At 51.0% G+C, this 288358-nt stretch overlaps 2 protein-coding genes and 4 non-coding genes across 8 annotated transcripts; all 6 read right to left on the bottom strand.

Moving 5' to 3' along the window:
- Nucleotides 1–543: 543 nt before the first annotated feature.
- Nucleotides 544–635, bottom strand: LOC142313602 (small nucleolar SNORD12/SNORD106). Its single transcript, XR_012754588.1, has one exon. It is a non-coding gene; the product is annotated as a small nucleolar SNORD12/SNORD106 (small nucleolar RNA).
- A 1544-nt stretch (nt 636–2179) lies between these two features.
- On the bottom strand, nt 2180–2271 carry LOC142313601 (small nucleolar SNORD12/SNORD106). The gene has a single exon (XR_012754587.1). It is a non-coding gene; the product is annotated as a small nucleolar SNORD12/SNORD106 (small nucleolar RNA).
- A 588-nt stretch (nt 2272–2859) lies between these two features.
- LOC142313604 (small nucleolar SNORD12/SNORD106) lies at nt 2860–2951 on the bottom strand. The gene has a single exon (XR_012754591.1). It is a non-coding gene; the product is annotated as a small nucleolar SNORD12/SNORD106 (small nucleolar RNA).
- Nucleotides 2952–3143: 192 nt separating this feature from the next.
- LOC142313603 (small nucleolar SNORD12/SNORD106) lies at nt 3144–3235 on the bottom strand. Its single transcript, XR_012754590.1, has one exon. It is a non-coding gene; the product is annotated as a small nucleolar SNORD12/SNORD106 (small nucleolar RNA).
- A 34821-nt stretch (nt 3236–38056) lies between these two features.
- On the bottom strand, nt 38057–107628 carry STAU1 (staufen double-stranded RNA binding protein 1). 2 transcript variants are annotated; one of them, XM_075350647.1, is made up of 16 exons: nt 107437–107628; nt 97885–98139; nt 96011–96135; nt 95093–95161; nt 88787–88943; nt 81510–81651; nt 81260–81425; nt 78453–78548; nt 77351–77563; nt 77045–77188; nt 76825–76968; nt 76455–76530; nt 76017–76339; nt 75636–75758; nt 39011–39096; nt 38057–38798 (listed from the first exon to the last, which is right to left on the bottom strand). In XM_075350647.1, the coding sequence occupies exons 2-16, from the start codon at nt 98087–98089 to the stop codon at nt 38711–38713; spliced, it is 2157 nt and encodes a 718-aa protein (XP_075206762.1). In that variant the 5' UTR covers nt 98090–98139; nt 107437–107628; the 3' UTR covers nt 38057–38710. The 2 variants fall into 2 exon arrangements, with proteins under 2 accessions (XP_075206762.1, XP_075206763.1); XM_075350648.1 differs by having other exon boundaries at nt 88805–88943.
- A 22683-nt stretch (nt 107629–130311) lies between these two features.
- Nucleotides 130312–285134, bottom strand: CSE1L (chromosome segregation 1 like). 2 transcript variants are annotated; one of them, XM_075350646.1, is made up of 26 exons: nt 285049–285134; nt 282872–282929; nt 281013–281108; nt 274381–274523; nt 261325–261426; nt 261084–261229; nt 260918–261008; nt 260684–260791; nt 233313–233405; nt 233061–233228; nt 232726–232855; nt 211466–211531; nt 198643–198845; nt 198094–198178; nt 196284–196345; nt 195915–196054; nt 194689–194792; nt 193838–193935; nt 193594–193744; nt 184601–184809; nt 169897–169994; nt 141228–141313; nt 133213–133294; nt 131379–131525; nt 130842–131073; nt 130312–130760 (listed from the first exon to the last, which is right to left on the bottom strand). In XM_075350646.1, the coding sequence occupies exons 3-26, from the start codon at nt 281095–281097 to the stop codon at nt 130671–130673; spliced, it is 2919 nt and encodes a 972-aa protein (XP_075206761.1). In that variant the 5' UTR covers nt 281098–281108; nt 282872–282929; nt 285049–285134; the 3' UTR covers nt 130312–130670. The 2 variants fall into 2 exon arrangements, with proteins under 2 accessions (XP_075206761.1, XP_075206760.1); XM_075350645.1 differs by lacking the exon at nt 285049–285134 and adding an exon at nt 283546–283684.
- Nucleotides 285135–288358: the final 3224 nt, after the last annotated feature.

The following is a 288358-nucleotide window of genomic DNA, read 5'->3' as shown; positions in this document are numbered from 1 at the left end:
ACCCATCACCCCTCCAATGATCAGACACCACATGCACCCATCACCCCTCCAATGATCAGACACCACATGCACCCATCACCCCTCCAATGATCAGACACCACATGCACCCATCACCCCTCCAATGATCAGGCACCACATGCACCCATCACCCCTCCAATGATCAGGCACCACATGCACCCATCACCCCTCCAATGATCAGGCACCACATGCACCCATCACCCCTCCAATGATCAGACACCACATGCACCCATCACCCCTCCAATGATCAGGCAACACACACAGATGAGAAAACTTGCACTCACTGCACATCCCCCCTATAGTGATCAAACATGCACCCATTGTATCCCCCCTAGTGATCACACAGGATGCACCCATCACCCCAGCAGACTCCGTAAAACTTCAGAACTTACCTGCTCACATCCAGAAAACTGAGCCCGACCTCTGCAGACAAGACACCATACACCTGCAGAGAAGAAACATACAAGATTAAGGTGTCGCTATCCATTAATGTTAATTGGGTGGGGGGGCAGCCATGATTGGCAGGGCGATGTATCAGACAAGACTGGCTAATAAGCATAATAGGTCACCAGAGTCGATCTGATGGGGAAAAAAGTTCTGTCATCCCGTACATCAGCCTCCAGCACAGCCACCCCATCATATTTATACAGCACCACTGATACCACGCACATGAGAACATCTAAGCTTCTTACCATTTGGCATCACTCATGCCGGCCTGCAGGGCAGGGAGCTCCAAGGGTCATGATCCATTTTTCATAGTCACCTATAAGGATGAGAAAATGACTCGCTGGTCACAATTTGGAGATCATAGCCAGGAATGAAACCCTAATAGCCCCACTCTGCCCACAGTAGAGACGTGGGTCTGAGACAAGCAGTTACCAACTATTGTAACATATATGAAGCATTGTGTTTTATATTAAAATTGATTCTTTAGAGAGAAGAGGACTGGACCTGTAGCGCCACCTATTGGATGTAGCAGTCCAAAAAAACCTCATCATTGACCCTTTAATAAGCTTTGCCACATGACTTAGCATAAAAAGCTTAGATCAGACACTCCATTTGAAGACACGTGTTTTGGGGCGTTTGCCCCTCATCATTGCAAAGCAGGAGATCTGCAACGCCTCTCACGGGGGGGTCAAAGGAGGAACCTTTCTTGCGGAGAGTGCAAACCCAGTGCAAAGATTTGTTGGCCATGGCCCCAGAACCATCAAGATCTGAGTGTCACACCTTTCTTGAAGGGCAGGGAGAATTGTGAAGTGCCTTCTTCATTACAGGGGCATACCTCCTACAAAATTAAAGTGAGCTGTGACGCGTTTGTCCACCTCGCCACATATCTCACGTGACCCAGGGACTGAAGATTTGTCATGTAAGCAATGCCACAGTTCGCAACGCCCTGTTTTCAAAACTAGGTAAGAATGGAGAAAGCAAAACTACTTCACCACTGTATTGGCCAGTTTACAGGCATAAACGCCTGGGTGAATCAGGGCTCATTGTTTTCAAGGCTACATTTCCAATATTTGTATCCAGGATATGGCGATATTTACACTGATGCAATGAAGAAAAATAAAAGGAAGCTGCAGAAGAGATCACTGGGGCCTCAGGACTACAGAGGAATAATAGTCTCCTGCGCCCACAGCTGGAGGTTGCTACAATTAATGATGAACAAGTTTCGAAATGCTCACTCATAACGTATACTGTCTAATACTCGCGTATGCATTCCAAATAGCATGTGCAATACAAGTTAATGGGGAAAACTCGCAATGTAACGAGTAACCCAAATGCCGTACTATTCGTGCAAGTAGCTAATAGTGCGGAATTCAGGTTACTCGTTACATTAAGAGTATTTCCCATTGTCTTGCATTCTACACGCTATTCAGTACGAATACGTGAGAATTAGACAGTACTCGTTACGAGTATCACAAATGCGAGTATTTAGAAACTCGCTCATTAGCTACAATGTATTCGTGTGGACACTAGTGAGATAAAGGCCGCAACTAACAGCTCTTATGTGCGGCCAGAACCTAGCCTTAATTAATCCTCATCCGAAAGGGATATTCAGTCTATAAGTTAGACATCAAGTTGAGATCTAACATTACTGGGGAATCGGAGAACATTTCTGAGCTCTGGGGATCCCGGTCAGAAGATTACACAGGGGGGGAGGGGCGATGTATCAGACAAGACTGGCTAATAAGCGTCACAAGTCACCAGGGTCGATCTGATGGGGAAAAAAGGTCTGTCATCATTTACATCAGCCTCCTGTGCAACTACAACTCCCAGCAGACACAGAACAGTAACGTCCAGCACTTACCAGCTCACACCCAGCTCCTGACTGCGGCCTCAGCAGATCGGACGCCATTACTGCGGATAAACCAGAAACAAGAGTAAACACAAGGGTCATCATATCTACACACATAAGCCAGAAATAAGGGTATATGCCCACGATCAGGACTCGCTGCATTCAGAACTTAGTGGGTCCTGACCTGCGGTCCGCGAGTCTCCTCTGCAGGAGAACGCAGCTGCTTGTACCCATCATCAGGGTGCAGTGCGCTGCGGTCTCTTGCTTGTGTGTTCCCTACAGAAGACGCATGCGCTTCCGCAGCAAACAATGACATGCTGCGGTCTGGAAAGACGCACCGCAGGTCAGCGTTTGCTGTGGAAAACACAAGTACAGTGGGCACGGGATTTCTAGGAATCCATCCACTGTGCTTGTACGCAGCTGACGTATGCTGCATCCAAAACACAGCAAACACTGATCGTGGGCACGCACCCTAAGAGTGAAAACAGGGGTTATATCTATACACTGCAGGGGCGGCCACAATGGACTAGTGTGGGGGAGGGGAGAGCGATGTATCAGACAAGACTGGCTAAGAATAGTCACTGGTCACCAGGGTCGATCTGATGGGGAAAAAAGGTCTGTCATCACGTACATCAGCCTCCATCTGTGCAACTACAACTCCCAGCACACAACAGTTACATCCAGCACTTACCAGCTCACACCGAGCTCTGACCCCGGCCTCAGCAGACAGGACGACATTACTGTGAATAGACCAGAGACAAGAGTGACCACAGGGGTCATCATATATCTACAAACTGCGGGGGCGGCCATGATGGGCAGGTATGGGGGAGGGGATGTATCAGACAAGACTGGCTAATAATAGTCACTGGTCACCAGGGTCGATCTGATGGGGAAAAAAGTTCTGTCATCACATACACCAGCCTCCAGCACAGCCACCCCCATCATCTCACAGAGTGGGACTTACCGCGGGAATCCAGATCCGCGCTCCATTCTCCCCTATAAAGAAAACGGGAGCATTACTCACAGGCCACTACCAGCAAAACAAACCGAATAACCAGGACTACAACTCCCAGCACTGCTCAGAGCAGTCACATAACTCACCGGAGTGAGAGCGTGAATAGTGCATGAGCAGCCCACGCGTGCACAGTGCAGGTCACGCAGGAGAAAGAGGCCAGAACGGAAGCGGCGCAACGGCCTTTATACCCTCGGACATGTGACACGCATGCGTAGTGCGGAAGCACTTTCTGCGCAAGCGTGGTGGCTGCGTCCTGACGCTACGCGACTTACGCATGCGCAATTCAGATTCCAACAAACTCCGCCTTTCCGCTACCGCACGTTAACCGTCTGTACTTTACTGTTTATTTGCCTGCATATATCCTTCCGCGGGGCGGCGGAGGCGTACAGCACATACCGAGGAGAGGTAGTGATGGGGTCGCTGATTGTATTTATTGTACCAGTCACGCTTTCGCCCCCTGCTGGCTGATATGTGTCAGTATGGCGCTTTTGCTTTCTGTTATCAGACACAGACTACTTACAATAACATATAGGTCGCTTTCAGCTCATCCTAATACAGAATGCCTCCTGCTTTGAGGGTAGACGAGGGCCCCTTTACCTTTTGGGCACCAATGATATGTCTACCTCTGTAATGATAGTGAATTTAGATTGTGAGCCCCATTGAGAACACTGATGATGAATAGGCAGCGGTGCAGGAAACCTAAAAAGCTGGAGCACAATGCCTTCTAGTGATCCCCGAGCTCCCCTGATTGTGCCGCTCTGTTCGCTTTTGCTCAGCCGTGGCTCCAGTGCAGAGATATTCACACTTGTTCCTCTGGAGCGCAGTGTGTGAAATCTCTGGGCACCTCTTCAGTTGTCTTAGGGGGCGTGTGCTTTAAGCCCCTCCCTCCCAGACTGCCAATCACAGCTCAGCAGCTGATCTAGCAGTCAGACCCTGCTGTGCTGTGATTGGCGGCAGTAACTGGGAGGAGCTTAAAGCACACACCCCTAAGACAACTGCAGAGATTTCACATACTGCGCTCCAGAAGGAAAGTGTGAATATCTCTGCACTGGAGCCACGCTGAGCAAAACCGAAAAGAGCGGCAGAATCAGGAGAGATCGGGGATTACTACAAGGCATTGTGCTCCAGGTTTTTAGGTTTCCTGCACCGCTTCCTCTTCATCATCACGTTTCCCAATGGAGCTCACAATCTAAATTCACTGTCATTACAGAGGTGGACATGTCATTGGTGCCCGAAAGGTAAAGGGGCACTCGTCTACCCTCAAAGTAGGAGACAGTGTATTAGGATGAGCTGAAAGCGACCTTATTGTGCTCCATTTTTTTGTCATTTTTTCAGCACCACATTGTACTCTAGATTTACACAAGCCCAAGCCCCTTGTTTGAAGTTAAAAGCTCCGCAAACACAGGTGAAATGCTGCCCTTGTGATCTGTATTGGGGTGTCCCAACGACCCCGCTACCCAGACATTCATGGCTGCGCAATTACAGCCAGGTATATTTGGCTCTAGTTTAACCCCTTACAGACACTGCCAATTTTCATTTTTCCTCCCCTTTTTTTTAAGCAGGCACAACATAAGGCCCTGTCACACACAGAGATAATCTGCAGCAGACCTGTGGTTGCAGTGAAATTGTGGACAATCAGTGCCAGGTTTGAGGATGTGTACAAATGGAACAATATGTCCATGATTTCACTGCAACCACAGATCTGCCAAAGATTTATCTCTGTGTGTGACGGGGCCTTTACTCTTCTGCTGACAAATGTATGAGGGCTTGATTTTTTTTTCAAGACATTTGTAGTTTTGAACGACGCCATTCATTTTTCCATATGGTGTAAGAAAAAAAAATTATATATATATATAAAATATATAAAGCTGAATGTGTGTATGTGTATATTTATGTCTGGGATTAGCATCTGCACCGTCGCAGCTACAGCCACAAAGTTTTGCACACTCACACGTCTGGACCCCGAGAGCGTCATAAGCTATGTTGTGAGGCGAAATTTTAACCCCCGCGCGTTCCAATTTACCAATCAATTTTGCCCCTATCTACATAGTGGGGGAAAAAGTGAAGCGAAAAGTGTATCGCATTTACAACCACAAAATTTTGCACAGAAACCTCATGTGACCCAGGGAAAGTCGTAGACTATGTTTTGACTGGAACATTTAACCCCGCGTTTTACAGTTACTCTCCAAAAAACATGCCTTCATTAAAGTAAATGGAGCCTGGAACTACAGGTTATTAGTAGGAGCTGTGAGTGGTTGCTATAGGAACAAAAAAACATTCATAGTATAAGAAGCTTATATGTGAGGTAATAAGATGTCAATGGGGAGACGGATAGAGAGAGACAGACAGAGAGACAGGGAAAGAGACAGAGAGATAGAGACAGGGAAAGAGACAGACAAACGGTGAAAGACAGACCTGGAAAGAAAGAGACAGACATTCAGACAGCGAAGGAGGAGACAGCCAGAGAGACAGACTAAGATAGATGGGGAAAGACACAGACCTTGATAGAGACAGACTGGGAAAGAGACAGAGAAATAGAGGCAGACAAAGACAGGCAGACACGGAAAGAGACAGACAGGAAAAGACACAGACAAAGACGGGGAGACAGACCTGGAAAGAGATGGGGAAAGAAACAAAGAGACAGAGAGAGGCAGACGAGCAAAATGCAGACGAGCAAAAAGGCAGACCTGGAAAGAGGCAGACCTGGAAAGAGGCAGACCTGGAAAGAGACAGACCTGGAAAGAGACAGACCTGGAAAGAGAAAGACCTGGAAAGAGAAAGACCTGGAAAGAGAAAGACCTGGAAAGAGAAAGACCTGGAAAGAGAAAGACCTGGAAAGAGAAAGACCTGGAAAGAGACAGACCTGGAAAGAGGCAGACCTGGAAAGAGGCAGACCTGGAAAGAGGCAGACCTGGAAAGAGACAGACCTGGAAAGAGACAGACCTGGAAAGAGGCAGACCTGGAAAGAGGCAGACCTAGAAAGAGACAGACCTGGAAAGAGACAGACGGAGCACATTACTTGGCCAATTTAGTTAAATCTGTGTGGAATATCTGTGGTGTTGAAATATATGTTGTGAAATGCTTCTATTAGCTTAGTTTTTGCCTTTCAATAATTAATAATAATTTTATTCATTTATATAGCGCTATTAATTCCACAGCGCTTTACATACATTGGCAACACTGTTCCCATTGGGGCTCACAATCTAGAGTCCCTATCTGTATGTCTTTGGAGTGTGGGAGGAAACCCACGCAAACACGGGGAGAACATACAAGCTCCTTGCAGATGGTGTCCTTGGTGGGATTTGAACCCAAGACCCCAGTATTGCAAGACTGCAGTGCTAACCACTGAGCCACCGTGCCATATATCTATTTGTTTTGTGTGCTGTGTGTAGAATACATTTTTGTTAATACATTCTATTTTGTTAACAGCAGTTATTAACCCGGGCGAAGCCGGGTAGTACAGCTAGTATATATATATCGCTCTATCTCCAAATGGCGTACAACAGTGAAATAAAAAAAAAATGCAATTTCACCATTGTTTTTGGAGTTTTATTTTTTTATGGACCTAATTGTGCTGTACAAAAGACCTGACAACGTGATTTTCCAGGTCAGTGTTTTGTTTTTTTTTTACTATTTTTTGTGTCTTTTAAAAAAAAATTGAACTTTGTAAAACTAAATAAATAAATTGAATTTCTGCCACCATGATCGGATTATTTATATTCCCATTAATGGTGCTGTTTGACGTCTTGCTTTTATTTCTGCCACTTTGGGGCACATACTACATGCCATCTAATTGAATTGTTTTGCGGTTCTGCAGCGTCTGAATATCTCCAATTCTGGCATTTTAATTTTTTTCGTCTTTGCAGCATTTATCAGCTGAGTTAAAGGGCTGGTTCACTACTCTGCAGTAGTCGCCACATCCCTGTAAGGTCGGTTTCAGACGTCCATGTTTCAGGTACGTGTGATACCCGTTTTTAATACGGATGTCACAGTACCCATGTTATTCTATTATGTTACTCACACAGCCGTGTTTTCACACAGACCGGGTGACCCCTCATGACCCCGCACGCACACACGCAGGAATGTCCGTTTTTTTACCGATAGCACGGGTGTCACACAGATCGCACACTGATGTAATCCGTGTGACATCAGTGTGACAACGTACCGGAGAAAACATGGGTCTTTTAAATAAAAATATTTTCTATATTCACCTGTATCCAGCGCTGTTTTCTTCCGCTCTGCTGCCTCCCGCTCCTGACCCCTTTTCATTATACTCACTCCACTGAGGAGCTGGAAGCCGGAGCATTGCTGGGACAGGACAGTATACAGCAGTGTGTGTGTGTGTTCAGTATATACATGTGTAGCGCCCCTGAGACTGGTCGCTACAGGGTATATCATTATATCCTTCCCAAGCAGGTCAAGATGTTGATCTGGTAAGTTTACATACACTTCACACCACCATACAGCAGGGAGAAGCAGTCAATAGGAAAAGGTTAACAATGTTTCTACATAGTCAGGAAGAGACTCAGCCAGTTCCTAGCAGACCCAGGTTGCCATAGCAACTTGCAAAAGTGGGGGTATGAGCAGTTAGGAGTAGAAAACAGTTTCACTTTACCTCAGAACAAGCTTGGACACGAGACAGAGCAGACTAGTGATGGGCAGTCCGGCTCTTTTTGGTGATCCGGTTCCCATGGCTCCGCTCGCCAAAAAGAGCCGGATCGTTCTTAGCTCCTTATTAAATATGTGTTCACCTCAGGTGAACACATATTTAAGATTATAGTAACGTCGCTGAAACCCCGCCCACCCACGTCTAAACCCCACCCACTTACAAGGGACTAATTAGATTGTTGAGTGGGCGGGGTTTCGACGTCGAACAGAGCAGTTTAGAGATTTCAGTGGCTCTCACTGGGGAGCCGACTCCTGTCGGTCACAGCAGGGAGCCGGATCTTTGTGTCAGATCGTTCGCGACCGACACATCACTAGAGCAGATTAACGGTGTGCAGCTCCCTGAAGGGAGGCTGTCAGACCTTCAGGGAGGCATAACATAGCTGTCTGGATGTAACACCGAACAGACAGCACAACCAAGCTGGGGCCAGTAACACCTAGAGAGACGGGACCCGGCACTTGTAATCGTGGACTAAAAGGGGAGCAGTCGCCAGATCACAGGACTGAGCACAGGAGTTCAGTTGGCCGCGGCAGCAGAGAGGGAGCCTGGGGAGATGGGACAGAGGTCCGACCCATGAGAGGCCCAGGCTGCCAGCCTGTACAGGCCAGGACCGGGGGAGAGTACAGAGTTGTGCATGGAGGAGAAAGGACACAGATTACCAAACCGGATCCAGTCTCTGACCTGCCCGGGAAGTGACCGGAGTCTCTGATGGTGAGGACCAGCACCCGGGGTGTGACACCTCCTGAACCAGTAAAGTGACTGGAACCTGCACCCGGTGACTAAGTAACTGCCGCCGCCCTGCGCTCTGGCGCTTCTGTGGACTGCCACCCTCGTTCTCACCAACCTCCCGGGATACCCCGCTCCACCCGTGAGGAGCGATACTATCCCGGCTGCACAAAACACCTGCCCCGGAGAGAGACTGTGCAGCGGCGGCTAGTTCCTGGCCGCATACCGCGGCAAAGCATCACCACTCCCCATCCAGTACTGCCCTTGGTAGAGGACTAGTCGCAGGAAGGGTTGGCGGCGGAACAGGCCGAGACCCCAGTCACCACTGCAATTGGTGATGCGCTTCCCAGGGGCCTGTCACCCTTATTCCATACCCATCTGTACTGTTTGTTTGCTGTTCTTCTTTAAAATGTAGCTGACGGGGTCATGGAGCCGGGTGAGGCCAGTCACAGCTACACCAAGGAACCACTTGCTCGGTGACGAGTATCCTATGCCCCGTGGACGCTACACATGCATGTGCGCTATGTGTGTGTATGTGCTTGGTGTATCCATGTGTGTCTGCTTTGGGTGTATACAGTGTGTCCTCCCATATCCTGTCCACCGCCATTAAATTGAGAACGGCGGCAGCTATAGGCATAGAAGTGGTGTCTAGGTATAGTAAAGTAGCCATGCACTACGCAATGAAACCACCTATAGCGCCACCTGGTGGAAAACAACGGAGTTAGCATTTTTATCTCAAAACTGGAACAAGATAGAGAAAAAAAGTGAATTACAAAGTTGTAGGGCATCATAAAGTCAATATGAATCGACACCTTAGTTACAGAAATGCTATGATTAGAACGTGTAAAACTCACAAGGCTGCGGACATGAAGCGATACCTCATGGAGACCTTCCTACAAGTCATTGGGTATGGTGGCTGCTTGGAGTGGCCTCCACGCTCACCTGACCTGACCCCAGTGGACTTCTGTGAGGTCAAATCAAACAGCAGGTGTATGCGACACCTCCACCAACATTGCAGGACCTACGACGTATCGTGATAGGTGCTAACAGCGGCAATGTAATATAGCCGACATCTGTACTGTGTGGAGCGGGCTCAGCTCCTGAGCCTGCTTCAAATACTCTGACACTCTCCATGACGTAATCGTATATCATGGAGCATGGAGTATAAGATCTATTTGTGAACTTTAGGGCAAGTCCTGCTTTGTCTGATGTGGCCTCTGAACTGCTTTCTCCACAGATCGCTCCAGGTGATTGACAGATCTCTCGCTATGTACGCTCATGTGAGAAACCTATCAATTAATGGGAGCCGTGCAACCAAGCTGTGCTGTCAGGGAGAGGAGTCCGGTCCTGCAGAAATCATCTCATGTGAATGTATATCATCTTTATGGCTGTATGATCAAGGCTGCCCAGCCCCGAATTACATTATTACAGCACTACCTTTTATTACATATTACATTAAAGATTTTTGCCACCTACTCTAAAAGCAGCATAACATTGGGACAGAGATCCTGATTCCAGCGATGTGTCACTTACTGGGCTACTTAGTGTAGTTTTGATAAAATCAGTTTAATCAGCAGTAGATCATCATTACAGATCTACTTGCTGTGCTGCCAGGTAGTCCAGCATATTCCTGAGCTCTGTATAACTGCTAGATCTGCAGCAGAGAAAACATTGATTTTATCAAAATGACAGCAAACAGCTCAGTAAGTAATATCGCTGGAATCAGGGTCTCTGTCTCTACATTATGCTGCTCTCAGATGAGGGAGACAGAGACCCTTATGCTAGTCAGACCTGCTAGGTTCAGAAAACCTGTACATTAGGTTTGCTAGAGTGTACATGTATAATGAGGAGAAGGTCACAAGTGAGCGGTGTATGGCGGTATTATGTATTGTATACGCCTGGAGTATGGAGTTCTAGAGCAGCAGTAGATATGGTGGGCTGCCATATAGCGAATTATGTACGTCCATCTTATACCGCATCTGTAACACCCCACATCTCCTAAAAGCTGTTACTCCAGTTGATATTGCTGCCTGGACCTACATAGGATCTACAGTGGAACCTTGCTTTAAAGGGGTTATCCGGCTTATTTTGCTTTTTTATTATTATCTCCCTATTGGGCTACATTGGGGCAGGTAAGTAGATCGTGACTACTTACCTGCCCTGCCCCTCTCCCCCGGCTCAGAGTGGTCATGTGACTGATTTTGCTGCTTCCGGTCATTTCATGTCAACAGAGGCAGGACCATGTTGACATGCAAATCAGTGAACAGCATGTTGCCGCCCTCCCTGCTGCTTAGTGGGCAGGTATAGTGCGATGAGTACCCGCCCCCTCTCACACACTCCGTAGTCTCCCTCCCAGTCTCCTGTGCCCAGCTACGTGTGACCTGATATTCCAGCCGATTCAGTGTCCAGTTCAATAAGGCAAGGAACAAGAAAGTTGCACGCTTGCTTTCAGGGACACTATCAGCGCTGTGTCCCCAGCGCTTTATCATGTTTAGTGCTCAACGCCCTGGGAACTGTCCCCCCCCCCCACTCCCCAACCGTCCCCGTGCGCGCTGTAGCTTAACAGTATGGAGAGGTCTCCCCCGTGCGCAGTGTCTCCTCAGTATGGAACGGACTCCCCTGTGCGCGCTTTATCTCATTAGTATGAAAAGCCGGCTTTGCAGAGCGATCAGCTGATTGTTCTCTCTCTTGATCAGCTGATCGCTCTGGTAAGCCGGCGGCCGGCTTTTCAGAGCGATCAGCTGATCACCCAGCGGCCAGCTTTTCATCTCATCGCTCTCGAAAGCTGGCCCCTGGGCGATCATTTCAGTTTAAAACCTGCGTTGGGGGGTTAGAGAGAGAGAGGAACTGATTTTACATGATTTCGGACGTTCTGCTGGACATGCTCAGTAAAACGTTACGGATTCCTGCACTGGAATCCGTTGCGTGACGCAGGATAACAGAATCCTGCACCATAGACTTACATTATGCCTCCTGATGGATTCCAACGGAATCCTGCGGAGTGCGTTTTTTTGCCGCAACAAAAAAACGTTGCATGCTGCGTCCCTCCCACTCGGTCAGTCAGTAAACGACTGATGCGCCACGCGGCGGATGCCACGCAGGGTCATCAGTCACAATCCTCTGCTCATACAAGTCTATGGGAAACGGAATCCGCCAAACGGATTGCATTCGTTATCAGAGCGGCGGATTGTGACTGGTCTTAAACAACGAAAATGTGAACATAGCACTGATCTCCTGCATCTCGGACCTGCACTCAGTTGGAAGAGGGAAGAGAGAGCACAGAGTGTGGCAGAAAGCGCACAGGGAGGGAAGAGGGAGCACGGGATTATGGGAGACAGAGCACAAGGGGGGAAAGAGAGAGCACGGGATTGGGGGAGAGAGCACGGGTGGGGTAAGAGATGAACGGGAGTGTGGGAGAGAGCACAGGGGGGACAGAGCAGAAGGGGGGAGGGAGAGCACATGGGGGGGAGAGCACGGGGGAAGAAAAGGGAATTTTGTTTACTTACCGTAAATTCCTTTTCTTCTAGCTCCAATTGGGAGACCCAGACAATTGGGTGTATAGCTTATGCCTCCGGAGGCCACACAAAGTATTACACTAAAAGTGTAAAGCCCCTCCCCTTCTGCCTATACACCCCCCGTGCATCACGGGCTCCTCAGTTTTGGTGCAAAAGCAAGAAGGAGGAAAAAATTATAAACTGGTTTAAAGTAAATTCAATCCGAAGGAATATCGGAGAACTGAAACCATTCAAGATGAACAACATGTGTACACAAAGAACAACAGCCCGAAGGGAACAGGGGCGGGTGCTGGGTCTCCCAATTGGAGCTAGAAGAAAAGGAATTTACGGTAAGTAAACAAAATTCCCTTCTTCTTTGTCGCTCCATTGGGAGACCCAGACAATTGGGACGTCCAAAAGCAGTCCCTGGGTGGGTAAATAATACCTCATAATAGAGCCGTAAACGGCTCCGTCCTACAGGTGGGCAACTGCCGCCTGAAGGACTCGCCTACCTAGGCTGGCATCTGCCGAAGCATAGGTATGCACCTGATAGTGTTTCGTGAAAGTGTGCAGGCTCGACCAGGTAGCTGCCTGACACACCTGCTGAGCCGTAGCCTGGTGCCGCAATGCCCAGGACGCTCCCACGGCTCTGGTAGAATGGGCCTTCAGCCCTGAGGGAACCGGAAGCCCAGCAGAACGGTAAGCTTCGAGAATTGGTTCCTTGATCCACCGAGCCAGGGTTGATTTGGAAGCCTGTGACCCTTTACGCTGGCCAGCGACAAGGACAAAGAGTGCATCCGAGCGGCGCAGGGGCGCCGTACGAGAAATGTAGAGTCTGAGTGCTCTCACCAGATCTAACAAGTGCAAATCCTTTTCACATTGGTGAACTGGATGAGGACAAAAAGAGGGTAAGGAGATATCCTGATTGAGATGAAAGGGGGATACCACCTTAGGGAGAAAATCCGGAACCGGACGCAGAACCACCTTGTCCTGGTGAAACACCAGGAAAGGGGCTTTGCATGACAGCGCTGCTAGCTCAGACACTCTCCGAAGTGATGTGACTGCTACTAGGAAGACCACTTTCTGCGAAAGGCGTGAAAGAGAAATATCCTTCATTGGCTCGAAAGGTGGCTTCTGAAGAGCCATCAGCACCCTGTTCAGATCCCAGGGTTCTAACGGCCGCTTGTAAGGAGGGACTATGTGACAAACCCCCTGCAGGAACGTGCGTACCTGTGGAAGTCTGGCTAGGCGCTTCTGGAAAAACACAGAGAGTGCTGAGACTTGTCCCTTAAGGGAGCCGAGCGACAAACCTTTTTCCAATCCGGATTGAAGGAAGGAAAGAAAGGTGGGCAAGGCAAATGGCCAGGGAGAAAAACCCTGATCAGAGCACCAAGATAAGAATATCCTCCACGTCCTGTGGTAGATCTTGGCGGACGTTGGTTTCCTAGCCTGTCTCATAGTGGCAATGACCTCATGAGATAACCCTGAAGACGCTAGGATCCAGGACTCAATGGCCACACAGTCAGGTTGAGGGCCGCAGAATTCAGATGGAAAAATGGCCCTTGAGACAGCAAGTCTGGTCGGTCTGGTAGTGCCCACGGTTGACCCACCGTGAGATGCCACAGATCCGGGTACCACGACCTCCTCGGCCAGTCTGGAGCGACGAGGATGGCGCGGCAACAGTGCCAGAGGAGGAAACACATAAGGGAGTTGAAACTGCGACCAATCCTGAACTAAGGCGTCTGCCGCCAAAGCTCTGTGATCTTGAGACCGTGTCGGGACCTTGTTGTTGTGCCGGGACGCCATTAGGTCGACGTCCGGCATCCCCCAGCGGCAACAGATCTCCTGAAACACGTCCGGGTGAAGGGACCATTCCCCTGCGTCCATGCCCTGGCGACTGAGAAAGTCTGCTTCCCAGTTTTCTACGCCCGGGATGTGAACTGCGGATATGGTGGAGGCTGTGGCTTCCACCCATAGCAGAATCCGCCGGACTTCCTGGAAGGCTTGCCGACTGCGTGTCCCGCCTTGGTGGTTGATGTATGCCACCGCTGTGGAGTTGTCCGACTGAATTCGGATCTGTTTGCCTTCCAGCCACGGCTGGAACGCCTTTAGGGCAAGATATACTGCCCTTATCTCCAGAACATTGATCTGAAGGGAGGACTCTGTCTGAGTCCAAGTACCCTGAGCCCTGTGGTGGAGAAAGACCGCTCCCCACCCTGACAGGCTCGCGTCCGTCGTGACCACCGCCCAGGATGGGGGCAGGAAGGATTTCCCCTTCGACAGAGAAGTGGGGAGAAGCCACCACTGAAGGGAAGCCTTGGCTGCCCGAGAAAGGGAGACGTTCCTGTCGAGGGACGTCTACTTCCTGTCCCATTTGCGGAGAATGTCCCATTGAAGTGGGCGGAGATGAAACTGCGCAAAAGGAACTGCCTCCATTGCTGCTACCATCTTCCCTAGGAAGTGCATGAGGCGCCTCAGGGGGTGTGACTGGCCTTGAAGGAGAGATTGCACCCCTGTCTGTAGTGAACGCTGTTTGTTCAGCGGAAGCTTCACTATCGCTGAGAGAGTATGAAACTCCATGCCAAGATATGTCAGTGATTGGGCCGGTGTCAAATTTGACTTTGGAATGTTGATGATCCACCCGAAACTCTGGAGAGTCTCCAGAGCAATGTTCAGGCTGTGTTGGCATGCCCCTTGAGAGGGTGCCTTGACAAGTAGATCGTCTAAGTAAGGGATCACCGAGTGTCCCTGAGAGTGTAGGATTGCCACCACTGTTGCCATAACCTTGGTGAAAACCCGTGGGGCTGTCGCCAGGCCAAAGGGCAGTGCCACGAACTGAAGGTGTTCGTCCCCTATGGCGAAACGCAGGAAGCGCTGATGCTCTGGTGCAATCGGTACGTGGAGATAAGCATCTTTGATGTCGATTGATGCTAGGAAATCTCCTTGGGACATTGAGGCGATGACGGAGCGGAGCGATTCCATCCGGAACCGCCTGGTTTTCACATGCTTGTTGAGCAGTTTTAGGTCCAGAACAGGACGGAAGGATCCGTCCTTTTTTGGCACCACGAACAGGTTGGAGTAAAAACCGTGACCCCGTTGCTGAAGAGGAACAGGGATCACCACTCCTTCCGCCTTCAGAGTGCACACCGCCTGCAGAAGAGCATCGGCTCTTTCGGGGGGCGGAGATGTTCTGAAGAAACGAGTCGGAGGACGAGAGCTGAACTCTATCCTGTAACCTTGAGAGAGAATGTCTCTCACCCATCGGTCTTTTACCTGTGGCAGCCAGGCGTCGCAAAAGCGGGAGAGCCTGCCACCGACCGAGGATGCGATTTGAGGAGGCCGAAAGTCATGAGGAGGCCGCTTTGGGAGCGGCTCCTCCGGCGGTCTTTTTAGGACGTGACTTAGACCGCCATGAATCGGAGTTCCTCTGATCTTTCTGAGGCCTTTTGGACGAGGAGAATTGAGACCTGCCCGCGGTCCGAAAGGACCGAAACCTCGATTGTACCTTCCGTGGTTGAGGTCTGTTTGGTTTGGACTGGGGTAAGGATGAGTCCTTTCCCTTGGATTGTTTAATGATTTCATCCAATCGCTCACCAAACAAGCGGTCGCCAGACAATGGCAAACCGGTTAAGAACTTTTTGGAAGCAGAGTCTGCCTTCCATTCACGTAGCCACATGGCCCTGCGGACTACCACCGAATTGGCGGATGCTACCGCCGTACGGCTCGCAGAGTCCAGGATAGCATTAATGGCGTAGGACGCAAACGCCGACGCCTGAGTGGTTAAGGACACCACCTGCGGGGCAGATGTACGTGTTACTGCATTAATCTGCGCCTGACAAGCTGAGATAGCTTGGAGTGCCCATACGGCTGCGAATGCTGGAGCAAACGACGCGCCGATAGCTTCATAGATGGATTTCAACCATAGTTCCATCTGTCTGTCAGTGGCATCTTTGAGTGAAGCCCCATCTTCCACTGCCACTATGGATCTGGCCGCCAGTCTGGAGATTGGAGGGTCCACCTTAGGACACTGAGTCCAGCCCTTGACAACATCAGGGGGGAAAGGATAACGTGTATCCTTAAGGCGCTTGGAAAAACGTTTGTCTGGACAGTCTCAGTTTTTCTGGACTGCCTCTCTGAAGTCAGAGTGATCCAGAAACGTATTCAGTGTACGCTTGGGAAACCTGAAACGGAATTTCTCCTGAGAAGCTGACTCCTCAATTGTAGGAGCTGGGGGAGAAATATCCAACACCTGATTGATGGTTGCTATAAGGTCATTCACTACGGCGTCACCTTCAGGTGTATCTAGATTGAGAGCGGCTTCAGGATCAGAATCCTGATCTGTTACCTCCGCTTCATCCTCCAGAGAGTCTTCCTGCTGAGACCCTGAACAGTGTGATGAGGTGGAGGGAATTTCCCAGCGAGCCCGCTTAGGCGGTCTGGGACTGCGGTCCATGTCAGAGACCTCACCCTGTGACCTATGGGTCATCCCAGGGGCACTTTGCTGTTCCAATTGAGGGGGACCAGGGGACAAAGATTGAACAGTGCCCGGGGCCTGAGTCACCGGTCTGGACTGTAGGGCTTCTAGTATTTTAGCAGACCATTTATCCATACTCTCAGACAGTTTGTCAGCAAAAGCTGCAAACTCCGTCCCTGTCACCTGGACAGTGGTAGCAGGTGGTTCCACCTGGGCCACCTGTAGCAGAGTCTCCGGCTGAGTAAGTGCCACAGGGGCCGAGCATTGCACACAATGAGGGTCAGTGGAACCTGCCGGTAGTATAGCTGCACATGAGGTACAGGTTGCAAAGTACGCCTGTGCTTTGGCACCCTTGCTTTTTGCGGACGACATGCTGTTGTCTCCTCTGAGAACAATCCAGGAGGGTATATAGCCAAAAAACAACAGAGCGACCGTACAGTGCAAAAGTATATCCTATAAGCCTATATATATATATACACTTCGGCACTCAGTGGGGCCAGCACCACAGGTGCTGCTTACCGACCGCTCAGAGCGGTTGTGTGATCACCAGATTCCCTGCATGGGTCTCCCTGTGTTGTCTCTCCTCTCCAGCGTCTGAATCGCTGACAGGAATGGCTGCCGGCGTTCTGTGGGGAGGAGGGGACCGTGGGCGTGCCCAAGAAAAGTGCGGGAATCTAGTGCCCCAGTGAACTGAGTGAGGGGGGAGGAGGATACTAATGTATGCTCCAGCCCTCGGCGCTGACGATCTGTGCAGCGTCCCGCCCTTCCCCTGACTGGCAGGCCTGTGGGCGGGAATATGCGACACTAGGCCGCAGAAGCCGGGGACTAAAGTTATAAGCGCGGCCGGCCATAAGCGCGGCCGCGCGGTAGTCCCCGGCGCACTAACACACCCAGCAGTGCTGCAATGTGTATGGCACAAGCGCTCCATGCGCGGTAGTCCCCGGCGCACTAACACACCCAGCAGTGCTGCAATGTGTATGGCACCAGCGCTCCATGCGCTGTCCCCACGGGGACACAGAGTAACTCACAGTAGCAGGGCCTTGTCCCTGACGATACCCGGCTCCTATCCAGCAGATTCCCAGGGGCTGCGGAGGGAGCACGGTCCCTGTGCCTGGAGACCGATTAGGATCCCACTTCACCCAGAGCCCATTAAGGGATGGGGAAAGAAAACAGCATGTGGCTCCTGCCTGTGTACCCGCAATGGGTACCTCAACCTTAACAGCACCGCCGACACAGTGGGGTGAGAAGGGAGCATGCTGGGGGCCCTGTTATGGGCCCTCTTTTCTTCCATCCGACCTAGTCAGCAGCTGCTGCTGACTAAGCTGTGGAGCTATGCGTGGATGTCTGCCTCCTTCGCACAAAGCATAAAAACTGAGGAGCCCGTGATGCACGGGGGGTGTATAGGCAGAAGGGGAGGGGCTTTACACTTTTAGTGTAATACTTTGTGTGGCCTCCGGAGGCATAAGCTATACACCCAATTGTCTGGGTCTCCCAATGGAGCGACAAAGAAATGAATGGGAGTGTGGGAGACATGCACAGGGGGGAAGAAAGAGCACGGGAATGTGGGAGAGAGCACAGAGGAGAAGACTGAGCACGGCATTGTGGGGGATAAGAGCACAGGGAAGAGAGAGCACGGGGGGGGGAGAGCACGAGAGGAGGGAAGAGAGAGCATGGGAGGGGGGAAGAGAACGCACAAGAGAAGGGAAGAGAGAGCATGCACTGCACTGTTTTCCCAGCCAATGGGGAACGTTCTGTTCTTCATTGATTGGGAAAGTGAGTATGGATAGTTGTGAGACCCCCTTCTTGAATTACGCCGGACCATATTTGATTGTTCTTTCTAATAAATTGGTGAAAAAGGGAATGTGTTAGGGAGTGTTTTTTTTTTCAAATAAAAAATTTTTTTTATTTTTTTTTACTACTGACTGGGCTAGTAATGTCGGGTATCTGATAGACGCCATGACATCACTAATGCCAGGGCTTGATGCCAGGTGACATTACACAGCTGATATTAACCCCATATATTACCCAGTTTGCCACTGCACAAGGGCAACGGGATGAGCCAGGGCGAAGCGCCAGGATTGACGCATCTAAAGGATGTGCCACTTCTGGGGCGGCTGCGGCCTGCTATTTTTAGGCTGGGGAGTGTACAATAACGGTGGACCCTCCCTAGTCTGAGAATATCAGACCACAGCTGTCCGCTTTACCTTGGCTGGTGGTCCCATTTGGGAAGAACCCACTTTTTTTTTAATTATTTATTTAATTTAAAATAACAGCGTGGGGTGCCCTCTGTTTTGGATTACCAGCCAAGGTGAAGCTGCCAGCTGTGGTCCGCAGGCTGCTGCTGTCTGCTTTACCTGAGCTGGCTACAAAAGATAGGGGGGGACCGCAGGTCGGTATTTTTTAATTATATATTTTTTGGCTAAATACAAGGCTAAACACCCTTTAGTGCCACATGAAAGGCACTAAAGGGTGCAAGATTACAAAATGTAGGGGAGTGGGACATTATATATATATATATATTTCTCATATATTATCTATCCCTCTATCTATCCCTTCATTCATTCATCCCTCTGTCTCTCTATCTATATCTACCCATCTATATATCTATCTAGCTGCTTCCATTTTTTTTGCAGTACGCAATGAAATGGAAATGAAAGCGAACTCACGGACCTGCATTATGCTAGTAGTGACATAGGCATGCTGCGATATTTGACAGCATGACCAAAATATCAAGTAGCCCAAGGAAAAAATAGTGGTCAAGGTTTTTCACAAAAATCTGCAGTAACTATATTTTATAGATTATTATTATCACACTATTTATTGCATGGCGCTTCACAGTGCAGATAAGTGAATCCTCACATCACATGCAGCAGACACTGAGTTGTCAACAGTCAGATTGGTCATGTGACCACTCTTATGCAATCTGCACATTCCACATTCTGAGCCCAATGTGTCAATTCATATAGTGACACATAGATAAGCCTGGACAAGCTATGTGCAAATTTATATATATATATATATATATATATATATATATTATATATATATATATATAATATATATCTACATCCTCTAGTTGCAGAGGGTGCCTTGTCCATTTATGGTTTGTTCCAGCAGCCCATTTACCATCAGGTTGTCCTGGTTCCTCAACATCTGACGCGGACCTTGTTAATCCGGGCGACGTCCGAGCCGGCATGACTCTCTTTGTTCGTGACACTCTCATGTTTATTGAGGTAGGCATTATAGTGTTAGGGGTCTTGCCTAAGGGCCCCCACTGGTATACTGGTGGATGTGCACTTTAACCACTATGCTATAACAGCCACCAGAAGGTAGGTATTATAGTGTTTAGAGGCTTTTTTTTTTTTTTTTACCCAAGCTATATGGCAGGGCCAGGATCTGAACCCCAGTCTCCCATGTGGGAGGCAGTGTGGGAGGCAGTGCACTTCACCACTACACTATACCAGCCACTATACCTACGTCCAGGTGGGAGACCCCAGAAAAAGTGGTGGAGAATGAAAGGGCTAAAATCCTGTGGGACTTCAAGATCCAGACAGATAAGCAAGTGGTAGCTAACCAACCACATATAGTAATAGTAGACAAGGGTCAGAAGACAGCAATGATAATAGATGTGGCAGTGTCTAATGACAGCAACATCAGAAAGAAGGAATATGAGAAGCTGGAGAAATACCAGGGCCTTAAAGAACAACTGGAGAAGATGTGGAAGGTGAAGGTAACAGTGATTCCAGTGGTGATAGGAGCACTTGGAGCAGTGACCCCTAAGTTGGAAAAATGGCTGCAACAGATTCCAGGAGCAACATCTGTGCTCTCTGTCCAGAAAAGCGCAGTGCTGGGAACAACTAAGATCCTGCGCAGAACCCTCAAACTCCCAGGCCTCTGGTAGAGGACCCGAGAATGAGGAAGGACAAATAACCACCCACAGGGGGTGAGAAGGTAATTTTTTTTTTTTTAATTTAATTTTTTTTTTTTATACATACATATACACACACACACACACACACACACACACACACACACACAAACACACGAGGGGTGATCCAAAAGTAATGCTAATCGGTTATTTCTATTGCACACAGAAATTATAATAAAATGTTTTCTTCTCGCTTAGGTACCACTAGTCCAGGGAAAAAAAAACCAAAACACTTAAATAGGCCACGATTCCCGGGAGCTACATTCATTTGAATATGAACTGCCGAGGAGTGAACATCAAAATGGAAAAAAACAAGCTCAGAGCTGCCATCAAATACCTCTGCTTGAAAAAAATGACTACCAAAGACATAATACACAGCGACTTGGTGGAAACATTGGGGGACTCTTCTCCTCCATATTCCACAGTTGCACGTTGGGCCCAGGAATTTAAGCTGGGAAGAACATCGACGGAAGATGAACATCGTGAAGGACGCCCATCCACGTCCCTCAATGAAGAAAACGTGAAAAAAGTTGAAGAAGTTGTATTGGCAGATCGAAGAGTGACTATCAGGCATGTAGCTGAGGTCACAGGGATCTCATATGGCAGTATTCAAAGAATCCTTGCAAAAGAATTGCATATGAGAAAGGTCTCCGCGCGTTGGGTGCCAAAAATGTTAACCGACGAGCAAAAGAAGAAACGAGTAGACATTTCAATAGCAAATCTCGAAAAGTTCCAAGCAGACAAGGAGAATTTTTTGTCACATTTTTTGACCATGGGACGAGACCCGGATCCACCACTTTGATCCCGAAACTAAACAACAATCAATGACATGGAAACGAGCCGACGCCGAAGAAATTCAAAGTGTCAAGCTCAGCAGGGAAGGTTATGGCGTCCGTTTTTTGGGACGCTGAAGGAATTATTATGGTGGACTATTTGGAGAAGGGAGCCACTATTACGGGCTCCTACTACGCAGAACGAAGATTGCGGGAGACTATCAAGAAGAAAAGGCGCGGCAAACTGTGGGCTGGAGTGCTGTTTCACCAAGATAACGCGCCAGCTCACAAAGCTGCAGTTGCCATGGCAACCATTCAAGAAGCGGGCTTTGAACTGGTGGAACACCCCCCTATTCGCCAGATCTAGCCCCCAGTGACTTCTCTCTCTTTCCTCGCCTCAAGGAACACCTACGGGGCAAGAAATTTGACGACAATAGCGACGTGATAACTGCTGTTAGCGATTTTTTTAAGGGTCAAGATCAAGAATTTTTTTCGAAGGGAATTCTAAGTTTAGAAAAGAGATGGACTAAATGTATAGACTTGTTAGGAGACTATGTAGAAAAATAAATTTTTTTTTTTAATATATTCATTGTGTTTATTATTGATTATCATTACTTTTAGATCACCCCTCGTATATATACACAGACACACATAACTGACACAAAACACACACACACACGTACCATACATACATGGCGTAGATATCTACTATGGACTCACATTAGATGCTATATATAGTCTTCATTACACAGTATTCATCTATATATATAATTGCCTTTTTCTGTCTGTCTTGCTCCAAAATTGTGTCACCGTGACAGTGTCATAAAAGTGACAACTGTCGGATTGGCCGCTGGGTTCGCCCTGGCCCCGCCCCCCCACGGATTGGCCGCTTGCCTCGGCCTGGCCCCGCCCCCTGCATGGATTAGCCGCTCGCCCCGGCCCTCCGCACGCATCGCCCGCTCCAGCGTACACATGTGCAGGGAGCCGGCATACGCTGACGCCTCGCCCGCTCAGCCCCACTCCAGCGTACACCGGCTCCCGGTACACATGTGCAGGGAGCCGGCATACGCTGATGCCTCGCCCGCTTGCCCCCGCCACACGTTGGCACACTCGGCCCCGCCCCCGGCGGACATAACCTTACGATGCTGGGATCGTGACGGAGCCGGTGTACGCTGGTAACCATGATACACATCGCGTAACTATAGGAAGCGCTTCCCTTAGTTACCCGATGTGTATCATGGTTACCAGCGAACACCGGCTCCCGGTACACATGTGCAGGGAGCCGGCATACGCTGCGGTCAATAATGAAATGTCATGCAGCGGTGAAAGAGTTAAAGACACTGCAAGACACTTCATTATAGGCAGCGGGCACCCCCAGAAGAGAGAAGACAGAAGAAAGAAGACCCCGCAGTCATACTCACCAGACGCTGACCGGGAGCAGGTGAGCGCATCAAGGTCCTGCAGCGGCGGAACACACACACACACGCACATACATAAGAACAGACACACACACACATCAGATCACACTCACACCTCTCACACACATCAGATCGCATCCACACACTCACAACATCCAGTGATATCGCTTACTTCTCGGCGGCGATACTGTGCGTGCAGTGACCTTCCAGGACCTGCCGGAGGATCACATGGCCGGAAGCATGCGGTATCTCCGGATGTTGTGAGTGTGTGAGCGCGTATGTGCGATATCGTCAGTGTGTGTGTGTGCGTGTATGCAATCGGATGTGTGCGTGTATACGATCGGATGTGTGCGTGTATGCGATCGGATGTGTGCGTGTGTTCTGATGTGTGAGTGTATGCGATCGGATCTGTGAGTGTCGGCAGAAGGCAGAGGAGTACGGCGTGCAGCACAGCTGCTGGGACCGCCCAACGGAGGGGACAGGGAGAAGTGGGGTGTGAGTGTATGCGATCAGATGTGTGCGTGTATACTGTCTGATGTGTGACTGTGGAGCACGATGGGGAGTGCGCAGCATGGGGGATGGAGCACGATGGGGGGTGCGCAGCATGGGGGATGGAGCACGATGGGGGGTGCGCAGCATGGGGGATGGAGCACGATGGGGGGTGCACAGCATGGGGGATGGAGCACTGTTGAGGAGGACCTTTACATCAAATACTTAATTAACCTTTTGACAAGGGATTGTGGGAAATATATCGATTTGCCTTACATAATTCAGGTTTCAGATCATATACATGACACAGATATAAAGATGGCCACCATTTCCTGTTATCCACACCTTGCTTGGAATGCAAGGAATGTCCAGATGAAAGAAGACCCCTGGTCAAGCTAGAAGACATCACAGACCAAACCATCAGCATGGATGCACCAGATGACGTCCCTCCCATCGTCATGGTTTCATCCACTGGAGTCAGACCTGCCCATCAACAGCAACACGGATCTCCCCATTCGCTAGCCCATGAACTGTCCCACTAAATGGGCATATCTGAACTTGTGTACGCCCCTAGCCTATATCAAGAGGATGCATGAGTCTCCTCAGTCTGTTTGCTGCCATCTTTACTGTGACCAAGAAGAGACTTCATATCCGACTGTGTCTGGTGTGATTTCTTTTATGCATGCACTTGGTATATACCAATTCGGCCAGGCAGTAGGCAACTAGTGATCTCTGGTTAAGAGTTCATCTTAACATTATTCACCTTAACAGCACAATGGGGGGTGCGCAGCATGGGGGATGGAGCACGGTGGGGGGTGCGCAGCATGAGGGATGGAGCACGATGGGGGTGCACACCTCCCCCCAAAACACACACACAGCGCCACACGCGCACCGCACAACACACCACACACACACTGGGAACCACAAACACAGCCCTACACAAACACCCACACACAGACGACGCCACACACACACACACACACAACACCCAACACACAAACACAGCGGCATACATAAATATACGCACATACCGCGCAACACACACACACTGCACAAAACATACCTCCCCCAAAACACACACACGCACTCCACACCCACACAAACCGCGCAACACACACAGCACCACACACACAGAACGCTGCAGACACACAACGCTCCACATACAACGCAACACACACAACGCGACACACAAACAACACCGCTCTCACACTCCCCCACACTCAGACAACACCCAGAACATGTACAGCGCCCTACACAAACACTGGCAACTACACACAACAACATCGATATATATATAACAAAAGAAGGGAATTTTGTTACTTACCGTAAATTCCTTTTCTTCTAGCTCTTATTGGGAGACCCAGACGATTGGGTGTATAGCACTGCCTCCGGAGGCCACACAAAGCAATTACACTAAAAAGTGTAAGGCCCCTCCCCTTCTGGCTATACACCCCCAGTGGGATCACTGGCTCACCAGTTTTAGTGCAAAAGCAAGAAGGAGGAAAGCCAATAACTGGTTTAAACAAATTCTCTCCGAGTAACATCGGAGAACTGCAAACCGTTCAACATGAACAACATGTGTACCCGCAAACAAACCAACAATCCCGAAGGACAACAGGGCGGGTGCTGGGTCTCCCAATAAGAGCTAGAAGAAAAGGAATTTACGGTAAGTAACAAAATTCCCTTCTTCTTCGTCGCTCTATTGGGAGACCCAGACGATTGGGACGTCCAAAAGCTGTCCCTGGGTGGGTAAAGAGATACCTCATGTTAGAGCTGCAAGACAGCCCTCCCCTACGGGGAGGCAACTGCCGCCTGCAGGACTCTTCTACCTAGGCTGGCGTCCGCCGAAGCATAGGTATGCACCTGATAATGTTTGGTGAAAGTGTGCAGACTCGACCAGGTAGCTGCCTGGCACACCTGTTGAGCCGTAGCCTGGTGTCGTAATGCCCAGGATGCACCCACGGCTCTGGTAGAATGGGCCTTCAGCCCTGATGGAACCGGAAGCCCAGCAGAACGGTAGGCTTCAAGAATTGGTTCTTTGATCCATCGAGCCAGGGTGGCTTTAGAAGCCTGCGACCCTTTGCGCTTACCAGCGACAAGGACAAAGAGTGCATCCGAACGGCGCAAGGGCGCCGTGCGGGAAATGTAGATTCTGAGTGCTCTCACCAGATCTAACAAATGTAAATCCTTCTCATACCGATGAACTGCATGAGGACAAAACGAAGGCAAAGAGATATCCTGATTAAGATGAAAAGAGGATACCACCTTCGGGAGAAACTCCTGAATAGGACGCAGCACAACCTTGTCCTGGTGGAAGACCAGGAAGGGAGCCTTGGATGATAGTGCTGCCAGCTCAGACACTCTCCGAAGAGATGTGATCGCTACCAGAAAAGCCACTTTCTGTGATAGTCTAGAAAGTGAAACCTCCTTCAGAGGCTCGAAGGGCGGCTTCTGGAGGGCAACTAGTACCCTGTTCAGATCCCATGGATCTAACGGCCGCTTGTACGGGGGTACGATATGGCAAACCCCCTGTAGGAACGTGCGCACCTTAGGAAGGCGTGCCAAACGCCTCTGAAAAAAGACGGATAGCGCCGAGACCTGACCTTTAAGGGAGCCGAGCGACAAACCTTTTTCTAACCCAGATTGCAGGAAAGAAAGAAAGGTAGGCAATGCAAATGGCCAGGGAGACACTCCCTGAGCAGAGCACCAGGATAAAAATATCTTCCACGTTCTGTGGTAGATCTTAGCGGACGTGGGCTTCCTAGCCTGTCTTATGGTGGCAACGACACCTTGGGACAATCCTGAAGACGTTAGGATCCAGGACTCCATGGCCACACAGTCAGGTTCAGGGCCGCAGAATTCCGATGGAAAAACGGCCCTTGGGACAGTAAGTCTGGTCGGTGTGGGAGTGCCCACGGTTGGCCGACCGTGAGCTGCCACAGATCCGGATACCACGCCCTCCTCGGCCAGTCTGGGGCGACAAGTATGACGCGGCTGCAATCGGATCTGATCTTGCGTAGCACTCTGGGCAAGAGTGCCAGAGGTGGAAACACATAAGGGAGCCGGAACTGCGACCAATCTTGCACTAGGGCGTCTGCCGCCAGCGCTCTTTGATCGCGAGACCGTGCCATGAAGGTTGGGACATTGTTGTTGTGCCGTGACGCCATTAGGTCGACGTCCGGCACCCCCCAGCGGCGACAGATTTCCTGAAACACGTCTGGGTGAAGGGACCATTCCCCTGCGTCCATGCCCTGGCGACTGAGGAAGTCTGCTTCCCAGTTTTCTACGCCGGGGATGTGAACCGCGGATATGGTGGAGACTGTGGCTTCCACCCACATCAGAATCCGCCGGACTTCCTGGAAGGCTTGCCGACTGCGTGTCCCCCCTTGGTGGTTGATGTATGCCACTGCTGTGGAGTTGTCCGACTGAATTCGGATCTGCCTTCCTTCCAGCCACTGCTGGAAGGCTAGTAGGGCAAGATACACTGCTCTGATTTCCAGAACATTGATCTGAAGGGTGGACTCCTGCTGAGACCACGTACCCTGAGCCCTGTGGTGGAGAAAGACTGCTCCCCACCCTGACAGACTCGCATCTGTCGTGACCACCGCCCAAGACGGTGGTAGGAAGGATCTTCCCTGTGATAATGAGGTGGGAAGAAGCCACCACTGCAGAGAGTCTTTGGCCGTCTGGGAAAGGGAGACTTTCCTGTCCAGGGATGTTGACTTCCCGTCCCATTGGCGGAGAATGTCCCATTGAAGTGGACGCAGATGGAACTGCGCAAACGGAACCGCCTCTATTGCCGCCACCATCTTCCCGAGGAAGTGCATGAGGCGTCTTAAGGAGTGCGACTGACTTTGAAGGAGAGCCTGCACCCCAGTCTGTAGAGACCGCTGCTTGTCCAGCGGAAGCTTCACTATCGCTGATAGAGTATGAAACTCCATGCCAAGATACGTTAGTGATTGGGTCGGTGACAGATTTGACTTTGGGAAGTTGATGATCCACCCGAACGCCTGGAGAGTCTCCAGTGCAACATTCAGGCTGAGTTGGCATGCCTCTTGAGAGGGTGCCTTGACCAGTAGATCGTCCGAGTAAGGGATCACAGAGTGTCCGTGAGAGTGCAAGACTGCTACCACTGCCGCCATGATCTTGGTGAACACCCGAGGGGCTGTCGCCAGACCAAATGGCAGAGCTACGAACTGAAGATGGTCGTCTCCTATCACGAAGCGTAGAAAGCATTGGTGCTCTGTAGCAATCGGCACGTGGAGATAAGCATCTTTGATGTCTATTGATGCTAGGAAATCTCCTTGAGACATTGAGGCAATGACTGAGCGGAGGGATTCCATCCGGAACCGCCTGGCGTTCACATGCTTGTTGAGCAGTTTTAGGTCCAGAACAGGACGGAAGGAGCCGTCCTTTTTTGGAACCACAAAGAGATTGGAGTAAAATCCTCGCCCCCGTTCGTGAGGGGGGACAGGGATCACGACTCCTTCTGCTCTTAGAGAGAGTCCACCGTCTGCAGCAGGGCATCTGCTCGGTTGGGGTGTGGGGAGGTTCTGAAGAACCGAAGTGGAGGCCGAGAACTGAACTCGATTCTGTACCCGCGAGACAGAATGTCTGTTACCCACCGGTCTTTGACCTGTGACAGCCAAATGTCGCAAAAGCGGGAGAGCCTGCCACCGACTGAGGATGCGGAGGGAGGAGGCCGAAAGTCATGAGGTAGCCGCTTTGGAAGCGGTTCCTCCATTTGTTTTCCTGGGGCGTGAGTGGGCCCGCCAGGAATCTGAGCTCCCTTGTTCTTTCTGAGTCCTTTTGGACGAGGAGAATTGGGCCTTGCCCGAGCCTCGAAAGGACCGAAACCTCGACTGCCACTTTTTCTGTTGAGGTTTACTTGCTCTGGGCTGTGGTAAGGAAGAGTCCTTACCCTTGGACTGTTTTATGATTTCAGCCAATGGCTCACCAAACAGTCTGTCTCTAGATAATGGCAAGCTGGTTAAGCATTTTTTGGAACCAGCATCTGCTTTCCAGTCCTTTAACCACAAGGCTCTGCGCAAAACCACAGAATTGGCGGACGCCATAGCGGTACGGCTCGTAGATTCTAGGACAGCATTGATAGCATAGGTCGCAAACGCAGACATTTGCGAAGTTAGAGACGCCACTTGCGGCACTGCTGGATGTATGAAAGCATCCACCTGTGCTAAACCAGCTGAAATAGCTTGGAGTGCCCACACGGCCGCGAATGCTGGAGCAAACGACGCGCCGATAGATTCATAGACAGATTTCAACCAAAGGTCCATCTGTCTGTCGTTGGCATCTTTAAGTGAAGCGCCATCCTCTACTGCGACTATGGATCTAGCCGCAAGCTTGGAAATTGGGGGATCCACCTTTGGACACTGGGTCCAGCGTTTGGCCACCTCAGAGGGAAAAGGATAACTGGTATCCTTAGAACGTTTAGAGAAACGCTTGTCTGGATGAGCGTCGTGTTTCTGGATCGATTCTCTGAAGTCAGAGTGGTCCAAAAAAGCACTTAATTTACGCTTGGGATATAGGAAATGGAACTTCTCCTGCTGTGCAGCTGCCTCCTCTGCAGAAGGGGCTGGGGGAGAAATATCCAACAGTCTATTAATTGCCGATATAAGGTCATTAACCATGGCGTCACCATCAGGGGCATCCAGATTGAGAGGGGCCTCAGGATTAGAATCCTGGTCACCGTCCTCAGTCTCATCACAGAGAGACTCTTGTCGCTGAGACCCTGAACAGTGTGAAGACGTGGAGGGTCTTTCCCAGCGAGCTCGCTTAGGCTGCCTGGGACTGTCATCTGAGTCAGAGACTTCAGCCTGTGATGCTTGAGACCCCCCTGAAGTACGGATTAGTTCCAACTGAGGGGGACCGGAGAGCATAGACACAGCAGTGTCCATGGTCTGAGCAACTGGCCTGGACTGCAAGGTCTCCAGGATTTTTGCCATAGTCACAGACATTTTATCAGCAAAAACTGCAAAGTCTGTCCCCGTCACCGGGGCAGGGTTCACAGGCGCCTCTGCCTGGGCTACCACCACAATAGGCTCTGGCTGACGAAGTGCCACTGGGACTGAACATTGCACACAATGAGAGTCGTTGGAGCCTGCTGGTAGATTAGCCCCACATGCAGTACAAACAGTGTACACAGCCTGTGCCTTGGCACCCTTGCGTTTTGCGGATGACATGTTGCTGCCTCCTCAGAGCAGTACAGGGTGTCCAGCCAAGAAGCGACCTTACAGTGCACTATATAAATGAAGGGAATTTTGTTACTTACCGTAAATTCCTTTTCTTCTAGCTCTTATTGGGAGACCCAGACGATTGGGGTATAGCTACTGCCCTCCGGAGGCCACACAAAGCACTACACTAAAAAGTGCAAGGCCCCTCCCCTTCTGGCTATACCCCCCCCGTGATATCACGGGTTCTCCAGTTTTAGTGCCAAAGCAAGAAGGAGGAAAGCCAATAACTGGTTTAAACAAATTAACTCCGAGTAACATCGGAGAACTGAAAAACCGTTCAACATGAACAACATGTGTACCCGCAAACAACAAAAAAATCCCGAAGGACAACAGGGCGGGTGCTGGGTCTCCCAATAAGAGCTAGAAGAAAAGGAATTTACGGTAAGTAACAAAATTCCCTTCTTCTTCAGCGCTCTATTGGGAGACCCAGACGATTGGGACGTCCAAAAGCTGTCCCTGGGTGGGTAAAGAAATACCTCATGTTAGAGCTGCAAGACAGCCCTCCCCTACGGGGAAGCCACTGCCACCTGCAGGGCTCTTCTACCTAGGCTGGCGTCCGCCGAAGCATAGGTATGCACCTGATAATGTTTGGTGAAAAATGTGCAGGCTCGACCAGGTAGCTGCCTGGCACACCTGTTGAGCCGTAGCCTGGTGTCGTAATGCCCAAAACGCACCTACGGCTCTGGTAGAATGGACCTTCAGCCCTGAAGGAACCGGAAGCCCCGCAGAACGGTAGTCTTCAAGAATTGGTTCTTTGATCCATCGAGCCATGGTGGCTTTAGAAACCTGCAACCCCTTGCGCGTACCAGCGACAAGGACAAAAAATGCATCAGAGCGGCGCATGGGCGCCGTGCGGGAAATGTAGATTCTGAGTGCTCTCACCAGAACTAACAACTGTAAATCCTTTTCATACCGGAGAACCGGATGAGAACAAAAGGAAGGAAAGGGTATATCCCGATTAAGAAGAAACGCGGATACAACCTTAGGGAGAAACTCCTGAATAGGGCGCAGCACTACCTTGTCCTGGTGGAACACTAGGAAGGGAGCCTTGAATGACAGAGCCGCCAGCTTAGACACTCGCCGAAGCGACGTGATCACAACCAGAAAGGCCACTTTCTGTGACAGGCGCGAAAGGGAAACTTCCCTCAGAGGCTCGAAATGCGGCTTCTGGAGAGCAACTAGTACCCTGTTCAGATCCCATGGATCTAACGGCCGCTTGTACGGGGGCACAATATGACAAACCCCCTGTAGTAACGTGCGCACCTTAGGAAGACGTGCTAGACGCTTCTGAAAAGAACACGGATAGTGCCGAGACTTGCCCTTAAAGGGAGCCGAGCGACCAACCTCTTTCCCAACCAGATTGCAGGAGGGAAGGCAAAGTAGGCAATGCCGATGGCCAGGGAGACCCTCCCTGAGCAGAACACTAAGATAAGAATATCTTCCACGAGTTGTGGTAGATCTTGGCAGACCGCGGCTGGCTAGCCCGTCTCATGGTGGCAATGACGTCGTGCTCACGGTCGACCGACGGTGAGATGCCACAGATCACGGTACCACGACCTCCCCGGCCAGTCTGGGGCGACGAGGATGGTGTGGCAGCAATCGGTAGCTGGAACTGTGACCAATCCTGAGCCAAGGCGCCTGTCGCCAGAGCTCTTTGATCGTAAGACCGCGTCATGAAAATCGGGACCTTGTTGTTGCCGAGAAGCCATGACGTCGACGTCCGTCTTCATCCTGCGTCTACAGAATTCTTGCAAACAAACGGGTGCAGAGCCCATTCCCCTGCGTCCACGCCCTGGCGACTGAGGAAGTCTGCTTCCTAGTGTCGTACGCCCGGGATGTGAACAGCTGATATGGTGTATGCTCTGTCTTCTACCCATAGCAGAATCCGCCGGACCTCTTGGGAGTCTTGTCGACTGCGTAGTCCGCCTTGGTGGTTGGTGTATGCCACCGCTGTGGATAGTCCGACTGAATTCGGATCTATTTGCATTCCAGCCACTGCAGGAAGGCTTGCAGTGCAAGATACACTGCCCAGAGCTCCAGACCACTGAGTTGAAGAGTGGACTCCTCTGAAGATGGTCTTTGACCGTCTGGAAAAGCTAAAACTCGCCTCTGGATGAGGCGCCTCCTTGAAGGAGAGACTGTCCCCTCGTCTGTAGTGAACGCTGTTTGTCCAGCGGAAGCTTCACTATCGCTGAGAGAGTGTGAAAACTCTCCAGGAGATGCCAGCGATTGGGTTCAACCTTGAAAAGTTGAAGACCCACCCGAAACTCTGGGAAGGGTCCAGCGCCATGTTCAGGTTGTGTTGGCATGCTTGTAAAGGAGAGTGCCTTGACCAGTAGATTGCCCAAGTAAAGGATCACAGAGTGACCGTGAGAGCGCGGGACTGCTCCCTCTGCTGCCACGAACTTGGTGAACACCCGTGGGGCTGTCGCCAGCCAAAGGGTATGGCTACGAAACGAAATATTCTCGTCTTTAATAACGAATCGTAGCCAACGCCGGTGCCTCGGAGCAATCGGCACGTGTAGATAAGCATCCTGATGTCTATTGAAGCTAGGAAAACTCCTTGAGACAGAGAGGCAATGACGGAGCGGAGTGATGCCATCCGGAACCGCCTGGTTTTCACGTGCTCGTTAAGCAGTATAAAGTCCAGAACGGGACGGAAGGAGCCGTCCTATTTTGGCACCACGACCAGGTCGGGGCAAAATGCGTATCTGGTTCCTGAAGAGGAACAGGGATTACCGCTCTTTCCGCCTGCAGAAGATCCTCGGCTCGGTCGGTGCGGTAGTTTGAAAACAAACTGACTCTCACTCACAGGCCCTCAACCTGCGGTAGGTAAATGCCGCTAAAGCGGGGGAGTCTGCCCCCCCGCGGTTGCGGAGTGAGAGGGCTGAAAATTATGAGGAAAAACGCTTTGGTAGCGGATCCTCCGGCTGCCTTCCCCGGGCGTGAATTGAGCCCGCTAGGAATCTATGCCCTTCTGGGCTTTTTGAGTCGTCTTGGATAGTTGAATGATTTCATTCAACCCTTACCAACAGACTATCACTAGATAAAGGCAACCTGGTTAAGCACTTCGTTGGAAGCAGCCTCTGTTCCAATCTCTCAACTACTAGCCTCTGCGTAAAAACACGGAGTTGGCGGATGCCACTGACGTCTGGCTCGTAGAGTCTCGGACAGCAATAACAGCATGATTCGCCATGCCGACATTGCGAGTTAAAGACGCTGCTGGGACCGAGAGTACCTGTGACAGCGACCCTCTGCGCAATACTAGCTGAAATAGCTTGGAGTGCCTTCACGGCTGCGACTGCCGGAGCAGCCGACCTGCCGATAGCTTCATAGACAGATTGCAACCAGAGGCCAATCTGCCTGTCAATGGCCTTTTGAAGTGAAGTCCTATCCACCACTACAACTATAGATCTAGCTGCAAGCATGGAGATTGGGGGATCCACATTTGGATACTGGGTCTAGCGCTTGACCACGTCAGGGGGAGCGACACGTGTCTCATTAATACGGTCGGAGAAACGCTTATCGTGATAAGCGTGTCGTTTCTGGACTGCGTCTCTGGAGTCAGAGTGCTAAACAAGTACTCAATATATAGAGATTTCTCTTGCTGTGAAGCTGACCCCTCCACTGGAGGAGTTGAGGGAGAAATACCCAACCTTTCGTTGATGGACGCAATAAGATTATTCACTATAGCGTCACCATCCGGTGTATCCGGATTGAGAGCGGTCTCAGGAACAGAGTCCTGAACAGCTACGTCTGCCTCATCGTACAGAGAGTACTCCAGCTGGGACCTTGCCCAGTGATGTAGTCGAGGGCTAATGCCAGCGAGCCCGCTTAGGCCATCTGGGACTGTCGACCGTGTCGGATGCCTGCTCTCTGGGATGCCTGGAATCACTCTGGCGCCTTGAGATGCTCCAGATCAGGGCGGCCAGGGTCATTGCAACCATATTGCCCACGGTCTGCTTGGGGTGCAAAGTCTGTAAGATGTCAGTCATAGTCACAGACAATATATCAGCGGAAAAACTGCAACTTCGTCCCTGTCTCTGGACAGAGATCACAGGTGGTTCCTTTGGCCACATATAGCAGAGACCCCGGTTGAGCAATTGCACGCACTGGGGGTCCTGAAACCGTATGACATGCAGTACAAGCAGCATAGAAAGCCCGTGCATTGGCAACTTGTCTTTTTCTGCTGTTGTTGTCTAGCTATCTAAGAGCCTAGCCGAGGATAGCGACCGTACAGTGAATAGTCATACAAGCATGAAGTACAAATAAACACTTCAGCACATGTAGTACACGCAGCATTGAAAACTTGTGGCTTGGCACATTTGCTCTTCTGCTGCTGTTGTCTATTTATCTAGGAGCATGAGACAAGGATAGCGACATACAGTGAATGTATAGCATACAGCATGACAGTAAACACTGCAGCCCATGCAATCCAAGCAGCATTGAAAGCTTGCGCGTTAGCACCCTAGCCTTTCTGCTGCTGTTGTCTATTTATCCAGGAACATTAGCCAAGGATAGCGACATACAGTGAATGTATAGCATACAAGCATGACAGTAAACACTGCAGCCAATGCAAGTCAAGCAGCATTGAAAACTTGTGCCGTAGCACCATTGCTCTACTGCTGCTTTTGTCTGTTTATCTGGGCGCATTAGCCAAGAATAGCGACATACAGTGAATGTATATCATAACAATAAACCGTGCAGCACATGCAAGCGAAGCAGCATTGAAAGCTTGTGCCTTAGCACAAATTGCTCTACTGCTGCTGTTGCCCAATCTGACAGTAAACACTGCAGCACATGCAAACGAAGAAGCATTGAAAGCTTGTGCCTCAGCAGCATTGCTTATTTGCTGCTGTTGCCCAGAATAGCGACAGTACAGTACAGTGCATAGCATAACAGCACACAGCCCAAAAGCCCACTTCAGCATTAGTGGTGTCAGTTGCTTACCGCCCGCACAAGAGCGGGTGCGAGGTCGCCCAAAAACCTGTGACTGGTTCCGTTCTCCCAGAGTGGAAACCATAATGGCTGCCGGCTTCTCTTCCCCGTCCTGTGCAGAGGGGCGGGCCGTGGGCGAGCCCCAGCCAAGAGCGGGAACCCGGCGTCTCACTGTGTTCAGTGAGAGGGGGCTGGAGAATGCAAAGCAGACTCCAGCTCCCTGCGCTGAGCTACTGTACAGCGTCCCGCCCCTCCTCTGACTGGCAGGGCTGGGGCGGGAACGAAACGAAAACTAGGCCGCAAAGCCGGGGACTCTAGTAATAAGCGCGGCCGTCCTATGTGCACGGCCGACGCCGAAGTCCCCGGCGCACCACAAGTCCCAGCCGCGCCACAATGTAAAAAACAACCAGCAGCGGCCGGCGCGGCCGTTTTCAATACATAAATTCACTCAGCAAAGCTGCAGTGAATAATAGCACCAGCGCTCCGCGCTGTTGTCCCCGGCGCACTAACACTCCCAGCAATGCTGGTGTGTGTGGGCGCGATGTGCATGGGAACACAGAGTACCTTGATGTAGCAGGGTCCCTGTCCCTGACGATACTCAGCTCCATATCCAGCAGGTTCTTTTGGGTCTGTGGATGGAGCTCGGTCTCTGTGCCTGGAGACCGGTAAGATCCCACTTCACCCAGAGCCCCTCATGGGGATGGGGAAGGAAAACAGCATGTGGGCTCCGGCCTCTGTACTAGCAATAAGTACCTCAACCTTACAACACCATCCACGGGTGAGAAGGGAGCATGCTGGGGGCCCTACATGGGCCCTCTTTTCTTCCATCCGACATAGTCAGCAGCTACTGCTGACTAAAATCTGTGGAGCTATGCATGGATGTCTGACCTCCTTCGCACACAAAGCTAAAAACTGGAGAACCCGTGATATCACGGGGGGGGGTATAGCCAGAAGGGGAGGGGCCTTGCACTTTTTAGTGTAGTGCTTTGTGTGGCCTCCGGAGGGCAGTAGCTATACCCCAATCGTCTGGGTCTCCCAATAGAGCGCTGAAGAAATATATATATATATGGTACCAAGAAAAAAGTACACTAATATAACACTGAGGCACTAGAGGGGCCAGCACTACTGTGCTGCTTACCGCCCGCTTAGGAGCGGTGTGTGGACGCCAGAAATCCCTCTAGTCTGGGTCTCCCAGAGCCTGCTGCCTTTCCCCAGCCAGACCGCATGTGTAATGGCTGCCGGCGTCCTTGTGGAGAGGGGGGGCGGGCCCTGGGCGTACACCGACGAAGAGCGGGAAGTCTGCTTCCCCCTGTGCCTAGTGAGAGGGCTGGAGCATGTAAATAAAGCTCCAGCCCTCGGCACTGTTAATTGAGCAGCGTCTCTCCCCTACCCTGATTGACAGGGTGGGGGCGGGAACGAAGCGGCACTAGGCCGCAGAAGCCGGGGGCTAAAGTTAGAAGCGCCGCCGCCGTAAAAGCGCGGTCGGCGCAAAGTCCCCGGCGCACTACAAGTCGCAGCTGCGCCGCCGCTCCAGGAGCGGTCGGCGCAGTAGTTCCCAACATGAAACGTCACTCAGCAAAGCTGCAGTGACCTAACCCCGGCGCACAGCGCTACTGTCCCCGGCGCACTATAACGCTCAGCAAGCCTGAGAGTGTCCGTGCCTGCCGGGGACACAGAGTACCTGAAAGTTGCAGGGCCTTGTCCCTGAACGGCACTCCCGCTCCAAATCCAGCAGGTTCTATGGGTCTGTGGATGGAGCCCGGCCCCAGGGCTTGGGGGCCGGCAAGATCCCACTTCCACAGAGCCCTCCAGGGGATGTGGAAGGAAAACAGCATGTGGGCTCCAGCCTCTGTACCAGCAATAGGTACCTCAACCTTACAAGCACCACCGCGGGTGAGAAGGGAGCATGCTGGGGGCCCCATATGGGCCCTCTTTTCTTCCATCCGATATAGCCAGCAGCTACTGCTGACTACAAACAGTGGAGCTATGCGTGGATGTCTGACCTCCTTCGCACAAAGCAGAAAACTGGTGAGCCAGTGATCCCACTGGGGGTGTATAGCCAGAAGGGGAGGGGCCTTACACTTTTTAGTGTAATTGCTTTGTGTGGCCTCCGGAGGCAGTGCTATACACCCAATCGTCTGGGTCTCCCAATAGAGCGACGAAGAAAACATACATTAACTACACAATAAATTCTAGAATACCCGATGCGTTAGAATCGGGCCACCTTCTAGTTTATCTATAAGGGGTGAGGAACATGTAACAACTCTCTATGTGTCACAATTGTGGATGTGAGGTGATTGTGCTGTCACAGATGAGAGAAGCAGGATGTCTGCTCTGTTATTTTCAATGCTGAGAGGTCAGTGCAGGGCAGAATACTGACAGCCAATGAGTGTGCAGAGGGCGGGCAGGGGGCGGGGCTGGACAGTGAGGTCGGGCGGGGCTGGACCGTTAGGTCGGGCGGGGCTACCTCTCACCCAGGTTTGGCAACCAAGAATACAGGAAGTTATCATGTTTGCTTGTGCGGAAGGTAAACAAAGAGCTGCAGAGAATAAAGGGATAATTCAAGAGGATCAAAAGTCAGAAAACAAAAAATAACAACGTAGGGGTGATTTATATGACAATACAGCACAGATTAGCTTAACAATTTTTTTGGAGTGTATGTCGGACAACTCCTTTAAGAGTAACTTGGTTTGAGAGTGTTTTGCAAGACAAGTAAAGCTTTTTCAAATTTGAAACTTGGTTTAAGAGCAATGCTTTGCAAGAAGAGCAAATACTCACCGATCACCCGTCTGGTTCTGTCCTTTCATCATGCTCTGACCTGCTCTGGAGGAAACATTCTGTACATATGTACTGTATACAGTATACCATTGTACAGTATATACTATATAGCATGTCTATCAATTTGCATTTGTGGGTACAGAATTGTACTTTCTTTCTGCTAACCAGTACAGCACATTGCTCATACTGTACCTCCCACACACCAACAATTCTATTGTAAGCTAAAGTGCAGTTTAATTTGTTTATGGTTTTTACTGTACAGTATTTTGTATTAGTGTACTGTAATAATGTTATATGAATTCAGCACATTATTGTGTATTCCTGTAATAAGTTTGTGTAAATATAGTAAATATTTTTGGGTTGTGGAACGAATTGTCTGCGTTTCAGTTATTTCCTATGGGAAAATTCGCTTTGATATAAGAGTAACTTGATTTAAGAGCACACTGCCGGAACCAATTATGCTCGAAATCCAAGGTTCCACTGTAATTCTTTCCCTTACTATTCAGTTAGCAGTCAGAGGAGCGGGGTATACAGAGCGTGACCTGGATTGGAACGTGACATGGATCCCCAAGACTTTGGTACTCCTTCTTCCAACAGTATGTGACGTATCCAAAGTATTCTACATAAACTGACAGCAACAAGAGTGTTAGCTTTTGTATGCAATGGCGGCAGAGATAGCTGTCAACCCTCCTGGGCTGCTCCACCGGACATGTCGTAGATGGGCTGACACAGTGCTGTTCCTCACCCATCCACATAGGACACCAGTAAATCACCTTTCTCAAGACATCGCTATATTTTTTAGTATTTTTTTTTAATTTCTTGTGACAAACACTAGTAACTTACATTCCATGGGGGGAAAAAATTCCAGCGTAAACAATGATCTGAAGCGATACCGGACGTGTCGAGCTTTAAATAGACATTAAGGTACTGTACGTGCAGCGCTGGCGGCACGCAATTCACACATCTAGCAACATTGCTTAAAGAGACAGAGGCATTTCTTCCGCCCCACATGGAGAGGTTGTGGTGTAAAGCACACGGAAAAATGGGAAGTTAATGAATCCAGTAATGGGGAAGGGGTTGGGGAAGGGGTGAGGGGGATTTTGTTTCCAAACCTGCGACCACAAACACTGCCCAGGGGTGCAAATCAAACAAGTCACATGACTACAAGGGGCGTCGCTTCCACTATTAATTAATTACGTTTTTTACTTAATCTTCGGGCTGAGCAAAAATTTAAAAAAAATTATGTAACCACAAAAAAAAAATCCTAACGAAAAAACTGTCTCTGCCACACGCGAGGATATGTCCTTTTCATGAAATGCTTCAGAGAAACGACAAAAAAAAATGTTTTAAAAAAAAATAAATCAGATTTTTCTACTTTGAAATTCTTGGGGGACAAAAATAAAATAAAAAGGCGGCAGCGTTCATCGCCGGAGTCATGTGATCGCCTCAGGCCGTGCTGTTCACCGCCTGTCCCAGTGCGCTTGAAGTTGCCGTTTTCAGAAGGGGGTCACTTTCCATCTCTGGTTTTCCGCACCTGCACAGGAATAAAAGCTATAAATGATCAGTGCGTACACATCCCCAGGCTGGGTTGGGGGCCACAGCTTGGAGAAGCAACTTGTGCCCACCCCATAACCACACAATGCTGCCTCTTCCCAATAAGGACAGTATAATACCGCTATGTGTCGGGATGTGCTTCCATAATATACGCCGGGGCCGCACACAATACCATGTGCCCTAATGACTCACACTGAAATTGGTCCGTTCACCGGTCGCGGCACCTCTGCATTCTGCTGGTCCATTTCAGACAACAACTTCAAAATATTCATAGCAGCCTAAAAGACAGAGGAGAAGAGAGAGGAGCAAGAGAGCCGAAGCCTGGAGACAAGAAGGTGAACCCTGGCAGTTAGCCCTAGAGGTAAGAAGCAAGGGGGTTAAGGTTTTCCATACTCAATTTATCACCCCTCTTATCATAAAAGTCCAGCTGCACAAATTTGTGGACATTTAGTGATAACCAGGGCTGTGGAGTCGGTGTTCATTTTGGTGGCGTCGGAGTCGGTATAAAATGCACCGACTCCGAAAATATATAATAAATTGGGGACAGGAGTTCAATGCAGAATGTGCTGAATATATTTTCATATTGTCTCTCCAGTAAAGGAGACAAACTCTAGCACAGCGCCACCTATTGGAAGTAGCGATCCTAAAAGTCACAAGTGGATTTTCGACAATCCTTTGCAATATGACTCAGGATATATAAGCCAGATCAGAATCCCAATTTGCAGACACGGTGTTTCGGGGTGCTTGCCCCTCGTCAGTGCAAAGTATGGGGGTGTCTGATCTGGCTCATGAGAAAGCTATGTGGGGACCACGGGGGAACACTATTCTCCTTAAGGAGACTTTGCAAGCCAGTCTGGCTGCCAGGTAAGGGGACTTATAGCTGCAATGCCCCTAAAATTCCACGGGAATCCTATATTTTCATAGGAATTTGGGAAAGTTATGAAATGTCCTATAAATGGCTGTTCTATTCCTGATCTAAGGCTACATTCACACACAACGTTTTTGCAACGTTTTTTAAGGATATGTTTTTCAGCTGCAAAAGCAGATCAGCTTTTTAAAAAACCGCATCACCTGAAAGGTTTCTGAGCTCATAAATAATGCTTTCAATAGCAAAAGCAGATTACAAAAATAACGGACTATGCTTCACACATAAGTACAATTAAACTGATGAATAAGAGTAATGAACAGCTAGAAGAAAATTTAGGATTCAGTATGTTTGAGATGGAGCCACAGCGCTGTTCATGCAACTGAGGAACAAACAGATATTACAACAGAAGGACAGCAAAATGATACTTTAGGATTAGATGATCTTGTTGAAGCTGCTTCAAAACACTTTCATATTCATCACATGCGCTGTGTTGTGCACACGCTGCAGCTGACAATAAGAGATAGTCTGCAAGAGGGACAGGTTGGAAATCTGATTGGAAAAGTGAGGAACTTGGTTATTGCTGCCAGAACCCCTAAAATGGATTCCATCTTGAAGAGACGTGCTGGGAAAGGGGCAATTGTTGATCAAGCCACTGGATGAGACAGCACTTATTTAATGATTGAGCAATTGCTTGAACTAAAACAGTTTCTTACAGATATGGCAAACCCTCAGGTAACCCTAAATGAAGGTCAATGGACACAGCTGGCTGAATTTAAGCAATTCCTTCATCACTCATTTACTGTGACTAAAAAATTACAAGCTGAGAATTTAACTCCTGGCATTTTCATAAGGGAGTGGAAGAACTTGCTATTTTGCCTGTCCCAAAGAGGAAGTTTAATCACACATGGCATTTCTGCTTCAATGAAACGGAGAGAGACACAGCTATTGGAAAATAAAATTCTTCTGGCAGCTGTTTATGTGGACTCAAGTCATCGTATACTACTTGATAATCAACAAGGATACTAAAGGAAAAGAAGCTCTGACCAGATTTCAGCAACATTTTTCACTTGCTCTCAAAGAAATAGAAAACTTTAACCTTTCATCAACACTGACTATGCATGAGGCAATTCCTTCATACCCAGAAATTGTTAGAGATGTTGCACATGTGGTTACGGCTTTGCCTCCAACCCAAGTTAGTGTAGAGAGGTTGTTCTCTAGCCTTAAAATTATTAGGTCAGATTTGAGGTCATCTATGATGGATCTGATGGAGGCCATTCTATTTCTTACAACAAATTTATAGACAAATGTTATTTAGTATGTTTTTGTTGAAAACTGTTTTTTGCCACTTACATAGTTTATTACAGTGTGTATATGTATATAATATATATATATATATATATATATGTCATTCCGTGTCAAGTGGACCAGTGGTCCCCACTTGACGTTGTCCGATTTTGCTGAAAATTTATAAGGATGTACATGTATGTTTGAAAAGAGGTTCTGTAAATTTTTAGGGCCAGATCTCAAATATATTGGGCACTGTTGACCTTTCACTGGAGCCCCCCCCCCAAGCCTGCGGCTTCAGCTAAGAGGATTTTGCAAACTTTGGCACATAGCCATTAGAGTTCTATACTGGCTATGATGCTGAAATTTGGCATACTAGCTCAACTTTTGCTGCTAAACGCGGTTAAAAAAGAGAATTTTGTTAACTTACCGTAAATTCTTTTTCTTATAGTTCCGTAATGGGAGACCCAGACCATGGGGTGTATAGCTTCTGCCTCCGGAGGACACACAAAGTACTACACTAAAAAGTGTAGCTCCTCCCTCCAAGCATATACACCCCCTGGATAACCAAATATAGCCAGTTTAGTGCAAAAGCTGAAGGAGAATAGCCACCCACAAGTAGACATAGAGCAAAAAACCGGAACAACCGGAGCCTCTGTCTACAACAACAGCCGGTGATAACACGCGGAACAAGAAACTGCCAACAGGCAACAGGGAGGGTGCTGGGTCTCCCATTACGGAACTATAAGAAAAAGAATTTACGGTAAGTAAACAAAATTCTCTTTTTCTTCATCGTTCCTATGGGAGACCCAGACCATGGGACGTCTCAAAGCAGTCCATGGGTGGGAAATAAACAGAAAAACTGAGAAGTAGGCGAAACCTAACTTCACAAATGGGCGACAGCCGCCTGAAGGATGCGTCTGCCCAAGCTCGCATCTGCCGAAGCATGAGCATGCACTTGGTAGTGCTTCGAAAAGGTGTGCAGACTAGACCAAGTGGCAGCCTGACAGACCTGCTGAGCCGTAGCCTGGTGCCTGAAAGCCCAAGAGGCACCGACAGCTCTGGTCGAGTGTGCCTTGATCCCCGGGCGGGGGAGGCACTTGAGTACACTGGTAGGCATCAGAAATGGCCGACCTAATCCAACGAGCCAGGGTCGGTTTAGAAGCCGAGAGGCCCTTGCGCCGACCTGTGGTCAGCACAAAAAGAGAGGTGCACCGTCTAAGAACAGCGGTGCGTGACACATAGATCCGGAGCGCCCGCACCAGATCTAAAGTATGCAACGCTTTTTCAAAGCGATGAACAGGAGCCGGACAAAAGGAAGGCAATGAAATGTCCTGGTTAAGGTGGAAAGGAGACACCACCTTAGGGAGAAAGTCCGGAGTCGGACGGAGAACCACCTTGTCTTGATGAAAAACCAAAAAAGGTGACTCCGAAGAGAGAGCAGCTAAATCAGAGACTCTCCTGAGGGAAGTTATGGCCACTAGAAAGACCACTTTCTGTAAAAGACGAAACAAAGAAACCTCCCTAAGAGGCTCAAAGGGGGGTTTCTGCAAGGCCGTGAGGACCAAATTAAGGTCCCAGGGATCCAAAGGCCGCCGGTAAGGCGGAATGATGTGAGATGCGCCCTGCATAAAGGTGCGCACCTGAGCCAGCCGGGCGATACGCCGCTGGAACAACACTGACAGAGCCGAGAACTGTCCCTTGAGGGAATTGAGGGATAGTCCTAGCTGCAGACCGGACTGTAGAAAGGACAGGATGGTCGGCAAGGAAAAAGGCCAAGGAGCATGGCCGGAAGACCGACACCAGGACAGGAAAATTCTCCAAGTCCTGTGATAAATTTTGTCCGAAGAAGACTTCCGAGCCTGAGTCATAGTGGAGATGACTTCGGGAAAGATACCAGAAGTCGTCAAGATCCAGGACTCAAGAGCCACGCCGTCAATCTGAGAGCCGCAGAATTCTGGCGGAAAAACGGACCTTGTGAGAGAAGGTCTGGGCGGTCCGGGAGATGCCACGGCACCTCTACGGACAGATGGAGCAGGTCTGGGTACCAAGCTCGCCTGGGCCAGTCTGGAGCAATGGAGGATGACCCGACGGCCCTCCATTCTGATCTTGCGCAGGACTCTGGGCAAGAGAGCTAGAGGGGGAAACACGTAATACAGACGAAACTGGGACCAATCCTGAACCAGCGCGTCCGCTGCAAAGGCCTGAGGATCGTGGGAGCGAGCCACGTAAACCGGGACCTTGTTGTTGTGCCGGGATGCCATTAGATCCACTTCCGGAGTGCCCCACTTGCGGCAGATTGACCGAAACACTGCCGGATGCAGAGCCCACTCGCCGCTGTCCACGGTTTGACGGCTGAGATAATCTGCCTCCCAGTTTTCTACGCCTGGGATGTGGACTGCGGATATGGTGGACTTGGAGTCCTCCGTCCACTGAAGGATGCGTTGAACCTCCAACATTGCCAGGCGGCTGCGAGTCCCGCCCTGGTGATTGATGTAGGCAACCGCTGTCGCGTTGTCTGACTGGACTCGAATGTGCTTGCCCGCCAACAGGTGGTGAAAGGCTACGAGAGCTAGGAGCACAGCTCTGATTTCTAGCACATTTATCGAGAGGGCTGATTCGGACGGAGTCCAAGTGCCCTGTGCTCGGTGGTGGAGAAATACTGCTCCCCAGCCGGATAGACTGGCATCCGTGGTGAGGATCACCCAGGACGGGGACAGGAAGGAGCGTCCCTGAGACAGAGAGAGGGGCCGAAGCCACCACTAAAGAGAGCTCCTGGTCTGTGGCGACAGAGCCACCAACCTGTGCAAGGAAGAAGTCCGCTTGTCCCAACAGCGGAGAATGTCCAGCTGCAGAGGACGCAGATGGAACTGGGCAAAAGGAACCGCTTCCATTGACACCACCATCTGACCCAGCACCTGCATTAGGTGCCTGATGGAATGACGACGGGGCCTCAGCAGAGAGCGCACCGCCAGATGGAGGGACTGCTGTTTGACTAAGGGCAGCTTGACAAGTGCCGGCAGAGTCTCGAATTGCATCCCTAGGTACGTGAGTTTCTGGGTCGGAGTTAGAGTGGACTTGGGCAGATTGACAAGCCACCCGAATTGAACAAGAGTGGCGAGAGTGAGCGAGACACTCCGCTGACAGTCTGCACTGGATGAAGCCTTGACTAGAAGGTCGTCCAGGTAAGGAATCACTGCCAACCCCTGGAGGTGCAGAACCGCAACCACTGCTGCCATGACCTTGGTGAATACTCGAGGGGCCGTGGCTAACCCGAAGGGGAGAGCCACAAATTGGAAATGTTCCTCTCCGATTGCAAAACGTAGCCAACGCTGGTGTGAAACTGCAATTGGCACATGCAGATAGGCATCTCTGATGTCGATGGATGCCAGGAAATCTCCTTGGGTCATTGAGGCAATGACTGATCGCAGAGACTCCATGCGAAAATGCCGCACCTGAACATGCTTGTTGAGAAGCTTGAGATCCAGGATGGGCCGGAAGGAACTAAGGGATTTGAGTAGAAACCTCTGAACCGTTCCCTGGCGGGAACCGGTACAATTACTCCGTTGGCCTGCAAGGATGCCACAGCCTGAGTGAAGGCGGCGGCCTTGGAGCAGGGGGGAGTTGACAGAAAAAATCTGTTGTTTGGCGGGCTGGAAGAGAATTCTATCCTGTAGCCGTGGGAGATGATATCCCGCACCCACTGATCGGAGACGTGTTGAAACCACACGTCGCCAAAGTGGAAGAGCCTGCCACCGACCAAGGACGTTGCTGGCTCGGCCAGATAGTCAAGAGGAGGCTGCCTTGGTGGCAGCAGCTCCTGCGGACTTCTGAGGACGCGGCTTCGTGCGCCAGTTGGGCTTCTGGTCCTTGGCTGAGTTAGTGGACGAGGCCGAGGGCTTAGAGGACGACCAGTTAGAGGAACGAAAGGAACGAAACCTCGACTGGTTCCTGCCCTGGACAGGTTTCCTGGTTTTAGTCTGTGGCAAGGAAGTACTCTTCCCGCCAGTAGCTTCCTTAATAATCTCATCCAGTTGTTCACCGAACAGCCTGGACCCAGCAAAAGGGAGCCCAGCAAGGTACTTCTTTGAAGAAGCGTCTGCCTTCCACTCTCGAAGCCACAAGATCCTGCGGATAGCGAGGGAATTAGCCGAAGCCACCGCAGTGCGGTGAGAAGCCTCCAGCATGGCAGACATGGCGTAGGCTGAAAAGGCTGAAGCCTGGGAAGTTAAAGGGAACAAGCATCAGGATTTTGGTGTATAAGCTGCAGCCAGTGCAGTACTGGCACTATCATGCACAGTGTGTACATACCATCAGGGGGCAGCTCGGGAGTTTAGGCAGTGAAATACAACTTTATAAAGTTTGAAATTTCATGCACTTTTTGATTGACGTGTGCACCTCTGCAGATAATGTCCGGGCGGGTTATGCAGGAGTTCCCCGCCCCCCCCACCAGCCTGTTCACCCCTCTCTCCTGATGTCCGGGCGGGTTATGCACGTGTTCCCCGCCCCCCCGCAGCGCCTGTTCCTCCCTCCCTCCCTCTGGCTGTATGTAAATATCTAATCTTCAGAAACATGGCGCCGGAATGGGCCTCTGCACATAGCACTTATCTCCGGTGCCATGTTTCTGAAGCCCCCGCATTACACAACTTGGTGTCTGAGAGGGCGGCGCATGCGCCGTCGTTTCTTCACAGCCCGTTGTGACCGCGGGAGCGCGCGCGATTAGAACAGGATAGAACAGCTGACCGGAGGACGCGATTACCTGCTGCTCCTGTATCGTGCCGCCCCAGGACACCGGGCCAACACACCAGCCGGTGTGACATCGCTGTGGCGCCGCCCTCTTAGACACCAAGTTGTGTAATGCGGGGGCTTAAGAAACATGGCGCCGGAGATAAGCGCTATGCGCAGAGGCCCACTCCGGCGCCATGTTTCTGAAGATTAGATATTTACATACAGCCAGAGGGAGGGAGGGAGGGAGGAACAGGCGGCGCGGGGAGGCGGGGAACACGTGCATAACCCGCCCGGACATCAGGAGAGAGGGAGGAACAGGCTGGTTGGGGGGTGGGGAACTCCTGCATAACCCGCCCGGACATTATCTGCAGAGGTGCACACGTCAATCAAAAAGTGCACGAAATTTCAAACTTTATAAAGTTGTATTTCACTGCCTAAACACCCGAGCTGCCCCCTGATGGTATGTACACACTGTGCATGATAGTGCCAGTACTGCACTGGCTGCAGCTTATACACGAAAATCCTGATGCTTGGTTCCCTTTAAGGCAACCATTTCAGGCATAGAGTCCCTAGTGAGGGAATGCATCTCCTCCAGAGAAGCAGAGATGGCCTTGAGAGCCCACACTGCTGCAAAAGATGGGGAGAACGAGGCCCCTGCCGCCTCATATACAGATTTGGCCAGAAGGTCAACCTGGCGGTCAGTGGGATCCTTAAGTGAGGTGCCATCAGCCACTGACACAACTGTCCGGGCTGAGAGTCTAGACACCGGAGGGTCTACCTTTGGTGAGTGAGCCCACTTCTTGACCACCTCTGGTGGAAAAGGAAAACTGTCATCAGAACCACGCTTTGGGAAGCGTTTGTCAGGACAGGCCCTGGGCTTGGTCACAGTGGCCTGAAAACTGGAGTGGTTAAAGAACACACTCCTTGTTCTCTTAGGCAAGGTAAACTGGTGCTTTTCTGCCAGAGAGGGTTGTTCCTCTGATACTGGCGGATTGAGGTCCAGTACAGAATTAATGGATGCAATCAAATCACTAACATCTGCGTCACCCTCGGTCGGATCAATGGGGCACATGGAGGTAGCGTCCGAGCCCCTAGAAAAGACATCCTCCTCGTCCTGCGAGTCAGCTCGTGAATCAGAGCCGCGGGACGAGGAAGGAGAGGGGACCCTGCGTCTCCTTTTAGGAGGACGGGGTCTGGGAGCAGATGAAGAATCCTCTGTGAGCTCTGCAGAGCGAGCCGAAGCAGCAGAGGCGCCCTGAGAAGGGGGCTGATGCATGCTCAGCAGAGTCCGGGACAACTCTCCCATGGAGTCGGCAAAGGACTGGGAGATAGACTTGGAGAAGGATTCTACCCAAGCCGGGGGTTCAGCCACCGGGGCCGGAGCAGCCGGAGGGACCACTAGGGAGACTCCAGGCTGAGGCACCACCATGTTAGAGCAGGCATCACAATGGATATGTGCTCGGTTCAGGCAGTACGAGCTTACATGCAGTGCATATGGAGTACAGCCTTGCAGCCTTGCTCCTAGTGTGAGACATGCTGCTGAGGTGGGGGCTCTGCCAGAATGACCCCCAGAGAGTCTATAAGAAGGTCCACAACCGAAGGTTGTGGCTTACCAGACCGTTTGTGTGCCCTCCGGATCCCACAGCTCAGACCCCCAGACAGATTAGCAGAGATGCTGCAGCCAGCGCCGATCAGTGTGAGAACGCTGATAAAATGGCGCCAGAGTGAGGAGAGGGGGCGGGGCTTAGTGAAAGAGCAGGATCCGGAGGGCCAAGGAGATATACAGGGGAGGGAAACATCTCCTCAGAGAGGAGTGTCCTCCCCTGTGCCGAACGGCCGGTGGGCGGAGCCGCACTGTCCCCTTGCATGACTGACATGCTGCAGGGGCAGTGAAGACGAAACTAGGCCTCAGGCGAAGCCGGGGCCTAAATTTTACAATGCGGCCGCTGCGCAGGCACCCTCGGCGCGGTTCTCTGGTGAAAACCAGAGAACCGGCCGGAAATGTCACAAAGGTTAAATAACACACTCTCCCCAACATTAAAGTGCAAGGGACCCCCCTGACAATAACGTCTCAATACTTAGCTTGTGAGACGCAGGGCCAGGTCCCTGAGGGATGAGTGCTCCGTCCGGCAGGATACTGAAAGGGCTGCGGATGGAGACCGGTCTCCTGCAAGGCAGTGAGAACCGTGCTGGCTCCCACTTCAAGCCAGAGCCCGAGGGATGGTGAAGGAGCGCGGCATGTAAGGCTCCAGCCCTGAAATCAACCTTAACAACACCGCCGACACAGTGGGGTGAGAAGGGACATGCCGGGGGTCCAAGCTTGGACCCACTTTTCTTCAAACTCTTTAAAATCAAAAATCAGATGAGAATGCATGTGTGGATGTGTGCCTCCTGAACACAAAGCATTGAACTGGCTATATTTGGTTATCCAGGGGGTGTATATGCTCGGAGGGAGGACCTACACTTTTTAGTGTAGTACTTTGTGTGTCCTCCGGAGGCAGAAGCTATACACCCCATGGTCTGGGTCTCCCATAGGAACGATGAAGAAATTATTACCGGCTATGACAAAACAATATTTCGGCCGCAATTTTGTGTCAAAGTAGCTTGCAAAACGCCTCGCATAAAATTTATGCCAAACTTTGCCCATATATAACTCAAGACCAAAAACCAATAGGAACTGGTGCTTTACCCTGTACAACAAACATCTTCATGACTTTGCATTGCTGCAATATCACGGTCAAAGCATATATATTTGTGGAAATATTCACACCCACATATGATGAAAAACTTAAAAAAAAAACGAATTTTACCTATTTTTAGGTCAAATTTCCCAAAAAGGGTACCCCTAAACTATATTAATTATATTAATTCTGTTATCATTTGAAAGAGCACATTTATCTCTACAAGGATCATTGGGGTTTTTTTTGGAGTCTCTCCATTTAAGAAAAGAAAAATGCCACTGAACATGGTGTTATTTATTAATACGCAATGAATGCCAACTGCACTATTCAAACCCTTGCGTTGGTCCATGGTGGTTATACCACAAGCAATTCCGTAAGAATTGGTATTATAATCCTATTAAGAATTGTAATAATGCTGCCTTTCGAGAATTGGCAGCCCCATCGCCTAGGAGCCATGGCCGATAGCCGTGCAAGGCAAGTCGCGGGTGGTCTCTTTATCGCAGGTTCCAAAGCCTGAGGGTGGGTGTCTTTGCCTAGGATCCCAAGCCTAATATTGGGTATGTTTTGTTGGTTCCCAAGCCATAATGTTCAGTCTAAGTAAGTGGTCTGTAATTGTTGCTGAATTTCCAACATAATCGGTTCAGAGAAGCTGTATTGTCGGCCCATTGCTGTTGCAGCTGGTGCTGGAATTATTGCAATGATCGACTGCTCGGCAATCCAGCATGTATCATTTCTCACAGGCCAGTGAAAGAAGATAGCTGGTCCATGAGGATGCATAAAATGTATTAATGCATCATGGTCGTCGACTGAAATTTCAGAAATATTTCCAATCCACCAGTTCCTATCGTAAATGCAGGCAATGTATTGCCCTGGCTGGAGGTTTGCAATTGGCACAAAAGGCATTTCTGATCTGACAGATCCATCTACATGGGCAATGAAAGATGAAGGGTCATTTGACACCCTTGAAATGCGAATTTTTTTGTCATCAATTGGCACAAACTGGTGATTTTCTCTTGTTCCAGCAATTGTATGTCCATCTTTGAACCTTTCCTCTTGAACTACCCGTATTTCATCAATTTTTTCTTTTGGAACAAAAAAAAACTTAATTCCATGCAGTTGCTCGTTGCAAAAGTTGAATAAATCCACCGGGGTCAGTATTTGGTTTTCAGTTGGGCGTTGAAGACTGGCACGAGCTGCCAACCTCTTTGCTGTCCCTCCAATCCCATCACAGGGCGACTTTCCATGATTGGTACCAAAAAAATTCCATTCAGCGCTGATATTGAAATCAGCATTGTGGTGGCACAAGTTGAGAAAATTTTTGAAATTTTTGTACTGGGCTGCAGATCCATCACTGAAGTAGTGGATATGATGAATCCCATTGATGAGAGTCTTGAGATACTCTACAATTACTGTTAAGAAAGTGTGGACTGCAACAAGGGTGTCAAATGACCCTTCATCTTTCATTGCAAATTCAGCAACAATTCCAGACCACTTACTTAGACTGAACATTATGGCTTGGGAACCAAAAGATACCCAATATTAGGCTTGGGATCCTAGGCAAAGACACCCACCCTCAGGCTTTGGAACCTGCGATAAAGAGACCACCCGCGACTTGCCTTGCACGGCTATCGGCCATGGCTCCTAGGCGATGGGGCTGCCAATTCTCGAAAGAGCATTATTACAATTCTTAATAGGATTATAATACCAATTCTTAGGGAATTGGTTGTGGTATAACCACCATGGACCAACGCAAGGGTTTGAATAGTGCAGTTAGCATTCATTGCGTATTAATAAATAACACCATGTTCAGTGGCATTTTTCTTTTCTTAAATGGAGAGACTCCAAAAAAACCCCCAATGATCCTTGTAGAGAAAAATGTGCTCTTTCAAATGATAACAGAATTAATATATTTTAGGGGTACCCTTTTTGGGAAATTTGACCTAAAAATAGGTAAAATTCGTTTTTTTTAAGTTTTTCATCATATGTGGGTGTGAATATTTCCACAAATATATATGCTTTGACCGTGATATTGCAGCAATGCAAAGTCATGAAGATGTTTGTTGTACAGGGTAAAGCACCAGTTCCTATTGGTTTTTGGTCTTGAGTTATATATGGGCAAAGTTTGGCATAAATTTTATGCGAGGCGTTTTGCAAGCTACTTTGACACAAAATTGCGGCCGAAGAAGGGAATTTTGTTTACTTACCGTAAATTCCTTTTCTTCTAGCTCCTATTGGGAGACCCAGACAATTGGGTGTATAGCTTCTGCCTCCGGAGGCCACACAAAGTATTACACTTTAAAAAGTGTAACCCCTCCCCTCTGCCTATACACCCTCCCGTGCATTACGGGCTCCTCAGTTTTGGTGCAAAAGCAGGAAGGAGGAAACTTATAAATAGGTCTAAGGTAAATTCAATCCGAAGGATGTTCGGAGAACTGAAAACCATGAACCAAAAGAACAATTCAACATGAACAACATGTGTACACAAAAGAACAAACAGCCCGAAGGGAACAGGGGCGGGTGCTGGGTCTCCCAATAGGAGCTAGAAGAAAAGGAATTTACGGTAAGTAAACAAAATTCCCTTCTTCTTTGTCGCTCCATTGGGAGACCCAGACAATTGGGACGTCCAAAAGCAGTCCCTGGGTGGGTAAAAGAATACCTCGATAAAAAAGAGCCGAAAACGACCCCCTCTTACAGGTGGGCAACCGCCGCCTGAAGGACTCGCCTACCTAGACTGGCGTCTGCCGAAGCATAGGTATGCACCTGATAGTGTTTCGTGAAAGTGTGCAGACTAGACCAAGTAGCTGCCTGACACACCTGCTGAGCCGTAGCCCGGTGCCGCAATGCCCAAGACGCACCCACGGCTCTGGTAGAATGGGCTTTCAGCCCCAAAGGAAGCGGAAGCCCAGAAGAACGGTAGGCTTCAAGAATCGGTTCCTTGATCCACCGAGCCAAGGTTGACTTGGAAGCCTGCGAACCCTTACGCTGGCCAGCGACAAGGACAAAGAGCGCATCTGAACGGCGCAGGGGCGCCGTGCGAGATACCTAGAGCCGGCGTGCTCTCACCAGATCTAACGAGTGCAAATCCTTTTCACATTGGTGAACTGGATGAGGGCAAAATGAAGGTAAGGAGATATCCTGATTGAGATGAAAAGGGGATACCACCTTAGGGAGAAATTCCGGGGCCGGACGCAGAACCACCTTATCCTGGTGAAAAACCAGGAAGGGGGCTTTGCATGACAGCGCTGCCAGCTCCGATACTCTACGGAGCGATGTAACTGCCACTAGAAATGCCACCTTCTGCGAAAGACGTGATAAAGAGACATCCCGCAGCGGCTCGAAAGGTGGTTTCTGAAGAGCCAATAGCACCCTGTTAAGATCCCAGGGTTCCAGCGGACGCTTGTAAGGTGGGACTATGTGGCAAACTCCATGCAGGAACGTGCGGACCTGCGCAAGCCTGGCTAGGCGCTTTTGAAAAAATACGGATAGCGCCGACACTTGTCCCTTGAGAGAGCCGAGAGATAAACCCTTGTCCATTCCGGATTGAAGGAATGAAAGAAAAGTGGGTAAGGCAAAGGGCCAGGGGGTAAAACCCTTACCAGAGCACCAGGATAAGAAGATCCTCCAAGACCTGTGATAGATCTTGGCGGACGTTGGTTTCCTGGCCTGTCTCATGGTGGCAATGACATCCTGAGATAACCCTGAAGACGCTAGGAGCCAGGACTCAATGGCCACACAGTCAGGTTGAGGGCCGCAGAATTCAGATGGAAAAACAGCCCTTGAGACAGCAAGTCTGGGCGGTCTGGGAGCGCCCACGGTTGACCCACCGTGAGATGCCACAGATCCGGATACCACGACCGCCTCGGCCAATCTGGGGCGACGAGAATGGCGCGACGACAGTCGGACCTGATTTTGCGCAGCACTCTGGGCAGCATCGCCAGAGGAGGAAATACATAGGGCAGTCGAAACTGCGACCAATCCTGAACTAATGCGTCCGCCGCCAGAGCTCTGTGATCCTGAGACCGGGCCATGAATGCCGGGACTTTGTTGTTGTGCCGTGACGCCATGAGATCGACGTCCGGCGTTCCCCAGCGGCGACAGATCTCTCGAAACATGTCTGGGTGAAGAGACCATTCCCCCGCGTCCATGCCCTGACGACTGAGAAAATCTGCTTCCCAGTTTTCTACGCCCGGGATGTGAACTGCGGAGATGGTGGAAGCTGTGGCTTCCACCCACTGCAGAATCCGTCGGACTTCCTGGAAGGCTTGACGACTGCGAGTGCCGCCTTGGTGGTTGATGTATGCGACGGCAGTGGCGTTGTCCGACTGGATCCGGATCTGCCTGCCCTCCAGCCACCGATGGAAAGCCAATAGGGCTAGATACACTGCCCTTATCTCCAGAATATTGATCTGAAGGGAAGACTATCGGAGTCCAGGTTCCCTGAGCCCTGTGGTGGAGAAAAACCGCCCCCCACCCCGACAGGCTCGCGTCCGTGGTGACCACAGCCCAGGTGGGGGGTAGGAAGGATTTTCCCTGCGACAGAGAGTTGGGAAGGAGCCACCACTGAAGTGACGTCTTGGTTGCAAGGGAAAGGGAGACGTTCCTGTCGAGTGAAGTCGACCTCCTGTCCCATTTGCGGAGAATGTCCCACTGGAGTGGCCGCAGATGGAATTGCGCGAAGGGCACTGCCTCCATCGCTGCCACCATCTTCCCCAGGAAGTGCATGAGGCGCCTCAAGGGGTGTGACTGACCCCGAAGAAGAGATTGCACCCCTGCCTGCAGCGAAAGCTGTTTGTCCAGTGGTAGCATGACTACTGCTGACTGAGTATGAAACTCCATCCCAAGGTACGTCAGTGATTGGGTCGGTGTCAACTTGGATTTTGGGAAGTTGATGATCCAACCGAACTGCTGGAGAGTCGCCAGAGCGACGGAAAGGCTGTCTTGACACGCCATCTGAGAGGGTGCCCTGACCAGGAGATCGTCTAAGTAGGGAATCACCGAGTGGCCCTGTGAGTGTAGGACCGCCACAACAGATGCCATGACCTTGGTGAACACCCGTGGGGCTGTCGCCAGGCCGAAAGGCAAAGCCACGAACTGGAGGTGTTCGTCCCCGATGGCGAAACGCAAAAAGCGTTGATGTTCGGGTGCGATCGGCACATGGAGATAAGCATCCTTGATGTCGATCGATGCTAGGAAGTCTCCTTGTGACATCGAAGCAATGACCGAGCGGAGAGATTCCATCCAAAAACGTCTGGTGCTCACATGTCTGTTGAGCAGTTTGAGGTCCAGAACGGGACGGAACGAGCCGTCCTTCTTTGGCACCACAAACAAGTTGGAGTAAAAGCCGCGACCATGTTCCTGGAGGGGAACAGGGATCACAACTCCTTCTGTCTTCAGAGCGTTCACCGCCTGAAAAAGCGCATCGGCTCGCTCGGGGGGCGGAGATGTTCTGAAGAAACGAGTCGGAGGACGAGAGCTGAACTCTATCCTGTAACCGTGAGACAGAATGTCTCTCACCCATCGGTCTTGAACATGTGGCCACCAGGCGTCGCCAAAGCGGGAGAGCCTGCCACCGACCGAGGATGCGGTTCGGGGATGCCGAGAGTCATGAGGAGGCCGCCTTGGAAGCAGTGCCTCCTGCGGCCTTTTGGGGGCGTGACTTGGACCGCCACGCATAAGAGTTCCTCTGGCCTTTCTCCGGCCTGCTGGACGAAGAGGATTGGGGCTTGGCGGAGGGACGAAAGGACCGAAACCTCGATTGTATTTTCCGTTGCTGAGGTCTCTTTGGTTTGGACTGGGGTAAGGAGGAGTCCTTTCCCTTGGATTCTTTAATAATCTCATCCAATCGTTCACCAAACAAGCGGTCGCCAGCAAACGGCAAACCGGTTAAGAACCTCTTGGAAGCCGAGTCTGCCTTCCATTCGCGCAGCCACATGGCCCTGCGGACTGCCACAGAGTTAGCGGATGCTGTACGGCTAGCAGAGTCTAGAACTGCGTTCATGGCGTAGGAAGAAAAAGCTGACACCTGAGAAGTCAAAGACGCAACCTGCGGAGCAGAATTACGTGTGACTGCATTAATCTCAGCCAGACAATCTGAAATAGCTTGGAGTGCCCACACGGCTGCAAAGAAGGGAATTTTGTTTACTTACCGTAAATTCCTTTTCTTCTAGCTCCAATTGGGAGACCCAGACAATTGGGTGTATAGCTACTGCCTCCGGAGGCCGCACAAAGTACTACACTTAAAAGTGTAAGGCCCCTCCCCTTCTGGCTATACACCCCCCCGTGGGAGCACGGGTCCCTCAGTTTTAGTGCAAAAGCAAGAAGGAGGAAAGCCAATAACTGTTTCAAAAACAAATTCAATCCGATAAACAATATCGGAGAACGTAACTTATCAACATGAACAACATGTGCACCCGAAAAACAAATACCCTAAGAAAAAACAGGGCGGGTGCTGGGTCTCCCAATTGGAGCTAGAAGAAAAGGAATTTACGGTAAGTAAACAAAATTCCCTTCTTCTTTTTCGCTCCTAATTGGGAGACCCAGACAATTGGGACGTCCAAAAGCAGTCCCTGGGTGGGTAAAAGAATACCTCGTGATCGGGCTGTCAGGCAGCCCTTTCTTACAGGTGGGCCACCGCCGCCTGAAGGACTTGTCTACCTAGGCTGGCATCCGCCGAAGCGTAGGTATGCACCTGATAATGCTTGGTAAAAGTGTGCAGACTCGACCAGGTAGCCGCCTGGCACACCTGCTGAGCCGTAGCCTGATGCCGTAATGCCCAGGACGCACCCACGGCTCTGGTGGAATGGGCCTTCAGTCCAGAAGGAATCGGAAGCCCAGCAGAACGGTAGGCGTGAAGAATTGGTTCCTTGATCCACCGCGCAAGGGTGGATTTGGAAACTTGCGACCCTTTATGCTGACCAGCGACCAGGATAAAGAGTGCATCCGAACGGCGCAGAGGCGCCGTGCGGGAAATGTAGATCCTGAGTGCTCTCACCAGGTCCAACAGATGCAAACCCTTTTCAAATTGGTGAACTGGATGCGGACACAAAGATGGTAAAGTGATATCCTGATTGAGATGAAAGGAAGATACCACCTTGGGAAGAAACTCTGGAATTGGACGCAGTACTACCTTGTCTTGGTGAAACACCAGGAAGGGAGATTTGCAAGATAACGCCGCCAGCTCTGACACTCTCCGAAGAGACGTGACCGCCACCAGAAAAGCCACTTTCTGTGAAAGTCGAGAAAAGGAAATCTCCTTCATAGGCTCGAAAGGCGGCTTCTGGAGAGCAATTAGAACCTTGTTCAGATCCCAGGGTTCCAATGGCCGCTTGTAAGGGGGAACGATATGACAAACCCCTTGCAGGAACGTGCGTACCTTAGGAAGTCGCGCCAGGCGCTTCTGAAAGAATACGGATAGCGCAGAGACTTGTCCTTTAAGGGAGCTAAGCGACAAATCTTTTTCCAACCCAGACTGCAGGAAGGAAAGAAAAATAGGCAATGCAAATGGCCAGGGGGAAACTCCCTGAGCAGAGCACCAAGATGAAGGGAATTTTGTTACTTACCGTAAATTCCTTTTCTTCTAGCTCCTATTGGGAGACCCAGACGATTGGTGTATAGCACTGCCCTCCGGAGGCCACACAAAGCATTACACTAAAAAGTGTAAGACCCCTCCCCTTCTGGCTATACACCCCCAGTGGGATCACTGGCTCACCAGTTTTAGTGCAAAAGCAAGAAGGAGGAAAGCCAAGAACTGGTTTAAACAAATTCACTCCGAAGTAACGTCGGAGAACTGAAAACCGTTCAACATGAACAACATGTGTACCCGAAAAACAACCAAAAATCCCGAAGGACAACAGGGCGTGTGCTGGGTCTCCCAATAGGAGCTAGAAGAAAAGGAATTTACGGTAAGTAACAAAATTCCCTTCTTCTTCGGCGCTCCATTGGGAGACCCAGACGATTGGGACGTCCAAAAGCTGTCCCTGGGTGGGTAAAGAAATACCTCATGTTAGAGCTGCGAAGACAGCCCTCCCCTACGGGGAGGCAACTGCCGCCTGCAGGACTCTTCTACCTAGGCTGGCGTCCGCCGAAGCATAGGTATGCACCTGATAATGTTTGGTGAAAGTGTGCAGACTCGACCAGGTAGCTGCCTGGCACACCTGTTGAGCCGTAGCCTGGTGTCGTAATGCCCAGGACGCACCCACGGCTCTGGTAGAATGGGCCTTCAGCCCTGATGGAACCGGAAGCCCAGCAGAACGGTAGGCTTCAAGAATTGGTTCTTTGATCCATCGAGCCAGGGTGGCCTTAGAAGCCTGCGACCCTTTGCGCTTACCAGCGACAAGGACAAAGAGTGCATCCGAACGGCGCAGGGGCGCCGTGCGGGAAATGTAGATTCTGAGTGCTCTCACCAGATCCAACAAATGTAGATCCTTTTCATACCGATGAACTGCATACGGATAAAAGGAAGGCAAGGAGATATCCTGATTAAGGTGAAAAGAGGATACCACCTTAGGGAGAAACTCCTGAATGGGGCGCAGCACTACCTTGTCCTGGTGGAACACCAGGAAAGGAGCTTTGCATGACAGCGCTGCTAGTTCAGACACTCTCCGAAGAGACGTGACCGCTACCAGAAATGCCACTTTCTGTGAGAGTCGAGAAAGTGACACATCCCTCAGGGGCTCGAAAGGCGGCTTCTGGAGAGCAACAAGGACCTTGTTTAGATCCCACGGATCTAACGGCCGCCTGTACGGAGGTACGATATGACACACCCCCTGCAAGAACGTGCGCACCTTAGAAAGTCGCGCTAGACGCTTCTGAAAAAACACGGATAGTGCCGAGACTTGCCCTTTAAGGGAGCCGAGCGACAAGCCCTTTTCCAACCCAGATTGCAGAAAGGAAAGGAAGACAGGTAACGCGAATGGCCAGGGGGATACTCCTTGTGCAGAGCACCAGGATAAGAAAATCTTCCACGTCCTGTGGTAGATCTTAGCAGAAGTGGACTTCCTAGCCTGTCTCATGGTGGCCACGACCCCTTGGGGTAAGCCTGAAGACGCTAGGATCCAGGACTCAATGGCCACACAGTCAGGTTCAGGGCCGCAGAATTCCGATGGAAAAACGGCCCTTGGGACAGTAAGTCTGGACGGTCTGGTAGTGCCCACGGTTGGCCGACCGTGAGATGCCACAGATCCGGGTACCACGACCTCCTCGGCCAGTCTGGGGCGACGAGTATGACGCGGCCGCAATCGGATCTGATCTTGCGTAACACTCTGGGCAGGAGTGCCAGAGGTGGAAACACATAAGGGAGCCGGAACTGCGACCAATCTTGCACTAAGGCGTCTGCCGCTAGAGCTTTTTGATCGCGAGACCGCGCTATAAAGGACGGGACCTTGTTGTTGTGCCGAGACGCCATTAGGTCGACGTCCGGCACCCCCCAGCGGCGGCAGATTTCCTGAAACACGTCCGGGTGAAGGGACCATTCCCCTGCGTCCATGCCCTGGCGACTGAGGAAGTCTGCTTCCCAGTTTTCTACGCCCGGGATGTGAACTGCTGATATGGTGGATGCTCTTTCCTCCACCCACATCAGAATCCGCCTGACTTCCTGGAAGGCTTGCGGACTGCGTGTCCCTCCTTGGTGGTTGATGTATGCCACCGCTGTGGAGTTTGTCCGACTGAATTCGGATCTGCTTTCCTTCCAGCCACTGCTGGAAGGCCAATAGGGCAAGATACACTGCCCTGATTTCCAGAACATTGATCTGAAGTGTGGACTCCTGCTGAGTCCACGTCCCTTGAGCCCTGTGGTGGAGAAAAACTGCTCCCCACCCTGACAGACTCGCGTCTGTCGTGACCACTGCCCAGGATGGGGGCAGGAATGATCTTCCCTGTGATAATGAGGTGGGAAGAAGCCACCATTGCAGAGAGTCCTTGGCCGTCTGAGAAAGGGAGACTTTCCTGTCCAGGGAAGTTGTCTTCCCGTCCCATTGGCGGAGAATGTCCCATTGAAGTGGGCGCAGATGAAACTGCGCGAACGGGACTGCCTCCATTGCTGCCACCATCTTCCCAAGGAAGTGCATGAGGCGCCTTAAGGGGTACGACTGACCCTGCAGGAGAGACTGCACCCCTGTCTGTAGTGACCGCTGCTTGTCCAGCGGAAGCTTCACTATCGCTGAGAGAGTATGAAACTCCATGCCAAGATACGTTAGTGATTGAGTCGGTGCCAGGTTGGACTTTGAAAAGTTGATGATCCACCCGAAAGTCTGGAGAGTCTCCAGCGCAACATTCAGGCTGTGTTGGCATGCCTCTTGAGAGGGTGCTTTGACAAGTAGATCGTCTAAGTAAGGGATCACCGAATGTCCCTGAGAATGCAAGACTGCTACCACTGCCGCCATGACCTTGGTGAAAACCCGTGGGGCTGTCGCCAGACCGAATGGCAGAGCTACGAACTGGAGATGGTCGTCTCCTATCACGAAACGTAGAAAACGTTGGTGCTCTGTAGCAATCGGCACGTGGAGATAAGCATCCTTGATGTCTATTGATGCTAGGAAATCTCCTTGAGACATTGAGGCAATGACGGAGCGGAGGGATTCCATCCGGAACCGCCTGGCGTTCACATGCTTGTTGAGGAGCTTTAGGTCCAGAACAGGACGGAACGAGCCGTCCTTTTTTGGAACCACGAAGAGATTGGAGTAAAAACCTTGCCCTTGTTCCTGCAGAGGAACAGGGATCACCACTCCTTCTGCTTTTAGTGAGCACACCGCTTGCAGAAGGGCATCTGCTCGGTCGGGATGTGGGGAGGTTCTGAAGAACCGAGGCGGAGGACGAGAACTGAATTCTATCCTGTACCCGTGAGACAAAATGTCTGTTACCCACCGGTCTTTGACCTGTGGCAGCCAAATGTCGCAAAAGCGGGAGAGCCTGCCACCGACCGAGCATGCGGAGGGATGAGGCCGAAAGTCATGAGGCAGCCGCCTTGGAAGCGGTTCCTCCGGTTGCCTTCTTGGGGCGTGAATGAGCCCGCCAGGAATCTGAGCTCCTTTGCTCCTTCTGAGTCCCTTTGGACGAGGAGAATTGTGTCTTGCTGGAGCCTCGAAAGGACCGAAACCTCGACTGCCACTTCCTCTGTTGAGGTTTGCTTGATCTGGGCTGGGGTAAGGAGGAGTCCTTACCCTTGGATTGCTTAATGATTTCAGCCAATTGTTCACCAAACAGTCTATCTACAGATAGTGGCAAGCTGGTTAAACATTTTTTGGAAGCAGAATCCGCTTTCCATTCCTTTAACCACAAGGCTCTGCGCAAGACAACAGAGTTGGCAGACGCAATTGAGGTACGGCTTGTAGAGTCTAGGACAGCGTTGATAGCGTAAGTCGCAAACGCAGACATTTGCGAGGTTAGGGACGCTACTCGCGGCACTGCTGGACATATGATAGAGTCCACCTGTGCCAGGCCAGCTGAAATAGCTTGGAGTGCCCACACGGCCGCGAATGCTGGAGCAAACGACGCGCCGATAGCTTCATAGACAGACTTTAACCAAAGGTCCATCTGTCTGTCATTGGCATCTTTAAGTGAAGCCCCATCTTCCACTGCAACTATGGATCTAGCTGCAAGCCTGGAGATTGGGGGGTCCACCTTTGGACACTGGGTCCAGCGTTTGACCACGTCAGGGGGAAAGGGATAACGTGTATCCTTAAGACGTTTGGAGAAACGCTTATCTGGGTAAGCATGGTGTTTCTGGACTGAATCTCTGAAGTCAGCGTGGTCCAGAAAAGTACTCAGTTTAGGCTTGGGATACCTGAAATGGAACTTCTCCTGCTGTGCCGCTGCCTCCTCTGCAGAAGGGGTAGGGGGAGAAATTTCCAATAGACTATTGATGGCCCCTATAAGGTCATTTACCATGGCGTCACCATCAGGAGTATCCAGATTGAGAGCGGTTTCAGGATTAGACTCCTGATCCCCCTCCTCTGTCTCATCATGTAGAGACTCTTCTCGCTGAGACCCAGATCCGCGTGATGACGTGGAGGGTCTCTCCCAGCGAGCACGCTTAGGCTGCCTGGGACTGTCATCTGAATCAGAGCCGTCAGGCTGAGATGCCTGGGACCCCCTTGAAGCCCGGATTAACTCCAACTGAGGGGGACCGGGGAACATTGCTGCAGCAGTGTCCATGGACTGAGTAACTGGCCTGGCCTGCAAGGTCTCTAGGATTTTTGTCATAGTGACAGACATCCTGTCAGCAAAAACTGCAAACTCTGTCCCCGTCACCGGGACAGGGTTCACAGGTGTCTCTGCCTGGGCCACTACCACCATAGACTCCGGCTGACGAAGTGGCACAGGGACCGAACATTGCACACAATGGGGGTCATTGTAACCTGTCGGTAGATCAGCCCCACAAGCGGCACAAGCAGCGCTCACAGCCTGTGTCTTGGCACCCTTGCGTTTTGCAGATGACATGTTGTCTTCTCCTCAGAGCAATTGGGGTATACAGCCAAGAAGCGACCTTACAGTGCAATATATCTATATATATGGTACAGAGAAAAGTACACAAATATCACACTGTGGCACTAGTGGGGCCAGCACTTAAGTGCTGCTTACCGCCCGCTTAACGCGGGTGTGTGGTCGCCAGAAATCCCCTGTCTGGGTCCCCCAGAGCCTGTGTCCGTTCTCCAGCCAGACCGCATGTAGAATGGCTGCCGGCGTCCTATGGAGAGGGGCGGGCCCTGGGCGTGTGCAGACAAAGAGCGGGAAGCCTGCGTCCCACTGTGCTCAGTGAGAGGGCTGGAGCATGTAAATAAGACTCCAGCCCTCGGCGCTGATGAATCGTACAGCGTCTCTCCCTTGCCCTGATTGACAGGGTGGGGGCGGGAACGAAGCGGAGCAAGGCCGCAGAAGCCGGGGACTAAATTTATAAGCGACGCCGTCGTAAAAGCACGGCCGTCGCTAAGTCCCCGGCGCACTACAAGTCGCAGCCGCGCCGCCGCTCTAGGGGCGGCCGGCGCGGCAGTCCCCCAACACACAAAGTCACTCAGAAAACTGTAGTGACTATAACCCCAGCGCTCAGCGCTACTGTCCCCGGCGCACTAGCACACCCAGCAAGCCTGGGGTGTGCGTGGCCTGTACATACGGGGACACAGAGTACCTTAATGTCGCAGGGCCTTGTCCCTGAACGGTACCCAGCTCCGCATCCAGCAGGTTCCATGGGTCTGTGGATGGAGCCCGGCCTCAGGGCTTGGGGGCCGGTAAGATCCCACTTCCTCAGAGCCCCTCAGGGGGATGGGGAAGGAAAGCAGCATGTGGGCTCCAGCCTCCGTACCCGCAATGGGTACCTCAACCTTAACAAACACCGCCGACATAAAGTGGGGTGAGAAGGGAGCATGCTGGGGGCCCTGGTATGGGCCCTCTTTTCTTCCATCCGACATAGTCAGCAGCTGCTGCTGACTAAACAGTGGAGCTATGCGTGGATGTCTGACCTCCTTCGCACAAAGCAGAAAACTGGTGAGCCAGTGATCCCACTGGGGGTGTATAGCCAGAAGGGGAGGGGCCTTACACTTTTTAGTGTAATGCTTTGTGTGGCCTCCGGAGGGCAGTGCTATACACCAATCGTCTGGGTCTCCCAATGGAGCGCCGAAGAAAAGAATATCTTCCACGTTCTGTGGTAGATCTTGGCGGAGGATGGTTTCCTAGCCTGTCTCATGGTGGCAACAACATCATGAGATAAACCTGAGGTCCCTAGGATCCAGGACTCAATGGCCACACAGTCAGGTTCAGGGCCGCAGAATTCAGATGGAAAAACGGCCCTTGAGACAGCAAGTCTGGACGGCCTGGTAGCGCCCACGGTTGGCCTACCGTGAGATGCCACAGATCCGGGTACCACGACCTCCTTGGCCAGTCTGGAGCGACGAGAATGGCGCGACGGCAGTCGGACCTGATTTTGCGGAGCACTCTGGACAACAATGCCAGAGGTGGGAACACATAAGGTAGTCGGAACTGCGACCAATCCTGAACTAAGGCGTCTGCCGCCAGAGCTCGGTGATCGTGAGACCGTGCCATGAAAACCGGGACCTTGTTGTTGTGCCGCGACGCCATCAGGTCGACGTCCGGCATCCCCCAGCGGCGACAGATCTCCTGAAACACGTCCGGGTGAAGGGACCATTCCCCTGCGTCCATGCCCTGGCGACTGAGAAAGTCTGCTTCCCAGTTTTCCACGCCTGGGATGTGAACTGCGGATATGGTGGATGCTGCGGAGCAGATGTACGTGTGACCGAGTCGACTTGTAGAAGCCCAGCTGAAATAGCTTGGAGTGCCCATACGGCTGCGAAAGCTGGCGCCAACGACGCTCCAATAGCTTCATAGATGGATTTCAGCCAGAGCTCCATCTGCCTGTCAGTGGCATCTTTAAGTGCCGCTCCATCTTCTACTGCAACTAAAGATCTAGCTGCAAGCCTGGAGATTGGAGGGTCCACCTTGGGACACTGGGTCCAACCCTTGACCACGTCAGGGGGAAAAGGATAGCGTGTATCTTTAAGCCGTTTAGAAAACCGCTTCTCAGGATAAGCGTGGTGTTTCTGGATTGCATCTCTAAAGTCAGCGTGGTCCAGAAAAGTGCTTAATTTACGCTTGGGATATCTGAAATGGAATTTCTCATGCTGTGAAGCTGCCTCCTCCGCAGGAGGAGCTGGCGGAGAAATATCTAACATCTTATTGATGGACGCTATAAGATCATTCACTATTGCGTCACCATCCGGTGTATCCAGATTGAGAGCGGTCCCAGGATCAGAATCCTGATCAGTTACATCCGCCTCATCACCCATAGATTCGTCCCGCTGGGATCCTGACCAGTGAGACGAAGTTAAGGGCCCCTCATAACGAGCCCGCTTAGGTTGTCTGGGACTGTCGTCCGAGTCAGAATCGTCACCCTGGGGTGCATGTGACACCCCCGGAGCTTGGAAGTGTTCCAGCTGAGGGGGACCAGTTAGCAATGATGCAACAGTGTCCATGGTCTGAGTTACTGGTCTAGACTCCAATGTTTCAAGAATCTTTGACATGGTCATAGACAATCTGTCAGCAAAAGCTGCAAACTCCGTTCCTGTCACCTGGACAGCATTCACAGGTGGTACACCCTGGGTCACGTCCAGCAGAGGCCCCGGCTGTGCAAGTTGCACAGGGGCCGAGCACTGCACACAATGGGGGTCAGTGGAACCTGCCGGTAGAGCAGCCCCACATGCGGTACAGGCAGCATATAATGTCTGTGCCTTGGCCCCCTTGCGTTTTGCGGACGACATGCTGTTGCCTCCTTGTAATCTAGGAGGGTATATAGCCGAGAATCACCAGTGACCGTACAGTACAAAGTATTTGCAAACACAAAATACTCAGTATACAAACGGCACAAGTGGGGGTGAGCCCTTGAGGGCTGCTTACCGCCCGCTGAACAGCGGGTATGAGGCCGTAGAATCTCGTGTCTGGGTCTCCCAGTCTCCCCTCTGCAGCTCAGCGTGCAGGCAGGAATGGCTGCCGGCGTTCTGTGAAGAGGGGCGGACCGTGGGCGTGCCACAAACAAAGTGCGGGAAACTGCGTCCTACTGTGCCTGGTGTGAGGGCTGGAGTATGTAAAAAAGACTCCAGCCCTCAGCGCTGATGCTCTGTACAGCGTCCCGCCCTCCTCCTGACTGGCAGGTGCGGAGGCGGGAACGAACGAACTAGGCCGCAAAAGCCGGGGACTGTAGTAATAAGCGCGGCCGTGATATATGCACGGTCAGCGCGGAAGTCCCCGGCGCACCACAAGTCCCAGCCGCGTCGCAGTCCCAGCGGTCGGCGCGACCGTTCCCCTTGAGTCTACCCACTCAGCTAAGCTGAAGTGAGGAAATGGCACAAGCGCAGCAGCGCTGTTGTCCCCGGCGCACTAACACACCCAGCAATGCTGCGGTGTGCGCGCGTATGCACGGGGACACAGAGTACCTTGACGGAGCAGGGCCATGTCCCTGACGATACTCAGCTCCATATCCAGCGGCTTCTCCAGGGGCTGCAGATGGAGCACGGTCTCAGTGCCTGGAGACGGGTAAAATCCCACTTCGCCCAGAGCCCTAATGGGGATGGGGAAGGAATCAGCATGTGGGCTCCAGCCTCCGTACCCGCAATGGGTACCTCAACCTTAACAAGCACCACCGACAGAAAGTGGGGTGAGAAGGGAGCATGCTGGGGGCCCTGTATGGGCCCTCTTTTCTTCCATCCGACATAGTCAGCAGCTGCTGCTGACTAAACAGTGGAGCTATGTGTGCGTGTCTGACCTCCTTCGCACAAAGCAAAAAACTGAGGGACCCGTGCTCCCACGGGGGGGTGTATAGCCAGAAGGGGAGGGGCCTTACACTTTTAAGTGTAGTACTTTGTGCGGCCTCCGGAGGCAGTAGCTATACACCCAATTGTCTGGGTCTCCCAATTAGGAGCGAAAAAGAAAGCCGGGGCAAAAGACGCGCCCGTGGCTTCATAGATGGATTTCACCAGGAGCTCTATCTGCCTGTCAGTGGCATCCTTAAGCGATGAGCCATCTGCAACCGATACCACAGATCTAGCCGCCAATCTAGAGACTGGGGGATCCACCTTGGGACATTGAGCCCAACCCTTAACAACGTCAGAGGGGAAGGGGTAACGTGTGTCAGTAAGGCGCTTAGTAAAGCGCTTGTCCGGAACCGCTCTGGGCTTCTGGACAGCATCTCTGAAGTTAGAGTGATCGAAAAACGCACTCCGTGTACGTTTAGGGAACCGAAACTGGTGTTTCTCCTGCTGAGAAGCCGACTCCTCCACAGGTGGCGGCGGGGGAGAGATATCCAACACCTGGTTGATGGACGAGATAAGGTCATTTACTATGGCGTCCCCTTCAGGTGTATCAAGATTGAGGGCAACGTCAGGTTCAGAGCCCTGAGCTGCGACGTCCGCCTCGTCCTCCAGAGAGTCCTCAAGCTGGGAACCCGAGCAGCGTGAAGAAGTCGGGGAAGATTCCCAGCGAGCCCGCTTAGCCGGTCTGGGACTGCGGTCCGGACCGGAGTCCTCCACGTGAGACCTAGGCCCCCCCCTGGGAACGTGCTGCGGCGCGGACAGAGAGGGGCCTGGAGGCGAAGATCCAACAGGGCCCGGGGCCTGTGTAAGGACCGGTCTGGACTGCAAAGCTTCAAGCAGCTTGGCAGACCATTTGTCCATAGACTGAGCCATGGATTGTGAGAGTGACTCAGAGAGTTTTTCAGCAAAGAAGGGAATTTTGTTTACTTACCGTAAATTCCTTTTCTTCTAGCTCCAATTGGGAGACCCAGACAATTGGGTGTATAGCTTCTGCCTCCGGAGGCCACACAAAGTATTACACTTAAAAGTGTAAAGCCCCTCCCCTTCTGCCTATACACCCCCCCGTGCATCACGGGCTCCTCAGTTTTGGTGCAAAAGCAGGAAGGAGGAAACTTATAAATTGGTCTAAAGTAAATTCAATCCGAAGGAAGTTCGGAAAACTGAAAACCATTCAACATGAACAACATGTGTACACAAAGAACAACAGCCCGAAGGGAACAGGGGCGGGTGCTGGGTCTCCCAATTGGAGCTAGAAGAAAAGGAATTTACGGTAAGTAAACAAAATTCCCTTCTTCTTTGTCGCTCCATTGGGAGACCCAGACAATTGGGACGTCCAAAAGCAGTCCCTGGGTGGGTAAAATAATACCTCGTAATAGAGCCGTAAAACGGCCCCTTCCTACAGGTGGGCAACCGCCGCCTGAAGGACTCGCCTACCTAGGCTGGCATCTGCCGAAGCATAGGTATGCGCCTGATAGTGTTTCGTGAAAGTGTGCAGGCTCGACCAGGTAGCCGCCTGACACACCTGCTGAGCCGTAGCCTGGTGCCGCAAAGCCCAGGACGCCCCCACGGCTCTGGTAGAATGGGCCTTCAGCCCTGAGGGAACCGGAAGCCCAGAAGAACGGTAGGCTTCGAGAATTGGTTCCTTGATCCACCGAGCCAGGGTTGATTTGGAAGCCTGTGACCCTTTACGCTGGCCAGCGACAAGGACAAAGAGTGCATCCGAGCGGCGCAGGGGCGCCGTACGAGAAATGTAGAGTCTGAGTGCTCTCACCAGATCTAACAAGTGCAAATCCTTTTCACATTGGTGAACTGGATGAGGACAAAAAGAGGGTAAGGAGATATCCTGATTGAGATGAAAGGGGGATACCACCTTAGGGAGAAATTCCGGAACCGGACGCAGAACCACCTTGTCCTGGTGAAACACCAGGAAAGGGGCTTTGCATGACAGCGCTGCTAGCTCAGACACTCTCCGAAGTGATGTGACTGCTACTAGGAAGACCACTTTCTGCGAAAGGCGTGAAAGAGAAATATCCTTCATTGGCTCGAAAGGTGGTTTCTGAAGAGCCATCAGCACCCTGTTCAGATCCCAGGGTTCTAACGGACGCTTGTAAGGAGGGACTATGTGACAAACCCCCTGCAGGAACGTGCGTACCTGTGGAAGTCTGGCTAGGCGCTTCTGAAAAAACACAGAGAGCGCAGAGACTTGTCCCTTAAGGGAGCCGAGCGACAAACCCTTTTCCAATCCGGATTGAAGGAAGGAAGGAAAGAAAAGTGGGCAAGGCAAATGGCCAGGGAGTAAAACCCTGATCAGAGCACCAGGATAAGAATATCCTCCACGTCCTGTGGTAGATCTTGGCGGACGTTGGTTTCCTAGCCTGTCTCATAGTGGCAATGACCTCTTGAGATAACCCTGAAGACGCTAGGATCCAGGACTCAATGGCCACACAGTCAGGTTGAGGGCCGCAGAATTCAGATGGAAAAACGGCCCTTGAGACAGTAAGTCTGGTCGGTCTGGTAGTGCCCACGGTTGGCCCACCGTGAGATGCCACAGATCCGGGTACCACGACCTCCTCGGCCAGTCTGGAGCGACGAGGATGGCGCGGCGGCAGTCGGACCTGATCTTGCGTAACACTCTGGGCAACAGTGCCAGAGGAGGAAACACATAAGGCAGTTGAAACTGCGACCAATCCTGAACTAAGGCGTCTGCCGCCAGAGCTCTGTGATCTTGAGACCGTGCCATGAATGCCGGGACCTTGTTGTTGTGCCGGGACGCCATTAGGTCGACGTCCGGCATCCCCCAGCGGCAACAGATCTCTTGAAACACGTCCGGGTGAAGGGACCATTCCCCTGCGTCCATGCCCTGGCGACTGAGAAAGTCTGCTTCCCAGTTTTCTACGCCCGGGATGTGAACTGCGGATATGGTGGAGGCTGTGGCTTCCACCCACAGCAGAATCCGCCGGACTTCCTGGAAGGCTTGCCGACTGCGTGTTCCGCCTTGGTGGTTGATGTATGCCACCGCGGTGGAGTTGTCCGACTGAATTCGGATCTGCTTGCCTTCCAGCCACGGCTGGAACGCCTTTAGGGCAAGATACACTGCCCTTATCTCCAGAACATTGATCTGAAGGGAGGACTCTGGCTGAGTCCAGGTACCCTGAGCCCTGTGGTAGAGAAAGACCGCTCCCCACCCTGATAGACTCGCGTCCGTCGTGACCACCGCCCAGGATGGGGGTAGGAAGGATTTCCCCTCCGACAATGAAGTGGGAAGAAGCCACCATCGAAGGGAGGCTTTGGCTGCCTGAGAAAGGGAGACGTTCCTGTCGAGGGACGTCGACTTCCCGTCCCATTTGCGGAGAATGTCCCATTGAAGTAGACGCAGATGAAACTGCGCAAAAGGAACTGCCTCCATTGCTGCTACCATCTTCCCTAGGAAGTGCATGAGGCGCCTCAAGGGGTGTGACTGGCCTTGAAGGAGAGATTGCACCCCTGTCTGTAGTGAACGCTGTTTGTCCAGTGGAAGCTTCACTATCGCTGAGAGAGTATGAAACTCCATGCCAAGATATGTCAGTGATTGGGCCGGTGTCAGATTTGACAAGCAGATCGTCTAAGTAAGGGATCACCGAGTGTCCCTGAGAGTGTAGGACTGCTACTACTGTTGCCATGACCTTGGTGAACACCCGTGGGGCTGTCGCCAGGCCGAAAGGCAGTGCCACGAACTGAAGGTGTTCGTCCCCTATGGCGAAACGCAGGAAGCGCTGATGCTCTGGTGCAATCGGTACGTGGAGATAAGCATCTTTGATGTCGATTGATGCTAGGAAATCTCCTTGGGACATTGAGGCGATGACGGAGCGGAGCGATTCCATCTGGAACCGCCTGGTTTTTACGTGTTTGTTGAGCAGTTTTAGGTCCAGAACAGGACGGAAAGATCCGTCCTTTTTTGGCACCACAAACAAGTTGGAGTAAAAACCGTGACCCTGTTGCTGAAGAGGAACAGGGATCACCACTCCTTCTGCCTTCAGAGTGCACACCGCCTGAAGAAGAGCATCGGCTCGCTCGGGGGGCGGAGATGTTCTGAAGAAACGAGTCGGAGGACGAGAGCTGAACTCTATCCTGTAACCGTGAGACAGAATGTCTCTCACCCATCGGTCTTGGACATGTGGCAGCCAGGCGTCGCAAAAGCGGGAGAGCCTGCCACCGACCGAGGATGCGGTGTGAAGAGGCCGAAAGTCATGAGGAGGCCGCTTTGGGAGCGGTTCCTCCGGCGGTCTTTTTAGGACGTGACTTAGACCTCCATGAATCGGAGTCCCTCTGACCCTTCTGTGGCCTGTTGGACGAGGAGAATTGAGACCTGCCCGCGGGCCGAAAGGACCGAAACCTCGATTGTACCTTCCGTTGTTAAGGTCTGTTTGGTTTGGACTGGGGTAAGGATGAGTCCTTTCCCTTGGATTGTTTAATGATTTCATCCAATCGCTCACCAAACAGGCGGTCGCCAGAAAATGGCAAACCGGTTAAGAACTTTTTGGAAGCAGAGTCTGCCTTCCATTCACGTAGCCACATGGCCCTGCGGACTGCCACCGAATTGGCGGAAGCTACCGCCGTACGGCTCGCAGAGTCCAGGACAGCATTAATGGCGTAGGACGCAAACGCCGACGCCTGAGAGGTTAAGGACACCACCTGCGGAGCAGAGGCACGTGTGACTGCATTAATCTGCGAGTGACAAGCTGAGATAGCTTGGAGTGCCCATACGGCTGCGAATGCCGGAGCAAAGGACGCGCCGATAGCTTCATAGATGGATTTCAACCAGAGCTCCATCTGTCTGTCAGTGGCATCTTTGAGTGAAGCCCCATCTTCCACGGCAACTATGGATCTAGCCGCCAGTCTGGAGACTGGAGGATCCACCTTGGGACACTGAGCCCAACCCTTGACAACGTCAGGGGGGAAGGGATAACGTGTGTCCTTAAGGCGCTTAGAAAAGCGCTTATCTGGACAAGCTCGGTGTTTCTGGACTGCCTCTCTGAAGTCAGAGTGATCCAGAAACGTACTCATTGTACGCTTGGGAAATCTAAAACGGAATTTCTCCTGCTGAGAAGCTGACTCCTCAATTGGAGGAGCTGGGGGAGAAAGATCCAACACCTGATTGATGGACGCTATAAGGTCATTCACTATGGCGTCTCCTTCAGGTGTATCTAGGTTGAGAGCGGCCTCAGGATCAGAATCCTGATCTGCCACCTCCGCTTCATCCTCTAGAGAGTCCTCCTGCTGAGACCCTGAGCAGTGTGATGAAGTCGAGGGAAGCTCCCAGCGAGCCCGCTTAGGCGGTCTGGGACTGCGGTCCGTGTCAGAGACCTCACCCTGGGACCTATGAGTCACCCCAGGAGCACTTTGCTGCTCCAACCGAGGGGGGCCTGGGGTCAATGATTCAACAGTGCCCGGGGCCTGTGTTACCGGCCTGGACTGCAAGGCTTCTAGTATCTTAGCAGACCATTTATCCATACTCTCAGAAAGTTTGTCAGCGAATACTGCAAACTCCGTCCCTGTCACCTGGACAGTGGTAGCAGGTGGTCCCACTTGGGCCACCAGTAGCAGAGGCTCCGGCAGAGTAAGTGCCACAGGGGCCGAGCATTGCACACAATGAGGGTCGGTGGAACCTGCCGGTCAACAGTGCGACCGTACAGAGTAAATGTATAGCATATAAGCATATATATATACACTTCGGCACCCAGGGGGGCCAGCACCTAGAAACAGGTGCTGCTTACCGACCGCCCAAAGCGGTTGTGTGACCACCAGATTCCCTGCCTGGGCCTCCCAGAGCCGTGTTGTCTCTCCTCTCCAGCTTCAGAAGTGCTGACAGGAATGGCTGCCGGCGTTCTGTGAGGAGGAGGGGGCCGTGGGCGTGCCCTAGAAAGTGCGGGAATCTGGTGCCCCACGGTGCTCAATGAGGGGGGAGGAGGATACAAAGTATTCTCCAGCCCTCAGCGCTGACGTCCTGTGCAGCGTCCCGCCCTTACGCTGACTGGCAGGCCCGGGGGCGGGAATATGCGGTACTAGGCCGCAAAAGCCGGGGACTAAAGTTATAAGCGCGGCCGGCAAATAAGCGCGGTCAGCGCGGTAGTCCCGGCGCACTAACACACCCAGCAGTGCTGCAGCGTGTATGACACAAGCGCTCCATGCGCCGTCCCCAAGGGGACACAGAGTACCTCACAGTAGCAGGGCCTTGTCCCTGACGATACCCGGCTCCTAATAATAACGAATAACGTTTGGAACACCATTCTAAGTCTGAACTGGGTGCAAAAAACCTAAAAAAACATCACTATGGGGAGATAAGGTATGCACACCAGTGACTATGTAAGGGGAATACATGGAATAGCAGAAACTGCTGTGTGAATACTGACTTGAAAAATCCAATAGCTATATGAAGAGTGAAAATGTGAAAAATGGAATCTGCATTACTGCCATGAACATATGAATCAAGAGAAATTTAGCTACTGAATTGATCAATGCAATAAAGCCCCAACACTACGCCAAAGTATTTCTCTACGTTGGGGTCCCTAGCTTATGTGTGTCCTCTCATGCAGTTAAAAAACCTACCGTGTATGGGAAGCTGAGACCCAAGCTATTTATGCGTATTATATGGATTGGCAATAGGTGTGGTGGGGAGGGTTCACAAACGAAACCTCTCCTCTCCATTTTTCACATTTTCACTCTTCATATAGCTATTGGATTTTTCAAGTCAGTATTCACACAGCAGTTTCCGCTATTCCATGTATTCCCCTTACATAGTCACTGGTGTGCATACCTTATCTCCCCATAGTGATGTTTTTTTAGGTTTTTTGCACCCAGTTCAGACTTAGAATGGTGTTCCAAACGTTATTCGTTATTGTTAGTATTTTTTCGTTTGTGAACCCTCCCCACCACACCTATTGCCAATCCATATAATACGCATAAATAGCCTGGGTCTCAGCTTCCCATACACGGTAGGTTTTTTAACTGCATGAGAGGACACACATAAGCTAGGGACCCCAACGTAGAGAAATACTTTGGCGTAGTGTTGGGGCTCTATTGCATTGATCAATTCAGTAGCTAAATTTCTCTTGATTCATATGTTCATGGCAGTAATGCAGATTCCATTTTTCACATTTTCACTCTTCATATAGCTATTGGATTTTTCAAGTCAGTATTCACACAGCAGTTTCTGCTATTCCATGTATTCCCCTTACATAGTCACTGGTGTGCATACCTTATCTCCCCATAGTGATACCCAGCTCCTGTCCAGCAGATTCCCCAGGGGCTGCGGAGGGAGCACGGTCCCAGTGCCTGGAGACCGATTAGGATCCCACTTCACCCAGAGCCCTTAAGGGATGGGGAAGGAAAACAGCATGTGGATCCTGCCTATGTACCCGCAATGGGTACCTCAACCTTAACAGCACCGCCGACCAGAGTGGGGTGAGAAGGGAGCATGCCGGGGGCCCTGTTATGGGCCCTCTTTTCTTCCATCCGATATAGTCAGCAGCTGCTGCTGACTAAATTGTGGAGCTATGCGTGCATGTGTGCCTCCTTCGCACAAAGCATAAAAACTGAGGAGCCCGTGATGCACGGGGGGGTGTATAGGCAGAAGGGGAGGGGCTTTACACTTTTAAGTGTAATACTTTGTGTGGCCTCCGGAGGCAGAAGCTATACACCCAATTGTCTGGGTCTCCCAATGGAGCGACAAAGAAAACTGCAAACTCTGTCCCTGCCGCCTGGACAGGGAGAGCAAGGGGTTCTACCTGAGCCGAGGGGCCCACTAGTGAACGAGGCTCCGGCTGAGCAAGCAAAACAGGGGTTGAGCATTGCTCACAGTGAGGGTAGGTGGAACCCGCAGGTAACTTAGCCGCACAAGAGGTACAGGTCGCAAAATAACCCTGTGCCTTGGCACCCTTGCTCCTTGTGGACGACATGCTGTTGTCTCCTAGGAGAGTGATCACTGAGGGTATATGGGGAGTGTATACAGCCCGACCGAACAGAACTATATATATATATAGTATCTATTCCGGCACCCTGAGGGGACCAGCACCGGGTGACCGGTGTGGCTTACCGACCGCTAAAAAGCGGAGTGTGTGTCCTCCAGATTCCCTGCCTTAGGTCTCCCAGCGTTGCAGAGCTCTTTCCAGGAAATCCTCCACAGGCAGAATGCCAAAGAAATGGCTGCCGGAGCTCTCTGGGGAGGAGTGAGGCCGTGGGCGGCGTCTAGAAAAGTGCGGGAATCTGGAGTCCCCACAGTGATCAGTGAGGGGGGAGGAAACATACAAGATGCTCCGGCCCTCACATCCGACGTCAGGTCGGCAGTACCGCCCTTACCCCTGATAGACAGGCCCGGGGGCGGGAGTTTTGCTACTAGGCCGCAATTGAAGCCGGGGACTAAATTTAAGACCGCGGCCGACAAACAGGCGCGGTCGGCGCAGAAGTCCGCCGGCCGTCACAAAAGAGCAGCTGCTGCAGCGTCCGGGATGAAGGCGCTCCATGCACATCCCCCATGGGGGTACAGAGTACCTTAGTGTTGCAGGGCCCGGTCCCTGAGGATAAATAAACTCCTGTCCGACAGATTCCCACAGGGGCTGCGGAGGGAGCCCGGTCCCAGTGAATGGATGACCGGTCAGGATCCCACTTCTCCCAGAGCCGCTAAGGGATGGTGAAGGAGACGGCATGAGGCTCCGGTCTTTGTACCCACAATGGGTACCTCAACCTTAACAGTACCGCCGACGTAGTGGGGTGAGAAGGGAACATGCCGGGGGCCCCGTGGGGGCCCACTTTTCTTCCAACCGATATAACTAAAATGAGAATGCATGAGTGGATGTGTGCCTCCTTCCACACAAAGCATAAAACTGAGGAGCCCGTGATGCACGGGAGGGTGTATAGGCAGAGGGGAGGGGTTACACTTTTTAAAGTGTAATACTTTGTGTGGCCTCCGGAGGCAGAAGCTATACACCCAATTGTCTGGGTCTCCCAATGGAGCGACAAAGAAATATTGTTTTGTCATAGCCGGTAATAATTTTATCGCGTTTAGCAGCAAAAGTTGAGCTAGTATGCCAAATTTCAGCATCATAGCCAGTATAGAACTCTAATGGCTATGTGCCAAAGTTTGCAAAATCCTCTTAGCTGAAGCCGCAGGCTTGGGGGGGGGCCTCCAGTGAAAGGTCAACAGTGCCCAATATATTTGAGATCTGGCCCTAAAAATTTACAGAACCTCTTTTCAAACATACATGTACATCCTTATAAATTTTCAGCAAAATCTGAGAACGTCGAGTGGGGACGATTTTTAAAACTGGTCCACTTGACACGGAATGACTATATATACACATATATATATATATATATATATATATAGACATCTAGATTACATAGTGTATTACATATTTACAATTTATTACAGTTTGTGTTCTAAAGTTGTATTCCAATAAATATATTTTATGTTCTAAATATCTTGATTATTGAATCATAAAAATGATTAAATGTCTGATGTTCACATTATACTACAATAAATGTTTCACTTAAATATAAGCAATATATCTGGGAGTCTGAGTCGTGGAGTCGGAGTAAGGGAAATGGAGGAGTCTGAGTCGCAGGATTGGCTTACCGACTCCAAAGCCCTGGTGATAATGCAGGTGTGACCACCGCTCTACTCACGGTACATCGTTATCTTCAACAGTCCCAGACACAATGAATAGAGCGGTGGTGACGCAAGTGCACAGGAGACTTGGGGATGCCCAGTCTTCAGTTAGGTGGGGGTCAGACTGGTACAAATCAGACACTTATTACCAATTAGTAAATTTTGGTTATGGTTAGCCCTAGAGAGGCACAGGAGGCGGTAGGGGTTAGTCCTAGAGAGGCATGAGAGGAGCCGGTAGGGGTTAGTTCTAGAGAGGCACGGGAGGAGTCGGTAGGGGTTAGCCCTAGAGAGGCACAAGAGGAGCTGGTAGGGATTAGTCCTAGAGAGGTTGAGGAGCCGGTACAGGTTAGCCCAAGAGAGAGGCACAAGAAGAGCTGGTATGGGTTAGTCCTAGAGAGGCATAGGAGGAGCCGGTATGGGTTAGTCCTAGAGGGATGAGAGGAACCGTAATGGGTTAGTCCTAGAGGGGTGCGGGAGGAGCTGGTACGGGTTAGTCCTAGAGGGGCATAGGATGAGTCGGTATGGGTTAGTCCTAGAGGGATGAGAGGAACCGTAATGGGTTAGTCCTAGAGGGGCGCGGGAGGAGCTGGTACGGGTTAGTCCTAGAGGGGCGTGGGAGGAGCCGGTACGGGTTAGTCCTGGAGGGGTGATTGAGGAGCCAGTATGGATTAGCCCTAGAGAGATGCGAATTAGTCCTAAAGAAGCATGGGACGAGCCAGTACAAATTAGTAATAGAGGGCTGAGGGAGGAGCTGTAACAGGTTAGTCCTAGGAGGGGTGAAGGAGTAGCTGGTATGGAATAGTCCTAGAAGAGAGATGAAGGAGATTGGATGGGTTAGTCCTACAAAGGTGAGGGACAGGATGGGGTGGGTTAGTCATGGAGGGTCGAAACAGAATAGGTTACTGCTAGAGGGGTGGGGGAGGAGCTTGTACGAGTTAGTACTAGACTGGGGAAGGGGTAGCTGGGATAATCCTAAAGGAACAAGGGAAGAGATAGGATGGGTTAGAGATGATGGAGGAGATGGGAATGGGTTAGTCATGAAGGGGAGAGATAGAATGAGTTAATCAGAGGGACCAGACTGGATTTGTTATTCCTAGAGGACCGAGGGATGAGACAGTATGGATTAGTCCTACAGAAGTGAGGGAGGAGACAGAATGGGTTAGTCCTAGATCGGTGAGGGTTGAGGTGTTTAAATACAGAAAGGTTGTTGATAGTCTTGGGTAGAAGATAATCAATTTAATATTTCCGGACCAGAATACAGTGACTCCCGAATTGTAGGTGTCCTCCCTCGCGGCAATCTTACCATGTCATGACACGACTCCACATCTTTCCCCACGCCATGACTGATTAGTGGTGGTTGGAAGGAGCAATTTATTAGAGAGACAAACTCGTTTTTATTATTCTTCGGGAAATCTTTATATTCAACCTGTAAAATGAGGAAATTCAGAATATTAGCTGAATAATCGAGAAACCATCAGCCCTCATTATACTCCAGGCATAGATTGCAGCCAGCTTATACATTACTAGCACAATGATTAGAGAGAGTTAGAGGGAGTCTAAGATATTCATACTTATACTAACAAGAGATACCAGAAGGCGCCTCAAAACCGACTGCAACCAACTGTCTAAAGTAAATATTGGATCTAGTGTACTCAGACAATCTGGGGTCTCTGGGGGCAGTTACCTCGATCGCTTGTACGATTGACAGGTACTGTAACTGCTCGGAGGGTCGGGTCAGTGGGCCGTGTAGTACATGTGCAGACGTATTGTTGTTGTTATTCTTCAGGATGGTGTCTGCGGTAGGGGAAGTGCCGCCATACAGCAGTTCTCGTGCAATCATGGCCGTCACGGTGGCGATAGCCGGGTTAGGGGCCACCCTGTTAAATTCTTTGGTGTGAAGTCCCTGATTGGCGCCCACAGCTTGCGCCACTTCAGGTACCATAGGCAGGATCCCAGCCGGCAACTGCTGATGACTGTGATATGGCATCCGAAACTCATCGTCTTTGTCTGCAAAAAAAAATAAAAGGCTCATCACTTACACAGGAGGGAAAAATACTTACAAAACTGCACTTTGTATGGGCATGTAAAGCCAGCTCTAATTACTCATGTGTCCAGAACTTACTATTAGCAGTGTCCTCCCCAGAGCCAGGCTCATAGAACGTCACCTTCCTGCCATCTCCTGGTTTCTTCACAGGCATCTAAAAAGGAAGACGGAAGCATAAAAGAGTTGGAGGGAGCACACTGGGGAGAGCACACTGGGGGGGGGAGAGCACACTGGGGGGGGGAGAGCACACTGGGGGGAGAGCACACTGGGGGGGGAGAGAGAGCACAGTGGGGGGGGGGGGGGAGAGTACAGTGGGGAGGGGGGGGGGAGAGCACACTGGGGGGAGGGGGGAGCAGCCAACAACCCAGGAAGGCAGTTGTATCCCTGACATAAAAAGAATAACACAAGCCATAACAATGTGTGCAGGACCCAGCACAGGGGCACTTACTTTCTCATCAGTCTTAAGTGCTGGTTTGGGGGGAGCAGGAGGGACTTTGAAACCGAGAAGTTCTAACATATTTTCAGCAGCATTTCGTTTGGCCACTTTCTTATTGGCCCCCAGTCCTTCAGCGGTCAAGTTCCCGACCTTCACCTGCAAGGAGCAGAAAGAGTCTGAGGTTAGAAAGTCAGAAAGGAGGAAGGAGGTGACATGTCCTTAACCAACGCACCTGCATGACAAACTCCCGGCGCCGGGGGAGACCTCGCTCTGTCACCAGGCTGTATTCCGGCTCCTTGTCCTTCTTAGCTTGTTGTATCTGAGCCAGCCTGCTAATGGGGTTCATGCCCTGGCCGTATTCCGGGCAGGTGGGGAGCTGTGAGAACAAGACAGAACAAATGAACCTCAGGGGTGGGAAAATTGCTGAAGCGCCCTTACCTATCTGCTGCACAGTTTTGGTGACCCACATTTAAGAAAATGTACAGTAAGGGGGATATCTGACAAGTGACCCCCCCCCAATTTCAGCACAGCAGCTCACCTTTACAATAGACTTTGTTTTCTTTTTGATGCGAGGTCTCAGTTTCTCCACGATTGGCAGAGGCGGCAGCTTCTTTAGCTCCTCCAGGATGGCGATGGCAGCGTTTTTCTTGGACACTTTCTTACTTTTCCCTTCTCCTTCTCCTATAAACTCCCCAACCAATACTTTAGTTATGAAGCTTTTCATGTGCGGAGGTCCCGTCTCCTTGGTTACCTACAGAGAAGGATCGTCAGTGACTAATACAAGTTTGGTGAACACTAAGGCTAAGTTCACACATCCTGTGTTTTCAATCCGTCAGGTCCGTCAGCAACGGATCAGTCATTTTCAAGATGTCAACTGATGCAACTGATGTGTTTTTCACAGGATTCCTTTCACAGGAATCCTGTGAAAAAACGGATCAGTTGCGTCCGTTACATCCGCTGTGCGTCCGTTTTTTGACGGATCAGTCATGATCCGTCTGTGTTTGGGACAGCCCAGTGGGCGTGCCAAGCATGCTGGGCATGCTCAGTAGAGCATGACGGAATCCTGCGCTGGATTCCGTTGTAAGACGGATTACGACGGAATCCAGCACCATAGACATGCATTACAAGCTTGACGGATGGCGACGGATTCCTGCGCGGCGCGTTAATTTTGACGGCCCGAAAAACGTTACATTCTGCGTTGCTCCCCGCTCGGCGGTCAGTCAAAAACGACGGACCGCGACGCAGCGGATGCAACGCAGGGTCATCAGTCGCAATCCGTCACTAATAGAAGTCTATGGGGAAATACAGGATTCCTGCAAAATATTTTGCAGGATACCGTAATTCCCCAAGGCGACGGATTGTGACTGATGCAAAACACAGGATGTGTGAACTTAGCCTAAAGCAAAAAAGACACATCAATCAAGGATCCGGGGGAAATGCTCCCGCCTGGGAGAACAAGCCTGCCATCAAAGATCCTCTCCTCAGCAGGCACATGAAACAAGGGCTCAGCCGGGAAGGTGTCAGGTGCCCCCGCAGCCCCTACTTCTCCATGGTCACAGTGGTGGCAGGGCACAGACCAGGGGCGAGTAATTACAGGAGACAAGCTGCCATTACATCAGTGACCCCAGCCTCGACCTCACCTCAAAATTCACAGGAAGATTCCTTTTTAGTGCAATTTCGAACACTTGGCTGATCTCAGATTTATTCAGATTTTCTTCATCAGATTTTCCATTAACCTGATTAAAAAAGAAAAAAAAAAAGATTTTCTGTAAAGTCAAACATCAGACGAGGAGGTGGCTTATTGTTTTTGTGGGTCAACTTGTAATTTTGAATGACACCTTTCATCTTACCATTCAACGTACTAGAAAAACACAAGAAAATAAAAAGAATCAATGCAACTCCGCCAACTTTTTCTTGTTATTGGGGGGGGGGGTTTGAAGTCCGAGGCGGTTGTTTCCATAATGCTCATTTTAATATTTTTGTTGGCAATAGCTGTGTGAAGCCTTGTTATTTGCGCCCTGAGCTGATATCTCATCGATACCTTTTTGGCCTAGATACGGCATTGTGATCGCTTCCCAATTATGGTGCTTCAACTCTTTCTCGTTACACTGTTTACCGATTGGATTAATTCCTGTTAAGACTGGATTTTTGTGGACACAACGATACCAAGGAGGTTTATTTTTTTTTTAAATTTCAGAATTTTTTTTAGATCTTAAGAAAAAAAATAATTTTTGAACTTTTTATTCTCCCTTAGGGGACTGGAACCTGTGATCGTCTGATCACTTATATGTTGCAATATCACAGTATTGTCATATATAGTAAAAATCACAGTAGGTACAGGGGTCTTCAGCAGATCCCCGCTGCTACGGAAACATATTGGCAATCGCAAGAGGGCCAGGAACCGGGCCACATGCTGTAAATACCAAAGCAGAGATTGACCAGTACATTTAAAAGGGAACAGGTCACCAAATTTTTCATGTGTGAACGAAGACTAACACCTTCAGCAGTGCCTGTGCTGTATGCCATAAAGGCGTATATTAGTCCCCGAATACCCCGGTATACCCCCCAAAGACCTTTTAGGATTCTCCTGTGCTGTATGTAAATCTGACTGGTCTGACGGGCAACCTTGCAACAAGCGTGTATCCCTCCTCTCCACCACCGAGTGCTGTCCTTTTCCTCTTATTAATGTGGAGGAATCCTAATGCCTGTGCATACACATCACCGGGTTGTGCATGAGCACTTTGCTCTGCCCTAAAAGTGTGCATGTGTGAGGAAGCAATGTGTCTGTGCAGGCTTTCCCCCAGCTATATACCCTGTTTTTCCAAAAATAAGACCTCCACCAAAAATAAGCCCTAGCGGGGATTTTCAGCATTTTCAGAGCAAGGCTTAAATATAAGCCCACCCCCGAAAATAAGCCCTAGTCGTGGTTCAATAATGAAATGTGGGTGCAGCTAAAAAAAGTTAAAGATACTGCAGGACACTTCATTATAGACAGCGGGCGCCCCGCAATCACAATTACAGATGCAAGGGCAGAAGACCTGCATTAATCGCACCCCCCCCACACATCCGATCTCACACACAAACATCGGATCGCACACACAGTCAGATCGTATACACAAACATCGAATCACACACACATCAGATCACACACACATCAGATCACAAACACACCACATCCAGCAACACCGATTTCTTCTCGCCGGCAGAATCCTGAGATGCTGTGCAGTAGAGCGCAAGGACCTGCCACAATGCTAGCTTACAGCACCTGCAGACACGTGACTTCCTCCCATCATTCCCTGCGGCCTGAAGCTTTCTGTAACGCTGGATGTGATGAATGAGTGTATGTGTGTGTGTGATCTACGATCTGCTGTGTGTGAGTGTGTCAGTGATCTGCTATGTGTGACTGTGTCAGTGATCTGCTGTGTGTGTCAGCCAGAAGCAGGGGAGGACGGCATGCAGCACCCACCGGAGATCACAGGGAGGATCTGGGAGCCACGCAGATGTCCGGGTCTAGTAAGTATGAGTCTCCTGGGAAGTGGTGGGTCAACTTACCCCCCAACTGTGTGTCTCCAAGAATAAGACCTCCTCCAAAAATAAGCCCTGGCGCTTTTTTGGGGGGCAAAAAAAGTATAAGACAGTGTCTTATTTTTGTAAAAAAACGGTAGACGACGTTGTAGCGGGGTGAAATTTCACACCTGCACAGACACATTTCTGGCTCGTGCATGCGCACTTATGTTTTTGGCTCTGCCTGTAGAAGGAAGAGTAAAGTGCGAATGCGCAAGCCAGCAATGTGTATGCGCAAGCGAGTGATTTCCCCCACTTATGTGGAGGACGCTGGAGGGGTCACCTACGTCAATCAGAAGAAAAAAACGACAATCAGCAGCGGAGCAAGCACACCCATCGGACCAGACCATCTGGATTTAAATACAGCAAAGAGAGAATATACAAAGGTTTTTTGGGGGTACACAGCGGCGAGTCAAGGAATAATATACACCTTTATGTAATGCAGTATAGGCGCTGCAGAAAGTGCTAGTTTTTGTTTACACATGAAAAATCTGGTGACAAGTTCCCTTTAACCAGTTAACAGCAGGGGACAGACATCAACTCCACCTGTTGCTGTTAGAGGCAGATGATGCAGGCTCAGCTCCTGAGCCTACTTTCAAAGACAGGGACCCAACATATGATGTAATGGTACACTGTATGTCAGGCAGCAGTTAATCATGGTGTAACCATACAGTACCACGCCACATTGTAACTTTTGACGCTTTACCATGGGATTAAGAATACACCTCCATCCCAATATGGCATAATCACTGCATGTAAAATTTGACGGGCGCTTCCTCCACATTCAAGAGCTTCAGTCCTACAATCAGTTGGGTCACCAACTAGAAAAGGAAATGAGCTGCAGCCTCACAGACCGAGTCCTATCATCCTCCCCCCACAATACCTCAAGTTTACTGGGAAGGGGCTCATGTTGGAGGCTCTTTAGGGCTTTTGCTGCTGCGTCGTGTTTTGCTGCCTGACGTGTCCGGCCTTTACCGTGATACTGTTGTCCACCTATAGATAGCTCAACCTGGTAGAGGATGGGAGTGACCGGGAATGGGTAGAAGTACCTGGGGAACCAGGAGGCAATGTGATCAGTAATGACACAGACACACCTCCCCCACAAGCTGTGGACTGCAGCACAGTGACCCTACCGTGGGGGGTAGCTGCCTCCTCGCGGCATGTTGTAGTTGTAGGAGGAGCGGATGCCTGTGTAAGGGTCCAGGGGTTTGTAGATTGGTTTCCGGCCCAGCTTCATACATAGTGCATTCAGTTCCACAGTTGGCGTTATACTGTCTGTAAAAACAAAAGGATCACTTATAACATCAGAGCAGCCACCATCATCGCATATGCCCATACAACATGCAGGATCCACAGGAGGTGGACACAAGATTACTATGTAGAAAGGGACTGCAGAGCGAGGGAAACAGGCTCCGACAAGAGTCACCGTCCGAGGGGACTAATAACAGGGCACGTGACTTTACAATACACCTTTGAAATGTAGTGTCTCATCAGTTTCTTGATATCTGCCTGCAAGTTTTTTTTCTCATCTGAAAACAATATAATGTAGGGGCAGAGCCCCTAATTCCAGCAATGTGTCACATACTGTGCTGCCTGCTGCAGTTGATACAATCTACCAGTGCTCGGAATGCTGAGCAGTGTATAACCCCACCCACACCACTGATTGGCAGCTTGCTGCCTATGCACAGTGTACACAGCTGTCAATCAGTGATGGGGCTATGTTTATGCAGAGCTCACGACTCTGGAGGACTACATGGCAGGAACTTTACAAGTCCTCTACTGATAAAATCAGTTTTATCAGCAGGAGATTATCAAAACTAAAACTGGCAGCCCAGTAAGTGGTACATCACTGGAATTGGTCTTTGCCCCTACATTATGCTGTACTCCGATTGAGCAACAAGAACCTGGTGACAGACTCCCTTTAAATGCATGCATTGAGAACCAAGAATCACTTTTGCTATTGTGCTTCAATGAAAAATTCCCACATTGTAGCTATTACAGGCTCTTTATGGTGCAGCACATTCCACTTTGACATGGTCTATGGGCATAAATCACAAAAAGACATAAAAGATTGCAAATTCTCCTGTCAGACAAACAGAATGATCCCACTGGAGGATTCTAAGTGATCTCATTCAGCAGCCTGCAATAGTCTGCATGATACGGAGGCTATAAAAGGTAAATGGGTGCAAAACTTTTAATGAAATCCAATTGCAAAAAATAATTTTAGCCCTAAATACATGCAACTAAGGAAAAAAGAGAATTTTGTTTACTTACCGTAAATTCTTTTTCTTATAGTTCCGACATGGGAGACCCAGACCATGGGTGTATAGCTTCTGCCTCCGGAGGACACACAAAGTACTACACTAAAAAGTGTAGCTCCTCCCTCCTAGCATATACACCCCCTGGATGACCAAATCTAGCCAGTTTAGTGCAAAAGCTGAAGGAGGACATCCACCCACAAGTAGAGACAGAGCAAAACCCGGAACAACCGGAACCTCTGACTACAACAACAGCCGGTGAAAACACACGGAACAAGAAAACTGCCAACAGGCAACAGGGAGGGTGCTGGGTCTCCCATGTCGGAACTATAAGAAAAAGAATTTACGGTAAGTAAACAAAATTCTCTTTTTCTTCATCGTTCCTTATGGGAGACCCAGACCATGGGACGTTCCAAAGCAGTCCATGGGTGGGAATAAACAGAAAACTGAGAAGTAGGCGAAACCTAACTTCACAAATGGGCGACAGCCGCCTGAAGGATGCGTCTGCCCAAGCTCGCATCTGCCGAAGCATGAGCATGCACTTGGTAGTGCTTCGAAAAGGTATGCAGACTGGACCAAGTGGCAGCCTGACAGACCTGCTGAGCCGTAGCCTGGTGCCTGAAAGCCCAAGAGGCACCGACAGCTCTGGTCGAGTGTGCCTTGATCCCTGGCGGGGAAGGCACTTGAGAACACTGGTAGGCATTGGAAATGGCCAACCTAATCCAGCGAGCCAGGGTCGGCTTAGAAGCCGAGAGGCCCTTACGCTGACCAGTGGTCAGCACAAAGAAAGAGGTGCACCGCCTAAGAGCAGCGGTGCGAGACACATAGATCCGGAGCGCCCGCACCAGATCCAGAGTATGCAACGCTTTTTCAAAGCGATGAACAGGAGCCAGACAAAAGGAAGGCAGGGAAATATCCTGGTTAAGGTGGAAAGGAGATACCACCTTAGGAAGAAAGTCCGGAGACGGACGAAGAACCACCTTATCTTGGTGAAAAAACAAAAAAGGTGACTCAGAGGAGAGCGCAGCCAAATCAGAGACTCTCCTGAGGGAAGTTATGGCCACTAGAAAGACCACTTTCTGTGAAAGAAGAGACAAAGAAACCTCCCTAAGTGGCTCAAAAGGGGGTTTCTGCAAGGCCGTGAGGACCAGATTAAGGTCCCAGGGATCCAGAGGTCGCCGGTAAGGCGGAATGATGTGAGATGCGCCCTGCATGAAGGTGCGCACCTGAGCCAGCCGGGCGATACGCCGCTGGAACAACACTGACAGGGCCGAGACCTGTCCCTTGAGAGAATTGAGGGATAGTCCTAGCCGCAGACCAGACTGTAGGAAGGACAGAAGGGTCGGCAGGGCAAAAGGCCAAGGGGCGTGGCCGGAAGAACGACACCAGGACAGGAAAATTCTCCAAGTCCTGTGGTAAATCTTTGCCGAGGAAGACTTCCGAGCCTGAGTCATAGTGGAGATGACTTCGGGAGGAATGCCGGAAGCCGTCAGGATCCAGGACTCAAGAGCCACGCCGTCAATCTGAGAGCCGCAGAATTCTGGCGGAAAAACGGACCTTGTGAGAGAAGGTCTGGACGGTCCGGGAGATGCCACGGCACCTCTATGGACAGATGGAGCAGGTCTGGGTACCAAGCTCGCCTGGGCCAGTCCGGAGCAATGAGGATGACCCGACGGCCCTCCATTCTGATCTTGCGCAGGACTCTGGGCAAGAGAGCTAGAGGGGGAAACACGTAAGACAGACGGAACTGGGACCAATCCTGAACCAGCGCATCCGCTGCAAAGGCCTGAGGATCGTGGGAGCGAGCCACGTAAACCGGGACCTTGTTGTTGTGCCGGGATGCCATTAGATCCACTTCCGGAGTTCCCCACTTGCGGTAGATCGACCGGAACACTGCCAGATGCAGAGCCCACTCGCCGTTGTCCACGGTTTGACGGCTGAGATAATCTGCCTCCCAGTTTTCTACGCCTGGGATGTGGACTGCGGATATGGTGGACTTGGAGTCCTCCGTCCACTGCAGGATGCGTTGAACCTCCAACATTGCCAGGCGGCTGCGAGTCCCGCCCTGGTGATTGATGTAGGCAACTGCTGTCGCGTTGTCTGACTGGACTCGAATGTGCTTGCCCGCCAACAGATGGTGAAAGGCTACGAGAGCTAAGAGCACAGCTCTGATTTCTAGCACATTGATCGAGAGGGCTGATTCGGACGGAGTCCAAGTGCCCTGTGCTCGGTGGTGGAGAAATACTGCTCCCCAGCCGGTTAGACTGGCATCCGTGGTGAGGATCACCCAGGACGGGGCCAGAAAGGAGCGTCCCTGAGACAGAGAGAGGGGCCGAAGCCACCACTGAAGAGAGCTCCTGGTCTGTGGCGACAGAGCCACCAACCTGTGCAAGGAAGAAGGCCGCTTGTCCCAACAGCGGAGAATGTCCAGCTGCAGAGGACGCAGATGGAACTGGGCAAAGGGAACCGCTTCCATTGACGCCACCATCTGACCCAGCACCTGCATGAGGTGCCTGATGGAATGACGGCGGGGCCTCAACAGAGAGCGCACCGCCAGATGGAGGGACTGCTGTTTGACTAAGGGCAGCTTGACAAGTGCCAGCAGAGTCTCGAATTGCATCCCCAGGTACGTGAGTTCTTGGGTCGGGGTCAAAGTGGACTTGGGCAGATTGACAAGCCACCCGAATTGGACAAGAGTGGCGAGAGTGAGCGAGACACTCCGCTGACAGTCTGCGCTGGATGAAGCCTTGACAAGAAGGTCGTCCAGGTAAGGAGTCACTGCCAACCCCTTAAGGTGCAGAACCGCAACCACTGCTGCCATGACCTTGGTAAATACTCGAGGGGCCGTGGCTAACCCGAAGGGGAGAGTCACGAATTGGAAATGTTCCTCTCCGACTGCAAAACGTAGCCAACGCTGGAGTGAAACTGCAATTGGCACATGCAGATAGGCATCTCTGATGTCGATGGATGCCAGGAAATCTCCTTGGGTCATTGAGGCAATGACTGATCGCAGAGACTCCATGCGAAAGTGCCGCACCTGAACATGCTTGTTGAGAAGCTTGAGATCCAGGATGGGCCGGAAGGAACTGTCCTTTTTGGGGACCAGGAAGAGATTTGAGTAAAAACCTCTGAACCGTTCCCTGGCGGGAACCGGTACAATCACTCCGCTGGCCTGCAAGGATGCCACGGCCTGAGAGAAGGCGGCGGCCTTGGAGCAGGGGGGAGTTGACAGAAAAAATCTGTTTGGCGGGCTGGAAGAGAATTCTATCCTGTAGCCGTGGGAGAGGATATCCCGCACCCACTGATCGGAGACGTGTTGAAACCACACGTCGCCAAAGTGGGAGAGCCTGCCACCGACCAAGGACGTTGCCGGCTCGGCCAGATAGTCAAGAGGAGGCTGCCTTGGTGGCAGCACCTCCTGCGGTCTTTTGTGGACGCGGCTTCTTGCGCCAGGAGGGCTTCTGGTCCTTGGCTGAGTTAGTGGACGAGGCCGAGGGCTTAGCGGATGACCAGTTGGAGGAACGAAAGGAACGAAACCTCGACTGGTTCCTGCCCTGGACAGGTTTTGGTCTGCGGCAAGGAAGTACTCTTCCCGCCAGTAGCCTCCTTAATTATTTCATCCAGTTGTTCACCGAACAGCCTGGACCCAGCAAATGGGAGCCCAGCAAGGTACTTCTTTGAGGAAGCATCTGCCCTCCACTGTCGAAGCCACAAGATCCTGCGGATAGCGAGGGAATTAGCGGAGGCCACCGCAGTGCGGTGAGAGGCCTCCAGCATGGCAGACATGGCGTAGGCTGAAAAGGCTGAAGCCTGGGAAGTTAAGGCAACCAATTCAGGCAGAGAGTCCATAGTGAGGGAATGCATCTCCTCTAGGGAAGCAGAGATGGCTTTGAGAGCCCACACTGCTGCAAAGGATGGGAAGAACGAGGCCCCTGCCGCCTCATATACAGACTTGGCCAGGAGGTCAACCTGGCGGTCAGTGGGATCCTTAAGTGAGGTGCCATCAGCCACAGATACAACTGTCCGGGCTGAGAGTCTAGACACCGGAGGGTCTACCTTTGGTGAGTGAGCCCACTCCTTGACCACCTCTGGTGGAAAAGGATAACGGTCGTCAGAACCACGCTTTGGAAAGCGTTTGTCAGGACAGGCTCTGGGCTTGGACACAGTGGCTTGAAAACTGGAGTGGTTAAAGAACACACTACTTGTTCTCTTAGGCAAGGTAAACTGGTGCTTTTCTGCCAGAGAGGGTTGCTCCTCTGATGCTGGCGGATTGAGGTCCAGTACAGAATTAATGGACGCAATCAAGTCACTCACATCTGCGTCACCCTCGGTCAGATCAATGGGGCACATGGAGGTAGCGTCCGAGCCCCCAGTAAAGACATCCTCCTCGTCCTGCGGGTCGACTCGTGAATCGGAGTCGCGGGACGAGGAAGGAGAGGGGTCCCTGCGTCTCCTCTTAGGAGGACGGGGTCTGGAAGCAGATGAAGAATCCTCTGTGAGCTCTGCAGAGCGAGCCGAAGCAGCAGAGGCACCCTGAGAAGGGGGCTGATGCATGCTCAGCAGAGTCCGGGACAGCTGTCCCATGGAGTCGGCGAAGGACTTGGAGATAGATTTAGAAAACACTTCAACCCAAGCCGGGGGTTCAGCCACCGAGGCCGGAGCAGCCGGAAGGACCACTGGGGAGACTCCAGGCTGAGGCACCACCATGTTAGAGCAGGCAGCACAATGAGGGTATGTGCTCGGTTCAGGCAGTACGAGCTTACATGCAGTGCATATTGAGTACAGCCTTGCTCCTAGTGTGAGACATGCTGCTGAGGTGGAGGCTCTGCAGTAAAGAATACACTCCTTCAGAATGACCCCCAGAGAGTGTATAATAAAGTCCACAACCAGAGGTTGTGGCTTACCAGACCGTTTTATGTGCCCTCCGGATTCCACAGCTCGGACCCCCAGACAGATTGCAGAGATGCAGCAGCCAGCGCCGATCAGTGTGAGAACGCTGATAAAATGGCGCTGGAGTGAGGAGGGGGGGGCGAGACATAGCCCAAGAGCGGGAACCGGAGGGCCAAGGGGATATACAGGGGAGGGAAACATCTCCTCAGAGTCGAGTGTCTTCCCCTGAGCTGAACGGCTGGTGGGCGGCGCCGCACTGTCCCTCTGCATGACTGACATGCAGGGGCAGTGAAAACGAAACTAGGCCGCAGCCGAAGCCGGGGCCTAAATTTTAGAACGCGGCCGGCGCTCAGGCACCGTCGGCGCGGTTCTCTGGTGAAAACCGGAGAACCGGCCGGAAATGTCACAAATAGTACAAAACACACTCTCCCCAACATTAAAGTACAAGGGAGCCCCCTGACAATAACGTCTCAATACTTAGCTTATGAGACGCAGGGCCAGGTCCCTGAGGGATGAGTGCTCCGTCCGGCAGGGTCCTGAAAGGGCTGCGGATGGAGACCGGTCTCCTGCAAAGCAGTGAGAACCGGGTTGGCTCCCACTTCAAGCCAGAGCCCGAGGGATGGCGAAGGAGCGCGGCATGTAAGGCTCCAGCCTTGAAATCAACCTTAACAACACCGCCGACACAGTGGGGTGAGAAGGGACATGCCGGGAGTCCAGGCTTGGACCCGCTTTTCTTCAAACTCTTTAAAATCAAAAATCAGATGAGAATGCATGTGTGGATGTGTGCCTCCTGAACACAAAGCATTGAACTGGCTAGATTTGGTCATCCAAGGGGTGTATATGCTACGAGGGAGGAGCTACACTTTTTAGTGTAGTACTTTGTGTGTCCTCCGGAGGCAGAAGCTATACACCCATGGTCTGGGTCTCCCATAAGGAACGATGAAGAAAAACAATCATACATGTAGGTGGACAACCCCTTTAAGGATTTTTTTCACAACAGGTTTTCAGACACAAGGTAAGGTAAAAATGCTTTGATGATTTGTGGTCAGTGGCTGCAGGGCAAGCATCACTATGATCAATGACAAATGGCGAATTACTTACAGATTTATGGACCAAGCCATCCCCCGGAAGAATGGCTACAGTCCCTGTGGGTCCGAGGAGCACCCTCTACACCACCCTCCTCAATAATAAGTGTAGGACTCGGGGGTCCAACACACCCCACTGTACATGTTTGCAGGCCCTGGAAGGTTGTAAACGTGTACCTGGATTTTTTCCCTCACCGCGAGAAGGTCGAGCTGTTGGCTTAGGATATTTTGTCCCCTCCAAGGCTTTGGCGGCGGCGGCGTGCTGGGCTTTTTTAATACTTGTCCCTTCAGCCTCCCAGTACTGGTCCCCAAGAGTGAGCTGCACGGTGAACATCTGCAGAAATAGAAGAACAAAAGCCACCACAGAGCGGACATGAGAGGCGAAGGCGATAAAGGACATAGGGGAGGGGGAATATAGAAAACTGTCAAGTCATCGGCCATAACTGCTCATCATCTGGATATCTTGTGTTACCAGCTTCACTCCCTACTCACATCAACAAAATACGGAGAGCACCTGTCACCTGAAAAGTCTAAAGGGGAAACATCAAATCTTGCTGGAGATGGGTCTTCATGCATAATTGCGCTGTGCTGACCTCCATCATGTTCATATACATGGCCAAAAGTATATGTCCACAACACCTCCTGCCCCTCTCAGACGGTGGGGGCCACTACTATATTTGAGGATAAATGAGCAGGTCTTGGGCACTTTGACAAAGCTCTAATATCTGGCGCAGGGAAAATTTGCAGTGGGAATTTGAGTAATGAGGCCATGGCTCTGGTATCGGGGGTGGAGTTGACGTTTGGACTCTGGATACGGAGTGCACTGACAATAGGGAGACGTTTGGGGTGCCCGGCGTCTGAAAGGTAGGGGGTGGCAGATGACTAGAAACAGTAGGGCTAGTAGAAGTTTGCCATGAGGTTCATCCATTCTTTAGGTTTTCCTTAATTTCAGCTGAATAGAAAGGCAAAAGACCGTTCCCCCAAACTGCTTCCACAAAGTGAGAGGCTCCAAGTTGTCAAAGTATCTGCAAGCCTAAAGGACCAACCATGAAGACCGTCCGTCTGTACCATCGTCCCTGGTAGTCACAGCGTGCATGTCACTTCTCAGCCATGTTGTTTCCAGTCAGAAGTGAGTGTTGAACCTAAAGATGTAGCATTCTTTACCCCTATGGGGTTCGTTTTTTTGATGTTTCGCCTGTGCTCTATTGCCTTTCGCTTTAAAGAGTAACTAAACCTTTTACCCTTCTAACAACTGCAGGCTGTACTGGAACGTCCTAAGCCATCAAGGTGTAATCACCTGCGGCTGCCTGCAGCCGGTGGTGATCCCTGCACGTCTGATTTGTACAACAGACACATGTGCCTTGCAGGCGCAGGTGGATCCACGATCCACCCAAGCCTGTTAACCCCTTAAATCACACTGTGAAAATGGGACAGCGCGATTTAAATGCCTTCCGTGATAAACGTGCACTTACCCGGCTCCATCGGCGGCACTGTGACGTGATCACGGTGAGCCGATGGTGGCCAGGGTAGCACAGGGTCATATGATGACTCCTGTAGCTCACATGACTCACTTCCTGTAACAGCCGAACGAGTGCTGCTAGTAACAAGAGGTGAGAATTTCTGGTGATTTGAGCTGTGATCAACAGAAATGCACAAGTGATCAGACTGCTGATCCTTATAGTCCCCTAGGGGGACTAGTAAAATAATAATAAAAAAAAGTTTTAAAATATTTTAAAAAAATAAAACCTGAAAAGCTCAAATCCCGCCCCTTTCAGCCCATTGAAAATGAAAGATAAAAGAAGGGAATTTTGTTTACTTACCGTAAATTCCTTTTCTTCTAGCTCCTATTGGGAGACCCAGACAATTGGGTGTATAGCTTCTGCCTCCGGAGGCCACACAAAGTATTACACTTTAAAAAGTGTAACCCCTCCCCTCTGCCTATACACCCTCCCGTGCATCACGGGCTCCTCAGTTTTGGTGCAAAAGCAGGAAGGAGGAAACTTATAAATGGTCTAAGGTAAATTCAATCCGAAGGATGTTCGGAGAACTGAAAACCATGAACCAAAAGAAACGATTCAACATGAACAACATGTGTACACAAAAGAACAAACAGCCCGAAGGGAACAGGGGCGGGTGCTGGGTCTCCCAATAGGAGCTAGAAGAAAAGGAATTTACGGTAAGTAAACAAAATTCCCTTCTTCTTTGTCGCTCCATTGGGAGACCCAGACAATTGGGACGTCCAAAAGCAGTCCCTGGGTGGGTAAAAGAAAACCTCAATAAAAAGAGCCGAAACGAGTCGGAGGACGAGAGCTGAACTCTATCCTGTAACCGTGAGACAGAATGTCTCTCACCCATCGGTCTTGGACATGTGGCCACCAGGCGTCGCAAAAGCGGGAGAGCCTGCCACCGACCGAGGATGCGGTTTGGGGAGGCCGAAAGTCATGAGGAGCCGCCTTGGAGGCAGTGCCTCCGGCGGTTTTTTGGGGACGTGACTTAGACCGCCACGCATAAGAGTTCCTCTGGCCCTTCTCTGGCCTGTTGGACGAGGAGGATTGGGACTTGGCTGAGGGCCGAAAGGACCGAAACCTCGATTGTATTTTCCGTTGCTGAGGTCTCTTCGGTTTGAACTGGGGTAAGGACGAGTCCTTTCCCTTGGATTCCTTAATAATTTCATCCAATCGCTCGCCAAACAATCGGTCGCCAGAAAACGGCAAACCGGTTAAGAACTTCTTGGAAGCAGAGTCTGCCTTCCATTCGCGTAGCCACATGGCCCTGCGGACTGCCACCGAATTAGCGGATGCTACCGCTGTACGGCTAGCAGAGTCCAGGACGGCGTTCATGGCGTAGGACGAAAAAGCCGACGCCTGAGAAGTCAGACGCAAGTTGCGGAGCAGAGGTACGTGTGACCGCATTAATCTCAGACAGACAAGCTGAGATAGCTTGGAGTGCCCACACGGCTGCAAAAGCCGGGGCAAAAGACGCGCCCGTGGCCTCATAGATGGATTTCACCAGGAGCTCTATCTGCCTGTCAGTGGCATCCTTGAGCGATGAGCCATCTGCAACTGATACTACAGATCTAGCCGCCAGTCTAGAGACTGGAGGATCCACCTTGGGACATTGAGCCCAACCCTTAACTACGTCAGAGGGGAAGGGGTAACGTGTGTCATTAAGGCGCTTAGTAAAGCGCTTGTCCGGAAATGCTCTGTGCTTCTGGACAGCATCTCTGAAGTTAGAGTGATCGAAAAACGCACTCCGTGTACGTTTGGGAAACCTAAACTGGTGTTTCTCCTGCTGCGAAGCCGACTCCTCTATAGGTGGAGTTGGGGGAGAAAGATCTAGCACCTGGTTGATGGACGCTATAAGGTCATTTACTATGGCGTCCCCTTCAGGTGTATCAAGATTGAGAGCAACGTCAGGGTCAGAGCCCTGAGCTGCGACGTCCGCCTCATCCTCCAGAGAGTCCTTGAGCTGAGACCCCGAGCAGCGTGAGGAAGTCGGGGAAGATTCCCAGCGAGCCCGCTTAGCCGGTCTGGGACTGTGGTCCATGCCGGAGTCCTCCACGTGAGACCTAGGGGCCACCCCGGGAGCACGCTGCGGCGCAGACCGAGAGGGGCCTGGAGGCGATGATCCAACAGTGCCCGGGGCCTGTGTAAGGACCGATCTGGACTGCAAGGCTTCTAGTAGCTTGGCAGACCATTTGTCCATAGACTGAGCCATGGATTGTGAAAGTGACTCAGAGAGTTTCTCAGCAAAAACTGCAAACTCTGTCCCTGCCACCTGGACAGGGGAAGCAGACGGGTCTGCCTGAGCCGAGGGTCCCACTAGTGCCCGAGGCTCCGGCTGAGCAAGTGCAACAGGGGCCGAACATTGCTCACAGTGAGGGTAGGTGGAACCTGCAGGTAACATAGCCGCACAAGAGGTACAGGTTGCAAAATAACCCTTTGCCTTAGCGCCCTTGCTCCTTGTGGACGACATGCTGTTGTCTCCTAGGAGAGTGATCACTGAGGGTATATAGCCAAAAGCAAAACAACTCGGCCGAACAGAGAAAATATATACAAATATATATATATATATATATATATATATATATATATATATATATATATATATATATATATATATATATATATATATATATATATATATATATATACATACATACATACATACATACATACTTCGGCACCCTAGGGGGACCAGCACCGGATGACCGGTGTGGCTTACCGACCGCCCAAAGCGGTGTGTGTCCACCAGATTCCCTACCTTGGGTCTCCCAGAGCTGCAGAGCTCGTTCCTGAAATCCTCCACCGGCAGAATGTGTTGTAAAAATGGCTGCCGGAGCTCTCAGGGGAGGAGGGAGCCGTGGGCGGCGACTAGTAAAGTGCGGGAATCTGGTGCCCCACAGTGATCAGTGAGGGGGGGGGAGGAAACCTAAAGTATGCTCCAGCCCTCACTGCCGACGTCAGGTCGACCGTCCCGCCCTTACCCCTGACTGGCAGGCCCGGGGGCGGGAGTTATGGTACTAGGCCGCATGAAGCCGGGGACTAAATTTAATACCGCGGCCGACAAACAGGCGCGGTCGGCGCGGAAGTCCCGGTCGTCACAAAACCAGCAGCAGCTGCAGCGTCTGTGAAACGAGCGCTCCATGCACCGTCCCCATGGGGACACAGAGTACCTTTAGATGCAGGGCCCTGTCCCTGATGATACAAGTCTCCTGTCCGGCAGATTCCCACAGGGGCTGCGGAGGGAGCCCGGTCCCAGTGAATGGATGACCGGTTAGGATCCCACTTCTCCCAGAGCCTCTAAGGGATGGTGAAGGAAAACCGCATGTGGCTCCAGCCTCTGTACCCGCAATGGGTACCTCAACCTTAACAGCACCGCCGACTTAGTGGGGTGAGGAGTGAGCATGCCGGGGGACCTGTGGGGGCCCTCTTTTCTTCCAACCGATAAAATCAGCAGCTGCTGCTGACTAAAATGGGAGCATGAGTGGATGTGTGCCTCCTTCCACACAAAGCATAAAACTGAGGAGCCCGTGATGCACGGGAGGGTGTATAGGCAGAGGGGAGGGGTTACACTTTTTAAAGTGTAATACTTTGTGTGGCCTCCGGAGGCAGAAGCTATACACCCAATTGTCTGGGTCTCCCAATGGAGCGACAAAGAAAAATACACACATTTGGTATCGCCACGTTTAGAAATGCTTGCTCGATTAAAATATAAAATTCAATTAATCTGAACGGTAAACAGCGTAGTGGCAAAAAAAATTCCAAACGTCAAAATTATGTTTTTTGCCGCAAATTTTGAGCAAAATTCGATAACAGGTGATCAAAACGTAGGATTTGTGCAAAATGGAACCGTTAAAAACGTCAGGTTGAGATGCAAAAAATAAGCTGTCACGGAGCCTTGAATCTTGAAAAATAAACGCTATGGGTCACGGAAAATGGCGCAAAAAGTGTGCCACTTTTTGGGACAAACTTCTGATTTTTTTAACCCCTTAGATAAAAGAAAACCTAATCACGTTTGGTGTCTACGAACTTGTACTGACTTGAGGCATCACTTCGCAAAATCAGTTTTACCATATAGTGAACACTGAATTAAATATCCCAAAAACAAAAAAAAACAAACACACTTTTTTGCAATTTTTCAACTCTTGTAATTTTTTTTGCCACTTTCCAGTACACTATATGGTAGAACTTATGGTTCCATTTAAAAGTACAACTCGTCCCGCAAAAAACAAGCCCTTATATGGCAAGATTGACGGAAAAATAAAAACGTTATAACCCTCAGAAGAAGGGGAGCAAAAACTTTCATTGTTTTAATACCAAGCAGGTCAGTGGGTGTTCTGGTCCTGAACCCCCTCATCGATCGCTCAATGCTCCCTCACCACCCTCCTACAGTTGCGCAGTTCAGGAAACATCAATTTGCTGAGCATAAACACAGCGGGGTATGGATTCAATAGGAAGCAGAAGCTCTGTAGTCCAAGCCTTCTATAAACTCCGTACTTCCGGGCTGTGCGCGCTAAGGAAATGTTCTCCCGTTTCCTGAGCTGACCACCTCTTGGGGGGAAGCTTATCGAATAGTGGGGTTTCGTGGATCACCTCCGATCTGCTTGTTATTATAAGAACAAAATGTGATAAAGAGAATAAAACATTTGGAAGGTTTAGTGACTCTCTAAAGCTTGGCTATTGGGCTGTGCGCACGCTTTGTGTATACACATTTTTCTCCTGGATATTGCAGGGACGGCCCATGGGACCATACTGACAAGGATGTGACATTACCAGGCTCTACTGCAGCTAAGGGCCAGAAGAGGGCAGATATTTTTGGCCATGAATATATTGGTCAGGATGCCACACATCATCGCCCGCCCCATAGGGAGCTTCATAAATGTCAATACATTCAGATTCTTGGAAAGAGAGGAGGGGAGTCACAGCCCAAAACAGCAGAGAACGTTTCATCAGAAGACAGGCAAAGGAGCGGAATACCCACTTGTTTTGGGCGATCTTCTCCCACTCTCTCAAGAAGACTGTAATCTTGCCAGCGTCCTAGTGGGATGACCTGAGGAGTGGGAGACAAGAGGCTCCTTAATATAAACCTTAGGTAACAAAGTAGAGATCAGCAACAATACATAGGCCGGGCCACTAACCATCTGCCAAATCGGCACAGAATTCCCTCCTCACCTCCCTGATCCCCACTTATTACATATGTACGAACACGACGTGCACCAGTTATATCTGGTCTCAATTGTACTGACTGTGGATCACTTTCCTACTACATCCTCCCAGGACACAGGTGTGCCGATCATTGATTAACCGTGTCCAGGGGACTCAATATACCTACCAAGGAGAAGTGTCACCCTGAATCACATGCACTGGAGCCTGAATATGGGGTGGGGTCTCATCTATCAGGGAACAGAAAAAAGTAAAACTCCATAGAAAATTATTAGAGATCCTCCAGCCGTGCAGGATTCAGGCTACTGTACCCGAAGTAGGTCCCATCACTTGACTTATGATTGGGAAGACCCCCACAATTCCAGAGAATGATTTAGCAGCAATTCTGGTCATCCAGAGGGCTGCGTATCCTGGAACAGTTGGAGGGGATTACCCCTTTTTTTGTCGGAAGGATTAACCAAACAATGCACACTTCCTAAATGCTCCTCCACCTTCCTACTGCAGTCTTCTCTATCCCGAGACAGTGTGTGTCCATGTATCTTATCGGGTAATCATAAGTCCCTGGATTCTGTGCTGTTGATACTGTACCAGATTACAGGCGAGACAACAGCCAATCATCTTACAGCAGCTGTAAAGACTCTGTGCTGCTGTGAGACTTACGGTGAAGCGCGAGCTGCAGAGAATCCCGGTCAAGTGTGCTACTGCATAAGACAAGGCTTGGGTAGAAGGCGCTTACCTTAGAATGAGCTGGACCCTGTTCACTGAGCAGCTTGTACTGAGGCTGAACCTTATTGTACCGGGCCAACTCATTCACCAGACACATTGGGGTTTTCTCTTTGGGGTTTGCCATGTTAGAAGACACTGGAAGACATATGAAGCAACATGTGAGGATAGCTGTGGTGAAAGTAGAGGGCTAAGATGGTGGCGGAAATAGGACAAAGAAGGTGTTGGAACAGTGGCAAGAGGGATGGCAGCAGCTGTGGAGAGATTAGGATTATAGGGGAGCAACAGCAGCAATGTAGGCGGATAGCATAGTGCGGTGGTGAAAAGGTGGGGAGGTGACCACAATGGCCGGGGTGAGAGGAAGGAGATACTGGTGGCACGGATGGTTGAAGAGCTGATGACGATGATGGGGGGTGGAAATTAAGATTTTGGGTACTTACCGTAAACTCTCTCAGAGTCTTCATTGGGGGACACAGGAAACCATGCGTGTATGCTGCTGACACTAGGCAAAAATAAGTTAGCTCCTCTTTACTAGTATACACTTATCAACTGGTGCCAAGCCGACCAGTTAGGCTGCTTTCACACTACGTTTTTTTAACATGCGTCATGAACGTTTTTTTGCTGTAAAAGTGGATCCTGTTTTTACAAAGAAAAACGCATGCAAACGCATGTGTTATTTTGCAGGATCCTGCCACTTGAAGTTTATGGGCGGGCATTGAAGTCATGTGATCGGGAGTGAGGGGAACTGAAGGTGATAGACTGTGAGCCGGCATCTGACAGCTGCAGACGCTGGTACCAAGGTAAACATCGGGTAACTAAGCGAAGTGCTTTGCTTGGATACCCGATATTTACCTTGGTTATGAGTGTCTGTAGCTGCTAGGAGCCGGGCTCCCTGCACACGTAACCAAGGTAAACATCGGGTAACTAAGCGAAGTGCTTTGCTTGGATACCCGATATTTACCTTGGTTATGAGTGTCTGTAGCTGCTAGGAGCCGGGCTCCCTGCACACGTAACCAAGGTAAACATCGGGTAACTAAGCGAAGCGCTTTGCTTGGTTACCCGATATTTACCTTGGTTACGAGCGTCCACCGCTCTCAGGCGGGGGAGAGAGAGAGAGTGAGAGGGAGGGGGAGAGAGAGACTGATCACGCCAGGCTTGTTTCTGTGCATGCTCAGTAGAGCAAGCAGGATCCTATCAGCATGCCAGCGTTCACATGCGTTTGCGTGCAGTATAGTCAGGATCCAGCGACTTGCAGTATTTGGACGCAGCTCAAAAACACTACAAATAGCGTTTTTGAAAAGAGTTAAAAAACTGCAAGTAGCTGGATCCTCACTATAACGCATGCAAACGTAAGTGAATGCATGTTGACGCGAGTCCATTGCAAAGGCATTGAAATGAAAACGCATTTTCACTGGATCCATTTTTGCGTTAAAAAAGCGTTCATGACGCATGTTAAAAAGACGTAGTGTGAAAGCAGCCTTAGTGTGAAAGCAATACAAGAAGCAACCTGAATAATAAACAGACTAGCCCAACAATGTATTCAAGAAGGGCAGCTGCTGTGTCCCAGAATGAAGGCTCCGAGAAAAACTCCACAGTGAGTACCCAAACTCTTTTCTATATCACTTCATTAGGTGACACAGGAAACCAAAGGACGTCCTAAAGCAGTCCCAAAGGATGGGAAGAGAAGGACTACAAAATAGAAGAACAGAGGAGATATTCTCAGGACAAAAATTGGCCACTGTAAGATTGCAAAACCATTCTGCCTGAGCCCAAACCACCGAGTGGCAGCAGCATACACTCATGGTTTCCTGTGTCCCCCAATGAAGCGATAGAGAAAAGGAGTTAATATGAGAGAGTGATGGAAGACCCCGAGAGCCGTGGACTCACCTGCAGCGGCACTGCCGGATGTGACGGAGGGTGGTGGTAAAGCAGAGTTGTGGTGTAGTCTCCCTGCATGTTCCGTGGGCAGTGGGTTGGCAGTGGGGAGGATGCTCAGACTCTGGTGGATGGGTGAGTGCTGGTTCTGGTTCAGGAGTTGGCTCCCTGAGTGGGCGGCAGGAGGATTCTGAACTTGAGACATATTGGCTTCCATCAGAGGCTCCGGGTGTGAGTGTGTAGTGCAGGGTTAGAGCTGAAGGATTACTGCAGAGAGGAAACCGAGAACAGTCAGCAGCACCGTCCAGGGCAAAACCAACACTTTTCAGTATACAAATCCCTCCTGAAGTATTCTGTGCTGGTGCACACATTCTTATCGCTGATGTTCGGATTCCCCGATTTTCTATACCTCTTCTTGCTGTCAAGCAAATTTGATGACATTGATAGGCCCAATTCCGGCCCTGTGCACACTGCTGAGTGCTTGTGACAATGCATCAGTGAAGCACAATGATTCGTGCTGCCGAGTTTAAGACGGATATTCACGGTCTTCCAGGGTAACCTACTTTCACAGAAATCGCTGAGCAAAACGGATCCGCTGCATAACTGATACAAACCAAGTAGAAGCACCCCTCCGATTACTACGGGGTTCGTCTGAGTTATGTGTCAGGTTTTAGAAAGGAAGAAGCCGTTCTGCACGAGAAGCTTTCTCTATCATTCTAAAAACTGGGAAAAGAATTTGGTGCCCGGTGATTAGACATGAAAAGGTGCAAACGCCCATTATGTACATCTACTGTACATGTGCAGAGGTTCATTTTGCTTATATGGCGCCATCATATTCCACAGCGCTGTATAGACTTCATCACTGTCCCCATTGGGGCTCAGTTTCTATATTCCCTATCAGTATGGTTTGCAGAGAGTGGGAGAAAACCCATGCAAACATGGAGAGAACATGCAGATCTCCTTGGTGGGATTAGACCTCTTCAGTGCAACCCAATATCGATACACACCTATAGAGAGATGGCGGGTGTCTGGCAAATGCAACTCAAAATGTGCTAAAAATATCTAAAATCTAAATATATACATGAAAAATGAATCATATGGCAAAAGGCAACATCACACAAGGGAAACAAAGGGGGAAAAAATGAAAAAGAACAAATGGTAAAAAGATGGAGGTGTACAGGGGGTTTGAATACATACATGGAGGTGTCAATGGGGAAACGGACCATAAATTTCACAAGGAATCTATGGATGTAAGAAATACAGAATCAAGACAAAATGTGTGCGGAGCACAGAGAATATGGTGTCAACCAGGAATCGGGGACAGAAAGCGATCAGAGAAGGAAGACACGTAGATAGTGTAAGACAGCAGCGGAACACCGGGCTACATTGTGTCCTGCCACAGGGGAGGTGGGGGTGTTAGAGGAGATGGTCCACACCTGCAGCTGATAATGGGAAGAACAGGACAAAGAAATTACAACATCATAGTGATCTGGGAAGGTGGAAAGTCATATGGACAGCATGATAATACACTGGTGCTATATAACCAGGCAATGATGTGGAGTAAATAGAACAGGACAAACTGAAGAAAGACCCCAAGAAGAAGGTCTGTTCCCTCTGGGATGGCGCAGTCGACACTCCTCAACATATTAAAATTGTGCTTACATTTTTTCATCCTTTGTATAACATCTTGTTTCATTCAGTGGAGTATGAGTGCCACGTGCAGAAATCCCATCAGTAACCGCCTTCATTGCTATCAATTTGTTCTGAATGCACTTGGGCAAATCATCAAGATCCTCTACTGGCAGCTCCTTTTGCAGTTGCAGACCAAATACACTGCCAGCTTGATATTACATTGATTTAGTGGTGGAAAGGTGGTGCGGCCATTTCTCCAAAGTGTGCCAAGAGCACAACGCAACGTCAGGCTGCATCTTGTATGTACTACTGTGAGTTTTCTTGCGTGCTCCAATCGTGCTACTATGACCTGAAGAGTTGCCGAACTTGTCTCACATCAAACACATCTGGGACGTCATTGGTTGACAATTACAAAAAGGAGGTGCCAGCATATGATCTTGATGATTTGCCCAAGGGCATTCATCATGGTGGAACATCCCTCAGAATGACCATTAATGACCTCATTTTTAGGATGGTTATTGTGCTGATGTGTCCCCGTGGCAGGACAACACACGACCCAGTGTTACACGTACAATTCGCTGCTTACACTACTTATGGGTCCTCCATCTCTGATCACTTTCTGCCCTAATCCCGGTTGACACCGCAGCAGTTGGCGATATTCTTTGTGCTCCGCACACATTTCGCACCCGTTCCATATTACATCCTGGTGTCACTTCTACTATAGATTTCTTCTTGTGATAGTTACAGTCAGTTTTCCCTGTTGACCCCTCCATCTATGTACTGATGCCCTCCGTACAATGACATCTATATACGGTTTGGTCCCTCCGATTCTTCCCTGTATATCTCCCCTGGGTGATGTCTCCTCTTCGTCACGACTCATTTTAATGTAGATTTTAATAGTTCTAATAAAGACAGATATTTTTTAGTGAATGTTACAATGCGATTGCCAGACACTTGGTCTCTCTGTAGGTGGACATTGCAAAGGCCAACACAAAACGGACCCCATAGTCACTGGGACTCCTCTGCTTCCGTTCTCTAAAGGAAACGGACACAAGAACTCAGCGGGAGATCGCCTGCCCTGATCATTTGTAACTGATTATATCATTCACAGACTGTAAAGATCCTAAAAACTGTCAGGAAAGAAACAAGATCTACACAATAAGAGCGGTTCATGGAGATCAATGGAAACTGCAAATGGAAAGCCAGGGAAAAATAAAGGAGCAGAATTATGGGGTACATAGTAATGATGGATCGTTATTCTTACTAGTGTAAGAAGGGGTTATCATTTGGTACATTCATTACTGATGGATCGTGATTCCTACTGGTGTAGGAGGGGGTTATTATTGAGGTACACATTACTGATGGATTGTTATTTCTATTGGTGTAAATGGGGAGGGTTATTGGGGTACATTCATTACTGATGGATCGTTATTCCTACTAGGGTAAGAGGGGGTTGTTGTGGTTACACATTAGTAATGGATTGTTACTTCCACTGGTGTAAGAGGGGATGGTTATTAGGGTACATTCATTATTGATGGATCGTTATTCCGACTGGTGTCAGAGACGGTTATTAGGGTACACATTACGGATGTATTGTTATTTCTACTAGTGTAAGGGGGGAGTTATTGGGGTACACATTACGGATTTATTGATATTTCTACTGGTGTAAAAGGGGGTTATTGGGGTTCACATTACTGATGGATTGTTATTTCTACTAGTGTAAGGGGGAGTTATTGGGGTACATTCATAACTGATGAATCGTTAGTCCTACTGGTGTAAGAGGGGGTTACACTTGTTACGGACGGATCATTAATACTGGGATAGAGGGGGTTATTATTGGGGTATACTTATTACTGATGGATTGATATTTCTACTAGTTTAAGGGGAAGTTATTAGGGTACATTTATTACTGATGAATCGTTAGTCCTACTGGTATAAGAGAGGGGTTACACTTGTTACTGACGGATCGTTAATACTGGGATAGAGGGGATTATTATTGGGGTATACTTATTACTGATGGATTGATATTACTACTGGTGTAAGAGGGAGTTATTATTGGGATACACATTACTGAGGGATAGTTATTCCTACAGGGGTAAAGGGTTATTATTGGGGTACACATTGTGTGAAGGAGTTGATTACCGGGGCTAAGCTCATTACTAGGGTAAGGGGCTTATTACTAGGGTAAGGGGCTTATTACTGCGCTGAGTGAAGGTCACTATTTGAACTCATTGTACAGTTTTATTCAGGTGCAGACTCACTGCTGGGCTGAGTGGAGGGGATGTACAGTAGGTTAACGGGGTGAGGGACATTATTGGGGTGCTGAATCATCTGGGGTGAGGAGTTTTTTGTGGCTACACTCATTCCTGAAGGGGCCACTACTGGGTTTAAGATCACTCCTGGGCTGAGTGGAGGTTACTATTTGGGGTACACTTTTTACTGGAGAAAGTAGCCTATCATGGAGGGTGGTCTTATCACTGGGGTGAGGGGTTATTATTGGAGATCAGACAAAATATCGCAAGTGAAAACCTCCACTCGCCCCAGAATATCATTAGTGGGAGGTGGGTGTCGGGGGGAGAGGTCTCTACTGAAGAAAAATTACATTACCAGGGTAAGAGCTATATATTGGTATATACTCATTACCGGGGGAGGAGCTATATATTGGTATATACTCATTACCGGGGGAGGAGCTATATATTGGTATATACTCATTACCAGGGGAGGAGCTATATATTGGTATACTACTCATTACCGGGGGAGGAGCTATATATTGGTATATACTCATTACCGGGGGAGGAGCTATATATTGGTATATACTCATTACCAGGGGAGGAGCTATATATTGGTATATACTCATTACCGGGGGAGGAGCTATATATTGGTATATTACTCATTACCGGGGGAACTATATATTGGTATATACTCATTACCAGGGGAGGAGCTATTAATTGGTATATACTCATTACCAGGGGAGGAGCTATTAATTGGTATATACTCATTACCAGGGGAGGAGCTATTGATTGGTATATACTCATTACCAGGGGAGGAGCTATTGATTGGTATATACTCATTACCGGGGAGGAGCTATATATTGGTATATACTCATTACCAGGGGAGGAGCTATATATTGGTATATACTCATTACCGGGGGAGGAGCTGTTGATTGGTATATACTCATTACCGGAGGAGCTATATATTGGTATATACTCATTACCGGGGGAGGAACTATATATTGGTATATACTCATTACCAGGGGAGGAGCTATTAATTGGTATATACTCATTACCAGGGGAGGAGCTATTGATTGGTATATACTCATTACCAGGGGAAAAGCTATTGATTGGTATATACTCATTACCGGGGGAGGAGCTATATATTGGTATATACTCATTACCAGGGGAGGAGCTATATATTGGTATATACTCATTACCAGGGGAGGAGCTATTAATTGGTATATACTCATTACCAGGGGAGGAGCTATTGATTGGTATATACTCATTATCGGGGGAAAAGCTATATATTGGTATATACTCATTACCAGGGGAGGAGCTATATATTGGTATATACTCATTACCAGGGGAGGAGCTATATATTGGTATATACTCATTACCAGGGGAGGAGCTATATATTGGTATATACTCATTACCAGGGGAGGAGCTATTGATTGGTATATACTCATTACCGGGGGAGGAGCTATATATTGGTATATACTCATTACCAGGGGAGGAGCTATATATTGGTATATACTCATTACCAGGGGAGGAGCTATATATTGGTATATACTCATTACCGGGGGAACTATATATTGGTATATACTCATTACCAGGGGAGGAGCTATATATTGGTATATACTCATTACCGGGGGAACTATATATTGGTATATACTCATTACCAGGGGAGGAGCTATATATTGGTATATACTCATTACCAGGGGAGGAGCTATATATTGGTATATACTCATTACCGGGGGAACTATATATTGGTATATACTCATTACCGGGGGAGGAACTATATATTGGTATATACTCATTACCGGGGGAGGAGCTATTAATTGGTATATACTCATTACCAGGAGAGGAGCTATTGATTGGTATATACTCATTACCAGGGGAGGAGCTATATATTGGTATATACTCATTACCAGGGGAGGAGCTATATATTGGTATATACTCATTACCGGGGGAACTATATATTGGTATATACTCATTACCAGGGGAGGAGCTATATATTGGTATATACTCATTACCGGGGGAACTATATATTGGTATATACTCATTACCAGGGGAGGAGCTATATATTGGTATATACTCATTACCGGGGGAGGAACTATATATTGGTATATACTCATTACCAGGGGAGGAGCTATTGATTGGTATATACTCATTACCGGGGGAGGAACTATATATTGGTATATACTCATTACCAGGGGAGGAGCTATTAATTGGTATATACTCATTACCAGGGGAGGAGCTATTGATTGGTATATACTCATTACCGGGGGAGGAGCTATATATTGGTATATACTCATTACCAGGGGAGGAGCTATATATTGGTATATACTCATTACCGGAGGAGGAGCTGTTGATTGGTATATACTCATTACCGGGGGAGGAGCTATATATTGGTATATACTCATTACCGGGGGAGGAGCTGTTGATTGGTATATACTCATTACCGGGGGGAGTAGCTATATATTGGTATATACTCATTACCGGGGGAGGAGCTATATATTGGTATATACTCATTACCAGGGGAGGAGCTATATATTGGTATATACTCATTACCAGGGGAACTATATATTGGTATATACTCATTACCAGGGGAGGAGCTATATATTGGTATATACTCATTACCAGGGGAAAAGCTATTGATTGGTATATACTCATTACCAGGGGAGGAGCTATTGATTGGTATATACTCATTACCAGGGGAGGAGCTATTGATTGGTATATACTCATTACCGGGGAGGAGCTATATATTGGTATATACTCATTACCAGGGGAGGAGCTATATATTGGTATATACTCATTACCGGGGGAGGAGCTGTTGATTGGTATATACTCATTACCGGAGGAGCTATATATTGGTATATACTCATTACCAGGGGAGGAGCTATATATTGGTATATACTCATTACCAGGGGAGGAGCTATTAATTGGTATATACTCATTACCAGGGGAGGAGCTATTAATTGGTATATACTCATTACCAGGGGAGGAGCTGTTGATTGGTATATACTCATTACCAGGGGGAGTAGCTATATATTGGTATATACTCATTACCGGGGGAGGAGCTATATATTGGTATATACTCATTACCGGGGGAGGAGCTATATATTGGTATATACTCATTACCAGGGGAGGAGCTATTGATTGGTATATACTCATTACCGGGGGAGGAGCTATATATTGGTATATACTCATTACCAGGGGAGGAGCTATATATTGGTATATACTCATTACCGGGGGAGGAACTATATATTGGTATATACTCATTACCAGGGGAGGAGCTATTAATTGTTATATACTCATTACCAGGGGAGGAGCTATTGATTGGTATATACTCATTACCAGGGGAGGAGCTATTGATTGGTATATACTCATTACCGGGGGAGGAGCTATATATTGGTATATACTCATTACCAGGGGAGGAGCTATATATTGGTATATACTCATTACCGGGGGAGTAGCTATATATTGGTATATACTCATTACCGGGGGAGGAGCTATATATTGGTATATACTCATTACCGGGGGAGTAGCTATATATTGGTATATACTCATTACCGGGGGAGGAGCTATATATTGGTATATACTCATTACCAGGGGAGGAGCTATATATTGGTATATACTCATTACCAGGGGAGGAGCTATATATTGGTATATACTCATTACCAGGGGAGGAGCTATATATTGGTATATACTCATTACCGGGGGGAGTAGCTATTGATTGGTATATACTCATTACCAGGGGAGGAGCTATTAATTGGTATATACTCATTACCGGGGGAGGAGCTATTGATTGGTATATACTCATTACCGGGGGAAAAGCTATATATTGGTATATACTCATTACCGGGGGAGGAGCTATTAATTGGTATATACTCATTACCAGGGGAGAAGCTATTAATTGGTAGATACTCATTACAAGGGGAGGAGCTATTAATTGGTATATACTCATTACAAGGGGAGGAGCTATTAATTGGTATATACTCATTACCAGGGGAGGAGCTATTGATTGGTATATACTCATTACCAGGGGCGGAGCTATTGATTGGTATATACTCATGACCGGGGGGAGAAGCTATTAATTGGGATATACTCATTACCGGGGGAGGAGCTATATATTGGAATATACTAATTAACAGGGGAGGAGCTATTAATTGATATAAACTCATTACAAGGGGAGGAGCTATATATTGGTATACACATTACCGGGGGAGGAGCTATAGATTGGTATATACTCATTTCTATTTATATTGTGAGCGGTGATGGGATGTTATGGGGGGGCTCATCGCTGGGATGTCCTGTTATTATGGGGGGGCTCATCGCTGGGATGTCTTGTTATTATGGGGGGGCTCATCGCTGGGATGTCCTGTTATTGTAGGGGGCTCATTACTGGCATCTCCTGTTATTGTGGGGGGCTCATTACTGGGACGTCCTGTTATTATGGGGGGGCGCTCATTACTGGGACGTCCTGTTATTATGGGGGGTTCATTACTGGGACGTCCTGTTATTATGGGGGGTTCATTACTGGGATGTCCTGTTATTATGGGGCTCATTAATGGCATCTCCTGTTATTGTGGGGGGCTCATTAATGGCATCTCCTGTTATTGTGAGGGGCTCATTACTGGGACGTCCTGTTATTGTGAGGGGCTCATTACTGGCATCTCTTGTTAATGTGGGGGGCTCATTACTGGGACGTCCTGTTATTATGGAGGGCTCATTACTGGGACGTCCTGTTATTATGGAGGGTTCATTACTGGGACGTCCTGTTATTATGGAGGGTTCATTACTGGGACGTCCTGTTACTATGGAGGGTTCATTACTGGGACGTCCTGTTACTATGGGGGGCTCATTAATGGGACGTCCTGTTACTATGGGGGGCTCATTACTGGGACGTCCTGTTATTATGGAGGGTTCATTACTGGGACGTCCTGTTATTATGGAGGGTTCATTACTGGGACGTCCTGTTATTATGGGGAGCTCATTACTGGGACATCCTGTTATTATGGGGGGCTCATTACTGGACGTCCTGTTATTATGGAGGGCTCATTATTGGGACGTCCTGTTATTATGGGGGGCTCATTACTGGGACGTCCTGTTATGGGGGGCTCATTACTGGGATGTCCTGTTATTATGGGGGCTCATTACTGGGATGTCCTGTTATTTTGAGGAGCTCATTACTGGGATGTCCTGTTATTATGGGGGGGCTTATTACTGGGACGTCCTGTTATTATGGGGGGCTCATTACTGGGATGTCCTGTTATTATGGGGGGCTCATTACTGGGACGTCCTGTTATGGGGGGCTCATTACTGGGATGTCCTGTTATTATGGGGGCTCATTACTGGGATGTCCTGTTATTTTGAGGAGCTTATTACTGGGACGTCCTGTTATTATGGGGGGCTCATTACTGGGACGTCCTGTTATTATGGGGGGCTCATTATTGGGATGTCCTGTTATTATGGGGGGCTCATTATTGGGATGTCCTGTTATTATGGGGGGCTCATCACTGGGATCAGATATAAATCACTGGGGGGCTAATGGAGGATGAGGACTGGGTGTTGTACATCGGGCGAATCCACGGGGATCCCCGCACACAGATGTCAGGGCTCCAGGGTAGTCACGGCCTATCTAGTAAAGGCGCAGCCTCGGTGTTTCCTGGTGGGCGCTGCCGGCGGAGGTGAGGGGGAGTCCGGGCTGGGGGCTCACCTTCTCTCGCTGACCGTCCCGCTGTGTCCAGGCCCTGCGCTGGGGGACGCTCTCTAATCCATACAGGGCGGGGGAGGGGTCGGTACCGGGAGACCGGGGAGGAGACACGGACACGGCAAACACTAAAGAGAAAGAGGAGCCGGCGGGGCTACCGGAAGTGACGTCACCCGGCTCTGCGGCGGCGGAGAGGCGGGGAGTCCACAGCCGGTCATGAGAGATTACCCCGCCCACATATGAGCCCCGCCCACCCCGCTCATACCGCGCTGTAAGGCCCCATTCACACGTCAGTTTAAAAGTAAACCCATTAACGCAAGTGTGGCATGTTCGTTTCCACCATCCGTGTGGCCAGGGGTGGAATTCAGCCGGTTCCTGCGGCTCAGGGGAATCCGTTGTTGAAATTACCTTCGGTTCTCCGAAACCGTAAAAAAAAGGTGCCCAACTCCCGGGACCTCATGTCCCCCAATTCCTGGGATCACATGTAACTCATCCTGTGGCCTCATGTCCCCCAATTCCCGGGACCTCATGTCAACCATCCTGGGATGTCATGTCCCCCAATTCCTTGGCCCTGATATCCTCCAATTCCCGGGACCTCATGTCCCCCAATTCCTGGGATCACATGTAACTCATCCTGTGGCCTCATGTCCCCCAATTCCCGGGACCTCATGTCAACCATCCTGGGATGTCATGTCCCCCAATTCCTTGGCCCTGATATCCTCCAATTCCCGGGACCTTATGTCCCCCAATTCCCGGGACCTCATGTCCCCCATTTCCCAGGATCTTATGTCCCCAATTCCTGGGACCTCATGTCCCCAAAATTTTTGGGCCTTCATATTGTCCAATTCCTGGGACCTCATGTACCCGAATTCTGGGGACTTTCATGTAACCCATCCTAGAACCTCATGTCCCCCAATTCCTGGGACCTCATGTACCCCAATTCCCGGGATCTTATGTCCACCAATTCCTGGGACCTCATGTTCGCAATTCTTGGGCCTCATGTCGTCCAATTCCTGGGACCTCGTGTCACCCATCCTGGAACCTCATGTCCCCCAATTCCTGGGACCTCATGTCCCCCATCCTGGGGTGTCATGTCCCCCAATTCCTGGGATCTCATGTTCACTAATTCCTGGGCCCTCATGTAACCCATCCTGGGACCTGATGTCCTCCAATTCCTTGGACCTCATGTCACCCAATTCCTGAGCCCTCATGTAACTCATCCTGGGACCTCATGTGCCCCAATTCCCAGGACCTCATGTCCCCCAATTCCTGAGCCCTCATGTCAACCATCCTGGGCCCTCATGTCCCCCAATTCCCAGGACCTCATGTACCCCAATTCCCAGGACCTCATGTCACCCAATTCCTGAGCCCTCATGTAACTCATCCTGGGCCCTCATGTCCCCCAATTCCCAGGACCTCATGTGCCCCAATTCCTGAGCCCTCATGTCAACCATCCTGGGCCCTCATGTCCCCCAATTCCCAGGACCTCATGTGCCCCAATTCCTGGGCCTTCATGTAACCCATCCTGGGCCCTTATGTGCCCCATCCTTGGCGCATATGTCACATACGGGCCTAGGATGGGGGACATATGGACCCAGGATGAGGGGCATAAGAGTCCATATGGAACATTATTACAAGAATGCACCAGGAAAGAGCAAATTATTACAGAATGGGCAACATTACAGGACGCGGCAAGGATGGGTTACATAATTACTGTATGGAGGCCAGAATGGGGAACATACATTACCGTATTTGTTTATGGTGGCAGGTAGGGGAAATAATTACTGTAGGGACTAATTTATTTTTACATTTGAGGATATTGTTTCCCATGGGGCAACAAAAGGGAGGTCCTGTTATTGTCCAGGGCGGCACTATGTCACTTTTTTCTTTATCTGGTGCAGTGTAGTGTGAAATTGGGGGAAAAAGTAAAGGCCCCGTCACACTAAGCAACATCGCTAGCAACATCGCTGCTAAGGAACAACTTTTGTGACGTTGCTAGCGATGTTGCTGTGTGTGACATCCAGCAACAACCCGGCCCTTGCTGTGAGGTCGTTGGTTGTTGCTGAATGTCCTGGGCCATTTTTTAGTTGTTGCTGTCCCACTGTGAAGCACAGATCGCTGTGTGTGACAACAACTAAATGTTCAGGCAGCAGGAGCCGGCTTCTGCGGACACTGGTAACCACGGTAAACATCGGGTAACCAAGAAGCCCTGTCCTTGGTTACCCGATATTTACCTTTGTTACCAGCCTCCGCCGCTCTCACTGTCAGTGTCGGCTCCTGCTCTGTGCACATATAGCTGCAAGACACATCGGGTTAATTAACCCGATGTGTGCTGTAACTAGGAGAGCAGGGAGCCAGCGCTCAGTGTGCGCTGCTCCCTGCTCTCTGCACGTGTAGCTGCGTGCGCTGGTAACCAAGGTAAATATCGGGTTGGTTACCCGATATTTACCTTAGTTACCAAGCGCAGCATCTTCCACGCGGCGCTGGGGGCTGGTCACTGGTTGCTGGTGAGCTCACCAGCAACTCATGAAGCGACGCTCCAGCGATCCCTGCCAGGTCAGGTTGCTGGTGGGATCGCTGGAGCGTCGCAGTGTGACATCTCACCAGCAACCTCCTAGCAACTTACCAGCGATCCCTATCGTTGTTGGGATCGCTGGTAAGTTGTTTAGTGTGACTGGACCTTAAGAAATGTGTTGTAGAAGTGATCAGCTATAGATAACTGTGTGTTATTTTATGCAGAGATTAGTCCTGGCAGGAAGAAGTGATAGCAATCTGCATGCGACTGCTATTGGGCCACTGCTAGCCACACGACTGTTATTGGGCCATACGCTGGGGGGGGGGCCCGCTGACCCCAGCTCCTGCTTCAGCTGGATGTGCGTCCAAGGGCACGCATCCAGCTGAAATGCATTGCAGCACAGGGACTTGTTGAGTCCCTGCACTGCAAATGTGCCTGCCATTTAAGGAAATTAATATTCACTGCTCAGTACACCCATAATCCCACCCACCTCTCGGCACTGAAGCCGGTGCTGAGAGGTAGTCTGGATTATGGGCATGGGGATCAGTGAGTATTCATTCTCTTCAATAGCAGTACACGTGATCACCCAGCAGCTGCTGGGCAATCACATGTGCTGCTATTAAAGAGAATAAATATTCACTGCTCCCCACGCCCATAATTCCAGGCATAGGAAGCAAATATACTGGCAGTTGACGTCAGTGTAAGTAGGCGCGCATGGCAGTGAAGTCATGCACTGCGCTGCGTCACTTCCACACTGAAGTCAGACGCCAGCATCAGAGGAGGACACCGTGCAAGGGGGAAATGGAGGGAAGGTGAGTAGAATAGTTTTTTTTATTTGTGTGCGGCGCAATGTGGATCATATGTACTGGGGCCATGATTTGCACATGTACCAGGATGGGGCAAGGATGTGGACATGTACCAGGATGGGGACATATGCCAGGATGTGGATATATACAAGGATGAGTATATACACCAGGATGGGTACATATACTATGATGGGGCCATGATGTGGACATATGCCAGGATGGGGCCATGATGTGGACACATGTCAGAATGGGCCCAGAATGTGGACATATACAGTACAGACCAAAAGTTTGGACACACCTTCTCATCTCTAGAACAACTGTTAAGAGGAGACTTTGTGCAGCAGGCCTTCATGGTAAAATAGCTGCTAGGAAACCACTGCTAAGGACAGGAAACAAGCAGAAGAGACTTGTTTGGGCTAAAAAACACAAGAAATGGACATTAGATCAGTAGAAATCTATGCTTTGGTCTGATGAGTCCAAATTTGAGACCTTTGCATCCAACCACCGTGTCTTGGTAGAAAAGGTGAATGGATGGACTCTACATGGCTGGTTCCCACTGTGAAGCATGGAGGAGGAGGTGTGATGGTGTGGGGGTGCTTTGCTGGTGACACTGTTGGGGATTTATTCAAAATTGAAGGCATACAGAACCAGCATGGCTACCACACCATCTTGCAGCGGCATGCTGTTCCATCCGGTTTGTGTTTAGTTGGACCATCATTTATTTTTCAACAGGACAATGACCCCAAACACACCTCCAGGCTGTGTAAGGGCTATTTGACTAAGAAGGAGAGTGATGGGGTGCTACGCCAGATGACCTGGTCTCCACAGTCACCAGACCTGAACCCAATCGAGATGGTTTGGGGTGAGCTGGACCGCAGAGTGAAGGCAAAAGGGCCAACAAGTGCTAAGCATCTCTGGGAACTCCTTCAAGACTGTTGGAAGACCGTTTCTGTAGACTACCTCTTGAAGCTCATCAAGAGAATGCCAAGAGTGTGCAAAGCAGTAATCAAAGCAAAAGGTGGCACAGTCAGGGGGTCTCTTGTTCCGCTGTGGAAATTCTCAATTATTTTCCCACTCCTCCTTATATAGTGATTTTTGCATTTTTGGCTTCTCTTTTGGGAACTGTTGTGCCTCACGAGGCCCTCTCTTCTCCCCCTTCTATTCATCCCAGAACTAGTTTCATACCTTGCCTCCTGACTTGCATGCCGGGGTGCCTGCTCAGCGGAGGCCCATCTACTCAATTCCCCAGCCATTACTCCCCACTAGACCACATCCCTTTTAGGTAGTGCCACTGTGCAGGAATGCTGTGCAAACCTCTTATCAGTCATCAGGGCACCATTTGTGTTATGGAAAGCTAACAGCTAAAAGCAAGCTAAGGAGTCAGCCTGGCCCCCTCTGTTATGTTGCTCCAACCTTTTACCATGTGGCCAACTGGCTCCCCTCTGTGTGTATAACGTTGCTTGGCAGAAGGTGGTAAAGATGCCTGGCTTTGAGGCTGGGGATTGAGGTTTGCCCATAGCATCGCGCTGGTCGGAGGAGCCCTTTGGCCATGTAGAATTCTTCCAGTGTTCTTAGCATTAGAACTGGCTTCTGTTTGAAGGTTTTCAACCAGTTTTGTGTTTGCTACGATACTTCTGACATGCAGTACTGTGCAAAAGTTTTAGGCAGGTGTGATAAAATGCCGCAGTGTAATAATGCTTTAAAAAAATGGAAGTGTTTGCATTTTGTTAATTGATAAAAATCTACTAAAAAGTGAAAGAAAACAAAAATGTAAGTCAAATCTGTATTTGATGTGACCGCCCTTGGCCTTCTGAACAGCAGCAATTCTTTTAGGTATATTTGCACAGAATTTTTTCAGTTTCCTAAAACATTTGCAAAGCACTGTAGCTTCTTACCCCACCCCCACCTCAAGATTGTAACCTATATTGCAGGTCTTGGGACCCACAGGCCTTTGCAATGGACATGCTGTTCTCTCATTGTTCAGAGTTCTCTTTGCTTTATTTTCCTCTCCCACCCCCACCACAGGTTTCACATTGACTTGATAAACTGCATCCCAGGGATCCTGCTGGCTGCAGACTTAAGCTGGTGTCACACATAACGACAACGACGTCGCTGCTACGTCACCATTTTCTGTGACGTTGCAGCGACGTCCCGTCGCTGTCGCTGTGTGTGACATCCAGCAACGACCTGGCCCCTGCTGTGAGGTCGCCGGTCGTTGCTGAATGTCCAGCTTCATTTTTTGGTCGTCACTCTCCCGCTGTGACACACACATCGCTGTGTGACAGCGAGAGAGCGACGAAATGAAGCGATCAGGAGCCGGCACTGGCAGCTGCGGTAAGCTGTAACCAGCGTAAACATCGGGTAACCAAGGGAAGACCTTTCCCTGGTTACCCGATGTTTACGCTGGTTACCAGCCTCCGCTCTTGCTGCCAGTGCCGGCTCCTGCACTGTGACATGTGGCTGCAGTATGCATCGGGTAATTAACCCGATGTATACTGTAGCAAGGAGAGCAAGGAGCCAGCGCTAAGCAGTGCGCGCGGCTCCTTGCTCTCTGCACTGTGACATGTAGCTGCAGCACACATCGGGTTAATTAACCCGATGTGTACTGTACTTAGGAGAGCAAGGAGCCAGCGCTAAGCGCAGCTCCCTGCTCTCTGCACATGTAGCACAGCGACGTTATGATCGCTGCTTCTGCTGTGTTTGACAGCTAAGCAGCGATCATAACAGCGACTTACAAGGTCGCTGTTACGTCACCGAAAATGGTGACGTAACAGCGACGTCGTTGTCGCAGTCGCTTAGTGTGACACCAGCTTAAGGGGTGCTTCACACACAGCGAGCTCACTGCCGAGATCGCTGCTGAGTCACGCTTTTTGTGACGCAGCAGTGACCTCATTAGCGATCTCGCTGTGTGTGACACTGAGCAGCGATCTGGCCCCTGCTGCGAGATCGCTGCTCGTTACACACAGCCCTGGTTCGTTTTCTTCAAAGGCGCTTTCCCGCTGTGACACACAGATCGCTGTGTGTGACAGCGAGAGAGCGACAAATGAAGCGAGCAGGGAGCAGGAGCCGGCGTCTGACAGCTGAGGTAAGCTTGTAACCAAGATAAACATTGGGTAACCAAGGTGGTTACCCGATATTTACCTTAGTTACCAGCCTCTGCAGCTCTCACGCTGCCTGTGCTGCCGGCTCCGGCTCTCTGCACATGTAGCTGCTGTACACATCGGGTTAATTAACCCGATGTGTACAGCAGCTAGGAGAGCAAGGAGCCAGCGCTAAGCAGTGTGCGCGGCTCCCTGCTCTCTGCACATGTAGCTGCATTACACATCGGGTTAATTAACCCGATGTGTACTGTAGCTAGGAGAGCAAGGAGCCAGCGCTCAGTGTGCGCGGCTCCCTGCACACACAGCTAAGCGGTGTGCGCTGGTAACTAATGTAAACATCGGGTAACCATACCCGATGTTTACCTTAGTTACCAGTCTCCGCAGCTTCCAGACGGCGGCTCCGTGCAAGCTCAGCGTCGCTTGCACGTCGCTGCTGGCTGGGGGCTGTTCACTGGTCGCTGGTGAGATCTGCCTGTTTGACAGCTCACCAGCGACCATGTAGCGATGCAGCAGCGATCCTGACCAGGTCAGATCGCTGGTCGGATCGCTGCTGCATCGCTAAGTGTGAAGGTACCCTAAGGCTATGTGCGCACGTTGCGTACAGTCACTGCAGAATTTTCTGCAGCGATCTGAAGATCACACGTGCGCTTCAAATCGCTGTAGAAAATGTCCGTAGAGAAAAAAAAAAAAGCCGATTCCATGCGCTCTGCCTGCAGCTCCTGCCATAGACAGAGCAGGAGCTGCCGGCAAAGCGCACGGAAGAAGTGACATGTCACTTCTTGAACGCAGTGCTTCGGGCAGCAGCCGAAGCGCTGCGCTCTAAGACGCCACGTGCGCACGGCCCCTGCACAATCTCCATAGACTGTGCAGGGGACGCAGGAAACATGCAGTTACGCGCAGCGTAACTGCATGAATTACGCACACGTGCGCACATAGCCTAAGGGTACCTTCACACTTTAGCGATGCAGCAGCGATCTGACCTGGTCAGGATCGCTGCTGCATCGCTACATGGTCGCTGGTGAGCTGTCAAACAGGCAGATCTCACCAGCCCCCAGCCAGCAGCGACGTGCAAGCGACGCTGCGCTTGCACGGAGCCAGCGTCTGGAAGCTGCGGACACTGGTAACTAAGGTAAACATCGGGTATGGTTACCTGATGTTTACCTTAGTTACCAGCGCACACCGCTTAACTTAGCGTGTGCAGGGAGCAGGAGCCGGCACTGGCAGCGTGAGAGCTGCGGAGGCTGGTAACGAAGGTAAATATCGGGTAACCATCTTGGTTACCCGATGTGTACCTTGGTTACAGCTTACCGCAGGCTGTCAGATGCTCCCTGCACATTCAGGATTGTTGCTCTCTCGCTGTCACACACAGCGATGTGTGCTTATCAGCGGGAGAGCAACAATAAAAAAACGAACCAGGGCTGTGTGTAACGAGCAGCGATCTCACAGCAGGGGCCAGATCGCTGCTCAGTGTCACACACAGCGAGATCGCTAATGAGGTCACAAAAAACGTAACTCAGCAGCGATCTCAGTAGCGATCTCGCTGTGTGTGAAGTACCCCTAACATTATCCATTATTAGGGGCTGCTGATAAGTCTTTGGCTTTGTGATCACTTTTTGTTTCTATGGTAATGAATGTTACATCACATAAAAGCCTTATGTGTCTAATATACTGTATGTTTTCAAAATGTTTTGTTTGTTGCTTATGGCGGGAAAACAAAATGGTGGAGTCCAATGCGATATTCACAGCAACTGAGAGCAGAGGAGTGATAAAATGCTTTCTGCAAGGAAAGTCCGAGAAGGATATTCATGGTGATATGTCGCAGACATTGGGGGATCGATGCCCTTCATATTCCACAGTTAAGAACTGGGTTGCCAAATTTAAAACGGGCCACTTCAGCACCAATGATGAGGAACATCCTGGACGACAGAGTGGTTGTTATTCCAGAGATCGTCGATGCTGTGCACAACCTCATACTGGAGAATCTACTAATTTCAGATAAAGCAATAGCAGACATCGTGGCGATTTCCTGTGAACGTGTTGGTGTCATTATCCATGAACATTTGGACATGAGGAAGCTATCTGCAAAGTGGGTCCCCAAATGTTTGACATCAGATCAGAGAAGCATGCGAGTGAAAACTTCCCGGTCCATTTGTTAGCGTTTCTGGACTAAGAACTTCCTGGATCGACTGGTCACTATGGCTGAGACCTGGATTTATTTGTATGACCCTGAAAACAAGGAGCAGTCAAAAGAGTGGAGGCACAGTGGTTCTCATCCAAAGAAGTTCAGGATGCAAAAATCAGCCAAGGTGATCGCGTCTGTGTTCTGAGATAAAGGAGGGCGTGCTGCTAGTGGACTACCTTCAAAAGGGTTCCACCATCAATGCAAGGTATTACATTGAACTTCTGGACCAATTGAAGGCAGCTCTGAAGGCCAAAAGGCGCAGCAAGCTGTCCAAAGGAATCTTGTTCCTGAAGACAACGCCTCCGCTCACACTGCACAAGCGACGACAGCAGAACTGGCAGAACTGGGCTTACAGCTAGTCGACCACCCACCTTATTCACCAGATCTAGCTCCCTCCGACTATCATCTGTTTCCAAACCTGAAGAAACACCTCAAAAGGTACCAAATTTCACACCATTTCTGATGTCATGGCTGCTACAAATGCCTGGTTTGAGGCACAACCGAAATCCTTCTTTTTGCGCTAGACTTACTGAACTTGGAATACTGATGTAAGAAGTGTGTTGACATCAGTGGAGAGTATATAGAATAAATGTAAAGTTTCATCATCCTGTCTCGGTTCTTTCTGAATAAGGTCAAAGACTTATCAGCAGCCCCTCGTAGATGCGTTCCATCCTGAACCATTATTTCACCTCATTCCACCTTGGCTGTGCTTAGAGGCATAGCTATTGAGGCCTATGTTCTGTCATCCTCGTGTCGCTCTCAAACCATGCTCTAAACCTGAAAGTCTTTATTGGCCACAGCTTACCACGACACTTGAAAGACCTACTTTCTTTACTTCTACCCCTTTGGAGTGCTCCACTCCTAGGACTTCTACAGTTCTATAACTTTGTTATACCATGCCTGATGAAGAGACCGAAGGAGTCTCAATAACTTGCTTTGTAACATCATTTTATTATTATTAAAAGGTATCACAACTCTGAGATTATTTTTTGTTTCTCCCACTTTGAACAATAAATCATCTTTCACCACTTGTAGTGTTCACTCTTTTCTGCAGTCCAGTTTGGATTTACCTCCTCTTACCCTTTCCATTCTTTTTCTGTGCACACTGAATTTCTGCTGCTCAGTCAGTGGCAGAGTGTCTGAACTCTCTGCTTGTCCCCTTGACACTTTCTTTTGACATAAGGTGGTCCTATGTGGTCTTTTTACAAGGTAGTGTCTGTTTTCTTTGGTGGAGCATAGCTCCGGGAAGGGAGTCTTCCTGAAGCTACGCTGTAGGTAATAGAAAATGGCAGGGAAGGTACAGGAGCGTTCCGGTCGCATTCTGTGATGCAACTCGGCCAGATTACGACATTGCACAAGCATGTATGTGCCGACACAAGAGGTGGAGCTGCAGGAGTGTGCAGAGAGGTATTAAAAATTAGTTTGTTTTTTTCCAATAGAGTGAGTGGAATATGGGTGGAGAGGATATTATAACGAATGGAGAGTGGGCGGTGGGACAGGTCATTATGTAATGAATTGGAGAGGTATGTAATTATAATGATTCGGGGGTTGGGAGATGCACAATGGTGGGGGATTGAGGAGACAGGAAAGTGACTGGTATGAATTGAGGGAAAGATTACAGTGGCTAATTTGTATATTTATTGAGTGGGGGAAAAGTGGCTAATTATAATTTATGGGGGCATAGTGGTAGATTATCAATTTACATTTGAATGGTGGGTGGCATAATAGCTAGTTATATATTAATAGTGTAGTGTAAAGCTGGGTTCACACATAGCAACAGCGACAACGACGTCGCTGCTACGTCACCATTTTCTGTGACGCAACAGCGACCTTGTAAGTCGCTGTTATGATCGCTGCTTAGCTGTCAAACATATCAGAAGCAGCAGCGATCATAACGACACGCGTCGCTGTACTACATATGTGCAGAGAGCAGGGAGCCGCGCACACTGCTTAGCGCTGGCTCCCTGCACTCCTAGCTACAGTACACATCGGGTTAATTACCCGATGTGTACTGCAGCTACATGTGCAGAGAGCAGGAGCCGGCACTGGCAGCTAGAGCGGCGGACGCTGGTAACGAAGGTAAATATCGGGTAACCAGGGAAAGGTCTTCCCTTGGTTACCCGATGTTTACCCTGGTTACAGCTTACCGCAGCTGCCAGACGCCGGCTCCTGCTCCCTTCATTTCGTCGCTGTCACACACAGCCATGTGTGCATCACAGCGGGAGAGCGACGACCAAAAAATGAAGCTGGACATTCAGCAACGAGTGGCGACCTCACAGCAGGGGCCAGGTCGTTGCTGGATGTCACACACAGCGACGGGACGTCGCTGCAACGTCACAGAAAATGGTGACGTAGCAGCGACGACGTTGTCGTCGTCGCTGTGTGTGACACCACCCTAAGGCTGTATTCAGCGGCACAGTGTGAGGGATTTCTTATTTAAGAATCAAATGTGTACATATGACTTTTTTGTTTTCACGGCCGCGGTGATTAGTTCGGCAAACTGCAATGACTGATTCTTGGCATTAGGGAATTGACATGAAGGTTGACAATAGGAAGAAAAAGGCTGTAATCAGGTGAGACATCATCGGTAAGTTACTGAATGTAAATATTTATTCTGCACAAGGGGACTGTAGAGGAGGCCGTTTACACAGACTGACCTGCGGCACTAAACAACTATCTACAGCAGAAGCTTTAAAGTGTTACTTTTCTCTAATTTTCTAAGTCAACAAACACAGGCCTGCCCACCCCATGGACAATCATCTTTACATAGGTTTGGTCTGTGACACCAGAAGCCTACATTCCCAATTCATTCTGAGAGCGGTCGGAGCTTCCTGGACAGTCAACCATCAGCCCCAGGTCCGAGACACTGCCATTTGGTACCCTGTACGGTTTATGGTTTCTGCCAACAACAGCTAGGGCTACATGGACCTCATGGTCCGCTATTGTTATCCCACCCTCTGGGACTGGTCAAATGTTGTCCCACACTTTGTCCCCAATGTAATTAGTAAGAAAATTGGATATATATAAACTTACCATAGAAGTGCTTTTCTTATTGAATACAGTGGAACACAGATCCCACAGTTATCAGTTTTCTTCCCAATGGGTTCTTGTTATTGGTTGGGTTGTAAAGGCCCAGTCACACTAAACAACTTACCAGCGATCCCAACAACGATACAACCTGATAGGGATCGCTGGTAAGTTGCTAGGAGGTTGCTGGTGAGATGTCACTAAGCGACGCTCCAGCGATCTCACCAGCAACCTGACCTGGCAGGGATCGCTGGAGCGTCGCTACACGGGTTGCTGGTGAGCTGTCACACAGGCAGATCTCACCAGCAACCAGTGACCAGCCCCCAGCGCCGCTGCGCTTGGTTACTAAGGTAAATATCGGGTAACCAACCCGATATTTACCTTGGTTACCAGCGCACACCGCTTAGCGCTGGCTTCCTGCACTCCTAGCCAGAGTACACATCGGGTTAATTACCCGATGTGTACTCTGCTACTGTGTGCAGGCAGCAGGAGCCGGCTTCTGCGGACGCTGGTAACCACGGTAAACATCGGGTAACCAAGAAGCCCTTCCCTTGGTTACCCGATATTTACCTTCGTTACCAGGGTCCGCCGCTCTCACGCTGCCAGTGCCGGCTTCCCTGCACTCCTAGCCACAGTACACATCGGGTAAACCCGATGTGTATTGTGGCTAGGAGTGCAGGGAGCCGGCACTGGCAGCGTGAGAGCGGCGGACCCTGGTAACGAAGGTAAATATCGGGTAACCAAGGGAAGGGCTTCTTGGTTACCCGATGTTTACCGTGGTTACCAGCGTCCGCAGAAGCCGGCTCCTGCTGCCTGCACATTTAGTTGTTGCTCTGTCGCTGTCACATACAGCGATGTGTGTTCACAGCGGGAGAGCAACAACTAAAAAATGGTCCAGGACATTCAGCAACAACCAACGACCTCACAGCAGGGGCCAGGTTGTTGCTGGATGTCACACACAGCGACATCACTAGCAACATCGCTGCTACGTCACAAAAGTTGTTCCTTAGCAGCGATGTTGCTTAGTGTGACGTGGCCTTTACTTGTGGATTTTTTTTTCTCTATTTGCTTTTGGCTTCAAACAGAGCTGTTTATCTGAGGAGCGTGTATAGCCAACCAAGCAGACCATACTTTTCTACCTAGTGTAAGCCTCCTAACAGCAAGGTATATACTCCTAATACAGTGTGCTGCAATATATTTAAAGGGGTTTGTCCACTGCTCGGGCAATCCCTTCTCATTTCCCTTGTTCGCCCCTGTAAAAATAAATAAGCCCATATTCATCTCCGATGCGGCCATGGTTCCAGCGATGTCTGAAGCTGCGTTCCTGGGGTCCATGTGACATTGTTAGGACACACAGACCCTGTGACCTACATGACGGAAGACTGCTGGTCTATCCAAAGTGCTTGCCCTGGCGCAACTCATGACAAGAAATCTTTATAGCATTGCTTTTGCGAGGTAGCTTAGTAAATGAACAGTATCAAGGACATTTTATGCAGGTTTAATTCTTAATCTGTGATGTATATAAATTTTATTCATGAAGAATTTACATATATGAATTGGTTTTAAAAAACAAAAAGGAAAAATGAATGTGTAGTAGACATCATTACTACTGTTCGATCAGTCGTATGCATATACATAGGGTACATCATATCTCATTAACTATAGAATGTAAGCCTGCAACGGCAGGGCCCTCTCCCATCTGTGTCTATTGTAACTTTTGTGTGTAATCAATGGTGCTTTATAAATAATACTAATTATAATACCTAGAGCTCATGCAAGACAAATAGGGGCAGATTTAGAATTAGCAACAAAACTGATGTAACAGGTCAAATATCTCAGGAACCACTTTTCTTGTTCCCTAGTGTAATAAACTAAAGCTATGGCGCTTTATGATATTTGAGACAATTTTTTTTTTCTTTTTCCTAAATAACCATAGATGACTATTTTCTCTACTAAAATAATTTATTAAATAAAGACACATTGCAAACATTGTCGGGTCAAGAGAAGAATCTTGTGGGTTTATCATTTAATGGAGACACCGGAGTCCTGTCCTTACAAGTAGAGGGAATAAATTCTCAGGACCCTGGTCCACCAGCTCGAGCAGTAGTCTGTGGCCGCTGTACAGGACTCCTGCTAACCTCATTCAACTTGCCAACATCTGAGGTTCCTCTTGTGATTAGCCGGCTTGACGTGACGACTTGTGTGCATCATGCTACAACGATGACCAATCAAAAAGAGAATCCTGGACCAGAGATCTGCAAATCGATTCACTCATTTTTACTTCCAAAATGTGAATTACAGTGTTATAGAGAGCCATCTGCAGAAAATCGTGCATCCTATACTCAGTTAGCAAAAGTCAACTAATCCTCCACTAAGTAGTAATTCTTGACTCCAGCTGCCTCACTTCTTAACTGCCACAGGAAAAAAAATTCAAGTGATTCAAAAAGGCTAACCAAGCCATCTCTACTCTTCAGTCATCCATTCACAGTATTAGGAGATCTCTAGGAGATCATATGAAGGGCATTATAGACGACATATCATGAGCCAAAGCGAATGTTAGGGAACTACAGCAAGACATGCTGGCTGCTTGTGATCGCGATGCCCATATTTCTGTCACTACAGACTTTGAGATCTTTTACCTATGGGGATTTGAGTTGGCCACTGTGGAAAGTTAAATAGAAATTCCTTCCTTTGGTGATGCATTTATCTGGAGATGAGCACCTTCATCTCCAGAACAGCTGGAGGAAGGAAGACTCAAACTTCAGGAAATGAAGGCCATCAGATTGGCCTTAAGGTACTGTCACACATAACGAGATCGCTATCGAGATCGCTGCTGAGTCACGGTTTCTACCAGCGATCAGGCCCCTGCTTTGAGATCGCTAGTCGTTGCAGAATGGTCCAGGCCATTTTCTTCAAAGGTGATGTCCTGCTGGGCAGGACACATTGCTGTGTTTGACACTCTGTGACAGGGTCACAGTGACTGCTGAGATCGTTATACAGGTCGCTACTGCATCGTTGGTAAGGTCTGACTTTGTGACATCTCACTAGCGACCTCCCAGCGACTTACCAGCGATCCCTATCAGGTCGCATCGTTTTCGGGATCGCTGGTAAGTCGTTGTGTGTGACTGGGCCTTTATTCTATTTTTCAGAGCTCGGGAAAGAGAAAGCAAAGCAATATACATGAAATAGTTGTCTGGCAGACCGCTCACTGTCTTGACTATCCAGAACTTGAGTGCGCACTGAGCATTCATCAGTTTTCAATGGTAAAACTAGTGAAAGCAGATGCCAAAAACCTCTGGCAGTGACTTATCTGCAACTAAAAATAAAAGGATCAGGTATTCAAATGCCACTTGCCTGATCCTTTACTTTCCCAATATGAACTATGGAACGAAAGCCAAGAGGATATGGCAGATCCCACCGAACTCAACATTTTCGGCTGTCTTTCGTGTAACGTATATTGGGTCCTGAAGTGTGTAATTATTCAGACTCCTCACTTATCTCAACAAGCAAGCAGGAACAAGGAGCAACTCTAGAACAGGTAAAATCCTCATCTGGATAGAATAAAATGTAATTGGACTTCAAAACTCTGCACATCAGAAGCTGTTGGATTATTCAGTTGATTTCTCCATCAGAAATCGACTTGAATCCTCTTTAATTCCCAACAAATGGGAGAATGGCCTAGTTACCCTTTATGGCAACTCAAGATGTTTGCTTGTCCAGTTTTGATAATTTCAGTGTCTATCATCTGTAACGGTCTGTTCCTCCATATAATTCCTCCACTTCCCCTGATCCCAAAAGTTCTATAAGATTCTCACAAAGCATACAAGAGTGGTACCTACTGTTCTGTGACCCGCAGGGCTTTGTTCCTTCTAGGGTTTCACCTATTTAGGAAGGCCTATTCTATCAGAATCTTCACAAGATCCATTTACAGTTTCATATGTGAAAGTTTTCAACTTGGCTTGCTGGGTTTCAACTTTTTCAAGTGGTTATTCCTTGCTTTCTACAATTTTAAAAGATGGGTTACACAAAAGATTGAAGGCACATAGCCTAAAATTCATGCAACAGCCAAACAATATACAAGTTAAGGAAAATGTTCTCATTACTCTAACATCTCTGGGATTTTCTTGAAAGAAGGGAATTTTGTTACTTACCGTAAATTCCTTTTCTTCTAGCTCCAATTGGGAGACCCAGACGATTGGGTGTATAGCTACTGCCTCCGGAGGCCACACAAAGCATTACACTAAAAAGTGTAAGGCCCCTCCCCTTCTGGCTATACACCCCCCGTGGGATCACGGGCTGCTCAGTTTTAGTGCCAAAGCAAGAAGGAGGAAAGCCAATAACTGGTTTAAACAAATTCAATCCGAAGAACATCGGAGAACTGAAAACCGTTCAACATGAACAACATGTGTACCCGAAAAAAACAAAAATCCCGAAGGAAACAGGGCGGGTGTTGGGTCTCCCAATTGGAGCTAGAAGAAAAGGAATTTACGGTAAGTAACAAAATTCCCTTCTTCTTCGGCGCTCCATTGGGAGACCCAGACGATTGGGACGTCCAAAAGCAGTCCCTGGGTGGGTAAATTAATACCTCATGTTAGAGCTGCAAAAACAGCCCTTCCCTACGAGGAGGCAACCGCCGCCTGTAGGACTCTTCTACCTAGGCTGGCGTCCGCCGAAGCATAGGTATGCACCTGATAATGTTTGGTGAAAGTGTGCAGACTCGACCAGGTAGCTGCCTGGCACACCTGTTGAGCCGTAGCCTGGTGTCGTAATGCCCAGGACGCACCCACGGCTCTGGTAGAATGGGCCTTCAGCCCTGAAGGAACCGGAAGCCCGGCAGAACGGTAGGCTTCAAGGATTGGTTCCTTGATCCATCGAGCCAGGGTGTATTTGGAAGCCTGCGACCCTTTGCGCTGACCAGCGACAATGACAGAGTGCGTCCGAGCGGCGCAGGGGCGCCGTGCGGGAAATGTAGATTCTGAGTGCTCTCACCAGATCTAACAAATGTAAATCCTTTTCATACCGATGAACTGGATGAGTACAAAGAGAAGGTAAGGAAATATCCTGATTGAGATGAAAGGAGGATACCACCTTAGGGAGAAACTCCGGGATCGGGCGCAGCACTACCTTGTCCTGGTGAAACACCAGGAAGGGAGCTTTAGATGACAGCGCTGCCAGTTCGGACACCCTCCTAGAAAGGCCACTTTCTGTGAGAGTCGAGAAAGTGAAACATCCCTCAGAGGCTCGAAGGGCGGCTTCTGGAGAGCAACTAGTACCCTGTTCAGATCCCATGGGTCTAACGGCCGTTTGTACGGAGGGACGATGTGACGAACCCCCTGCAGGAACGTGCGTACCTGAGGAAGTCGTGCTAGACGCTTTTGAAAAAATACAGATAGCGCTGAGACTTGCCCTTTAAGGGAGCCGAGCGACAAACCTTTTTCCAACCCAGACTGCAGGAAGGAAAGAAACGTATGCAATGCAAATGGCCAGGGGGACACTCCCTGAGCAGAGCACCAGGATAAGAATATCTTCCACGTTCTGTGGTAGATCTTAGCAGACGTGGGCTTCCTAGCTTGTCTCATGGTGGCAACAACACCTTGAGATAATCCTGAAGACGCTAGGATCCAGGACTCAATGGTCACACAGTCAGGTTCAGGGCCGAAGAATTCAGATGGAAAAACGGCCCTTGTGACAGCAAGTCCGGTCGATCTGGCAGCGCCCACGGTTGTCCGACCGTGAGATGCCACAGATCCGGGTACCACGACCTTCTCGGCCAGTCTGGGGCGACGAGTATGACGCGGCGGCAATCGGACCTGATCTTGCGTAGCACTCTGGGCAAGAGTGCCAGAGGTGGAAACACATAGGGCAGCTGGAACTGCGACCAATCCTGCACTAAGGCGTCTGCCGTCAGAGCTCTTTGATCGCGAGACCGCGCCATGAAGGCCGGAACCTTGTTGTTGTGCCGAGACGCCATTAGGTCGACGTCCGGCATTCCCCAGCGGCGACAGATTTCCTGAAACACGTCCGGGTGAAGGGACCATTCCCCTGCATCCATACCCTGGCGACTGAGAAAGTCTGCTTCCCAGTTTTCTACGCCCGGGATGTGGACTGCGGATATGGTGGAGGCCGTGGCTTCCACCCACAGCAGAATCCGCCGGACTTCCTGGAAGGCTTGCCGACTGCGTGTCCCGCCTTGGTGGTTGATGTATGCCACCGCTGTTGAGTTGTCCGACTGAATTCGGATCTGCTTTCCTTCCAGCCACTGTTGGAAGGCCAGTAGGGCCAGATACACTGCCCTGATTTCCAGAACATTGATCTGAAGAGTGGACTCCTGCTGAGTCCACGTACCCTGAGCCCTGTGGTGGAGAAAAACTGCTCCCCACCCTGACAGACTCGCGTCTGTCGTGACCACCGCCCAGGAAGGGGGTAGGAAGGACCTCCCCTGTGATAATGAGGTGGGAAGAAGCCACCACTGAAGAGAGTCCTTGGCCGTCTGGGAGAGGAGGACTTTCTTGTCTAAGGACGTCGACCTCCCGTCCCATTGGCGGAGAATGTCCCATTGAAGTGGGCGCAGATGAAACTGGGCAAACGGGACTGCTTCCATTGCTGCCACCATCTTCCCCAGGAAGTGCATGAGGCGTCTTAAGGGGTGCGATTGACCTTGAAGGAGAAACTGCACCCCTGTCTGTAGTGACCGCTGCTTGTCCAGCGGAACTGAGAGAGTATGAAACTCCATGCCAAGGTATGTCAGTGATTGGGTCGGTGACAGGTTTGACTTTGAAAAGTTGATGATCCACCCAAAAGTCTGGAGAGTCTCCAGCGCAATGTTTAGGCTGTGTTGGCATGCCTCTTGAGAGGGTGCCTTGACAAGCAGATCGTCTAAGTAAGGGATCACCGAGTGTCCCTGAGAGTGCAAGACTGCTACCACTGCTGCCATGACCTTGGTGAAAACCCGTGGGGCTGTCGCCAGACCGAAGGGCAGGGCTACGAACTGAAGATGGTCGTCTTCTATCACGAAGCGTAGAAAACGCTGGTGCTCTGGAGCAATCGGCACGTGGAGATAAGCATCTTTGATGTCTATTGATGCTAGAAAATCTCCTTGAGACATTGAGGCAATGACGGAGCGGAGGGATTCCATTCGGAACCGCCTGATTTTTATGTGCTTGTTGAGCAGTTTTAGGTCCAGAACAGGACGGAACGAGCCGTCCTTTTTTGGCACCACAAACAGATTGGAGTAAAAACCTTGACCTCGTTCCTGAAGAGGAACAGGGATCACCACTCCTTCTGCCCTTAGAGAGCATACCGCCTGCAGAAGGGCATCGGTTCGGTCGGGATGTGGGGAAGTTCTGAAGAATCGAGGCGGAGGACGAGAACTGAACTCTATCCTGTACCCGTGAGACAAAACGTCTGTTACCCACCGGTCCTTGACCTGTGGCAGCCAAATGTCGCAAAAGCGGGAGAGTCTGCCACCGACCGATGATGCGGAGGGAGGAGGCCGAAAGTCATGAGGCAGCCGCCTTGGAAGCGGTTCCTCCTGTTGCTTTCTTTGGGCGTGAGTGAGCCCGCCAGGAATCTGAGCTCCTCTGCTCCTTCTGAGTCCCCTTGGACGAGGAGAATTGGGCCCTGCCCGAGCCTCGAAAGGACCGAAACCTCGACTGTCCTCTCCTCTGTTGAGGTTTGCTTGATCTGGGCTGGGGTAAGGAAGAATCCTTACCCTTGGACTGTTTAATAATTTCAGCCAATTGCTCACCAAACAGTCTGTCACCAGATAATGGCAAACTGGTTAAGCATTTTTTGGAAGCAGAATCTGCTTTCCATTCCTTTAACCACAAGGCTCTGCGCAAAACCACAGAGTTGGCGGACGCCATTGAGGTACGGCTCGTGGAGTCTAGGACCGCATTGATAGCGTAAGTCGCAAACGCAGACATTTGCGAGGTTAAGGACGCCACTTGCGGCACTGATGGACGTATGAGAGAGTCCACCTGCTCCAGACCAGCTGAAATAGCTTGGAGTGCCCACACGGCCGCGAATGCTGGAGCAAACGACGCGCCGATAGCTTCATAGACAGATTTCAACCAAAGGTCCATCTGTCTGTCATTGGCATCTTTTAGTGAAGCCCCATCTTCCACTGCAACTATGGACCTAGCCGCAAGCCTGGAGATTGGGGGGTCCACTTTTGGACACTGGGTCCAGCGTTTGACCACGTCAGGGGGAAAGGGATAACGTGTATCCTTAAGACGTTTGGAGAAACGCTTGTCTGGATAAGTATGGTGTTTCTGGACTGCTTCTCTGAAGTCAGAGTGGTCCAGAAAAGTACTCAATTTACGCTTGGGATACCTGAAATGGAATTTCTCCTGCTGTGCAGCTGCCTCCTCTGCTGAAGGGGCTGGGGGAGAAATATCCAACAGTCTATTGATGGCCGCTATAAGATCATTTACCATAGCGTCACCATCAGGAGTATCCAGATTGAGAGCGGTCTCAGGATTAGGCTCCTGATCAGCTACCTCTGCCTCATCATACAGAGAAGCCTCTCGCTGAGACCCTGACCAGTGTGATGACGTCGAGGGTCTTTCCCAGCGAGCTCGCTTAGGCTGCCTGGGACTGTCGTCCGAGTCAGAGCCTTCAGCCTGTGATGCCTGAGACCCCCTTGTAGCCTGGACTAGTTCCAACTGAGGGGGACCGGGGAACATTGCATCAACAGTGTCCATGGTCTGAGTGACCGGCCTGGACTGCAAAGTTTCAAGAATTTTTGTCATAGTCACAGACATCTTATCAGCAAAAACTGCAAACTCTGTCCCCGTTACTGGGGCAGGGTTCACAGGCGTATCTGCCTGGGCCACTACCACCATAGACTCCGGCTGACGAAGTGGCACAGGGACCGAACATTGCACACAATGGGGGTCAGTGGAACCTGCCGGTAGATCAGCCCCACATGCGGCACAATCAGCATATAAAGCCTGTGCCTTGGCACCCTTGCTTTTTGCGGATGACATGCTGTTGTCTCCTCAGAGCAATGGGGTATAAGCCAAGAAGCGACCGTACAGTGCAATATATAGGTACAGACAAAAAGTACACTAAATAACACTGTGGCACTAGTGGGGTCAGCACTTTTGTGCTGCTTACCGCCCGCTTAGCAGCGGGTGTGTGGTCGCCAGAATCCCTTGTCTGGGTCTCCCAGGGCTATGTCCGTTCTCCAGCTCAGACTGCGTGCAGGAATGGCTGCCAGCGTCCTGTGAAGAGGGGCGGGCCGTGGGCGTGCTGCAGACAAGAGCGGGAAACTGGCGTCCCACTGTGCCGAGTGAGAGGGCTGGAGTATGTAAATAAGACTCCAGCCCTCGGCGCTGACTGATTGTACAGCGTCTCTCCCCTTCCCTGACTGACAGGGTTGGGGGCGGGAACGAAACGGAGCTAGACCGCAAAAGCCGGGGACTAGATTTATGAGCGCTGCCGTCGTAAAAGCACGGTCAGCGCGAGTCCCCGGCGCACTACAAGTCTCAGCCGCGCCGCCGCTCCAGGGGCGGTCGGCGCGGTAGTTCCCAACACAGAAAGTCACTCAGCTAAGCTGTAGTGAATAAGACCCAGGCGCGCAGCGCTACTGTCCCCGGCGCACTAGCACACCCAGCAACTCTGGCGTGTGTCTGTGCCTGTCTGTACGGGGACACAGAGTACCTGAATGTTGCAGGGCCTTGTCCCTGACGGTACTCAGCTCCGTATCCAGCAGGATCTCCGGGTCTGTGGATGGAGCCCGGCCTCAGAGTCTGGAGGCCGGTAAGATCCCACTTCCCCAGAGCCCTTCAGGGGGATGGGGAAGGAAAGCAGCATGTGGGCTCCAGCCTCCGTACCTGCAATGGGTACCTCAACCTTAACAAACACCGCCGACACAGAGTGGGGTGAGAAGGGAGCATGCTGGGGGCCCTAGTATGGGCCCTCTTTTCTTCCATCCGACATAGTCAGCAGCTGCTGCTGACTAAACAGTGGAGCTATGCGTGGATGTCTGACCTCCTTCGCACAAAGCTTGAAAACTGAGCAGCCCGTGATCCCACGGGGGGTGTATAGCCAGAAGGGGAGGGGCCTTACACTTTTTAGTGTAATGCTTTGTGTGGCCTCCGGAGGCAGTAGCTATACACCCAATCGTCTGGGTCTCCCAATGGAGCGCCGAAGAAAATGCTATTCATTATGGCTGCTACTGGGGGGAGGAGGGGGGCTTCAAGATATCCTGGCTGTGTGCACTTTTCTACCAAAGGTTCCTTCTCCATTAAAGGGAACCAATCACCAGGACCTGTGGTGAGGTCATACCCATGTGACCAGAAGGGGTGGGGCCTCTGCCACCAAAGCTGGATCCAGGTCACATGGGTATGACCTCACCACAGGTCCTGCTAGACAAAGTGAGTAGTTTGTATAATGCTTATGCCAATTCTAACAGGGGGAGGGGATAACTAGGAATATATGATCTGCTCCAGTGCAACTGTCACTCACGAAGCTGCTCATTTTACAAACTTCACTTTCTTGGATTTCAAAACCTAAGCATCCGATCTGACCACTACAGGTATGTAGAGAATCAGCCTGATAGTGCCAGTATAGCACTGGCTTTACTTTATATACAAAAAATCCTGGTGATTGGTTCCCTTTAACTCCTTTTTACGAGTATTTTTCTCTCAGGTTGATCTGGAATACTCTTTACTGTACACCAAGGATGTACAAAATTGCAGTAGACATTTTCTAACATCAAAGAAATTTGGGATCTCAGAAAATCTATGTCTCTTTTGCTGCAAGGAAGTTCCTACACGAATGTGAGAAAGATTAGTCTCATTTCAGATAGGAAGATGCAAGGGGCTTCTTGATAAAGGAAAGTCACAGATCTTTTATTCTACCAGATAACACTAGAAGGACCAAATGCTAACGGATCATATTCCTGATCTCATCCCTACAGAGACGAATGGTCATGACGCGTGGATGAAGACTGAACTGGTCTTTGTACAGCCATTGCTTTGTTCTCTAGATTCCACAAGTATACCAGCTATCTTTCTAGCAGCATGAACATCTTTCTCAAAGTGATGAGCCCAATATGACAGCCATAAAGGGGCTAATAGTACCAAGACCATGGAGGACAAGCTTTGCTACAAGATGAGGATAAAGGTGGCCAATCAGATGCATGTTTCATACTGGCAACCAGTCAATCAAGAGATTAGCAGCGCTACAATTTTATACTCATCGATAGACGCAGCATCTTCACCATAAAAACCACAAACAGTATTAAGCAAATGCTTCCATTTATTCACAGTTCAAGAGGAAAAAAAAACACATAGAGAAAAAAGAAAAAAAAAAAAAGAGGCAAAGACTGGATAAATGGTGACATTGATGATAAGTGCTTCCTATAAAGTTGCAGCCGACGAAAGTCAAATTCAACTGTACAATAAATTAACTGCTATAATATGGGCACAGATAGGAACAGTCACCCCCTCAAGACCACCGTGCAATGCCCTCAGTACAGGCGCCGGGCACGGTGGCACTAACCGAAGTAGAACGGCTGCGTTGTAAAGTCCAAAACCAATACACTGACCATGCAGCAACCTTCACACAACTCCACAATGACCCCGCTCTGCAGCTGCGCTTCACACTAGGGTCACGCTGGCACCCTGCAGATATCCCTGGAGGAACTGGAGTGCATCTGCATTCAGACTGCTGCTGATCATGGAAGGAACCTAGGACACAAGACTCACCATTAGAGCTATACTGTGAAAAAGCATCAAAATGCATATCAGAGTACACTGAAGGGGGCTTACCCTCCCAGGACAGGAAGCAGACAACTTGTGAAGAGACTGTGCCAAAAGGATTTTCGGATTGCTGACCATATCACCTATAGGATCATGCTCTTTCTTGCCAGCGAAAGCCAATTGAGAGAAGGCCGTCTGATACCCGGGAGTATCTTCAATGTCGATGAAGTGTTCATCATCTGGAATGGTGTCGTCTTCAGGCAGCTCGAACAGGCCTATCAGAGCCTGCAATAATGAGGGCCTAACAAGAAGGGGCAAAGACAGAGGAACAATTTAAGACAAAAACAGTATGTAAACTAATAGAAATGATATAAGTATAAAAATGGAATACAACGATCAACACTGGAGACTGCGCTGCAGGGAGTGAGAATAATCTAACCGCTCTGCAACCATATGAGCTCACACAGACTCTACTGCTGCTCAGCTGCCCTATAGACTTTAGCCAGATAAGAAATACAGGTTTGTTGGCCTCATTAGAGCCACAGGACCACAGTGATCTCCTTGGGCTTTGTACTGTGTTTGGTGGCACATGTGCTTGACTCTTACCACATCTTGGTGTACTCTGGGTCCATCATCTGCGGGCACTCTGTCAATAGTTTGGTTATGCCGACAGCACAGATTTTCTTCTCTATTGGTCCTGATACTTTCTGGATTTCAGGGATAATAATTTTCTCTACAACCATCCCAAACATCCTGTAAAAAAGAAAGAAAATTTATCACACTGCTGGCTCCTCTTAGAGCAGGAGTCGGGAACCTATGGCTCGCGAGTCAGATGTGGCTCTTTTGATTGCTGCATCTGGCTCGCAGACAAATCAATAATAATAATAATATTAATAATAAAAAAAAAATATTACCGTGTTTTTAGGGTTGAAAGACGCACTTTTTTCCTACAAAATTGGGGAGAAATGGGGGTGTGTCTTACAAACCGCATATGGCTTACGGGAAGGCAGTGGTGGTCAGCGATACTGCGGGCTCGTGGGATGTCGCGGCGGCGGGCACTATTAATCTGCAGGCTGCTTTGAATCTTCTTCAGTTGACAAGATCGACTTCAAGAAAATGGCCGCGGGGACGGCGCATGCGCACATAAGACTCCGCGGCCATTTTCTTGAAGTTTATCACATCGATCTGCACACACCCCGCGGCCATTTTCTTGAAGTCGATCTAGTCAATGGCAGGAGATTCAAAGCAGCCTGCCAACAGATCAATGGCGCCGACGTGACACCCCACGAGCCCGCAGCAGTATTGCCGACCCTCCGCACACTGACCCTCTTGAGTCTCGACACCCCTCCTCCGTGCCTGCAGCATCGCATATCCTGCCTCCTGGGACCTTCTGAGCCGCTCCACCAACCCCCCTGGTGAGTATGGCTCTCATGGAATTACATTTTTAAATATGTGGCGTTCAAGGCTCTCTCATCCAAAAAGGTTCCAGACCCCTGTCTTAGAGGCTGGAGAACATAGAGCTGCACAACTACCACTACCAAAATGAAAACTTCCAGGTTCTGCAGTCATACAGCAGAGATCATTGTTAGGGTGAAAACATTTAGGCAATATAGACTTTTCACAATGGCAGATGATGGGACACTGATCACCAGTTGTGCTATGACAATTAGAGCAAGTTCTCATGATTTAATTTTTCATTCTGCGTATTTTTGTTGGGCAAAAAACACGGCGTCCTACAGTTCCAGCACAGTGGATGGGATTTATGAAAATCTCACGAGCACTAGGTTTTTTTTTTCCCCTCAGGCAGTGTAATCTGACCTGCGGTCTCTTTTTAACATACCTTTGTAAGCGGCACTGCGCACAGTAGGGTAGAGTGCGCCTGCGTAAGCTGGTAATGTCTCTGCGCAAGCGTGACATTTTGCCCGGCGCCATGGATGGCGCATCCACGTTAATAAGCAGCAGAACATGGCAATCAGCGAAGAGGAGGGACGGTAGCTGCATCCAAAGACACCCATTGGTCCGGACTCAATGATTACCATAGAGCGCAGGATATTTTTAATAAGGCATTTTTGGGGTGTACAGGGCAAGTCAGGGGGTAACAGCACCTTTATAGAATGCAGCACTGGTGCTGTTTAAGGTGCAAGTTTTAGTCTATAAAGAAAAAACTGGTGACACAAACCAATACTAAACATCCACTAAGTAGCTACTTGTCGATTAATATAAGCACTGAACAATTTCTACTAGATCAGCCACTGAACATAGGCTGCCATTGATCTCGGCACCGCAAGTCCTGGGACGTGCTGCTGAAAACTATGATATTTTGTGCTGCACAAAAGATAATTTCCCTCAAAGTGAGAGTTTTCCTAGTCTGTGGAGCCCGGCAGCCTGCTTATGAAACACGTAAATTGGCTTAACCCATCAACCTGGAAATCGCACTTACTTGGGTTGGATGCTGTCAACCATTTCTTGTAAACCAGTGGCTCCATATTTCACACAATAAAGATTTAGAAAGACCAAGAAACCTATTAAAAAAATCCCAAAACATTATGTTTCCAGTACTTTACACAAACACACTGGCTGTCTAGAGCCTATATATCTGCTTATACTTCATACAAAGCTGCAGGTTACAGAGACTACTCCCATCATCTGTAAAGAAAGGGATTCTTTACAATATTAGCACTTTTACTGTTCGACCACGAGAGGAAGCAGAAAAATAAAGTAGGTTACAATATGGGACCTGGGATATTCGCAGGCTACCATATATTTAGCATTATCATGGACACCTTCTCTGAACCTTGTTAGCAGGAGTCACGGCCTATTATTTAACCCCGTCTATGCTTTCAGGGGTATTTCGTTTTGCTTTTGTTCTGTTAATGCTACTTTCAAAGAGCAATATCCACTATTTTCTGTTGACAAATGGTGGATTGTTTTCTTGTCAAACAACCTGTATTCTTTAAAGGCAATTATGCCATCAGGTCTGGGTTTTGCTGTAAGGAGCAATAATAATAACCTGATAAGTTAACTCTGAGTCGGTACAATTACAACAAAATCTAATTAATATAGCTTTTTTTTAACTTTTTACTAGTTTAAACAAATTAAAATAAACTTTTATAGTGATAACTTAACTTCACTTTTCCATCCATAGAGCAATCTGTTTATGAAGGGTGAACTGCAGCTATAGATACATAGGACTTTGCTTAAGTTTCTATATTTTGGGGAGATTAGTAGTGATGAGCGAGCGCTACCATTCTTGTCACTCAAAATGAGCAGGTCAAATGCTTGGTCGAACTATATAAGTACAATACTATGAAAAATACAATAGCTATATGTGAGAATGAAAATATGACAATGGAATCTGCATTACTGCCATGAACTTAAGAATAAAAAGAGAATTTTGTTTACTTACCGTAAATTCTTTTTCTTATAGTTCCGTATTGGGAGACCCAGACCATGGGTGTATAGCTTCTGCCTCCGGAGGACACACAAAGTACTACACTAAAAAGTGTAGCCCCTCCCTCTGAGCATATACACCCCCTGGATAACCAAATATAGCCAGTTTAGTGCAAAAGCTGAAGGAGAACAGCCACCCACAAGTAGAGATAGAGCAAGAACCGGAACAACCGGAGCCTCTGTCGGCCGGTGATAACACGCGGAACAAGAAACTGGCAACAGGGAGGGTGCTGGGTCTCCCAATACGGAACTATAAGAAAAAGAATTTACGGTAAGTAAACAAAATTCTCTTTTTCTTCATCGTTCCTATGGGAGACCCAGACCATGGGAGGTCTCAAAGCAGTCCATGGGTGGGAATAAACAGAAAACTGAGAAGTAGGCGAAACCTAACTTCACAAATGGGCGACAGCCGCCTGAAGGATGCGTCTGCCCAAGCTCGCATCTGCCGAAGCATGAGCATGCACTTGGTAGTGCTTCGAAAAGGTATGCAGACTAGTCCAAGTGGCAGCCTGACAGACCTGCTGAGCCGTAGCCTGGTGCCTGAAAGCCCAAGAGGCACCGACAGCTCTGGTCGAGTGTGCCTTGATCCCCGGCGGGGGAGGCACCTGAGTACACTAGTAGGCATCGGAAATGGCCGACCTAATCCAACGAGCTAGGGTCGGCTTAGAAGCCGAGAGGCCCTTACGCCGACCTGTGGTCAGCACAAAAAGAGAGGTGCACCGCCTAAGAACAGCGGTGCGAGACACATAGATCCAGAGCGCCCGCACCAGATCCAGAGTATGCAACGCTTTTTCAAAGCGATGAACAGGAGCCGGACAAAAGGAAGGCAGGGAAATGTCCTGGTTAAGGTGGAAAGGAGAAACCACCTTAGGGAGAAAGTCCGGAGTCGGACGGAGAACCACCTTGTCTTCATGAAAAACCAAAAAAGGTGACTCCGAAGAGAGCGCAGCCAAATCAGAGACTCTCCTGAGGGAAGTTATGGCCACTAGAAAGACCACTTTCTGTGAAAGACGAGACAAAGAAACCTCCCTAAGAGGCTCAAAGGGGGGTTTCTGCAAAGCCGTGAGGACCAGATTAAGGTCCCAGGGATCCAAAGGCCGCCGGTAAGGCGGAATGATGCGAGATGCGCCCTGCATGAAGGTGTGCACCTGAGCCAGCCGGGCGATACGCCGCTGGAACAACACTGACAGAGCCGAGACCTGTCCCTTGAGGGAATTGAGGGATAGTCCTAGCTGCAGACCGGACTGTAGAAAGGACAGGAGGGTCGGCAAGGAAAAAGGCCAAGGAGCATGGCCGGAAGAGCGACACCAGGACAGGAAAATTCTCCAGGTCCTGTGATATATTTTGGCCGAGGAAGACTTCCGAGCCCGAGTCATAGTGGAGATGACTTCAGGAGGGATACCAGAAGTTGTCAAGATCCAGGACTCAAGATCCACGCCGTCAATCTGAGAGGCGCAGAATTCTGGCGGAAAAACGGACCTTGTGAGAGAAGGTCTGGACGGTCCGGGAGATGCCACGGCACCTCTACGGACAGATGGAGCAGGTCTGGGTACCAAGCTCGCCTGGGCCAGTCTGGAGCAATGAGTATGACCCGACGGCCCTCCATTCTGATCTTGCGCAGGACTCTGGGCAAGAGAGCTAGAGGGGGAAATACGTAAGACAGACGAAACTGGGACCAATCTTGAACCAGCGCGTCCACTGCAAAGGCCTGAGGATCGTGGGAGCGAGCCACGTAAACCGGAACCTTGTTGTTGTGCCGGGATGCCATTAGATCCACTTCCGGAGTGCCCCACTTGCGGCAGATTGACCGAAACACTGCCGGATACAGAGCCCACTCGCCGCTGTCCACGGTTTGACGGCTGAGATAATCTGCCTCCCAATTTTCCACGCCTGGGATGTGGACTGCGGATATGGTGGACTTGGAGTCTTCCGTCCACTGAAGGATGCGTTGAACCTCCAACATTGCCAGGCGGCTGCGTGTCCCGCCCTGGTGATTGATGTAGGCAACCGCTGTCTCGTTGTCTGACTGGACTCGAATGTGCTTTCCCGCCAACAGGTGGTGAAAGGCTAAGAGAGCTAGAAGCACAGCTCTGATTTCCAGCACATTGATCGAGAGGGCTGATTCGGACGGAGTCCAAGTGCCCTGCGCTCTGTGGTGGAGATATACTGCTCCCCAGCCGGATAGACTGGCATCCGTGGTGAGGATCACCCAGGACGGGGCCAGGAAGGAGCGTCCCTGAGACAGAGAGAGGGGCCGAAGCCACCACTGAAGGGAGCCCCTCGTCTGTGGCGACAGAGCCACTAGCCTGTGCAAGGAGGAAGTCCGCTTGTCCCAACAGCGGAGAATGTCCAGCTGCAGAGGACGCAGATGGAACTGGGCAAAGGGAACCGCTTCCCTTGACGCCACCATCTGACCCAGCACCTGCATTAGGTGCCTGATGGAATGACGGCGGGGCCTCCGCAAGGAGCGCACCGCCAGATGGAGGGACTGCTGTTTGACTAAGGGCAGCTTCACAAGTGCCGGCAGAGTCTCGAATTGCATCCCTAGGTACGTGAGCTTCTTGGTCGGAGTCAGAGTGGACTTGGGCAGATTGACAAGCCACCCGAATTGGACTAGAGTGGCGAGAGTGAGCGAGACACTCCGCTGACAGTCTGCACTGGATGAAGCCTTGACTAGAAGGTCGTCCAGGTAAGGAATCACTGCCAACCCCTGGAGGTGCAGAACCGCAACCACTGCTGCCATGACCTTGGTGAATACTCGAGGGGCCGTGGCTAACCCGAAGGGGAGAGCCCCGAATTGGAAATGTTCCTCTCCGATTGCAAAACGTAGCTTGTTGAGAAGCTTGAGATCCAGGATGGGCCGGAAGGAACCGTCCTTTTTGGGGACTAGGAAGAGATTTGAGTAGAAACCTCTGAACCGTTCCCGGGCGGGAACCGGTACAATTACTCCGTTGGCCTGCAAGGATGCCACGGCCTGAGAGAAGGCGGCGGCCTTGGAGCAGGGGGGAGTTGACAGAAAAAATCTGTTTGGCGGGCTGGAAGAGAATTCTATTCTGTAGACGTGGGAGATGATATCCCGCACCCACTGATCGGAGACGTGTTGAAACCACACGTCGCCAAAGTGGGAGAGCCTGCCACCGACCAAGGACGTTGCTGGCGTGGCCAGATAGTCAAGAGGAGGCTGCCTTAGTGGCAGCAGCTCCTGCGGTCTTCTGAGGACGCGGCTTCGTGCGCCAGTTGGGTTTTCGGTCCTTGGCTGAGTTAGTGGACGAGGCCGAGGGCTTAGAGGACGACCAGTTGGAGGAACGAAAGGAACGAAACCTCGACTGGTTCCTGCCCTGGACAGGTTTCCTGGTTTTAGTTTGTGGCAAGGAAGTACTCTTCCCGCCAGTAGCTTCCTTAATAATTTCATCCAGTTGTTCACCGAACAGCCTGGACCCAGCAAATGGGAGCCCAGCAAGGTACTTCTTTGAAGAAGTGTCTGCCTTCCACTCTCGAAGCCACAAGATCCTGTGGATAGCGAGGGAATTAGCCGAAGCCACCGCAGTGCGGTGAGAAGCCTCCAGCATGGCAGACATGCCATAGGATGAAAAGACTGAAGCCTGGGAAGTTAAGGCAACCATTTCAGGCATAGAATCCCTGGTGAGGGAATGCATCTTCTCTAGAGAAGCAGAGATGGCTTTGAGAGCCCACACTGCTGCAAAAGATGGGGAGAACGAAGCCCCTGCCGCCTCATATACAGATTTGGCCAGAAGGTCAACCTGACGGTCAGTGGAATCCTTAAGTGAGGTGCCATCAGCCACTGATACAACTATCCGGGCTGAGAGTCTAGACAACGGAGGGTCTACCTTTGGTGAATGAGCCCACTCCTTGACCACCTCTGGTGGAAAGGGAAAACTGTCATCAGAACCACGCTTTGGGAAGCGTTTGTCAGGACAGGCCCTAGGCTTGGTCACAGTGGCCTGAAAACTGGAGTGGTTAAAGAACACACTCCTCGTTCTCTTAGGCAAGGTAAACTGGTGCTTTTCTGCCAGAGAGGGTTGCTCCTCTAATACTGGCGGATTGAGGTCCAGTACAGAATTAATGGACGCAATCAAATCACTAACATCTGCGTCACCTTCGGACAGATCAATGGGGCACATGGAGGTAGCGTCCGAGCCCCCAGTAAAGGCATCCTCCTCGTCCTGCGAGTCAGCTCGTGAATCAGAGCCGCGGGACGAGGAAGGAGAGGGGACCCTGCGTCTCCATTTAGGAGGACGGGGACTGGGACCAGATGAAGAATCCTCTGTGGGCTCTGCTGAGCGAGCCGTAGCAGCAGAGGCGCCCTGAGAAGGGGGCTGATGCATGCTCAGCAGAGTCCGGGATAACTGTCCCATGGAGTCGGCAAAAGACTGGGAGATAGACTTAGAGAAGGATTCTACCCAAGCCGGGGGTTCAGCCACCGGAGCCGGAGCAGCCAGAGGGACCACTGGGGATGGGACTCCAGGCTGAGGCACCACCATGTTAGAGCAGGCATCACAATGTGGATATGTGCTCGGTTCAGGCAGTACGAGCTTACATGCAGTGCATATTGAGTACAGCCTTGCAGCCTTGCTCCTCGTGTGAGACATGCTGCTGAAGTGGGGCTCTGAGCCAGAATGACCCCCAGAGAGTATATAAGCAGGTCCACAACCGGAGGTTGTGGCTTACCAGACAGTTTGTGTGCCCTCCAGATCCCACAGCCCGGACCCCCAGAGAGATGCTGCAGCCAGCGCCGATCGCTGTGAGAACGCTGATAAAATGGCGCCGGAGCGAGGAGAGGGGGCGGGGCCTACTCTAAGAGCGGGATCCGGAGGGCCAAGGAGATATACAGGGGAGGGAAACATCTCCTCAGAGAGGAGTGTCCCTCCCCTGTGCCGAACGGCCGCTGGGCGGAGCCGCACTGTCCCTCTGCATGATTGACATGCAGGGGCAGTGAAATCGAAACTAGGCCTCAGGCGAAGCCGGGGCCTAAATTTAACGATGCGGCCGGCGCGCAGGCACCATCGGCGCGGTTCTCAGGTGAAAACCAGAGAACCGGCCGGAAATGTCAGAATAGATACACAGCCCACTCTCCCCAACAATAAAGTACAAGGGACCCCCCGACAATAACGTCTCAGACACTTAGCTTGTGAGACGCAGGGCCAGGTCCCTGAGGGATGAGTGCTCCATCCGGCAGGATCCTGAAGGGCTGCGGATGGAGACCGGTCTCCTGCAAGGCAGGGAGAACCGTGCTGGCTCCCACTTCAAGCCAGAGCACGAGGGATGGTGAAGGAGCGCGGCATGTAAGGCTCCAGCCCTGAAATCAACCTTAACAACACCGCCGACACAGTGGGGTGAGAAGGGACATGCCGGGAGTCCAGGTTTGGACCCGCTTTTCTTCAAACTCTTTCCAAAAATCAAAAATCAGATGAGAATGCATGTGTGCCTCCTGAACACAAAGCATTGAACTGGCTATATTTGGTTATCCAGGGGGTGTATATGCTCAGAGGGAGGAGCTACACTTTTTAGTGTAGTACTTTGTGTGTCCTCCGGAGGCAGAAGCTATACACCCATGGTCTGGGTCTCCCATAGTAACGATAAAGAAAGAGAAATTTAGCTATTGAATTGATCAATACAACAGAGCCCCAACACCTCGTCACGGTATTCTCTTACATTGGGGTCCCTAGCTAATATTTGTCCTCTCTCTTGCAGTTAAAAAAACCTTACCATGTAGTACTCACATATAGCTATTGTATTTTTCATGCAAGTATTCATACTGCAGTTTCTGCTTTACATTTATTCACCTTGCACTGTCACTGGTGTGCAGCCCTTCTCTTTATATAGTAAAGGGTTTTTTTAGGGTTTTTGCACCCAGTTCAGACTTAGAATGGTGTTCCAGACATTATTCCTCCTGACGAAGCCTTCTGGTGAAACGCGCGTCGAGGCCCCGCCCCCACGCCTGGACTGCCTGACTCTCCCTGCTTTGACATGACGCAAGGTAATATACCTTAGGCCATATTTGCTGCCTTCCATTGAAGGATTGTTTAGGAGATCATACAGATCTCGTTATTATCTTCTCTTTATTTTCCCCTCTGTGGTGGTTCTTGGGCTATTGTAGTTTTTGAACATTCACCTCACACTCATAATAGCTTGCTTGCAGGTGTTACTGCCATCTTGTGGCCAGTTCAGGTATCTGTGGGTTGTTTCTTGTGCAGGATTTTTCCATCTCCTCCTGCTACCACTGTGCACCTTGAATCACCCTGTACTTAATAAAAATCATTTTGTATTCAACATTGACATTTCTTGTGGTCCTTTCTTGCCCTGTCCCCTTTTTTAATATACCTTTGTACTTTCACTGGGGTTACATTTTCTAGGTTTCATTATTTCTTAATTGCTTGGTCAAACTAGACTCGAGTGCCGAGTATAGTAGAAGGCAATGGGAATCTGGAGCATTTTTCCAGATATTCTAGAAAAATGCTCAATTTTCCTATTGACTTCTATTACACTCAACTCAAGTTGAGCCCAACCAAGTGTCTGACCTGCTCGTTTTGAGTGCCAAGCATGGCTGTGCTCGCACATCACTAGAGAGGTGGTGACTAAAAAACAGTTCTAAATTTTTCTTTTTACAGAGTTTACTTGTGTGTGATGTAAGATTTTAATTGTTTGGGCAATTGAAAACAAAAATTCCAAACAATTTGAAGGAAGCTTTTTTTTTAAATATATTGTTTGTTTTTATTATATATTTGGAAAATAAATTCGAATTTATTAGGGGCGTGAACTTGATCACTTGTACAATACTGAAAAATGTTTGTAGGCTTCCAATGGTGTGAAGTGCGTCAGTACTGCGTGATGTGCGTTATAATTTTAGGACGTAGCTTTTATGGAGCATTGCCGAAGATAAAAATGAAGCTTGACAAGACTAAAGACAAATCTGGAATACAGAGGAGTCACAATATCCCCACGACATCAGAAAACGCTCAACTGCAATGTACAAGTAGAACTTACTTTTGACAAACTTTGTGGTTTTGGAGTTTTGTAACCTCTGGAACAGCACAATGAAGATCTGCCTTTTATACTGATCCACACATTCTCTACAAGAAAAAGAGAGGGTGTCAGTGATAAATGGAGTCGCTCCTCATTTACAGAGAAGCTGCAGCTTCATCTCCCTCCTCCCCTATTTTCTATCAGCTGTTCCGTAATAAGTTATGATGCCCAAGAAGCCCAAGTCTAGGCCATCAAAGTAAAATCTTCAGTGTAGTCAGAAAATTACCTATTGATTAAATTATTTTTCATGTGAGGCTCATTCACACCACATTTTTATAATCTGCTTCACAGTTTTATAGTGCAAGAACAGATATAAACCAGATCAGCCGTGGGAATGATAATAAAATATGCTCAAACGGCCACAAATCCACAAATTTGATGTACGCTTCATCCACTACATTCTGTGTGTACAATGATGTTACCTATTAATCCTTTTTTATTTTTTTATCATACTGACTTCCAAAAACATGGCGCACAACTAGCCATAAAGGGAATCTGTCGGCAGATTTTTGATGATTTATCTGAGAGCAGCAAAATGTAGGCAAAGAGACTCTGAATCCAACCATGTATCACTAAGATTACAGGGTTCAGCTGTTCTAAGACAATCAGTGATTTTACATTAGCAATACAGCAGTGCTAAAAAAAGCTGCCCCAGCCCACACCAGGCTTTCAATGTACATCTATGGACAGTGAGGTACTAATCACAGGAGGGGATGAAGTCAGACAGCATGGCAGAAGCCAGCTAGTCACAGTAATGATAAAGCCCTAGTGATAACGCTCAGTTTAATTAATCAGCTCAGGAGCTTGACATGTGGACACATTGTTGAATTCTGCTTATACGTCATACAAAGCTGCAGGTTACAGAGACTACTCCCATCATCTGTAAAGGAAGGGATTCTTTACAATATTAGCACTTTTACTGTCAGACCATGAGGGGGAAGTAGAAAAATAAAATTGGTGACAAACAAAACGAGACCATGGATATTCTCAGGTTGGTATATATATATTTAGCATCAAGGACCACAATCCTAATACACTGATGCAGCGACTGAGGAGGACCCCACAGAATGATGAGTGGAATTCACAGCCAAATCCACATTTGAAGCTGCATAAGCCTTGTGCTTTAGGTTACTAAGGCAGTCACAGACTGAGCAAACAGCCTGCATCATATCCGAATCGATCATCTGAGCTGGCAGACCTCGCAGATCTGACTGACCACGTGGGAAAGTACCTCTGTTTTGCCTCTCGAAGAAGCTAACTGCTCTCGTCAAGTAATATCTGTATCCGCCATATCCTCTGGCTCAATGCGTGTAATGCAGACAATCATCTAAATGGTCCCTCACAAGCCTCTCCATCCATAGCTCGTGAGGGTCAAGATTATTTCGGACACCACAGGTGGAAAGAGCACGCTGCTCACACAAACTAGACCTACACGAACTTAGTCCAATCAAAAAGCCTCAGCAGTTTTGCTCCTTTCGTCAGTTACTGTAACCACCAGGAGAGGACCTACCGTCCCTAAATAAAAAATAAATAAATAAATAAAAAGACCATCCTTCAAAGCAGACTCCTTCCTGGAGTCCATGGAAACTGTCCTCCAAGTTTTCTGGGACCAGAAGCAACAAGTTTTCCCCCGCATGACAGGGCACCCCTCACAGGGATTGTTCTTTCAAGCTATTTCCTCTCTCCTCCAGTCAGGAGACATTCGTCCAGTTCCTACGCAAGAAAAATAGCAAAGTTCATTCCATACTCGACCTAAAACCGCTGATCAAGCAAGTTCGGTTTCATGGTTTCAGGATAGAGTCCCTCCACTCAGTTGTTGCCTCCGTGGAACCAGGAGAATTTCTTTCCTCAGTGGACATTCAAGATGCCCATCCTCACCAACATTTTTCCAGCACACCAGAAGTTCAGTACCAGTATTATTTTCAGTGGTCCTCCACACACATTGGGCTTGCTACGGCTCCCGGAATGTTCACAAAAGTTAGGGTTGTTGTCCTGGCCCTTCTCAGTGTTTGGGGAATAGTGGTAATTTCCTACTTGGACGACATCCTGGTTAAAACGTTCTCTTACCCAGATCCTTTAGAGCAGGGGTGGGGAACCTTTTTTCTGTCGGGGGCCATTTGGAAATTTCTGCCAACCTTCGGGGGCCGCACAAAATTATCAATGTTTAAATGACCCTGCTATATTGGGTGAAGCAATTAATTAACTGGGGACATGGGGCTGGGGGCACAGACACCACACGCGGGGCTGGGGGCACAGACATCACTGGAGGGGCTGGAGGCACAGACACCACTGGAGGGGCTGGGGGCACAGACACCACTGGAGGGGCTGGGGGCACAGACATCACTGGAGGGGGAGGCACAGACATCACTGGGGGGGGAGGCACAGACATCACTGGTGGGGGAGGCACAGACCACTGGGGGGGGAGGCACAGACATCACTGGGGGGGGAGGCACAGACATCACTGGGGGGGGAGGCACAGACATCACTGGGGGGGGAGGCACAGACATCACGGGGGGGGGGGGAGGCACAGACATCACGGGGGGGGGGGGGAGGCACAGACATCACTGGGGGGGAGGCACAGACATCACTGGGGGGAGGCACAGACATCACTGGGGGGGGGAGGCACAGACATCACGGGGGGGGGAGGCACAGACATCACGGGGGGGGAGGCACAGACATCACGGGGGGGGGAGGCACAGACATCACGGGGGGGGGAGGCACAGACATCACTGGGGGGGGAGGCACAGACATCACTGGGGGGGGAGGCACAGACATCACTGGGGGAGGAGGCACAGACATCACTGGGGGAGGAGGCACAGACATCACTGGGGGAGGAGGCACAGACATCACTGGGGGAGAGGCACAGCCATCACTGGGGGGGGAGGCACAGCCAGGACTGGGGGGGGGTGCACACAGGACTGGGGGGGGTGCACACAGGACTGGGGGGGTGCACACAGGACTGGGGGGGGTGCACACAGGACTGGGGGGGTGCACACAGGACTGGGGGGGGTGCACACAGGACTGGGGGGGGTGCACACAGGACTGGGGGGGGTGCACACAGGACTGGGGGGGGTGCACACAGGACTGGGGGGGGTGCACACAGGACTGGGGGGGGTGCACACAGGACTGGGGGGGGTGCACACAGGACTGGGGGGGGTGCACACAGGACTGGGGGGGGTGCACACAGGACTGGGGGGGGTGCACACAGGACTGGGGGGGGTGCACACAGGACTGGGGGGGGTGCACACAGGACTGGGGGGGGTGCACACAGGACTGGGGGGGGTGCACACAGGACTGGGGGGGGTGCACACAGGACTGGGGGGGGTGCACACAGGACTGGGGGGGGGTGCACACAGGACTGGGGGGGGTGCACACAGGACTGGGGGGGGTGCACACAGGACTGGGGGGGGTGCACACAGGACTGGGGGGGGTGCACACAGGACTGGGGGGGGTGCACACAGGACTGGGGGGGGTGCACACAGGACTGGGGGGGGTGCACACAGGACTGGGGGGGGTGCACACAGGACTGGGGGGGGTGCACACAGGACTGGGGGGGGTGCACACAGGACTGGGGGGGGGTGCACACAGGACTGGGGGGGGTGCACACAGGACTGGGGGGGGTGCACACAGGACTGGGGGGGGTGCACACAGGACTGGTGGGGGGTGCACACAGGACTGGGGGGGGTGCACACAGGACTGGGGGGGGTGCACACAGGACTGGGGGGGTGCACACAGGACTGGGGGGGTGCACACAGGACTGGGGGGGTGCACACAGGACTGGGGGGGTGCACACAGGACTGGGGGGGTGCACACAGGACTGGGGGGGTGCACACAGGACTGGGGGGGTGCACACTGGACTGGGGGGGTGCACACTGGACAGGGGGGGGTGCACACTGGACAGGGGGGGTGCACACTGGACAGGGGGGGTGCACACTGGACAGGGGGGGTGCACACTGGACAGGGGGGGTGCACACTGGACAGGGGGGGTGCACACTGGACAGGGGGGGTGCACACTGGACAGGGGGGGTGCACACTGGACAGGGGGGGTGCACACTGGACAGGGGGGGTGCACACTGGACAGGGGGGGGTGCACACTGGACAGGGGGGGTGCACACTGGACAGGGGGGGTGCACACTGGACAGGGGGGGGTGCACACTGGACAGGGGGGGGTGCACACTGGACAGGGGGGGGTGCACACTGGACAGGGGGGGGTGCACACTGGACAGGGGGGGGTGCACACTGGACAGGGGGGGGTGCACACTGGACAGGGGGGGGTGCACACTGGACAGGGGGGGGTGCACACTGGACAGGGGGGGGTGCACACTGGACAGGGGGGGGTGCACACTGGACAGGGGGGGGTGCACACTGGACAGGGGGGGGGTGCACACTGGACAGGGGGGGGTGCACACTGGACAGGGGGGGGTGCACACTGGACAGGGGGGGGTGCACACTGGACAGGGGGGGGTGCACACTGGACAGGGGGGGGTGCACACTGGACAGGGGGGGGTGCACACTGGACAGGGGGGGGTGCACACTGGACAGGGGGGGGTGCACACTGGACAGGGGGGGGTGCACACTGGACAGGGGGGGGTGCACACTGGACAGGGGGGGGTGCACACTGGACAGGGGGGGTGCACACTGGACAGGGGGGGTGCACACTGGACAGGGGGGGTGCACACTGGACAGGGGGGGTGCACACTGGACAGGGGGGGTGCACACTGGACTGGGGGGTGCACACTGGACTGGGGGGGTGCACACTGGACTGGGGGGGTGCACACTGGACTGGGGGGGTGCACACTGGACTGGGGGGGTGCACACTGGACTGGGGGGGTGCACACTGGACTGGGGGGGTGCACACTGGACTGGGGGGGTGCACACTGGACTGGGGGGGTGCACACTGGACTGGGGGGGTGCACACTGGACTGGGGGGGTGCACACAGGACTGGGGGGGTGCACACAGGACTGGGGGGGTGCACACAGGACTGGGGGGGTGCACACAGGACTGGGGGGGTGCACACAGGACTGGGGGGGTGCACACAGGACTGGGGGGGTGCACACAGGACTGGGGGGGTGCACACAGGACTGGGGGGGTGCACACAGGACTGGGGGGGTGCACACAGGACTGGGGGGGTGCACACAGGACTGGGGGGGTGCACACAGGACTGGGGGGGTGCACACAGGACTGGGGGGGTGCACACAGGACTGGGGGGGTGCACACAGGACTGGGGGGGTGCACACAGGACTGGGGGGGTGCACACAGGACTGGGGGGGTGCACACAGGACTGGGGGGGTGCACACAGGACTGGGGGGGTGCACACAGGACTGGGGGGGTGCACACAGGACTGGGGGGGTGCACACAGGACTGGGGGGGTGCACACAGGACTGGGGGGGTGCACACAGGACTGGGGGGGTGCACACAGGACTGGGGGGGTGCACACAGGACTGGGGGGGTGCACACAGGACTGGGGGGGTGCACACAGGACTGGGGGGGTGCACACAGGACTGGGGGGGTGCACACAGGACTGGGGGGGTGCACACAGGACTGGGGGGGTGCACACAGGACTGGGGGGGTGCACACTGGACTGGGGGGGTGCACACTGGACTGGGGGGGTGCACACTGGACTGGGGGGGTGCACACTGGACTGGGGGGGTGCACACTGGACTGGGGGGGTGCACACTGGACTGGGGGGGTGCACACTGGACTGGGGGGGTGCACACTGGACTGGGGGGGTGCACACTGGACTGGGGGGGTGCACACTGGACTGGGGGGGTGCACACTGGACTGGGGGGTGCACACTGGACTGGGGGGGTGCACACTGGACTGGGGGGGTGCACACTGGACTGGGGGGGTGCACACTGGACTGGGGGGGTGCACACTGGACTGGGGGGGTGCACACTGGACTGGGGGGGTGCACACTGGACTGGGGGGGTGCACACTGGACTGGGGGGGTGCACACTGGACTGGGGGGGTGCACACTGGACTGGGGGGGTGCACACTGGACTGGGGGGGTGCACACTGGACTGGGGGGGTGCACACTGGACTGGGGGGGTGCACACTGGACTGGGGGGGTGCACACTGGACTGGGGGGGTGCACACTGGACTGGGGGGGTGCACACTGGACTGGGGGGGTGCACACTGGACTGGGGGGGTGCACACTGGACTGGGGGGGTGCACACTGGACTGGGGGGGGTGCACACTGGACTGGGGGGGTGCACACTGGACTGGGGGGGTGCACACTGGACTGGGGGGGTGCACACTGGACTGGGGGGGTTGCACACTGGACTGGGGGGGGTGCACACTGGACTGGGGGGGTGCACACTGGACTGGGGGGGTGCACACTGGACTGGGGGGGTGCACACTGGACTGGGGGGGTGCACACTGGACTGGGGGGGTGCACACTGGACTGGGGGGGTGCACACTGGACTGGGGGGGTGCACACTGGACTGGGGGGGTGCACACTGGACTGGGGGGGGTGCACACTGGACTGGGGGGGTGCACACTGGACTGGGGGGGTGCACACTGGACTGGGGGGGTGCACACTGGACTGGGGGGGTGCACACTGGACTGGGGGGGTGCACACTGGACTGGGGGGGTGCACACTGGACTGGGGGGGTGCACACTGGACTGGGGGGGTGCACACTGGACTGGGGGGGTGCACACTGGACTGGGGGGGTGCACACTGGACTGGGGGGGTGCACACTGGACTGGGGGGGTGCACACTGGACTGGGGGGGTGCACACTGGACTGGGGGGGTGCACACTGGACTGGGGGGGTGCACACAGGACTGGGGGGGTGCACACAGGACTGGGGGGGTGCACACAGGACTGGGGGGGTGCACACAGGACTGGGGGGGTGCACACAGGACTGGGGGGGGTGCACACAGGACTGGGGGGGTGCACACAGGACTGGGGGGGGTGCACACAGGACTGGGGGGGTGCACACAGGACTGGGGGGGTGCACACAGGACTGGGGGGGTGCACACAGGACTGGGGGGGTGCACACAGGACTGGGGGGGTGCACACAGGACTGGGGGGGTGCACACAGGACTGGGGGGGTGCACACAGGACTGGGGGGGGTGCACACAGGACTGGGGGGGTGCACACAGGACTGGGGGGGTGCACACAGGACTGGGGGGGTGCACACAGGACTGGGGGGGTGCACACAGGACTGGGGGGGTGCACACAGGACTGGGGGGGTGCACACTGGACTGGGGGGGTGCACACTGGACTGGGGGGGTGCACACTGGACTGGGGGGGGTGCACACTGGACTGGGGGGGTGCACACTGGACTGGGGGGGTGCACACTGGACTGGGGGGGGTGCACACAGGACTGGGGGGGGGTGCACACAGGACTGGGGGGGGTGCACACTGGACTGGGGGGGTGCACACTGGACTGGGGGGGTGCACACTGGACTGGGGGGGTGCACACTGGACTGGGGGGGTGCACACTGGACTGGGGGGGTGCACACTGGACTGGGGGGGTGCACACAGGACAGGGGGGGTGCACACAGGACTACTGGGTGATGGGCTGCACACAGGACATTGGGGGGCACACTGTGCTGAGAGTTTCATGCAACTCTGGGGGAGAAGGTTTACAGAACTGGTGTGGGGAGGCACAAAGCATTGGGCAAGGCACATAGCAGCAGAGGGTCGGCGCTGGACTCACAGCAGCATTGCAGTCACATCACCGGAGTGCAGGAGCCGGACACACTGCATCAGAAGGAGAAGGCAGGCACTGATCTCCGGAGGGCAGGGGGCGGACACACAAGGCTGGAAGCTGTGAGGCTGCTGTGGATCCGCCCACAATTGGCACTGGCCGACGGGAGAACACACTGCAGCACAAACAGCAATGTGTGGATTTAAAGGGCCAGCGGCAGCAAGACCGCGGTGACAGCACCAGCACTGCCTCCCCCGGGAATCTGCCCGGGGGCCACATAAAAGGTCATGGCGGGCCGCATGCGGCCCGCGGGCCGGAGGTTCCCCACCCCTGCTTTAGAGTGTGTAAATCACGCTGGACACGCTGTTTCACTTCGGATGGACAATCAATCAATATTGTTTCAGATTCTGGCTCACCGCTTCATCTTCTCAGGAATGAAATTTAACTCTGTCCAAGCAAGAAGTTTTCCTTCCAGAAAATAAGATAACGGCTTTGCAAAATGGCATCCAATCTCTGAGTCGCCCATCTCTTCCTTTCCGTTTCTGCATGAGAATTCTAGCCATGATAATGGTAATCATCTAAGCAATCCCATTTGCTCAGTGGCACACCAGGTCTCTGCAGCTGGCTCTGCTCTCTCATTGGGACAAGTCTGTCTTCATCCTGGATCGCTCGAATCAGACAGCCTCTTATCTGGTGGTGGGATTCTTCTCTAATTCTTCGTCATTTTTTCCCCCCATTGTTTGGCAGATTGTGATGGCAGACACCAGTCTTCTAAGGAGTTAAGGAGCAGTCTATTGGAAAGTTATGGTGCAGCACCCTCGTTTGCTCTATGCATTAGTAATTTTTCAGCCTCTCCTACTGCGTTCTAACTGACCGGATAGCTTGTTTGCCAGTAGGTAAGCGTAGCCTGTTGAGGAGGAGTGTTTTTGTTTTTTTTCTTAAAGTTGTAATTCTTAGCGCCAGCCTCCTAGTGGCAGCAACGTACATCCATTGTTTCTTGTGTCTCTCCAATGAAGGCTACGAGAATCGGCTTTTTTGGCAAGTTCAAAGATACTTTTCTTCCACCGTAAGCCTGTGCAAATGTTAGTGCAGCATCAGTGTGTTAATATATCGCCAATCGCAGTCTTCTCCGACTCTGCTTCTCTTTGAATCACAACACGGAAAATATTAATTACTTACCGGTAATGTGATTTTCAGTAGCCCATGACAGCACCACCTGAGAGAGGTTCCGCCCACATCAGGACAGGAAACGCACTGATAAAAAGGCAGCACCTCTCCTCCACATCAGTAGGTTTACAGAGCCAGTGAGGACCAACAAAACAAAAATCAGAAAATGTTAATCACACCACCACCCAGGAATACACCACTAACGGTAACACTCCCCGAAGGGTGCCCTTAACCAGTGAAAAAAGGGGGGGAACTAAGGGTGCTGTCATGGGCTACTGAAAATCACATTACTGGTAAGTAATTAAGATTTTTCCCCTTCGCCCATGACAGCACCACCTGAGAGATTCTATAGACAAAACACCTTAGGGAGGGACCACCGCTTGCAGGACCCGTCTACCGAAAGAAAGGTCAGCCGTGGAGGACAAGTCGAGTCTATAGTGAAGAAAAAAATGTAGAAGCAGAGGCCCAAGTGGCGGCCCTGCAAATTCGTTCAACAGAGACCTCAGCCCTTTCAGCCCATGAAGTGGAGACTGACCTAGTGGAGTGAGCCCTAATGTGAAGGGGAGCAGGGACACCCTTGGCTGAGTAAGCTAGGGAGATGGCGTCCCGAAGCCACCGTGCCACAGTAGCCTTAGACACCTGGCAACCCTTAGTACTGCCCTGAAATGCCACAAAAAGGGCCTGGGACTTCTGCCAGTCCCTAGTCCTATCCAGGTAGGTAAGAAGGGCCCTTCACACATCCAATCTATGAAGCCTGGCTTCCCTGTCATTCGAAGGGGGGGAGGGGGGGGGGTCACAAAAGGAAGGCAAAATAATCTCCTGTGACCTGTGAAAGGGCTTAACCACCTTAGGAAGGTAGGAAGGGTCCGTGCGTAATACCACTCTGTCTGCCAGAACCTGGGTATATAGATGGACAATAGAGAGAGCCATGGACAATAGAGAGAGCCTGTAAATCCCCCACCCGCCTAGCGGACGTCAGTGCAATGAGGAGTGCCACCTTTAGGGACAGGATTTTAAGGGAAACTTCCGAGAGTTGCTCAAAAGGAGTGTTTACAAGGGCATCCAGGACAAGATTGAAATCCCAGGGGGGCATACGAGGAATGGGAACCGGGGCAGATCTAGCACAGGACCTAATAAAGAGGCTAATCCAGTGATTCCCAGCCAGGTTCTGATTATAAAGGGCACCTAGGGCTGACTTTTAAGGTGTTAGTGGCCAGGCCCATTACCACTCCTTTCAGAAGAAAATCCAAAATGGCCGAGGTAGGAGGATGACCCATCACCTGTGCACCGGAAACCTGCAGGAACTTTTGCCAGACCCTGCCATAAATACCCGTGGTAACTGCCTTCCTACTCTTAAGGAGGGTAGACACCACTCCCTCCGAGGACCTGCCGCTCAAATGCCAGGCTGTCAGGTGGAGGGCAGGATCCCTGGGGTGGCAGACTGGGCCCTGCACGAGAAGGTCCGTGTCCTCTGGAAGGACCCAAGGATCCGATATTGCCAGCTTCTGAAGCCAGAAAAACCAGGCCCTCTTGGGCCAGAATGGATCAATGAGGATTACATGAGCCTGGTCCTCCCAAATCTTCCTGAGCACTGCCGGGAGAAGGATCAAGGGAGGGAAGGCATACAGAAGACCCCGAGACCAGGATACCTGCTGAGTGTCACAAACACCCTGAAGCTTCTGAGAACCCAAGTGGGCCCCCCAGCCCAGGTGACTGGCATCGGTGGTGATAATGTCTGTGACCCTGGGACACCATGCAACTCCTGCAGACAAATGCGTTAAGTCCTGCCACCAGGACAGGGAAGGAAGGACTTCGGGAGCTAACCGGATCAGGTGGTCCAAACAGCCTCCTGACCGTAGCTGCCAGCCCAGGACCTCCATCTGAAGGGATCGCATATGTATCTGCGCCCAAGGGACTGCGGGGATGCAGGCTGAAAGGGACCCGACCAGGGACATTGCTTGATGGAGGGACATGACCGGATTGTGAATCGCCGAGGTGACCAGGGAACGAATCCTGAGCTGTTTCTCCTCTGGGAGAAAGGACATCTGCGTGATCGAGTCCAGGATGAGACCCAGAAAGGCCTGATGTTGCAGAGGATGAAGTCTGGACTTCTCCCGGTTTATAATCCAACCTAAGCCCTCAAGGATGGAGATTACCACCGCCACGTGTTCTGCAGAGGGACTCGGACGGACTTGCTACCAACAGGTCGTCCAAGTAAGGGACAATGAGGATCTGGTGAGACCTGATGTGCGCCATTACCTCTGCCATCAGCTTTGTGAAGATCCTTGGGGCCATGGAGATACCGAAGGGTAGTGCCCTGAACTGATAGTGAAGCACTGATCCGTCCTTTTGATGGGCGAATCTGAGGAACTGCCGAGACGTCGGGTGAACTGGAACGTGATAATATGCGTCCTTTAAATCGAGGACTGCCATGAAACAGCCGGGATATAACAGTTTGATTGTAGACCAGACAGTCTCCATCTTGAAAGGATGTTGTATCAGATACTGATTGAGGACCCTGAGGTCGATTATCGTTCGAAAGGATTGGTCCGGTTTGCGGACTAGGAACAGAGGGGAATACATTCCCTGACCCCTTTCCTCCATGGGAACCTGCTGTATAACCCTTTTCAAAAGGAAAGATTGGATCTCGTCCTCCAAGGCTCTGGCTTTCTCTATCTGAGGCATGGATGTGACAACGAAGCACCCCCGAGGGGGCGAACTGAGTTCTAAGGAGAGACCGTCTGAGATGACTCGCAGAATCCATTGGCTGGAAGAGATCCGTTCCCATGCGGGAAGGAAGAGAGAGAGCCTCCCTCCCACCGGGATGATGGCGTCAGTGGGGACCCTTGGACTTCGAGGAGGAGGAAGGGGCAAACATAAATCCAAATGTCTTTCGTCGTTTCTCCCGCCAGGAGTCCTGCTCCTTGGGGGGCTTCTTATGAAAAAACTGCCATCTCCGAAAATGTCTATTACGTGGAAACTGCTGTTGCACAGTTGGAAAACCCTGCTTTCTGTCCGATGCCTTGGAAAGGAGATCATCCAGTTGTGAGCCAAAGAGGAAGTCTCCTTCACAGGGCATACTGCATAGACGGCCCTTGGATAGGACGTCTCCCTTCCAAGATTTCAGCCATAGGGCCCGTCTGGCAGAATTGGAAAGGGCCGCAGCTTTAGTGGATAACTTCAAGGAGTCAATGCAAGCATCTGCAAGAAATGCCGCCGCCCCTTGGATGCGAGGTATGGAGGAGAGGATCTCCTTCCAGGGTGTGTCATCCTTAAGCCGGTCCTCCAGCTGTTGGACCCAGACCATGAGGGAACGTGCGACACAGGTCCCCGCCACCGCAGGTCTTAGAGCTCCCGTGGCAGCCTCCCAAGTGCTACGGAGAAACCCATCCGACTTTCTGTCCAGCTGATCACGGAGGGAACCGAAATCCTCAAAGGGGAGGGTTGTGGATTTGGATGCCTTCGCCACTGCCACATCGATTCTAGGAGTTTTGTCCCATGACGTTGTTGCGGCTTCATCAAAGGGATACTTTCTCTTCAAGGTAGAGGAAGAAGGGAATTTTGTTTACTTACCGTAAATTCCTTTTCTTCTAGCTCCAATTGGGAGACCCAGACAATTGGGTGTATAGGCTTATGCCTCCGGAGGCCGCACAAAGTATTACACTAAAAGTGTAAAGCCCCTCCCCTTCTGCCTATACACCCCCCGTGCTCCCACGGGCTCCTCAGTTTTGGTGCAAAAGCAAGAAGGAGGAAAAAAAATTATAAACTGGTTTAAAGTAAATTCAATCCGAAGGAATATCGGAGAACTGAAACCATTCAACATGAACAACATGTGTACACAAAAAAACAGGGGCGGGTGCTGGGTCTCCCAATTGGAGCTAGAAGAAAAGGAATTTACGGTAAGTAAACAAAATTCCCTTCTTTGTCGCTCCATTGGGAGACCCAGACAATTGGGACGTCCAAAAGCAGTCCCTGGGTGGGTAAATAATACCTCATAATAGAGCCGTAACGGCTCCGTCCTACAGGTGGGCAACCGCCGCCTGAAGGACTCGCCTACCTAGGCTGGCATCTGCCGAAGCATAGGTATGCACCTGATAGTGTTTCGTGAAAGTGTGCAGGCTCGACCAGGTAGCCGCCTGACACACCTGCTGAGCCGTAGCCTGGTGCCTCAAAGCCCAGGACGCACCCACAGCTCTGGTAGAATGGGCCTTCAGCCCTGAGGGAACCGGAAGCCCAGCAGAACGGTAAGCTTCGAGAATTGGTTCCTTGATCCAACGAGCCAGGGTTGATTTGGAAGCCTGTGACCCTTTACGCTGGCCAGCGACAAGGACAAAGAGTGCATCCGAGCGGCGCAGGGGCGCCGTACGAGAAATGTAGAGTCTGAGTGCTCTCACCAGATCTAACAAGTGCAAATCCTTTTCACATTGGTGAACTGGATGAGGACAAAAAGAGGGTAAGGAGATATCCTGATTGAGATGAAAGGGGGATACCACCTTAGGGAGAAATTCCGGAACCGGACGCAGAACCACCTTGTCCTGGTGAAACACCAGGAAGGGGGCTTTGCATGACAGAGCTGCCAGCTCAGACACTCTCCGAAGTGAAGTGACTGCTACTAGGAAAACCACTTTCTGCGAAAGGCGTGCGAGAGAAATATCCCTCATTGGCTCGAACGGTGGTTTCTGAAGAACCATCAGCACCCTGTTCAGATCCCAGGGTTCCAACGGACGTTTGTAAGGAGGAACGATGTGACAAACCCCCTGCAGGAACGTGCGTACCTGTGGAAGTCTGGCCAGGCGCTTCTGAAAAAACACAGAGAGCGCAGAGACTTGTCCCTTAAGGGAGCCGAGTGACAAACCCTTTTCCAATCCGGACTGAAGAAAGGACAGGAAAGTGGGTAAGGCAAATGGCCAGGGAGAAAAACCCCGAGCAGAGCACCACGACAGGAATATTTTCCACGTCCTGTGGTAGATCTTGGCGGACGTTGGTTTCCTAGCCTGTCTCATAGTGGCAATGACCTCCTGGGATAATCCTGAAGACGCTAAGATCCAGGACTCAATGGCCACACAGTCAGGTTGAGGGCCGCAGAATTCAGATGGAAAAACGGCCCTTGAGACAGCAAGTCTGGTCGGTCTGGTAGTGCCCACGGTTGGCCGACCGTGAGATGCCACAGATCCGGGTACCACGACCTCCTCGGCCAGTCTGGAGCGACGAGGATGGCGCGGCGGCAGTCGGCCCTGATCTTGCGTAACACTCTGGGCAACAGTGCCAGCGGAGGAAACACATAAGGGAGTTGAAACTGCGACCAATCTTGAACAAAGGCGTCTGCCGCCAGAGCTCTGTGATCGTGAGAACGTGCCATGAATGCCGTGACCTTGTTGTTGTGCCGGGACGCCATTAGGTCGACGTCCGGCATCCCCCAGCGGCGACAGATCTCCTGAAACACGTCCGGGTGAAGGGACCATTCCCCTGCGTCCATGCCCTGGCGACTGAGAAAATCTGCTTCCCAGTTTTCCACGCCTGGGATGTGAACTGCGGAGATGGTGGAGGCCGTGGCTTCCACCCACATCAAAATCCGCCGGACTTCCTGGAAGGCTTGCCGACTGCGTGTTCCTCCTTGGTGGTTGATGTAAGCCACCGCTGTGGAGTTGTCCGACTGAATTCGGATCTGCTTGCCTTCCAGCCACTGCTGGAACGCTTTCAGGGCAAGGTACACTGCCCTGATCTCCAGAACATTGATCTGAAGTGAGGACTCTTGCTGGGTCCACGTACCCTGAGCCCTGTGGTGGAGAAAGACTGCTCCCCACCCTGACAGACTCGCGTCCGTCGTGACCACCGCCCAGGATGGGGGTAGGAAGGATTTCCCCTTCGATAATGAAGTGGGAAGAAGCCACCACCGAAGGGAAGCTTTGGTTGCCTGAGAGAGGGAGACGTTCCTGTCGAGGGACGTCGGCTTCCTGTCCCATTTGCGTAGGATGTCCCATTGAAGAGGACGCAGGTGAAACTGCGCGAAAGGAACTGCCTCCATTGCTGCCACCATCTTCCCCAGGAAGTGCATGAGGCGCCTCAAGGGGTGTGACTGACCTTGAAGGAGAGATTGCACCCCCGTCTGTAGTGAACGCTGCTTGTTCAGCGGAAGCTTCACTATCGCTGAGAGGGTATGAAACTCCATGCCAAGATATGTCAGCGATTGGGCCGGTGTCAGATTTGACTTTGGAAAATTGATGATCCACCCGAAACTCTGGAGAGTCTCCAGAGTAGCGGTGAGGCTGTGCTGGCATGCCTCTTGAGAGGGAGCCTTGACCAGCAGGTCGTCTAAGTAAGGGATCACCGAGTGACCCTGAGAGTGGAGGACCGCAACTACTGCAGCCATGACCTTGGTGAAAACCCGTGGGGCTGTCGCCAGGCCGAACGGCAGTGCCATAAACTGAAGGTGTTCGTCTCCTATGGCGAAGCGCAGGAAGCGCTGAAGCTCTGGAGCAATCGGTACGTGGAGATAAGCATCTTTGATATCGATCGATGCAAGGAAATCTCCTTGGGACATTGAGGCGATGACGGAGCGGAGGGATTCCATCCGGAACCGCCTGGTCTTTACGTGTTTGTTGAGCAGTTTTAGGTCCAGGACAGGACGGAAAGACCCGTCCTTCTTTGGAACCACAAACAAGTTGGAGTAAAAACCGTGACCCTGTTGCTGAAGAGGAACAGGGACCACCACTCCTTCTGCCTTCAGAGTGCCCAGCGCCTGCAGAAGAGCATCGGCTCGCTCGGGAGGCGGAGATGTTCTGAAAAATCGAGTCGGAGGACGAGAGTTGAACTCTATCCTGTAACCGTGAGACAGAATGTCTCTCACCCAACGGTCTTTTACCTGTGGCAGCCAGGTGTCGGAAAAGCGGGAGAGCCTGCCACCGACCGAGGATGCGATGTGAGGAGGCCGTAAGTCATGAGGAAGCCGCCTTGGTAGCGGCACCTCCGGCGGTCTTTTTAGGGCGTGACTTAGACCGCCATGGATCGGAGTTCCTCTGATCCTTCTGAGGCCTTTTGGACGAGGAGAATTGGGACCTGCCCGCACCCCGAAAGGACCGAAACCTCGACTGTCCCCTCCTCTGTTGGGGTAATTTTGGTTTGGCCTGGGGTAAGGATGTTTCCTTTCCCTTGGATTGTTTGATGATTTCATCCAGCCTCTCACCAAACAAACGGTCGCCAGAAATTGGCAAACCGGTTAAGGACTTTTTGGAAGCCGAATCTGCCTTCCATTCCCGTAGCCACAAGGCCCTGCGTATTGCCACCGAATTGTCGGCTGCAACCGCCGTACGGCTCGCAGAGTCCAGGACAGCATTAATAGCGTAGGACGCAAATGCCGACGTTAGAGAGGTTATGGACGCCACCTGCGGCGCAGACGTACGTGTGAGTGCGTCAATTTGCGCCTGACCCGCTGAAATAGCTTGGAGTGCCCATACGGCTGCGAATGCTGGAGCAAAAGACGCGCCGATAGCTTCATAGATGGATTTCAACCAGAGCTCCATCTGTCTGTCAGTGGCATCCTTGAGCGAAGCCCCATCTTCAACTGCAACTATGGATCTAGCCGCCAGTCTGGAGCTTGGAGGATCCACCTTGGGACACTGAGTCCAGCCCTTGACCACGTCAGGGGGGAAGGGATAACGTGTATCCTTAAGGCGCTTGGAAAAACGCTTATCTGGACAAACTCGGTGTTTCTGGACTGCTTCTCTGAAGTCGGAGTGGTCCAGAAACATACTCGTTGTACGCTTGGGGAACCTGAAACGGAATTTCTCCTGCTGAGAGGCTGACTCCTCCACTGGAGGAGCCGAGGGAGAAATATCCAACATTTGATTTATGGACGCGATGAAGGGAATTTTGTTACTTACCGTAAATTCCTTTTCTTCTAGCTCCTATTGGGAGACCCAGACGATTGGGTGTATAGCTACTGCCTCCGGAGGCCACACAAAGCATTACACTAAAAAGTGTAAGGCCCCTCCCCTTCTGGCTATACACCCCCAGTGGGATCACTGGCTCACCAGTTTTAGTGCAAAAGCAAGAAGGAGGAAAGCCAATAACTGGTTTAAACAAATTCACTCCGAAGTAACATCGGAGAACTGAAAACCATTCAACATGAACAACATGTGGACCCGAAAAACCAACCCAAAAATCCCGAAGGACAACAGGGCGGGTGCTGGGTCTCCCAATAGGAGCTAGAAGAAAAGGAATTTACGGTAAGTAACAAAATTCCCTTCTTCTTCGGCGCTCCATTGGGAGACCCAGACGATTGGGACGTCCAAAAGCTGTCCCTGGGTGGGTAAAGAAAAACCTCATGTTAGAGCTGCAAAGACAGCCCTCCCCTACGGGGAGGCAACTGCCGCCTGCAGGACTCTTCTACCTAGGCTGGCGTCCGCCGAAGCATAGGTATGCACCTGATAATGTTTGGTGAAAGTGTGCAGACTCGACCAGGTAGCTGCCTGGCACACCTGTTGAGCCGTAGCCTGGTGTCGTAATGCCCAGGACGCACCCACGGCTCTGGTAGAATGGGCCTTCAGCCCTGATGGAACCGGAAGCTCAGCAGAACGGTAGGCTTCAAGAATTGGTTCCTTGATCCATCGAGCCAGGGTGGCTTTGGAAGCCTGCGACCCTTTGCGCTGACCAGCGACAAGTATAAAGAGTGCATCCGAGCGGCGCAGGGGCGCCGTGCGGGAAAAGTAGATTCTGAGCGCTCTCATCAGATCCAACAAATGCAAATCCAATTCATATCGATGAACTGGATGAGGACAAAAGGAAGGTAAGGAGATATCCTGACTGAGATGAAAGGGGGATACCACCTTAGGGAGAAACCCCGGAATCAGGCGCAGCACTACCTTGTCTTGGTGAAACACCAGGAAAGGAGCTTTGGATGACCGCGCTGCTAGCTCGGACACTCTCTGAAGAGACGTGACCGTTACCAAAAAAGCCACTTTCTGTGACAGTTGAGAAAGTGAAAAAACATCCCTCAGAGGCCCCAAGGGCGGCTCCTGGAGAGCAATAAGTACCCTGTGCAGATCCCATGGGTCTAACGGCCTCTTGTACGGAGGGACAATGCGACCAACCCCCTGCAGGAACGTGCGTACCTGAGGAAGTCGTACTATGCGATTCTGAAAGAATACAGACAGCGCTGGGACTCGTCCGTTAAGGGAGCCGAGCGACAAACCTTTTCCCAAACCAGATTGCAGGAAGGAAGGAAAAGTAGGCAATGCAAATGTCCAGGGAGACATTCCCTGAGCAGAGCGCTAAGAGAAGAATATCTTCCACGTCTTGTGGTAGATCTTGGCAGACGTCAGCTTCCTAGCCCGTCTCATGGTGGCAATGACGACTGGAGATAATCCTGAAGACGCTAGGATGTCGGACTCGATGGCCACACAGTCAGGATCAGGGCCGTAGAATTCAGTGGAAAAAACGGCCCTTGGGACAGTAAGTCTGGTCGGTCTGAGGGTGCCCACGGTTGGCCGACCGTGAGATGCCACAGTTCCGGGAACCACGACCTCCTCGGCCAGTCTGGGACGACGAGGATGGCGCGGCGGCAAGCGGAGCTAAGCTTGCGTAGCACTCTGGGCAACAGTGCCAGAGGTAGAACACATAGGGTAGCTGGAACTGCGACCAATCCTGAACTAGGGCGCCTGCCGCCAGAGCACTTTGCTCGTGAGACCGCGCCATGAAAATCGGGACCTTGTTGTTGTGCCGAGACGCCATTAGGTCGACGTCCGGCATCCCCCAGCGGCTACAGATTTCCTGACACCATTCTGGGTGCAGAGGCCATTCCCCTGCGTCCATACCCAGGCGACTGAGTAAGTCTGCTTCCCAATTTCCTACGCCCGGGATGTGAACTGCGGATATGGTGGATGCTCTGTCCCCCACCCACATCAGAATCCGCCGGATTGCCTGGTAGGCTTGGCGATGCGTGTTCCGCCTTGGTGGGCGATGTCTGCCACCGCTGTGGAATTGTCCGACTGAATTCGGATCTGTTTTCCTTCCAGCCACTGCTGGAAGGCTTGCAGGGCAAGATACACTGCCCAGATTTCCAGAACATTGATCTGAAGGATGGACTCCTTGACCGTCTGAGAAGGGAAACGTTCCTGTCTAGGGACGTCGACTCCCCAACCCATTGGCAAAGCATGTCCCATTGAAGTGGACGCAGATGAAACTGCGCGAAAGTGACTGCCTCTGCATGAGACGTCTTAAGGGGTGTGACTGGCCTTGAAGGAGAGACTGCACCCCCGTCTGTAGTGAACGCTGCTTGTCCAGCGGAAGCTTCACTACCGCTGAGAGAGTGCGAAACTCCATGCCCAGATATGTCGGCGATTGGGTCGGTGCCCGATGTAACCTTGAAAAGTTGATGATCCACCCGAAACTCTGGAGAGTCTCTAGCGCCACGTTCAGGCTGCGTTGGCATGCCTCTTGAGAGGGTGCCTTGACAAGTGGATCGTCCCAGTAAGGATCACAGAGTGACCCTGAGAGTGCAGGACTGCTCCCACTGCTGCCCTGAACTTGGTGAAAACCCGTAGGGCTGTCGCCAGACCGAAGGGCAGGGCTACGCACTGAAGATGCTCGTCTTCAATAACGAAAACGTAGCAAACGCTGGTGCTCTGGAGCAATCGGCACGTGTAGATAAGCATCCTGATGTCTATTGATGCTAGGAAATCTCCTTGCGACATTGAGGCAATGACGGAGCGGAGGGTTACATCCGGAATCGCCTGGCCTTCACGTGCTTGGTGAGCAGTGTTAGGTCCAGAACGGAACGGAAAGAGCCACCCCTTTTTTGGCACCCCAATCAGATTGGAGGAAAAAACCGTGTCTTGTTCCTGAAGAGGAACAGGGATTACCACTTCTTCTGCCTGCAGAAGAGCAACGGCTCGGTGGGGGGAGGGGGGGGAAGTGCTGAAGAATCGCGTCGGAGGACGAGAACAGAGCTCTACCCTGTACACGTGAGACAAAATGTCTCTCACCCACCGGTCTGTGACCTGTGGCAGTTAAATGTCCCCAAGCGGGAGATTCTGCCACCAACCGCGGATGCGGAGAGAGAGAGCTGACAGTCATGAGGAGACCGCCTTGGTAGCGGTTCCTCCTGCTGCCTTCCTTGGGCGTGATTGAGCCCGGCCGGAATCTGAGCCCCTCTGAGCCTTTTGAGCCCTTTTGGACGAGAACAATTGGGACCTGCCCGAGCCTGGGAAGGACCAACCTCGACTGTCCCTCCAGGACAGCATTACTAGGGTAAGTCGCAATGCAGACATTGCGAGGTTAAGGACACCACCTGCGGCACAGATGTACATGTGCTCAAGACCAGCTGCGCAAGACCAGCTGAAATAGGTTAGAGTGCCCATACGGCTGCGAATGCCGGAGCAACCGACACGCTGATAGCTTCACAGACAGATTTCAACCAGAGGTCCATCTGTCTGTCAATGGCATCTTTAAGTGAAGTGCCATCTTCACTGCAACTATGGATCTAGCCGCAAGCCTGGAGATTGGGGGATCCACCTTTGGACCCTGGGTCTAGCGCTTTACCACGTCAGGTGAAAGGGATAACGTGTATCCTTAAAACGTTTGGAGAAAACGCTTATCTGGTAAGCGTGGTGTTTCTGAACTGCTTCTCTGAAGTCAGCGCCAGAAAAATACACAATATACGCATGAGTACTGAAAAAGGATTTCTCCTGCTGTGAAGCTGACCCTTCCAATGGGGGAGCTGAGGGAGAAATATCCAACATTCCATTGATGGACGTTATAAGATCATTCACTATGGCGTCACCATCCGGTGTATCCGGATTGAGAGCGGTGTCAGGACCAAAGCCCTGATCAGCTACGTCTGCCTCATCATACAGAGAGTCCTCCTGCTGGGACCTTGACCAGTGATGAAGCCGAGCGCCGCACCCAGCGAGCTAGCTTAGGCTGTCTGGGACTGCCGTCCGTGTCAGAGCCTTCACCCTGGAATGCCTGGGACCCCCCCGGAGCACTGATTACGTTCCAGATGAGGGTGGCCAGGGAGCATTAATCAAGATTGCCCATGGCCTGTCTGGACTGCAAAGTCTCTATCCCATGACAATCCATCAGCCGAAACTGCAACTCCGTCCCTGTCCCTGGACAGGGTTCACGGATGGTTCCTTTGGCCACCTCTAGTAGAGACCCCGGCTGACCAAGTGCTACAGGGGAGCTTGCACACAATGGGGGTCAGTGGAACCTGCCGGTGGAACAGTATCACATGCAGGAAAAACAGCATAGGAAGCCTTGTTGCTTTTTTGCTGCTGTATTCAATCCATCCCTGCCATGTATAGCATACAAGCATAAACACTTCAGCACATGCAATACAAGCAGCATAGAAAGCCTGTGCCTTGGCACTCTTGCTTTTTTGCTGCTGTTGTCCAGCCATCTAGGAGAATATAGCCCAGAGTAGCGACCGTACAGTGCAATGTATAGCATACAAGCATCAGTACAAATGAACACTTCAGCACCTGCAATACAAGCAGCCTATAAAGCCTGTGCCTTGGCACCCATGCTTTTTTGCTGCTGCTGTCCAGCCCTCTAGGAGAATATAGCCAAGAGTAGCGACCGTACAGTGCAATGTATAACATACAAGCATAAGTACAAATGAACACTTCAGCACATGCAATACAAGCAGCCTAGAAAACCTGTGCCTTAGCACCCTTGCTTTTTTGCTGCTGTTATCTCGCCATCTAGGAGGGCATATAGCCAAAGATAGCGACCTACAGTGCAGTGTATAGCATACAAGCATCAAATACAAATGGACACTTCGGTATTTAGTGGGGTCAGCACTTCAGGTGCTGCTTACCGCCCGCCTATAACGCGGGTATGTGGTCGCCAGAGCCCTGTGTTGGTTGCCCAGAGCATGTCTCCGTTCCCCATCTCGGACTGCGTGCAGGAATGGCTGCCGGCGTCCTTCTCCAGCTCGTGTGACGAGGGGCGGGCCGTGGGCGTGCCCCAGACAAGAGCGGGAAACTGGCGTCCCACTGTGTCCAGTGAAGGGGGCTGGAGAATGCAAAGCAGACTCCAGCCCTCTGCGCTGACTGTCTGTACAGCGTCCCGCCTCTCCCCTGACTGGCAGGGCTGGAGGCGGGAACGAAACGAAAACTAGGCCGCAAAGCCGGGGACTCGAGTAATAAGCGCGGCCGTCCATGTGCACGGCCAGCGCGGAAGTCCCCGGCGCACCACAAGTCCCAGCCGCGCCACAATGTAAAAAACACCCAGCAGCGGCCGGCGCGGCAGTTCCCAATACATAAATTCACTCAGCTAAGCTGCAGTGAATAATAGCACGAGCGCACCGCGCTGTTACCCCCGGCGCACTAACACTCCCAGCAATGCTGGTGTGTGTGTGCGCGCTTGCCCGGGGACACAGAGTACCTTAATGTAGCAGGGCCCTGTCCCTGACGATACTGAGCTCCATATCCAGCAGGTTCTCTGGGTCTGTGGATGGAGCCCGGTCTCAGTGCCTGGAGACCTGTAAGATCCCACTTCGCCCAGAGCCCTCAGGGGGATGGGGAAGGAAAACAGCATGTGGGCTCCAGCCTCCGTACCCGCAATGGGTACCTCAACCTTAACAAACACCCGACAAAAGTGGGGTGAGAAGGGAGCATGCTGGGGGCCCCATATGGGCCCACTTTTCTTCCATCCGACATAGTCAGCAGCTGCTGCTGACTAAAAACAGTGGAGCTATGCGTGGATGTCTGACCTCCTTCGCACAAAGCAGAAAAACTGGTGAGCCAGTGATCCCACTGGGGGTGTATAGCCAGAAGGGGAGGGGCCTTACACTTTTTAGTGTAATGCTTTGTGTGGCCTCCGGAGGCAGTAGCTATACACCCAATCGTCTGGGTCTCCCAATGGAGCGCCGAAGAAAAGATCATTCACTATGGCGTCACCATCAGGAGTATCAAGGTTGAGAGCGACCTCAGGATCAGAATCCTGATCAGCTACCTCCGGGTCATCATACAGAGAGTCCTCCCTCTGAGACCCTGAACAATGTGATGAGGTCGAGGGGATTTCCCAGCGAGCTCGCTTAGGCGGTCTGGGGCTGCGGTCCGTGTCAGAGACCTCACCCCGGGATCTATGAGACACCCCGGGGGAACATTGTTGTCCCAACTGAGGGGAACCAGGGGGCAATGATTCCACAGTGCCCATGGTCTGAGATACCGGTCTGGACTGCAAAGCTTCTAGAATCTTAGCCATAGTCTCAGAAAGTCTTTCAGTAAAAACTGTAAACTCCGTCCCTGTCACCTGGACAGTGTTAGCAGGTGGTTCCCCCTGGGCCCCCCTTAGCAGAGGCTCCGGCTGAGTAAGTGCCACAGGGGCCGAGCAGTGCACACAATGAGGGTCAGTGGAACCTGCCGGTAGCGAGGTCGTACATGCGGCGCAGGCAGCATAGTAAGCCTGTGTTTTGGCACCCCTGCTTCTTGTGGGCGCCATGCTGTTGTCTCCCCTGAGCAACACAATAGGGTATATAGCCAGAACTAAACCGTGCACCATACAGTGTAAAGAATAGCCTATAAACATATAACCTATAATTACACTTCTGCACAAGTGGGGTCAGCACCTCAGGTGCTGCTTACCGGCCGCTTAAAGCGGTTGTGTGGCCACCAGAATCCCTGCCTGGGTCTCCCAGAGCTTGTCCCCCCTCTGCAGCGTCAGAGTAGCTGACAGGAATGGCTGCCGGCGTCCTGAGGAGAGGAGGGAGCCGTGGGCGTGCCCTAGAAAGTGCGGGAACTGGTGCCCCACTGTGCACAGTGAGGGGAGTGGAGTATGCAAAGCATGCTCCAGCCCTCAGTGCTGCCGTCCTGCACAGCGTCCCGCCCTTCCCCTGACTGGCAGGCCTGGGGGCGGGAAGAAAAAGAGACTAGGCCGCAAAAGCCGGGGACTGAAGTTATAAGCGCGGCCGCCGTATAAGCGCGGTCAGCGCGGAAGTCCCCATACACTAACACACTCAGCGACGCTGCAGTGTGTAATGGCACAAACGCGGTCAGCGCCGCGGTCCCCGGTGCACTAGCACACCCAGCAATGCTGGAGTGTTGCTGTGCGCGGTCCCCACGGGGACACCGAGTACCTCAAAGTAGCAGGGCCATGTCCCTGAACGATACTCGGCTGCTATCCAGCAGAGTCCTCAGGAGCTGTGGATGGAGCACGGTCTCAGTGCCTTGAGACCGATTAGGATCCCACTTCACCCAGAGCCCTAAGGGGGATGGGAAAGGAAAACAGCATGTGGGCTCCAGCCTCCGTACCCGCAATGGATACCTCAACCTTAACAACACCGCCGACAAGAGTGGGGTGAGAAGGGAGCATGCTGGGGGCCCTGTTAAGGGCCCTCTTTTCTTCCATCCGACATAGTCAGCAGCTGCTGCTGACTAAGCTGTGGAGCTTATGCGTGCATGTCTGCCTCCTTCGCACAAAGCAAAAAACTGAGGAGCCCGTGGGAGCACGGGGGGTGTATAGGCAGAAGGGGAGGGGCTTTACACTTTTAGTGTAATACTTTGTGCGGCCTCCGGAGGCATAGCCTATACACCCAATTGTCTGGGTCTCCCAATGGAGCGACAAAGAAATCGGCATTCTCTTTTCAGGTTTCTGCCACTGATCCCTTATCACTTCCTGGATTTTGTGGTGGATTGGGAAGACCTTCTTCCTACTTTCCAGGCCTCCGAACATAAGGTCCTGTGTAGATTCATGACTCCATGAATCCATTTACTTCATGCAGCATTTGCTTGGACCTGTCCCGCCCACAGCCATGACTCAGTCATGGGTACGGGATTGAAATAGACCAGGTGAGTGCTGCTAAGAGCAGTTCTACTATTCATATGTGAGGCCGTATGGCACATTTTATAAAAATATTTTAGTGTAGGACTGCTTCAAATGAGATTTGCCGTGACGTGGCGAAGCAGCTCAAGAAATTGCAATTTTTTGCCAAAAATCTCAAATGTTTTTTTATAATAAGTACAGTTTGGAATGTTTAGTGCTGTAGTGCACATTTGGTGCTGGCTTTTTGTTTTTTCTTCATTGAATTGGTCGGTGGTTGACCTCCACCTTGCTATGCACCCCAATTTGGGATGTATTCCATCTGTCTGGATTTTGGCGGTTGGTGACTGTTCACATTAAGTCATCAGGCTTTGTCCACAGGCTATTTACTTCATGCAGCATTTGCTTGGACCCGTCCCGCCCACAGCCATGACTCAGTCATGGGTACGGGATTGAAATAGACCAGGTGAGTGCTGCTAAGAGCAGTTCTACTATTCATATGAGGCCGTATGGCACATTTTATAAAAATATTTTAGTGTAGGACTGCTTCAAATGAGATTTGCCATGACGTGGCGAAGCAGCTCAAGAAATTGCAATTTTTTGCCAAAAATCTCAAAAAATTTTTTATAATAAGTACAGTTTGGAATGTTTAGTGCTGTAGTGCACATTTGGTGCTGGCTTTTTGTTTTTTCTTCATTGAATTGGTCGGTGGTTGACCTCCACCTTGCTATGCACCCCAATTTGGGATGTATTCCATCTGTCTGGATTTTGGCGGTTGGTGACTGTTCACATTAAGTCATCAGGCTTTGTCCACAGGCTATTTACTTCATGCAGCATTTGCTTGGACCTGTCCCGCCCACAGCCATGACTCAGTCATGGGTACGGGATTGAAATAGACCAGGTGAGTGCTGCTAAGAGCAGTTCTACTATTCATATGTGAGGCCGTATGGCACATTTTATAAAAATATTTTAGTGTAGGACTGCTTCAAATGAGATTTGCCGTGACGTGGCGAAGCAGCTCAAGAAATTGCAATTTTTTGCCAAAAATCTCAAATTTTTTTTTATAATAAGTACAGTTTGGAATGTTTAGTGCTGTAGTGCACATTTGGTGCTGGCTTTTTGTTTTTTCTTTAGTGTAATACTTTGTGCGGCCTCCGGAGGCATAGCCTATACACCCAATTGTCTGGGTCTCCCAATGGAGCGACAAAGAAATCGGCATTCTCTTTTCAGGTTTCTGCCACTGATCCCTTATCACTTCCTGGATTTTGTGGTGGATTGGGAAGACCTTCTTCCTACTTTCCAGGCCTCCGAACATAAGGTCCTGTGTAGATTCATGACTCTTATCGTCCACCAGCCCCATAGTAGCGCGGACCGCCTTAACCAGGGATGCTACCTCAGAGGGAGGAAAACACGGCCTGCCACCTTCATCCGAAGAAGAGGACGAGTCAGAGTCTGAGGAAAAGGCAGGGGAAGAAAATCCAGAGCCCTTCTCAGAGCTATCGGACTTAGTGAATGATCCAGCCCACTTCCTAGTTGCCTTCTTATGCTTCTTTGGAGCCAACTCGGACCTGGAGCCCATAGAATTCCTCACTTCAGCTCTAATAATGTCCCGTAACTCCGCTGTGAAACTCGGTACTTCGGGACACAGGACCTTCTTAATACAGGAGGAACAAAGGTCTTTCCGGTAGTCAGAAGCCAGAGTCTCCTTGCACACCCCACATGATCTATAGTTCTTTTTTGAGTATGCTTTTTGGGCACCTGAGAAACAATGGGACATAAGGAAGCAATAAAACAGCAGGCACTCACCCCCCAAGATGGCGGTTAAATACCGTTTTCGGTGGAGATTTACGATTTCCAGACTTCCTGGAATCAGAGTGACGACCCGCTGGACTGGAGGGGCTTGCTCTGGCAGGGGGGCGATCCCCCCTCTGCTGAGGGTGGAAGCCGGAGAGTCCTTCGGTCTTTCTGGGACATCCTTCCCTGATGGGGAGCTGTCAGCCATCCCAACGGAGGAGATTTACTCACCATATCCCCGCGAGCGTCACCTCTTTATCTCTCACCATTTCAAATTTGCCGCCCGAATCCCGTTCCTGGGTGCCGCCATCTTGGTCGACCCCGCACATCCTGGGGAAGCATTTCTGGGTGTCGCGTCACATCCTCTTCTCCCCCGGCGTGTACAGCAGCAGCAGGGCGCCCAGCTCACAGGCGCCGTGTGCGGACACCGCCGGGGGCGACGCAGAACCGAGCTCCCGCTCCAGGCTCGCGCCCCACCACCGCATAAGCATAAAGCCCTGGGGAGGTGCTTCCAGGCCCGAATGCCGGCTTTTGGCAAGTACCAAGCTTGCACACCGGGTCGGACCTGGGAGAATCCGTGGGTTCGTCCCATCAGGACAGGAAACCGAACTGATGTGAAGGAGAGGTGCCGCCTTTTTATCAGTGGGTTTCCTGTCCTGATGTGGGCGGAACCTCTCAGGTGATGCTGTCATGGGCGAAGGGGAAAATTCAGACTTTCAGTATCACACTGCGCATCAAACGTGGTGTGAAATTTGGTATCCTTGAGGTTTCTCTTCAGGGAAACAAATGATAGTTGGAGGGAACGAGATCTGGTGAATAAGTTGGGTGGTCAACCAGCTGGAATCCCATCTCTTCCAGTTTTGCCGTGGTCGCTTGTGTAGTGTGAGCGGAGGCGTTGTCTTGCAGGAACAAGATTCCTTTGGACAACTTGCCACACCTCCTTGGCCTTCAGAGCTGTCTTCAATTGGTCCAAAAGTTTAATGTAATACCTTGCATTGATGGAGGAACCATTTTGAAGGTAGTCCACTAGCAGCATGCCTGCCTTATCCCAGAACACAGACGCCATCACTTTAGTGGCTGATTTTTGCATCCTGATCTTCTTTGGATGAGGAAAACCACTGTGCCTCCACTCTTTTGACTGCTCCTTGTTTTCAGGGTCATACAAATAAATCCAGATCTCAGCCATAGTGACCAGTCGATCCAGGAAGTTCTCATCAGTCCGGAAACGCTGACAAATGGACCGGGAAGTTTTCACTCGCATGCTTCTCTGATCTGTTGTCAAACATTTGGGGACCCACTTTGCAGATAGCTTCTTCATGTCCAAATATTCATGGATAATGACACAAACACGCTCACGGGAAATCCCCATGATGTCTGCAATTGCTTTAGCTGAAATTTGTCGATTCTCCAGTAAGAGGTTGTGCACAGCATCGACGACCTCCGGAACAACTACCACTCGCTGTCGTCTAGGACGTTCCTCATCATTGGTGCTGAAGTGGCCTGTTTTAAATTTGACAACCCAGTTCTTAACTGTGGAACATGAAGGGCATTCCACAATGTCTGCGACATATCACGATGAATATCCTTTGTGGACTTTTCTTGCAGAAACAAAAATTTTATCACTCCTCTGCTCTCAGTTGCTGTGAATATTGCATTAGACTCTGCCATTTTGTTTTCCTGCGTGCATAGAACACATAAGCAGCAAACACAAAATTTTTAAAATATATATTAAACACATAAGGCTTTCATGTGATGTAACATTCCTTACCATAGAAACAAAAAAAGGTCACAAAGCCAAAGACTTATCAGCAGCCCTTCGTATATAATTTGATTTGATGAACCCTTCCCCCTTAAAAAAAGAAATGATTCCCTATCGACAGTATAAGTAATAACTTGACGATTGCTCGGGGTCCCTGTAGCCAGATCCTCAATGATTCCAAGCATGGGGCTCTGCAGCCCTGTCTGCCTGATTTTTGCTTTATTCACTGTTTATGGGACTGCTGGAAATAGCATAGCAATGTCCTGTGCTTTCCGCGTAGTCCTATTAACAATGAAAGCACAGAAGAATTCAGGGGCACCCATCGAGTTTCCAGGGCCCGATCTCTGGGGGCTCCAGCAGTCATATCCCCAGCTATCCATTATCCAGTTATCTCCTTTTTTGGCCACGGGGTGTGATTTTATTTATTTTTTAAACAAAAGGTTATCTGCTGTTAACACATTCCATATAGCAAACCCGCAGCGGTTACTTACGAAGGCAAATGCTCAATAATGCTGTTTAGCAGATAAAATCCTTGGTGGTCATTGGCTTTGGAAGCAATGAGTTTCTGGAAGACGCCAAGGAGTCCAGGCTAGAAGGCAAAAACAAGAAATGAGTCTCATCTATCAAAACATAAAATTATTTAGCTCCTGTCTTAAAAAATATAGTTGAGCAGAAAGATTTGCAGGAGCCTGGTCCAATAGCCGTATTGATGCTTTTTCTGACATCACACTGGGGATGCCAGGAGATACAGTTAGGTCCAGAAATATTTAGACAGTGACACAAGTTTTGTTATTTTAGCTGTTTACAAAAACATGTTCAGAAATACAATTATATATATAATATGGGCTGAAAGTGCACACTCCCAGCTGCAATATGAGAGTTTTCACATCCAAATCGGAGAAAGGGTTTAGGAATCATAGCTCTGTAATGCATAGCCTCCTCTTTTTCAAGGGACCAAAAGTAATTGGACAAGGGACTCCAAGGGCTGCAATTAACTCTGAAGGCGTCTCCCTCGTTAACCTGTAATCAATGAAGTAGTTAAAAGGTCTGGGGTTGATTACAGGTGTGTGGTTTTGCATTTGGAAGCTGTTGCTGTGACCAGACAACATGCGGTCTAAGGAACTCTCAATTGAGGTGAAGCAGAACATCCTGAGGCTGAAAAAAGAAGGGAATTTTGTTTACTTACCGTAAATTCCTTTTCTTCTAGCTCCTATTGGGAGACCCAGACAATTGGGTGTATAGCTTCTGCCTCCGGAGGCCACACAAAGTATTACACTTTAAAAAGTGTAACCCCTCCCCTCTGCCTATACACCCTCCCGTGGATCACGGGCTCCTCAGTTTTGGTGCAAAAGCAGGAAGGAGAATACTTATAAATTGGTCTAGGGTAAATTCAATCCGAAGGATGTTCGGAGAACTGAACCATGAACCAAAAGAACAATTCAACATGAACAACATGTGTACACAAAAGAACAACCAGCCCGAAGGGCAAAGGGGCGGGTGCTGGGTCTCCCAATAGGAGCTAGAAGAAAAGGAATTTACGGTAAGTAAACAAAATTCCCTTCTTCTTTGTCGCTCCATTGGGAGACCCAGACAATTGGGACGTCCAAAAGCAGTCCCTGGGTGGGTAAAAAATACCTCAATAAAAAGAGCCGAACGGCCCTCCTCTTACAGGTGGGCAACCGCCGCCTGAAGGACTCGCCTACCTAGACTGGCGTCTGCCGAAGCATAGGTATGCACTTGATAGTGCTTCGTGAAAGTGTGCAGACTAGACCACGTCGCTGCCTGACACACCTGCTGAGCCGTAGCCCTGTGCCGCAATGCCCAGGACGCACCCACGGCTCTGGTAGAATGGGCCTTCAGACCTGAAGGAAGCGGAAGCCCAGAAGAACAGTAGGCTTCAAGAATCGGTTCCTTGATCCACCGAGCCAAGGTTGACTTGGAAGCCTGCGAACCCTTACGCTGGCCAGCAACATGGACAAAGAGCGCATCTAAACGACGCAGGGGCGCCGTGCGAGACACGTAGAGCCGGAGTGCTCTCACCAGATCCAAAGAGTGCAAATCCTTTTCACATTGGTGAATTGGATTAGGGCAAAATGAAGGTAAGGAGATATCCTGATTGAGATGAAAAGTAGATACCAACTTAGGGAGAAATTCCGGAACCGGACGCAGAACCATCTTATCCTGGTGAAACACCAGGAAGGGGGCTTTGCATGACAGCGCTGCAAGCTCAGACACTCTCCGGAGTGATGTAATTGCCACTAGAAAGGCCACCTTTTGCGAAAGACGTGAGAAAGAGACATCCCGCAGCGGCTCGAAAGGTGGTTTCTGAAGAGCCGTTAGCACCCTGTTAAGATCCCAGGGTTCCAGCGGACGCTTGTAAGGTGGGACTATGTGGCAAACTCCCTGCAGGAACGTGCGGACCTGCGGAAGCCTGGCTAGACGTTTTTGAAAAAATACGGAGAGCGCCGATACTTGGCCCTTGAGAGAGCCGAGTGACAAACCCTTGTCCATTCCGGATTGGAGGAATGAAAGAAAAGTGGGTAAGGCAAACGGCCATGGAGAGAAACCGGTATCAGAGCACCAGGATAAGAAGATTTGCCAAGACCTGTAATAGATCTTGGCGGACGTTGGCTTCCTGGCTTGTCTCATGGTGGCAATGACATCCTGAGATAACCCTGAAGACGCTAGGAGCCAGGACTCAATGGCCACACAGTCAGGTTGAGGGCCACAGAATTCAGATGGAAAAATGGCCCTTGTGACAGCAAGTCTGGGCGGTCTGGAAGCGCCCACGGCTGACCCACCGTGAGATGCCACAGATCCGGGTACCACGAACGCCTCGGCCAGTCTGGAGCGACGAGAATGGCGCGACGGCAGTCGGACCTGATCTTGCGTAACATTCTGGGCAGCATCGCCAGAGGAGGAAACACACAAGGCAGTCGGAACTGCGACCAGTCCTGAACTAACGCGTCCGCCGCCAGAGCTCTGTGATCCTGAGACCGTGCCATGAATGCCGGGACTTTGTTGTTGTGCCGTGACGCAATGAGATCGACGTCCGGCGTTCCCCAGCGGCGACAGATCTCTCGAAACACTTCTGGGTGCAGAGACCATTCCCCCGCATCCATGCCCTGACGACTGAGAAAATCTGCTTCCCAGTTTTCTACGCCCGGGATGTGAACTGCGGAGATGGTGGAGGCTGTGGCTTCCACCCACTGCAGAATCCGCCGGACTTCCTGGAAGGCTTGACGACTGCGAGTGCCGCCTTGGTGGTTGATGTATGCGACGGCAGTGGCGTTGTCCGACTGAATACGGATCTGCCTGCCCTCCAGCCACCGCTGAAAAGCCAATAGGGCTAGATACACTGCCCTTATTTCCAGAACATTGATCTGAAGGGAAGACTATCGGAGTCCAGGTTCCCTGAGCCCTGTGGTGGAGAAAAACCGCTCCCCACCCTGACAGGCTCGCGTCCACAGCCCAGGTTGGGGGTAGGAAGGATTTTCCCTGCGATAGAGAGTTGGGAAGGAGCCACCACTGAAGTGACGTCTTGGTTGCAAGGGAAAGAGAGACGTTCCTGTCGAGGGAAGCCGACCTCCTGTCCCATTTGCGGAGAATGTCCCATTGGAGCTGCCGTAGATGGAATTGTGCGAACGACACTGCCTCTATCGCTGCCACCATCTTCCCCAGGAAGTGCATGAGGCGCCTTAAGGGGTGTGACTGACTCCGAAGAAGTGATTGCACCCCTGCCTGCAGAGAAAGCTGTTTGTCTCGCAGTAGCTTGACTACCGCTGACTGTGTATGAAACTCCATCCCGAGGTAAGTCAGTGATTGGGTCGGTGTCAACTTGGATTTCGGGAAGTTGATGATCCACCCGAACTGCTGGAGAGTCGTCAGAGCGACTGTAAGGCTGTGTTGACACGCCACCCGAGAAGGGGCCCTGACTAGGAGATCGTCTAGGTAGGGAATCACCGAGTGGCCCTGAGAGTGTAGGACCGCCACGACGGATGCCATGACTTTGGTGAAAACCCGTGGGGCTGTCGCCAGGCCGAAAGGCAATGCCACGAACTGAAGGTGTTCGTCCCTGATGGCGAAACGCAAGAAGCGTTGATGTTCGGGTGCGATCGGCACATGGAGATAAGCATCTTTGATGTCGATCGATGCTAGGAAGTCTCCTTGTGACATCGAGGCGATGACCGAGCGGAGAGATTCCATCCGAAACCTTCTGGTTCTCACGTGTCTGTTGAGCAGTTTGAGGTCCAGAACGGGACGGAATGATCCGTCCTTTTTTGGCACCACGAACAAGTTGGAGTAAAAGCCGCGACCACGTTCCTGAAGGGGAACGGGGGTCACAACTCCTTCTGTCTTCAGAGCGTCCACCGCCTGAAAAAGTGCGTCGGCCTGAGTGGGGGGCGGAGAGGTTCTGAAGAAACGAGCCGCAGGACGAGAGCTGAACTCTATCCTGTAACCGTGAGACAGAATGTCTCTCACCCATCGGTCTTGAACATGTGGCCACCAGGCGTCGCCAAAGCGGGAGAGCCTGCCACCGACCGAGGATGCGGTTAGGGGATGCCGAGAGTCATGAGGAGGCCGCCTTGGAGGCAGTGCCTCCTGCGGCCTTTTGGGGGCGTGACTTGGACCGCCACGCATAGGAGTTCCTCTGGCCTTTCTCCTGCCTGCTGGACGAAGAGGATTGGGGCTTGGCGGAGGGACGAAAGGACCGAAACCTCGATTGTATTTTCCGTTGTTGAGGTCTCTTAGGTCTGGACTGGGGTAAGGAGGAGTCCTTTCCCTTGGATTCCTTAATAATCTCATCCAATCGTTCGCCAAACAAGCGTTCGCCAGAAAACGGCAAACCGGTTAAGAACCTCTTGGAGGCCGAGACTGCCTTCCATTCGCGCAGCCACATGGCCCTGCGGACTGCCACAGAGTTAGCAGATGCCACAGCTGTACGGCTAGCCGAGTCTAGGACTGCGTTCATGGCGTAGGAAGAAAAAGCTGACGCTTGAGAAGTCAAAGACGCAACTTGCGGAGCAGAATTACGTGTGACAGCATTAATCTCAGTCAGACAAGCCGAGATAGCTTGGAGTGCCCACACGGCTGCAAAGGCCGGGGCAAAAGACGCGCCCGTGGCCTAAAAGATGGACTTCACCAGGAGCTCTATCTGCCTGTCAGTGGCATCCTTTAGTGATGAGCCATCTGCCACCGATACCACAGATCTAGCCGCCAATCTAGAGACTGGAGGATCCACCTTGGGACATTGAGCCCACCCCTTAACGACTTCAGCGGGGAAGGGGTAACGCGTGTCAGTGAGGCGCTTAGTAAAGCGCTTGTCCGGAACCGCTCTGGGCTTCTGGACAGCGTCTCTGAAGTTAGAGTGATCGAAGAACGCACTACGTGTACGTTTGGGGAACCGAAACTGGTGTTTCTCCTGCTGAGACGCCGACTCCTCCACAGTAGGAGGCGGGGGAGAGAGATCCAACACCTGGTTGATGGACGAGGTAAGATCATTCACTAATGTGTCCCCCTCAGGTGTATCAAGGTTAAGGGCGACGTCAGGGTCAGAACCCTGAGCTGCGACGTCCGCCTCGTCCTCCAGAGAGTCCTCAAGCTGGGAACCCGAGCAGCGTGAAGAAGTCGGGGAAGATTCCCAGCGAGCCCGCTTAGCCTGTCTAGGACTGTGGTCCTGGCAGGAGTCCTCCGCGTGGGACCTAGGGCCCAACCTGGGAGCGCGCTGCGGCTCAGACCGAGAGGGGCCTGGAGGTGACGATCCAACAGGGGCCGGGGCCTGTGTAAGGACCGGTCTGGACTGCAAAGCTTCTAGCAGCTTGGCAGACCATTTGTCCATAGACTGAGCCATGGATTGTGAAAGTGACAAAGAGAGTTTCTCAGCAAAAGAGGAGAACTCTGTCCCTGCCGCCTGGACAGGGGGAGCAGGGGGGTCTACATGAGCCGAGGGGTCCACTAGTGACCGAGGCTCCGGCTGAGCAAGTGAAACAGAGGTCGAGCATTGCTCACAGTGAGGGTAGGTGGAACCCGCAGGTAACATAGCCCCACAAGAGCTACAAGCCGCAAAAAACCCCTGTGCCTTAACAGCTTTGCTCCTTGTGGACGACATGCTGTTGTCTCCTAGGAGAATGATCACTGAGGGTATATGGGCAAAAACAGGGTATACAGCCCGACCGAACAGAAATATATATATATATATAAATACGTATCTATTCCGGCACCCTAGGGGGGACCAGCACCGGGTGACCGGTGTGGCTTACCGACCGCTAAACAAGCGGAGTGTGTGCCTCCAGATTCCCAGCTTTAGGTCCCCTGGAGCTGCAGAGCTGTTCCTGAGAATCCTCCACCGGCAGAATGCCCAAAAAATGGCTGCCGGAGATCTCAGGGGAGGAGTGAAGCCGTGGGCGGCGCCAGGAAAGTGTGGGAATCTGGGGTCCCCACAGTGATCAGTGAGGGGGGAGGAAACATGCAGGATGCTCCAGCCCTCACATCAGACGTCAGGTCGGCAGTCCCGCCCTTACCCCTGACAGGCAGGCCCGGGGGCGGGATTTTTGCGACTAGGCCGCGATGAAGCCGGGGACTAAATTTGAGACCGCGCCCGACAAGCAGGCACGATCGGCGCGGAAGTCCGCCGGTCTCCTCAATGCAGCAGCTGCCGCAGCGTCCGGGAAGAAGGTGCGCTCCTGCATATTCCCCAATGGGGACACAGAGTACCTTAGAGTTGCAGGGCCCGGTCCCTGAGGTTGAATAGACTCCGGTCCGGCAGATTCCCACAGGGGCTGCGGAGGAAGCACGGTCCCAGCAAATGGCTGACCGTTCAGGATCCCACTTCTCCCAGAGCCGCTAAGGGTTGGTGAAGGAGACGGCATGAGGCTCCGGCCTTTGTACCCGCAATGGGTACCTCAACCTTAACAACACCGCCGACATAGTGGGGTGAGAAGGGAACATGCCGGGGGCCCCATGGGGGCCCTCTTTTCTTCCAACCGACATAACTAATATGAGAATGCATGAGTGGATGTGTGCCTCCTTCCACACAAAGCATAAAACTGAGGAGCCCGTGATCCACGGGAGGGTGTATAGGCAGAGGGGAGGGGTTACACTTTTTAAAGTGTAATACTTTGTGTGGCCTCCGGAGGCAGAAGCTATACACCCAATTGTCTGGGTCTCCCAATGGAGCGACAACGAAAAGAAAAAATCCATCAGAGAGATAGCAGACATGCTTGGAGTAGCAAAATCCACAGTCCGGTACATTCTGAGAAAAAAGGAATTGACTGGTGAGCTTGGGAACTCAAAAAGGCCTGGGCGTCCACGGATGACAACAGTGATGGATGATCGCCGCATACTTTATTTGGTGAAGAAGAACCCATTCACAACATCAACTGAAGTCCAGAACACTCTCAGTGAAGTAGGTGTATCTGTCTCTAAGTCAACAGTAAAAGAGAAGACTCCATGAAAGTAAATACAAAGGGTTCACATCTAGATGCAAACCATTCATCAATTCCAAAAATAGACAGGCCAGAGTTAAATTTGCTGAAAAACACCTCATGAAGCCAGCTCCGTTCTGGAAAAGTATTCTATGGACAGATGAGACAAAGATCAACCTGTACCAGAATGATGGGAAGAAAAAAGTTTGGAGAAGAAAGGGAACAGCACATGATCCAAGGCACACCACATCCTCTGTAAAACATGGTGGAGGCAACGTGATGGCATGGGCATGCATGGCTTTCAATGGCACTGGTCACTTGTGTTTATTGATGACATAACAGCAGACAAGAGTAGCCGGATGAATTCTGAAGTGTACCGGGATATACTTTCAGCCCAGATTCAGCCAAATGCCGCAAAGTTGATCGGACGGCGCTTCATAGTACAGATGGACAATGACCCCAAGCATACAGCCAAAGCTACCCAGGAGTTCATGAGTACAAAAAAGTGGAACATTCTGCAATGGCCAAGTCAATCACCAGATCTTAACCCAATTGAGCATGCATTTCACTTGCTCAAATCCAGACTTAAGACGGAAAGACCCACAAACAAGCAAGACCTGAAGGCTGCGGCTGTAAAGGCCTGGCAAAGCATTAAGAAGGAGGAAACCCAGCGTTTGGTGATGTCCATGGGTTCCAGACTTAAGGCAGTGATTGCCTCCAAAGGATTCGCAACAAAATATTGAAAATAAAAATATTTTTTTTGGGTTTGATTTATTTGTCCAATTACTTTTGACCTCCTAAAATGTGGAGTGTTTGTAAAGAAATGTGTACAATTCCTACAATTTCTATCAGATATTTTTGTTCAAACCTTCAAATTAAACGTTACAATCTGCACTTGAATTCTGTTGTAGAGGTTTCATTTCAAATCCAATGTGGTGGCATGCAGAGCCCAACTCGCGAAAATTATGTCACTGTCCAAATATTTCTGGACCTAACTGTAAGAGGAGGTGGGCATGGATCAGGCCCAGTGGCCACCGACCAACATCTTTTTTGCTCAACTTCATCACAAACTATCTTTCCGTCGCAGCACCATCTACTCAATTTGTTCCAATAAAAATTACAGCTCGGCATGCAGAAATTTGAACATTTTTTATTGCTTCTGTGGTCATTTTATGGACCTTCAAAATACAATTCATCCTACAAAACACAAGCCCTTCATGCGGCTATATCAACGGAAAAAAAAAAAGAAAATTATGTTATTGGAAGAAAAATAAAAAAGAGAATTTTGTTTACTTACCGTAAATTCTTTTTCTTATAGTTCCGACATGGGAGACCCAGACCATGGGTGTATGCTACTGCCCCCCGGAGGACACACAAAGTTACTACACTCAAAAACGTGTAGCTCCTCCCTCCTAGCATATACACCCCCTGCCAGCCAGATCTAGCCAGTTTAGTGCAAAAGCTGAAGGAGGACATCCACCCACAAGAAGAGACGGAGTAAAATCCGGCAGAACCGGAACCTCTGTCTACAACAATAACAGCCGGTGAAGACACCGGAACAAGAAACCTGCCAACAGGCAATAGGGAGGGTGCTGGGTCTCCCATGTCGGAACTATAAGAAAAAGAATTTACGGTAAGTAAACAAAATTCTCTTTTTCTTTATCGTTCCTTTATGGGAGACCCAGACCATGGGACGTTCCAAAGCAGTCCATGGGTGGGAATAAACAGACACTGAGAAGCATGCAAACCTAACTTCACAAATGGGCGACAGACGCCGGAAAAATGCGTCTGCCCAAGCCCGCGTCTGCCAAAGCATGAGCATGCCTTGGGTAGTGCTTCGAAAAAGTATGCAGACTAATTCGAGCTGGAGTCTGACAGACCTACTGAGCCGTAACCTGGTGCTTGAAAGCCCAAAAAGGCGCCGACAGGTCTGATCAAATGTGCTCTGATCCCCGGCGGGGAAGGCACCTGAGTACACTTGTAGGTCTCGGAAATGGCCGACCTAAGCCAACGAACCAGGGTCGGCATAGATGCCGAGAGACCGCTACGCTGACGAACAGTCAGCACCATAGAGGTGCACCGACTAATAACGGCGGTGCGAGACACATAGATCCGGAGCGGCCGCACCAGATCCAGGATATGCAACGCTTTCTTAAGCGATGAATAGGAGCCGGACAAAAGGAAAGCAGGAAAATTGCCCCGAATAAGGTGGAAGCAGTAACCGCCTTAGGGAAAAAGTCCGGAGTCGGATGAAGACCACCTTGTCTTGATGCAAAGGACCAAAAAAAGGGGGTGACTCCGAGGGAGTGCAGCCAGAACTCTCTGGCGGGAAATGATAGCCACTAGAAAGAGTACTTTCTGTGAAAGACACAACAAAGAAACCTCCCGAAGATGGCGCAAGGGGGGTTTCCGGGAACCGGGAGGACCGGATTAAGGTCCGAGGTCTCCATAGGCCGCCGGAAGGCGGATGATGTGGGATGTGCCCTTAAAGGAGCGCACCGGAGCCAGCCGGACGATTCGCCGCTGGCACATACTGACAGAGCCGAGACCTGTCCGTTAAAGAGGGATAGTCCTAGCTATAGACCGGCCTGTGCAAGGGACAGGAGGGTCGGCAAGGCCAAAAAAAGGTCAAAGGACACTTAGGAGCTCGAGTCATAGTGGAGATGACTTCAGGAAGGATATCAGAAGTCGCTAAGATCCAGGACTCAAGAGCTACGCCGTCATTCTGAGAATCCAGAATTCTGACGGGGCAAAAACGGACCTTTTGAGAAAAGGTCTGAACGGTCCGGAAGATGCGAAGGCAACCCAACGGACAGAAGGAGCAGGTCAGAGAACGAAGCCTGCTTGGGTCAATCTGGAGAATGACCCGACGGCCCCCGTTACCGATCTTGCGCAGGACTCTGGACAAGAGGTAGAGGGGGAAATTCGTAAAGAGACAAAGCTGGGATCAAACCTGAACTAGTGTGGCTACCGCAAAACCTGAGGATTGTGGACCACGGTAGGACAGCTGAAATAGCCTGCCTCGTAGTTTTCACATCTAGCATGTGGACTGCGGATACGGTGGACTAGGAGTCCCCTGTCCACTGAAGGATGTTGAGCCGCCATGATTGCCAGGTGGCTGAGTGTCCCGCCTTGGAAGCTGGTGTAGGAAAACGCTGTCACGTTGTCCGACTGGACTCGAATGTGCCTAGCCGCCCACAGATGGTGAAGGCTTAGAGGGCAAGAAATACAGCCCTGATTTCCAGCACATTGATCCAGAGGGCTGATTCGGACAGAGTCCAAGCGCCCTGCGCTCCACGATGGAGATATACTGTTCCCAAGGCGGATAGGCTAGCATCCTGGTGAGGATCACCCGGAACGGACCAGAAAAGGAGCGCCCCTGAGACAGAGTGGCCGAAGCCACCACTGAAACGAGCCCCTGGTCAGTGGCGAAGCCACCATCCCGTGGGAGGAGTGAGTTCGCTAGTACAGCGGAAAATATCCAGTCTCAGAGGACGCAGGAAAAACTGGGCAAGGAACCACTTCCATTGACGCCCTGAGAACCTCTGGTTCGAGGTCAGAGTGGACTTGCACAGAAAGACAAGCCACCCGATAGGTCAGAGTGGCGAGAGTGAACGAAGCACTCTGCTAAGAGTCAGCACTGGATGAGAACCCAACAAGAAAACCGTCCAGGGCCAAAGATCACTGCCAAACCCTAGGGGGGCAGGACCCTGATCACAGCTGCCCCATGAGGATACTGGAGGAGCCTTGTCTGACCCCAAGGGAAGAGCCACGAATTGGACCACTCCGATTGTCAAAACGCAGTCAACGCTGGTGTGAAACTGCGATTGACTCCTGCCGATAGGCATCTCTGATGCCGATGGTTGCTAGGGAATCTCCATGGAGTCTTGATTGATCCGGTGAAAAAAACACACGGAACAAAACCAAGACTCAATGAGAAAACGCCACACCTGGCTATGCTTGAGAGCTAAAGATCCAGGTCGGAAGCACTGCCCTCTTCGGGGACTAGGAATAGATTTAAGCAAAAATCTCAGAACCGTTCCCAGACGGGAACCGGTACAATTACTCCATTGGCCTGCCAGAAATGCCACGGCCTGTGAGAAGGTGGCGGCTTTGGAGCAGGGAGGAGATGACAGAGAAAAACTGTTTGGCGGGTGGACAGAAGTCCATCCTGTAGCCAAGGGAGATAAAGTCTCGCCCCCACTGAACGGAGACGTGTTAGAACCCTACGTCGCCAGTGGAGAGAGCCTGCCACCGACCAAGGAGGTTGTTGGCGTGGCTAAATAGCTCGGAGGAAGCTGACTCAGTGACAGCATCTCCTGCGGCCTTCTGAAGACGCAGCTTCGAGCTATTTGGTTCTATGGACCTAGGCTGACCTAGAGGACGATCAGACGGAGGAACGGAAACCACCGAAACCTCAACTGATTCCTGTCCTGGACAGGTGCCCTGGTTTAGGTTTGTGGCAAGGAAGAACACTTCCCGCCAAGAGCTTCCTTAAATTCACTCAGTTGGTTCCGAGGACACTGGTCTCTCCAAGTGGGAGCCCAGCAGGGAACCTCCATAGAGGCATCTGCCTTCCAAATCCGAAGCCACAGGAGCCTGCGGATAGCGAGGAAGGGAGCCCAGATCACCGCCGTGCGGCGTCCAGCATGGCAGACCTGGTATAGAACTGAAGTCTGTAAGTTCAGGCAACCGTTTTGGCATAGAGTCCCTGTGGGAGGATGCATCTCCTCCAGAGAAGCAGAGAAGGTACAAAAAAAAAAAAAAAACCGCACTGCTGCAAGCTGAGGGGAAGAAAGCTCCTGCCGTCCTCATACCGACTTGGCCCAAAGGACAACCGGGCGGACCGCAGAACCGTAAGTGAGGAGCCATCAGGCACTGACATAACGGCCCGGGCTGAGCCACCAGAGGTGAATGAGCCCACTACTTGACCACCGTTGGTGGACAGGGGAAATCCAGTCCTCAGAATCACGCTTCATGGGAAGCGATCAGAGCGGACCCTGGCTGGTCCCAGGGGCCTGAAAAACTGGAGAGGTTAAGGAACACACGTTGTGTTCACCTAGATAAGGTAACACCGGCGGATTGAGGTCCAGTACAAAATTATTGTACCGTAGGATCCATATAGAGGTGCCGTCCGCCACTGATACAACTATCTGGGCTGAAAGTCTAGACACCGGAGTGGCTACCCTTGGCGGATGAGTACACTCCTTGACCACCTCAGATGGGAGGGGGAGACAGGCAGCAGAACTCCGCTGTGGGGTCTGCAGGATAGGCTGTGGGCTTGGACGCAGCGGGCTGAAAACTGGAGTGGTGAAAGAACACACTCCTCGTCATGTTTAAAGCATACTGATGCATTTCTGCCAGCGGGGAACACTTCCCTGATCAGGCGTATGGAGGTCCAGTAAAAGAATAATGGACGTAATCCAATCATTCGCATCTGCGTCACCTACGGACGGATCGTCCGAGCCCGTGGTAGAGACATCCTCCTCGTCCAGCGAGTCAGCTCGTAATCGGAGCTGCGGGACGGGGAGGACAGGGGACCCTGCGTCTCCCTGTCAGGAGGACGGGGTCTGTGTCCAGAAGGAGAGTCCTTTGTGAGCTTTGCTGAGCGAAGCAGAAAACGCCCTGAGAAGGGGGCTGCATGCTCAGCAGATGCCGGGACAGCCGACCCCTGGAGATTCCTACGGGGGTCAGCCCCCGAACCGGAGCAGCTGGAGGGACCATTAATGAGCTCCCATGTATAGCCGTACGAGACTACCTGCAGGGGATAATAAAAACAGCCTGCAGTCTCGCTCTGTGACATGCTGCAGAGGTGGGGGCTCTGTCTGGAATGGCTAGAATACCCAAGACAGAGGTTCAGCCTGGGAAGAATCCCGGCTGAGGCCTTGCTACTATCCACCACATAAGAACCGTTACAGTGTGTCGGTTCAGGCATATAAGGTTACATGCAGAACATGTAGAGCTTTGCTGCTAGAGTGAGACATGCTGCTGAGGAGGAGATTCTATGATAAGGAATTAACTCCTTCATGCCCTGAGAGTGAATAAAAGTGCACAACCAGAGGTTGTGACTTATCAGGCCGCTATATGTGTGCCCTCCAGATTCCAGCCTGGACCCCCAGCCAGATATTCCCTCCCTCTGCTGCAGAGCAGCCAGCGCCGTCCAGTGTACTAAGACGCTGAGAAAATGGCGCCAGAGCGAGGGGGGGGGGGCGGAGGTTAACCCAGAAGCGGGAATCGGAGGGCGAAGGAGATGTACAGGGGAGGGAATCATCTCCTCAGATAGGAGTGTCCTCCCCTGTGCAGAGCGGCCGGCGGGCGGCTCTGCAGCGTCCCCCTGCATGTCTGACATGCAGGGGAACGAAACGAAACTAGGCCGCGGCTGAAGCCGGGGCCTAGAGTTATACATGCGGCCCAGAATCAGGCAACATCGGCGCGGTTCCCAGTAAAAAACCGTGGAACCGGCCGGAAACACAGTAAAAGCAGCATTATCAAGCATCACTGTCCCCCACATTAAAAGTGCCCCACATTGCAGAAAGGACCCTCTGAATAACGTCTCTATACTTAGCTTTGAGACGCAGGGTCCAGTCCCTGGTGGGATGGGGGTCCAGTGCTCCTTCCAGCAGGGTCCTGCACCAGGGCTGCGGATGGAGGCCGGTCTCCTGCAAGGCAGAGAGAACCGTGTTGGCTCCAACTTCAAGCCAGAGCCACTAGAGATGGTGAAGGAGCGCGGCATGAAGGGCTCCTGCCCTGAATCAACCTTAACAGCACTGCCGCCAGGGGAGTGTGAAGGGACATGCCGGGAGTCCAGTGGACCCACTTTTCTTCCAAATCTTTAGAAAAAAAAAAAAAAAAAAAAAAAAAAAAAAAAATCAACTCTTCTTCCAAAGAGAATACATGTGTGTGCCTCCTGACACAAAGCAAAAAACTGGCTAGATCTGGCTGGCAGGGGGTGTATATGCTAGGAGGGAGGAGCTACACGTTTTTGAGTGTAGTAACTTTGTGTGTCCTCCGGGGGGCAGTAGCATACACCCATGGTCTGGGTCTCCCATAAAGGAACGATAAAGAAAATGTGCTGCCTCTTTAGGCCGGGGCCACACGGAGGACTAATGCGATCCTCACATGACACTTGGCTCCCGCTGGCAGCACAGCAGGAGCCGAGTGTCATGCGGGTGTCACTGCGACTGAGGTCAGATTATGCGATCGGACCTCAGCTGCGGGGGGGGGTGGGCCGGTGCTGAGGAGGGGAGGGATTTATCTCCCTCTCTCCTTCGTAGCCGGCTATTGCCATTCTCGCTCTGCAGTCGCATAACACCAGTGTACCGCGAGTGCAGTGCGATTTTTCTCTCGCCCAATAGACTTGAATGGGTGCGAGAGAAACCAGGAACGCATTACAATCTCAGCATGCTGCGATTGTTTTCTCGGTCCGATTAGGGCTGAGAAAATAATTGCTCATGGGTGCTGACACATATGGGTGCTGATAATATTGGTCTGAGTGCAATGCGATGTTTTAACGCATTCCACTCTACGATTTTCATGCCGTTTGTCTTAGGCCTTAATGTAGTGCTGTGACACCAGAATTACTAAATATGACAGAAAACGTTACAAGATTCTTAAGAAAAAAAAACAAAACTGAAGCATCATCACCAACATGAGCATGAAAACTGTAGAGTGCCGGCACCTCTTGACCCGGGCACCTGGATTGAGATACAGAACGTACTGTACCATGGACTAGTTTGTGGGAGGGTCACACAATTGCTGCACGGTTACTCACAATTTTATCAGTGGCATTGGCTGCAATTAATCTTGATCCTCTCTCCAGGAAGGCTTGTAAGAGTCTCACTAGGGGAGGAATATTTCCAGTTCTCTCCCACAAAATCGGCTGCAGAAGGTGCGGGAACAAGGACATGTAGGAGGAGGGGATGTCATCTTTGTGCATCTCCAGGAGCAAAGACATTACTTGAAAAACATACGGCATAAACTCTACAGAAATAAAACAGAGCAATGTACAGTACAACCAGGGGCAGATGATCAGTGAAAGACCCGATTGGAACACGAGGGTTTGAAAGAAAATAAAGTTACACAGTAATGAGACAAAGTACCAGTCAAAACTTTGGACACACCTGTTCATTCAATGATTTTCCTTGATCGTACTGAATTGTAAGATCAAACAAAGTAACAAGACTACAAAAGGAACACGTAAGGAAAAAAGGAGTAATGAAACACGGGTTAAACAAACCAGAATAAGTTAAATCGTAGATTTCTCAGTCGCAAATCCCCTTTACTCTGATGACCACTTTTCACCCCCTTGACTTTCTCTCGAGAAGCTTCATCAGGTCGTCACCGGAGATTACTTTTAAATCAGTCTCGAAGTTCCCAGAGGAGCTGAGCACTTGTCGCTCCTTTGCCTTCACTCTGCATCCAACTTTTTTCAAACCATCTCCATTGGGTTGAGGTTGGGTGATGGTGTAGCCATATCTTCGGGAGCAGTCTCCATCCCTCCCCTTCTTAGTCACTTGGCCGTTACATTGCCTGGAGGTGTTTTGGATCATTGTATTGTGTCACCTCAAATGATGGTCCCACTAACTACACACTATAAGAGATGGCAGTCGTTGCAGAACACTGTGGTAGTCCTTCTTGGTAATGTGCCTTGTATTTGGAGTAAATCAAGAACAGTGTCACCAGCAGAGCCACCCCTCCATGATGCACAGTGGCCAAAATGCATGTTAAAACCACCCGTTTACTTTTTGTTTCAGAAACACATCGCGCTTAATGCCAAAAGTCTCAAATTTAACTTCTCAGATCACAGTACAGATTTCCACTGATCTGATGTCCAGGTCCTTGTATTGCTTGACACAAACAAGTCTCTTCTTGTTAACACTCCTCAGTAGTGGCATATTTACAGAAATTTGCCCATAAACATCCATTTCTCAGTCTCCTCTAGACACTTGATGCTATGTGGTGTCTGCAACTTGATGTCTGTGCATCAATAAGGGCTGTTATCTGAGGCACTGCGAGTTTGTTTTTTGAAGCTGGTAACGTTGATGGACTTATCCTCTGCAGCATAGGTAATTTTTCGCCTTGGTTTCTTGTGGTGGTCTTCATGAGAGCCAATGCTTATAGAGATTGATGTTTTGATTACTGCGCGTGAGGATACCTTCATGGTTCTAGCTCTTTTCCGGATTGACTGATCTTCATATGTTAAAGTAATGGTGGACTGTTGCTCTTCGTTCAGTGATTCTTGCCATATTCTGGCTCAGAACAGTTGTGAAATAGGCTCAGCCCTGTATGTAGCTGTGAACCAACATTGTCTCTGCAAAATACCTCATGGTCACAAACCCTTTCTGAAGGCCGGCGAATCCACTAATGAACTCTTAACAAGGAGACCAGTTAATTGGAAACCATTCCAGGTGACCGCAACTGGAGAGAATACCAAGAGGATATAAAGCTGTCATTAGAGTAACTAGGCAGACTCGTGAGGAATCTCAGGTTTAACACATTCTGATGTTTCACCAGTGTTAAATTGTGTTTTTGCTGCCTTCAGTCTGAAGCTACAATGTGCATATTCCAATAAGTTCAAGGAAACCCACTGCATGAACAGCTATGTCCAAACTTTTGGCTGACACTATACATCTGTGTGAGCAACACATTTCCAGTCTCTAGATTACTCACAACAAGTAGATGTATAGAAAGTGAAAGACAAAATGACATAAGCATAAAACCTTTTATTTATAAAAGGTACGAGGTATTTTAATAAGGATCAAAAGGAAAACCCGTAGGTGACGATCCCATAAAATTGTAAAACCACACTGATGATGCAGCTAGGTAAAAGAAGGGAATTTTGTTTACTTACCGTAAATTCCTTTTCTTCTAGCTCCAATTGGGAGACCCAGACAGTGGTGTATAGCTACTGCCCTCTGGAGGCCGCACAAAGAACTACACTTAAAAGTGTAAGGCCCCTCCCCTTCTGGCTATACACCCTCCCGTAGGAGTACAGATTCCTCAGTTTTAGTACCAAAGCAAGAAGGAGGAAAGCCAATAACAGTTTCAAAAACAAATTCAATCCGATAACACGATCGGAGAACTTAAGAAACAACATGAACAACATGTGCACCCGAAAAAAACGAAACCCTAAGAACAAATAGGGCGGGTGCTGGGTCTCCCAATTGGAGCTAGAAGAAAAGGAATTTACGGTAAGTAAACAAAATTCCCTTCTTCTTTTTCGCTCCTAATTGGGAGACCCAGACAGTGGGACGTCCAAAAGCAGTCCCTGGGTGGGTAAAAAGATACCACATGAACGGGCTGTCAGACAGCCTCTTCCTACAGGTGGGCCACCGCCGCCTGAAGGACCTGTCTACCTAGGCTGGCATCTGCCGAAGCGTAGGTATGCACTTGATAGTGTTTGGTAAACGTGTGCAGACTCGACCAGGTAGCCGCTTGGCACACTTGCTGAGCCGTAGCCTGATGCCGCAATGCCCAGGACGCACCCACGGCTCTGGTAGAATGGGCCTTCAGTCCAGATGGAATCGGAAGCCCAGCAGAACGGTATGTGTGAAGAATTGGTTCCTTGATCCACCGCGCCAGGGTGGATTTGGAAGCTTGCGATCCCTTATGCTGACCAGCGACTAGGACAAAGAGCGCATCAGAACGGCGTAGAGCCGCCGTGCGAGAAATGTAAATCCTGAGTGCTCTCACCAGGTCCAACAGATGTAAACCCTTTTCAAATTGGTGAACTGGATGCGGACACAAAGATGGCAAAGTGATATCCTGATTGAGATGAAAGGAAGAAACCACCTTGGGAGAAAACTCTGGAATTGGACGCAGTACTACCTTGTCTTGGTGAAACACCAGGAAGGGAGATTTGCAAGATAACGCCGCTAGCTCGGACACTCTTCGAAGAGACGTGACCGCCACAAGAAAAACTACCTTTTGTGAAAGCCGAGAAAGGGGAACCTCTTTCAAAGGCTCGAAAGGCGGCTTCTGGAGAGCAATGAGAACCTTGTTCAGATCCCAGGGTTCCAATGGCCGTCTGTAAGGAGGAACGATATGACAAACTCCTTGGAGAAACGTGCGTACTTTAGAAAGCCGTGCCAAGCGCTTCTGAAAGAATACGGATAGCGCGGAGACTTGACCCTTAAGAGAGCTAAGCGACAAACCTTTTTCCAACCCAGACTGCAGGAAGGAAAGAAAAATTGGCAATGCAAATGGCCAGGGAGAAAACCCTTGAGCCAAGCACCACGCTAAGAATATCTTCCACGTTCTGTGATAGATCTTAGCTGAGGATGGTTTTCTAGCCTGTCTCATTGTGGCAACAACCTCATGAGATAAACCTGAGGCCGCTAGGATCCAGGACTCAATGGCCACACAGTCAGGTTCAGGGCCGCAGAATTCAGATGGAAAAACGGCCCTTGAGACAGCAAATCTGGACGGTCTGGTAGTGTCCACGGTTGGCCTACCGTGAGATGCCACAGATCCGGGTACCACGACCTTCTTGGCCAATCTGGAGCGACGAGTATGGCTCGATGGCAGTCGGACCTGATTTTCCGGAGAACTCTGGGTAACAATGCTAGAGGTGGGAACACATAGGGGAGTCGGAATTGCGACCAATCCTGAACCAAGGCGTCTGCCGCCAGTGCTCGGTGATCGTGAGACCGTGCCATGAAAACTGGGACCTTGTTGTTGTGCCGTGACGCCATCAGATCGACGTCCGGCGTCCCCCAGCGGCAACAGATCTGCTGAAACACGTCCGGGTGAAGGGACCATTCTCCTGCGTCCATGCCCTGGCGACTGAGAAAGTCTGCTTCCCAGTTTTCCACGCCTGGGATGTGAACTGCGGATATGGTGGACGCTCTGCTTTCCACCCACGTCAAAATCCGTTGGACTTCTTGAAAAGCTTGGCGACTGCGTGTTCCCCCTTGGTGGTTGATGTACGCCACCGCCGTGGAATTGTCCGACTGAATCCGAATCTGCTTGCCTTCCAGCCATTGTTGGAAGGCTCGCAGGGCAAGATAGATTGCTCTGATTTCCAGAACATTGATCTGCAGGGTGGACTCTTCCAGAGTCCACATCCCCTGAGCCCTGTGGTGGAGATACACCGCTCCCCACCCTGATAGGCTCGCATCCGTCGTGACCACTGCCCAGGACGGGGGAAGGAACGACTTTCCCTGTGACAATGAGGTGGGGAGAAGCCACCAACGCAGAGAGTCCTTGGCAGTCTGAGAGAGGGAGACAGTCCTGTCGAGGGACGTCGATTTCCCGTCCCATTGGCGTAGAATGTCCCATTGTAGAGGGCGCAGATGAAACTGCGCGAACGGGACTGCCTCCATTGCTGCTACCATCTTTCCTAGGAAATGCATGAGGCGCCTCAGTGAGTGCGACTGGCTCTGAAGGAGAGATTGCACTCCAGTCCGTAGCGAGCACTGCTTGTCCAGTGGAAGCTTCACTATCGCTGAGAGAGTATGAAACTCCATGCCAAGATAAGTCAGAGATTGGGTCGGGGTTAGATGAGACTTTGGAAAGTTGATAATCCACCCGAAACTCTGGAGAGTGTCTAGTGCCACCTTCAGACTGTGTTGGCATGCCTCTTGAGAGGGTGCCTTTATAAGCAGGTCGTCTAGATACGGGATGACCGAGTGACCCTGCGAGTGCAGAACAGCTACTACTGCTGCCATGACTTTGGTGAAGACCCGGGGGGCTGTTGCCAGACCGAAAGGTAACGCTACGAACTGCAGGTGTTCGTCGTGTATGACGAAGCGTAGGAAACGCTGATGCTCTGGTGCGATCGGCACGTGGAGATACGCATCTTTGATATCTATTGATGCTAGAAAATCTCCTTGAGACATTGAGGCTATGACGGAGCGTAGGGATTCCATCCGGAACCTCCTGACTTTTACGTATCTGTTGAGCAACTTTAGATCCAGGACGGGCCGATACGATCCGTCCTTTTTTGGGACCACAAACAGATTGGAGTAAAAACCGTGACCTTGTTCCTGAAGAGGGACGGAGGTCACCACTCCTTCCGCCTTTAGAGCGGCCACCGCCTGGAACAGAGCATCGGCTCGGTCTGGTGGTGGAGAAGTTCTGAAGAAACGAGTTGGCGGACGAGAACTGAACTCTATCCTGTACCCGTGAGACAGAATATCCCTCACCCAACGGTCTTTGACGTGTGACAGCCAGATGTCGCCAAAGTGGGAAAGCCTCCCACCGACCGCGGGTGTGGGAATCGGAGACCGCAAGTCAGGAGGACGCCGTCTTGGCAACGGTTCCTCCGGCTGTCCTTTTTGGGCGTGACTGAGACCTCCAAGAATCTGAGCGTCTCTGGTCTTTTTGAGTCTTTTTTGACGAGGCGAATTGGGACCTGCCCGGTCCTCGAAAGGACCGATAACCAGACTGACCCTTCCTCTGTTGGGGTCTGTTTTGTCTGTGTTGCGGTAAGGATGAGTCCTTACCCTTGGAGTGTTTGATGATTTCATCCAAACGCTCTCCAAACAATCGGTCACGAGAAAAAGGCAAATTGGTTAAGCACTTCTTGGAATGAGAATCTGCTTTCCAATGTCTCAACCACAGGGCCCTACGCAAAACAACGGAGTTGGCTGACGCCACTGCCGTGCGGCTTGTAGCGTCAAGAACAGCATTAATCGCGTACGACGCGAATGCCGCCATTTGCGAGGTCAATGGTGCTACCTGCGGGGCAAATGCACGTGTGACGGAGTCAACTCGCGCAAGCCCGGCTGAGATAGCTTGGAGTGCCCATACGGCTGCAAAAGAAGGCGCTAATGACGCTCCAATCGCTTCATAGATGGATTTCAGCCAGAGCTCCATCTGCCTGTCAGTGGCATCTTTAAGTGCCGCTCCATCTTCAACTGCAACCAAGGATCTAGCTGCAAGCCTGGAAATTGGAGGATCCACTTTTGGACACTGGGTCCAACCCTTGACCACCTCAGGGGGAAAAGGATAGCGTGTATCTTTAAGCCGTTTAGGAAAACGCCTTTCAGGATAAGCGTGGGGTTTCTGGATTGCGTCTCTAAAGTCAGCGTGGTCCAGAAAAGTGCTTAAAGTACGCTTAGGGTATCTGAAATGGATTCTCTCGTGCTGCGAAGCTGACTCCTCCACAAGAGGAGCTGGTGGGGAAATATTTAACATCTTATTGATGTTAAATATAAGATCATTAACTATGGCGTCACCATCTGGTGTATCTAGATTGAGAGCGGTCCCAGGATCAGAATCCTGATCAGTTACGTCCGCCTCATCACCCATAGATTCATCTCGCTGGGATCCTGACCATTGAGATGAATGTGAAGGCCCGTCATAGCGAGCCCGCTTAGGCTGCCCGGGGCCATCGTCCATGTCAGAGTCTTCACCCTGAGGTGTATATGCCCGTCCCGGAGCTTGGAGCTGAGGGGGACCAGGGGGCAATGATTGCACAGTGTCCGTGGCCTGAAGTACAGGCCTAGCTCGCAATGTGTCAAGAATTTGTGACATAGTGAGAGACATTCTGTCAGCAAAAGCTGCAAACTCAGTTCCTGTCACCTGGACAGCATTCACAGGTGGTACACCCTGGGTCACGTCCAGCAGAGGTCCCGACTGTGCAAGCGCCGCAGGGGCCGAGCACTGCACACAATGGGGGTCCGTGGAGCCTGCCGGTAGAAAAGTCCCACATGCGGTGCAGGAAGCATATAATGTCTGCGCCTTGGCACCCTTGCGTTTTACGGGCGACATGCTGCTGGCTCTCTGCAATGTGAGAGAGTCTATAGCCAAAGGGCGACCAGCGCTATGCAATACAAAGTATTTGTAGAAACAAAATACTAAGAATACTACTGGCACAAGAGGGGGTGAGCCCTGAGGGCTGCTTACCGCCCGCTCTGCAGAATTCCTTGTCTGGGTCTCCCCGGCTCCCCTCTGCAGCGCAGCGTGTCAGCAGGAATGGCTGCCGGCGTCTGTGGAGAGGGGCGGTCCGTGGGAGTTCCCAAACAAAAGTGCGGGAAACAGTGTCCCCTCTGTGCCGATTGTGAGGGCTGGAGTATGTAAAAACGACTCCAGCCCTCGGCGCTGATGCACTGGCCAGCGTCCCGCCCCTCTCCTGACTGGCAGGTCTGGGGGCGGGAACGAACGGAAGCAGGCCGCAAAAGCCGGGGACTCGAGTTATCAGCGCGGCCGCCGTAAAAGCGCGGGCCGCGCTGAAGTCCCCGGCGCACCACAAGTGCCAGCCGCGCCGCAGTCCCAGCGGCCGGCGTGACCGATTCCTAGACGTGGCCAGCGTCCCGCCCCTCTCCTGACTGGCAGGTCCGGGGGCGGGAACGAACGGAAGCAGGCCGCAAAAGCCGGGGACTCGAGTTATCAGCGCGGCCGCCGTAAAAGCGCGGGCCGCGCTGAAGTCCCCGGCGCACCACAAGTGCCAGCCGCGCCGCAGTCCCAGCGGCCGGCGCGACCGATTCCTATAAGTGTGCCTGCTTCAGCGAAGCTGAATGAGGCCATGGCACAAGCGCCGTAGCGCTGCTGTCCCCCGGCGCACTACAACACCCAGCATGCTGCGGTGTGAGCGCCTGCACGGGGACACAGAGTACCTTGAGGAAGCAGGGCCATGTCCCTGATGTACTCCGCTCCATCCAGCATCTTCTCCAGGGGCTGTAGATGGAGCACGGTCTCAGTGCCTGGAGACCAGTAAATCCCACTTCACCCAGAGCCCTGTAAAAAGGGATGGGGAAGGAATCAGCATGTGGGCTCCTGCCGCCGTACCCGCAATGGGTACCTCAACCTTACAAACACCTCCGACATACAGTGGGGTGAGAAGGGAGCATGCTGGGAGCCCTGTATGGGCCCTCTTTTCTTCCATCCGACATAGTCAGCAGCTGCTGCTGACTAAAAACAATGGAGCTATGCGTGCGTGTCTGACCTCCTTGCGCACAAAGCTAAAACTGAGGAATCTGTACTCCTACGGGAGGGTGTATAGCCAGAGGGGGAGGGGCCTTACACTTTTAAGTGTAGTTCTTTGTGCGGCCTCCAGAGGGCAGTAGCTATACACCACTGTCTGGGTCTCCCAATTAGGAGCGAAAAAGAAAAACCCAACATATTAACAGAACTTGCCATCGCAAGTAACCTGACTGCTGCAGCCAATCATAGGGCACAATGGTCAGATGACCCAAGAATGGAAAGCAAGGTAGCCTTTCCTAGATCCAAAGGGGTTAGACAACCTGACTATGGCTGATTTTATTGGTCTTCACGCCTCCCTATGATTTGCAAGTTTAGTTGAAGGGGTTGTCGGGACACAATTAAAATTGTACTACTTTCTTCGTTAATATATATATAAAAAAAAACACAACACAAACAAAGACAGACTACTGGCAGTTATCAGGATCCAGTGCAGGCCACTATGCAGTCTTCGATTACAAGGGCTTCAGTACAGCTGCTGGACCACCATGACCGGCAGTTGGCTGCTGTGGTCAGGTGTCTTTCGTATCACCTGTTATGCCACATTGCGTTAGACATGTGACGATAGCAGCCAATCATAGAAAGCAGTGGTCCTGCTGCCGTTTTGAACAGTGACTACGTCCTGCCGATGCAAACGCAGACCACAGAGTGGCTGGACCTGGTTTCCGGTAGGACAGTATAGCTTCATTTGTTGTTTTTAAATTTACCAAGCAAACGTTAAGATTTATCAATTTTGCCCAAACAACCCCTTTAACTTGTCACGGAATGCCTTTAACACCCTCACATATAATGTCCGTTCATAAATTCATCCATTTTCTAGAGTCCTTCTTCATTACTTACCTTGCACATCGTTTCGGAGTATCTCTGTAAAAACCATAAATAGTGCATCTTCGAAGCTGGAAACGGTAGCCGGATTGGCCCTGCATGTGATCCTTACTGAGAGGCAAATGGACTCAAATAGGTAATGGTTAAAATGTGGCTTGCTGGGGTTCTATAAAACGTGAAACAAAAAAAAAAAAAAGTTAAGTACAGAGCATGAGCAGGTCTGTGATTTGCATGAGCAGTGCCATGCAGGGCCACTCACCTTACTGACAGCCAGCAGCTTCTGTGTCAGCTGTGGGATGACAGAGGGGATGTACGGGATGATGGCCTCCTGCAGCAGGGAGAAGCTTCTCATGATCGCTGGCAGAAAAGCAAATGTAAGAATGAAGCGGATGCCACATGCAATCTGCTACCACACTGTCTCCAAGGAGGCGTTTTTACCGGTGTAATATCATTAAGGGTACGTACAGAGGTTTTTGGAGGCGGTTCTAAAACATTGCTCAAGAAATGCTTGCAAGACTCTTCCTATTTATTTCTATGGTAAAACAACTTTGCTGGTTGAGTGTTTTCCTTGTCCTTCAGTAAGTCACTTCTTTGAAGAGGCTTATGTCAAAAACACTCTAAACCATGCACTGTACACGCAATATGCTGCAAAAAAAATAAATAAATAAAAATGACTCGAGACTTTTCCAAATCGCCTCAGAAAAAGAAAAACTCCCCAAAGGAGCGTTTCGTAAAGTGGCCTCCGCTAGAAAACCAATCATTTATGACCGCCTCCAAAAAACTGTACGCAGACCCAAAAGCTAAGATGTAATCTGGGGAAAAAAACCAAAAAACTTTTGGTGGCGTGGCAGGCTGCACCCTTATTACATTACTGTATGGCAGAACTACCTGAGCAAGTCTGAAAAACATAAAGGCCTCTCTGTGAATAGTCTAAGAAAAGCAAAAGGCAATAAGAGCGAGTATGGCATTGATTAGTGCACAGCAGGTCGGCTGAGATGGCCACCAATGACAAGAGATGGCAGCCGTGATAGAAGGGCTCCAAATCAGCACACAGGGCCGCAGGTACTGAGCTCACATGTGCTTTTTAACCAGCGCTCGCTCACCACTTACCTTTCATGATGTATTCGTTCTCGGAGGAGACTGGTAATGACAGAGCTTTGAACAGATTGGACAGAAGTTGTTCTGTGTAAGGTAACATGTCAGCCGCAGAGATGCTGGGGACAGAGAAAGCACATGGCAGGCACATTACACTCCCTCATTACAAGGTATCTAATCTATAGCACAGAAGACCCCACATTTGACACCCAAAAGACTTCCGCAGCAAGTAATAACCATGATGGTTTTATTTCCACTGGGAAGAAAGGAAAATGCTAGTGCCAGACCCTTCTGCCCCCTTTGGACAAATCTGGCAGCAGACAAGTACAAAGTATCAAAATCTGTCTTTTCTCATCCATCGAAGCCGTATAGGGAGGTTTGGGGAGGTGCGTAGGAACATAGGAACACACATCTCACCCCACAGATAACACATTCCTTCTTTGTGTGAAACCACCAATAAGACTTTCACTCATCCTTATGAATACCGTCCCTGTTCATTGTTTGTACATTTATCCATTAGTTTCATTCTCTTTGGTTAACCCTTTCTTGAACATATAACGTGGAACTATAAACTATGTTATAAAGCAAAACTATTGTAATTGTTATAAAGGCACAGATGTTTATGCGATGACATCTATACATGGATTATTTGCACACACAGATAATCTTATTACATTTGAACAAACAACCTATAGCCCAGGCTACCCTCACACTTCTAACCCAGAAAAAAAAAGGTCAGACATGTAATTGCAGACAGACTTAACACAAAACTGGCCAACACCACACATCGATGAACACTCTGCGACTATGGGCGCTTTTCCATCTGCGATTTTCTTATGCGAGTGCAATCCGATACTAAATCGGATAGCACTCGCACCAGTGTTAATTTATGTGACCATGCCATCCTGAGCGTTTTTTCTCCATATTAATCGCCCTCAGTGATATCGCAGCATGCTGCGATTGTTAGCGAGGCTCTCGCACCCCAATGCAACCCTATGGGAGCGAGAAAAATTTCGCAAAATGGATGGCATACGTATGTCACACGGATCCTTGGTATGAAAAATCTACAGACTCGCATTGGCACTCGCATGTCATACGAATGCTAGGTGAGAAAAAAAACGCAGACCATACGCATGACACTCCCCCCACTTTCTGGGCGAGTATCGCAGAGATTATTTAATTGCAGATGGAAAAGCGCCCTAATGGACAGGGTAGACAAGAAACGACCAACAGGAGCTTACAGGGTAGCGTTGGCAGCACCTCCTCGCATGGTGAAAAATCGCTCCAGGGAATGAGCTGCGTATGTGTGCACAACGATACTCTCTGCCTGCAGGTGAGCGATCAGCAGAGGTATAGCCACCAGAAGCTGATCCTTAGGAACCTGCAAAGTACAGAAGACATGAGAGCGTCAGGAGGCTGGACATCTGTTCATTACACGCCAGGAATACAAATCTGAGAATATACACATCTATTAGGGGCTTAGAATAGCGTTACGCCATTTCTCTGGTGGAAAGTCACAAATTACGCTGCACTCTGTATTTACAACCATTTACAGTTTTCTGTATTAATGGAGCTGTCATGTCATAGTGGTAGCAGCGCCACCAAGTTACCTGACTCCTGAAGAACATGATGTACTTTATTCCATCGGCTTTCAGCACAGGATATTCATTAACTGGAAAAAGTAAATCCAATATGAGAATAGACAAAAGATCCACATGGGTAACATACACCCCGGTTACACCTCCCACAGGCTCCTCAGTACAGCACCCACAAACTTGTCTAGTTTTTATTTCCACTTTTGGAAGTTTAATTCTTCCATTGATGGAGCTGGGTGAGGCTCGTTTTTCCTGAGGCAATCCGACATTTTGATGCCATGTTTGGGTACACACTTTGATCTCTTTTCAATGCAGTTTTTGGTCGGATGTGAGGAGACTGAACAGTAATTCCAGAGCTTGTTTATAACAGTGTTATATTTCAATAGGAATACCAAATTTGTGAATTGGTAAAAGGAGGGGATGATTTAACCTTTATTTTTTATTCTTTTAATATTTTTTTAAAACATTTATGGGCTTATTTCTTGTACCCTTTAGAGAAATTGAATCTGTGAAACTCCGATTGCTTATTTCAGTGGAAATAATCTATGAAACACAGCATGTGGCAAGGCTTCATGAAAGAACAAGGATGGCAGCGACTGGGGGCCCCTTCAGAAGGCCACAGGCTGCTAAGTGAGCATATCAGGACCACAAGATCGCATTGGTTAAATCTCAGTGCAAGCGATTGACAGCATCCTTTAAATGGTTAGAAAGCAGTGATCAGAGTAAGCTCTTATCGCTGACAGTTGTAGAACACCTGTTATGATCTGGTCACCGTGGACGATCACAAAAATCTCATCAGCAGAAAAACACTGACCGCAATCCCCCATCTGTCAGACCACACTAGAAGTAGCCGTGGAGCGTTCCTAAAACACACCTAGACGCCTCGTCACAGCCGGAGAAACTTACTGCACCTCACAGATAGAAATGAAGAAACCTATCTTGCCTAGTAGTAGTCCCTAAAGGAATAGCAAGCCCCCAATATATAAAGCCAACGGTGATGTAAAAAAACACAATAAACAGGAAATATAGATTAGCAAAGGCGAGGCCCAACTTCCTAGATAGAACAGGACAGGAAAGAAAACTGATTGCGGCCAGCAAAAAATAGCATTCTCCTGATAAAAAATACTGAGACCACACGGACTCTCCACCACTATATCAGGTACTCTTGGAAATACTGGGAGAAACAAAATACCAAAAAAAAAAAAAAAAAAAACCCCACAAGAAATACAAAAGTGCAAATAATAAAATAGAACAGGTAGAATCTCCCTTTTCTTGCAGTGGGGCCTGCAGAGGGGGAACCCCCGTGCTCATCAAAACAGAAAGACAATTCCTCTCCTGCAAGAAAACAGACTTTAAGCAAAATGAAAAGAAACACAACCACCCTTAGGTGTGGATCAGGCAATAAAGCAAAGAACTTGCAACTTATCTGGAATGGTACAGGCACAGGATAAATGGAAGGGCAAACTCCAAGCCAATTCAGAGACTGAGGAAAAACATGTATTATCGGCCCCAGCCAGCAGACACTGCTCTACTATATAGCCCAGGCTGATCTGCATTTGGGCTTCCCAAACTCCCACACCTGTTAAGTCACAGTCAGCTTCATATCCAGTCCTGACCACCAGAGGGAGCTCCAAACCATCACCCACTTGGATGACATTCACAACAACCACTCCATAAGCAAATTTTCATTATGTGGTCACAAATGGGTTAACAACTTCAGAATTAATAACAGACATAACATCTGCTAAAAGAATACACAATCCATTGTAATCGCTCTTAGTTACTGCGTTGTTTATGCTCACATGTTCTGCCCCGTATTACTCACTGTTTGCAGACTTGAGATCAGGAAGGATGTGATTGATGAAGAATTCTGTTAAGTTGACCAGTTCATTAGCTTGTGTTATACCGTGCTGCCAAGAGAAATATAGACCAGTCACCACCTATATCCATGAGTGCACCTTTTGCTAGACCAGAGTGATGCATTGGAAAGTACGGCCAGGTCTGCAATTATGGCGCCTAACCTACTATGTGACTGAGGTTAAATATATGTACTATAGACAAGTTCTCCGATATCTAGAAAAATAGACTGTGTGCACCAAGTCCCTGATATCAGGGACCCACATGCTTTGACAGTAGTGCTACACACAGTAAGGGCTCTTTCAGACGTCCGTAATCAACTGTCCGATTTTGGATCACAATGACCAGACAGGCGAGTGTGTGTCCTGACCAGAGTATGACAGCTGCATATATATCTATGAGGCTGTCACGCTCAGTTAGGGAGATGAGCAATCAGTCTTTGCATTGCGATCCAAGAATGGACTGATGATCACGGACATTTGAAAGAGCCTTTACTGGAATCAAGGCTCAATCAGACCTTCTGTGTTTGCGCCTTGGATGCCAGCGACGTCACTAAGTAGATGGCAGCGTCTTTGTGCTTCCAGTTGACAGTTGGGTTTTTGGCGTATTCCTGGAGCATGGAACTGACGTAACACGAGAAGATATTGGTGACCGGACCCTCAAAAAACTTGCACAAACCACGGACAAGATCACAAGCAGCACGGCGTCTGGTATCAATATCTGGTGAAAGATAAAAAATTAAAAACTAGTTAGTGGAAAATATCCAGACTCCTCTCCAAAGCTAAATCAAGGAGCGTCTGCCTAAAGTGCATCGCAACATGCTGCACGTCACAACAGCACACATTTGAAAGACTTCATTTGGCATTTAATTGCTGCATTACCCAACATATTCAACTTTAATATGGTCTGTGGTTGTAAAGTAGCTGAGGAGCCCAGGAAGATATAAAAAAAAGAGAATTTTGTTACTTACCGTAAATTCTTTTTCTTATAGTTCCGTATTGGGAGACCCAGACCATGGGTGTTTAGCTTCTGCCTCCGGAGGACACACAAAGTACTACACTTAAAAGTGTAGCTCCTCCCCCTGAGCTTATACACCCCCTGGTAGCCAGTCCTAGCCAGTTTAGTGCAAAAGCTGAAGGAGAATAGCCATCCACAAGTAGAACCGAGTAAGAACCAGAACAACCGGAGACTCTGTCCACGACAACAGCCGGTGATAACACACGGAACAAGAAAATTGCCAACAGGCAACAGGGAGGGAGCTGGGTCTCCCAATATGGAACTATAAGAAAAAGAATTTACGGTAAGTAACAAAATTCTCTTTTTCTTTATCGTTCCTTTGGGAGACCCAGACCATGGGACGTTCCAAAGCTGTCCCTGGGTGGGAATAAACCGAAAAAACTAAGAAGTAGGAGGAGCCTAACTTCACAAGTGGGCGACAGCCGCCTGAAGGATGCGTCTGCCCAAGCTCGCATCTGCCGAAGCACGAGCATGCACTTGGTAGTGCTTCGAAAAGGTATGCAGGCTAGTCCAAGTGGCAGTCTGACAGACTTGTTGAGCCGTAGCCTGGTGCCTAAAAGCCCAAGAGGCACCGACAGTTCTGGTCGAGTGTGCTTTGATCCCCGGCGGGGGAGGCACCTGAGTACTCTGGTAGGCGTCCGAAATGGTCGATCTAATCCAACGGGCCAAGGTCGGCTTAGAAGCAGAGAGACCCTTGCGCCGCCCTGTGGTTAGCACAAAAAGAGAGATGCACCGCCTAAGCGCAGCGGTGCGAGACACATAAATCCGGAGAGCACGCACCAGATCCAGAGTATGCAGCGCTTTCTCAAAGCGATGAACAGGGGCCGGACAGAAGGAAGGCAAGGAAATATCCTGGTTAAGGCGGAAGGGAGAGACCACCTTAGGAAGAAAGTCCGGGGTCGGACGGAGAACTACCTTGTCTTGGTGAAAAACCAAAAAAGGTGACTCCGAGGAGAGCGCAGCCAAATCAGAGACTCTCCTGAGAGAAGTTATGGCAACTAGAAAGGCCACCTTTTGAGAAAGACGATACAAAGAAACCTCCCTAAGAGGCTCAAAGAGGGGTTTCTGCAATACCGTGAGGACCAAGTTAAGGTCCCAGGGATCCAAGGGCCGCCGATAAGGCGGAATGATGTGAGACGCACCTTGCATGAAGGTGCGGATCTGAGCCAGCCGGGCGAGACGCCGCTGGAACAGCACTGATAGAGCTGAGACTTGTCCCTTGAGAGAGTTGAGGGACAGTCCTAGCTGCAGACCGAACTGTAAAAAAGACAGAAGGGTCGGAAACGAGAATGGCCATGGAGAATGGCCGGAAGAGCGACACCAGGACAGGAAAATTTTCCAAGTCCTGTGACAGATCTTGACGGAGGAAGACTTACGGGCCCGAGTCATAGTGGAGATGACTTCAGGAGGAATACCAGAAGCCGTCAAAATCCAGGACTCAAGAGCCACGCCGTCAATTTGAGTGCCGCAGAATTCGGGCGGAAAAACGGACCTTGCGAGAGCAGGTCTGGACGGTCCGGAAGATGCCACGGCATCTCCACGGACAGTTGGAGCAGGTCCGGATACCAAGCTCGCCTGGGAAAGTCCGGTGCAATGAGGATGACTCGACGGCCCTCCATTCTGATCTTGCGCAGGACTCTGGGCAAGAGAGCTAGAGGGGGAAACACGTAGGACAGACGAAACTGGGACCAGTCTTGAACCAGAGCGTCCGCGGCGAAGGCCTGAGGATCGTGGGAGCGAGCCACGTAAACCGGAACCTTGTTGTTGTGACGGGATGCCATTAGGTCCACGTCCGGAGTGCCCCACTTGCGGCAGATTGACTGAAAAACTGCCGGGTGCAGGGACCACTCGCCACCGTCCACGGATTGACGGCTGAGATAATCTGCCTCCCAGTTTTCTACGCCAGGGATGTGGACTGCGGATATGGTGGACTTGGAGTCCTCCGCCCATTGAAGAATGCGTTGGACCTCCAACATTGCCAGGCGGCTGCGTGTCCCGCCTTGGTGATTGATGTAGGCAACCGCTGTCGCGTTGTCTGACTGGACTCGAATGTGCCTGCCCGCCAACAGGTGGTAAAAGGCTAGGAGAGCTAGAAGCACAGCTCTGGTTTCCAGCACATTGATTGAAAGGGCTGACTCGGACGGAGTCCAAGTGCCCTGAGCTCTGTGGTGGAGATGTACCGCTCCCCAGCCGGATAGGCTGGCATCCGTGGCGAGAATCACCCAGGACGAAGCCAGGAAGGAGCGCCCTTGGGACAGGGAAAGGGGTCGAAGCCACCACTGAAGAGAGCTCCTGGTCCGTGGCGACAGAGCCACTAACCTCTGTAAGGAGGAAGGCCGCTTGTCCTAACAGCGGAGAATGTCCAGCTGCAGAGGACGCAGATGGAACTGGGCAAAGGGAACCGCCTCCATGGAAGCCACCATTTGACCCAGCACCTGCATCAGGCGCCTGAGGGAATAACGGCGGGGTCTCAGGAGAGAGCGCACCGCTAGCCGGAGAGACTGCTGTTTGATTAAGGGCAACTTCACAAGTGCCGGCAAAGTCTCGAACTGCATCCCTAGGTACGTGAGACTCTGGGTCGGAGTCAGAGTGGATTTGGGAAGATTGACAATCCACCCGAATTGGGCTAGGGTGGCGAGAGTGAGCGAAACACTCCGCTGACAGTCTGCGCTGGATGGACCCTTGACCAGAAGGTCGTCCAGATAAGGAAGCACTGCTAACCCCTGGAGGTGCAGGACCGCAATCACTGCCGCCATGACCTTGGTGAATACCCGAGGGGCCGTGGCTAGCCCGAAAGGGAGAGCCACGAATTGGAAATGATCCTCTCCTATTGCAAAACGTAACCAACGCTGATGTGACACTGCGATTGGCACATGTAGATAGGCATCTCTGATGTCGATGGACGCCAGGAACTCCCCTTGGGTCATAGAGGCAATGACTGATCGCAGAGACTCCATGCGAAAATGCCGCACCCGGACATGCTTGTTGAGAAGCTTGAGATCCAGGATGGGCCGGAAGGTACCGTCCTTTTTTGGAACTAGGAAGAGATTTGAGTAAAAACCTCTGAACCGTTCCTGAGCGGGAACTGGGACAATCACTCCGTTTGCCTGCAAGGACGCCACGGCCTGCGAGAAGGCGGCGGCCTTGGAGCAGGGGGGAGTTGAGAGAAAAAATCTGTTTGGAGGGCTGGAAGAGAATTCTATCCTGTAGCCGTGAGATATGCTGTCTCTCACCCACTGATCGGAGACCTGCTTTAACCAAGCGTCGCCAAAGTGGGAGAGCCTGCCACCGACTAAGGACATGGCTGGAGCGGGCCGAGAGTCATGAGGAAGCTGCCTTAGTGATAGCCTAGACACCGGAGGGTCTACCTTTGGGGAGTGAGACCACTCCTTGACCACCTCAGGTGGAAATGGAAACCGGTCATCAGAACCACGCTTTGGAAAGCGTTTGTCAGGGCAGGCCCTGGGTTTGGTCACAGCGGTCTGAAAACTGGAGTGGTTAAAGAACACACTTTTCACTCTCTTAGGCAAGGTAAACTGATGTTTTTCTGCCAAAGAGAGTTGCTCCTCTGACACTGGCGGATTGAGATCCAGCACAGAATTAATAGAAGCAATCAAATCACTAAGATCTGAGTCACCCTCAGAGAAATCGATGGGATACATAGCCTCCGAGCCCCCAGTGAGGGCATCCTCCTCATCTTGAGAGTCAGCTCTTGAGACAGAGCCGTGGGATGGGGAGGGGGAGGAAACCCTGCGCCTTCTCTTAGAAGGACGGGGTCTGGGATCAGATGATGAATCCTCCGTGAGCTCTGATGGACCGTGGTCAGAGGATAAGAGTCCTCTGTCAAGAGTATTAGAGGCACCCTGTGAGGGGGGCTGATGCATATTCAAAGTCCTGGACAAAAGTCCCATGGACTCAGCAAATGACTGGGATAGGGACCTAGAAAAGGACTCTACCCAGGCCGGGGGTTCAGTCACAGGTGCAGCAGCAGCCTGAGAGACCACTGGGGGTGAGACTCCAGGCTGTGGCACCAAGTTAGAGCAACCATCACAGTGTGGATAAATGCTCGGCTCAGGCAGCAGGAGCTTACATGCAGTGCATGCAGAATAAAGCTTTGGAGCCTTGCTCCTTGTGTGAGACATGCTGCTGGAGTGGGGGGCTTTGCAGAGAATGAACCCCAGGGAGAATATACAGAGGTCCACAACCGGAGACCGGCTGTGGCTTACCAGACCGCTGAGCGTGGTGTTGTGTGCCCTCCAGATCCCGAAGCCCGGTCCCCCAGTGCGCAGCACCTCAGCAGAGATGCAGAATGCAGGATGTTCCAGAGCAGAGTGAACTCTGCCTGAGAAATGGCCGCCGGAGCGAAGAGAGGGGGCGGGACTAGGGGCGTTCCTATAAAAGAGTGGGAACTGGAGGGCTATAGAGACCTGCAGGGAAGGAGGGACGCCCCAGCAGTGGGGAGTGTCCCTCCCCTGTGTAGAACGGCCGCCGGGAGGAGCCGAACCTGTCCCTCTGCATGAGTGACATGCGAGGGCAGGAAAATGAAACTAGGCCTCCGGCGAAGCCGGGGCCTAAATTTAAGCGGCGAGGCCGACAAGCAGGCACCATCGGCGCGGTTCTCAGGCAAAAGCTGGAGAACCCGCTGGAAAAGTTAAAAACAATCACATACAGCATACTCTCCCCTTACAATAAAGAACCGGGACCCCCAACATAAACGTCTCAGGTACTTAGCTGCCGAGACGCAGGGCCATGTCCCTGGGGATGAGTGCTCCGGTCCAACAGAATCCTCAAGGGGCTGTGGACGGAGACCGGACTCCTGCCAGGCATGGAGACCGTGCTGGCTCCCACTTCAAGCCAGAGCCCAGAAGGGATGGTGAAGGAGCGCGGCATGTAAGGCTTCAGCCTTGTAAATCAACCTTAACAACACCGCCGACACAGTGGGGTGAGAAGGGACATGCCGGGAGTCCAGACATGGACCCGCTTTTCTTCAAACTCTTTCCAAAAGTCAAACAAATCAGATGAGAATGCATGTGTGGATGTATGGCCTCCTGAACACAAAGCGATAAACTGGCTAGGACTGGCTACCAGAGGGTGTATAAGCTCAGAGAGAGGAGCTACACTTTTAAGTGTAGTACTTTGTGTGTCCTCCGGAGGCAGAAGCTAAACACCCATGGTCTGGGTCTCCCAAAGGACCGATAAAAGAAAATAGATAAAGAGTTAGAAGCTCCCCCACCAGGGCGCTGACTGACAGATTCTCAGTTAACTCATTTGGTATCCAGTAATAAAAAAGAAAAAAAAAAAAAGTGTGTAAGATGGTGGTCAAGTTCCTACCTCTGAAGACACCAAATGTGTATATTATATACACACACGAGATATAAAGTAATGTTATGTAGTAATGTATAGTGTAAGGTAGTGTCATGTATAAGATGTAGCAGAGTTGAGAATGTTACAGTGTAGAGGTGTTGCAGTACTGATGATGTAATGTATGTGTATGGGTATAAGGTGTAATGGTATGTAGATGCTTAGTAAGGTACTATAAGTGTTATAGATAAGGAGGTGAAAGGTTAAATCTGCCCGGCAACAGACAGGTGACAGTTGGGATTAGCCTATAGGGGAGGAGCTAGTGTTGAGGGAGAGAAGAAGGGAATTTTGTTACTTACCGTAAATTCCTTTTCTTCTAGCTCTTATTGGGAGACCCAGACGATTGGGGTATAGCTACTGCCCTCCGGAGGCCACACAAAGCACTACACTAAAAAGTGCAAGGCCCCTCCCCCTCTGGCTATACCCCCCCGTGGTATCACGGGTTCTCCAGTTTTAGTGCCAAAGCAAGAAGGAGGAAGCCAATAACTGGTTTAAACAAATTAACTCCGAATAACGTCGGAGAACTGAAAAAACCGTTCAACATGAACAACATGTGTACCCGCAAACAACCAAGAAATCCCGAAGGACAACAGGGCGGGTGCTGGGTCTCCCAATAAGAGCTAGAAGAAAAGGAATTTACGGTAAGTAACAAAATTCCCTTCTTCTTCAGCGCTCTATTGGGAGACCCAGACGATTGGGACGTCCAAAAGCTGTCCCTGGGTGGGTAAAGAGATACCTCATGTTAGAGCTGCAAAACAGCCCTCCCCTACGGGGATGTCACTGCCGCCTGCAGGACTCTTCTACCTAAGCTGGCATCCGCCGAAGCATAGGTATGCACCTGATAATGTTTGGTGAAAGTGTGCAGACTCGACCAGGTAGCTGCCTGGCACACCTGTTGAGCCGAAGCCTGGTGTCGTAGCGCCCAGGACGCACTCACGGCTCTGGTTGAATGGGCTTTCAGCCCTGAAAGAACCGGAAGCCCTGCAAAACGGTAGGCTTCCAGAATTGGTTCTTTGATCCATCGAGCCAGGGTGGCTTTAGAAGCCTGCAACCTCTTGCGCGTACCAGCGACAAGGGCATCGGAACGGCGTACGGGCGCCGTGCGTGAAATGTAGATTCTGAGTGCTCTCACCAGATCTAGCAAACGTAAATCATTCTCATACCGGTGAACCGGATGAGTGCAAAAGGACGGTAAGGAGATATCCTGATTAAGATGAAACGAGGATACTACCTTAGGGAGAAACTCCGGAATGATGCGCAGCACTACCTTGTCCTGGTGAAACACCAGGAAGGGAGCCTTGGATGACAGAGCTGCCAGCTCAGACACTCGCCGAAGCGATGTGATCGCAACGAGAAACGCCACCTTCTGTGACAGGCGAGAAAAGGAAACTTCCTTCAGAGGCTCGAAAGGCGGCTTCTGCTCTATATGCAAGCCTGGAGATTGGAGAATCCACCTTTGGACCCTGGGTCCAGCGCTGACCACGTTAGGGGAAAAAAGGGATAACGTGTATCCTAAAAACGTTTGGAGAAGACGCTTATCTGGTAAGCGTGGTGTTCCTGGACTGCTTCTCTGAAGTCAGCGTGGCCAGAAAAATACTCAATATCTGCGTGAGACACTGAAAAGGAACTTCTCCTGTTCGTCTCCTATCTCCACTGGGGGAGCTGAGGGAGAAAGATCCAACCTTCCATTGATGGACGGTATAGGATCATTCCGTATGGCGTTACCACCCGGTGTATCCGGATTGAGAGCGATGTCAGTATCAAAGCCCTGAAGAGCTGCCTTTTGTTCAAGTAGATTGCCCATGGGTGCAAGTCTCTATATTATGACTACTCCGTCCCTGTCCATGGACAGGGTTGACAGGAGGTTTCTTTGGCCACAACTAGTAGAGACCCCGGCAGACGAAGTGCTAGAGACCCCGGCAAACGACGTGCTACAGGGGAGCATGCACACAATGGGACGGTGTCATGAACAGCATCCCATGTAGTAAAAACAGCACTGAAATCTGTGTTGCTTTTTTGTCGCTGCCGACTAGCCATCTAGAAGTATATAGCCAAGATTGGTGGCCGTACATTGCAATGTATAGCATACAGGCATAAAGTACAAATGACCACTGCAGCACAAGCAATACAAGCAGCATAGAAGCCTGTGCCCTGGCACCCCTGCTCTTCTGCTGCTGTATACTAGTCATCTAGGGGAATATAGCCCAGAAGAGTGACCCTACAGTGCAATGTATAGCATACAAGCACAAGTACAAATGAACACTGCAGCACATGCAATCCAAGCAGCATAGAAGCCTGTGCCCTGGCACCTCTGCTCTTCTGCTGCTGTAGACTGGTCATCTAGGGGAATATAGCCCAGAAGAGTGACCATACAGTGCAATGTATAGCATACAAGCACAAGTACAAATGCACACTGCAGCCCATGCAATACAAGCAGCATAGAAAAAAACCTGTGCCCCAGCACCCTTGGTTTTCTGCTGCTGTAGTCTAGCCATTCCAGGAGAATATAGCTAATACTAGCGACTGTACAGTGCAGTGTATAGCATATCAGCATAAACACAAATGAACACCTCAGTCGTGCAATACAAGCAGCCTAGAAAGCCTGTGCCTTAGCACACCTGCTTTCCTGCTGCTGATGTGTCGCTCCCCAGCGGGCATCTAGCGACCTATGTAGTTAAAAACAACACATGTATACACTGCAGTTAAATCGTGGTCAGCACTATTGTGCCTCTTACCGCCCGCCTATAAGCGGGTGTATGATCGCCACTGTCCTGCCTTGGTGCCCCGAGCTCTGCAGTAATGGCTGCCGGCTTCTTCCCCAGCTCGTGTGAGTAGGGGCGGGCCGTGGGCGTGCCCCCAAGGCAGAGCGGGAATCCGGCGTCCCACAGTGTGCAGTGAGAGGGCTGGAGCATGTAAAAAGGCTCCAGCCCTCGGCGCTGCTGATTGCTCAGCGCCTGTCCCCTTCCCTGAGTGACAGGGAGGGGGCGGGAACGAAGCGGCACTAGGCCGCAGAAGCCGGGGACTGGATTTATAAGCGCCGCCGCCGTAAAAGCGCGGTCGGCGCCCAGTCCCCGGCGAACTACAAGTCCCAGCCGCGCCGCCGCTCCCGGAGCGTCCGGCGCGGTAGTTCCCAAAACACAAAGTCACTCAGCAAAGCTGCAGTGACTGTAACCCATTACTGTCCCCGGCGCACTAGCACACCCAGCAAGTCTGGAGTGTGCTGTGCCTGTGTGTACGGGGACACAGAGTACCTGTAATGGTGCAGGGCCATGTCCCTGAACGGTACTCCAGCTCCGTATCCAGCAGGTTCAAATGGGTCTGTGGATGGAGCCCGGCGTCAGAGCTTTGAGGCCGGCAGGATCCCACTTCCTCAGAGCCCCTCAGGGGGATGTGGAAGGAAAGCAGCATGTGGGCTCCAGCCTCCGTACCAGCAATAGGTACCTCAACCTTACAACACCATCCAGGGGTGAGAAGGGAGCATGCTGGGGACACTATATGTGTCCTCTTTTCTTCCATCCGAAATAGTCAGCAGCTACTGCTGACTAAAATCTGTGGAGCTATGCGTGGATGTCTGACCTCCTTCGCACACAAAGCTAAAACTGGAGAACCCGTGATACCATGGGGGGGTATAGCCAGAGGGGGAGGGGCCTTGCACTTTTTAGTGTAGTGCTTTGTGTGGCCTCCGGAGGGCAGTAGCTATACCCCAATCGTCTGGGTCTCCCAATAGAGCGCTGAAGAAACGGTTTGTGTGGTAACATCAGTTAGGGCCCAGTCTGACAGGAACAGACCTCAGATGTGAGGAGCAGCAGAGCCGCATAGTATGGGTGATCTGTGAAAGGGAAGGAAACCAAGAATCACAGAAGTGAGAATATAATAAGAGAAAAGAGCCACCTGCAAAGCAGATAGTGACTGGAGCTAGATCCTTATCCACTGAGCAAGTGAGTGAACTAGATAGACTTATCCCTAAGGAAGATGCCGAGCAGTACATCCCTTAATAGCTTATAGCTCAAGAAGAGACGAGCCTGAAAGGAAGATGGAACCAGCGAATAGAGAGCACTGGGAAGCAGAACCAGAAGCATCAGAAGGCTAATAGCCTGGTCTGGCCATATTGGCACAATGCCTAAGGGAGGATATGACATGAAACCACAGTAAAGACAGTGACTTTAGAGAACTTGGATATCAGGTCAGGCTGGGTGATGGCTCAGGATTATGGGAAAGGATAAGAACATTTAAGATGGAACATGCTGCAAGACTATGTCTTAAGTTACTCCTTGTGTTTAACATGTCCAAAAAGTAATGTGCCTGCTTCCATGTGTATGCAGTTATCAGTCATCAACTGTTCAGTAAAACTAAGTTTTGGATGAATGTGTGGTCTCCCTCAATGGACTGTGCACCATCTGGTCCTGGCCGGCCAAAAAGCATCAGCAACGTGTAGCCTGCAAAGGCGTATCGCCTCCGGAGTGCAACACCACATACACAGCCAGAACCTCCATCTTCGTGTAGCGTGCCGGGGTGCGGCAGACAATCACATCGCCCACGACTACCACCCCACGCCACGTTACAAATACAACATAGGTATATGGTCTCCAAGGGAAGAGGACCCCTTTAATGTGTTTATTAATATTAATGACATGCACTACAAACATGGAGAATCATTTCAATATGATTAAATTTCAATGGCAGACCCTTAAAGATGTTATCCACTACTGTTACATTATGGCCTATCCTTCAAAATCATCAATGTCTGATCGGCTGGGGTCAGACAACCCTCACCCCCACCGATAAGCTGTTGTCGGTGCTGGCGGGTGTAGAAGCTGACTAGTATTCTGATAGCGGCTACAGCTGGGTACTGCACATCTGCCTCCTATTGATTTGAATAGGAGGCGGATGTGCAGCACCTGGCAGCGGCCGCTATCAATTGAAGGAGCAGCTTCGGAACTGAGCATTTCTGGCTGCTGGTATAGAGAACAGCTGTTCGGTGTAGGTGCCAGGTATTAGACATTGATGACGTAATAGATAGGTCATCAATGTTTAAGCAGTGGATAACTTCTTTAACCCCTTACCGACACATGACATAGTTCACGACACATGACATACCCAGTACGCCATGGCGATCACGGGGGTTCAGGCGCTGTATTCCTGTGATCGCCGCCATGTCTACAGCTTATCTTGTAGCGGAGACCTGGCTGTCATCGCCAGGAGCAGTGCCCGCGCCGCTCCTGACAGTTTAACCCCTGGAATGCTTCGATCAGCACCATTTCAACTAAATCTGAACTCAAATATGGCGCTCCTTCCCTTCTTCACTTTCTACTGTGCTTCAAAGTAGTTAGATGGGGTATTAAGGAGAAATTGCATAACAAAAATTGTGTAGTCTGTTTTCTCCTGTTACCCTTGTGAAAGGGAAAAATTTGGGGTTAAAGTAACAGACGCAGACTTTGTCATATGAACTGGGGCTGCCCGGTAATTGCCACCTTTTGGCGTGAGGTGGTTTCTTTTCCATCCTCACTGGCCTCCTTCCCTATACCTCTCTATGTTTGGAGTCTTTGACAAGGGAACTTTGTTTCATCACCACAAAATCTTTCTCTGGGAGTCCCTTTTTATGGTCAGGAAACTTATTGCCCTGCGATTGATGTGCAGTTTCCCTGCCGATGGTACGTGCATGGGTGGCGCTAGTAAATGCAATGCTCCCCTATGAACGGACAGTATATCATAATAGGGGTTGCCCAGAGAAATATAAAGGTTTGGGAGATGCAGAATTCCTTTCCTTTGACGTTACCCGTTTAAAAGTGCTCATTTTCTGAGTTGCTCGTTTGCTCTTATACTAAAGTATATTATGGTCTCATACTAAATGTTGAATGCTTCTTGGTTGGCACCTATGGCAGAAACGGTCACTGTGATACTTTTGTTATGTTTTTCGCTTTGTTCTCTGTGTCATGTTAAGGTGTATATGCACCACAGGTACTTGAATTCTCTTTTTCGCTTACAGTTTTGCAAACATGCATTATATACGTCCTTATTCTGTACCTGGTTTGTTTGTTACTTAATAAACGAATTAAAAAAAAAAAAAAAAACGTTACAAAATTCTGTGAAGCACCAAACATCTAGATAAATTCCTTGAGGTGTCTAGTTTCCAAAATGGGGTCACTTGTGGGGGAGCTCTACTGTTTAGGAACATTAGGAGCTCTACAAATGCAACATGGCGTTCGGTAGCAATTTCAGCTAATTTTGTATTGAAAAATTCAAATGGCGCTCCTTCCCTTCCATGCACCCAAACAGTAGATTTCTACCACATGTGGAATATCGGTGTACGCAGAAGAAATTGCACAAGAAATTGTAAAAACGTTGAAATTAACATTTTCATTTTTTCGTTCCATTTTGCTTTAGTTCCTGTGAAGCACCTAAAAAGTTAATAAACTACTTGGATATGGTATTGAGCACTTGGAGGGGTGCAATTTTTAGAATTGTGTCACTTTTGGGTATTTGCTGTCACCTTAGGCCTCTCAAAGTCATTTCAAATGTGATGTGGTCCCTAAAAAACGATTTTGTAAATTTTGTTGGAAAAATAAGAAATTGCTGATAAAACCTTTAACCCTGCTTACTTCCAAAAAACTTACTTACTTTCCCCAAAAAATTATGCTGATGTAAACTAGACAAGTGGAAAACTGTTATTTATTAGAATCACTGGGATCTGTTGAAGCGTTCCAGAGTTATAACCTGTGAAAGGGACACTGGTCAGAATTGCTAAAACTGGTCTGGTCATTAAGGTGAAAACCATGCTCCGGGGTAAAGAAATATCGATAGGACAGGCCACAAACCATATCTAGAGATAGATAAGCATCTGTCTTGGGTACAGGGCAGAGTCCTGCAAGGTTGTCAGTGGAGAGATGGCCATGCATGAAGGATGACAAGTTCCTCCAACCAAATAATAAATCATCAGATACTGATAAATGTGATCACATTACCAGATCCTTCCAGATCTCTCCTGATATATTCTTCAGAATTGTCTTCAAATGCTTCTTCATCAGCAGCTGCAACACAGAAGATGCAATTACACAACAGGCGTCATATACAGGGCCAGAAATCTTCTCTCAGTGATAGAGTTGGACTTTTGTGCTTGCCGTAAAATACAGTACATTAGGGGGTCATAAGACCATGGCCTGCCATGAGGTAAAGTAAAAAAAAAAAAAAATAAGTGTCATTTTTGCCCAGTGTGCAATACCCTCTCTTTAGACATTACACAACTCAGTTATATGCCAAAAAGAGGAGAATAAAAATTCTATAACAAGTAGCAACCAACAATGATCTTAAAGGGATCGTCCTCTACAAATGTCACGTTAACAGTGCTGAAGCCAAATCACTGAGGTCAGCGGGCTTGCCATCTACATCAACAGAGTTACTGAGCTCAGTGATTGATTGCAGTGCTGTCGACTTGACGGCACTGCTGCTGCCAAACAGACTGGGGGCAGCAGAAAACACAAAGCTGGACCCGAGGAGGGCAAGTAATGTTTACTTTGCTTTTCACATCGAACTAAACATACAGCAAAAAAAATAATAATAAAAAAAATATTATAATTTATAATATATATATATATATATATATATATATATATATATATATATATATATATATATATATATATAATATTATAGTATTTTTTTTATTTATTATTTTTTTTGCTGTCTAAGGAGAGGGTATTGCACACTGGGCAAAGATGACACTTATTGTTTTTTTTACTTTACATATTTTATATATTATAATATTTTTATTTTTGTTTATTTTTAATTTAGATAAGAAAGGGGAACATCCCTTTAAAACCATGACTAGAATAATATCTAAAAGCAATTAGAGCTGATAAGAAGAGAGCAAATAAGAACCTGGTAGGTTTTTGTGTCCTCCTTTACCATTTCCCATAGCCTTCACTGGGGGACACATTAACCATAGGTGTTGACTGCTGAAACTGGAACGCCACAAAAGGCAGCTCCTCCTTCTGCAGGCACCAAGCAGTATAAGAGAGAAAAAAAAAAAAAAAAAAAAAACAAAAAAACAAAAACACACACACACACACACACACACACACACACACACACCGCTGCCAAGTCTCGTATGTGTGCGCATAAAAGTGAGCACTCTCAGGCAACTTTCACACATCCGGTTTGAGCAGTGCGGCTCAATCCGGCTGTGAAACCTATGCAACGGATGCGGCGAAAACACCGCATCCTTTGCATAAGTTTTTACATGCGGCCGGTCCGTTTTTTTCCGGTTGCGGCACGCTACTGAGCATACGCAGTGGAAAAAACGCATGCGGCGGCCGGATGCGTTTTTTTCCACATCGCGCCGCATCTGGCGTCCATAGGCATTCATTGAAAAATGCACCGCAGCAGCCGGATGCGGCGAGATGCGTTTTTTTTGCCGGACAAAAAAAACGTTGCAAGCTACGTTGCCTCCGGCCACCGCTTTAACTAATTTTGCCGCATCCGGAAAAAAGAGAATTTTGTTTACTTACCGTAAATTCTTTTTCTTATAGTTCCGTATTGGGAAACCCAGACCTTGGGTGTTTAGCTTCTGCCTCCGGAGGACACACAAAGTACTACACCTAAAAGTGTAGCTCCTCCCCCTGAGCTTATACACCCCCTGGTGAGCAGACCCAGCCAGTTTAGTGCAAAAGCTGAAGGAGAATAGCCACCCACAAGTAGAACAGAGCAAGAGCCGGAACAACCGGAGACTCTGTCCACGACAACAGCCGGTGATAACACGCGGAACAAGAAATTGCCAACAGGCAACAGGGAGGGTGCTGGGTCTCCCAATACGGAACTATAAGAAAAAGAATTTACGGTAAGTAAACAAAATTCTCTTTTTCTTTATCGTTCCTTTGGGAGACCCAGTCCATAGGAGGTTCCAAAGCAGTACCTGGGTGGGAAATAAACAGAAAACTGAGAAGTAGGCAGAACCTAACTTCACAAATGGGCGACAGCCGCCTGAAGGATGCGTCTGCCCAAGCTCGCATCTGCCGAAGCATGAGCATGCACTTTGTAGTGCTTCGAAAAGGTGTGCAGGCTAGTCCAAGTGGCAGCCTGACAGACCTGCTGAGCCGTAGCCTGATGCCTGAAAGCCCAAGAGGCACCGACAGCTCTGGTCGAATGTGCCTTGATCCCCGGCGGGGGAGGCACCTAAGTACTCTGGTAGGCGTCCGAAATGGTCGATCTAATCCAACGGGCTAAGGTCGGCTTAGAAGCAGAAAGGCCCTTGCGCCGACCTGTGGTTAGCACAAAAAGAGAAGTGCACCGCCTAAGTGCAGCGGTGCGAGACACATAGATCCGGAGAGCACGCACCAGATCCAGAGTATGCAGCGCTTTTTCAAAGCGATGAACAGGAACCGGACAAAAGGAAGGTAAAGTAATGTCCTAGTTAAGGTGGAAAGGAGAGACCACCTTAGGAAGAAAGTCCGGAGTCGGACGGAGAACCACCTTGTCTTGATGGAAAACTAAAAAAGGTGACTCCGAAGAGAGCGCAGCCAAGTCAGAGACTCTCCTGAGGGAAGTTATGGCCACCAGAAAGGCCACTTTCTGTGAAAGACGATACAAAGAGACCTCCCTAAGAGGCTCAAAGGGGGGTTACTGCAAAACCGTGAGAACCAAGTTAAGGTTCCAGGGATCCAAGGGCCGCCGATAAGGCGGAATGATGTGAGACGCGCCTTGTATGAAGGTGCGGACCTGAGCCAGCCGAGCGAGACGCCGCTGGAACAGAACTGACAGAGCTGAGACTTGTCCATTGAGAGAGTTGAGGGACAGTCCTAGCTGCAGACCGGACTGTAGAAAAGACAGAAGGGTCGGCAACGAGAATGGCCAAGGAGGATGGTCGGTAGAGCGACACCAGGACAGGAAAATTTTCCAAGTCCTGTGATAGATCTTAGCGGAGGAAGACTTACGGGCCCGAGTCATAGTGGAGATGACTTCAGGAGGAATACCAGAAGCCGTCAAAATCCAGGACTCAAGAGCCACGCCGTCAATTTGAGAGCCGCAGAATTCGGGCGGAAAAACGGACCTTGCGAGAGTAGGTCTGGACGGTCCGGGAGATGCCACGGCATCTCTACGGACAGATGGAGCAGGTCTGGATACCAAGCTCACCTGGGCCAGTCCGGTGCAATAAGGATGACTCGACAGCCCTCCATTCTGATCTTGCGCAGGGCTCTGGGCAAGAGAGCTAGAGAGGGAAACACGTAGGACAGACGAAACTGGGACCAGTCTTGAACCAGAGCGTCCGCGGCAAATGCCTGAGGATCGTGGGAGCGAGCCACGTAAACAGGAACTTTGTTGTTGTGACGAGATGCCATTAGGTCCACGTCCGGAGTGCCCCATTTGCGGCAGATTGACTGAAACACTGCCGGGTGCAGGGACCACTCGCCACCGTCCACGGTGAGACGGCTGAGATAATCTGCCTCCCAGTTTTCCACGCCTGGGATGTGGACTGCGGATATGGTGGACTTGGAGTTCTCCGCCCATTGAAGGATGCGTTGTACTTCCAACATTGCCAGGCGGCTGTGTGTCCCGCCTTGGTGATTGATGTAGGCAACCGCTGTCGCGTTGTCTGACTGGACTCGAATGTGCCTGCCCGCCAACAGGTGGTGAAAAGCTAGGAGAGCTAGAAGCACAGCTCTGGTTTCCACCACATTGATTGAAAGGGCTGACTCGGACGGAGTCCAAGTGCCCTGCGCTCTGTGGTGGAGACATACCGCTCCCCAGCCGGATAGACTGGCATCCGTGGTGAGAATCACCCAGGACGGGGCCAGGAAGGAGCGCCCCTGGGACAGGGAGAGGGGCCGAAGCCACCACTGAAGAGAGCTCCTGGTCTGTGGCGACAGAGCCACTAACCTGTGTAAGGAGAAAGGCCGCTTGTCCCAACAGCGAAAAAAAGAGAATTTTGTTTACTTACCGTAAATTCTTTTTCTTATAGTTCCGTCATGGGAGACCCAGACCATGGGTGTATAGCTACTGCCCCCGGAGGACACACAAAGTTACTACACTCAAAACGTGTAGCTCCTCCCTCCCAGTATATACACCCCCTGCTAGCCAGTCCTAGCCAGTTTAGTGCAAAAGCTGAAGGAGGACATCCACCCACAAGAAGAGAGAGTAAAAACCGGAAAAACCGGAACCTCTGTCTACAACAATAACAGCCGGTGAAGACACCGGAACAAGAAACCTGCCAACAGGCAATAGGGAGGGTGCTGGGTCTCCCATGACGAAACTATAAGAAAAAGAATTTACGGTAAGTAAACAAAATTCTCTTTTTCTTTATCGTTCCTATGGGAGACCCAGACCATGGGACGTTCCAAAGCAGTCCATGGGTGGGAATAAACAGACAACTGAGAAGCAGGCAAAACCTAACTTCACAAATGGGCGACAGACGCCTGAAAGATGCGTCTGCCTAGGCCCTCGTCTGCCAAGGCATAAGCATGCCTTGGATAGAGCGTCGAAAAAAGTATGCAAACTAAATCGAGCTGCAGTCTGACAGACCTACTGAGCCGTAGCCTGGAGCCTGAAAGCCCAAAAGGCACCGACAGGTCTGATCAAATGTGCTCTGATCCCCGGCGGGGAAGGCACTTGAGTACACTTGTTGGGCCTCGGAAATGGCCGACCTAAGCCAACGAACCAGGGTCGGCTTAGATGCCGAGAGACCGCTACGCTGACTAGCGGTCAGCACCAGAGAGAGGTGCACTGCCTAATAACGGCGGTGCAAGACACATAGATCCGGAGCGCCCGCACCAGATCCAGGATATGCAACGCTTTCTCAAGCGATGAACAGGAGCCGGACAAAAGGAAGGTAGGAAAATTGCCCCGGATAAGGTGGAAGCAGTAACCACCTCAGGGAAAAAAATCCGGAGTCGGACGGAGACCACCTTGTCTTGATGCAAAAGGCCAAGAAGGGGGTGACTCCGAGAGAGTACAGCCAGAACTCTCTGGCGGGAAATTATAGCCACTAGAAGACTACTTTCTGTGAAAGATGAAACAAAGAAACCTCCCTAAGAGGCGCAAAGGGGGGTTTCCGGGAACCGGGAGGACCGGATTGAGGTCCCAGGGCTCCATAGGCCGCAGGAAAGGCGGAATAATGTGAGATGCGCCCTGAAAGGAGCGCACCGGAGCCAGCCGGACGATACGCCGCTGGCACATACTGACAGAGCCGAGACCTGTCCCTTAATGAGGGATAGTCCTAGCTGTAAACCGGACTGTGAAAGAGACAGGAGGGTCGGCAAGGCTAAAAAGGTCAAAGGACACTTTGAACCTCGAGTCATAGCGGAGATGACTTCAGGAAGGATACCAGAAGTCGCCAAGATCCAGGACTCAAGGAGCTACGCCGTCAATCTGAGAATCCAGAATTCAGACGGAAAAAACGGACCCCTTTGAGAAAAGGTCTGAACGGTCCGGAAAATGCCATGGCAACCCAACGGACAGAAGGAGCAGGTCAGGGTACCAAGCCTGCCTGGGTCAGTCTGGAGAATGAGAATGACCCGACGGCCCCCTTAACTGATCTTGCGCAGGACTCTGGGCAAGAGGTAGAGACGAAGCTGGGATCAGACATGAACCAGTGTGCCTACCGCAAAACCTGAGGATTGTGGACCACGGTTGGACAGCTGAAATAGTCTGCCTCGCAGTTTTCACATCTAGGATGTGGGCTGCGGATATGGTGGACTAGGAGTCCCTTGTCCACTGAAGAATGATGAGCCGCCAAGGTTGCCAGGCGGCTGAGTGTCCCGCCCTGGAAGTTGATGTAGGAAAACGCTGTCACGTTGTCCGACTGGACTCGAATGTGCCTAGCCGCCAACAGATGGTGAAGGCTTAGAGAGCTAGAAATACAGCTCTGATTTCCAGCACATTGAACCAGAGGGCTGATTCGGACAGAGTCCAAGCGCCCTGCGCTCCACAGTGGAGATATACTGCTCCCAAGGCGGAAAGACCAGCACCCTGGTGAGAATCACCCGGGACGGGGCCAGGAAGGAGCATCCCTGAGACAGAGTGGCCGATACCACCACTGCAACGAGCCCCTGGTCAGTGGCGAAGCCACCACTCCGAGAAGGAGGGAGGTCGCGTGTACAGCGGAAACCCTCCAGTCTCAGAGGACACAGGAGAAACTGGGCAAGGAATCGCTTCCATTGACGCCACCGTCTGACCAGCACCTATTTGGTGTCTGATAGAACGACGTCGACCACCAGCGGAGGGACTACTGAACGACTAAGAGCAGCCTCACAAGTGCCGACAGAGTCTCGAATTGCGTCCCTGAAAACCTCTGATGCGAAGTCAGAGTGGGCCTGGACAGAATGACAAGCCACCCGAATAGATTAGAGTGGTGAGAGTAAGCGAAGTACTCTGCTAAGAGTCTGCACTGGATGAAACCCTGAGAAGAAGGCCGTCCCGGGTAAACGATCACTGCCAATCCTTAGGGGTGCAGGACCCTAATCACAGCAGCCCCATGAGAATACTCGATGGGCCGTGGCTAACCGCAAGGGAAGAGCCACGAATTGGACCACTCTGATGGCAAAACGTAGTCAACGCTGGTGTGAACCTGCGATTGACCCCTGTAGAAAAGCATCTCTGATGCCGATGGCTACTAGGGAATCTCCTTGGGTTCTTGATTGATCCGGTGAAAAACACACGGAACAAGACCGGGACTCCATGTGAAAACGCCACACCTGACCATGCTTGAAAAGCTAAAGATCCAGTTGAAGGCACCGCCCTCTTCGGGGACTAGAAATAGATTTAAGCAAAAATCTCAGAACCGTTCCCAGTCGGGAACCGGAACAATTACTCCGTTGGCCTGCAAGAAATGCCACGGCCTGTGAGAAGGCGGCGGCCTTGGAGCCGGGAGGAGTTGACAGAAAAAATCTGTTTGGCGGGTGGACAGAATTCCATCCTGTAGCCATGGGAGATATAAACTCGCCCCCACTGAACGGAGACGTGGTAGAACCATAACGTCGCCAAGTGGAGAGAGCCTGCCACCGACCAAGGAGGTGGTTGGCGTGGCCAGATAGCTCGGAGGAAGCTGACTCCGTGGTAGCATCTCCTGCGGTCTTTTGAAGACGCAGCTTCAAGCCATTTGGTTCTAAGAACTAAGGCCGAGCTAGAGGACGATCAGAAGGAGGAACGGAAACCACCGAAACCTCAACTGATTCCTGCCCTGGTTTAGGTTTGTGGCAAGGAAGAACTCTCGTCGCCGAGAGCTTCCTAAATTTCATCTAGTTGGTTCCGAAGAGACTGGTCCCACCAAAGGGAAGCCCAGCAAGGAACCTCTATAGAGGCATCTGCCTTCCATTGCCGAAGCCACACCTGCGGAAAGCGAGGAAAGTAGCCAAAACCACCGCTGTGCGGTGTCCAGCATGGCAGACTTGGCAGAGGATGGAAAGACTGAAGTCTGGAAGTTCAGGCAACCGTCTTGGGCATAGAGTCCCTGTGAGGGAATGCATCTCCTTTGAGGAGCCATCAGCCACTGACATAACGGTCCGGGCTGAGCCACCTGAGGTGAATGAGCCCACCTCTTGACCACCATTGGTGGACGGGGGAAACCCAGTCCTCAGAATCACGCTTCATGGGAAGCGACTGTCAGAGCGGCCCCTGGGCTGGTCACAGGGGCCTGAAAACTGGAGTGGTTAAGGAACACACGTTGTGTTCACCTAGATAAGGTAACTCCGGCGGATTGAGGTCCAGTACAATATTAATGTACCGTGGGATCCTTATAGAGGTGCCGTCAGCCACTGATACAACTATCCGGGCTGAAAGTCTGGACACCGGAGTGGCCACGCTTGGCGAATGAGTACACTCCTTGACCACCTCTGATGGGAGGGGGAGACAGGCAGCAGAACCCCGCTGTGGGATCTGCAGGACAGGCTGCGGGCTTGGACGCAGCGGGCTGAAAACTGGAGTGGTTAAGAAACACACTCCTCGTCTTGTTAAAGGTATACTGATGCCTTTTTGCCAGCGGAGAATACTCCCCTGATACAGGCGGATGGAGGTCCAATACAAGTATAATGGACGCAATCTAATCATTCGCATCCCCGTCATCTACGGACGGATCAAAGTACGTACAGCAGCGTCCGAGCCCCTGATAGAGACATCCTCCTCGTCCAGTGAGTCAGCTCGTATCGGAGCTGCGGGACGGGGAGGACAGGGGACCCTGCGTCTCCCTGTCAGGAGGACGGGGTCTGTGAGCTTTGCTGAGCAAGCAGAAAACGCCCTGAAAAGGGGGTTGCATGCTCAGCGGATGCCGGGACAGCCGACCCCTGGAAAAAGAGATTCCCCCAGGGGTCCCGGAGCAGCTGGAGGGACCATGCATGAGCCTCCAAGCTGAGGGGCCACAGCGGTTATGAGCTCGGTACAGCCGTACGAGACTACCAGCAGTAGATAATAAAAAACAGCCTGCAGCCTCGCTCTGTGAGACATGCTGCAGAGGTGGGGGGCTCTGTCTAGAACGTCTAGAAAACACAAGACAGGGGTTCAGCCTGGGGAGACTCCAGACTGAGGCACCACCACCTAAGAACCATTACAGTATGTGGTCTGTGTCGGTTCAGGCAATATGAGCCTACATGCAGAACATGTAGTGTACAGCCTTGGAGCTTTGCTCCTAGTGAGACATGCTGCTGAGGAGGAGGTATCATAATAAAGAATTAACTCCTTCACAATGCACTGATAGTATAGAAAAGTGCACAACCAGAGGTTGTGACTTGTCAGGCCGCTATTGTGAGTGCCCCCCCCCCAGGTTCCAAACCTGGACCCCCAGCCAGATATTCACTCCCTTGCCCCCCCAAGCCAGCGCCGATCAGCGTACTAAGAACGCTGAGAAAATGGCGCTAGAGTGAGGGGGGAGGGCGGGGGTTAACCCAGGAGCGGGAATCGGAGGGCTAAGAAATGTACAGGGGAGGGAAACATCTCCTCAACAAGGAGTGTCCTCCCCTGTGCAGAGCGGCGGTTGGGCGGCGCTGCAGCGTCCCCCTGCATGACTGACATGCAGGGGAACGAGACGAAACTAGGCCGCGGCTGAAGCCGGGGCCTAGAGTTAAACATGCGGCCGAAAATCAGGCATCATCGGCGCGGTACACAGAAAAAAACAGTGGAACCGGCCGGAAACATAGTAAAAGCAGCATTATCAAAGTCAAACACTGTCCCCCTAATAAAGTGCCCCACATTGCAGAAAGGACCCTCTGAATAACGTCTCTATACTTAGCTTTGAGACGCAGGGTCCAGTCCCTGGGTGGGGTGGGGGTCCAGTGCTCCGTCCAGCAGGGTCCTGTCAAAGGGCTGCGGATGGAGGCCGGTCTCCTGCAAAGCAGTGAGAACCGTGTTGGCTCCCACTTCAAGCCAGAGCCCCAGCATGGGATGGTGAAGGAGCGCGGCATGAAGGGCTCTTGCCCTGAATCAACCTTAACAGCACTGCCGCCAGGGGAGTGTGAAGGGACATGCCGGGGGTCCAGTGGACCCGCTTTTCTTCCAAATCTTTAAAAAAAAAATGAAAATCAAAAAAGGATGCATGTGTGTGTGTGATTCCTCCTGACACAAAGCATGAAACTGGCTAGGACTGGCTAGCAGGGGGTGTATATACTGGGAGGGAGGAGCTACACGTTTTGAGTGTAGTAACTTTGTGTGTCCTCCGGGGGCAGTAGCTATACACCCATGGTCTGGGTCTCCCATAGGAACGATAAAGAAATGTCCAGCTGTAGAGGACGCAGATGGAAATGGGCAAAGGGAACAGCCTCCATGGACGCCACCATTTGACCCAGCACCTGCATCAGACGCCTGAGGGTATAACGGCGGGGCCTCAGCAGAGAGCGCACCGCTAGCTGAAGGGACTGCTGTTTGACTAAGGGCAACTTCACAAGTGCCGGCAAAGTCTCGAACTGCATCCCTAGGTACGTGAGCTCTGGGTCGGAGTCAGAGTGGATTTGGGCAGATTGACCAGCCACCCGAATTGGGCTAGAGTGGCGAGAGTGAGCGAGACACTCCGCTGACAGTCTGCGCTGGATGAAGCCTTGACTAGAAGGTCGTCCAGGTAAGGAATCACTGCCAACCCCTGGAGGTGCAGGACCGCAATAACTGCTGCCATGACCTTGGTGAATACCCGAGGGGCCGTGGCTAACCCGAAGGGGAGAGCCACGAATTGGAAATGATCTTCTCCTATTGCAAAACGTAGCCAACGCTGGTGTGAAACTGCAATTGGCACATGCAGATAGGCATCTCTGATGTCGATGGATGCCAGGAAATCCCCTTGGGTCATTGAGGCAATGACTGATCGCAGAGACTCCATGCGAAAGTGCCGCACCTGAACATGCTTGTTGAGAAGCTTGAGATCTAGGATGGGCCGGAAGGTACCGTCCTTTTTGGGAACTAGGAAGAGATTTGAGTAGAAACCTCTGAACCGTTCCCGGGCGGGAACCGGTACAATTACTCCGTTGGCCTGCAAGGCTGCCACGGCCTGCGAGAAGGCGGCGGCCTTGGAGCAAGGGGGAGTTGAGAGAAAAAATCTGTTTGGCGGGCTGGAAGAGAATTCTATCCTGTAGCCATGGGAGATATTATCTCTCACCCACTGATCGGAGACGTGTTGAAACCAAGCGTCGCCAAAGTGGGAGAGCCTGCCACCGACTAAGGACGTCGCCGGAGCGGGCAGAGAGTCATGAGGAGGCTTGCCTTAGTGGCAGCACCTCCTGCGGTCTTCTGTGGACGCGCTTTTGGGCACCAGTTGGATTTCTGGTCCTTGGCTGAGTTAGCGGACGAGGCCGAGGGCTTAGAGGACGACCAGTTGGAGGAACGAAAGGAGCGAAACCTCGACTGATTCCTACCCTGGGCAGGTTTCCTGGTTTTGGTTTGTGGCATGGAAGTACTCTTCCCGCCAGTAGCTTCCTTAATAATTTCATCCAGCTGTTCTCCGAACAGCCGGGACCCAGCAAAAGGGAGCCCAGCAAGGTACTTCTTTGAAGAAGCATCTGCCTTCCACTCTCGAAGCCACAAGATCCTGCGGATAACGAGGGAATTAGCCGAAGCCACCGCAGTGCGGTGAGAAGCCTCCAGCATGGCAGACATGGCATAAGATGAAAAAGCTGAAGCTTGGGAAGTTAAGGCAACCATTTCGGGCATAGAGTCACTGGTGAGGGAATGCATCTCCTCTAGAGAGGCAGAGATGGCTTTGAGAGCCCACACTGCTGCAAAAGTCGGGGAAAACGCAGCCCCCGCCGCTTCATACACGGATTTGGCCAGAAGGTCAATCTGATGGTCAGTGGAATCCTTAAGGGAGGTGCCATCAGCCACCGACACAACAGTCCGAGCTGAGAGCCTAGACACCGGAGGGTCTACCTTTGGGGACTGAGCCCACTCCTTGACCACCTCAGGTGGGAAGGGAAAACGGTCATCAGAACCACGCTTTGGGAAGCGCTTGTCAGGACAGGCCCTGGGCTTGGTCACAGCGGCCTGAAAACTGGAGTGGTTAAAGAACACACTCCTTGCTCAACTAAGGCAAGGTAAACTGGTGCTTTTCTGCCAGAGAAGGTTGCTCCTCTGATACTGGGGGATTGAGATCCAGTACAGAATTAATGGAAGCAATCAAGTCAGTAAGATCTGAGTCACCCTCGGAAAGATCAATGGGGTACATGGAGTTAGCCTCCGAGCCCCCTGTAAAGGCATCCTCCTCATCCTGCGAGTCAGCTCTTGAATCAGAGCCGCGGGAGGAGGAGGGAGAGGGAACCCTGCGTCTCTTCTTAGGAGGACGGGGTCTGGGCCCTCATGATGAATCCTCTGTGAGCTCCGAACCTAAGGGACCCATAGCTGTAGGGGCACCCTGTGAAGGGGGCTGATGCATATTCATCAACGTCCTGGACAGAAGTCCCATGGACTCAGCAAAAGACTGGGAGATAGACCTAGAAAAGGATTCTACCCAAGCCGGGGGTTCAGCCACAGGAGTAGGAGCAGCCTGAAAGACCACTGGGGGTGAGACTCCAGGCTGTGGCGCCGCCAAGTTAAAGCAGACCTCACAATGAGGATAGGTGCTCGGTTCAGGCAGCAGGAGCTTACATGCAGCGCATACAGAATAAAGCTTTGGAGCCTTGCTCCTCGTGTGAGACATGCTGCTGGAGTGGGGGCTCTGCAAGAGAATGAACCCCAGAGAGTATATACAGAGGTCCACAACCAGAGACCGGTTGTGGCTTACCAGACCGCTGGAGCGGTGTTGTGTGCCCTCCAGATCCTGAAGCCCGGACCCCCTAAGCACAGCACCTCAGCAGGAATGCAGAGTGCAGACCAGCGCCGAGTGAACTCTGTCTGAGAAAATGGCCGCCGGAGCGAAGAGAGGGGCCGGGACTTGCTGTGAGAGCGGGATCTGGAGGGCCATAGAGAACTACAGGGGAGGAGACACGCACTGCAGTGGGGAGTGTCCCTCCCCTGTCCAGAACGGCCGCCGGGAGGAGCCGAGCCTGTCCCTTTGCATGATTGACATGCGAGGGCAGAGAACAGAAACTAGGCCTCCGGCAAAGCCGGGGCCTAAATTTGAGCGGCGAGGCCGACGCGCAGGCACTATCGGCGCGGTTCTCGGGCGACAGCTAGAGAACCCGCCGGAAATGCCAATAAATACAGTAAGCACACTCTCCCCAAACAATAAAGCACAGGGACCCCCAAAATATAAACGTCTCAGGTACTTAGCTGCCGAGACGCAGGGCCAGGTCCCTGGGGATGAGTGCTCCGGTCCAGCAGGGTCCTGAAGGGCTGCAGATGGAGACCGGTCTCCTGCCAGGCAGGGAAACCGTGCTGGCTCCCACTTCAAGCCAGAGCCCAGGAGGGATGGTGAAGGAGCACGGCATGTAAGGCTCCAGCCTTTGAAATCAACCTTACAACACCGCCGACATAGTAGGGTGAGAAGGGACATGTCGGGGGTCCAGACGTGGACCCGCACTTCTTCAATCTCATTCCAAAGGAGAAAAATCATATGAGAATGCATGTGTGGATGTATGCCTCCTGAACACAAAGCGATAAACTGGCTGGGTCTGCTCACCAGGGGGTGTATAAGCTTAGAGGGAGGAGCTACACTTTTAAGTGTAGTACTTTGTGTGTCCTCCGGAGGCAGAAGCTAAACACCCATGGTCTGGGTTTCCCAAAGGAACGATAAAGAAAAAAACGGATACAACGCAAAGCCATCAGGTACAATCCGGTAACAATGCAAATCTGTGGGGATAAAACGGATGCGGTACCGGATCAGTTTTACCTGTTTTTTTACGGATTGTACCTGATGGAAAAAAACTGATGTGTGAAAGTAGCCTAACATAGCAGAACTAAAGACCAAGTGACGACATTGTAAACTTGTAGGGAGAACGCTGATCACATGGTCATCACCATGACCCTCATTGTCGCAGCCAGGTCTTCAGCCGATAGGCTTTCAAATGACAGATCGTATCTATTGTGAAAGAGCTGTCTTAAAGGCAGGCAAGCCCCTGTGAGAACCCTCCAGAAAGAAAAATAATGAGTTCTAGCATCTGAAAGAGGCAATGACTGATTAAAAAAAAAAAAAAAAAGACAGATGGCTCTGTCCAACTTAAGGAGGAATTTCTCTGAGATGAGTCATGGAAAAACAAAAAGAAGGCAGAACAAGCCCTTGTTAAAGTGGAAGGAGGAGACCAAGTTAGGAAGAAAGGAGGGAACTGGCCATAAAACCCCATTGTCCTTGTGGAAAATTATTGGCAAATCTAGTGAAAGATGTCTGGGTGAAGAAACCACTCTCCTGAGAAGCGCTGCTCACGACTGTTGAATCGGCAGCCCAGTTGTCCAAATTGGCTATGTGGACTGCTGATATTGCTGAGAATCAAGATTTTCACCCAAGAAAAGACCTGAGACCTGACTTCATTAGTCAGCTGCATGTTTCACCCTGGTGGTTGATATATTATTAGGTACAGAAGAAAAGAAAATGGAAATCCAGCTCTTATACACATACTGTATCGTGGGCGATTGGTGCAGATGTCATCCAAATAGCAAATAACCATGACCATCATTGTACACAAGAAGGCCATGACCTCTGAATTCCCGGAGGGCCACGGCCTACATGCAGTAGAAAGTAAACTGAAAAAAAAAAATAGTTGTACTTACCATAAAATCTATTTCTCGTATCCTTCATTGGAGGACACAGGAGACCAAAAGCATGAGCATCCTAGTGAAGACAAGGATGTGGATTGTTCCTAAGAAGGGATGCGTACAATAAACTGTGGCTTAGATAGCCATGTTGCTTTGCTGGGTTCCAAACCCACCAAGTATAACATCTGCAAGGAATATGTATGTTCTCCCCATATTTGGTGGGTTACCTCCATGTTCTCCGGTTTCTTCCAACAAGACATGCTGATAGGGACTATACATGGAGTCCCAATGGGGACAACGATGATAATCCAGTAGCATATGATAGCACTATATAAGTTAAACAAATATAAACATCTTTGACTGAAAATAAAGAGGAGATGGCCTGAGATAAACTGGAAGCAACGAAGAATATCAAGAAAGGACAAGATCATAAATATTTCTCGTGACAGGTGATGGAAAAATATCTTGTATCTGGACAAAATGACCCTTCAGATAAGAGCATCCTCGACTGCAGAGGCACACCTTCCAGAAGAGAAGAAAATCACCAATCTAAAAAGGAGCTTCTGGATGGTGGCACCTCGGTCCTGAATTCTCCAGTGCTGACAGGCTAGCTACGGGGGTGCCAGAATTGAGTCTGCTTAAAAGGATTGGTTTTAATTCTCTTCAGAAAAAAGAAGGGGAACCATAAATAGGTCACCCTCCCCCCCACAAGGAATAGGTGAGGAAACTGGCTTAGAAAAGGATAGGGGGGAGGGGTCCTTTATTTTTGTGTCCTTTGTAAGTTGATGGCAAAGAAGGGAATTTTGTTTACTTACCGTAAATTCCTTTTCTTCTAGCTCCAATTGGGAGACCCAGACAATTGGGTGTATAGCTTCTGCCTCCGGAGGCCACACAAAGTATTACACAAAAGTGTAAAGCCCCTCCCCTTCTGCCTATACACCCCCCGTGCCTCACGGGCTCCTCAGTTTTGGTGCAAAAGCAAGAAGGAGGAAAAGTTATAAATTGGTTTAAAGTAAATTCAATCCGAAGAAATTTCGGAGAACTGAAACCATTCAACATGAACAACATGTGTACACAAAGAACAACAGCCCGAAGGGAACAGGGGCGGGTGCTGGGTCTCCCAATTGGAGCTAGAAGAAAAGGAATTTACGGTAAGTAAACAAAATTCACTTCTTCTTTGTCGCTCCATTGGGAGACCCAGACAATTGGGACGTCCAAAAGCAGTCCCTGGGTGGGTAAAGTAAAACCTCGTAATAGAACCGTAAAACGGCTCCTTCCTACAGGTGGGCAACCGCCGCCTGAAGGACTCGCCTACCTAGGCTGGCATCTGCCGAAGCATAGGTATGCACCTGATAGTGTTTCGTGAAAGTGTGCAGGCTCGACCAGGTAGCTGCCTGACACACCTGCTGAGCCGTAGCCTGGTGCCGCAAAGCCCAGGACGCACCCACGGCTCTGGTAGAATGGGCCCTCAGCCCTGAGGGAACCGGAAGCCCAGAAGATCGGTAAGCTTCGAGAATTGGTTCCTTGATCCACTGAGCCAGGGTTGATTTGGAAGCCTGTGACCCTTTACGCTGGCCAGCGACAAGGACAAAGAGTGCATCCGAGCGGCGCAGGGGCGCCGTACGAGAAATGTAGAGTCTGAGTGCTCCCACCAGATCTAACAAGTGCAAATCCCTTTCACATTGGTGAACTGGATGAGGACAAAAAGAGGGTAAGGAGATATCCTGATTGAGATGAAAGGGGATACCACCTTAGGGAGAAATTCCGGAACCGGACGCAGAACCACCTTGTCCTGGTGAAACACCAGGAAAGGGGCTTTGCATGACAGTGCTGCTAGCTCAGACACTCTCCGAAGTGATGTGACTGCTACTAGGAAGGCCACTTTCTGCGAAAGGCGTGAGAGAGAAATATCCCTCATTGGCTCGAAAGGTGGTTTCTGAAGAGCCATCAGCACCCTGTTCAGATCCCAGGGTTCTAACGGCCGCTTGTAAGGAGGGACTATGTGACAAACCCCCCGCAGGAACGTGCATACCTGTGGAAGTCTGGCTAGGCGCTTCTGAAAAAACACAGAGAGCGCTGAGACTTGTCCCTTAAGGGAGCCGAGCGACAAACCTTTTTCCAATCCGGATTGAAGGAAGGAAAGAAAAGTGGGCAAGGCAAATGGCCAGGGAGAAAAACCCTGATCAGAGCACCAAGATAAGAATATCCTCCACGTCCTGTGGTAGATCTTGGCGGACGTTGGTTTCCTAGCCTGTCTCATAGTGGCAATGACCTCTTGAGATAACCCTGAAGACGCTAGGATCCAGGACTCAATGGCCACACAGTCAGGTTGAGGGCCGCAGAATTCAGATGGAAAAACGGCCCTTGAGACAGCAAGTCTGGTCGGTCTGGTAGTGCCCACGGTTGGCCCACCGTGAGATGCCACAGATCCGGGTACCACGACCTCCTCGGCCAGTCTGGAGCGACGAGGATGGCGTGGCGGCAGTCGGACCTGATCTTGCGTAACACTCTGGGCAACAGTGCCAGAGGAGGAAACACATAAGGGAGTTGAAACTGCGACCAATCCTGAACTAAGGCGTCTGCCGCCAGAGCTCTGTGATCTTGAGACCGTGCCATGAATGTCGGGACCTTGTTGTTGTGCCGGGACGCCATTAGGTCGACGTCCGGCATCCCCCAGCGGCAACAGATCTCCTGAAACACGTCCGGGTGAAGGGACCATTCCCCTGCGTCCATGCCCTGGCGACTGAGAAAGTCTGCTTCCCAGTTTTCTACGCCCGGGATGTGAACTGCGGATATGGTGGAGGCTGTGGCTTCCACCCATAGCAGAATCCGCCGGACTTCCTGGAAGGCTTGCCGACTGCGTGTTCCGCCTTGGTGGTTGATGTATGCCACCGCTGTGGAGTTGTCCGACTGAATTCGGATCTGCTTGCCTTCCAGCCACGGCTGGAACGCCTTTAAGGCAAGATACACTGCCCTTATCTCCAGAACATTGATCTGAAGGGAGGACTCTGGCTGAGTCCAAGTACCCTGAGCCCTGTGGTGGAGAAAGACCGCTCCCCACCCTGACAGGCTCGCGTCCGTCGTGACCACAGCCCAGGATGGGGGCAGGAAGGATTTCCCCTTCGACAGAGAAGTGGGAAGAAGCCACCACTGAAGGGAAGCCTTGGCTGCCCGAGAAAGGGAGACGTTCCTGTCGAGGGACGTCGACTTCCTGTCCCATTTGCGGAGAATGTCCCATTGAAGTGGACGCAGATGAAACTGCGCAAAAGGAACTGCCTCCATTGCTGCTACCATCTTCCCTAGGAAGTGCATGAGGCGCCTCAAGGGGTGTGACTGGCCTTGAAGGAGAGATTGCACCCCTGTCTGTAGTGAACGCTGTTTGTCCAGCGGAAGCTTCACTATCGCTGAGAGAGTATGAAACTCCATGCCAAGATATGTCAGAGATTGGGCCGGTGTCAGATTTGACTTTGGAAAATTGATGATCCACCCGAAACTCTGGAGTGTCTCCAGAGCAATGTTCAGGCTGTGTTGGCATGCCACTTGAGAGGGTGCCTTGACAAGCAGATCGTCCAAGTAAGGGATCACCGAGTGTCCCTGAGAGTGCAGAACTGCTACTACTGTTGCCATGACCTTGGTGAAGACCCGTGGGGCTGTCGCCAGGCCGAAAGGCAGTGCCACGAACTGAAGGTGTTCGTCCCCTATGGCGAAACGCAGGAAGCGCTGATGCTCTGGAGCAATCGGTACGTGGAGATAAGCATCTTTGATGTCGATTGATGCTAGGAAATCTCCTTGGGACATTGAGGCGATGACGGAGCGGAGCGATTCCATCCGGAACCGCCTGGTTTTTACGTGTTTGTTGAGCAGTTTTAGGTCCAGAACAGGACGGAAGGATCCGTCCTTTTTCGGCACCACGAACAAGTTGGAGTAAAAACCGTGACCCTGTTGATGAAAAGGAACAGGGATCACCACTCCTTCTGCCTTCAGAGTGCACACCGCCTGAAGAAGAGCATCGGCTCGCTCGGGGGGCGGAGATGTTCTGAAGAATCGAGTCGGAGGACGAGAGCTGAACTCTATCCTGTAACCGTGAGACAGAATGTCTCTCACCCAACGGTCTTTTACCTGTGGCAGCCAGGCGTCGCAAAAGCGGGAAAGCCTGCCACCGACCGAGGATGCGGTGTGAGGAGGCCGAAAGTCATGAGGAGGCCGCTTTGGGAGCAGTTCCTCCGGCGGTCTTTTTAGGACGTGACTTAGACCGCCATGAATCGGAGTTCCTCTGATCCTTCTGAGGCCTTTTGGACGAGGAGAATTGAGACCTGCCCGCGGACCGAAAGGACCGAAACCTCGATTGTACCTTCCGTGGTTGAAGTCTGTTTGGTTTGGACTGGGGTAAGGATGAGTCCTTTCCCTTGGATTGTTTAATGATTTCATCCAATCGCTCACCAAACAGGCGGTCGCCAGAAAATGGCAAACCGGTTAAGAACTTTTTGGAAGCAGAGTCTGCCTTCCATTCACGTAACCACATAGCCCTGCGGACTGCCACCGAATTGGCGGATGCTACCGCCGTACGGCTAGCAGAGTCCAGGACAGCATTAATGGCGTAGGACGCAAACGCCGACGCCTGAGAGGTTAAGGACACCACTTGCGGAGCAGACGTACGTGTGACTGCATTAATCTGCGCATGACAAGCTGAGATAGCTTGGAGTGCCCATACGGCTGCGAATGCTGGAGCAAAAGACGCGCCGATAGCTTCATAGATGGATTTCAACCAGAGCTCCATCTGTCTGTCAGTGGCATCTTTGAGTGAAGCCCCATCTTCCACTGCAACTATGGATCTAGCCGCCAGTCTGGAGACTGGAGGATCCACCTTGGGACACTGAGCCCAGCCCTTGACAACGTCAGGGGGGAAGGGATAACGTGTATCCTTAAGGTGCTTGGAAAAACGCTTATCTGGACAAGCTCGGTGTTTCTGGACTGCCTCTCTGAAGTCAGAGTGATCCAGAAACGTACTCAATGTACGCTTGGGAAACCTGAAACGGAATTTCTCCTGAGAAGCTGACTCCTCAATTGTAGGAGCTGGGGGAGAAATATCCAACACCTGATTGATGGTCGCTATAAGGTCATTCACTATGGCATCCCCATCAGGTGTATCTAGGTTGAGAGCGGCCTCAGGATCAGAATCCTGATCTGCTACCTCCGCTTCATCATCCAGAGAGTCCTCCTGCTGAGACCCTGAACAGTGTGATGAAGTCGAGGGAATTTCCCAGCGAGCCCGCTTAGGCGGCCTGGGACTGCGGTCCGTGTCAGAGACCTCACCCTGGGACCTATGAGTCACCCCAGGAGCACTTTGCTGCTCCAACTGAGGGGGGCCTGGGGTCAATGATTCAACAGTGCCCGGGGCCTGAGTCACCGGTCTGGACTGTAAGGCTTCTAGTATCTTAGCAGACCATTTATCCATACTCTCAGACAGTTTGTCAGCAAATACTGCAAACTCCGTCCCTGTCACCTGGACAGTGGTAGCAGGTGGTTCCACCTGGGCCACCAGTAGCAGAGGCTCCGGCTGAGTAAGTGCCACAGGGGCCGAGCATTGCACACAATGAGGGTCGGTGGAACCTGCCGGTAGTATAGCCGCACATGAGGTACAGGTTGCAAAGTAAGCCTGTGCTTTGGCACCCTTGCTTTTTGCGGACGACATGCTGTTGTCTCCTCTGAGTACAATCCAGGAGGGTATATAGCCAAAAATCAACAGTGCGACCGTACAGTGTAAATGTATAGCATATAAGCATATATATATATGTACACTTCGGCACTCAGTGGGGCCAGCACCACAGGTGCTGCTTACCGACCGCTCAAAGCGGTTGTGTGATCACCAGATTCCCTGCCTGGGCCTCCCAGAGCCGTGTTGTCTCTCCTCTCCAGCGTCAGAAGTGCTGACAGGAATGGCTGCCGGCGTTCTGTGGGGAGGAGGGGGCCGTGGGCGTGCCCTAGAAAGTGCGGGAATCTGATGCCCCACTGTGCTGAGTGAGGGGGGAGGAGGATACAAAGTATGCTCCAGCCCTCAGCGCTGACGTCCTGTGCAGCGTCCCGCCCTTCCCCTGACTGGCAGGCCTGGGGGCGGGAATATGCGATACTAGGCCGCAAAAGCCGGGGACTAAAGTTATAAGCGCGGCCGGCAAATAAGCGCGGTCGGCGCGGTAGTCCCCGGCGCACTAACACACCCAGCAGTGCTGCAGTGTGTATGGCACAAGCGCTCCATGCGCGGTCCCCCACGGGGACACAGAGTACCTCACAGTAGCAGGGCCTTGTCCCTGACGATACCCGGCTCCTGTCCAGCAGATTCCCCAGGGGCTGCGGAGGGAGCACGGTCCCAGTGCCTGGAGACCGATTAGGATCCCACTTCACCCAGAGCCCATTAAGGGATGGGGAAGGAAAACAGCATGTGGCTCCTGCCTATGTACCCGCAATGGGTACCTCAACCTTAACAACACCGCCGACCAGAGTGGGGTGAGAAGGGAGCATGCTGGGGGCCCTGTTATGGGCCCTCTTTTCTTCCATCCGACCTAGTCAGCAGCTGCTGCTGACTAAGATGTGGAGCTATGCGTGGATGTCAGCCTCCTTCGCACAAAGCATAAAAACTGAGGAGCCCGTGAGGCACGGGGGGTGTATAGGCAGAAGGGGAGGGGCTTTACACTTTTAAGTGTAATACTTTGTGTGGCCTCCGGAGGCAGAAGCTATACACCCAATTGTCTGGGTCTCCCAATGGAGCGACAAAGAAAAGGAGACATCAACTCCCCTTGAAGATAATAAAAAAAAAAAAAAAAAAAAAAAAAAAAAAAAAAAAACTTACAGCAGACCTATGGCCACTATGGAAAAATTGAGCCTAGGCAGATCAATACAGGACTGGTTAGATGAAGCAGGGGTTCTGGGAATTTCTGTATAGGAAGGGGCAGTAGCACTCCAGGTGACCACTAGGGAGAGAGGCAGGGTTAGTAATATATAAGTATAAGTCCGTACAGCACAACTAATGCAGAGTGCTTGGCTGACCACTTCAACCCCTTTATTTCAGTGATTGGTGGAGATCTCAGTCCCTGAACCCTCACAGATCAAAGCCTATCATTTTAGAAGATATAACTGTCTTTACCTCTGAACTCCATGTTGGGCACGATGACTTTCTCACAAATACTGGTCAATGTGCTTGGATCCTCAAACAGGTTCTTGTAGTGTGGGCGCTCACACACTGATGCCAGGAATTGGATGGCGTTGCTCACCAGCTAAGGATGAGAGATAGTTGCAGGGTTACTGCAAGCACTATTTCCCACATTTTGCCCTAGAGAACACTTCTCACACAGGAAAGTGCACCACCATAAGCTACAAGCAATCCAACCCTCCCCATCAGAAATCTGAAACAAGAACATTTTATTGGATCTTATTTTCGACATACATAAAGAGGATGGAGCAGAAAGTGTGAATATTTACCAAGTCATATTTAACTTCCTGACCAGTAGTCACCAGCAGGTTCCATATGGCAGTGACGAAGCGTGGCAAGTAGGCCTGGAACTCTTCATCATATTTCTGTGCGTATAGAGCAGCGTTGTCACAGATCTGTGACTTTAACAATTCCAGCAACCCGGCCTCCTCCTCATCCTGCAATACAAGATGCACAGAATCTTGTTATGGGGCAGAGAGAAGATTGTATAAAAAGCTGATGGAGAGCCATACAGGACTCACTTCTGTTTGCAGCAACTTATTGTCAAGAGTCAGAAGACTGTGGAAGTTCGTCATCCAGGTTTCCATGTTATCTTCAAAAAACTCAGGGAGATCCTAAAAAGCAAAATACTGCAGTAAGAATGAATTAAAAAAAAAAAAAAAAAGTGTAGCATTGATCTTAATTGATTTTCAGGACCACAGGTAATTTATGGCCACTGGATGAGAGCCTTGAGATCCAACTATTACCTAATGGCAACCGCAGCTCTTACTTTGATGAGCCGGCCTAGCACGAGACATGTGGGTCACGCTGCAACAGTAATGTTGCACCAAGCCAGCTAATTAAAAGAAGAGCCATAGATGCCATTAGGTATTACATAATTGTTAAGGCTCCTGTCCAGCATGCGCAGATTACAGACGTGGCCAATAGACCAGGTGTTGCAAATCTATTTGCACCCACTCGAAAACAGAAGATTTTGGATACCTACACTAAAACCTCTTTCTTGGGAGTCTTCATTGGGGATACACGAGATCATGGGTGTATGCTGCTGACACTAGAAGGTTGACAATGCAAAAATAGCTCTTTCCCAGCAGAATATTCCCAACAAATGGCATAAAGATAATCAGTGAGTGAGAAAGCAGTAGGAAAAGCAAAGCAAGAACATATTGAAGTAACAGTCAAACACAAGTTGTAGCAACTCAACACAAGGACAGGTGAGGTGTCCTCCAATAAAAGGTTCCAAGAAAGATTTTACTCCAAGTACCCAAAATCTTCTTTTCTCTATCACTTCATTGGGCACTCAGGAGACCATGGGATGTCCTAAAGCAGTCCCAATGGTGGGTACAGGGTAAAACCCCCAAGTCTGAGCTCGGACCACTGCGAATTGCAGGTCCTTTCTAATTAAGATCGTATCTGACGAGGCGTAGGTGTGAACCCTGTATAATTTTGCTAAGGTACAAATTGAAAACCAGGTAGCAGCTTTGCTCAGCTGTGAAACAGAGGTCTGATGCTGGACAGCCCAGGAAACCCTCATAGCGGAGTGAGCCATGAACTTCAGTGGGTGTGCTCTGTCCTTAATCCGGTAGGCTTCCAGGATGGCAGACCGAATCCAGCGGGCAATGGTTGATCGGAGGCGAGAAGTCCACTGCGATGACAATTTGGAATCACAAAGAAAGAATCCGTCCATCTGAAAGTTGTGCGTGGCGATTTAGAGGCGTAGAGCTCTCACAAAGTCTAGCTTATGCAGCAACTGACCCCGAGGGTGACAGGCAGGACGAAGGGAGGACAATATCTTTGGTTGTGGGGAAATGAGGAAACCATCTTCGGAAGAAAGGATGGGGTTGGACTCAAGACCACCTTTTGCCCTGGTGGGACACCAGATAGGTGGAACACCAGATAGGTGGAGTGGCAGGAGATGGTCGCAAGCTCGGACAGTTTAATTGAGGTGATAGCTACCAGAAAACTATCCATCAAGGAGAGGAAGGTTGAAGAGACCTCTCATAGTGTTTCGAATGGGAACCTCTGAAGGACTTCTAGAATGTGGTTGAGGTCCCAAGACTACCGGAGGCCAGTAAGGTAGCGCAAAATGTGTGACACCCTTAAGAAAGGTTCTGATCTGAAGATGAGAAGCCAGGTTCCTCTGGAAGAGAATTGAAAGCGCCAAACTCTGACCCTTGAGAGCACAGAGAGAGAGGCCAAAATCAAGGCCCACCTTCAGGAAGGACAGCAGGGAAGATAAGGAGAAGACCATGGGGAGGATTGGCTAGCTTTGCGCCTGTGTTAGTAGGTCTTTCATGTGCGATGGTATATAGGAGAGGAAGAGGGCTTCCTTGCCTTGATCATGGTCTAGATGACCTGCTTGGAAAGACCAGGAAATCTTAACATTGCAGCTTCAACAGCCGTGCCGTTAAAATGAGAGCCTGAGAATTCTGGTGGAAGAGGGGAACCTGTAAGAGGAGATCTTAATGTTCCCATGGAACGTCCATGAGGAGGTGGATTAGCTCCGTGTTCAAAGTTCTTCTCGGCCAATCTACTACACAACTATGACGGGCACTCCTTCCACCTTGATCTTATTGACAAGGCTGGGGATCAGCGGTAGAGGAGGAAACAGGTATGGAAGGGAGAACTGGGACCAGGAAATTGCCAGTGCATTGGAGTCAATTGCTAGAAGATCACATCCATCCTGAAGTGGCGGAGGCAGATGCATCCAATTCAACAATTTGAGGTCCAAGATGGTTCAAATGGATTCATCTTTCTTTGGAACTAAAGGCTTAAATAGAAACCTGAGAAACGCTCCTCTGGGGAAATGGTATTGACAACACCAGATCTGAGGAAAGAATCAATGGCCCTGAAGAACCTGAGAATGAGAGAGAGATTCTTTGGAGGACATGATTCGAAGAAGCGGGAGTGGAAAACTATCTTGCAGCCGTAAGTGACGACGTCCCGTGCCAAGCGTCGTTGACTACTGAAAGCCACTCGTTCCAGAACAGGAGGAGGTGACCGCTCACCTTGAGAGTATTCCCAGGTGGGTACGCCTCATCATGCTAAGGAGAATCTGTTGGAGCTGGACGACTTGTTCTAGTGACTGTGTGATCACCAGGCAGGAACTGGCTTGAAGGAGGGCCTCCTTTTTTCCTGGTGATAGTTGTTCCTGGCTGGGAATTGGCAAAAAAAGCAAAATCGAGCATTGCAACTTTTGTGGGGGGTGGGGGGGGGGCATTTGGGCCGGAAGCCCAGGAAGGATAGTCTAATCAGGGCCTTCTTGGGTGCTGAATCCGCATTCCATGCCTTCAGCCATAAGGCTATGTGCGCACGTTGCGTACAGTTACTGCAGAATTTTCTGCAGCGATCTGAAGAGCACATGTGCGCTTCAAATCGCTGCAGAAAATGTCCGTAGAGAAAAAAAAAAAAAGCCGATTCCATGCGCTCTGCCTGCAGCTCCTGCCATAGACAGAGCAGGAGCTGCCGGCAAAGCGCACGGAAGAAGTGACATGTCACTTCTTGAACGCAGCGCTTCAGGCAGCAGCCGAAGCGCTGCGCTCTAAGACGCCACGTGCGCACGGACCCTGCACAATCTCCATAGACTGCGCAAGGGACGCAGGATGCATGCAGTTACGCTGCGCTACAAAGCGCAGCGTAACTGCATGAATTACGCACACGTGCGCACATAGCCTTAGACTGTAGAATGTGATGATAATGCTGGCCGCAACGGCACAGCAAGCGGCTGCATACAGTTAGCCGATAGGAGGTATTTTTCTAGGCGTGTAATCTTGTCCTCTAGTTCGGAAGTGGGAACGCCCGATAGAATACCCTAGAACAGAAGGAGATGGAGATATGGAAGATGAGCTGGTACGTGCTCGCTTCTTAGATCTCTTGCGTTGTCTGCCATGTCGTAGATAAAGGACTGGAGAATCCGACTTACTCTGGGAAACGAGTGGGCCTGGACAGTAGTTCTATGACCAAAAAAAAGAGAATTTTGTTTACTTACCGTAAATTCTTTTTCTTATAGTTCCGTATTGGGAGACCCAGACCATGGGTGTTTAGCTTCTGCCACCGGAGGACACACAAAGTACTACACTTAAGTGTAGCTCCTCCCCCTGAGCTTATACACCCCCTGGTGAGCAGACCCAGCCAGTTTAGTGCAAAAGCTGAAGGAGAATAGCCACCCACAAGTAGAACAGAGCAAAAGCCGGAACAACCGGAGACTCTGTCCACGACAACAGCCGGTGATAACACGCGGAACAAGAAAACTGCCAACAGGCAACAGGGAGGGTGCTGGGTCTCCCAATACGGAACTATAAGAAAAAGAATTTACGGTAAGTAAACAAAATTCTCTTTTTCTTTATCGTTCCTTTGGGAGACCCAGACCATGGAACGTTCCAAAGCAGTCCCTGGGTGGGAAATAAACCGAAAAAAGGCAAGAAGTAGGCAGAACCTAACTTCACAAATGGGCGACAGCCGCCTGAAGGATGCGTCTGCCCAAGCTCGCATCTGCCGAAGCATGAGCATGCACTTGGTAATGCTTTGAAAAGGTATGCAGGCTAGTCCAAGTGGCAGCCTGACAGACTTGTTGAGCCGTAGCCTGGTGCCTGAAAGCCCAAGAGGCACCAACAGCTCTGGTCGAATGTGCCTTGATCCCCGGCGGGAGAGGCACCTGAGAACTCTGGTAGGCGTCCGAAATGGTCGATCTAATCCAACGGGCTAAGGTCGGCTTAGAAGCAGAGAGGCCCTTGCGCCGACCTGTGGTTAGCACAAAAAGAGAAGTACACCGCGAGACACATAGATCCGGAGCGCACGCACCAGATCCAGAGTATGCAGCGCTTTTTCAAAGCGATGAACAGGAGCCGGACAAAAGGAAGGTAGGGTAATGTCCTGGTTAAGGTGGAAAGGAGAGACCACCTTAGGAAGAAAATCCGGAGTCGGACGGAGAACCAACTTGTCTTGATGAAAAACTAAAAAAGGTGACTCCGAAGAGAGCGCGGCCAAATCAGAGACTCTCCTGAGGGAAGTTATGGCCACCAGAAAAACCACTTTCTGTGAAAGACGATGCAAAGAGACCTCCCTAACAGGCTCAAAGGGGGGCTTCTGCAAAACCGTGAGAACTAAATTAAGGTCCCAGGGATCCAAGGGCCGCCGGTAAGGCGGAATGATGCGAGACGCGCCCTGCATGAAGGTGCGGACCTGAGCCAGCCGAGCGAGACGCCGCTGGAACAGAACTGACAGAGCTGAGACTTGTCCCTTGAGAGAGTTGAGGGACAGTCCTAGCTGCAGACCGGACTGTAGAAAAGACAGAAGGGTCGGCAACGAGAATGGCCAAGGAGGATGGTCAGCAGAGCGACACCAGGACAGGAAAATTTTCCAAGTCCTGTGATAGATCTTAGCGGAGGAAGACTTACGGGCCCGAGTCATAGTGGAGATGACTTCAGGAGGGATACCAGAAGCCGTCAAAATCCAGGACTCAAGATCCACGCCGTCAATTTGAGAGCCGCAGAATTCAGGCGGAAAAACGGACCTTGTGAGAGTAGGTCTGGACGGTCCGGGAGATGCCACGGCATCTCTACGGACAGATGGAGCAGGTCTGGATACCAAGCTCGCCTGGGCCAGTCCGGTGCAATGAGGATGACTCGACAGCCCTCCATTCTGATCTTGCGCAGAACTCTGGGCAAGAGAGCTAGAGGGGGAACACGTAGGACAGACGAAACTGGGACCAGTCTTGAACCAGTGCGTCCGCGGCGAATGCCTGAGGGTCATGGGAGCGAGCCACGTAAACGGGAACTTTGTTGTTGTGACGGGATGCCATTAGGTCCACGTCCGGAGTGCCCCATTTGCGGCAGATTGACTGAAACACTGCCGGGTGCAGGGACCACTCGCCACCGTCCACGGTTTGCCGGCTGAGATAATCTGCCTCCCAGTTTTCCCCGCCTGGGATGTGGACTGCGGATATGGTGGACTTGGAGTTCTCCGCCCATTGAAGGATGCGTTGTACTTCCAACATCGCCAGGCGGCTGCGTGTCCCGCCTTGGTGATTGATGTAGGCAACCGCTGTCGCGTTGTCTGACAGGACTCGAATGTGCCTGCCCGCCAACAGGTGGTGAAAAGCTAGGAGAGCTAGAGGCACGGCTCTGGTTTCCAGCACATTGATTGAAAGGGCTGACTCGGACGGAGTCCAAGTGCCCTGCGCTCTGTGGTGGAGATATACCGCTCCCCAGCCGGATAGACTGGCATCCGTGGTGAGAATCACCCAGGACGGGGCCAGGAAGGAGCGCCCCTGGGATAGGGAGAGAGGCCGAAGCCACCACTAAAGAGAGCTCCTGGTTTGTGGCGACAGAGCCACTAACCTGTGTAAGGAGGAAGGCCGCTTGTCCCAACAGCGGAGAATGTCCAGCTGCAGGGGGCGCAGATGGAACTGGGCAAAGGGAACAGCCTCCATGGACGCCACCATTTGACCCAGCACCTGCATCAGACGCCTGAGGGTATAACGGCGGGGCCTCAGCAGAGAGCGCACCGCTAGCTGGAGGGACTGCTGTTTGACTAAGGGCAACTTCACAAGTGCCGTCAAGGTCTCGAACTGCATCCCTAGGTACGTGAGACTCTGGGTCGGAGTCAGAGTGGATTTGGGCAGATTGACCAGCCACCCGAATTGAGCTAGAGTGGAGAGAGTGAGCGAGACACTCCGCTGACAGTCTGCGCTGGATGAAGCCTTGACTAGAAGGTCGTCCAGGTAAGGAATCACTGCCAACCCCTGGAGGTGCAGAACTGCAATCACTGCTGCCATGACCTTGGTGAATACCCGAGGGGCCGTGGCCAACCCGAAGGGGAGAGCCACGAATTGGAAGTGATCTTCTCCTACTGCAAAACGTAGCCAACGCTGGTGTGACACTGCAATTGGCACATGCAGATAGGCATCTCTGATGTCGATGGATGCCAGGAAATCCCCTTGGGACATAGAGGCAATGACTGATCACAGAGACTCCATGCGAAAGCGCCGCACCTGAACATGCTTGTTGAGAAGCTTCAGATCCAGGATGGGCCGGAAGGTACCGTCCTTTTTGGGAACTAGGAAGAGATTTGAGTAGAAACCTCTGAACCGTTACCGGGCGGGAACCGGTACAATTACTCCATTGGCCTGTAAGGCTGCCACGGCCTGTGAGAAGGCGGCGGCCTTGGAGCAGGGGAGAGTTGAGAGAAAAAATTGTTTGGTGGACTGGAAGAGAATTCTATCCTGTAGCCGTGGGAGATGATATCTCTCACCCACTGATCGGAGACGTGTTGAAACCAAGCGTCGCCAAAGTGGGAGAGCCTGCCACCGACTAAGGACGTTGCTGGAGCGGGCAGATAGTCACAAGGAGGCTGCCTTAGTGGCAGCAGCTCCTGCGGTCTTCTGTGGACGCGCTTTTGGGCGCCAGCTGGATTTCTGGTCCTTGGCTGAGTTAGCGGACGAGGCCGAGGGCTTAGAGGACGACCAGTTGGGAGGAACGAAAGGAGCGAAACCTCGACTGATTCCTACCCTGGGCAGGTTTCCTGGCTTTAGTTTGAGGCATTGAAGTACTCTTCCCGCCAGTAGCTTCCTTAATAATTTCATCCAGCTGTTCTCCGAACAGCCGGGACTCAGCAAAAGGGAGCCCAGCAAGGTGGTACTTTGAAGAAGCATCTGCCTTCCACTCTCGAAGCCACAAGATTCTGCAGATAGCGAGGGAATTGGCCGAAGCCACCGCAGTGCGGTGAGAAGCCTCCAGCATGGCAGACATGGCATAAGATGAAAAGGCCGAAGCTTGGGAAGTTAAGGCATCCATTTCGGGCATAGATTCCCTGGTGAGGGAATGCATCTCCTCTAGAGAAGCAGAGATGGCCTTGAGAGCCCACACTGCTATAAAAAGTCGGAGAAAACGCGGCCCCCGCCGCTTCATACACGGATTTGGCCAGAAGGTCAATCTGGCGGTCAGTGGAATCCTTAAGGGAAGTGCCATCAGCCACCGACACAACGGTCCGGGCTGCGAGCCTAGACACCGGAGGGTCTACCTTTGGGGACTGAGCCCACTCCTTGACCACCTCAGGTGGAAAGGGAAAACGGTCATCAGAACCACGCTTTGGGAAGCGCTTGTCAGGACAGGCCCTGGGCTTGGTCACAGCGGCCTGAAAACTGGAGTGGTTAAAGAACACACTCTTTGCTCTCTTAGGCAAGGTAAACTGGTGCTTTTCTGCCAGAGAGGGTTGCTCCTCTGATACTGGTGGATTGAGATCCAGTACAGAATTAACAGAAGCAATCAAGTCACTAAGATCTGAGTCACTTTCGGACAGATCAATGGGGCACATGGAGTTAGCCTCCTAGCCCCCTGTAAAGGCATCCTCCTCATCCTGCGAGTCAGCTCTGGAATCAGAGCCACGGGAGGAGGAGGGAGAGGGAACCCTGCGTCTCTTCTTAGGAGGACGGGGTCTGGGCCCTGATGATGAATCCTCTGTGAGCTCCGGTCCTGAGGGACCCCTAGCAGCAGAGGCACCCTGTGAAGGGGGCTGATGCATATTCATCAACGTCCTGGACAGAAGTCCCATGGACTCAGCAAAAGACTGGGAGATAGACCTAGAAAAGGATTCTACCCAAGCCGGGGGTTCAGCCACAGGAGCAGGAGCAGCCTGAGAAACCACTGGGGGTGAGACTCCAGGCTGTGGCACCGCCAAGTTAGAGCAGGCATCACAATGTGGGAAGGTGCTCGGTTCAGGCAGCAGGCGCTTACATGCAGCGCAACAGCATAAAGCTTTGGGGCCTTGCTCCTCGTGTGAGGAGCGGGATCTGGAGGGCCCTAGAGACCTACAGGGGAGGGGACACACACTGCAGTGGGGAGTGTCCCTCCCCTGTACAGAACGGCCGCCGGGAGGAGCCGAGCCTGACCCTCTGCATGAGTGACATGCGAGGGCAGTGAAACAGAAACTAGGCCTCCGGCGAAGCCGGGGCCTAAATTTGAGCGGCGCTGCCGACACGCAGGCACCATCGGCGCGGTTCTCAGGCAACAGCTAGAGAACCCGCCGGAAATGTCAGTAAACACAATAAGCACACTCTCCCCCAACAATAAAGTACAGGGACCCCGAAATCTAAACGTCTCAGGTACTTAGCTTGCTGAGACGCAGGGCCAAGTCCCTAGGGATTAGTGCTCCGGTCCAGCAGGGTCCTGAAGGGCTGCGGATGGAGACTGGTCTCCTGCCAAGCATGGAGACCGTGCTGGCTCCCACTTCAAGCCAGAGCCCAGGAGGGATGGTGAAGGAGCACGGCATGTAAGGCTCCAGCCTAGAAATCAACCTTACAACACCGCCGACACAGTGGGGTGAGAAGGGACATGCCGGGGGTCCAGACGTGGACCCCACTCTTCAATCTCGTTCCAAAAGGAAAAAAAATCATATGAGAATGCATGTGTGGATGTATGCCTCCTGAACACAAAGCGATAAACTGGCTGGGTCTGCTCACCAGGGGGTGTATAAGCTCAGGGGGAGGAGCTACACTTTTAAGTGTAGTACTTTGTGTGTCCTCTGGAGGTAGAAGCTAAACACCCATGGTCTGGGTCTCCCAAAGGAACGATAAAGAAAAAATGTCTATGATATCTTGGTTATGTCGGTGACTGGGAGAGAGCTACGGCCCACTCGGGGGAGGAGGCATGTTCTCGCTGCAGGGAGTGGGTATTCCTAAGGCTGGTTTCACACGTCCGTGTTTAATCAGGTACCATTCACACGCATGGTTATGGTCACGCGTGTGACACCCGTGTTTACATACATGTGACACGTACCGGGTAAAACACGTGTCTCTGTAATGAAAAGATGTTCTATATTTACCTGTATCCAGCGATGCTGTCTCCGGCTCTGCTGCGTCCCGCTCCTCATCCCCGCTCATTATTTTCATTGATTATTCACTGCCTGAGGTTCTGGAAGCCGGAACATCGCGGGGACAGGCTGGGTACAGCACAGCCGAGGACAGCATCGCTGGGGACATCGCCGGTGGCAGGTGAGCATACAGCAGTTTGTGCAGTGACATCCAGGGACTCATCAGGGTTCCCAATGAACTCTCATGAATCCCTGGAAGTCACCAGCGTGACACTCGCTGTAACGCAGTTGTGTCATCAGGAGGTCATCAGAGTTAATTGGGAATCCTCCTGGACGTCCCTGAACACACACTGCTGGCAGGATACTCACCTGTCACTAGCGATGTCCCCAGGCATGCTGTCCTCGGCGACGCTGTCCTCAGCGGTGCTGTCTCTTTTGCTGTCATTGCGATGCCCCTGCTCTCAGCTGCTCAACGCGGTGAATGATCAATGAAAATAATGAGCGGGGGTCAGGAGCGGGACGCAGCAGAGCCGGAGACAGAATCACTGGATACAGGGAACTATAGAAAATCTTTTTATTTAAAAACCCGTGTTTTCTCCGATACGTGTCACACTGATGTCACACGGATCACATCAGTGTGCGGTCCGTGTGACATCCGTGCTGCTGGAGAAAAAACGGGCACGTCTCCATGTGAAATAGCGGGACCACACGGTCCGTGTGAAAACACGGCCATGTGAGAGTGCACAATAGGGTAACATGGGTACATGTGACATCAGTGTTAAAAACGGATGTCACACGTACCTAAAACACGGTCGTCTGAAACTAGCCTAAGGGGTAGGCATAGTGAGTAGGCTTTAATCTAGGCAGAGGAATGAGGTCTGACCAGAGAGAATCTTCTAGTGACAAGAACAGCAGGCAAAGTGTAGTAAAAAAGCCAGAGAATGAGAGCGTGACTCTCATAGGTTAAAACGAAAGAAAGAAGTCCAAGTGGGAACTAGGGATAGAGATAACCCTGGTTCTGAAGCCAGTGACCCTGAAGAGCTGTGGAGACTGTGATGCAGGTTGAGTGTAGAAGGACCGAGTAGACTGCAGACGCGGAGAATTCGGCATGTAGGAGAGAAGACAGCGCCGAGGAAATAGTGGCGACAGAAAGGGTGAGCAGAGTTCCCGCGCATCAGGGGGAAAGACGAGCTCTGAAAGGCTGAGAGTGGTGGGCAGGGCACACAGGGGAGCCAGCGCAACTGATTGGCCAAAACAGGATGGCTGGGGCGGGGAAGGGAAAAACAGGAAATAGCAAGGACTGCTCTCTCATCCCCCTTTTTTTTTTCTCTCTCTCTATCCTTTCCTATCAGGAGCAACTCATTCGCCTAGGACCAAAGGAGATACCTGTTTTGAAGCTACAGGTTCTGTCTTCACTCCCTGCACCGTCTGGCTCTGAGTGGCAAGTGGGCAGGGTTATGATGGCAAGAACCAACTGCCAGGGAGCCCCAAACACTCATATGTTAGGGTCCTGCCTCGTAGACCAGACTTAGACCAGAGAGCATACAGTAGTGATTAAATTCCACACTGTGCTGGCGATCTCTAGGTGGAATGACAGAGTGAAACAACTCCATTCTGTTGCCCAATCAAGCCATATCTGAAAGAAAAAAGGGAAATAGGCAGTGGAAAAACCATCAATATAAGGTAGAAATGGAGCTGGGACCAGCCCAGTGTCCACCTCCTACTGACACTAAGTTCAAACTCATTATCTCTGTGTCAGTTGGAGGGTGTATACTGATGTGGAGAAGCTAAATATTTTTGCATAGTGTCAGCCTTCTAGTGGCAGCAGCATACAGCCATGGTCCCGTGTCCCGCAATGAAGTGATAAAGACATTGAAATATTCAGCCTCCAGGGCCTGCACGGAATAATTCAAACCTACAGTATATAACACATACTCTACCAAATCTAACAAATATTTGCCCGCAAAAGAGACTGACATGAATCGATAACCCATAATATATAAGACCGCCATGCTACCACTAGTGCAATAGCAAGAATGATAACATAAGTCACAACTCCAAATTTACCAGTATATCTTTATGTCTGGACACCACACCTAATAATGAGTGCAAATTCCAGATATAACTTCTTACAGGTCATCACATGCTCCACTTTCTAATCCCCAAAAGTGTATGCGATAACGTGATATTCCTAACTGCATACATGTTTCACTGGGAGCATGTATATCATTTTAAGAGCACCGTCAAGCCGAGATCTACCAAAGAGCTCCAGAGAAAATGTGAAAGGACAGGTGGTAAGTGAGCTCAGTATCCAGGACATACATCCTCCCTATAAGCACAATGACCCATTCACCTTTTTGAATTAAATATATATGGCTACACTGATTTTGTTCGTGTGGTGTGCAAACTATATAATGATATTTTGTAAATTAATTTTTGAACAATTTTCATGTTGTTTCAGTAGTTGTGGTCTGAATTAACGCTCCTTGAAAAACATTTTTTTCCACCTCATTGACTGCATATGTGTATTAAATTAAAATATTTGCACTTTAATTATTTGTCCCTTAGATCACATACTGTATATGGACTCATTTAACCCCTTAACATTCTAGCGGTCATAATGTTACAGCCCGCGGTCTGCCGCCGGCAGCATGCAGTGATCGGCGCACATCTCAGCTGATTTTCACAGCTGAGATGTGTGCCTGCTAGGCATGAGCAGAATCGTTATCTGCTCGTGCCATTTAACCCCTTAAATGGCGCTGTCAATATGACAGCGCCATTATAACGGCATAGGCGGTAAACTTCTACTTACCTGCCTATACCGGAAGTCACGTGACGTGATCCCGTGACTTCCGGTGGTTGTCATTGTAGCACAGGGTCATGTGATGACTCCTGTACTACACATGAATTACTTTCAGTTTCACTTGGCCCGGGGACGAAAAAAAAAAAAAAAAAAACTAAAAAAGTTTAAATCACCTCCCTTTCGCCCCATTGAAAATTAAAGGGTTAAAAATATAAAAACACACACATTTGGTATCGCCGAGTTCAGAAACGCCCGATCTATCAAAATATAAAATCAATTAATCTGATCAGTAAACGGCATAGCGGCAAAAAGATTCAAAACGTCAAAATGACTTTTTTAGTCGCTACAACTTTTGCGCAAAATGCAATAACAGGCAATCAAAACATAGCATCTGTGCAAAAAAACGGATTTTTGTGTACTCACCGTAAAATAGTTTTCTCTTAGCCATCATTGGGGGACACAGGACCATGGGTGTTATGCTGCCTATCCATAGGAGGACACTAAGTAGATGCAAAAGCATAGCTCCTCCTCTGCAGTATACAACCCCTGGCCGGGCCAGGCAACCTCAGTTTTAGTACACAAGCAGTAGGAGAAAAACCAGTAAAAACTTCTCAACAGAGGAACATGAGAAAAGAAGAGTCATAACCAAATAAGGTACTGAGAGAACCAAGGCCCAACAGGGTAACAGGGTGGGTGCTGTGTCCCCCAATGATGGCTAAGAGAAAACAATTTTACGGTGAGTACACAAAAATCCGTTTTTCTCTAACGCCTCATTGGGGGACACAGGACCATGGGACGTCCTAAAGCAGTCCATGGGTGGGAAAAAAAATAAAAGAAGACAACACAACCCAAGGACTAGGAACCAGTCCCAGACAGCCTGGAGCGCCTACTGAGAGAGGCGCTCTACTGCCGTTTGCAGAATTTTCCTACCCAGATTTGCCTCAGTTGAAACCTGGGTATGGACTGTAATGCTTTGAAAACGTATTTAGGCTAGACCAGGTCGCAGCTTTACAGACCTGTTCCACTGAAGCCTGATGCCGAATGGCCCATGAAGCGCCAACTGCTCGCGTGGAATGAGCCCGCATCCCACTAGGAATGGGCTTGAGTTGCAAGTGGTAGACTTCCTGGATCGCAGAGCGAATCCAGCGAGCCAGAGTCGCCTTTGAAGCTGCCTGTCCCTTCTTAGGCCCCGCAGGAATGACGAACAAAGAGTCCGTTTTCCTAGAGGGGGCTGTCCTGGATATGTAATATCTGAGAGCTCTGACGAGGTCTAACGAATGCAGAGACCTTTCCACCCTATGAACCGGGTGTGGACAAAAGGAAGGCAGAACAATGTCCTTGTTCAAATAAAACGGGTTAAGAACCTTTGGAAGGAAATCTGGACGGGGGCGCAGAACCACCTTGTCCTGGTGAAAGATCAGAAAAGGCTTGCGGCAAGAGAGTGCTGCTAGCTCCGAAACCCGTCTGATGGACGTAATTGCCACCAGGAATGTTACCTTCCAGGACAGAAGAGCAAGGGAGGATTCCTTGAGGGGTTCAAAGGGAGACCTCTGGAGACCGTCCAGAACGAGGCTGAGGTCCCATGGTTCCAGCGGCCGTTTGTACGGTGGAACTAGATGGGAAACGCCCTGGAGGAAGGTCTTGACTTGCGGTTTTTGAGCCAGGCGGCATTGGTAGAAGATTGAGAGGGCTGAGACCTGCCCTTTAAGGGAACTGAGAGCCAACCCCGCTTGAAAGCCACACTGTAGAAAGTCGAGAATTCTGGGGATGGCTATAGGCATAGGCTGGACGTTAGTTTCCCTGCACCATGAAAGGAAGATTTTCCATGTGCGGTGGTAAATGCGGGATGAAGCAGGCCTTCGGGCGCTGATCATGGTGGAAATAACCGCGGGGAAGAATCCCGCTCTTGTTAATACCCAGGTCTCAATGGCCATGCCGTCAGCTTCAGGGCTCTGGAGTTCTGATAGGAAATGGGCCCTTGGGTCAGCAAGTCTGGGATGTCTGGAAGGCGCCACGGTGCGTCTGCGAGCATTTGTACTAATTTGGCATACTAGGTGCACCTGGGCCAGTCCGGTGCTATCAGTATCACCGGGACTCCCTCTGCCTTGATCTTCCTGATTACCTGCGGCAGCAGGGGTAGAGGTGGAAATATGTAAGGCAGGCGGAATTGGTGCCAGGAGCAGACTAGAGCATTCGCGCCCATGGACTGCGGGTCGTGTGACCTGGCTATGAACGCGGGTACCTTTGCATTCAACCTTGAGGCCATTAGGTCCACGTCTGGTGTGCCCCAGCGAGTGCAGATGTGTAGAAACACATCTGGGTAGAGAAACCATTCTCCGACGGCCAGGCCTTGGCAACTTAGAAAGTCTGCTGCCCAGTTCTCTACCCCCGGTATGTGTACCGCTGATATCACTGATCCCGACGATTCGGCCCAGCTGAGGATCTTGTGGGCCTCGAAATAAGCCACTTTGCTGCGGGTGCCCCCCTGCCGATTGATATAGGCTACAGCTGTCGCATTGTCCGATTGGACTCGAATCTGACGACCCGCTAGCAGAGGGCAGAACGCTTTGAGCGCGAGGAAGATCGCGCGGCGTTCCAGGATGTTTATGGGTAGGAAAGACTTCTGGGGCGTCCAACGTCCTTGAGCAGTGTGGTGCCGGTACACTGCTCCCCAGCCTAGGAAGCTGGCGTCCGGGGTCAGGACCAGCCAGTTACCTGGGAGAAAAGATCTCCCCTTCGATAGGGATGAGGACCGAAGCCACCAGCGGAGTGCGTACCTGACTGAAGGCGTCAGGTGAAGATGTCTGTCCAGGGAGAAGGGGCTCTTGTCCCAGGCCGCTAGAAGGGCTAGCTGCAGTGGGCGGAGGTGCAGTTGAGCAAAGGGTACTGCTTCCATAGCTGCCACCATCCTGCCGAGCACTTTCATGCTGAATCGAATGGAGCGAGACGGAAGACGTAGAAGGCAGCGTACCGCTCGTTGAAGAGCGATCGCCTAGTCCTGAGGGAGAAGGATCAAGCCCCGACGGGTGTCCAGGGACATGCCCAGGAAGGTGATGGATCGTGATGGGATCGGGGATGATTTGTCCAGATTCACTAGCCACCCTAAGCGGGATAGGGTGTCCACAGTGATCTGTACGCTGGTTGAGCAGTCGCGGAAGGAGGGGGCCTTGATGAGGAGGTCGTCCAAGTAAGGGAGAACGACTACTCCCCTGGCGTGAAGGACGCTCATGGCGGCCGCCATGACTTTGGTGAAAACCCTTGGTGTGGTGGCAAGGCCGAAGGGTAGAGCTACGAATTGAAAGTGGGAGTCCTGAATTGCGAAGCGGAGGAACTTTTGGTGATCTGGGGCGATGGGTATGTGCAGGTAGGCGTCCTTGATGTCCATGGAGGCGAGGAATTCCCCTTCGACCATGGATGCAATAATGGACCTTAGGGACTCCATTCTGAATCTCCGTACGTGCACATGTTTGTTTAGGTGTTTGAGGTCCAGGATGGGTCGAACTGACCCATCCTTTTTGGGGACCACAAAGAGGTTGGAATAAAAACCCCTGAACTTCTCGTCGTCTGGGACAGGTATCATTACTCCTGCTGTTTGGAGCGAGTGGATTGCTGAGAAAAAAGCTTTGCGTCGTTTGAGTCTTTGGGGGGTTTGAGAGAAAGAATCGACTCGGGGGTCGGGTCCGAAATTCTATGTGGTAACCGGAAGACACAAGGTCTCGCACCCATTTGTCGTCTGAGGCGGCAGCCCAGATGTGATGAAAGAGCCGCAGTCGACCTCCTACAATGAGTGTGTCTTCCGGGGCGCCGAAGGAGTCATGAGGGGGAAAAAAATGTTGTGGCCGAGTCTCCCTAGTCCTGGACTGTTTCGGTCTAGGCTGCCATGACGAAGTGGGTTTCGGGGAGAGCTGAGAAGGTCTGTCCCTGCGTAGTCCGCGGCTGGTGGCGGGGACAGCACGGGATGTCGACCAACCAAATGAGTTCCGAAAGGAGCGGAATGAAGACTGTGGACGTCTGGTGAAGACGTCCTGGACTTCAGCTGGGGGAGGGAGGTACTCTTTCCTCCCGTGGCGTCAGAAATGAGCTTGTCCAGACGTTTGCCAAACAATCGGTCTGGAAAAAAGGGAAGGCCCGTGAGAGACTTCTTGGAGGCAGAGTCCGCTCACCATTGTCGGAGCCAGAGAGCTCTACGGATGGCTATGGTATTTGAGGCGGCAAACGCTGCGCAGGTAGCAGCATCCATGGAGGCCTGCATGAGTTACTCCGCCACAGCGGCAATTTGAGCTGTTACCTCTGTGAAGGTATGAGTGAACTGTGATTCCTCAAGCGAAGTGTTAAGGGATTCTGCCCAGACCGAGATCGCCTTTGCGACCCACACAGCGGCAAAGGAAGGCGAGAGGGAGGAACCCGCAGCCTCAAAAGCAGAGCGGGCGAGGTGCTCCACCTGTCAGTCTCTCGGGTCCTTGATGGAGGAAAAATCGGGTAAAGACAGGAGCGTCTTTGTGGTAAGGCGGGAGACCGGGGGGGTCGACCGAGGGCGGATCGGCCCAGCCCTTAGGGGCAGGTGAGGTAAAAGGGTACCGGGACTCCATGAGTTTTCGGTTACCGAAGCGCCTGTCAGGCTTGTCCCTTTGCTTTGTGAGGATATCCTGAAACTCTGGGTGATCAGCGAAAACCTTTTGGGGTTTCCTTGCCCTCTTAAAGGAGACCGCATGGTCAGTGGTAGTGGATGGGGGATCCTCCACATGCAGAGTTTGGTTGATTGCTGCTATAAGGGAGTCTATTGCAGTTTGATCATCTGGGGAGGCTGAAACCAAGGAATCCTCTTGGTATAAACAGCATTCTCCCTCCTCCAGCTCTTCAGAAGCCGTGGAGCATGTGGGACAGCCTGCCCTGTGTGCTCCCGAGGGAGAGCCCGCTGGAGACACTTGGCCGTGTGCTCTTTTCCTGATCCCTGCAACCGGTGAAGCATGTGCCCGGATTACCTCAGAAGGATCCTCCATAGGGGTATCCTCAGGCTGCGTTTCGTCCAGGGACCCAGAAGGGTGTGGAAGACGACATTGCATAGCCAGCACCAGGTTCTGTGACAGTTTTTCCATGGATTGGGACAGAAACTGTGCCCATTCCGGTGGGCTGGGAGCCCTAGGCTCTGGGCTGACTGTTGCGGCGGCGGTGGCAAGGGGGTCTTGGGGGGCTATAGGGGCACAGGACTCACAGAGAGAAGAGGTGTATTTACGTGGTAGCTCAGCATGGCAGGCAGTGCAGGCTGAATAATAGACTATGTGGGCCTTAGCACTCTTAGTGCCCTTAGAATTCTGCATGTTCCTAATAGGAGTATGCCAGGAGGGGGCGCAATGGTCAGCAGAGCTACAAGTGAAGCAAGCACCTCACCAGAATCAGCCAATGGCCCTGTCCTCAGGAAGGATTAAGCTCTATGGAGATCTTCGCACGCTTTCCTGGGGGGGCGGGGCTTATCGCGGCTGCAGGGGGGGGCAGGGCTTAGCGCTAAAAGAGCGCAAAGATGAAATCAGTGTGCCCCCCCCTGCTGTGGGTAGTAAAAAACGGCGGAAGAAGGGAATTTTGTTTACTTACCGTAAATTCCTTTTCTTCTAGCTCCAATTGGGAGACCCAGACAATTGGGTGTATAGCTACTGCCTCCGGAGGCCACACAAAGTATTACACTTAAAAGTGTAAAGCCCCTCCCCTTCTGCCTATACACCCCCCGTGGGATCACGGGCTCCTCAGTTTTAGTGCCAAAGCAAGAAGGAGGAAAGCCAATAACTGGTTTAAAAACAAATTCAATCCGAAGGAATATCGGAGAACTGAAACCATTCAACGTGAACAACATGTGTACCCGAAAAAACAAAAAGCCCGAAGGAAACAGGGCGGGTGCTGGGTCTCCCAATTGGAGCTAGAAGAAAAGGAATTTACGGTAAGTAAACAAAATTCCCTTCTTCTTTGTCGCTCCATTGGGAGACCCAGACAATTGGGACGTCCAAAAGCAGTCCCTGGGTGGGTAAAATAATACCTCGTGATAGGGCCGTAAAACGGCCCTTTCCTACATGGGGGCAATCGCCGCCTGAAGGACTCGTCTACCTAGGCTGGCGTCCGCCGAAGCGTAGGTATGCACCTGATAATGCTTGGTAAAAGTGTGCAGACTCGACCAGGTAGCCGCCTGGCACACCTGCTGAGCCGTAGCCTGGTGCCGTAATGCCCAGGACGCACCCACGGCTCTAGTAGAATGGGCCTTCAGCCCTGAGGGAACCGGAAGCCCAGCGGAACGGTAGGCTTCAAGAATTGGTTCCTTGATCCATCGAGCCAGGGTGGATTTGGAAGCTTGCGACCCTTTACGCTGACCAGCGACAAGGACAAAGAGTGCATCCGAGCGGCGCAGGGGCGCCGTGCGGGAAATGTAGATTCTGAGTGATCTCACCAGATCCAACAAATGCAAATCCTTCTCACATTGATGAACTGGATGAGGACACAAAGAAGGTAAGGAGATATCCTGATTGAGATGAAAGGGGGATACCACCTTAGGGAGAAACTCCGGAATTGGGCGCAGAACCACCTTGTCCTGGTGAAACACCAGGAAGGGAGATTTGCATGACAGCGCTGCTAGCTCGGACACTCTCCGAAGAGACGTGACCGCTACTAGAAAGGCCACTTTCTGTGAAAGGCGAGAAAGGGAAACATCCCTCATAGGCTCGAAAGGCGGCTTCTGGAGAGCAATTAGAACCCTGTTCAGATCCCAGGGCTCTAACGGCCGCTTGTAAGGAGGGACGATATGACAAACCCCTTGCAGGAACGTGCGTACCTGAGGAAGTCGTGCTAGGCGCTTCTGAAAAAATACAGATAGCGCTGAGACTTGTCCTTTAAGAGAGCTGAGCGACAAACCTTTTTCCAAACCGGATTGCAGGAAGGAAAGAAAAGTAGGCAATGCAAATGGCCAGGGAGAAACTCCCTGAGCAGAGCACCAAGATAAGAATATCTTCCACGTCCTGTGGTAGATCTTGGCGGAGGTTGGTTTCCTAGCCTGTCTCATGGTGGCAATGACCTCTTGAGATAATCCTGAAGACGCTAGGATCCAGGACTCAATGGCCACACAGTCAGGTTCAGGGCCGCAGAATTCAGATGGAAAAACGGCCCTTGAGACAGCAAGTCTGGTCGGTCTGGTAGTGCCCACGGTTGGCCTACCGTGAGATGCCACAGATCCGGGTACCACGACCTCCTCGGCCAGTCTGGAGCGACGAGGATGGCGCGGCGGCAGTCGGACCTGATCTTGCGTAGCACTCTGGGCAACAGTGCCAGAGGTGGAAACACATAAGGTAGCCGGAACTGCGACCAATCTTGAACTAAGGCGTCCGCCGCCAGAGCTCTGTGATCGTGAGACCGTGCCATGAAAGCCGGGACCTTGTTGTTGTGCCGGGACGCCATTAGGTCGACGTCCGGCATCCCCCAGCGGCGACAGATCTCCTGAAACAAAGCATGAAAACTGAGGAGCCCGTGATCCCACGGGGGGTGTATAGGCAGAAGGGGAGGGGCTTTACACTTTTAAGTGTAATACTTTGTGTGGCCTCCGGAGGCAGTAGCTATACACCCAATTGTCTGGGTCTCCCAATGGAGCGACAAAGAAAGGGAGCTTCTGATAGTTTTCCTCCCTCTCCCTCCAGTCAGCACACAGCTTGTCACTGGTGGTTATCAGCCGGCTTTTCTGCTAGAGCAAATAAACAGAGCAAATAAACAGTGCGAGTCCCTGAGCCCTCCCCCCTGCCACCGGGAAATTATCTGCAGGACTTTCTGCAAAAAGGAGTGACTTCCCCCCTCCTCCAGCCAGCGAGCTAGAGAAAAGTTAACACTGTGTGTGCAGGATCCTTGGGGCTCTCCTGTAAATGTCCTGGGAGCCTTCCCTGCAGCGTCTTTTCTCCCTTTGTCTGGAAAACCAGTCAGGGGGGATCTCACCTTAAAACACTGCTTCAGTCCAGGCAGTGAAAATAGAGTCAGCTTGCTGTGTCCGGTCACACCGGTGCCATATTCAACTCAGAGCCTGCAAAGAGGGGCTGAGGAATTGGGCTATAGGGGCACAGGCCTCTACCCTGGGCTTTGGAAAATCGGTGTCTGTGGAACCCGTCGTCCAGCCCAGGATCCAGCATCGCAGGAGGGGGTAAGTGGAGGCGACACTCCACGTTCCCGCCCGTTGATGGTAGTGGGAGATTGGTCCCAAAAGGATACCGTCGCCCTCAAAAAATAACAAAACCTTGAAAGGAAGTGCCTCCTACAGACACTAAGCTAAAACTGAGGTTGCCTGGCCCGGCCAGGGGGTGTATACTGCAGAGGAGGAGCTATGCTTTTGCATCTACTAAGTGTCCTCCTATGGATAGGCAGCATAACACCCATGGTCCTGTGTCCCCCAATGAGGCATCAGAGAAATGGTACAGTTAAAAACGTCAGCTCGAGACGCAAAAAATAAGCAGTCACTGAGCCATAGATCCCGAAAAATGAGAACACTACGGGTCACGGAATATGGCGTAAAACGTGCGCCACTTTTTTTGGACAAACGACCACATTTTTTTAACCCCTTAAATAAAAGTAAACCTACATATGTTTGGGGTCTACGAACTCGCACTGACCTGAGGCATCACACCCACACATCAGTTTTAACATATAGTGAACACAGTGAATAAAATCTCAAGAACAATAAGCACTTTTTTGCAATTTTTCTGCATTTGGAAATTTTTGCCGTTTTCCAGCACACTATATGGTAAAACTTATGGTTTCATTTAAAAGTACAGCTTGTTCCGCAAAAAAATGAGCCCTCACATGACCACATTGACTGAAAAATACAAAGAAGGGAATTTTGTACTTACCGTAAATTCCTTTTCTTCTAGCTCTTATTGGGAGACCCAGACAATTGGGTGTATAGCTACTGCCTCCGGAGGTCACACAAAGTATTACACTAAAAAGTGTAAGGCCCCCTCCCCTTCTGGCTATACACCCCCCGTGGGATCACGGGCTTACTCAGTTTTAGTGCCAAAGCAAGAAGGAGGAAAGCCAATAACTGGTTTAAACAAATTCACTCCGAATAACATCGGAGAACTGCAAACCGTTCAACATGAATAACATGTGTACCCGCAACAAACCAAGAATCCCGAAGGACAACAGGGCGGGTGCTGGGTCTCCCAATAAGAGCTAGAAGAAAAGGAATTTACGGTAAGTACAAAATTCCCTTCTTCTTCAGCGCTCTATTGGGAGACCCAGACAATTGGGACGTTCAAAAGCTGTCCCTGGGTGGGTAAATAAATACCTCTTGATAGGGCTGCAAGACAGCGCTCCCCTACGGGGAGGCCACTGCCGCCTGCAGTACTCTTCTACCTAGGCCGGCATCCGCCGAAGCATAGGTATGCACCTGATAATGTTTGGTGAAAATGTGCAGACTCGACCAGGTAGCTGCCTGGCACACCTGTTGAGCCGTAGCCTGGTGGCGTAATGCCCAGGACACACCCACGGCTCTGGTTGAATGGGCCTTCAGCCCTGATGGAACCGGAAGCTCAGCAGAACGGTAGGCTTCAAGAATTGGTTCTTTGAGCCATCGAGCCATGTTGGCTTTAGACGCCTGCAATCCCTTGCGCGTACCAGCGACAAGGACAAACAGTGCATCAGATCGGCGCATAGGCGCCGTGCGGGAAAAGTAGATTCTGAGTCCTCTGACCAGATCTAACAAATGTAAACCCGTTTCAAACCGGTGAGTCGGATGAGGACAAAATGAAGGTAATGATATATCCTGATTAAGCTGAAACGCGGATACTACCTTAGGGAGAAACTCCTGAATGGAGCGCAACACTACCTAGTCCTGGTGAAACACCAGGAAGGGAGCCTGATATGACAGAGCTGCCAGCTCATACACTCGCCGAAGAAACGTGATCGCCCTAGAAAAGCCACTTTCTGTGACAGGCGAGAAAGGGGAAACTCCCATCAGAGGCTCGAAAGTCGGCTTCTGGAGAGCAACGAGTACCTCGTTCAGATCCCATGGATCTAACGGCCGCTCGTACGGGGGCACAATATGACACTCCCTGTAGCAACGTGCGCACCTTAGGAAGACGTGCTAGACGCTTCTGAAACAACACGGATAGTGCCGAGACTTGCCCTTAAAGGGAGCCGAGCGACCAACCGTTTTCCCGACCAGAGTGCAGGAGGGCAGGCAAAGTAGGCAAAGCCGATGGCCAGGGATACACTCCCTGAGCAAAACACCAAGATAAGAATATCTTCCACGAGTTGTGGAATATCTTGGCAAACCGCGGCTGGCGAGCCCGTCTCATTGTGACCCTGACGTAATGCTCACAGTCGACTGACGGTGAGATGCCACAGATCTCGGTACCACAACCTCCTCGGCCAGTCTGGGGCGACGAGAATAGTGCGGCAGCAATCGGAAGCTGGAACTGCGACCAATCTTGAGCCAAGGCGCCTGTCGCCAGAGCTCCCGCCATGAAAATCGAGACCTTGTAGTTGCCGAGACGCCATGATGTCGACGTCCGTCCTCATCCCGCGGCTACCGATTTCTTGAAGCCAAACGGGAGCAGGTCCCATTCCCCTGCGTCCACGTCCTCGCGACTGAGGAAGACTTGCTTCCTAGTGTTGTACGTCCGGAATGTGTACGCCACCGCTGTGGATAGTCCGACTGAATTCGGTTCTGATTGCATTCCAGCCACTGCAGGAAAGCTTGCAGTGCAAGATACACTGCCCAGAGCTCTAGACCACTGAGTTGAAGAGTGGACTCCTCTGAAGACGGTCTTTGACCGTCTGTGAAAGGGGGACGTTACTGTGTAGGAACATCGACTTCCTTCCCCTTAGCGAAGAATCTTCTAATGATGCGGACGCAGATGAAACTGCGTGAAAAGGCTCGCCTCTGGATGAGGCGCCTCCTTGAAGGAGAGACTGCACCCTCGTCTGTAGTGAACGCTGTTTGTCCAGCGGAATTCACTATCACTGAGAGAGTGTGAAAACTCTATGCCAAGATATGCCAGCGATTGGGTTCAACTTAGAAGAAGTCAAAGACCTCCCCGAAACTCTGGGAAGGGTCCAGCGCCATGTTCAGGTTGTGTTGGCATGCTTCTAAAAGAGAGTGCCTTGACAAGTAGATTGTCCAAGAAAGGGATCACAGAGTGACCGTAAGAGCGCGGGACTGCTCCCACTGCTGCCATGAACTTGGTGAAAAACCCGTGGGGCTGTCGCCAGCCGAAGGGTAGGGCTACAAAACGAAATATGCCCGTAGCCAACGCCGGTGCCTTGGAGCAATCGGCACGTGGAGATAAGCATCCTAATGTCTATGGATGTTAGGAAAAACTCTTTGAGACAGTGAGGCAATGACGGAGCGGAGTGATTCCCTCCGGAACCGCCTGGTTGTCACGTGCTTGTTAAGCAGTTTAAATTCCAGAACGGGACGGAAGGAGCCGTCCTATCTTGGCACCACGACCAGGTCGAAGCAAAAGGCGTAACTGGTTCCTGAAGAGGAACAGGGATTACCACTCGTCCTGCCTGCAGAAGAGCCTCGGCTCGGTCGGAGAGGTAGTTTGAGACAAACTGACTCTCTCTCACCGGCCTTTGACCTGTGGTAGGTAAATGTCGCTAAAGCGGGGGAGTCTGCTCCCCGCGGTTGCGGAGTGAGAAGGCTGAAAATTATGAGAAAAAAACGCTTTGGTAGCGATTCCTCCGGCTGCCTTCCCCGGGCGTACTTGAGCCTGCTAGGAATCTATGCCCTTCTGGGCCTTTTGAGTCGTTTTGGACAGTTGAATGAATTCATTCAACCCTTACCAACAGACTATCACTAGATAAAGGCAACCTGGTTAAGCACTTTGTTGGAAGAAGCATCTGATCCAATCTGTTAACCACTAGGCTCTGCGTAAAAAATACGGAGATGGCCGATGCCACCGCCGTCCGGCTCGTAGAGTCTCGGACAGCCTTAACAGCATGGTTCGCCATGCGGCGATTGCGAGATTACAGACGCTGCTGAGACCGAGATGTACCGGTGACAGCGTCCCTCTGCGCAACACTATCTGAAATAGCTTGGAGTGCCTTCACGGCTGCGACTGCCGGAGCAACCGACCTGCCGATAGCTTCATAGACAGATTGCGGCCAGAACCTATCTATCTGTCAATGGCATTTTGACGTGAAGCCCCATCCACCACTACAACTATAGATCCAGCTGCAAGCCTGGAGATCGGGAGATCCACATTTGGACCTGGGCTAGCGCTTGTCCAATCAGGGAGGAGAGTGTCTCATTAATACGGTCGGAGAACGCTTATCGTGAAAAGCGTTGCGTTTCTGGACTGCATCTCTAGGATCAGAGGGCCAGACGAGTACGCAATTGCTTGCGATATTAGAAAAGAGATCTCCCCTGCTGTGAAGCTGACTCTTTCACTGATGGAGTCGAGGGCTATTCCCAGCGAGCCTGCTTAGGCCCTCTTGAACTGACGTCCGTGTCGGAGCCTGCCCCCTGGGACGCGTGAAAACCACCCTGGAGCCTTGAGCTGCTCCTCAAATCATGGTGGCCAGGGGCATTGCAACTATATTGCCCAAGGTCTGCGTGGGCTGCCAGACTGTAAGATGTCAGCCATAGTCACAGCCAATATAACAGCGGAAAGAAACTGCAATTTCGTCCCTGTCTCTGGACAGGAAGCACAGGTGGTTCTTTTAACCACATATAGCCGAAAACCCCGGTCAAGCAATTGCCCGCACTGGGGTCCTAGACTCGTATTACATGCAGTACAAGCAACATATAAAGTCCTCATTGGCCTTTTCTTTTTCTGCTGTTGTTGTCTAGCTATCTAAGTGCATAGCCTAGGATAGCGACCGTACAGTAAATAATCATACAAGCATGAAGTACAAATAAACACTTCAGCTCATGTAGTACACGCAGCATTGAAAACTTGTGGCTTGGCACATTAGCTCTTCTGCTGCTGTTGTCTATTTATCCAGGAGCTTGAGACAAGGATAGCGACATACAGTGAATGTATAGCATTCAAGCACGAAGTACAAGTAAACACTTCAGCACCTGTAGTACCCGCAGCATTGAAAACTTGTGGCTTGGCACATTAGCTCTTCTGCTGCTATTGTCTATATATCTAGGAGTATGAGACAAGGATAGCGACATACAGTGAATGTATAGCATACAAGCCTGAAGTACAAGTAAACACTTCAGCACATGTAGTACACGCAGCATTGAAACTTGTGGCTTAGCACATTAGGCCTTCTGCTGCTATTGTCTATATATCTAGGAGTATGAGACAAGGATAGCGACATACAGTGAATGTATCGCATACAAACATGACAGTAAACACTGCCAGCACATGCAAATGCAGCAGCCTTGCAAGCTGGTGCCTTGGCACCACTGCTCTACTGCTGCTGTTGTCTAGTTAACTAGGAGCATGAGGCAAGGATAGCGACATACAGGAAATGTATAGCAGACAAGCGTGACAGAAAAACACTGCAGTACAAGCAAATCAAGCAGCATTGAGAGCCTGTGCCTTGGCAGCCTTGCCTTACTGCTGCTATTGTCTGTTTAACTAGGTGCATTAGCCAAGAAAAACGACATATAGTGCATGTATAGCATGACAATAAACCCAATTGCAGCACCTGCAAACGAAGCGGCAATGAAAGCTTGTGCCTTGGCACTTTGCTGTTGCCAAAACTGCCAACAAACACTGCAGACTAATCATTGAACACTTGTCTAGCCATCTAGGAGAGTATGCCCAGAATAGCGACAGTACAGTGCTGCATCGCATATCCGCACACAGTTCAAAAGCCCACTTCAGTATTAGTGGGACCAGTACTGCCTATCGCCCGCCCAGCGCGAGTATGAGGTCGCTCAAAAACCTGTGCCTGGTTCCGTTCTCCCAGAGTGGAAACCATAATGGCTGCCGGCTTCTCTTCCACGTCCTGTGCAGAGGGGCGGGCCGTGGGCGAGCCCCAGCCAAGAGCGGGAACCCGGCATCTCACTGTGTTCAGTGAGAGGGGGCTGGAGAATGCAAAGCAGACTCCAGCTCCCTGCGCTGAGATCTGTACAGCGTCCCGCCCCTCCTCTGACTGGCAGGGCTGGGGGCGGGAACGAAGCGGTGCCAGGCCTCAGAAGCCGGGGACTAAAGTTACAGGCGCCCCCGCCGTAAAAGCGCGGTCGGCGCCAAGTCCCCGGCGCACTACAAGTCACATCAGCGCCGCCGCCGTATGAGCGGTCGGCGCAAGTTCCTAAACATGACCCGTCGCTCAGCCATGGCTGCAGCAACATAAGCCCATCACTAATGTCCCCGGCGCACTATAACGCCCAGCAAGCCCGGAGCGTGCTGTGCTTGCCGGAGACACCGAGTACCTGACCGATGCAGGGCCTTGTCCCTGATAGTACTCGTGCTCCACATCCATCAGGTTCTTCTGGGTCTGTGGATGGAGCCCGGCCTCAGGGCTTGGAGGCCAACAGATCCCACTTCCACAGGGCCCTCCAAGGGGATGTGGAAGGAAAACAGCATGTGGGGCTCCGGCCTCTGTACCAGCAATAGGTACCTCAACCTTGCAACACCATCTGGTGAGAAGGGAGCATGCTGGGGACACTATATGTGTCCTCTTTTCTTCCATCCGAGATAGTCAGCAGCTACTGCTGACTATACAATGTGGAGCTATGCGTGGATGTATGACCTCCTTCGCACACAAAGCTAAAAACTGAGTAAGCCCGTGATCCCACGGGGGGTGTATAGCCAGAAGGGGAGGGGCCTTACACTTTTTAGTGTAATACTTTGTGTGACCTCCGGAGGCAGTAGCTATACACCCAATTGTCTGGGTCTCCCAATAGAGCGCTGAAGAAAGTTACGTTTCTCAGAAGAAGAATGGCGGGAAAAAAAAAAAAAACGGAAAGCGACAAATCGGCCGGTCGTGAAGGGGTTAAAGTACTTGCACTTCAGTGAATTACTACCTATTCTATTGTCAACACAAATTTGTTGTTTAGAAAAATTGATCATCAGGAGACCAACATTTATATTTTGTATTATGCATCACAACTATTTATTGTACAATGAAGTACATTTAATATGGAAGATATTTCACGTGGATTACTGAATTTGTATTGAATTGCTATACATTTTTGTGCCGCTGTTTGAGTATTGTATTTTTATCCAGCTCTCTGTATATTTTATTTTAACTTTATCATGGGTGTATATGTCATTTGAATAAAGGATATTGTTTTCAATTTTATGGGGTCACTAATGTTTGGATTTATGACCCATTCACATGACAAGAATTACAATTCCATACCTGAAAATTTAAGCTGTAAAACAACTTGGCAATCAAAATGAGAGAGGAGAAGAGAACTTTTAAAGCGCTGACATCATTAGCATGAGTATTACACAGACCAATGGTTGCCTGGAAGAGAAAAGAGTAGACAATAGAAGAAAATCCAGATCACACTGAATGAATGGGGCACATAGTAGTTTAAATCAATCTGGCCACCTAACGTGTTACAGAAGGTGAAGAGATAGAGGGTATTACCTGAAAGAGGTTGGTGAGCGGTAAAGCAAAGGTGTCCAGCACTAGTTTAATCTCTGTCCACAGCTCACTGGACTTGAATTCGTGGCGGTACCTGTCACAAGGAGAAGAAGACATCAGAAGCGGTCACCAGCACCTCAGCGCTGCGGGCAGTGGCTCAGCTCCATACCTCTTGAATAGGGAATGAGCAGTGTGTAGGACACCATTGATGACATGGAAATCTCCACTCTGGAAGCGATTTACCATCTCAGTCAACAGATCTGGCCACTTCTGAGGGAAATCTTCCCGCCCTATAATACTGATGGCGTCGCTCAGCTATAAAGAGAAGCCAGAATGAAAGGGTTTAGCAGGAGCTGCAACATAGGAGCAGAACAATCCCGCAGAACATTAATGGCTCGGATGTACTACACCTGCTTCTGGATCTGTTCAGGGCTGCTCAACATAAGGTTTACTATGTTGGCTTTAATGGCCACACGGTCCGTTTCACAGATCTTGTTTGGCTCATCTTCAATCTGGACAGAAAAAAAAACCCAAAATAATTAAAGGCAATCTGGCAGTAGGTGCATTCCCCAACATTATATTGCTCTCAGATTAAATGGCAGAGGCTGTGATTCCAGAGGTCACTTTATGGACTGGTTGTTGTAGTTTCAATAAACGAAGGGAATTTTGTTTACTTACCGTAAATTCCTTTTCTTCTAGCTCCTATTGGGAGACCCAGACAATTGGGTGTATAGCTTCTGCCTCCGGAGGCCACACAAAGTATTACACTTTAAAAAGTGTAACCCCTCCCCTCTGCCTATACACCCTCCCGTGCATCACGGGCTCCTCAGTTTTGGTGCAAAAGCAGGAAGGAGGAAACTTATAAATTGGTCTAAGGTAAATTCAATCCGAAGGATGTTCGGAGAACTGAAACCATGAACCAAAAGAACAATTCAACATGAACAACATGTGTACACAAAAGAACAACAGCCCGAAGGGAACAGGGGCGGGTGCTGGGTCTCCCAATAGGAGCTAGAAGAAAAGGAATTTACGGTAAGTAAACAAAATTCCCTTCTTCTTTGTTGCTCCATTGGGAGACCCAGACAATTGGGATGTCCAAAAGCAGTCCCTGGGTGGGTAAAAGAATACCTCGATAAAAAGAGCCGAAAAACGGCCCCCTCTTACAGGTGGGCGACCGCCGCCTGAAGGACTCGCCTACCTAGGCTGGCATCTGCCGAAGCATAGGCATGCACCTGATAGTGTTTCGTGAAAGTGTGCAGACTCGACCAGGTAGCCGCCTGACACACCTGCTGAGCCGTAGCCTGGTGCCGCAATGCCCAGGATGCACCCACGGCTCTGGTAGAATGGGCTTTCAGCCCTGAAGGAATCGGAAGCCCAGAAGAACGGTAGGCTTCAAGAATCGGTTCCTTGATCCACCGAGCCAAGGTTGACTTGGAAGCCTGCGACCCCTTACGCTGGCCAGCGACAAGGACAAAGAGCGCATCCGAACGGCGCAGGGGCGCCGTGCGAGAAATGTAGAGCCGGAGTGCTCTCACGAGATCTAACAAGTGCAAATCCTTTTCACATTGGTGAACTGGATGAGGGCAAAGAAGGGAATTTTGTGTACTTACCGTAAATTCCTTTTCTTCTAGCTCTAATTGGGAGACCCAGACAATTGGGTGTATAGCTACTGCCTCCGGAGGCCCCACACAAAGTATTACACTTAAAAGTGTAAGGCCCCTCCCCTACTGCCTATACACCCCCCGTGGGATCACGGGTTCCTCAGTTTTAGTGCAAAAGCAAGAAGGAGGAAAGCCAATAAACTGGTTTAAGTAAATTTAATCCGAAGGAATATCGGAGAACTGAAACCATTCAACCTGAACAACATGTGTATACAAAAAAACAGGGGCGGGAGCTGGGTCTCCCAATTAGAGCTAGAAGAAAAGGAATTTACGGTAAGTACACAAAATTCCCTTCTTCTTTGTCGCTCTATTGGGAGACCCAGACAATTGGGATGTCCAAAAGCAATCCCTGGGTGGGTAAAATAATACCTCATGATAGGGCCGTAAAAACGGCCCCTTTTCTACAGGTGGGCAATCGCCGCCTGAAGGACTTGTCTACCTAGGCTGGCGTCCGCCGAAGCATAGGTATGCACCTGATAATGCTTGGTAAAAGTGTGCAGACTCGACCAGGTAGCCGCCTGGCACACCTGCTGAGCCGTAGCCTGGTGCCGTAATGCCCAGGACGCACCCACGGCTCTGGTAGAATGGGCTCTCAGCCCTGAGGGAACCGGAAGCCCCGCAGAACGGTAGGCTTCAAGAATTGGTTCCTTGATCCACCGAGCCAAGGTTGACTTGGAAGCCTGCGACCCTTTACGCTGGCCAGCGACAAGGACAAAGAGTGCATTCGAGCGGCGCAGAGCTGCCGTGCGGGAAATGTAGATTCTGAGTGCTCTCACCAGATCCAACAAATGCAAATCCTTTTCACATTGATGAACTGGACGAGGACACAAAGAAGGTAAGGAGATATCCTGATTGAGATGAAAGGAGGATACCACCTTAGGGAGAAACTCCGGAATCGGGCGCAGAACCACCTTGTCCTGGTGAAACACCAGGAAGGGAGATTTGCATGACAGCGCTGCTAGCTCGGACACTCTCCGAAGAGACGTGACCGCTACTAGAAAGGCCACTTTCTGTGAAAGGCGAGAAAGGGAAACATCCCTCATAGGCTCGAAAGGCGGCTTCTGGAGAGCAATTAGAACCCTGTTCAGATCCCAGGGCTCTAACGGCCGCTTGTAAGGAGGGACGATATGACAAACCCCTTGCAGGAACGTGCGTACCTGAGGAAGTCGTGCTAGGCGCTTCTGAAAAAATACAGATAGCGCTGAGACTTGTCCCTTGAGGGAGCCGAGCGACAAACCTTTTTCCAACCCGGATTGCAGGAAGGAAAGAAAAGTAGGCAATGCAAATGGCCAGGGAGAAACTTCCTGAGCAGAGCACCAAGATAAAAATATCTTCCACGTTCTGTGGTAGATCTTGGCAGAGGATAGTTTCCTAGCCTGTCTCATGGTGGCAATGACCTCTTGAGATAATCCTGAAGACGCTAGGATCCAGGACTCAATGGCCACACAGTCAGGTTGAGGGCCGCAGAATTCTGATGGAAAAACGGCCCTTGAGACAGCAAGTCTGGCCGGTCTGGTAGCGCCCACGGTTGTCCTACCGTGAGATGCCACAGATCCGGGTACCACGACCTCCTTGGCCAGTCTGGAGCGACGAGGATGGCGCGGTGGCAGTCGGACCTGATCTTGCGTAGCACTCTGGGCAACAGTGCCAGAGGAGGAAACACATAAGGGAGTTGAAACTGCGACCAATCCTGAACTAAGGCGTCCGCCGCCAGGGCTCTGAAATCGTGAGACCGTGCCATGAAGGCCGGAACCTTGTTGTTGTGCCGGGACGCCATTAGGTCGACGTCCGGCATCCCCCAGCGGCGACAAATTTCCTGAAACACGTCCGGGTGAAGAGACCATTCCCCTGCGTCCATACCCTGGCGACTGAGGAAGTCTGCTTCCCAGTTTTCTACGCCCGGGATGTGAACTGCGGATATGGTGGATGCCGTGCCTTCCACCCACGTCAGAATCCGCCGGACTTCCTGGAAGGCTTGCCGACTGCGTGTCCCTCCTTGGTGGTTGATGTATGCCACCGCTGTGGAGTTGTCCGACTGAATTCGGATCTGCTTGCCTTCCAGCCACTGCTGGAAGGCTTGTAGGGCAAGATACACTGCTCTGATTTCCAGAACATTGATCTGAAGGGTGGACTCTCGCTGAGTCCACGTACCTTGAGCCCTGTGGTGGAGAAACACTGCTCCCCACCCTGACAGACTCGCGTCCGTTGTGACCACCGCCCAGGATGGGGGTAGGAAAGACTTTCCTATTGACAATGAGGTGGGAAGAAGCCACCACTGAAGAGAATCCTTGGCCGCCTGAGAAAGGGAGACGTTCCTGTCTAGGGACGTCGACTTCCCGTCCCATTGGCGGAGAATGTCCCATTGTAGTGGACGCAGATGAAATTGCGCGAAAGGGACTGCCTCCATTGCTGCTACCATCTTCCCCAAGAAGTGCATGAGGCGTCTCAAGGGGTGCGACTGGCCCTGAAGGAGAGATTGCACCCCTGTCTGTAGTGAACGCTGTTTGTCCAGCGGAAGCATCACTATCGCTGAGAGAGTATGAAACTCCATGCCAAGGTATGTTATCGATTGGGTCGGGGTGAGATTTGACTTTGAAAAGTTGATGATCCACCCGAAACTCTGGAGAGTCTCCAGCGCAACGTCCAGGCTGTGTTGGCATGCCTCTTGAGAGGGTGCCTTGACAAGTAGATCGTCCAAGTAAGGGATCACGGAGTGACCGTGAGAGTGCAGGACAGCTACTACTGCTGCCATGACCTTGGTGAAGACCCTTGGGGCTGTCGCCAGACCGAAAGGCAGGGCTACGAACTGAAGGTGTTCGTCTCCTATAACGAAGCGTAGAAAACGCTGGTGCCCTGGAGCAATCGGCACGTGGAGATAAGCATCTTTGATGTCTATTGATGCTAGGAAATCTCCTTGAGACATTGAGGCGATGACGGAGCGGAGGGATTCCATCCGGAACCGCCTGGTTTTCACATGCTTGTTGAGCAGTTTTAGGTCCAGAACAGGACGGAAAGACCCGTCCTTTTTTGGCACCACAAACAAATTGGAGTAAAAACCGTGACCTTGCTCCTGAAGAGGAACAGGGATCACCACTCCTTCTGCCTTTAGAGAGCACACCGCCTGCAGAAGAGCATCGGCTCGGTCGGGAGGCGGAGAAATTCTGAAGAATCGAGTTGGAGGACGAGAACTGAACTCTATCCTGTACCCGTGAGACAAAATGTCTCTCACCCAACGGTCTTTGACCTGTGGCAGCCAAATGTCGCAAAAGCGGGAGAGCCTGCCACCGACCGAGGATGCGGAGAGAGGAGGCCGAAAGTCATGAGGAAGCCGCCTTGGTAGCGGTTCCTCCGGCTGCTTTCTTTGGGCGTGACTGAGCCCGCCAAGAATCTGAACTCCTCTGATCCTTTTGAGTCCTTTTGGACGAGGAGAATTGGGACCTGCCCGAGCCTCGAAAGGACCGAAATCTCGACTGTCCCCTCTGTTGTGATTTATTTGGTCTGGGCTGAGGTAAGGATGAATCCTTACCCTTGGACTGTTTAATGATTTCATCCAATCTCTCACCAAACAGTCTGTCACCAGCAAATGGCAAACTGGTTAAGCACTTTTTGGAAGCAGAATCTGCCTTCCATTCCCTTAACCACAATGCTCTGCGTAAAACCACGGAGTTGGCGGACGCCACTGCCGTACGGCTCGTAGAATCCAGGACAGCATTGATAGCGTAAGACGCAAATGCAGTCATTTGAGAGGTTAAGGACGCTACTTGCGGAACAGATGTACGCGTGACAGTGTCAATCTGCGCAAGACCAGCTGAAATAGCTTGGAGTGCCCATACAGCTGCGAATGCAGGAGCATACGACGCGCCGATAGCTTCATAGATGGATTTCAGCCAGAGCTCCATCTGTCTATCAGTGGCATCTTTAAGTGAAGCCCCATCTTCCACTGCAACTATGGATCTAGCCGCAAGCCTGGAGATTGGAGGATCCACCTTTGGACACTGGGTCCAGCTCTTGACCACGTCAGGGGGAAAGGGATAGCGTGTATCCTTAAGCCGTTTGGAGAAACGCTTATCTGGATAAGCGTAGTGTTTCTGAACTGCTTCTCTGAAGTCAGAGTGGTCCAGAAAAGTACTCAATTTACGCTTGGGATACCTGAAATGGAATTTCTCCTGCTGTGAAGCTGACTCCTCCACTGGAGGAGCTTGGGGAGAAATATCCAACATTTTATTGATGGACGCTATGAGATCATTCACTATGGCGTCACCATCAGGTGTATCCAGATTGAGAGCGGTCTCAGGATCAGAATCCTGATCAGCTACCTCTGCCTCGTCGTACAGAGAGTCCTCGTGTTGGGACCCTGACCAGTGTGATGAAGCCGAGGGCCGCTCATAGCGAGCTCGCTTAGGCTGTCTGGGACTGTCGTCCGTGTCAGAGCCGTCACCCTGGAATGCATGGGACACCTCCGGAGCCCGGAGCTGTTCCAACTGAGGGGGACCAGGGGGCAGTGATTCAACCGTGCCCATGGTCTGAGTTACTGGTCTAGACTGCAAAGTTTCTAGGATTTTAGTCATAGTCACAGACAATCTATCAGCAAAAGCTGCAAACTCTGTCCCCGTCACCTGGACAGTATTCACAGGTGGTTCTCCCTGGGTCACCTCTAGCAGAGGCCCCGGCCGAACAAGTGCCACAGGGGCCGAGCACTGCACACAATGGGGGTCAGTGGAACCTGCCGGTAGAGTAGCCTCACATGCGGTACAGGCAGCATGGAAAGCCTGTGCCTTGGCACCCTTGCTTTTTGCGGACGACATGCTGTTGTCTCAGAGCAATCTAGGAGGGTATATAGTGAAGAATTACCAGCGCCCGTACAGTGCAATGTATAGCATGCAAGCATAAAAATATAATTGTACACTTCGGCACTAGTGGGGTAGGCACCAGAGGTGCCGCTTACCGCCCGCTGAAAGCGGGTGTGTGGTCGCTAGAATCCCGTGCCTGGGTCTCCCATAACTTGTCTCCCCTTCTCCAGCTCAAACTGCACGCAGGAATGGCTGCCGGCGTTCTGTGAAGAGGGGCGGACCGTGGGCGTGCCTCAGACGAAGAGCGGGAAACCAGCGTCCCACTGTGCTCAGTGTGAGGGCTGGAGTATGTAAAGTAGACTCCAGCCCTCGGCGCTGACGTTCTGCACAGCGTCCCGCTCCCACCCTGACTGGCAGGCCTGGGGGCGGGAACGAAACGAAACTAGGCCGCAAAAAGCCGGGGACTGTAGTAGTAAGCGCGGCCGTCAAATATGCACGGCCAGCGCGGAAGTCCCCGGCGCACCACAAGTCCCAGCCGCGCCGCAGTTAAAACTGACAGCAGCGGCCGGCGCGACCGTTTCCAAACCATTAACCCCTTCAGCTAGCTGAAGATAGTGTGGCACAAGCGCGCAGCGCTGTTGTCCCGGGCGCACTAACACACCCAGCAATGCTGGTGTGTGTGTGCGCGATTTGCACGGGGACACAGAGTACCTTAATGTAGCAGGGCCCTGTCCCTGACGATACTCAGCTCCATGTCCAGCAGATCCCAGGGGCTGTGGATGGAGCTCGGCCTCAGTGCCTGGAGACCGGTAAGATCCCACTTCACCCAGAGCCCTAAGGGGATGGGGAAGGAAAGCAGCATGTGGGCTCCAGCCTCCGTACCCGCAATGGGTACCTCAACCTTAACAAACACCTCCGACAAAAGTGGGGTGAGAAGGGAGCATGCTGGGGACCCTAGTATGGGCCCTCTTTTCTTCCATCCGACATAGTCAGCAGCTGCTGCTGACTAAACAGTGGAGCTATGCGTGGATGTCAGCCTCCTTCGCACAAAGCTTGAAAACTGAGGAACCCGTGATCCCACGGGGGGTGTATAGGCAGTAGGGGAGGGGCCTTACACTTTTAAGTGTAATACTTTGTGTGGCCTCCGGAGGCAGTAGCTATACACCCAATTGTCTGGGTCTCCCAATAGAGCGACAAAGAAAGGAAGGTAAGGAGATATCCTGATTGAGATGAAAAGGGGATACCACCTTAGGGAGAAATTCCGGGACCGGACGCAGAACCACCTTATCCTGGTGAAACACCAGGAAGGGGGCTTTGCATGACAGCGCTGCTAGCTCAGACACTCTCCTAAGTGATGTGACTGCCACTAGGAAGGCCACCTTCTGCGAAAGGCGTGATAGAGGGACATCCCGCATCGGCTCGAAAGGTGGTTTCTGAAGAGCCGTTAGCACCCTGTTAAGATCCCAGGGTTCCAGCGGACGCTTGTAAGGTGGGACTATGTGGCAAACTCCCTGCAGGAACGTGCGGACCTGCGGAAGCCTGGCTAGACGCTTTTGAAAAAACACGGAAAGCGCCGATACTTGTCCCTTGAGAGAGCCGAGAGACAAACCCTTGTCCATTCCGGATTGAAGGAAAGAAAGAAAAGTAGGTAAGGCAAACGGCCAGGGGGTAAAACCCCGATCAGAGCACCAGGATAAGAAGATCCTCCAAGCCCTGTGATAGATCTTGGCGGACGTTGGTTTCCTGGCTTGTCTCATAGTGGCAATGACATCTTGAGATAACCCTGAGGACGCTAGAAGCCAGGACTCAATGGCCACACAGTCAGGTTGAGGGCCGCAGAATTCAGATGGAAAAAAGGCCCTTGAGACAGCAAGTCTGGTCGGTCTGGGAGTGCCCACGGTTGACCCACCGTGAGGTGCCACAGATCCGGGTACCACGACCTCCTCGGCCAGTCTGGAGCGACGAGGATGGCGCGGCGGCAGTCGGACCTGATCTTGCGCAACACTCTGGGCAGCAGTGCCAGAGGAGGAAATACATAAGGCAGTCGAAACTGCGACCAATCCTGAACTAATGCGTCCGCCGCCAGAGCTCTGTGATCTTGAGACCGTGCCATGAATGCCGGGACTTTGTTGTTGTGCCGAGACGCCATGAGGTCGACGTCCGGCGTTCCCCAGCGGCAACAGATCTCTTGAAACACGTCCGGGTGAAGAGACCATTCCCCTGCGTCCATGCCCTGGCGACTGAGAAAGTCTGCTTCCCAGTTTTCTACGCCCGGGATGTGAACTGCGGAGATGGTGGAGGCTGTGGCTTCCGCCCACAGCAGAATCCGCCGAACTTCTTGGAAGGCTTGACGACTGCGTGTGCCGCCCTGGTGGTAGATGTACGCGACCGCCGTGGCGTTGTCCGCCTGTATGCGGATCTGTCTGCCCTCCAGCCACCGATGGAACGCCTTTAGGGCTAGATACACTACCCTTATCTCCAGAACATTGATCTGAAGGGAGGACTCCGAAGGAGAGAGTGCACCCCTGTCTGCAGCGAACGCTGTTTGTCCAGCGGAAGCTTCACTATCGCTGAGAGAGTATGAAACTCCATCCCGAGGTAAGTCAGTGATTGGGTCGGTGTCAATTTTGACTTTGGGAAATTGATGATCCACCCGAACCTCTGGAGAGTCTCCAGAGCAATGGTCAGGCTGTGTTGACATGCCACCTGGGAGGGTGCCTTGACTAGGAGATCGTCTAAGTAAGGGATCACCGAGTGGCCCTGAGAGTGTAGGACCGCCCCAACGGATGCCATGACCTTGGTGAAGACCCGTGGGGCTGTCGCCAGGCCGAAAGGCAGTGCCACAAACTGAAAAAGTGCATCGGCTCGCTCGGGGGGCGGAGATGTTCTGAAGAAACGAGTCGGAGGACGAGAGCTGAGCTCTATCCTGTAACCGTGCGACAGAATGTCCCTCACCCATCGGTCTTGGACATGTGGCCACCAGGCGTCGCAAAAGCGGGAGAGCCTGCCACCGACCGAGGATGCGGTTTGGGGAGGCCGAAAGTCATGAGGAGGCCGCCTTGGAGGCGGTTCCTCCGGCGGTCTTTGGAGGACGTGACTTAGACCGCCATGCAGAAGAGTTCCTCTGGCCCTTCTCTGACCTGTTGGACGTGGAGGAATGGGACCTGGCTGAGGGCCGAAAGGACCGAAACCTCGATTGAATTTTTCGTTGCTGAGGTCTTTTTGGTTTGGACTGGGGTAAGGACGAGTCCTTTCCCTTGGATTGTTTAATAATTTCATCCAATTGCTCGCCAAACAAACGGTCGCCAGAAAATGGCAAACCGGTTAAGAACTTCTTGGAAGCAGAGTCTGCCTTCCATTCGCGTAGCCACATGGCCCTGCGGACTGCCACCGAATTGGCGGACGCTACCGCTGTACGGCTCGCTGAGTCCAGGACGACGTTCATGGCGTAGGACGAAAAAGCTGATGCCTGAGAAGTCAAAGACACAACTTGCGGAGCAGAGGTACGTGTGACAGCATTAATCTCAGACAGACAAGCTGAGATAGCTTGGAGTGCCCACACGGCTGCAAAGGCCGGAGCAAAAGACGCGCCTATGGCTTCATAGATGGATTTCATCAGTAGCTCTATTTGCCTGTCAGTGGCATCCTTGAGCGATGAACCATCTGCCACTGATACTACGGATCTAGCCGCCAGTCTAGAGACTGGAGGATCCACCTTGGGACACTGAGCCCAACCCTTAACTACGTCAGGGGGGAAGGGGTAACGTGTGTCATTAAGGCGCTTAGTAAAGCGCTTGTCCGGAAATGCTCTGTGCTTCTGGACAGCATCTCTGAAGTTAGAGTGATCGAAAAACTCCGTGTACGTTTGGGAAACCTAAACTGGTGTTTCTCCTGCTGTGAAGCCGACTCCTCTATAGGTGGAGTTGGGGGAGAAAGATTTAGCACCTGGTTGATGGACGCTATAAGGTCATTTACTATGGCGTCCCCTTCAGGTGTATCAAGATTGAGAGCAACGTCAGGATCAGAGCCCTGAGCTGCGACCTCCGCTTCATCCTCCAGAGAGTCCTCATGCTGAGACCCCGAACAGCGTGATGAAGCCGGGGAAGGTTCCCAGCGAGCCCGCTTAGCCGGTCTGGGACTGCGGTCCGTGTCGGAGTCCTCCCCGTGGGACCTAGGTGTCACCCCAGGAGCACTCTGCTGCGCCGACCGAGAGGGGCCTGGGGGCGATGAACTCACAGTGCCCGGGGCCTGTGTAACCGATCTGGACTGCAAGGCTATCTAGTATCTTAGCAGACCATCTGTCCATAGACTGAGCCATGGATTGTGAAAGCGACTCAGAGAGTTTCTCAGCCAAAACTGCAAACTCTGTCCCTGCCACCTGGACAGTGGAAGCCGGCGGTTCTACCTGAGCCGAGGGTCCCACCAGTGCCCCAGGCTCCGGCTGAGTGAGTGCCACAGGGGCCGAGCATTGCACACAGTGAGGGTAGGTGGAACCTGCAGGTAACATAGCCGCACAAGAGGTACAGGTTGCAAAATAAACCCTTGCTCTTTGCGGACGACATGCTGTAGTCTCCTCTGAGAGTGATCACTGAGGGTATATAGCCAAAAGCAAAACAATGCGCCCGAACAGAGAAAATGTATACAAATATATATATATATATATATATATATATATATATATATATATATATATATATACACTTCGGCACCCAAGGGGGGCCAGCACCGGGTAACCGGTGTGGCTTACCGACCGCCCAAAGCGGTTGTGTGTCCACCAGATTCCCTGCCTGGGCCTCCCAGAGCTGTAGAGCTCGTTCTGAAATCCTCCACCGGCAGAAGTGATTGTAAATATGGCTGCCAGAGCTCTCAGGGGAGGAGGGAGCCGTGGGCGTGACTAATAAAGTGCGGGAATCTGGTGCCCCACAGTGCTCAGTGAGGGGGAAGGAGAACACCTAAGTATGCTCCGGCCCTCACTGCCGACATCTAGTCGACCGTCCCGCCCTTACCCCTGACTGGCAGGCCCGGGGGCGGGAGTTATGGTACTAGGCTGCAGAAGCCGGGGACTAAATTTAATAACGCGGCCGGCAAACAGGCGCGGTCGGCGCGGTAGTCCCAGTCGTCACAAAAAAACAGCAGCCGCTGCAGCGTCTGTAACACAGGCGCTCCATGCACCGTCCCCAAGGGGACACAGAGTACCTTTTAGATGCAGGGCCTGTCCCTGATGATACTCAGTCTCCTGTCCGTCAGATTCCCCCAGGGGCTGCGGAGGGAGCCCGGTCCCAGTGAATGGTGACCGGTTAGGATCCCACTTCTCCCAGAGCCTCTAAGGGATGGGGAAGGAAAAACGGCATGTGGCTCCAGCCTTTGTACCCGCAATGGGTACCTCAACCTTAACAGCACCGCCGACTTAGTGGGGTGAGAAGGGAGCATGCCGGGGGCCCTGTTGGGGCCCTCTTTTCTTCCATCCGATACAATCAGCAGCTGCTGCTGACTAAAATGGGAGCTTGAGTGAATGTGTGCCTCCTTCAATACAAAGCATAAAACCGAGGAGCCCGTGATGCACGGGAGGGTGTATAGGCAGAGGGGAGGGGTTACACTTTTTAAAGTGTAATACTTTGTGTGGCCTCCGGAGGCAGAAGCTATACACCCAATTGTCTGGGTCTCCCAATGGAGCGACAAAGAAATACTGTTTTATCACTAGGAAATCATCACTAGAGGACTAGATGTCTCATGCCAAGTAGTTCTGCTCGGTTTAACCATGCCCCAAGTGGAGGCTTTCTGCCTATGCACAGTGGACACAGACAGCTGTCATGCAGTGCTGTGAGTCGGGTAATTTAGAGCTGCAGCATTCGGAGAACTGATTTATCTGCTGCAGATAAAACAGTGATTTTATCAGAACTACAGCAAGCAGCTCAAGTACATGATACACTGATTCCAGCAATGTATCTGTCCAGACATCATGCTGCTTTCAGATTACACAGTAAAAACCTGGTGACAAATTCCCTTTAAAAGGGAACCTGTCACCAGAATTTTTGCTATTAAACTAAAAGAATCCCCTTCTGCAGCTCATGGGCTGCATTCTATAAAGGTTCAATCTTGCTACTGGCCCCCCTTTCAGACCTAAATAACAACTTTATAAAATATTACCTTTTGCTATGGTAATGAGGTTTCTGGCCCCATGGGCGGGCTGTATTTCGTTTGTTATCCCCCCTCCTGCTGCTGTTCGCCGTCACCCAGTGTTCATTTACATAGATGAGGCCGCTGCCCTCATCTTCCGCAGTGCTCCAGGAGTCTCGCGCATGCGCAGTGGCACTATCGCGGGACTGAGCACGGTTTTCAAAACGCGAGCGCCGGTGATGTTATTGCGCAGGCGCCAGATTATTGGCGGGTACTTGGATGACGCTGGTGATGACATTCACAGCGCCGCCCATAATCTCGCGCCTGCGCAATAACATCACCGGCGTTCGCAATTTGCAAACAGTGCTCAGTCCCGCGATAATGCCACTATGCATGCGCGAGACTCCCGGAGCACCTAGGAACATAAGGGCAGCAGCCTCATCTATGTAAATGAACACTGGGGGACGGCGAACAGCGGCAGGAGGGGAGATAACAGACGAAATACAGCCTGCCCATGGGGCCAGAAACCTCATTACCATAGCAAAAGGTAATATTTTATAAAGTTGTTATTTAGGTCTGAAAGGGGGGCGAGTAGCAAGATGAACCTTTCTAGAATGCAGCCCATGAGCTGCAGAAGGGGATTCTTTTAGTTTAATAGCGAAAATTCTGGTGACAGGTTCCCTTTAAGGACAGCCATTGTTACGGTATCACGCCATGAGAAGACAAAGGCGTTCTTAGGCTGCAGTCACCTCAATGGAAAAAAGCTAACAATGTGCAGTCATTATAACAGACCAGCCATCAAAGTATCCAGTCATTATAACAGGCTGCAGTCAGAGAACTGTACATTATGTATTTATGTTATAAATAACAAAGTGCTGGACAGGTACTATACACTTACAACACGCCAGTTTCTTTTGATGTAGTTCTTGAACGTTACGGAGGAGCACACTTTGATGACGTTATCTTGGGATCGCTCCACCAGGGTCAGTAGCAGGAGGGGGTAGTTCAGATTTGCTTCTACAGATTCCAGATATTTTTCAGCTAAACAGAAGAAAAATAGAAACAATAAACTGAGTGCAGCATAGTCCTAGTGATGGAGGCACTGGCCTCTCCTCACATCTATGAATGTTGTAAAGCAAAACGGTCACTGCAGCGATCGTATTATAAAGGGGACATAAGAGTGACCCTATAATAGAGGTATAAGGAGAGCTCCAGGTATGACCTTCAGGATACTAATCATCCCCCTCAACGTGCCAGACAGAGGAAGGCTACCAGTGCACAGGACTCACAGAAGTCTTTAGGGCATCACACTGCTGGCCACAATGTGAAGAAGCCCGGTCATTACAAGATACAGTATTAGAGAGGCTGCGAAAAGAAAAATTTCATGGAATGAAGGGAATTTTGTTTACTTACCGTAAATTCCTTTTCTTCTAGCTCTAATTGGGAGACCCAGACAATTGGGTGTATAGGCTATGCCTCCGGAGGCTGCACAAAGTATTACACTTAAAAGTGTTAAGCCCCTCCCCTTCTGCCTATACACCCCCCGTGCTCTCACGGGATCCTCAGTTTTGGTGCAAAAGCAAGAAGGAGGAAAAAATTATAAACTGGTTTAAAGTAGATTCAATCCGAAGGAATATCGGAGAACTGAAACCATTCAACATGAACAACATGTGTACACAAAAAACAGGGGCGGGTGCTGGGTCTCCCAATTAGAGCTAGAAGAAAAGGAATTTACGGTAAGTAAACAAAATTCCCTTCTTCTTTGTCGCTCTATTGGGAGACCCAGACAATTGGGATGTCCAAAAGCAATCCCTGGGTGGGTAAAATAATACCTCGTAATAGAGCCGAAAAAACGGCCCCTTCCTACAGGTGGGCAACCGCCGCCTGAAGGACACGTCTGCCTATGCTGGCATCCGCCGAAGCATAGGTATGCACCTGATAGTGTTTCGTGAAAGTGTGCAGGCTCGACCAGGTAGCCGCCTGACACACCTGCTGAGCCGTAGCCTGGTGCCTCAAAGCCCAGGACGCGTCCACGGCTCTGGTAGAATGGGCCTTCAGCCCTGAGAGAACCGGAAGCCCAGCCGAACGGTAGGCTTCGAAAATTGGCTCCTTGATCCACCGAGTCAAGGTTGATTTGGAAGTCTGTGACCCTTTACGCTGGCCAGCGACAAGGACAAAGAGTGCATCCGAGCGGCGCAGGGGCGCCGTACGAGAAATGTAGAGTCTGAGTGCTCTCACCAGATCTAACAAGTGCAAATCCTTTTCACATTGGTGAACTGGATGAGGACAAAAAGAAGGTAAGGAGATATCCTGATTGAGATGAAAGGGGGATACCACCTTAGGGAGAAATTCCGGAACCGGACGCAGAACCACCTTGTCCTGGTGAAAACCAGGAAAGGGGCCTTGCATGACAATGCTGCTAGCTCAGACACTCTCCGAAGTGAAGTGACTGCTACTAGGAAAACCACTTTCTGCGAAAGGCGTGAGAGAGAAATATCTCTCATTGGCTCGAATGGTGGCTTCTGAAGAACATCAGCACCCTGTTCAGATCCGAAGGTTGTAACGGCCGCTTGTAAAAAGGAACGATGTGACAAACCCCCTGCAGGAACGTGCGTACCTGTGGAAGTCTGGCTAGGCGCTTCTGGAAAAAACACAGAGCGCTGAGACTTGTCCCTTAAGGGAGCCGAGCGACGAACCCTTTTCCAGTCCAAATTGAAGGAAGGACAGGGAGGGGGGCAAGGCAAATGGCCAGGGAGAAAAAACCCTGAGCAGAGCACCATGACAGGAAGATTTTCCGCGTCCTGTGGTAGACCTTGGCGGACGTTTGTTTACTAGCCTGTCTCATAGTGGCAATGGCTTCTTGAGATAATCCTGAAGACGCTAGAATCCAGGACTCAATGGCCACACAGCCAGGTTGAGGGCCCCAGAATTCAGATGGAAAAAAACGGCCCTTGAGACAGCAATTCTGGTCGGTCTGGCAGTGCCCCCGGTTGGCCGACCGTGAGATGCCACAGATCCGGGACCACGACCTCCTCGGCCAGTCTGGAGCGACGAGGATGACGCGGCGGCAGCCGCGGCAGTCTGCCGTGATCTTGCGTAACACTCTGGGCAACAGTGTCAACGGTGGGAGCACGTAAGTAAGCTGAAACTGCGACCAGTGTTGAACTAAGGCGTCTGTCGCCATAGCTCTGGGATCTTGAGACTGTGCCATGAACGTCGGTACCTTGTTGTGGTGCCGTAACGCAATTAGGTCGACGTCCGGCATGCCCTAGCGGCAACATATCTCGTGAAACCCGTCCTGGTGAAGGGACCCTTGCTCTGCGTCCATGCCCTGGCGACTGGGAAAGTCTGCTCCCAAGTGTTCCACGCCTGGGATGTGAACTGCGGATATGGTGGAGGCTGTGGCTTCCATCCACAGCAGAAGCCGCCGGACTGTAAGCCACCGCTGTGGAGTTGTCCGACTGAATTCGGATCTTCTTGCCTTCCAGCCACTGCTGGAACGCTTTTAGGACGAGATACACTGCTCTGATCTCCAGAACATTGATCAGAAGCGAGGACTCAATGGTGAGTCCACGTACCTTGAGCCCTGTGGTGGAGAAAAACTGCTCCCCACTGAAACCTACTCACGTCCGTCGTGACCACTGCCCAGGATGGGAGAAGGAAGGAATTTCCCCTCGACAATGAAGTGGTATGCCTGAGAGAGGGAGACGTTCCTGTTGAGGAATGTCGGTTTCCTGTCTCCTTGCGTAGGAGTCCCTTTGGAGAGGACGCTGATGAACACTGCGTGAAAGGGACTGCCCCCATTGCTGCCACCATCTTCCCGAGGAAGTGCGTGGGGCGCCTCAAGGGGAGTGACTGACCTAGAGATTGCACCCCCGTCTGTAGTGAACGGTGTTTGTTCAGCGGAAGCTTCACTATCGCTGAGAGGGTATGACAACTCCATGTCAAGATATGTCAGCGATTGGGCCGGTGTCAGATTTGACTTTGGAAAAATTGATGATCCACCCGAAAGTCTGGAAAGTATCCAGAGTAGCGGTGAGGCTGTGCTGGCATGCCTCTTGAGAGGGAGCCTTGACCAGCAGATCGTCTAAGTAAGGGATCACCGAGTGACCCTGAGAGTGGAGGATCGCAAGTACTGCAGCCATGACCTTGGTGAAAACCTGTGGGGCTGTCGCCAGGCCGAACGGCAGTGCCACGAACTGCAGGTGTTCATCTCCGATGGCGAAGCGCAGGAAGCGCTGATGCTCTGGAGCAATAAGTACGTGGAGATAAGCCTCCTTGATATCGATCGATGCAAGGAAATTTCCTTGGGACATTGAGGCGATGACGGAGCGGAGGGATTCCATCCTGAACCGCTTGGCTGTTACATGTTTGTGGAGCAGTTTTAGGTCCAGGACAGGACGGAAAGATCCGTCCTTCTTTGGGACCACAAACAGGTTGGAGTAAAAACCGTGACCCTGTTGCTGAAGAGGAACCGGGATCACCACTCCTTCTGTCTTCAGAGTGTCCAGCGCCTGCAGAAGAGCATCGGCTCGCTCGGGAGGCGGGGATGTTCTGAAAAATCAAGTCGGAGGACGAGAGTTGACTCTATCCTGTGACCGTGAGACAGAATGTCTCTCACCCAACGGTCCTTAACCTGTGGCAGCGAAATGTCTGAAAGGCGGGAGAGCCTGCCTCCGACCGAGGATGCGGTGTGAGGGCCGTAGGTCATGAGGAAGCCGCCTTGGTGGCGGCACCTCCGGCGGTCTTTTAAGGGCGTGCCTTAGACCGCCATGGATCGGAGTTCCTCTGACCCTTCTGAGGACGTTTGGGCGAGGAGAATTGGGACCTGCCCGCGCCCGGAAAGGACCGAAACCTCGACTGTCCCCTTCTCTGTTGGGGTAATCTTGGTTTGGTCTGGGGTAAGGATGTTTCCTTTCCCAGGATTGGTTGATGATTTCATCCAGCCTCTCACCAAACAAACGGTCGCCAGAAAATGGCAAACCGGTTAAGCACTTTTTTGGAAGCTGAATCTGCCTTCCATTCCCGAAGCCACAAGGCCCTGCGTATTGCCACCGAATTGTCGGCTGCAACCGCCGTACGGCTCGCAGAGTCCAGGACAGCATTAATAGCGTAGGACGCAATGCCGAAGTTTGAGAGGTTACAGACGCCACTTGCGGCGCAGACGTACGTATAAGTGCGTCAATTTGCGCCTGACCCGCTGCAATAGCTTGGAGCGCCCATACGGCTGCGAATGCTGGAGCAAAAGGCGCGCCGATGGCTTCATAGATGGATTTCAACCAGAGCTCCATCTGTCTCTCAGTGGCATCCCTGAGCGAATCCCCATCTTCAACTGCCACTATGGATCTAGCCGCCAGTCTAGAGATTGGAGAATCCACCTTGGGACACTGAGTCCAGCCCTGACCACGTCAGGGGGGAAGGGATAAAGTGTATCCTTAAAGCGCTTGGAAGAAACGCTTATCCGGACAAACTCGGTGTGTCTGGACTGCCTCTGAGACGTCAGAGTGATCCAGAAACCTACTCGCTGTACTCTTGGGGGACCTTGAGAAGGTGACCCTTCTGCTGGATGAGCCTGAGAGAGAAACATCCAGCATCATTTTTATGGACGCAATAAGAGCATTCACTATGGCGTCCGCCTCAGGGATATCAAGGTAGAGAGCGGCATCAGAATCAGAATCCTGATCAGCTACCTCCTCTTCTGATACAGAGAGTCATTTCTCTGAGACCCTGAACAATGTGATGAGGTCGAGGGGGTGTCTAAGCGAGCTCGCCTAGGCGGTCTGGGACTGCGGTCCGTGTCAGAGACTTCACCCTGGGACCTATGAGACACCCCGGGGGAACATTGTTGTTCCAACTGAGGGGAATAGAGGGCAGTGATTGTACAGTGCCCATGGTCTGAGATACCAGTCTGGACTGCAAGCTAGTCTCAGAAAGTCTGTCAGTAAAAACTGCAAACTCCGTCCCTGTCACCTGGATCTGTTTGGTTGTTGTCCCTGGGACCCCTTGAGCAGAGGCCAGAACAAATGCCACAGGGGTCCACCATGAGGGTCAATGGAACCTGCCGGTTTGCACATGCGGCGCTGGCAGCGTAGTAAGCCTGTGTTTTGTTGCCCTTTGAGCCACACCACAGGGTATATGACCAGAAAATTGACTGTGCACCATACAGTGTAAAGTATAGCAAAGATATAAACTCTAAACACACTACTACACCAGTGAAATCAGCACCTCAGGTGCTGCTTACCGCCCGCTGAAGCGGTTGTGTGGCCCCCTGCACTCGTGCCTGGGTCCCCCAGAGTTTGTCTCCCCTCTGCAGCGTCCTAGGAGCTGACAGTAATGGCTGCCGGCGTCCTGAGGAGATGAGGGAGTCGTGGGCGTGACCGAGAAAGTGCGGGAGATGGAGTCACAGTGTGCACAGTGAGGGGGGTGGAGTATGCAAAGCATGCTCCAGCCCTCAGTGCTGCTCGTCCTGTGCAGCGTCCCGCCCTTCCCCTGACTGGCAGGGCTGAGGGCGGGAAGAACGGAGACTAGGCCCAAAAAGCCGGGGACTCTAGTTATAAGCGCGGCCGCCGTAAAAGCGCGGCCAGCGCAGAGCCCCCGGCGCACTACAAGTCCCAGCCGCGCCTCAGTAAAAACAATGGCGGCGGCGGTCAGCGCGGCCGTCCCCATACACAAATACACTCAGCACCGCTGCAGTGTATAATGGCACCAAAGGCGGTCAGCGCCGCAGTCCCCGGTGCACTAGCACACCCAGCAATGCTGGAGTGCTGCTGTGCGCGGTCCCCACGGGGACACAGAGTACCTCAAAGATGCAGGGCCCTGTCCCTGATCGATACCCGGCTCCTATCCAGCAGGCTCCTCAGGAGTTGTGGATGGAGCACGGCCTCAGTGCCTGGAGACCGATCCTGGATCCCACTTCACCCAGAGCCCTAAGGGGGATGGGGAAGGAAAACAGCATGTGGGCTCCAGCCTCCGTACCCGCAATGGGTACCTCAACCTTAACAAACACCGCCGACAAAAGTGGGGTGAGAAGGGAGCATGCTGGGGGCCCTATATGGGCCCACTTTTCTTCCATCCGACATAGTCAGCAGCTGCTGCTGACTAATCTGTGGAGCTATGTGTGCAGGTCTGCCTCCTTCGCACAAAGCAAAAAAACTGAGGATCCCGTGAGAGCACGGGGGGTGTATAGGCAGAAGGGGAGGGGCTTAACACTTTTAAGTGTAATACTTTGTGCAGCCTCCGGAGGCATAGCCTATACACCCAATTGTCTGGGTCTCCCAATAGAGCGACAAAGAAATTGTCTATGTATGCCCCCCCCTTTTCACATGTAAAGCACCATGGAATAAATGGTGCTATAATAAATAATAATGATATTACAGAAAGGCTGCGGATGCTGACTTGTGAATGTGATGATAATAAGGGTCTCTATGCATTGATTTGTAGAAGATAGAAGGTAAAAGAGGATTCAGCAGAACAAGAAATCTCTCCAATCTGTATACTTTCACAGCCGGGTGACACATGACATGGATGTACCTGGCCGACGCACTGCAGGGTCTGGGTCTAGTGTCTTTCTCAGATACTCAGTCAGGGCCTGCAGGTTGGCGTCACTCAGCTCCATTGTTATAAAACCTAAAATACAGAAATCACAAATGGTGCAATGAATCAACGTCGCCAAAACCAGGACATTATGGTAAAGTCATGCATGGCTCCAGCCTAGTCATATGTACACAACCTGACCAATACCTGACTGCCCCCTGTACATGAACCCTCTATGGATAAATACAGGTTGAGATTTTTTATGTCAATAGCACCCAGCCGATCACTATGTCTTATGACACAAAAAAAGGCCACAACACTCCTGGAAATGTTCTGAGCTTCCATAGAAGTGAATGCAGAGATGGACCTAAGTCTACCTTCAACCTTAAACACTATAACCTGACCCAGCAAGCCATCCCCAGCAGACCAAGATACAGAAGCTGTGGTTCTCAGGAATTCATGGAATATCAAATAGTTATCTCTTTCACGTGCTTTCAATGTGGAGATGAGAAGACAGACGCTGGCAGACACCTATAGATATGGCTTCTCTCTCCTGAGCACAAAAGGATCAGCTGTAAATGGAAACTGCTCAACCCTTATTTCCCATATTGGGGGAAAATCAGGACACCCCCATACTCATCAGATGGTAAGCCAGTTCTCCTAAATAAATGGGAAAGTTCACAGTGCATGGGAAGCAGCTGACCTTACTCTAAAGGCCCCTTTACACACAGCGACATCGCTAGTGATATCGCTGGTGAAAGCACCCACCCCCATCGGTTGTGCATCACGGGCAAATCGCTGCCACCCGTCACACATACTTAGGCTGCTTTCACACATCCGGTTTGAGCCGTGCGGCTCAATCCGGCTGTGAAACCTATGCAACGGATGCGGTAAAAACACCGCATCCTTTGCATAAGTTTTTTCACATGCGGCTCGTCCGGTTTTTGCCGCTTGCGGCATGCTACTGAGCATGCGCAGTACAAAAAAAACGCATGCGGCGGCCGGATACGGTTTTTACCGCATCCGGCATCCATAGGAATGCATTGGAAAAAGCGCTGCATCGGCCGGATGCGGCGCGATGCGTTTTTTTTGCCGGACGAAAAAACGTGCCAGGCAACGTTCGATCCGGCCGCCGCATCGGCTAAATCTGCCGCATGCGGCAAAAAACAGGCGGAACGCAAGCCCATGCAGCACAATCCGGCACTAATTAAAGCCTATGCAAGAAAAAACGCATCCGGCAGCAAAAAAAAAAACGGTTTCGTTTTTTTCAGCAAAGTGCCGGATTGTGCCGCACAGCACAAACCGGATGTGTGAAAGCAGCCTTACCTTCCTACCGACGTTGCTGTGCCCGACGAACCGCCTCCTTTCTAAGGGGGCGGTTTGTGCGGCGTCACAGCAACGTCACTAAGCGGCTGTCCAATAGAAGCGGAGGGGCAGAGATGAGCGGGCGGAACATCCCGCCCACCTCCTTCCTTGCTCATTGCGGGCGGCCACAGGTACGGTGATGTTCCTCGTTCCTGCGGTGTCTCACACAGCGATGTGTGCTGCTGCAGGAACGACAAACAACCTGCGTCCTGCAACAGCAACGAAAATTGGGAATAGAACGACGCGTCAACGATAAGATAAGTAATTTTGATCGTTAACGGTCGTTCGTGCGTGTCACACGCAACTACGTCGCTAATGAGGCCAGCTGTGCGTCACGAATTCCGTGACCCCAACGACATCTCGTTAGCGATGTCGTTGCGTATAAAGCGGCCTTAATGCTAATGGGGGCCTTTATGCCTTTTTGTACAGAGACTGGATCTCCTTATTGAGTGAGCCAGGTGATGTGATCTCTGCTCGGGATTCTCACTCACCTTTACTTATGTTGCACTCGGTTCCTTATTCTGCTGGAATCTTAGTAGAAATCACAACCTGCAAGAAATACAAATCTGATATAAGATGATGCACATAGATAATGACAAATTCCAGACCTTCAGGGAGCAAGCAACACCTCCAGCAAGTTCCGGCCATTCGCCGTAGATGCCATATTATAGGGTAGAACTCAAAACCACAGGTCACTAATACTCAACTGAGGGTGCAGAACCAGAATTCAAGCTGCTGGCACCCAGCTGATGTGGAAATACTACTACCATCATGCCCAGACAGTCACGGGCTGTCCTGATAGTAAAGGCCTGGAGCTGTAATGCTGCAGGTTGCTGACCCCTGGTATAGACAATACATTGACCATCTGATGAATTGCTGCTCTTGGCTCTGGTTTTGGAATCCAGGGCTGGATTATCAAACGCCAGATTACAGGACAGTACAGCATCAAACTCGGCAGCTGTGCCTGTGATGGATGAGCTGTGGGGCTCTGGAGTTCAGGCTGCTCCTGGTATCTGCCTGGCACATACTAATGACAATACAGAAACTGAACAACCCCTAGTACCCGTAAGGAGAGGTTGGGGGTAACGTTGTCCGTGGTGGGCACCAAGAAGCACGAGAGGTGAGGACACAGAGCAGCAAAGCTCCCCCGGCCCTCAGAACTCACCAGACCAGGGCTGAGCACTGCACACAGCTTGGATGTGACACATGAGTCTGCTCCTCCTGCAGGAAAGCTCCCCAGCCTCCATGTGAGGCCGCAGTCACATACCAGCAATGCCTCCAAGTGACAGTGAGCTGCTCCAAAGGGATGTGAAGGAGGCAGCCCCTCCACCAATCACACAGCAGGGGGAGGAGCCAAGCAGAGTTTGGTTGACATTCACTGGAAGGTTCCACCTACTGCCCAGATTCTAGGATATGTTAACCCCTCGTGCTGCTGTTCTCATCTATTACACTTACGCTGCAGAAGAGCAGGAAGAGGGGGAAGAAAAGGGGCATAAAAGAAGAGGATAAGGGTGGGGGTGGTGAAACAAGACAAGATGGCAAGGGCATGGGGGAGCAAGGACAAATGAATGGAGGAGGGAGCAAGGCAAGAGGTAACAACTACAGGTGGGGGCAAGATAAGGAGCAAAGGAAAAAAGAGGGGGGCAAGGCAGGATGACTGCAAGAGGATGAGGGGTGACAAAACAAGGGGACGACAAGAAGGTGATGAGGGGATAGTAAGGGAAGGAATCTACAAGAAGAATATGGGGACAATAAGAAGGTGGGGATGAAAACAAGGGGACGGACAAGACAAGGGAGCAACAAGAAGGGGGACAAGACAAGGGAGCAACAAGAAGGGGGACAAGACAAGGGAGCAACAAGAAGGGGGACAATACAAGGGAGCAACAAGAAGGGGGACAATACAAGGGAGCAACAAGAAGGGGGACAAGACAAGGGAGCAACAAGAAGGGGGACAAGACAAGGGAGCAACAAGAAGGGGGACAAGACAAGGGAGCAACAAGAAGGGGGACAAGACAAGGAGGTGACAAAAAGATAGGGGGACAATACAAGGAGGTGACAAAATAAGAGGACGACAAGAAGATGGGGATGAAGACAAGGGAATGGACAAGACAAGGAAGAGACAAGAAGAAGGGGGACAAGACAAGAGGCAACAAAAAGATGGGGGGACAAGCAGAATGTGGGGAGGGCAAAATAAGAGGACAACAAGAAGGTGGGGGGAGAAGACTTGCCAAGAAAAGCTGGAGACAATAGAAAAAAAAAGTGGGGGATCAAGACAAGGGGCAACAACAAGGTGGGGAGAGGAGGGTGCAACAAAAAGGTGATGGGGGCGAGACAAGGGGGTGAAATGAGGAAGAGAGGAATATAAAGTGCTAGAGGGATGACAAGAAGGAGGTGGAGACAGGAGGACGGTGACACGGGGCACCCACTGCCGTCCTTTCGGGTACATAGTATTTGGGGCAGATGCAGCGCTGGTGGCACCGGGCGCCCTCCGGCACAGCCGGCACTCGTCCCTGTATCTCCGCCTATGGGAGGTAACAGCTTTTCACACTGGGGCATTCCGGGGTTCAGGCGCCCCGCAGACTCCGCAGTGTCTCTGCTGCCCGTCAGGCCGCACACGTGTTCCGCCACACAGCCGTAACTGGACGCCGCGCGGCCCCGCTGCCGTTACCTGTCACACGGCCACGCTCCGCTCCTCAGCCTCCTGCGCAGCGGCCTCAGCACCTCACATTCAAACTCCGGCAAAATGGCGCGCTGTCCTTACTGCGCATGTGTCAGGTCACACCTCCTCACTGCGCATAGCCCTGCAGCCTCCCTCATGCGCAATGCGCATGCCCGTGGTGTATGCTCACTGCACGGGGAGCTCCGTGTGTGTGTATGTGTGTGTGTGTGTGTGTGTGTCGTGTCTCCTCCGTGTGTGTGTGGTGCGGAGAGTACGTGTCTCCTCCGTTTGTGTGGTGAGTACGTGTCGTGTCTCCTCCGTGTGTGTGGTGTGGAGAGTACGTGTCTCCTCCGTTTGTGTGGTGTAGAGAGTACGTGTCTCCTGCGTGTGTGTGGTTTGGAGAGTACGTGTCTCCTGCGTGTGTGTGGTTTGGAGAGTACGTGTCGTGTCTCCTGTGTGTGTGGAGAGTACGTGTCGTGCCTCCTCCGTGTGTGTGGTGTGGAGAGTACGTGTCGTGTCTCCTCCGTGTGTGTGGTGTGGAGAATACGTGTCATGTCTCCGTGTGTGTGGTGTGGAGAGTACGTGTCGTGTCTCCTGTGTGTGTGGAGAGTACATGTCGTGTCTCCTCCGTGTGTGTGGTGTGGAGAGTATGTGTCGTGTCTCCTCCGTGTGTGTGGTGTGGAGAGTACGTGTCGTGTCTCCTCCGTGTGTGTGGTGTGGAGAGTACGTGTCGTGTCTCCGTGTGTGTGGTGTGGAGAGTACGTGTCGTGTCTCCTCCGTGTGTGTGGTGTGGAGAATACGTGTCGTGTCTCCTCCGTGTGTGTGGTGTGGAGAGTACGTATCGTGTCTCCTCCGTGTGTGTGTGTGTGTGGTGTGGAGAGTACGTGTCGTGTCTCCTGTGTGTGTGTGTGGTGTGGAGAGTACGTGTCGTGTCTCCTGTGTGTGTATTGTGTGGAGAGTACGTGTCTTGTCTCCTCCGTGTGTGTGGTGTGGAGAGTACGTGTCGTGTCTCCTCCGTGTGTGTGGTGTGGAGAGTACGTGTCGTGTCTCCTCCGTGTGTGTGGTGTGGAGAATACGTGTCATGTCTCCGTGTGTGTGGTGTGGAGAGTACGTGTCGTGTCTCCTGTGTGTGTGGAGAGTACATGTCGTGTCTCCTCCGTGTGTGTGGTGTGGAGAGTATGTGTCGTGTCTCCTCCGTGTGTGTGGTGTGGAGAGTACGTGTCGTGTCTCCTCCGTGTGTGTGGTGTGGAGAGTACGTGTCGTGTCTCCGTGTGTGTGGTGTGGAGAGTACGTGTCGTGTCTCCTCCGTGTGTGTGGTGTGGAGAATACGTGTCGTGTCTCCTCCGTGTGTGTGGTGTGGAGAGTACGTATCGTGTCTCCTCCGTGTGTGTGTGTGTGTGGTGTGGAGAGTACGTGTCGTGTCTCCTGTGTGTGTGTGTGGTGTGGAGAGTACGTGTCGTGTCTCCTGTGTGTGTATTGTGTGGAGAGTACGTGTCTTGTCTCCTCCGTGTGTGTGGTGTGGAGAGTACGTGTCGTGTCTCCTCCGTGTGTGTGGTGTGGAGAGTACGTATCGTGTCTCCTCCGTGTGTGTGTGTGTGTGGTGTGGAGAGTACGTGTCGTGTCTCCTGTGTGTGTGTGGGGTGTGGAGAGTACGTGTTGTGTCTCCTCCGTGTGTATTGTGTGGAGAGTACGTGTCTTGTCTCCTCCGTGTGTGTGGTGTGGAGAGTACGTGTCGTGTCTCCTCCGTCTGTGTGTGTGTGGTGTGGAGAGTACGTGTTGTGTCTCCTGTGTGTGTGTGTGGTGTGGAGAGTACGTGTCGTGTCTCCTGTGTGTGTGTGGGGTGTGGAGAGTACGTGTCGTGTCTCCTCCGTCTGTGTGTGGTGTGGAGAGTACGTGTCGTGTCTCCTCCGTCTGTGTGTGGTGTGGAGAGTACGTGTCGTGTCTCCTCCGTCTGTGTGTGGTGTGGAGAGTACGTGTTGTGTCTCCTCCGTGTGTATTGTGTGGAGAGTACGTGTCTTGTCTCCTCCGTGTGTGTGGTGTGGAGAGTACGTGTCGTGTCTCCTCCGTGTGTGTGGTGTGGAGAATACGTGTCGTGTCTCCTCCGTGTGTGTGGTGTGGAGAATACGTGTCGTGTCCGAGTGTGTGTGATGTGGAGAGTACGCGTCGTGTCTCTTCCGTACAGTGTGCGTAAGGTGGAGAATATGCGTGGTATGTAAAGTACATGTGTCGTGTCTCCTCCATGTGTGTGGTGTGGAGAATACGTGTCGTGTCCGAGTGTGTGTAGAGTCACCTCCATATTTGCTCTATTCCTAGGCTGTGTGCACACAGTGCTTTTTTTGTATAGCTTTTTTTGCTTTTTAAACAATATAAAAAAGCAAAAAGGAAAATATCATTACTTACAGCAAGATGGAATTGCAGCTGTATATTGCTCAGGCCAAAAGACTACTACTACTCCAGCAGGATACAGCTAAACCTCCACTAGGTGGAGGCAACACAGGTGCAGGTGGAGCCATTCACACTCACTTCCAAATATGGAGGAGGTGATGGCTGGATGGTAAAACTGCACACTGGTGACTTGCATAGAGCACTGTTCACACCAGCAGACGCACAGTCACAAACCCGCAGCCTATTAGGTGACGCCCATACTATTAGATCAGGCGGGCTGCCAAGCCGTACCCGTTTTTGATAGTGAGTGTGAATGGCTCCACCTGCACCTGTGTTGCCTCCACCTAGTGGGCGTTTAGCTGTATCCTGCTGGAGTAGTAGTAGTCTTTTGGCCTGAGCAATATACAGCTGCTTTTTAAACAAAGTCAATGAAGAACCCTCAATTGTCGTGCAAACATTGAGTTTTTTTTCTCCTTCCAGATTTGGTGCAGAAAATAATGAAATAATGTACATCATGTCAATTCTTTTATCCATTGTATGTAATTCAAAAATGCCCTTTTCCTGCAAAGAGATGCGGAAATGGTGCAGAACCAAATCTTCGTCGTGTACACAGAGCCCTATTGTATTTCTGGGGCTCCCTGCAAAATTTCACTTTGTGGGGTATCCAGGATCATAAGGAAGGTGAGAGATCAGCCTAAAACTACATGGGGGGAGGGGGGAGACTTATTAATGATCTCAAGGCAGCTGGGACCACTGTCACCAAGAAAACCATTGATAACACATTAGGCCGTAATGGCTTAAAATCCTGCAGTGCATGCAAAGTCCCACTGCTCAAGAAGGCACATGTGTAGGCCCATCTGAAGTTTGCCAGTGATCACGTGGATGATTCTGAGAGTAAGGCTGGAAACACATCTATGCGAGTAAAATCGGTCCG

Source organism: Anomaloglossus baeobatrachus, chromosome 5 (assembly GCF_048569485.1).
Source record: "Anomaloglossus baeobatrachus isolate aAnoBae1 chromosome 5, aAnoBae1.hap1, whole genome shotgun sequence".
Lineage (NCBI taxonomy): Eukaryota > Metazoa > Chordata > Amphibia > Anura > Aromobatidae > Anomaloglossus > Anomaloglossus baeobatrachus.
This window is presented reverse-complemented; position numbering and strand designations above follow the sequence as displayed.

Bases quoted from the DNA above. Each gene is read 5' to 3' on its own strand.
- STAU1 (XM_075350647.1), bottom strand. From the start codon at position 98,089: ATGGAAGCCAATATGTCTCAAGTTCAGAATCCTCCTGCCGCCCACTCA. The intron at 95,162-96,010 runs GTAAGCGCCTTC...CCCACTCCTCAG, and splicing joins AGGGTCCAGCTCATTCTAAG to GTCATCCCACTAGGACGCTG. The intron at 76,531-76,824 runs GTAAGTGCCCCT...CTTCCTTTTTAG, and splicing joins CACTTAAGACTGATGAGAAA to ATGCCTGTGAAGAAACCAGG.
- CSE1L (XM_075350646.1), bottom strand. From the start codon at position 281,097: ATGGAGCTGAGTGACGCCAACCTGCAGGCCCTGACTGAGTATCTGAGA. The intron at 233,406-260,683 runs GTATGGAATTGT...TTTGCTTTTTAG, and splicing joins TTTACAGCTTAAATTTTCAG to GATCTCCCTGAGTTTTTTGA. The intron at 131,074-131,378 runs GTAAGAGTCAAG...CCTTCTTGTTAG, and splicing joins CCAGAGTACACCAAGATGTG to GCCCTCATTATTGCAGGCTC.